This window comes from Stegostoma tigrinum, chromosome 14 (assembly GCF_030684315.1).
Source record: "Stegostoma tigrinum isolate sSteTig4 chromosome 14, sSteTig4.hap1, whole genome shotgun sequence".
Lineage (NCBI taxonomy): Eukaryota > Metazoa > Chordata > Chondrichthyes > Orectolobiformes > Stegostomatidae > Stegostoma > Stegostoma tigrinum.
Window position 1 is genome coordinate 57,058,381 of NC_081367.1, and position 268,185 is coordinate 57,326,565.

The following is a 268,185-nucleotide window of genomic DNA, read 5'->3' on the forward strand; positions in this document are numbered from 1 at the left end:
AATGATCAATGATGCTCATGGGTTATGATGCCCATAACCAACTCTACAAGTACAAGTGAGAAATTTTGCGCTAAAAATCATTATACCAAAACCCTACCAACCAGCAGTGGGCTACAACCCTGGAACAGGCCCTCACCATCACACAACATTCTTAACGAGTACTTTCCATCGGTATTCACCAAGGAGAGGGACATGACGGATGTTGAGGTTAGGGATAGATATTTGCTTAGTAGAGGTCAAGTTGACATAAGGAAGGAGGAAGTGTTAGGTATCCTAAAAGACATTAAGGTGGACAAGTCCCCAGGTCCGGATGGGATCTATCCCAGGTTACTGAGGGAAGCGAGAGAGGAAATAGCCGGGGCCCTAACAGATATCTTTGCAGTGTCCTTAGACACGGGTGAGGTCCCAGAGGACTGGAGACTTGCTAATGTTGTCCCCTTGTTTAAGAAGGGCAGCAAGGATAATCCAGGTAATTATCGACCAGTGAGACTGACGTCAGTGGTAGGGAAGCTAATGGAGAAGATACTGAGGGATAGGATCTATTCCCATTTGGAAGAAAATGGGCTTATCAGTGATAGGCAACATGGTTTTGTGCAGGGTAGGTCATATCTTACCAACTTAATAGAATTCTTTGAGGACGTGACAAAGTTGATTGAGGAGGGAAAGGCTGGAGATGTCATACACATGGACTTCAGTAAGGCGTTTTATAAGGTTCCCCATGGCAGGCTGATGGAGAAAGTGAAATCACATGGGGTCCAGGGTGTGCTAGCGAGATGGATAAAAAACTGGCTGGGCAACAGGAGACAGAGGGTAGTAGTAGAAGGGAGTTTCTCAAATTGGAGACTTGTAACCAGTGGTGTTCCACAGGGATCTGTGCTGGGACCACTGTTGTTTGTGATATATGTAAATGATTTGGAGGAAGGTGTAGGTGGTCTGATCAGCAAGTTTGCTGATGACACTAAGATTGGTGGAGTAGTTGATAGTGTAGGGGACTGTCAGAAATTACAGCAGAATATAGATAGACTGGAGAGTTGGGCAGATAAATGGCAGATGGAGTTCAATCCGGGCAAATGTGAGGTGATGCATTTTGGAAGATCAAATTCAAGGGCAAACTATAGAGTAAATGGAAAAGTCCTGGGGAAAATTGTTGAACAGAGAGATCTGGGTGTTCAGGTCCATTGTTCCCTGAAGGTGACAACGCAGGTCAATAGGGTGGTCAAGAAGGCATATGGCATGCTTCCCTTCATTGGGCGGGGTATTGAGTACAAGAATTGGCAGGTCATGTTGCAGTTGTATAGGGCTTTGGTTCGGCCACATTTGGAGTACTGTGTATAGTTCTGGTCGCCACATTACAAAAAGGATGTGGATGCTTTGGGGAGGGTGCAGAGGAGGTTCACCAGGATGTTGCCTGGTATGGAGGGTGCTAGCTATGAAGAGAGGTTGAATAGATTAGGATTATTTTCATTAGAAAGGCGGAGATTGAGGGGGGACCTGATTGAGGTCTACAAAATCATGAGGGGTATAGACAGGGTGGATAGCAAAAAGCTTTTTCCCAGAGTGGGGGACTCAATTACTAGGGGTCATGAGTTCAAAGTGAGAGGAGGAAAGTTTAAGGGAGATATGCGTGGAAAGTGCTTTACACAGAGGGTGGTGGGCACCTGGAACGCATTGCCAACGGAGGTGGTAGACGCAGACACGTTAGCATCTTTTAAGATATATTTGGACAGGTACATGGATGGGCAGGGAGCAAATGGACACAGACCGTTAGAAAATAGATGACAGGTTAGACAGAGGATCTTGATCAGCGCAGGCTTGGAGGGCCGAAGGGCCTGTTCCTGTGCTGTAGGTTTCTTTGTTTCTTTGTTACACCAGACCAGAACAAAGAAGAACCACACTCTACAGTAGAAATGGACCAAACTGATCCACCACATAGACAAGGACAACAAAAAACCAGACCCATGGATAAGAAACCCATCCAGCAGACCACTTACAGAAACTGGGAAAGCTGTTCTATTACACGGACTAAAGTATAATTAGAGGCACGCAAACAGGGCAGACTTCATGGTCGCTTTTGAAACTACACTAAAAGTTAATGGACTCATGGACAATACACAACAAGCCATACGACAAACTATAATCCCTACACTGAACCGGAGGAATGAATGGGACGCCATTAACACATCAGAGAGAAAAGCACTGGATGAACTTAAGAAAGACAGGAACATCATAATCCTACCACCGAACAAAGGGTGCATGACTATCATTATGAACAAACAGGACTACATTGAGAAGACACAGGCACTGCTTGCAGATATACGCACTTACCAACAGGTGGGAATAGACCCAACACCTCAGTTCGCAAACAGGATCACTCAAATGCTGAAGAGGCTAAAAATGCTAGAGAAATAACCAAGATAGACTACATGAAAATGAAAAAAAAAACAAAAAAGTTACTGGAAAAGCTCAGCAGGTCTGGCAGCATCTGTGAAGGAAGGGTCACTGGACTCGAAGCTTTAACTCTGTTTTGTCCTTCAGTTCTCAGGAAGGGTCACTGGATATGAAATGTTAACTCTGTTTTCACCTTCACACATGCTGCCACGCCTGCTGACCTGTTCCAGCAACTTTGTTTTCGCTCCTGATTCACAGCATCTACCGTTTTCTTTTCAGTTTTTTTACATGAAAATGATACCAGAGGGCTTCTATGGACTCCCCGAAGTACACAAACCAGACACCCTCTCAGACCCATTGCCTCCCAACCAGACACATCTATACACAAACTCGCTAGGGACCTATAACAGAGACTGAAACACCCAGTCGACGGGTCACCCCAATCCATCCACTCAACCCAGGAATTCCTTAACAAGCTCAAGAACACTAATCAGGTTGACAGGGTTGTTAAGAAGGCATACAGTGTTTTAGCTTTTATTAACAGAGGGATCGAGCTCTGGAACCAAGAGGTTATGGTGAAGCTGTACAAAACTCTGGTGCGGCCGCAGTTGGAGTATTGTGTACTGTTCTGGTCACCGCATTATAAGGAGGATGTGGAAGCTTTGGAAAGGGTGCAGAGGAGATTTACTGGGATGTTGCCTGGTATGGAGGGAAGGTCTTATGAGGAAAGGCTGACGGACTTGAGGCTGTTTTCATTGAGAGAAGAAGGTTGAGAAGTGACTTAATTGAAACATATAAAATAATCAGAGGGTTAGATAGGGTGGATAGGGAGAGCCTTTTTCCTAGGATGGTGAGGGTGACCATGAGGGGGCATAGCTTTAAATTGAGGGGTGAAAGATATAGGACAGATGTCAGGGTAGTTTCTTTACTCAGTGAGTAGTAAGGGAATGGAATGCTTTGCCTGCAATGGTAGTAGATTCGCCAACTTTAAGTACATTTAAGTCGTCATTGGATAAGCGTATGGACATACATGGAATAGTGTAGGTTAGATGGGCTTCAGATCGGTATGACAGGTTGGCACAACATCAAGGGCTGAAGGGCCTGTACTGTGCTGTAATGTTCTAAAATCAACAATAAGATTATGGTATCCTTTGACGACACAGCACTAGTCACATCCATTAACATAGCACTAAGCCAAAGAAACATTGCCACATTGCTGGATACAGCAGGAACGCAGACTCTAAACAGCTCCATCAGTAAGGACAACACATTCCGACTACCGGACCTACGTCTCATCACACACTTCATCTTTAATGGCCAAAGATAAAAATAAATCAATGGCACATCCATGGGGTCACCCATCTCAGAACCTATTGCAGAGGTAGTCATGTAAAGACTGGAACCCATTGTTGCCCCCCTCACACAGCCACAACGATACGTGGGATGACACATTTGTCATAACGAAACACACCAAGTTAGGAGAAACACACTGTCTCATCAACAACATTTTCACCAGGATCAAATTTACGAGCGAAGAGGAAGACAACAATCAGCTTCCATTCCTAGACATCACGGTAGAACGAATGACCAATGGGGAATTCCAAACCACGGTATATAGGAAGGCAACCCACACTGGCTAAATCCACAGCAATCACGCAAAGTTCACAAACAAAGCTATATTAGGGTACTATTCAGATGAGCCACAACACATGGTAACATGCCGGAACTACACAGGAAGGAGGAAAAGCACCCATACGAGGTATTTGCTAACAACGGATACCCTAACATCTTCATCCGCAGGTGCCTACCAGATGGACAATGCCAAGAGGTCACAGTATGCTCCAATACACTGGCCACACCACACTAGTCAAGAACATATCAGAATTGACAACGAGACTCCTATGCCCACTCGGAATCACGGTAGCACAAAAACCCAGAGGCACACTAAGACAAACACTCACAAGAACCAAAGACCCCATACCCAAGACATGCAGGACTAAGGTAGTTTACAAAATACCTTGCAATGACTGGAAGAAACATTACATCGGCCAGACCAAAAGAAAACTAACCATTAGGATACATGAGCCCCAGCTAGCAGCAAAACTACATGATGAACTTTCCATCATCTCAGTGCAGTTGGACAATGAAGGCCACCAATTTAACTGGGACAACGTGACCAACCTGGTTCAAGCCAATCACAGACACATATGGGAATTCCTCGAAACCTGGTTTTCAACTCGTAATGCAATCAACAAACATGTGGAATTAGACCCCATATACTGATCCATGCTGAAAAAAATGAACTGGAAATGTCACAACCCAATTTAACAGACCTGATCACATAAAGTCCAAGTAGAATAGAACAACATCACTCCATTGGAGGTGGCTCTGATGACGTTATTCATTGTAGTGATGAAATGTTTGTGTGGTAACCAACCAGCTCGGCGAGCAAGCCAACAACCTCATTCCTTTTTTCTAGGTAAAGCCACAGAGTCATACAGCATGGAAACAGACCCTTCGGTCCAACTTGTCCATGCCAACCAAGTTTCCCAAACTAAGCTAGTCCCATTAGCCTGTATTTGGTCGATATCCCTCTAAATCTTTCCTATTCATGTACCAAACCAATTGTCTTTTAAACATTGTAACTATACCTGCATCTACCATTTCCTCTGCAGTTCATTCCACATATGAACCACCCAATGAGAAAAAATTGCTCCTCAGGTCCCTTTTAAATCTTTCTCCCTCAACTTAATATTATGTTCTTTAGTGTTGATCTTCCGCTTGCAATTCATCTTCTCTATGCCACTCATTTTATAAATTTCTGTAAGGTCACCCCTCAACCTCCTACACTCCAATGAAAAAATTCCCAGCCTATCAAGCTTCTCTTTATAACTCAAACCCTCCAGGCCTGGTCAGATCCTAGAAAATCTATCTTGCACCCTCTCCAATTTAATAATCTCCTTCCTATAGTGGGGCGACCAGAAATGTACACAGTACTTGAAAAATGGCCTCACCAGTTTTCTGCACACTGCAACATGATGTCCCAACTCCTATACTCAATGCACTCACCAATGAAGGTAAGTGTGACAAATGCCTTTTTTATCACTCTGTCTGCCTGAATGTAACTTTCAAGGAACCGTGTACCTGAAGTCCTAGGTGTGCGTTAGAATGTCTTTGCTCTCCTTTGTAACAGAGATCGTGGGATCTTTAATGTCAACATCAGAGGGCAGAGATGACTTGGTTTAATACCTCTTTTGCAGTTGGCACCTATGACAATGCAGTGCTCCCTCAGTACCGGCACTGGGCTCGGCAGCACAGGAAACAAGCATGAATCTCTATATTGGAAATTGATTCTATGATGTTTGCCTTCAAGTTGAATGCACTACTCACTAAGTTCACACCTCAGCTTATCAGGGTAGGTCTTTCTGCGACCAAGAATGAATTTTCCTTTCAAAATTCAATCAGGGAATGGCAGACCTAGAAGGTGATACTTGGTGACCAAAAAAATGATTCAAGCTTTAACAGGTACTGCAATCTACGAATCAAAGCAAAATACTACATGAGCTTTAAATGCTTTTAAAATATTAATGCTGGATATCTGAAATAAAGATAGAGGTGTTGGAGAAACTCAGCAGGTCTGAGAAGACAGAAACTGAGGACAGGCAACATTTCAAGTCTTATATGAATCTTCTGTGGAAGATGTGCTGAGATTTTTCAGTTCTTTCTGTTTTTAATTACTGAAAATCTGTATCGCTGACATCAACAAACAAACTAACCAAGTTTAATCCCACAACCTTTAAAATCTCAAAAATCAAATCATCAAGAACAATTTGCATTTACATAGCACCTTTAATGTAATAAAACATCTCAAGGTGCTTCTTAGGAATGGAAAAAAAAACCTCGGGCATGAATTATAGGATGATGGTAGTCTCTGAATGCCAACAATGAAGTGGAGAGGAATGCATCAAACTGATAGAGTGTGAATGCTTCAGGGATTGGGAATTGGCTGAAAAGGGGATTCCCGCTCCCTCACTTGAGAATAAGTCCCAGTTCAAAGAAGTATCAGATAATTGGGTGGTGGGAGACAGTTCGTTGCACGAGTCCCCGAGACTGCATCAGCTTGGCTTGGCACTACAAATAGTCCACAGAGTGCCAGAACTCAGGTCCAGGTAAGGACAGGGTCTTAGGGTGGAGAGAGGACGTGATGCCCAAGAGGGTCAATGGGAGAAAGTCTGGCTGGGGAATGGGAAGGATGGAGCAGCCAGGGATGCCAGAGTATTCTGGGGGATGTGGTTGCTGTTGAAAGGGGGCTTTTTGATGGAAGTGCCCATCTGTTTCTCATTGACCTGGGTCACTTTCAAGGCCTCACCTTTCTATTAACTCCTCGTGCAAGCCTAAAAATTGAGGTCAAGTAGGAAACGACCATTAATTAGTCAGTTAAGGGCCTCACTGGGTTTTTGGTCAATTAAGGGCCTCACTGGGGTAAAGGTGGGTGGCTCTAATTGCAGAGAAGTCAGGGCGGGACAGGGGAAAAGTGAGCAGGGTCTGTAGGAAATTTACAGCACCCTCCCCTCCCCCTATCTCACTATGACAACTTGCAGAAGTGAACCATAAACTTCTGCCCAAAATTAAGCACCAAGCTCCACGCAACAATATTTTAGGGCAATGGCTAAAACTCTGATCAGAGATGGTTTAAGAACCACATTAAAGGAACAAATCGATGGAGAGTAGTGGACTGGCTCGGAAGGGAATTCCAGAGCTTGGATTCAGGTGACTACAGGTACAGACACCAATAGCAGTGCAATGGAAATCCAGGATGCTCAAGAGGCCAGAATTAGAGGAGTGCAGAGATCTTGCAGGCTTTTAGAGCTGGAGAAGGTCACTGAGATAAGGAGAAGCAAGACCATAGAAGAATACGAAAACAGGAATGACGACTTTAAAAGTAAGCAGGAACAGGAGGCAGCCTATTCCACATCTCAATGTGTTACACAGGGAACAGGGGAGGCCACTCAGCCACCTTATGCCTGTTGCACAGGAAGAGAATTTGAAGTTATTTGAGGTAATTCATACATAGGATAACAGATACCTGGGAGTGAGTTACAGTCTCACATCTAATGAAGTAGTTCAGTGGGTTTGTATATAACATAACAGATCCCCAGGACTGAGTTAAAAACTGGAATCTAATCAAGGGGTTTACAGCAGTTAATGAGTAACAGATATCTGGAAGTGAGTTACAGTCTGCAAACTAATCACAGGTTTTGAAAGTGTTTATGTGGAATAACAGACCCCTGGGATGAGTTACAGGCTGGCACCTTATCAAATGATTCAGGTGGAGTTCCTTTCTTCACTTGTGGTTTTCCTTTCTCAAGGCCCTTTCACTCCTTGGTCTGTTTAACAGAAACAGGAGAAGAATCCTCATTCCTTCGATCTGTTACACAGGAATTCAGAAGGCCGTTCTGTCCCTCAATGTTACTTTGCCAATCAGCTCGTTTCTTGACTTGGGTCCATAAAATGCACTGAACTAAAATGCATCAAATTTTGAAGTTTTCAATTGAGCCTCACACTCAGACTCAGTGGCTTCTCTGTAGATAAGTGCATCTTGGCATCACCCCCTAGAAAGTCGGAACTTTATGTTAGTGTTCCGTCTTCATGTTCCCCACACCAGAAGAATTAGCTTTGTAGTACCTACCTCCTTAAATTCTTTGTCTTTTCTGCACTTAGTACAACCAGGCTGTGAGTGGGTAATGAGCACAAGACTACATGCAGCATAATCAAACACACATCATTTTTCCTTTAAAGGTTAGAAATCTCTCTAAATTATCAACTTCCATATATCAGTGCGAGTGTGAACAGAATGCATGCTCTCCATCTTGTTATCAGTTCATCATCGAGTTCCTGTTCAGGGTCAAAAAGAAAACTTGGCTGCGTCCATCCGAATGCACAGATGCAAAGGAAACCTGGGGAATTACAGAGGGTTAGTGCTCGGGTTACAGCACAGGCAGAATGTACAGGAGTGAATGTATTTGAATGGTTCAGAGTAGTGTGATTACAATGGCATCAGGCAGGTGGACCTCTCAGAATATGAATTCCTTGACTGAGGCTGTTAATCTGGTCCAATCAGGGAGCACTGGCTGATAGATATAAACAGGAATGTCAGAGGTTCTCTTCACCCAGAGGTGGCTTTGAGGATGCAGACCAGTTTCAAGTACTAAGTATGTAAAGTAAATAAGGAGTGACTTGGTGACAGGATACTAGCCTCCATGGAGTTATTTGAGGTAATTCATACATAGGATAACAGATACCTGGGAGTGAGTTACAGTCTCACATCTAATGAAGTAGTTCAGTGGGTTTGTATATAACATAACAGATCCCCAGGACTGAGTTAAAAACTGGAATCTAATCAAGGGGTTTACAGCAGTTAATGTGTAACAGATATCTGGAAGTGAGTTACAGTCTGCAAACCAATCACAGGTTTTGAAAGTGTTTATGTGGAATAACAGACCCCTGGGATGAGTTACAGGCTGGCACCTTATCAAATGATTCAGGTGGAGTTCCTTTCTTCACTTGTGGTTTTCCTTTCTCAAGGTACGATAAAAATATCCAGAACTGAGTTATAGGCAAAAATCTAATTGAGGGGTTCAGGGTGGATTATATAGATAATATCAGAATCCCAGGATCAGAATCAAACTCAAACTCAAATCAAAACCAAACTTATGGACGGAGATCTAATCAAGGGGGTCCAATAGGATTTATAAAGTAACATATACGAGTGAATTAGACACTGGAATTTAGTTGAAGGATTTGGTGAAGACTATACAATATATTGTTTAATAGAAATCTGGGTGTGCATAAGATATTTTATATAATCGTGGGGTTTCAGGTGAAATATGCATAGAATAATAGATACCAGAAGTGAATTATAGACTGGAGCCTTATTGATGGGTTCATGCTGATTTTTTTTAATCGAATAACAGGCACCAGGAAGTGAGTTATAGATTGAAACCTAATTGGGGGTTCAGTGGGATTTTTATGTAGATCAACCGATATCAGGGATTGCGGTACAGGCTAGAATCTAATCAAACATTTCAGGGTTTTATATCTACAATAATAGATCACCTGGAATATGTTACAGACTGGAATCTAGTCTCGGGTTCAGGATGTTCATACAGAGAATAGGTATCCTGGAATGAGTTACAGATTAGAATTTAAATAGAAACCAAAGAGTAGGGGATGTCTTTTGAAAGTACTATAACAAAAAAAAGTAAGAAAATGACACATTTAATTTATTTTTTTTAAAAAAAGCTTCAAGCTTGACTTAATACCTGCTGTTAAAACAGCTACACACAAAATGATAAAAGGAGGTAGGTTAAAAAACAGGAAATTACATAGATTGATCCATGACAACACTCTAATCCGTAATCAGCCATGCCCTGCAGCTATTTAAGGAAAGAATATTCTTCACATCACTCAGTTCAATCATAACCATTTAGACAGATACACAAGTGGGTTCTATAGAGGAGCAGAACTCATCAAGCTCCCAAATAACACACGCTACGTCCCCACATTTTGTCCCCAGCCCCCTAACCACACCCCTCCCCCTCACAGGGTAATTCATAATGTAGAAATCCATTTCTTCTTTTTGGCTTTTGCATTTTCAAAACAAACAAAACGCCACCAAAATGATTGAAGGCTGGGCACATGTGACTGAGTAACATCTGTGATCACCTCCTTAGCACTGATGTGTCAACCTCCAACCTGCCTTCACTTCCAGCTTTGTCCTTTACTGCCAACCTACCAAGTGTTTGATCAAAACAAACATATGTGCAAACTGCCTTCCCCTGCCGAACAGCCACCACCAACATTGGAACATTCAGCAATCGCACTGGGTGTGGGGAGGAAGTGTTTCTGATAGCGTCAGGAGGGTAGTCTGCCATCTATAACTGGTCTGACTGTGTGTACCTCCAGACACATAGCAATGAGGTTAACTCTTAACCACTGTCAGAAACAGCTGAATGAGCCACTCAGATCAAAGACCTTAAGAAGTCAGCAACAAATGTTGTCCTTGGCAATGATGTTCACATTTGTGAAAGAATTGCAGGAAATCTCCACACCATCTTGAGGCTATTGGAATAAATTCATGACTGAAGCCATGGGGGAGGATACAAGTGTAGTTGGCAGAGCGTAGCAAGATGCTGGGAACACCCTTTTTGATTGGCTGTTTTGTCTGGCACTGAACCCTTTCATATCACTTAGAAGGATTATATCGCCAAAATGATCCTGCAGCAGTCCACCCTCCATTTCCCTTTTTCCTCCCTTCTACCACCTCCCTTGGTCCCCTCACCCCTCCCTCCATCTTCTCTCACCCACTCTTGACACTTCCAGGCAGTTTCTAAAAAGACTTTTCACCAGAGTAATGCTGTCTTCTCTCCTGTTCCAAAAGTGACATTATGGATTCCTTTGTGACCAGTCAGTTCAACAGGAATAGATCCCCAAAGGAAATTCCTGAGATTAAAACTTAGTGAACTGAAATAGACCCAATAATTCACTAGGCTCAGAGCCTAACACTAGATATAGTCAAAGTGTAAAAACACTTCTGTAAATTAAGCCACCCAGCCACATACTGAACCTTTCCACTAAGCTAGTGATAGAATTGCTATGCTGTTCTATCAACTTTGAAATTAGTAGTAATTCTCCTTTAAATGATTGATTTTCCTTTGTTATGATTGAAACATTTACCCCATCGTTAGAATTATCAGTAATGACTGCACTTTTTTTTAACCAGGCCAGTGGCCTTGCTTCTGATGATCAGAAAAAAGACAAAGATTTTGGGGAAAATATGGTGGTTCATTTGCCTGCTGATACCAGCCCCACACCCACTGCCCACCCCCACCAACACCCACCCCTGCCCATTCCCACAACCTTCTCCACTACTGGAGACAGCAGCAGCAGCATCATGCTTTCTCTCTAACTCCCTCCCTATGTTCAGATCTGGCACAGTGTGGCCAGCAGGAAAATAACACCATCACCTTCAGGATATCCTGATGCTAAGAGGTCTTCACAGCTGGTCTCAATGTTGAGGGTTTTCCCTCCAAGACCCTTGCCACGCACACAAAGTTTACCGGGACTTAAAAAAAATCATCACTATCATCTCAAGATACGCAACACAGGCTTTGTTATATTGCATTAGTCCTTTTATATCCGTGACATCAAGAGGTTTTTTCCTTTAAAGGTTAGAAATCTCTCTAAATTGTCGACTTCCACATGTCAGTGCGAGTGTGAACAGAATGTGAGCTCTCCAGCTTGTTACCAGTTCATCATCGAGTTCCTGTTCAGGGTCATGAAGAAAACTTGGCTGCTTCCACCCGAACGCACAGATGCAAAGAAAACCTGGAAATTACAGACGTTTAGTGCTCAGGTTACAGTATTGACAGAATGTACAGGAATAAGTTACAGGCTGGAATGTAATCAAGGAGTTTATAGATATATAATAAGAGAAACACAGGAGTGAGTTACAGGCTGGAATCTAATTGTGAATTTCAGGGGTTTATATACAGAATAACAAATACCTGGAAGGGAATTATCGCTTGAACCTAATTGAGGGGGTTTACCGATAGAATTACAGATATGCAGGAGCAATTTATAGACCGGAAGCTAACGAACCATTCAGGGGTTTACATCGAGAATAAAAGATACCTCAGAGTGAATTACAGATTGGAGTTGGGACCCATATTGATTGTAAGCTGTGCAACATTGAAGCCACAACAATATCTAGATGATCCTGTCCAGACCTAGCAGTAGTCTTCCCCTTTATATTATCATGTTTGTGGCTGTGGATGAAATATTAAAAGGCTGCTCCACTTAAACAAATATAGGTCACACAAAAAAAGAACAGGGGAATCATCGATCTGGTGCTCCATTGTTTGCAAGGTTTATCTCTACACTGAGTGCAGATTAAGCTCACAGCTTTCAAGGGAAACAGACATGGGCCATACATTTAATCCAAGGTCAATGTGGTTGACTGTAGCTTGACTGAGAGTAGGAATTGCTTCTCACCTTGTCATTTCTCTCGCACAGAAACTTCAAGCGTTGTGCTCTCTTGTGCATGAAAACTCCATCCAAGTGCCCAGTTTCCACTGATCGAATCTCAATGGCCTTCTCGCCCCAGCCCATTATCTGGCTGGAATGGATGTAGGCTGCAGTGAAAAAACAGGAAGTTCCATTATGCAGATGGCAGACACTGAGGGGCAGGCAAAAAATGAGAGGAAGCTCTCTGTGACCTTACCGACAGACGTGGGCATCTCCCCCCATTGCAACACAATGTCCTTGGTGATTCGCCCATACGTATTGACATAAACCCCCTCATCCTCATAACACAGCAGCATTTCCATCCCATCCGTTTTGGGGAGAATAATGAGAGCATGAGGTGTGATGTTGCCCTGAATCTGGTTTGAAAATTTTCACAAACATCATTAATCAACACGGAAAAAGATAAAAGCCAAGACAGCAAGGACAATCAGGGAAGGAAAGAGACAGGTAAGACAGACAGGAAAAAAGAGAGAAATGGACAGAGAAATAGAAAGAAAGGCAGTGAGAGGAGAAGGAGAGAGATTGGGATGGTAAGGGAAAGAGAGAAATAGATTTCTATGACAGATGACAAGATTCTGCCCTTCAAAATTAAGTTAACTCTTACACTGACCTAGGAAAATGAAGGACATTAGCTTTAAAGTTCCAGACCAGAAGTGTTGGTTAAAATCCTGAATGTGTTAATTAAAGTTGAGCAAGTTTAGGCTTGGTTATATGATGATATCGGGGGAAGGCTATCAGATTTTCATGATTGGGTGTTGAAACCACAGCTAAGCTGAACTCTACTTGAGATGGAGAAGGGAATTCTCCTGGAATTTTGACTACAGTGATGGGATGCTATTGGAAGTAACAGGATTGTATTTTATTGTGGTGATTCTGGGTTTCAGTGACCTTGTCAAACCCTAAAGAAGAGTTCTATCAAGCCAGATTTTAATCTGACTTGTGCACTGCTAACCTCAGCTGGGATCATATCAGCTGCCTGAAAAGGGTGGTAGGAGCCAATGCAATGGTAACTTTTATAAAGGACTCGATAAATATTTCAAACGGAACAATCTAGAAAACTGTGGTGAGGAAAGAGTGGGAATAATTGAATAGTTCTTTCAAACAGATGGCTCAGACATCATGGCATCCTTCAAGGTGATATCATTCTAAATCGTTACAACACATACAATGTTGCAGGGTTTCATGTTACTTGGGCTACGGCAAATAGGACAGAAGGCTTCTCTACCATGAATCAGAACAGTGGAACATTCCACTTACATGTGATGGTATATAAATGTCATAGACATTCCCTGAATCGACATCAATCACATGGAAACCAGTGTGAGACCCATAGATAACCTTTAACCTTTGCCCTTCTTCCACCGTCAGGTCAACCAATAATGGTTTGTGCTGAAGATCTGCAAAAGACTGTTGAGAGGAGCTCATTATTTGAAATGGCTGATGGCAGCTTTGGGAAAAACAATAATATGAGTTTGTCTTGTCAAAGTTTACCTTGAAGGCCATGAATTTGTGATAAGGCTTTGGTGCCCAGGCATAAATTTCCACTGCATTCTTCAAAGCGATCACAAGGAACCTAATCCTCTCATATTTAACTGCAAATTGAAAGGAAACAAAGTAATTGATGGAATTGGCAAAAAAGAATCAGAGCAGAAATAAGGAGACCAAAAGAGAAGTTGTTGAAGAAATTTCGCAGTTCTGACAACGTCTCTGGAGAGAAAACAGAGTGAACATTTTGTTAACATTAACTCTGTTTTCCCTCCACAAATGCTGCCAGACCTGCTGAGTTTCTTCAGCAATTTCTGTTTTAGTTTCAGATTTCCAGCATTCACAGTACTGTGTTTTGGTTTATTTCAGAGGTGTGGGGAATTATTTTTAAATCAGTGAGTTTTTACTCTCTGCAATGTGCTATCTGAGAGGATTATGGAGGCAAATTCAATAGGAACTTTCGGAAGGAAATTATTAACTTCCAAATTACTTGTAAAGGAGAAACAGCAAGAAACAGCAGGCACGTGGAACTAATCGCAACTAACAGTTCAGAAAGAAGACAAGCTCTAAGTGAGAAAGATTTGCTGTGGGCTTCACAACAAATAAACACATTTTATTAGCATCATGATGTTATCGGGCATGTGTACTCTGGTATTTTCAGACCTTGAACTTGCAGTCAGAAAGTGGGGAAATTATAATGAGGAACAAAGGTATGGCAGAACAATTAAATGCATATTTCAGTTTTGTCTTCACAGTGGAGGATACAAATAATATCCCAAGAATGTTGGGGAATACATGGTCTAGTGAAGGAGAAGAACTGAAGAATATCAGCAGGAATAGAGAAATAGTGTTGGGGAAACTGATGGGGTTAAAGGCCAGCGAAACCCCAGGGCACGACAATGTATATCCCAGAGTACCTAAGGGAGTGGCTTTAGGAATAATGGATGCAATGATGGTCATCTTTCAAGATTTTACAGACTATGGAACAGTTCCAATGCATCAGTCGGTAGCTGACATAAACCCATTATTCAAAAGTGGAGGTAGAGACAAAACAGGGAATTACAGATGGGCTCGCCTGTAATTGGTATTGAGGAAAATACTAGGGTGCACTGTAAAAGATTTGATAGCAAAGCCACTGGAAAACAATGACAGGATTGGAAAGAGTCAGCATAATTTATGAAAGGGAAATCACGCTTGACAAATCTGTTGGAAATTTTTAAGGATTATTCACCGAACTGGGCGAATTAGTGGATGTGGTTTAGTTTGATTTTCAGAAGGTTTTTAATAAGGTTTTACATAAAGAGATTAGCATGGAAACTTAAAGCTAAGTGTACTGACATGAACAGAGAGGAAACAAAGAGTAGGAATAAATGGGTCATTTTCTGCGTGGAAGCCAGTAACCGTTAAGTAATAAGACCATATGACATAGGAGTGGAAGTAAGGCCATTCGGCCAGCAAGTCCATTCCATCATTTAATCGTGGCTGATGGGCATTTCAACTCTACTTCCCTGCACTCTCCCCATAGCCCTTGATTCCTTCTGAGATCAAGTATTTATCAATCTCTGCCTTGAAGGCATTTAACGTCTCAGCCTCCACTGCGCTCCATCGCAATGAATTCCCCAGGCCCGCTACTCTCTGGCTGAAGAAATATCTCCTCATTTCAGTTTTAAATTGACCCCCTCTAATTCTAAGGCTGTGTCCTCGGGTCCTAGTCTCCCCGCCCAACGGAAACAACTTCCCAGCGTCCACCCTTTCTAAGCCATACATTATCTTGTGAGTTTCTATTAGATCTCCCCTCAACCTTCTAAACTCTAATGAATACAATCCCAGGATCTTTAGCCGCTCATCGTACGTTAAACCTACCATTCCAGGGATTATCCTTGTGAATCTCTGCTGGACACGCTCCAGCGACAGTATGTCCTTCCTGAGATGTGGGACCCAAAATTGGACACAGTATTCTAAATGAGGCCTAACTAGAGCCTTATAAAGCCTCAGAAGCACATCGCTGCATTTATATTCCAACCCTCTTGAGATAAATGACAACATTACATTTGCTTTCTTAATCATTTTCTCTACCTGCAAGTTACCTTTTTGAGAATCCTGCACCAACACTCCCAGATCCCTTTGCACTTCAGCTTTATGAATTTTCCCACTGTTTAGAAAATAGTCCATGCCTGTATTCTTTTTTCCAAAGTGCAAAACCTCGCATTTGCTCACGTTGAATTTCATCAGCCATTTCCTGGACCATTCTCCTAAACTGTCTAAATCTTTCTGCAGCCTCCCCACCTCCTCTGCACTACCTGCCTGTCCACCTATCTTCATATCATTGGCAAACTTCGCCAGAGTGCCCCCAATCCCTTCATCCAGATCATTAATATACAAGGTGAACAGCTGCGGCCCCAACACTGAACCCTGCAGGACACCACATGTCACCGGTTGCCATTCTGAAAAAGAGCCTTTTAACCCAATTCTCTGCCATCTGTCAGACAGCCAATCCTCAATCCAAGCCAGTAGCTCACCTTGAACACCATGGGCCCTCATCTTACTCAGCAGCCTCCCGTGAGGCACCTTATCAAAGGCCTTTTGGAAGTCTAGATAGATAACATCCACTGGGTTTCCCTGGCCTAACCAACTTGTTACCTCTTCAAAGAATTCTAACAGGTTTGTCAGGCACAACCTCCACTTACTAAATCCATGCTGACTTGCTCTAATCTGACCCTGCACTTCCAGGAATTTAGAAATCTCATCCCTGACAATGGATTCAAGAATTTTACCAGCAACCGAGATTAGGTTAATCGGCCTATAATTTTCCATCTTTTGCCTTGATCCTTTCTTAAACAAGGGGGTTACAACAGCAATTTTCCAAACATCTGGGACTTTCCCAGACTCCAGTGACTTTTGAAAGATCACAACCAAAGCCTCCGCTATTTCCTCAGCCACCTCCCTCAGAACTCTAATGCAGGAATCAGTGTTGAACTCCAGCTATTCACAATATATATTAATAAATGAGGGAACTAAATGCTATATTTCAAAGTTTGCAGGCAGCACAAAATTGAGTGGGATGGTGAGCTGACATAAGGATGCAGAGATACTTCAGTGTGATTTGGACAAGTTGAGTGAGTGTGCAAATGCATGGCATATGCAATAGAATGTGGATAAATTTGTTGTTATCTACGTTGGTAACAAAAACCAGGAAAGTGGATGATTATCTGAATGATGGTAGATTGGGAAAGGGGGAGGTGCAATGAGACATAGCTTTCCTTGTGCACCAGTTGCTGAAAGTAAGCATGCAGGCACAGCAAGTGGTGAAGAAGGCAAATGGCCTTCATAGCCAGAGAATTTGAACACAGGAGCATGGATTTCGTGCTGCAATTGTACAGGGCCTTGATGAGTCTACACCTAGAGCATTCTGCACAGGTCTGGTCTCTTAATCTGAGGAAGGGTGTTCTGACTATGGAGGGAGTGCACAAAGGTTTACTAGACTAATTCCTGGGATGGCAAGACTGATATATGAAGAGAGACTGGACTGGTTCAGGTGTTGACTCGAGTTTAGAAGTATGAGAAGTGATCTCATAGAAGTCTATAAAATTCTAAAAGGACTAGACAAGACAAATGCAGAAAGAATGTTCCCAGTGACTGGGGAGTACAGAAGAAGGGGTTTACAGTCTAAGGATATGGGGTAGGCCATTCAAAACTGAGAGGAGAAGAAATGTCTTCACACAGAAAGTGATGCGCCTGTCAAATTCTCTGCCTCTGAAAGGGTTAAGGCCAAAATATTGAACATTTTCAAGAAGGAGTTAGACATAGTCCCTAGAGTTAAACAGATCAAAGGGTGTATGGCGAAAGATGGTATAGGGTCCGGGGTAGAATGATCAGTCATGATCATACTGAATGGCCTTCTCCTGTTCCTATTTGCTTTGTGTCTGTATTGCTCATTGAGCGCTTAATTCAGTTAGTAAAAGCAGTTTATGTTTGTTAAGAAGTTAATTCATTTTTATTCTTTTGTGGGGTAGAAATGTTTGTAGCCCATCCCTAATTTCGCTTAAAAGATGGAAGTAATCTCTTACTTTGAATCACCTCTGTTCCTGACCTGTAGAGAAACATATGGTGCTGTTAGGGAGTGAGGTTCAGTGTCGGGAACAGTGATACAGTTCCAAATCAGGATGGTGGGTGGCTTGAAAGGGAATTTCCGGAAATGCCAGTTTTTGTGCTCCTAAGATGCTGCTTGGTGTGCTGTGTTCATCCAGCCCCGCACTTTGTTATCTTAATCTGGAGGTGTTGTGTTCCCATCTGTCTGCTGCCTTGGCTGTTGCTGGGTGGGAGAAATCATTGGCTTGGAAAGTGCCATCGAAAAGAAGCTTGGCGAGGCGCTGCAGTGCATCTTATAACACACTGTTGTTGCTGTGCGTCGGTGGTGGAGGGAGTGGATGCTGTAAGTTACAGACATGGTGTCAAGAAAATGAGCAGCTTTGGCTGAAATGATTTTTTGCAGTTGGAAGAAACAACCTGCTCAGACACGCACATATACAAACAAGTATCGATTACTCGGTACTTTCAGCCTGTTCCACCGTTTGATAAGCCATAGTTGATCTGATTTTAATCTCATATCTACATTTCTCCCCAGTGATCTTTTGTCTCCTCAAGAATCTTTTGCTAACTCAAAAAAATTAAAAAGTAATTTTAAATTCAAGCTTTGGGGAGCTATTTACCCGTAATATTTTTTCAATTGCAATTATTGTCTATGACTAAAACGGTACCCCAACAGCAACACCACAGCAACTCAAGAGGCTAACATTGTACAACTTAGTTCAAGTCTGAAGCTGATACTTTAGTCTTTAGGGAAAAATACCGGGATGTGGCCTCTTCGTGAGTGACTCAGGTTCGATCCCTGTTTATGCTGACTGTGTTAACCGCAGCCAGTGGAAATGTCGGGTTACCCTCAGGATCCCAGTGAAGGAAACTAGGCAGCACTCCAGAGCAGTTCTGGAATTCCTCCTGTGTCAAAACTGACTGAAAATAAGATCACCCCGAGAACACTGTGCCCTTTCTCAGCACCAGACTTTATGAAGGATCTGTTAACCTTTGAAGAAGTGCAGGAAAGAACATTACCAGGACTCCTATAAATAATTCAGGAAAATGATCACTGAGATGCACAAGTTTAAAGGTGATTTAATGACATCTTCAGGATATTGAAAGGTTTTTTTTTCTGGTTGGAGAATGTCTAATTAAAATTCAAGCCAGGTCAATCAGAAGGAAAATTAGGAAAAACGTCTTCACATCAAGGTTGTTGGAAGTTGAGACCTGTCTTGTACAAAAGAAAATGTGGTGGCATTTCACCAATAATTTTAATTCCAGGACTGTTAGATTTTTGCTAGATGTGAATGACATTGAGACCAGACGGGTGGATAATGTTGATGTATAAATCAACCATGACATTTTTATTCAAACAGATTTTAAGAGCTGAATGGCCTGATTTATGTTCCTAAAATGAGTGGCTGACCGATGCATGCCAAGAGAAAATTTCTCCTATTTTGGCAGAATTTAGATATTTCAGAGGAGAAGATAAAGAAATCAAAGAGAGAGGATGAGAAGAGACCGGCAGCTAAGATAAAAGGGAATCAAAACATCTTCAGTAAATAATAAAATGTGGTGAAAAGAATACTGTGGCTGACTGGACAGCAAAAAGGAAATGGAGGCAAGGAGATAGGGGGCATGCCTGTCCAGGTTGTAGTGAAAAAAGGGGTAATGAAGACAATTTAAGAGTTTAAAATTGATATGGTGGTGGTATTGGATATTCAAGTTTACAAGGCATCAGGATTGAATGAGATGTATCCAAGGCCATTAAAAAGAGTGAAAATGGAAAATTTTGTTAAACTAACCTGCTGAAGTTTTGCGATGAGGTAACAGAGGGTTGATTAGGGCTACTCTGGAGATGTGGATTACATACACGTCCAAAAGGCATTTGATATAGTGCCATACAACAGTGAGAAAGTTACAGCTCATGCAATAAAAAGGACTGTAACAATATGGATATTAATTTGAATAAGTGATTAGAAACTGAGAGTATTGCATAATGGATGTATTTTGGACTGGAGGAAGTTTTATACTGGAGTTCCTCAAGGACTGTCATTAGAATCTCTGCTCTTCCTGATACATATGGCTTAGATCTGGGTCTGCTGGGCACAATATCAAAACTTGGAGATGGCAAGAAACTTGGAAAGATTGTGAACTATGAGGAGGATAGTGTGGAACTGCAAAAGGATGTGAACAGGTTGGTGGGATGGACAGACATATGACAAATGAAATTTAATACAGAGAGGTATGATGTCATTAATTGCAGTAGAAAGGAACCAGAGAGAAAATATAAACTGAAGCTGTCAACTCTTAAGGGGGTGCAGGAGCAGAGGGGCCTGAAAACATTTGTGCTTAAATGATTGAAGGTTGCAGGACAGGTTGAGAGAGTGGTTTATAGAGTAATTAATTAACTAAAGTCTATGATGGACATTAAATTTGTTACATACCAACTTTGTAATGTACGCAGCCCTCCAAATCACCAACTGTGGTCCAGCCCTGTTTCTTCTCCACCTCAGGATCATTGTGCAATATCCTATTCTTCAACCAAGACAGGTAATACACCCTCAATTTATTCTTCTTACCTGAACAGTGGATAAAATTGCTCAAAATGAACCTCTCTCTCATAGCACCAAGTCACATTCTGTCTGGCACAATTGTTACATGTTAAATCTCAGTTGGTCTTTGCTGCTGTCCTTTTCAGTAATTTGCATTTTCATGACTTTCGACGGATGAAGAAAGTTTACTTTGGCTCATCATTTCCAAACCTCAAAAAGACTTTAAGAAAGTTGGATTAACTTGTTAAACTTGAATGATCAAAAATGAACTATTTCTTCTCTTCTGCACTTGACGAATGGCTGACATGGATCATGTAAGTGCGCTAAAGATGCCAAGTGATCCCTTACCAGATATCGTCACGAGGATGTTAAGACCCTCCAGTACATCCATCTGATGGAAGCGCCTCCGATTGATGAGGTTGTAAACCTTCCCCTGGCCACTTCTATCCAGTAACATTAAACCATTTTCTGTGCCCACCAACAGGTTCACTCCTGTAGCACAAGGGAAAACAGAATAGCTGTTAGCTTCAGAGAAAGAGATTGGTGTCTGATAGAAATAAATCAGATGCAATCCTTCCTGATGTCGAAGCTTTTCTTTCTCACCAGGAACCTGGACAACTTGGAGCAGATTCTTACCAGGCCTATTTCCTTAAATGCTGCTTTTATTTGTTCGTTCATCAAGATGATCACCCTGGTTCGGGGAAACATTTAAATAGCCCAGTCTAACTGCTAATGGGAATCCCTAGTCAAGCTTGCAAAATACAGTCTCACCAGTTCCAGTTCAAATCAAATCAGATGCTGTCTCACAGCATCACAGCCCAGCATGGACGAGTACTGAATGGGTACACAGATAGATAAAACAGACAAACAATATGGTTAGGAATATATGTTAGCCCAGACAGAAACACTCACGTCCCATGATTGGAAGAAAAACGTCCAAACACTGTAGGTAGATTAACAATGCCATTATGAAGCGAGTACCAATTTTTTTTACAGTGGCTTTGAAGGCATTACAATATATTTACAAGTCAGTATGGAGCGAAGCTTGCAGACAATGATGTTCCCATTCACATGATGCCGATCTCTTCCTCATGGGTTTGGAAGACACTGTCTAAGGATCTTTGTCCTGGTTGGTGCCAAGCTGCTCGAATGCTCTTGGAGCTGCACCCATCTAGGCAAATAGGGACTGTTCCATCACTCCCCTGGCTTGGACCTTGTGAATGGTGGACTGACTTTGGGGAGTCAAGAGGTGAGTTACTTGCTGCGGGGTTCCTAGCCTCTGACCTATTCATGTAACAACAGAATTTACATGGTGAATGTAGCTTCTGGTAAGTGATAAACCCCAAGATGTTGACTGTGGGGATTCAACGACATCATTCAATGTCGAGAGAGAATGGTCACAGTCTTGTTTGTTGGAGATGGTAATTGTCTTCGGTCTTATTTGGTGTGAATGTTATTTGCCACTTGTCAATGCAAGCCTGGATATTGTCCAGATCTTGTTGCATTTGGACATGGAGTGCCTCGGTGCCTAAGGAATCACCTAAAGAGTCATGAATGCTGCTGAACATTGCACAATTATCAGCAAGTATCCTCATCTCTGACAGTAAAATGGAAGGAAAGTCATTGATGAAGCAACTGAGGACGGTTGGGCTGAGGACACTACATTGAGCAGCTCCTGCTGACAAGTCCTGGAGCTGAAATGGCTGAGCTGAATGAGCAAAACCATCTTCCTTTGAGTTGAAAACGAGCCCAACCTTTAGTGGGTTGGTGCCTCACCCAGATGAGGCAAATTGCACAGTAAGGCTGCAGATGCCACTCTGACTTACACAGGACCCAATAACCTGGGCATTCATGGTGATGGAACTTCAGCAGATTCAGCCTGGCAAGTTGGCGGGGGGTGGGGGGGCAGTGGCTGATGTCGAATAGTGATCTCAGTCTAGACGCTTCTGCTGTGGCCCCAGAAAATAAAAGCACAGGCATGGATGAAGAGCAGAGTGTGATTAATATGAGACCTCTCATGGTCACATGAGTGATTCCGTTGAGGAGAACAGAGAGCTAATCACTGGAAGAGAGACTTAGGGGAGGGTGGAAATCATATGTAGCTCACCCCAAAGTGCTGCGCAGAGTATTTCAGAGTTGAACCGCTTCTTGTATTTTCGGATCTCCGGGGTGTCACTATGGGGTCGGATGTTCGTCGGGTTGACATTTACCACAGAGATCTTCCGAACTTCATTCAGCTTTGCCTGTTCCTGTCGGAGCATCTCACTGGAGAACATTGCTAGAGGAACAGAAGAGCCAATTAAAGTCGCAGGAAGAAATGGCACCAAGGGATCTAACCCAATGACACCAGAGAACTGATCCTGACCACTGTGAATTACCTGTTTCATTTAATGACACATGGCAGCAAAGCTGTGCACAGCAAGACCCCACAAAGATCAATGTGATAATGATAGACGCCCTACAGTGTGGAAACAGGCCCTTTGGCCCAACAAGTCCACACTGACCCTTAGAGCACCACACCCAGACCTATCCCTCCATAAGCCACTTAAATCTCCACATCTCTGAACTCTATGGGCAATTTAGCATGGACAATCTACTGAACCTGCACATCTTTGGACCTAGGGAGGAAACCGGAGCACCCAGAGGAAACCCACGCAGACACAGGGAAAGCGTGCAAATGCCACACAGACAGTCACCCAAGGGTGGAATTGAACCTGAATTCCTGGCGATGTGAGGCAGCAGTGCTAAGCACTGAGCCACAGTGCCACACCAACTGTCCAGCTCATCACTTTTCATGATGCTAGCTGGCAGTTAACTATTGGCTGAGTACTGGGGAGTGCTCTCCTGCTCTTCATTGATATAATGTGGTGGGATTGTTCACATTCAGCTGAGGGTGTAAATGTTGAAAGGACAGAACTCTTGTCGTTCCACACCCTCTGTCAGTGTCAGTGTATTGTGGGATCAAGCCTGTGAGGTGGGAATGGATCTCACAGCACTGTAAATCAGAGCCAAAAGTGCTATCCACAGAATCCTGAAACTGATTTACTTTCTTTCTGCTGGCCAGCTACATCCCTCCCCCTACACCTCAACGCTGCCCTCCCTCAAAAATTAGGCCAAGATCTGCTACATGTCATTGGGTGGGTTGCAGGGGATGTTTTGCTGAGTCCTTTCCACTTGTTGCTGCCTGTTCATTTCTGGCAGGCAGCAAAGAGAGGATAATTACAGCAAATCAACGTGAGCAAATGCGAGGTCTTGCACTTTGGAAGAAAGAATACAGGCATGGGCTATTTTCTAACGGTGAGGAAATTCATAAAGCGGTGCAAAGGGATCTGGGAGTGCTAGTCCAGAATTCTCTGAAGGTTAACTTGCAGGTTGAGTCCATGATTAAGAAAGCGAATGTGATGTTGTCACTTACCTCAAGAGGATTGGAATATAAAAGCAGTGATGTGCTTCTGAGACTTTATAAAGCTCTAGTTAGGCCCCATTTAGAATACTGTGTCCAATTTTGGGCCCCACACCTCAGGAAGGATATACTGGCACTGGAGCGTGTCCAGCGGAGATTCACACGGATGATCCCTGGAACGGTAGCCCTAACATACAATGAACAGCTGAGGATCCTGGGATTGTAATAATTAGAGTTTAGAAGGTTGAGGGGAGATCTAATAGAAACTTACAAGATAATGCATGGCTCAGAAAGGGTGGACGCTGGGAAGTTGTTTCCGTTAGGCAGGGAGACAAGGGCCAGTGGGCTCAGCCTTAGAATTAGAGGGGGTCAATTTAGAATGGAAAAAAGGAGACATTTCTTCAGGCAAAGAGTGGTGGGCCTGTGGAATTCATTGTCACGGAGCGCAGTGGAGGCTGAGACGTTAAATGCCTTCAAGGCAAAGATTGATAAATTCTTGATCTCGCAAGGAATTAAGGGCTACAGGGAGAGTGCGGTAAGTGGAGTTGAAATGCCCATCAGCCATGATTAAATGGCAGAGTGGGCTCAATGGGCCGAATGGCCTTACTTCCACTGCTATGTCTTATGGTCTTATGATCTAAATCAAGCTCAACCAAGATCCGTCACGATATTATCAGGTTCTGCTGAGAAACAAGTTTTTTAAAAAATCACTGAATTGTACAGCAATGGCTTTAGCAGTTCAGATCCTTGGCTCCATTATTCAAGAGGGATAGGGAGGAAGGAAAGAAATTGAACCTTCACAGTTGATGAAATATTTTGAAGCATTGCTGCTGTTGTTAGTCAGAATGTAATGGGAGATGGTGGAGCAGTAGTCACTAAATTCCCAGGGGACCAGTGTATTGCTCTCTCACAGGAGTGAGACAACTGGTGATGAATTTAACCTGAAGGTCATCAGGTCTCAGGCAGGTATCAAGTTCGAGAAGTTGGGACTTCCTTGGTAACCTCAGCTGGTTTGGAATCAAACTTGTGCCATTGGCATCAATGTGCCATGTCAAACCGCCATCCAGCCAACTGAAATATCCAAGTGGTAATGTCACTGGGCTACGAATCTAAAGGCCCAGGCCAATGCTTGGCAGATAAGACTTCAAATCCGAACACTGCATCAAGTGAGATTCAATACAATTATTAAAAAGTCCAACTTAAAATCGAATCTCAGTAACTAACCCATAATTGATTGTAAAAATCCATCTGGTTCAGTAGTGTCCTTTCAGGGAACTGGTTTTGTCCCCATGTGATTCCTTATGCACAGTTGCCTCTGAAACCCCAGCATATCATTCGGTTAAAGGATAACTAGGGATGGGTAATAAACATCGGCCTTGGCAAGTACTCCCACATCCCATGAAATGAATAAGATAACAGGCTCATGGTTTTGAGGAATGGTTTAAAGACCAGGATCCTCTTACTAAGCTCAGAGTGCTACCTCTCAGCCAAGATGATAGCTTATCATTCCTCTATCAAATGCAAACCTGTGGATGGTTCTGCAAAGTTTACAGTGTCCTTGTCAGTTGCAGTTGGCACTTACCTGTTGCTGATGACTCTTCCTCACTGCCACTTGGTGATGTCTGAAATACCCTTGGGTCCACAAATGGAGTGAAGGATGATTTTGTGCCTGTGCCCCGGCCATACTGCAACACAGAAATACGCCTTTTCACTTCAAGAACAGTACCTTGGTGAAGCACCAATGCCTTGTAGATTATAGCAACAACAAATACCCATCTTTATGTCACACCTTTAGTGAAGTAAATTACCATTAAGTATTTCACAGGAGCGTTATAAACCACAGCCAGACATTGAGCAACATGAGGAGGTACTTGGACAGATGATCAAAAAGGTAGATTTTGAGGATGGTTTTCATAGAGGATATAAAGGGCAAAAAGGAGAGAGAGCAATACGCCCTCTAATTTTTGCTTGCTGTGCACAGCTGTTTGATTCGACTGAACAGTCCCTTCAATAATGAGGTGCTGTAGTGTAGGCCTGCATTTTAAAGAGAACATTGCCTACGAGTAGCCTCTGGTCTTCATACAGCACATTCTCAATTGCAACATGACCACAAGTTAACACAACTTTAAAGGAATATTGGCAGAGAGGTGTGGACAGGTTTAGAAAAGGGCTTCTTGAGTTAGGCTGCAGGCAGCTAAGAGCACAGCTGCCCGGGTTGGGGAGATGAAAGTTGGGGTTGCAGAAGAGACCAAAATTGAGCTCTCAGAGGATTGGAAGTTTGGAAGAGGTTAGAGAGATAGGGAGCAAGTGAGGTCATGGAGGAATCTGAAAGCAAGGCTGCCTTTAGGGCCTAACTACTGCCATCTGTCCCATGACGGAGTTTTGTTAGTGTCCAACGTGGATCACTCGTTCAGTAACCTAGCCAAATTGGAACTATTGGACGAACAAAGTGGAGAGCTAGGTGAACACAGCAGGCCGAGCAGCATCGGAGGAGCAGGAAAGCTGATGTTTCAGGCAGAGACCCTTCAGAAGTTTCTGAAGAAGGGTCTCTGACCAAAATGTCAGCTTTCCTGCTCGTCCGATGCTGCTTGGCCTGCTGTATTCATCCAGCTCTACACCTTGTTACCTCAGATTCTCCAGCATCTGCAGTTCCTACTATCTCTGGAACTATTGGACTGGCTAATTGTTTGATTAACTGGACGTTTTGCAAGGTACAGAGAGCAGCAGATACATAGGAACAACACCACCACTTACAAGTTCCCACTCACCATTCTGACTTAGAAATATTTTGCTGTTCTTTTGGCGTCACTGGGTCAAATCCTGGAACTCTCCCTAATGGTGTTGTGGGTCTACCTACACCAAATATGGTTGAAGAAGGTAGCTTATCGCCACCTTCTCAAGGGCAGTTAGAGGCTTACGAAAAATGCTGGCCCAGCTCATGGCATCCACATCTCATGAAAAGAAATTTTTTTCAACTATGATAACCATTATGTTTTGACCTCAGTGGCTTGAAGGTGTTTAAAGCATGTAGTTGACATTTAATTGCCCTCTGGGCAATTAGCGATGAACAATAAATGCTAACTAGGTGGTGACACTCAAATTTTGTTAACAAATCAAATAAAACTTGTTAGGTTAGATTTAGAACTAGGTGCCTGGGTTTGAAATCAGCATTGAAGCTTGGCCATCCTTACATTGGAAACCACATATCCCTCAGAAACATGATTATTTTCAAATATCAAAACACCCAAAACGACAAACTAAATAACCAGGTCTTATATATGTTTTCAATTGTCAGTTGATGAATAGATTTTACTCAAGACATGGTGTACTGACACTCCCTTAGTGCAGTTCTTGCTCAGTAATGACTCTGATGGTGCAGTATTTGCTCAGTACTAACCCTGTGACAGGGTAGCACTTCCTCAGTACTGACCCTCTGATACTGCAGCACTCCCTCAGTAATAACAGTTCAACAATGTGGCGTTCCTTAAATATTGACCCTCCAACAGGGCAGAGCTCCATCAGTTCTGAACCTCCTACAATGTGGCATTCCCTCAGCATTCACCTACTGACAGTAAGACGCACCCTCAGTACTGACCCACTGACAATATGGTGCTCTCTCAGTGTTGCATGAAAAAGACTAGATTATAGGCTCAAGTTAGTAAAATTCAGCTCAGTGAAGCCACTCTGAAATCCTGAGCAGACTCTGCTGGGGTGAAAAGATGATTTTCATTCAGAATTGACTGAGAGAGTCAAAGCAATTGGCAGTTTGCAAGTTATTTCCACATCTCTCTCTATTTCTCCCACATGCTCCTCCCATATGTGGCTTTCCTCTGGCAGTTTGTTAAGTGTAAGTTGTTCACATACAATGTGTAAGAGATTCTAACACAGAGCAAGATCGTGATACCGTCACCTGCTGTTCACATATCAATGTTATTTGTAGAGGTCACTGCAGGGAGCAATGCTGGCTTTCACCCTCTTTAAATGCAAAGACCCACGTTTAAATCAGCCTTGATCTGGCATTGCAAGATCTCTTTTATTGTGCAACACAGAATAGACATTGAACCAGGGTCAAAATCTCCTTTTGAGATTCTCTCAAGGGATACCTGTTCATGCTTGCGGGCTTTTAGGGGCTCTCTTTCGACTTATAATGGTTCTGTAGGTTTTCAGATGAGACATATTCTTGCCCTTTAATTTACTTGATACATGGTGCCATCACATACCAATAGTACTGCCTTAATTAAGATTGGTAAATGAGCTCACACAGAAGCAGAATTAGATGAACTTGTCAGTGCCCTAAGACCACAACATATAAGGAAAGCATTAATTTCATGGATACCAGAATAGTTAAGTTGGCACAAGACATCAGATGTAAGTTAGCAAGAAAAGATTTTTTTTCCCCAAAATGATGACACACATTTCAACATGAAAAGCCCATCACCTTAAACATATCTTCCAATGACTGGTAAAGTCACAGTTAATGCTTCTGCATCATATATTCCCAAAGGTAGAATATTATAGCCAGGCAGTTTTTACCCTTTTTACTGCTCAAATGTCAATTACTCATTAAATCTAACAATTGCAGTGGAATCCATAACATTTTTTCCAAGTATTGTAGTTCTGAGGCTTACACAACCTAACACAGAACTTCAAATAGACTCCTTACCATCATGCCCCCAACTCCCCTTCCCCTTACCTTATCCTAGAAACTAGAACATCTGGCCTCAGACAGATGTGGAGCCTGATTCTGGCCTTGGCTAAAGCCCTATTCCACACCCCTCACTCCAGTAAAAGGTTCCATTGGTCAGCCCCTGTTATCATTTACTCATCTAATTGTTCGCTGCTCCCCCATTCACAGCAAGGCCTGGCCTGTGATTGGAGGAGTTACTCTATGCTATTTTCCTCCTTTCAACTTATAATAGGTGACCTTTCTCAAACTGGTCAACTCTACCAGTGAATTTACCAGGTCACTTGGGAATGTTTGGGAGTGGATTTACCTATTTCTGCTGTGTATTTCAGTGTCGCTTTGAACCCTAAATCCTTGTCATTCTTGTTACAACCAATGTGTTCAATATTGTTAAGTTTTCAAACTGCACCGACCATTTTGGGTAGAATGGATATGATCATGTGAACTACTCTGAACTCTTCTTGACAACAGGCTGGAAAAAAGATCTAAAGTGAGACTTAGGCTGTTATACTGAGAAGATAGTAAGGGGTAATTACACTTATGTATAGCAGCAGCAATCTCTAAATTTGCAATGGGGAGGCTCAGAGTTTCCCAAATTCCCAAAAAGGAACTGAGAAGTTATGTTGTAAAATGTCCATTTACTTTTAAGATAAAAGATAATTGATGCCAAGAATAGCTAACTTGCATTCCCACCTGAATATAGGCTCACGTGTCCGACAGGAAAGAGAGCAGAGGAAGGTACTCTTGACATCACAGACTTCTTGAAATAGCAAGAAACATGACAGATAGTGAACAGCAAGGGAGACAGTCTCTGGACAAGCTGATGTCATATAGCCATTAAAGGGTGCCAGGTGATTCGACCTGGTACGACTAGAAGGGAGAATCATCAGAACAACCTTTACTACGATCGGGAGATTTTACGGAACTCGGAAACTGAGGAAAGCACTCATAGTTGGTCACTTAAAGCATGGCAGAATGGGGACATGGAAACCTGCTGAAAGTTGACAGTATTGTGAACTGCTTGCCTTAACGATTGAAATTCATTGCCAGATAAATTGTATAGGAAATGTACAAGTCAAAGGTTTCTATCAGAAGTTTAGAGTATAGGCAATGTAAAGTCACAGTGGTGCCACTGGACCATAGGGCATCGCTCTTAATAGAGGGAGATGATTGGTGATGGTTTAACTTGAGTGCCACCACAATCCGGCAAGAGGAAGAGGTTAAGAAGGAAAACCCTCTACGGTAACCCCTGTTGCTGTGAGAATTGAACCCATACTTTTGGTTTCATTTTGCATTGCAAACCAGCCATCCAGCCCACTGAGCTAAAGGAAGAAACTGCCGACAAAATGAAAACAGGCTTTAGTCAATGATAATCATTTGTTACTGGAAAATCATTCAGCTTACAACTGCTTTTTTCTCATCAAAAATGATTGATCTTCATGGAGATTGTGACATTCAGTGTGCCTCAGTCCTGAATGCCACCCCATGCCAGCTCAGTTACTGGGGAAGACTTGGCAGTTAAATAAAGTAAACAGAAAACTTGAACAAAATCTTGAACATTGTGCACTTTCCTTTGGACCCAAGTCTTAGAGTTATTAATAGTAGCAGTATCATAATCCAAACTCAATTAACAATGGATTACCGTGCTTAAATTCAGGAAGGGTGAAAGCTATTACCTGCCTTAGGCTACTGATTTTCCATAATCTGTCAATTCAAATAAGCGCCGAAGAATGTGTTAGGACGTTACCAAATACCAGTTGGCACAGTGCCAACTACATTCAAAGCTGTGACACAAAAGCACAAACCCAAACTCAGTACTTGCTGAACAACTTCCACCAGCTCTTTGGAAGCCTGGCACCCCAATAACTTAGAAACTAGGCAACTACCTGGGAGTGAGTGGGAGAAGTTGGCAGCAGGAGAGGTGATGGGGTGACAATTTCAAAGAAAAAAACATGCATTTTTGGCAAGAAGTCAATGTCATGTGGAGGTCCCGATGATTCAGACAAGGACTATGTTTGCTTTGAGATGAGTTACAGAATAATTATTGCAGACCCCCCCAAGGGATGTTGGGTAGTGTTGCAGAAGAGGACCACTTGGCCCAGTGTGCTCTGTGCCAGCCCTTTCAAAGAGCTATCCAATTAATCCCATTGCAGGGTGCTTAAGCTATTCTTCCGAGTTCTATGTTGGAAGTGGCAACTTGAGTGAGAGGATATATTCCTCCCCATTATATAGAACCCCACACCCACATCACCACCACCACCTACCCCAGCTGCTGAGTCCTTTTCCTGAGCGAGTTGAGATGTGGTTCGCCCAATTGCCTCGGTTGGTGTAGTGGCAGGAGACTGGCTTTGCTGCACCAGATCGGGCAGATTGGTGTGGCTGGCAAAGCCGTTACTGTCAACATGGCCAGTCCACTTTTTGTCACCAGAATTCTGCAGAGACACAGAGAGACAGATAGATAGATAGATGGATAGATAGACAGGACAGATGGATAGACAGACACAGACAGGTGAAGCACAAACTGCTGGCTACTGATACCCAAAACTGCCAGCCTAATAAAAGGTATCATCCACCCCCAACCATATCCCTATCCCAAATCCAGCAAAGCAAGGGAAGATGGAAGTGAGGAAAACATGTAACAGGCTGGGACAATACCAAGGCTGTCAACTTCACCAGATGAAAGAGAGAAAGACTGCACTTACATAAGTGGCTTTTACAGACACAGTAAGTCCAAGAGAGCTTTACAGCCAATGAGTTTTCTTTTGCATGTGTGGCAACCATTGTAATATAGACAATGCAGTAGTCACTTTTACAGAGCCTACTCTCACAGACAGAAATCTGATAATGATGACATAATCCATTTTTTACGATATCTGTTGGAAGGATAAATAATGGCCTGGACACCAGGGGATAATTTCCCCTGCTGTTCTTCAAAATAATGATTGTGGAACCATTTGGGCCCACTTTGAGATAACAGACAGCATCCTGATTAGACACTTCATTTGAAAGACAGTACTCCTAACAGTGTAATGCTCCCCCTGACTATGTAGTGCTTTCCCAGTGCTGAGCCAGGAGAATCAGCCTAGATGTTTGTGCTAAGGAATGAGGTTTGAACCAAAACTTTTCTGATTCAAAGGCAATTGATCTGCAACTGGCCCCTTAAAGCCTGGAGGCTTCATCACATGACCATTTGCACTCACCACTGGTCATTCACCATGTTTACTTTAGCCAACTGGCTTGCTCTCAACTGTCAGGGAAACAACATTCAGAACACTAACATCGTTTGCGAGTTTTGAGAAGATTTGTAGCTCAGGTTGAGGTTCTGGATGTGAGTTTGCTCGCTGAGCTGGAAGGTTAGTTTTCAGACGTTTCGTCACCATTCTAGGTAACATCATCAGTGAGCCTCCGATGAAGCGCTGGTGTTATGTCCCGCTTTCTATTTATCTGTTTAGGTTTCCTTGGGTTGGTGATGTCATTAATGACATCACCAACCCAAGGAAACCTAAACAGATAAATAGAAAGCGGGACATAACACCAGCGCTTCATCGGAGGCTCACTGATGATGTTACCTAGAATGGTGACGAAACGTCTGAAAACTAACCTTCCAGCTCAGCGAGCAAACTCACATCCAGAACCAACATTGTTTCTTTAGTTGTCCCTGTGTTTTTTTTTTCATTTATCTTCCAATTCCTGGAGAACTGTCCCAAGACAACACAGAGATCAATTTTGTACATGGCTTTTATTTGCAAACAGAGTTGAATGGATCAGGTGATGTAACTCCAAAGCCAACTGGATAGCTGAGAACATCGGTCTACTTCCTGCAAAGAAGTGTCAACTCCAAAGTGACTTGGCAGATGCCAAAAAGTAAATAATTAAATGGCTTGATAGCATCACTAATGTTGGATTATTTCAGTTTAGCAATTGGAAGTAAGGACAGGAGTTTAAAGAAACCAAAAGTGGGAATGGTCCATATTTTGGGCAGATCTTCTTTTCCCAGAAGGTAGTGATGCCTCAGGAAAGTGCTAGCAGATGATGTGTTGGGTGCTGACTCTCTCCAGGAGGGGTCCAGAACAGCTCCTGACCTGGATAGAGATCACATGATTAAAAATGCAAGTTGTCTTTAGAGAAAACATGGTATCTTCTTGATTACCTCAGCAGGTTTCGATCACTTGCCGAGGTGAGGCGAGGGGATTGGGAATATGGTGGTGGTGAGAGGACAAACCTCTGCAACACTTTTCCATCATTGGTTGCACATTTATCATTACTTCTGTTGTCTCTCCAAGGAGATTATGTGACTGCATAGGGAGGGATTTTGGCTTGAGTTTGGAAGTGTTTAGTTCCATTGTTCTTGTTGCCATGTTGTGATACAGTGTCAATGGACCAATGGTCTTTTCTTATCCATAAAGATTGAATGATGATAAAATAGCATCTTCTAATTGAGCCAAATTCCAGGTGCAGGCACAGCACAACTAAAGGTTAGGGGAAGGGAGAGGTCCAAGCACTGGATTTTGCCCTCTGAATCATTTGGGATCAAAGGTCACAAAGCTGACATCAGAAATAGTCACTTGGCAGCAATTTTCGACAAACAAACTGACAATTAGAGTCTGGGCTTACTATCCAATTGAGGATGATGGGTGAGCTCTGGATCTCAAGATAACCTTCAAACATGGAAGAAGCAACATTATACATTCCCAAGGAATAAAGGGAGACAGGATGTAAATGATGAGGTGCCCCCTCTGCAACTTTGTTAACTTACCCAGAAGCCAGCCTACCCAAAAAGAGAGATGTGTCCTCAGGGTGCAGATACAACCTGGAATGTGGGTTGGCCCTCAAGCCTACTTTCAAAACTGCTCACTCACACCCACACCAAACCTCCTCAATCACCTCCAAGCCAAGCATCATCCAGACTTGTTGCTCCTTCAGTGTCACTGACTCAAAATCCTTGAACTCCCTTTCTAACAGCAGCAGTTTAACAAGGCAGTTCACCACCCCTCCTTCCAGGGCAATTAGGGATGCAGAATTAATTTCAGCCTGACAGCTACTGTCCATACCAAGAATGGATAATTAAGAACCTTCCCACTTTTGAAGCTTATTGACAAATTCCAGCAGAGTCAACATACTACGTTGGTCAAGAAAGACCTACGATAAAGTTCTTTTAATGCAGAGCAGGGAAGCAGGGAAAAATGGGAGGAGCAAAATTGAAGGAGAAATTGATTAAAGTCACGTTGCCCAATGATGGACATGTTACCTGACAGTTTTAGTGGCAGGTATCAAGGCTAGGCTTTTCTATGGGTATGATGATCAATTAAGATGAAGAATGTTGGACAGTTTTACACCATGAATCTAGTTATGTTTACATGCCTTGTTTCTTTGCCATACCCCGACTTTTTACTACCAGCCATTAAGGCACAACATTGGGCAGTTTGAGAGAGTCCAGATCTATGGAATGGAGCCAGCATTGGATTGGAGAGGCATACACTTAGCCTTTCACCCTCAACATCTGAAAGGAAAAGAGCTTTCTTCCATCATGAATCTGAAGACTTGATTGAGGAGTTCAAAATTACAAATGGTTTGACAGAATAAATGGAGAGAAACTACCCAGTGGCAGTAGAGTCAGTCACCTGAAGACACAGATTATAAACTAAGTAGCAAGCAAACCTGAAGGCAGGTGAGGAGAATAGTTTTACATAACTTGGCAAGTTGTTATCTGAAATGCGCTGCTAGATAGGTCTAGATGGAAGCAAAATCTATAGGAATTTTCATAAGAGCTTTGGACAAATACAATGCAAGTTTTGCAGGGCTGTAGGGAAAGGAAAGAGGAGCGGGATTAACTTGACAGTTGCATAAGATAGCTGGCACAGGCACGAATAGCTTCTTTCCTTCATTGTGTACCTTATGAATCCTTGGTTAGTACTCTACATTCCTGAGCTAATGAAAGGTTGCAACTTACATTATTACATTTCAAACCCAAAATAACATCAGAGAAGTTCGCAGTGAAGACACCCTATAACAGTTAGTAGGTTCAAAGCAGTGAATAAATTGAATCACCCTGGGAGTTCCACCTCTGCTCCACCATAATCTGGCCAGTAAGATCATCTTTTGCCTGTTGCAAAAAATGTTAGAGCCTCCTGTCCAAATGGCTTTTTCCTGGATAGAATGACAACAGTGCTGCTGCCAGCTGCCATTGAGAATGGATATGTGCAATGTATTGCAACAGCTTTTCCCTTTGTCTTTTCTTCTCATCTCTTCCATTATTTATATTTTTACTTACTCCACCTGTTTCTTTCTTATGTTCAATGTCCTTCTATTCATCCCCTTCCCATTGATCCTCAGTCCTCTCAGCGACGCCATAACCTGCAGATGATCTTCGCTATCGACAACATTTCCGTGCGCAACTTGCTCAGTTTAATTTCTCTTTAAATTATTCAGATGAATACATGAAAGCTGGGTCTGTTCCTTCTGAAGGTGGAACGACAAAGTCAGATGTTTTAGTTATCTTTTTGCATGACCCCTGCACGTACCTCTCGGATAATCAGGGTTCCGTCTCCTGAAGCATTGTTGTAAAGATCGGATGGCAAAGCTCCCTCTTGCATGCCCACCAGGCCGTAGCTCTCATTGTACTGCTCACTGTTAGCTGGTGTAGAGGATGGCCTGCAAGACAAGGGCCCAGACTCAGAAGTGTGCAGTTTATTTGCAAAATATTCAGGAGCAGTGGAACTCAAATTCCATCGGTGATAGAAAAAAAGAGGGAATGAGAAAGGAAAGAAGACAGAAAGGGAGGCAGCGCGACATAGGAAGGGAGAGAAAAAAGGGAGTAAGAAATGAAAAGGGCAGATGGGATAGAGAAAGAATAAAAATCAAAAGACAAGAGAAAGGCTTGAATTTCAACAGCACCTTTCCAAATGTTTCCAAGCAGTTTACAGTGGCTCGGATACTTCTGAGGTATTGTTGGAACCATAATAATCAATGTGTGCACAGCAAGATTCTATAAACAGCTTTGTTAAACATGTCTAGATTTTTGTGATATGTATGGGAGATAAATACTGAGCAGAACCCAGGTTTGTCTCTCTAACAGTGCCAATGGGATCTTTCAAATCTACCCGCAGGGACAAACTGGGTCTTGAGACTCATAAAACACAGTTCAGCACTACGCGTGGATTTAATTCCACAGGTCTCTGCAGTGGAATTAGAATCGACCATGTTCTGACTCAGCACTAACAGCTGTCCCCGCAGAGCCACAGCTGTCTCTTGCTATTACCGACACAATTTTGAAGCTTTAATACAATTTATACAATCATGAGCTTTGCTCATAAACCACTAGCCAACACGTTAACAAACAAAAAACATGCTCACAAACATAATGTGCTGTTAACATGTTGAGTTGAACCACTGGTAGTGGCAGGCAAATTCACTGAACGGGGACCATGAGAGCTGCGGTAAGATTTTAATCAAATCACAGGAAGATTGCAATCATGCTGGAGATGGTCTGAGGAGATTTACAAGGTTGTTGACAGAAATGGAGAATTTTCGTAAGGAGGAATGTTTGAATGTTTCTTTGAAATACAAGAGGCTGAGGGGATATTTTACTGAGGTGTATAAAATTCTGGAGGGTCCAGATGCAGTGAGCAGGAAGGACTAATTTCTGAGTAGAGAAATCAATACAAGGGGAAAACATTTTACTGTAAGTTGCAGTAGGTTGGGTCAGGTTGAGGAGAATTTCTTTCACCCAGAAAGTCACAGTTTGGAAAGGTGGTAGTGATAGAAACCCACTTCACACAATTAAACAAGATCTGGATATGCCCTCAGGCTGCAGTAACCTGCTGACCCCTTAGAACAAGGGCTAGAATTAAGATTGGGAAGGACATTTCTTTTTAGCAGAGAAAAAAATAGGCCAAATGGTGTCCTTCTGTGCTACAGATTTTTGACGCTCCTATCCCAGGTTCAATCCTTCGTCTCACACATGCAATCACTTCGTAGGGATCACATGTTCCACTTTAGCCAATTATTATCTTTTTGAGGCCTTCCTTGCTGCTCCAAGCCTCAGAATTAATTGTGCTGCACTTCCCAACAACTTTTAAAAAGATCCTTGATTATCTGGTCGAGTTCCCAACCCTAATTGCTCTTGAGGAAATGGTGTTGAGTTGCCTTCATGACAGGTGAGTGACTTGCAAGGCCATTTCAGCGAAGAGTCAATCACCCTGCTGACAGCTTACATTCACATATAGGCCCAGGCTCGGTAGGGATCACAAATTCCTTTCCCTGAGGGACATTACTGAACTAGATTTTATTTTAAGGACAAAACATAATTTCATCATTACCATTGCTGAGATTAGTTTCTCATTCCATGCTTATTTACTTAAGTGAATGGCTGTATGTTCTGTGTGGAGTAACTGGTATTTAAGACTTTCCTTACATTATCCTTGGAATGTCACTGACTGGTACTGTCCCATCCTGTGCCTCATTTTCTGCATCTTCCTCCTCCTCCTCCTCCTCTTCCTCTTCCTCACTGCTTTCCGATTCTTCACTGGACGACGAATAGTCGGTGACTTTGATTGGCGGCCGCGATGACTCTTCATTGCGAAGCTCCCGCAGTTCTTTGGCCAAAGCTGTCAAGTCCTAAGAAAATAAGTAACAAAAATACAGTCGAAATAAACTTGCCAAAAGCTGAGAAATAAAGATGCAGTCAGTATTCACAAGAAACAAAATGCAGCAAAGCTTTGGCATTCAAAAATGGAGAGGTTTTTGCCACTCAAAGGCTTTTCTTCAGAACAGGCTCAAAGCAAGACATCAGGGAGTGAGCTTGAATAGGTCATTAGGACTAAGGAAATGTTCTGTGTCAAAGTTGTTAGAAAGCAGCGAGTTTCCTTCAAGACTTTCTCAAAAGTTTGTCCAATTTCCAAGACTAACTAATGTTTTAGTTAGTTTTGTTTTGGTAATATTTCCAGGGGTGCATTATGGTCTGTCAATGGTGTCCTGTTATCTTGAACAGAATGTAAATGGGAAGATACAATAACATGGGGTTACGAACGATGAAGGAAGTCAGTCAGCATTATCTTAGGGAATAAAAGGAATGTTAATGATCATGATAGCTATTTGGGCCAGCCAATTACCCACATGAGGTTTGGAAGGGACATGACAGAAGAGACAGAGGACATGAGGGCAACGCAGAGTAGGCATTGTACTTGAAATCTATATAAAATTCCAGGTCTTGCAACTTCAGTGGGGTCAAAACTTAATAAGTGGATGGCCCCTCGCACACAACCTCTTTTGGTTAACCAGTTACTCATAAGACATATTTTCCTTTCCTTTCCATGACAGCTTTGGTACTGATGGAACTCGGTACTCTCTCAATTCAAGGAAGTCCACACCAGAAACAGCAATCACAACCAAAAATAGGAAAATTGCTTCTGAATGGCTTGAAAGATGTTATGGCTGTGGTACTTGTTTGCTCTATTTCCCAAGAATCCCAGGAAACCAAGCTGCCACCAGTACAAACACCTAGATTATATTCAGAGCTGCAACCTTTTGATATAAAGTAGAAGGTGCACCAAGAATCGACATGGCCCAAACCTCTGCACCTAACACCCAGCAAACATCTCCTCCTGTTCTTTTCTAAGGTTGACTCCATGTGATGTTAAGGAGATTCTACAAAGTTATTGACCACCAGCAAGATGTGGTTCCTCAGGGGCTGACATCCACTGTCTTATTCAAGGAGTCAATTGGAACATGTGTGAGGACCAAAACAATGAGCATCAGCAAGGTATTTAACTACATTGGGCATCCTGCACCCAGCAATATGTGTACCTTTGGAGAGGAGAACAACAGGCTTACAAAGTAAGAGAATATGGCCCCATTACAGGGCAGCTAATTTGCATAATTATACTCAGTGGCACAGTGTCCATACATAGAAAAACAGTATTAGATGGGGGAAAACATAGTAAAAAGGCAAAGCTAATCACTCTTCACTTAAATGCATGTAGTATTTAAAACAAAATTAATAAATTAGTGGCAGAATTACAGGTTAATGGATGTGATCTTACAAACATTATGTAGACATGGTTACAAGGAGATCAAAGCCAGGAAGTAAATATTCAGGGCTATGTGAATTTTTGAAAAGACAGGCATGAAAGAAAGGAAGTACTGAAAGCCTGGATACAATGAAAGATATTTTCACCAGTAGGAGAGACCAGATCCAAGGGCACATCCTCAGAGTGAAGGGAACAACTCTTTAGAACTGAAATGAGGAAAAATTTCTTCAGCCAAAGGGTGGTTAATCTGTGGAGCTCATTGCCACAAAAGGTTGTAGAGGCCAAGTCATTGTGAAGGGAAGGATATATATATATATAAAAAAGCATGCAACTGTAGACCTCTTTGCTTAACATCTGTTCTTGAAAATGTTAGAATCTATCATAAAGAATATTACAATAGAGCTTTTAGAAGTAAATAATCAGGTCAAGTAGAATCAGCATTACTTCATGAAGGGGAAATCATTGCCTGACAAATTTACTTGAATTCGTTGAGGAGATAATAAGTGAGATAGATAAAGGGGAACCAGCAGATGTATTACATTTTGGATTTTCAGAAGACATTTGATAAGTTAACGCACATTAGGCTATATGATAAGATAACAGCTCATGGAGGTAAAATATCAGCATTAATGGATTGGCTAACTAACAGAAGACAGAGAGTTAGGGGCATTTTCAGGACAGCGACCTGTAACTAATGGGCTGGCTCAGGGATCAATGTTGTGATGATAATTATGTACAATAATGTCAATAACTTGGATTAGGAAAGTGAGTGTATTGTAGGAAAGTTTACAGGTAACACAAAGGTGGACAGGAAGGTAATTTCTAAGAATAACAGAAAGAGTCTACAGAAGTATACAGATAGATTAAACCAGTGGTCAAAATAACTTGGCAGACAGAATATAATGTGAGAAAATTTGAGATTATGTGGTATGGAAGAAAGAATGGAGGAGGTAAATATGACATAAATGGAGAAAGACCGCAGAAAGCTGCTGTACAATGTGATTTGCAAGTTCTTGTCTGTGCAGCACAAAAAGCTAATATAACTCTTCAAGTTAACTGCGAAGTTAAATGGAGAGTTGGCCTTTATTTCAAACATAACAAGAGTACAAAAATAGAGAGGTCTTGCTAAAACTAAACAAGACACTGGTTAGGCAACACCTGCAATACCATGAACAGTTTTGGTTCCCATATCTAATTACAGATACAGTAGCATTGGTGCAGTTTAGACAAGGTTCACAAAGCTGATCCCAGATATGGAGGGGTTGTCTTGTGAGGAATGGTTGAGTAGATTGGGCTTGTGGTCACTGGAATTTAGAACAAGACGACCTTATTAAAACATCCAAAATTCTTAGAGGGGTTGACAGGGTAGATGCAGGAAGGTTGTTTCCCTTTGTAGAATGTCTAGGGCCAGAAGGCACAATCTTGGAGTAATGCATACGCGTAAGGTCCATTTAAAACAGAGATGAGGAGGAATTTCTCCCAGAGGGTAGTGTATCACTGGAATTTTTTGCTGTTGTGTGTTATAGAGGCTAGGACATTAAGTAACTTCAAAACTAAGACGGAGGCTAAGAAATGTGCATCAAGCAACTCACCTCTTGGCTCTACAAAGCCACCATCTACAAGGCACAAGTCAGGATTGTGATAGAATATTCCTCACTTTCCTGTATCAGTGCAGCTCCAATAACACTCAAGAAACTTGACAGAATCCAGGACAAAGCAATCTGCTTGATTAGCACCATATCCATCCCTTTACTACTGACATCCAGTAGCAGCAGTGTGTACCATGTACAAGATGCACTGCAGGAATTCACCAACGCTCCTTAGACAGTTACTTCCAAATCCATGGCCACTTTCACCTTGATGGGCAAGGGAAGCAGACACATAGGAATATCACCAATTACAAATTCATCTCCAAGCCGTTCATCATCCTAACTTGGAAATATATTGCCACTCATTACTGTAGTTTGGTCAAAATCCTTGAATTCCTTTCCAAATGGCATTGTGGATCTAACATGGACTGCAGCAGTTCTATAAAGTAGGTCAACACTGCCTCCTCAAGGACAACTAGGGATGGGCAATAAATACTAGACCAGACAGTGATACCTACATCCAATGTTTGAATTATAGATGTTTCATTCTAGCTAAACAATATTGTGTAAGAAGGCAGTAGGATTCACAAAAAAGGAAAGGTACTTGAATTGTTTTTCACAATAATCCTGTCTATTCTGATTAATTTCTACTCATCCAACCAGGTTAGAGGTTGGAACGTCTCTGGGTGAGGGATAGTCAAATTGTGTTAACTCTTGAGACAAGTTTAGCAATGGGGTAATTTTTCCCGCAGCCATTTTCTGGTCCAGTACAGAGGAAAAATCTTTTCACTAAATAATAGTCAAAGCTTTCTTTGCCCTCTTAGGTCACATACACTGATTGAGTAATGAAGGCATACGTCCTCATATGCCAATGAAGATTGATTCCTTGACCAACATCACTAAAAGAGATCATTTTGTCACTTTCACATCGCTGTTTGTGATATCTTGCTGTGTGAAAATTATCTCCCACGCTACAAATACTGACAATGATTTAAGGGGTGCTTCATTGGCTGTGAGATATAGTTTAAAAGTCACTGCAGAAATATATATTTTAAAAAAAAATTAAATTTGCCAGCATTATTCAGACTTCATGTGGATACTCTGCTTATATATGTTACAATAACTGGTGAATAATTGGAATGAATTCACAACACTTCACTTAGAATGGGATCAAAAACCCACTGTGAATACTACTCAGATTGATATCATTCGCATAATTCTCATTCTCAGGCAGTAACTGCTGACCTCTTCCCTCACTGATGCTTTCAGAGTTCACTGCGGTTCAAGACGTCGCTCCTGTTTCTGGTAATGCAATAATATTCTTGCTAACATCTCTGTCCTGACTTGCTATAGTGTTCCAGTGAAGTTCAATGTAAGCTAGAGGGACAGCACTTCCTATTCCGCTACAACCTTCAGGCTCAACATTGAGTTACAAAACCTTAGTCCACAAACTCTGTATTCCACATTGATTGCCCCTTCCTCTCCCAAAGGCCCCCTGTCCTGATTGTGTCTTCAGTTTACATGGTTTGCTCTTTGTAGAATGTCTGTCTGCCATGATCACCCACCATTAACACCTACTATTTCTCTTTATTCTTTCACTATTACCATCCTTTGCATTTTGCTTTTGGGCACCGATCTCATCTGTTCCACTTGCTTCTCTTCCTGTATTTTTCTACAACATAAAATCCACCATTTTTCTAAAACCCTCATTTCCAAAAAAGAATAATGTTGGACTTAAGCCTTAATTTTGTTTCTCTCTCCACAGACGTTACCAAACCTGCTGAGTTTTTCCAGCACCTTGGTCTTTATTTCAATGTTCCCACTTCTCACACTCCACAAATTTGAACTGATTGAAATGTCTATTACTCATATCTGACCATCCATCAAGCTCTATCCAGTCAATTCATCTGTACTTGCTGATGGCTACTCGTACTTGGACCAGCAAGGCTTTCATTTTAAGATTTACATTCTTCGTTCAAATCACTTCCTGATCTTGTAATTTTCTCCCTTGACATCTTTCTTGAGTTCAACTTTTCCCTAAGATCCCTGTATTTCTCAGATTCCAGCCTTTTCAACATCCCCAGTGTTCACTGTTTGATAACCATGCCTTGCAACAGAAGCCTGGATCTTTAACTCTGTATTCCCTCCCTAAACTTCTTCATCTCTCCACCTCTATCCTGCTTGACATGTTCTCTAAAAATGACCTTTTTAACCAAGGTTTCACCCATCCTAATTTCCCCTGATGTGGTTTACTATCATATTATATTTGATAATGCCCTTGTGAAGAACGTTAGGATGTTTTGCTACCTTAAAGTTGCTAGAAAGGCAAATAATTGTTGTTCTAGGAGTCCCAGACTAACACGCATGAATTGAAATCCTGTTTTATTTTGTTGGTCTGATTTATTTCAAAGTCAGTTTGAAAGCCTTCAGCATGGTCCCAAAGAGTTTCAAACTCAAGCCACTTTGCAAAGCTTGGTACAAAGGCACAGCAAAGGTGAGTTGGTAGTCTTTCACATTAAACGTCACAAATATAACTATGTCCAGCATGCACTGCCTTAATGCCAGTGCAAAGTCAACACATCACAAGGACAACTAGCCATCCACACGACACCAAACCCGAGGTACACTGAGGTGGCCTGAAGTGCAATTGGTCAACTGAGCAGGACCATTAAGTGTGTTCAGTCTTTGAACAATTGCATGAAAAGCAGGCAGTTGTTGGGGTGGATTTCATGCAGAGTTTCAGCAATACAAAAGCACCTGAAGCATCAAAGGATAAAGCACACATAGCCTGTTAGGTCAGAGTGGGCCATTGTGCCCCACACGCAATACATGCAGATGTTCAGAAGCTAGCATTTGCAAAGCGTTAGTCTTACCATTTCTCCCTACATTAGTGACCGAGGGGTCAGCATGGGGAGAGGGTTCAGGGAGAAAGAAAAAAAATAACTACCACACAACTTGGCAAAAGAAAACCAAAAGAAACTTAGAGAGGGTTATTCTGTGAATTTCAGTTATCCTTCGATTATTCATCAATGGTCCAGGCCAGCATAGATGAATAGTGTGGAACTCAGTAGAGAATAACTAGAAAATATGTAAATGATTATAGTTTTGGCCAACAATCCGGGCCATTTCAAACATTGAGCGAAAGGATTATAGAGTATTGAAGGTGCTTAATTGTTACATTCTGCAAATCACAGCCTGAAGAGGCAACGATGACAGATTTAATAATAACTTTCAAGAAATAATCATACTATATATTTCAACAGGAAAAAAAAATGCAAGGATATGAGGAAACAAAATTGAGAGTGGAAGTAATTAGATAGGCCTTCCAAACAGCCAGCACGTGCATGATGGGGCAAATGACCTTATTCTGTGCTGTACATTCTAAAAACTAATCTTTTGATGGTAATTCTTGAGATTTTTTGTGAGATTGCTGAAAAATAAAGGTCCCAATCTGAAGATATTCGAAGGATCACAGAGTTTGATACAATGATGCTGTTGTGTTCTCTGTTCTTCACCCAGAAATCAACAGACTTTTTTCAAATTAAAAATAACTGCACTGTTTCTTCAAACTGCAAATACACAACAGGACACCTGGCTGTAATTAAAGAGTCTGCTTATGCAGAGCACAGCCCTGAAGTCAACTACCTGGTGTGCGCTCTCTCAATTGGGAGGGTCAAAGACATCTTTAATTTGACTGATAAATCCCAACCAGAATGCGAGATGATGGAACAAGTTTCCTCCATAACTCAACCTTGAGGACTGCAATGCCAAGGTTGATTTTTATGAAGCACATTTTTTTAAAATGATGTAACTATCCTTCACTTACTGTATTTTGCTGGAGAAGTCATCCTGCTGTAGTGGACATTGCTGTAGTTTTCTCTTGTGTGAATAAGTTTAGTTTCCTTTGTTGAATGATTAAGCTCAATTTGCTGTAAAACAGACTGCTGTCAATCCTGTTGGAAATTTCTCACCCACTCCAAATCATTGACCGATAGTGGTTTCAATTGACTGCCATGACTATCTCAGATGGAATTAGATTCAGGAGTTGAGTATATCTGGAAGTTTGACAGAGCAAGGACCGTGCTCATGATCAATGTAACTTGAAATTTCCATATTTGGGTACAGTCAAGCTCAGTCCTGTTTTAAGATAGCTATAACTTCAAACATTTTTTTTAAGAAAAAGCAGTACAAAGTTTCTTTATCCCATCTGACGATCTGAACCCTGCCAAAATACAGCCTCATCTTAAAACATGACTACGGGGGATCATAGAATCCGTGCAGTGTGGAAACAGGCCATTCGGCCCAACATATCCACCCTGCCCCTCCGAGGAGCATCCCACCCAGATCCATTCCCCTACCCCTGACTTCCCCATGTCTAACCCAACTAACTTAAACATTCTTGGGCAATTTAGCATGGCCAATCCACCTACCCTGCACATCTTTGGACTGTGGAAGGAAACTGGAGCGCCCGGAGGAAACCCACCGGGGAGAATGTGCAAACTCCACACAGATAGTCACCTGAGGTGGAACTGAACCTGGGCCCCTGGCACTGAGAGGCAGCAGTGCTAACCACTGAGCCATCGTGCCATCCCGAAGATAACAATGTAAAGTGCCCGGAACTACCACAAATTAAGAATTGAAATGTCAATTTCAATGAAAATGAAGCCTAGCAATTGCTGAGTGACATCGTAATCATTGTCATTGACTGCATGACAAAACGGGATAACCTGGATGGTTATATGAGATTCTGAGGGATTGGAGGAAGTTAGTGGAGAGAGTAATTGTGCTGAACGGTTTGTTTTCTGGGGCATTACATGTTATGTCATAGGGCTTGTGTTGGGAGGAATTAAGACAGTTTAGTTCCTCTCAGTTATTTTTGAGTGACCATTGCTGGAAAGTGCTAATGGGTGGTGGCAGCTTTTGGAGGGTGGATGAGAATAGGATGTGCAGTTAGTTAATTAAACAAAAGGCAGCCAACTTAGCCTACTCAGATGTGGAATGCAGCCTTTTTGTGTGAATGGCAAGGTATCAATCTCTCCAAATAGTCTGCTACCACTTGAATCTTGCATATGTCAGAGGGCTACGACATCCAAGGAACACCCTCCTAACCTCACCCCCATTTGTCCTGATCCCACTGCCAAATTGAAATTTTAAAAGTTTGATCAGTATTTTGTTGGGAGAGAACTCCAGATTTCTATTCCACTTCATATAGAATTATATTATAGAAAAAATGCTACGGTGCAGGAAGAGGTTGTTTGGTCCAGTTCATGGAGCCTGTACCAACCTTTCAAACAGCATTCCACCCAGTCCCATCCCTATCACTGCATTAATCCCCAATAATCCACCTAACCCTCACATCAGGGAAATTTAACATGGTCAATCCAGTTTACCTGCACATCTTTGGACTGTGGGAGGACATTAGGGCACCCAAAGGAAACCATCACAGACATGGGGAGAATGTACAAACTCCACACAGTCACCTGAGGCAGGAATTGAACTGGGTCCCTAGTGCTGTGAGGCAGCAGTGCTAACCACTGAGCCACCGTGCTGGCCCAAAGAAGAATCTTGTGAAGAGGTCTTTCAAACATTGCACCCACCCACCACCCACTCATTACCACCCTCCTGATTGCCCGGGTTCTAATCTGATGTTTTGCATATTTATTGCAGACTCTTCCACAAGAGAAAATAGCTCTAATCCACACAATTAAATCCTTTAATCATCTAAAACATCTTAATTCAATCATCCATAATCTTCCAAAATCAGTAGAACACAAGCTTATGCAATGACTCTCTGCAGTCTGAGTTTCTAAATCCTGATATCATCCTTGAGACAATAACTGCTAATGATGATCTCGGATAAAATGTGCCAACTTCCTTTCCAAAGTTGCATTGTAGCTGCATAGCCCAAGAACTAAATTAAACACTGCAGCTAAATGCTGCAAAAAGCATCAAAATTTGGTCTGGGTTTACACTTAAATTCCTCTTCTTAAAATTAAAACATCAACAAATTCAGAGACCATGATGGTCCCGAGGATATATCCAGCTACTAATACCAAGCAACAGGAATCAAGGCAGGGAAGAATGCCCGGGAACACCATAGGACATTGGACTCACCTTACAAGGTTCCCATCCAGCAGCCTTGATGCAGGGAACTGTCATGCTCCTCCTCTGCACCCCACCACCACCCCACCCGGCCCCCACGAACAATCAAATTAACAGTGACAGCTCCACGTCTCTTGCAAACCTTTGTTACAGATTTATAAGATTCATAAAGAACCTTTGTAAAGAAGATTGCTCTCTTGCCATAAAAGAGTGTAAGACGTAGGGGCAGCAGTAGGCCATTTGGCCCATCAAGTCTGCTCCATCTTTAAGTGAAATCATAGTTAATCTGATAATTCTCAACTCCATTTTCCTGTCTTTTTCCGCATAACACTTGATTACCTTCTTGATTAATTAAAAAAGCTATCTATCTCAGCCTTGAATACACTTAATGATCCAGCCACTAAAGACCTCAATGGTAAAGAATTCCACTAAGCTGCTTGCATCTGAGAGGAAAAGTTTCTCTATATCTCTGTTTTAAATAGATGAGGCTTTACTCTGAGTTTACACCCACTGGTCCTAGACTCTCCCACACAGAGAAACTCCCCTTCCACGTTGACTCTGTCAAGCCTGTGAAGAATGTTTTGTGTTTCAATCAGGTCTCCTCTCATTCTTCAAATCGCTAATGAGCACAGGCCCAACCCATTCAACCTCTCCTCATAAGACAACCCCTCCGCACTCAGTGTACCTTTTCTGGACTGACTCAAATGCAAGGTATCTTTCCTTAGATAAGGGGGCAAAAACTGTTCACAGTTTCAGCTGTCATCTGACTAATACCTTATATAGATTTATTAAAACCTCCCAAGCTTTTATGCTTCATCATCTTTGAAATAAAGGCCAACAGTCTATTTGCCTTCCTTATTACCTGCTAAACTTGGATCCTAGTCAAACACAAAGCAAAATATATTACACTGTTCCTAATATAACACATTCCAGTTTGTGCCGTGCACATTCTAATCTGTACACACAATTCACCAGTATCTATAAATGATCAATTCAGTCCACGTAACTCAACCCCACACCAACCAGTAAGGTGGGTACAGAACTGTCTTGGTCAGTGGGGTAAGTGTGTATTTCTGACTGAAGTTCTGCGATCAGTCGTCTTCTGCTTTCATGATGCTAATTTCACATACAGTTTAGTCAGTTCTGTTGAAATGAAAAGATTACTGCCCCAACCTGACAGCTCCTTCTCAAAACCTGACAATTGTCCTCATATTCACATGTGGAATTTTGGATTTGCCAAGCTTCCAGAGTAAGTCTAGAACCTTCAGGGTTAATCTTCAAGGTACTACTCATATAAGTGTGAGGCTTTGACAGCCTTTGGCAATCTTTATAATTTAACAGTTTTACTGAGGTTGAGGAGCAGGCATATTCAAGAGATCAATCACAGAAATCATTAAAGGCAGTGACGCAGATTCAGAGGGTGGTGCTCCAGTGATAATGTCACTGGATGAGTAATCTAGAAACCCAGGCTATTTTTCTGGGGACCTAAGGTGATGCTAGAATTTGAATTCAATTGAGAAATTTGCCTTAGAAAGCTGATTTTAGTAACGGTGATCATATAATCACTGCTGATTGTTGTTAAAAACACATCTGGTTCACTAATAGACTTTAGGGAAGGAAATTTACCATTCTTACCTGTCTGGTCTACATGTGACTCCAGACATGCAGTAATGTACAGAAGTGTTAAACAGTCTACCAGCCTCTCAATTCAAAGGCAATTTGAGATGGACAATGAATTTTGGCCTTGCCAGCCACATACACAAACTATTAAGGCATAAATTTTGAAAAATGCAATCCTGACAATTATTGACAGAGGCACAATATTGAAATGTAAGAAGATTACGTAAAACCTTTATACAGCCTGCTTAAACCACATGGAAGATTGTGAACGGTTCTGGTGTCTACATTATTAAGATGACATATAAGCATATTCAAACATACAAATTAGGAACAGCAGAGGGCCACTTAGCTCCTTGAGGCTGCTCCTAAGATGATGGTCATTCTGATATGGCGCGGCTGAAGGCACAGAAAAAGATGAACACAGATGTTAACAAAGAGGTTGGACCTAACAGGAAAGATTGAACAGACAGTGAATCATTTCTTGACAGAAAGAGGGTTGCACCAGATTGAGGTTTTAAGATACATTTTTAAAAGACTAGCTGATCTCTCTCCTGATATTTTTTAAATTAAATCACTGGATGGGGCTATCTCTGGCCAGGCCAGTTTTTACTGCCTATCCCAGAGGCAGTTAAAAGTCAACCACTTTGCTGAGGATCTGGAATAAGGAAGGCAGTTTCTTTCCCTAAAGAATATTGGTGAACCAAAGGGGTTTTTCTGACAATTCATAATGGATTTATAATCATCATTAGATCCTTAATTCCATAATGTTTTTAAAAAACTGAATTCTAATTCTACCATCTGCCATGGCAAGAATCAAAGCTGGGCCCCTTGAATATTACCTGGGTTTCTGGATTGAGTCCAAAAGTAATAACACTAAGCTATCATCTCCCCCATATCTTCCTCTTACACAAATACATCTACTCATATATATCGTGCAATATCTGGAAGGTGGATGTATTATTACTGGACATCCTGGAACTATGCTTGAGCTTTGGTAACCCTGAGCTCTGAGGCTGGAGTTTGGAGTCAATTCCAAGCAAGGGACTGATCACTGAGGGCACTGACCTTTCTCCTTTCTGAATGTGATTGGATCAGTGGAGAGGTGTCCCCACTCATGGGTGGGGAACTGATCTAGGGGACATAAATATATAAGAGTCATGAATCAGTCCAATTTGGAATTCAGGAGGAACTCTTTTACCCAGACAGAGGTGAGAATGTAGAAGTTGCAACAACAGGGATTCGTGGAGGTGAATAGTACAGATGTATTTCAGGGAATGAACGCAAGGGAAACAAAGAATAGAAAAATACAGAGATACAAGTGTCATGAAGAGGGGATGGAAGAATTACGTACAGTAAAACATTGGCATAGACTAGATGTGTTGAATGGCCAGTTTGCATGCTGTACAATTTTTCAATTCCAAACGGTGACAGCAGCCGAAGAAAAAAATTGAGATGCATTTCAATTATGTATTAATCTCATCAAACACTTCCATTTCTTAGATATAAAATGAATTGGAGCTGGCAATTTAATAAACAAGTGATATTTCCAACCTGAGCTGGCCATTCCATTCTTCACACACCTTTTTTGTTAAAAGAAAAGAAGCGATATAAAAAGATGACAATGCCACCATGGCTTGTTTTGTGGTTTGTTGATGTGTTCTTTCTGTATGAAGGATCGCACTAACCTCATCTATTGCTTTCTTATAGCTCTGGGAAGTAGGCAAAGTTAGTCCACAATCGAAGTATGAGAGAAGCCAAGAAACAGAGATATAGATAGAGAGAGAGAGAGAGAGAGGAGACAGAGAGACAGAAACAGAGAGAGAGAGGTTAAGAGATAAAAGAAAAAAAAACGAAATGTTAGTTCAAATGCCAAGGATCAGTTCAAACAAAAAGTAAATCACAACAATGCTCTGCATATCAAATAATTTCAGAAAACTGTGCAATTTCAAACAAGGTTATTGATATGACGTGGTAATGGGCAAAATTACAATGGTGCCCCAATTCATGCTGGCTGGTAGCTGCCTTCATAACCAACAAACAGGTCAATTCAATGCTGCGTACCAAGTCAATGCAGATAATGCAACAAGGCAGTGTTCATGGTTCAGGGACTCAAGAGTGGGGGCCTTCAGATGGTGGAGATTCCTGCCCCATCACACCAAAGCGGGCACCAATCGCAGCTGCTATTTAACATCTCAAAGCTGCTTGGTGGGCATGGGATTATAGGGGTAGGGCTTAGGGTGGAACCAACGCAGCTGGATGGGGTGGGGAAACCTCAGGAAGCCAAGCCTAAAATTACTTTGCGCACAGCTCCCCACACCAACCAGCAGAAGTGCCTGGACAACAAGCAGGATCATGAAAACCCCAGTGAGTTTCCACCTCACTAGAACCCATGTTTTCATATTTGAACAGCCAATCCAGCTGTAATCAGTTAAACACCATCCAGTCCCTCACACTGTACCCTACAGGGCTGCATGCTCAGAGCAGAATTTATTTCCTTCTCCATGGCACGTTTGTGGTGGGAATGCAGGGGAGGTCACCCACCCCCAATCCACCGGTGACAGCCTTCCCAGTCTATGGGCAGGGGATTTGCCATGTGGCAGTCCTATAAACCCTCTCAGTGTCACTTGTGGGAATGTCCCAGGAGGGATAGGATGGGGGGTGTGAAGCGGTAAGTGGGAGGTGTGGCTGCTGCCTCTTATTGAAAGGCAATTAGTGCTGGAATCAGGGATGTCCTACCCCCAGAATGGGAGTGTGCCTGTGAAGAGCCAATCTCTGCCCTCATGACTACCTCCCCTTCCAGTCACCTGTGTCTGGTTTTGCGGCAATCTTGGACCTTGGGTGGATGTAATACCAGCAGCAACCACAAGCTCCCATTGGTACTGCTGAGCAGGAAAGAGCTGCCAGCCTCTGATTGGGTGGCAGCTCTCAATGGACAAGAATTCTATCTCAGGGATTTTTCTTCACCACCCTGTTCAATGCCCAATACAGACTTATTTAATATGATAAGCCTTGCTGAAAAAGAGGCAACATTAAACTTTTGTTGGCAAGACAAAACTCCCGGCCACACTATTCAACACCAATAGCACATCTTTTTCTCTGCCTTTCATAATATACATTTTCAGGAATCCACTGATTTTTTTTCTTGTATTCCAAAACAAAAGGTTTCTTTAAAAAAAAATGCAACTCCATTGTTCACACAGCAGTTGGGCAAGGAGTTTTGTTGAAGTCTCTCTAGAATCACACATCACAGGAGCAGACCATTCAGCCCATCATGCCTACACTGACATTTTTGAATTCAAATGGAGTCTTTGGCTATTTTTAAAGTAGAGGTGGATGGATTTCTGGTAAACAAGGATGTGAAAGGTTGTATGGAATGTGGTGGAACCACATCAGCCATGCTGTTGTTCAGCATTTGATGGACTGGAGGAGCCTAATGACTCCTAACTTGTATGGTCACATGTTGGTAAGTAGAGAGTGGTGGTGAGTAGAGCAAGGTTTATAACAGGGTCTCCCATGGGTCAGTGTGCTTTTCTTGATCTATATTAACAACCTTGACCTGGGTGTACAGGGCACAATCTTAAACTCTGTGAATGACACAAAACCAGAAGTGTTGGGAACTGTGAGGAGGATAGTGATTGACATCAAGTGGACAGAAAGAGGCTGATGAAATGATGGCCATATGGCAGATGCAAATGAATGTAGTGAAGTTTTGAATGATTCATTTTATTATAAAGAATGGGGAGAGGCAATGTTAGACATGAAGGATGCACTTCTAAAGGTAATGCAAGAGCAAAGAACCCTGAGGTTATATGTGCACAGACTATTAATGGTGGAAGGGCAAGATGACAGTCAGCGAATAAAGCCTAGAGTTAGCGAGGCTTTAGTAATCAGGGCATAGTGCAAAAGAGAAAGGAGATTATTATATGAACAAGGAACAAGAGTAGGCCTGCTCCATCATTCAATACAACCGTGGCTGATCTGTCTTTAACTTCAACTCTACATTCCTGCATATCCCTGGTAATCTTTTATCCTCTTGGTAATCAAAAATTTATCTACCTCATCCTTAAAAACGTTTCAAGATTCTGCATCTACTGCCTTTTCAGGAACCTTCATGAACTTACTCTAAGCCTTTAGAAACAATTTGGAGAGGTATGGCGGATTTTAAGCACCACACGACAGGAAATATAAGGTGGGAGAGAGGGACCCAGAATGGTATCAGGGAAGAGAAACTTCAGTTATATCAATGATTGGAGAAACTGGGGTGTTTATCCTGAGAGGAGAGAGGGGGTCATGGTGAGACTTGATTGATCAAAGTCATGAGGAGTCTGGACAGAATTGATTGGGAGACACTGTTCCCATTAGTGCAAGGATCAAGAACCAGAGGACACTGGTTTAATGCAATTGGTAAAAGAATTCATAACAACAAAGGGAAAACCTTACATTCAGTGAATGGTTGGGATTTGGAATGCATTGCCTGAACGTTTGATAGAGGCAGCTTCCTGGGGCAGTCAGTGGTGCAGTGGTAATATCACTGGACTAGTAATCCAGAGGCCCAGACTGAAGCTCCAAAGCAACTGGTGAAATATACATTCCAACTTGTAAAATCTGGAACATTGGATGGTGAAGGAAGTTACCTAAAGGTACATCAGGATCTTGATCACCTGGTCAGGTGGGCCGAAGAATTGCAGATGGCATTTAATGCAGGTAAATGTAAGGTGTTGCATTTTGGTAAGACAAACTAGGGTAGGGCTTATATAATTAATGGTGGGGCCCTGGCAAGTGTTGTTAAACATTTAGACCTACCGGAGCAGGTACATAGTTACTTGAAAATGGTGTCACAGGTAGACAGAATGGTTAAAAAAATGCATTTGGCACACTCGCCTTAATCGATCAGATCATTCAGTACAGGGCTTTGCTAGATATTGGTAAGGCCACATTTGGAGTACTGCAGATAATTCTGATCGCCCTGCAATAGGAAAGATGTTATTAAACTGGAAAGGGTGCAAAAATGATTTCCAAGGATTTTACCAGGATTGGAGCGTTTGAGTTACAAGAAAAGGCTGGATAGGCTGGGACTTTTCTCCCTGGATCATAGGAGGTTGAGATGTGGCCTTGTTGAGGTTTATAAAATCATGAAGGGCATGGATAGGGTGAATAGTCAAGGTCTTTTCTCCAGGGTAGCGAAGTCCAAAACTAGATGTCCTGGGTTTAGAGTGAATGGGGAAAGATTTAAAAGAGACCTCGGGGCAACCTTTTTGCACAGAGGGTGATGCGTGTAAGGAAAGAGCTGCCAGAGGAAGTGGTGGAGGCTGGTAAAATTACAACATATAAAAAGACATTTGGACAGGTACATGGATAGGAAAGGTTTAGAGGGATATGAGCCAAATGCAGGCAAAGGGGACTAGTTCAGTTGAGGAAACCTGGTCGGCATGGATGTGTTGGGCTGAAGGACATATTTCAATGCTGGAGGACCCTATGACTCTATGAAGCCAGTCTCTGTAATGATGCTAACAAAACTATCACTGATTATTGTAAAATCCCATCTGGGTCCTACAATATACTGCAAAGAGGGGAAATCTATGACCCTTACCAGGTCTGGCCTACATGTGACCACAGATCCAAAGCAATGGTGCTGACTCTTAACAGTCCTTTGAAATGGCTGGGCAAGCCTATCAGTTCAAGGACAATTAGGATGAGCAATTAATCATCCTCTTCACACATCCTGTGAATGAATAAATAAGTTAGTTGTGGTTTTCAAAAATTGAAAGAATTGTATAAGATCCTGAAAAGAAAAAAAAATCGCTAAGCTACAAGGAAAATATAGGATTAGATAATTTACTCTTGCCAGGTGCTGGCCTGGATAGACTGGGCTAAATGACCTCCTTCTGATTCTATGAGGCACCAAAAGAGAATTGCTTCTACATCTGAAAAGAAAATATATGTCGGGCTAGGGAGGAAGAAAAGGAAAATGTGTGTCTAAAGGAATATCTTTTTCAAAGAAGCTTGATGGGCTGAATGATCTCTTTCCGTGCTGTCAGTTGCAATTAAATTTAGATGATTTCTGGGAAGTAACTAGTTTGTCATCCTACGAGTAGCAAGGGCCTCCAGTTCATGGAGTAGATCTGTGAGTGGATTCGTGTGTAGGGAGTGTGAGGACAAAACTTTTAGGAATGCTTACAGCAGGTCTCCCAGGTCGTGTCAACTCCCGTCCCTCTTCTGCTTTCACTCGCGAACTCTCATGAGGAAGAACTGGTGATCCTTCAGGCTTCCCAGTTCCTGCAACATTTCAACAAAACAACATTGAAACTCACAAAAACACCTTTGATAACAGCAACCTGCATTAGTAAAGTGCCTTTAACCTGGTAACAAGCCCCAGGAATCACAGAGCTGGTACTGACATCAAGACCAATTAGGAGACATCAAGTCAAATGACAAAAGGCTGGACCGAAGGGGTCTGTTTTAGAAAGTGTCTTCAAGGAAGACGGCAAGTATGGACTTTTAAGGAGAAAATTCCAGAGTTTAGGGTCCAGGCAGCTGAAAGCATAGCTGTAAAAGGTTGAGCAATTACAATCAGGATGCCTCAAGAGGCTAGAATTGAAGCAGCTCAGAGACTGAGAGGGTGTAGGGCTGGACTAGATTGCAGATGAGAGGTGAGGTCATGGAGGGGTTTGACCATGAAAAGGGGAGTTTTAAAACCTTCATATGGAAAAAAAAATCACCTGTTCAACATTGGAAACACAGGACATCACATTGTTAGCACTGAAATGTCCAAAAATATTCAGCATGATAATTTATTGTGTTTTTGCTTGAGAATCAGCCCTCCCTCAAGTCTTGGAAAGATGGTTTTCTAGTGTCTCACCAGTGGAAGGCTAGCTGAGATGGTTTTCCAGGGCTTAATCTAGCAATGCATTTCCTGATCCAAGCTGCCATTTTCTCTTAGGATCGGAGACCTAATAATATATGGTACAAATTCAATGGACCAAATGGCCTCCTTCTATAATTCAGCATGCTCCTTTGCATTGCAAGACCCCAGGTTTGAAACCTTCCCCACACCGTCCAGGAATCAAAAGAGCTGGCTGAGGAGTCATTAAGGAAATTGCAGATTTAGAAAATCAGGCCATTTGGCTTAACTGCTCAATGCTGGCTCATGCCTCATAGGAGCATTCATCACCCCTCTTCACCTCATCTTCTATTCCTTTCTTCCTTAAGTGCTTCTCCAGCTACCCTTCGCTATGCCTAACTGCTCAGCCCAACCACTTCTTGTTGTAACATGTGTCACATTCTTAGCTTCTTTGTCTCTAAAAGATTTCCTTGAAATGCCCTTTGATTTATGAAGGACGGTCCTATAGTTATAATGTCTCATTTTCAACTCTCCCACAACTTGACATTTCTTCTCCAATTCTGCGTTAATGAACCTGCTCTGAATTTTAAGGTCTGCTTTTCCTGTACTCATTCAGTCAGTCATTCAGGGATGTGAATTTCCCTCACTCTATAATTCAATGAAGAGTATTGGGTGGCATGCCAGGAGCAGTGCCAGGTATACCTAAAAATGTGGTGTCAACCTGGAGGAGTTTCAATAAAGTGATAAAGGGAACTGCAGATGCTGGAGAATCCAAGATAATAAAGTGTGAAGCTGGATGAACACAGCAGGCCAAGCAGCATCTCAGGAGCACAAAAGCTGACGTTTTGGGCCTGGGCCCTTCATCAGAGAGCTCACTGGCAGGCTCACTGAGCTTCAATACAGGACTACTTACATGCTAAATAGTGAAGGCAGAATATAGTAGATAGGGCTAATTAATCTCAGGCAATAGATCGGATTTAAGCTCTGCAGTTAATTCCCACACATTCAGTCATAAAGAGTGGTAGAAAATTAAACAAGTAGCAGGAGGGGCTTCCACACATAAAATATCTGCACCCTCAGTGACTGGGAAACATCTGTGCAACAGACAAAACTGAAGTATTTGTGTTAACCTTCAGCCAGAAGTGTCGAATAGATAAATTATTTCACCCTCTACCAGAGGTCCCCAGCATTACCAACCAATTCAATTCACTCTGCATGATATCATGCTAAGGTGGTAACCCTACAGCGAGTAGACTGAAATGGCAGCTCACCACCACCTTCTCAAGGGCAGTTAGAGGTGGACATTAAACGCAGGCCTAGCCAGAGATACACGAGTCTCATGAATGAACAAAAACAGACTTTAATATTCATAAGAGGTTCATCAAAGCAGGAGCGCAGAAGATACTGCCATGTATGGAAGCGTTCAAAATTGGAAGTTTTATACATAGGATTATCCTTTACAAATCCAATAGAGAATTCAAGAAACTCCTTTATACCCAAAGATGGTAAGAATGTGGCACTTGTTACAACAGGATCTGGGTGAGGTCAACAGTGTAGGCACAATGAAGAGGTAGCTGGATAAACACATGAGGGAGAAAGGAATAGAAGGATAAAGGTGAGGTGATGAGGGGATTGGGTGAGCTCCTGTGAAGCATTATCTTTAGTACAAAGGAGTTGGGCCAAATGGCCTGTTCCTCTAGATCTGTGGAAGTGCCTTAATTTGCTCCCCAGCCGAGGAGCACTTCTGTTTCCTGGACAATCCAGAAAGTGTTTCAAACTGGGATTTTGTAATGCAACACAGGACACAATTTGCAATGAGTCAAAACCTAGCATCGTCATAACCACTGGGTACTAAACAATGCTGATACCTCCCTACCCCACCTAGGCCCCCCCTCAAAATTCATCACACTCATCTTCTCTTCCACCCTCCCGCTCACCATGTCCCCAACAAATGAATCCCCCATCTTTTCTTTCACTAACTACCTCTCGTCCCTCCTCCATCATCACACACTCCTTGCTGTCTCCCTCTGCTCTCCATGGACCTTCCGTCCAGACCTTCTTACCCCGAATTTGGTTGCGCTCATTGGATCCACTTTGGGAACCTGGTTGGGAACTGCTCTGGGATCCACTCTGGGAGCCAGGTTGGGAGCTGGGAGTGCTGGAACTGGATGAGCTGCCACTGCTGGTGCGTTGCAGAGGAGTCTCCAACAGGTTGTCATTCTTACGCAGGTCAGGATTACTGCAGGGGAAACCAGATAGAAGTCAAAACTAAGCATCCTGCACAAAGAAGAAACTTCTGCAAATATCTCAACTGACAGAACAGACCCATCACAGAAACTGAAGGATTAGGTTTTGATTGAGGGATCAGAGACTGGGCAGAGATTGAGACACTGGAGTCTGAGGGATACTGCTTAAGCAACTGGAATTGGACAGAGACTGAGGAACCAGAGAATGAGGGACGGTGACTGAGAGGTCAGACTGGATAGAAGCTGAGGGACTGGAGACCAAAGAGTGAGGGACAGTGGCTGAGGGACCAGGGATTGAGGGACAATGACTGAGGCACCAGAGAGTTACTGAGGGACCAGAGACTGAGGGACAGTGACCGAGGGACGAGGGACGGAAACAAGACTGATGGTTCAGAGCCTGAGCAGCCGCCAAAGGAAACTGTGGTATTGGTGTAATGGCACTGGATAACAATCTTGAGTCTGAGCTTGATGTTCTGGTATCATGTGTTTGAATCCCAATACAGCAGATTGATAAAAGAGAATGCAACAAAAATTTCTAATGGAAAACCAAATGGCAACCATGCAACTACTCTGAACTGACATAAAAATGTCTAGTTCACCAAAAGTGAAAGTTGCAGACACTGGGCGGATCTATTGAGAGAGAAAAACAGAGTGAATGTTCATTGAGTTAAATATGACTCTTCTTCAGAACTGATCACAGGGTGAGTCATGGGGGTCAATGAAGAAGAGAGAACACATATTGCAGCGAAATTGCTACAACCTTGAATCACCAATTCTGAAACTGCGAATTAAAACACCTTTTCTGCAAGAATTTCAGAATTATTCAAAATCCTTCCTTCGGTTCATATTACCTTGCTCGTATTAACTGGGCACTGGGCCGATTAGCCAATCCACTGCTGTTTCCGGGTGAACTCTTGCGGCCTGGCGCTGGTGAGATGGACGTTGTCCTCTGAGGGACCTGATAATAAAAAACAAGGTGCATGATGAAGAATAGAGAGCTGGCAGTGGTGTCAACAGAGAGATGAGAAAGGCAATCATGTGGTTTCTAAATTGGTCACAAAAGAGAAAGAAGCACAGAACTTCATGTTGCAGCTGATCTTCATTGTGGTGCTGAAGATTGGCGAGAATCAAACTGAGGTCTTTAAACACGAAAGTGGTTTACTAGGCTAGGCAGACAGAATCCATTCCCACTGGTTTCCCAGAGTTTGGAACAAGGTGACACAACTATCGTATTTGAGACAGAAAATTCATGGGACTGTTCTCCTTAGTAACATAAAAGAGGACATATGGAAGCATTCAAATCACAAACAGTTTAGATTGAGTACACTTCCTAATCTAAAGTGAGTGGAAAACTGGAACTCTGACTCTTTCCCGAAAATCTTTCCATGTTTCAAGGCTGCAACTGGTAGTCTTTAAGATGAGTAATGCAATTGAGCTTTCGAGAAAAGGGCTGGTGGAATACAGATCAGCTGTGATCTAACTGAATGTCGGACAAGTTCAAGGGACTGAATGGCATCTCTCTGTTCCCACCAGCGAAACCAAGTGAAAACAATTTTCCATTGCCAGATGGACTGCATGAGAACATTTATTTGTGAATGTTATACTGAGAGGTTACATGCTTAGGAAGATGCTCCATCCTGAAGTCAGTCACCTTGCCCCATCGAGTCAGTGCTTGGAAACTGGATTCCAATATGCAGTGATTTAGACACAACAAACAGATTTATCTCAGCATTACAGTATTAAACTCCATCTCAGAAAGTGCTTCATTCATCTACAATCAATCACTCACACTGAAGTGCAGCAATAATATGCAGGCAGATGTGGCAGCCATTTTGTGCAGAGCAAGAAGCAGCAATGGGATGAGCATTCAGTGAGAGAGCTTTCTGGCAGTGTTATTGGACAGAAGAATGTTGGAGATTATGATAACAAATAAACTCCCCACAGTGATGGAATGGGATTTTAATTTCTGTGGAGGGCAGTTGGGTGGTCACCTTCATTGCTGTGTTGTTCCCAGTCTATTCCTCCTAATCTGAAAATGATACTCAACTTCACCAGGCAAAACAGGTCAGGCATTTTACTTCTGAAGGCTTCGTGGCTTTCAAATGATATGGAGGGAGAACTGACGGGCTGAATGGCCTCCTACTATATTGCAAATTAATGACTCCAACTGAAGAAGAAAGGGCCGTTCTCCTTGGAAAAATATATGCCCACATTTGAAAGCAATCAAATTCACGAACAAAGCGTAGAGCTGGATGAACACAGCCGGCCAAGCAGCATCAGAAGAGCAGGAAGACTGACATTTCGGGCCTAGAAAAAGGGCCAAAACGTCAGCCTTCCTGCTCCTCTGATGCTGCTTGGCCTCCTGTGTTCATCCAGCTCTACACCTTGTTATCTCAGATTCTCCAGCATCTGCAGTTCCCACTATCTCTGAAATTCATGAGCAATTTTTTTTGAATGCATAAAAAGAAAACTGTTTCCAGTAGTAAGATGACCGGTAACCAGAGGGAAACAGATTGAAGAAAAATTGAGGGAAGAAACAAAGGCAAGAGGAAACAATTTGTTTCCTTTAAGTGTCAAGTTATTGTGATCTAGAAAATACTTCCCAGATAAGAATTGGATAAATAATTGAAGGAGAAAGTACAGCACTGGAAGGGAGAATGGGATGAACCACATAGTCTTTTCTGAGAGACAGCACTGGCGTGATGGATTGTCTGGGTTTCTTCTGAGCTTTACAATTCGATAGAAATAGTATTTGCTGTCCCAAAAGAAAAACAGAATAACCTGGCATTCTATCATTCTCAAAGGCAAATTAACAGCAGGAGACTGGAATACCTGAAGATTCAGACTGACAAGATTTGTAGCGTGGATTGTGGATGAGGTTGCTGACTCACTTGCTGAGCTGGCTGATTGGAGCTGAGGCGTTTCATCGCCATGCCAGGTAACATCATCAGTGTGGCCTCCGACGAAGTGATGTCACGTCATCAGAGGCCACACTGATGATGTTACCTAGCACGGTGACGAAATGTCTGAACTACAACCAGCCAGCTCGGCGAACAAGTGAACAGCTTCATTAAGACTGACAATTTAGCTCCAGGTATCTCGTCCCTTTCACTTGCCCAAGTGCTGACCTAAAATCCCACCATTGGATGGTGCTTGACCCAGATACCACTGGCCTGGTTTGATCTGAATACCTTGCTTGTATGTAACCTACAATGTAGGGTACACCTTGAACCTAGGATATGCCAACCCTCCAAGACTGTCTTAAAGTCTCCAGAAAGCAAAGATTAACCTGGTCACAAGAACAAAAAAATCAAGAAATGAAAACAAAAACAGAGGCTTATTTAAATTGCTGCCAACAATTTCACTTATCTGTTCCAAAAATGTCGGGAGATTGAGGGGGTGAGGACAGGCTGTTGCATAATCAAAATCAACACTTTGCTAACTAATAGTGTGTTCATGTTCTAAATTGGTAATGATAAGATTCGTCTCTGGGATAGGATGCTTACTGAGATACCAGCGACAGGGGCTAGGTGTGAATGGAGTTCATGGGCCGGTAGCTCCTGGAATAATGTCAGGTCTTGACCACCCTATATCGGCCTCATTGCTGCCTTACAGAGAGAGATGAGGCGAGATGCATGACGAGTTGATTACCTTGGGTGGGGTGTCCTCCTCTTGCCTGTGCCAAACGCTGCCCCCACACTTTTCTTCTCTTGACCCAAGGCGGGGAGGAAGGGGTGGGGTTTCTGATGTGGGGTCGGAGTTCTGCCGTGGCATTTCGGCACGATGTGACACTAGCCCCTCTTGTGAATGGAAAGCACTGGACATACTCTTAGATGGCTGCTCGTGAAGGGACTGGGAACCCGTCATGGAAGTGCTGTGCGGTTTCAAAGGAACCAGGTGAGCTACTTGGACCTGCGCAGAAGGAAATTAGAGTTACCTCCCAGATCTGCAAATCCATTACATCATCTTGTGGCAGATTTGAGGCCAAGCATATGGTGTTTGTCTCACACACATACCGAGTGACTGTCGCAAGGAAGGGATTTTCTGTGCATGTAAGTAATGGAGCCTCATCCTCTAGAATTGTTGAAAAAGCTGCTGGACACAATGATGATGAGGTGAGGATAGGTGGGTAATGGGGGGAAGGGTTCATTCACTGAAGAAGGGAGAATAAGTGGCTTTCCTATCTTGAGGTCACCTAATGGCCCTGTCTCCTGAACTTTGACCTTTGTGTTTCACTCCTTCCTAATTCTTATCCTCCAGATGTTTCTCCATTCCTGTTATCTTATTCAGACTTCCCAGGTTTCCAGGATCTGGTTCCAGTTGATGGGGTGCATCGGCATAAGATTTCCAACCAGATTTGAGACCAACCTGAGCTATCCCTGAGTCTGTCATTCTGAAACTGGCTCAGCACAAGCACAGGAACAGGTAAAGAAGCACTAGGGAAAGTGCAAGTGTCTGAAAATTTCCCAAACTCAGAGATTCTCACCGTTAGGCATAACAAACCAGGAACCTTCCAGGAAACATGAAATTACAAATGGGCTCATTTGTCTGAACAAAGGAGCTGTTTCCATTTAAGGGGCGGGGGAGGCACAATGGAAAGATATAAAAATTTACTGGCCACTGTGACAGTCATTAATAAATCCAATTGGAAATTCATGAGAAAATTCCTTACCCAGATGGTGATGAGAATAAGGAACACCTTACCTTTGTGTGGTTCAGACAAAAACAACGTAGATGTACCTAAGGAGAGGCTGAAAAAATACATGAGGGTGAAAGGAAGAGAAGGATATGTTGACAATGGGAGATGGGGTTTGGCAGGAAGAGGCTCGGAAGGAACATGAATGCCAGCAGAGGCCCATGTCGGGCTGAATGGCCTCTTTCTCTGTTGTAAAATTCTACACAGGGTTGCGAAGCAGGCATAGCATTTTCGGGAAGCATCAGCAATCCAGAATATTTCAAGCAGTCCTCCATGCAAGCTAGGTGAGGGGAAAGCAGGAACTATTGACTCTGCTACCTGAGTCTCTACAGGTCTATGCATTGGTGGGGTTCGTACAGCCTGCACTGCACTGCTGCTAAATGATTCAGAACGAGGCGGCATGCTTGGGTCAGACATCCTGTTTCCCATCTTATGTGGCATTGCTGGTGAGCTCTGGCGGTTTAACTTGGAGCGTTCCTCCACCTAGAACCAAGAAAGGGTGAGGAGAGGGTGGATGGTGAGAGAAAAAAAAAGTGTTAGCGACTTCAAAGTAACACCTTCCAACTCGTGTGTTGAAAACTTTTCCCAACACTCATCATAACACAGAGCAGAATATAACATATACACATTGTACCCATGCCAAAGAGGGCATACAGAGATCTGGGAATTTATTTCCACTTTTCTTGGATTGAATTTTTTTTTGCAATTGACCTAAGACGGTATATTCTGAATGCATCAGAAGGAGAGGGAGTGAAATGGAAAGGGGATTTTGGAACATATAATCAAATAAGCAAATAAGATACAGGGAATTGACAAACATTATACTTACAGATCCAAAGTGGAAGCTTTCTCAAATTCTTAAATCTCAGGAGGCCTTGCCAGCCAAGATTTCAAGGATCTGAGACAGTTGGAGTGGTGCTTTGTTGAAACTCTAGATCTGAGAATGAGTCAAAATTTTAAGGATTTGAAATATTCTGCTTCTGCTTAAAAAGAATTGCATTTTATACACCAGGAGTTAAATTCTTTTTGCATTCAAAGCAGATCAATAACAGAAACCAAAATATAGCATACCAAAAGCACACCAAAGTTGAATAATTTCTAGTACAGACTTGTCTGAAGCTGATAGTAATTAGTCAGACTGCACTACCTCTTGCAATACTTTTGCTACATTCACAGTCACGTGACCTGATTACAAATTGAATGGAATAAAATGAAGGATTCAAAGGAACTTGGAGACTTTCAATGTCAGTGCTGGTTACTAATTCCTAATCGCTTCAGGCAAGCATTCCCAGACATTAGAAATCCGATTACGGAGAGATGAGGAAGTCCATCAGATCCACAACCCTCGGCAGCCCAAGAGAAAATAGGAGGAACCAAAAGAAGTTTAAAGATCATAGCTGCATGATGCGGCAAATGTATTGTCTTCAATGTTCCAAATCGATCAAAATCCAAAGGAAATCCTTTTCCAAAACTTGAGGTTCTTACTTCTAAGAAGTGCAGGCTGGCTTCTGAATGAGGCTTTTCAGGCTAAGCTTTGAAGTCCAACAAATTGAGAAATATTCCCTGACCCCTCCTACTGAGAGTTCCAGGTATTTGGCCATGTGTGTTGGGCGGATACAAAATTCAAGTTGGATTGTTTCGTTTGGCAGGCAGTCTTTGTTTTACAGATTAGGCTTTCCAGCAAACCAGAGACTTCTCTATTCTTTGGGTCTTCTATAAGTCACAGCTGAAGAAAGCCACATTACATCTTCACTCTTGGAAAGGAAGATCAGGAAGTTTCCCTTACCATAACAGAGCCTGTTTCTGGGGCTGCATGGTGGCACAGTGGTTAGCACCGCTGCTTCACGGCACCAGGGACCCAGGTTTGATTCCACCCTCGGGCGACTGCCTGTGAGGAGTTTGCACGCTCTCCCCGTGTCTGTGTGGGTTTCCTCCGGTTTCCTCCCACAGTCCAAAATTGTGCAGGTTAGTTGGATTGGCCATGCTAAATTGCCCATAGTGTTTAGGGAGATGGGTCTGGGTGGGATGCTCTGAAGTTCAGTGTGGACTTGTTTGACCAAAGGGCCTGTTTCCATGCTGTAGGGATTCTATGTAAACGTGTCCTATTGTCACCTTAAATCGAAACAACATAAAAGATTTACCTGGCCTTAAACCAATCAAGGGTTAAGCTTACATTCAATTATCTTTGATCTTTTCTAATTTATTCATTAATAGGATGTAAGTAGCAATGGTAGGAGCAGCATGTATTATTTTCCCCTAATTGCCCAAGAGAAAGTAGTGGTCAACTGGTTTCCTGGGCCACTGTTTTTGGTGAGGTGTAGATACATCCATAATGCCATGCAGGAGGCAGTTCTGGGATATTTATCCAGTGACATTAATGGAAGGGTGATATATTTCCAAGTCAGCATGGTGAGTGGCTTGGACAGGAACTTGCAGGTGGTGGTTTTCACCTGTACCTGCTGCCCGTGTCCCTTTAGATGGTAGAGGTCATGTGTTTGGAAGGTCTTGTCTTTGCGAGTTGCTGCGGTGCATCCTGTGGATGGGAGCCACTGCTTCCACTGTGCATTGATACAGGAGAGAATGAATGTTTAAAATGGTAAATGGGTGCCGATCACTTGGGATACTTTGTCTTGGATGGTGTTGAGTTTCTTGAGTATTTTTAGAGCTACACCCATCAAGGCATACAAAGAGTATTCCATCATACTCCTAAGCTATGCTTTGCAGAAGATGGACGAAGATGACAAATCAGCAGATGAGTCAATACAGTGTGGAGCTGGAGGAACACAGCAGGTCAGGCAGCACCAGAGGAGCAGGAAAGTCGACATTGATGAAAGGTCCTGACCTGAAATGTCGACTCTCCTGCTCCTCTGATTCTGTCAGACGTGCTGTGTTCCTCCAGCTCCACAACTGTATCAATTCTGACTCCAGCATCTGCAGTTTTTGCTATCTCCAAGTCAGTAGATGAGTCACGTTTATTCAGAATACTCAGGCTGAAACTTATTCATGTAAATGACAGTATTTATTTAGCTGGTGCAATTAAGCTCAATATTATTGATCAGAATGTTAACAGTAGAGAAACTGATAATTCTGTTTAATGTTAAGGGGAGGATGATAGATGGTCTCTGTCTTATTAGATAAGGTCATTGTCAGGCACTTTGTGCATGTGAACATTACAGCCATTTATCAGCCCAAGCCTGAATGTTGTCAGGTTTTGCTGCGTGTAAGCGATCACTGCTTCAATATTTGGGGAAAATCTGAATGGTACTAAATGCTGTACAATTGTCAGTGAATATCCATAATTCTGTCTTAATAGTAGAGAGAATATTATCCCTGAAGAAGCAAAAGGTGGTTGGTATAGGATACTACTCATAGAAACTCCTGCAGTGAATCTCTGGGGCAAAGGTCTTTGATCTCCAACAACCCACCTTCCTTTGGGTTAGGTTTGACAATCAATGGAGAGATTTTTTTCCTAATTTCAATCAACTCCTTGATGCTGCAATTTGTCAAATGCTGCCTTAAAGTCAAAGGCAGTGATTCTCAGCTCAACGCTGAAATTTAGAACTTTTGTCTATGTTTGAACAAAGATGTCAGGAGCCTAATGATCCTGACAAAACACCAACAGGGCTCACTGGGCTGTTTTTTTGGCTAAATGACTTTCTCAAGTCATTGACACTTGATGTTCAGTTGTATTGAGTATTGGGGTAGTAATTTGTCAGATTAGATTTGTCCTGCTTTTTATGGACTGAACAAACCTGAACAATTTTCGACATTGTTGGGTAGATGCCAGGGTTGTCACTGTAATGGAACAACTTGGCGGGGTCCACAGCTCGTCCTGGAGCACTAATTTTCAGTACTACTGCAAAGATGCTGTGAAGGCCCAGAGACATTGCAGTGTCCAGAACCTTCAGCCACCTCTTGGTATCACATGGCGTTTAGACTGGCATCTCTGATCTTGGAGTTGAAGGAGGAGGCAGAGATTGGTCATTCACTCAGCAGTTTTGATTGATTTCAGAATTAGTGTTTAATATGAAAAAGTGTAGCAAGGAGAAAATCAGTACAAAGTGGGTGAGTTTTAGTTCCCTTGGTTTCTGCTCTTACAGGAGCTAAAATGACCATTTATAGATCTGGAAGTGTTCACATAGCAGCGACAGAAAAAAGCTGCCATTTCAGTTCAGGCCAATAGCTTTTTCAATTTCTTATTCCCACTGTCCACCGTCAAATGTTTTTAAAAGAATAATTTAGAAAAATGTCTCCGTGATGGTCACTACATTCTCATCCCTTTCTTTACTAAGTGGGAAGTCTCACTGGAAAAACTATAATCGCCAATGAATCCAGGCTTCTTAGAATTTCGAACCCATTGTTTGAAAATTAATTTTTGCCATTTTATCATTTGCTCATTGCTTGTTGCCCTTGAGAAGGTACTGGTGGGGTTTAACCAGTACACTCTGTGGTGAAGGTATGACCACAGTGCTGCCAAGTGGTGAGTTCTAGGAGTTTGACATGGTGAACACAAAAGAATGGGTGATAAATGTCCTACTCAGGATGGTGTGTTATTTGAGAGGGGAACTCAGCAGTAATGGTGTTCCCACGGCACGTGCTGCCATTGTCCCAAAGGAGATTGAGGTTCAATGTTTGGAAGGTGCTTCTAAAGAAACAAGGCCCCTCCTTTCTCTTCACTTCAACATCATGTTTTAGCCTACAGGTTTTGAATCTGGCATGATTCTCATTATTATTTAATAATTAACTTCCCACACTGCCCAAACTGAGCACCAAATGCAAGAAAGTACATACATGAAAAATAAAAAGGGCAGCAGCTGAAGTGTTTAAAATATATCATCAATGACCAATGATAACTAGTTTGTCATGCGACCAGTTTTCTGACTATTAATTCTTCAACCTAAATCTGGTCAAGCACTCCCCATCTCCAGCAAACCTCCTCCAGTACTAAAATCTCCCCGCTACCCCTTCACTCCTCCAGTTTCTTGCTGTTAATTGCTCCACCATCGATGGCTGTCCCTTCAGCTAACTGTACCTTGAACTCAGGAATTTCTTTCCTAAGTGTCTTCACCTCTGTCTCCTCCTTTAACTTGCTCTTTTGCAGGTGAGGTAAAACTACTCCTTTGGCTAAGCATTAGATGAATTTTATTGGTGAAATGCCTTGGGACATTTTACTAGATTATAGATTCAATTAAAATGGAAATTTGGTTTACAATGAATGAAGCTTTGAGATTCACTTCCAGATGCTAATGCAGGTATGCATTCAGCTCTTTCCTGTGAGCCCCATGAGCATCATGGGTCTAAGTGAAGCTCATCATTCTCAAGTTAGTCTTGCCAATGATGAGGGGAACTCACATTAGTACAAAAGTAAACTAAGAAATGTACAAAAGTGCTGTCAGAAATATGTCTACACTGAAAAGTCTGAAGATTAGTAGACCAGGATAAGAACTGCAGCAACTTGGGGAAGGCACTTATCACTGATATTAAGTGAAAATACATGAAAATGGAAGAAAATGAGAGGGTAATGAGAGGGCCACTGAAATTGTCACTGGTTAGTGAAGTGAAGTACATACGCAACTGTATTTAAAAACAGTCCATTGAGTCTTCTTCGCCAGTCAGATAGATCATAGACAATCTTTTATCTCAATGCCACATTCCTATATCCATATCCCTTGATGTCATTAGTCTCTAGAAATGTATTGACTTCTGTCTTGAACCTACTGAACAATTGACCTTCTTCAACCCTACAGGACAGAGATTTCCAAAGATTCACAAGCCATTGAGTGAAGAAATGCCTCCCAACTCTTAAAATGGCCTAAAGTACACCTTCAATTGGATATACCAGATCTCTTGCTATTTAAAACAGAGCAGAGAAGTTCTCACTGGCATCCATGGGCAATATTTATCCCATAAACAACATCAGTAAACAAAAAACTGGTAATTTTCCTCATTCATGTGAATTTGGTTTGTCCAGAAGATCTGTGATAAAACGGTGTGAAGCTGGATGAGCACAGCAGGTCAAGCAGCATCAGAGGAGCAGGAAAGCTGGCGTTTCGGGTCAAGACCCTTCCTCAGGCTTTCAGTTAAACTGATCTTAGAGCCTTGCAGCTCAAAAAGGGAAGGGAGAGGAGAATGCACAATTGTAACATCCGTGACTTTGGCTGGAACGATTGGCTTGGGGCCTCGACTAATTGCAAAAGGTGATGTAGTGAGAGTGACAACACATGATCTATACTAGGTTGTGACGACAGTTGTTGTCCTTTAAACAGTTTCTGCTGTTACTAGGCAAGAAAGCTAAAAGGTGGGAAATCAGATTAGGTTCTAAAAGGTATAATGCCAGATTTGAAAGTTTGTTTGCTCAGTTCCACTGTCTACTAATCTTCAGATGCCATATTTCTGTTGAATACATCAACAAGATATTTTGAAGCAATCAATAGGAGTTTTAAGTAAGCTCACATTCTTGTCTTGGACATCTATAATTTCTTGGTGTTAAACATTTCTATGAATGCTATCCTAACCTGTTGACTACTGACCCAGATGGAACTCAATTTTTTTTAAACAGTGCACGAGAGCTTCTTTCATGATCTTAAGAAATGTCTCATCTCCTGAGAAATCTAGAGGTGAGCTGCGTTTGACAGAGTTGTTAATATGGCAAGTAGGTAGGCAGGTTATTGGTGTTCATTGGTTAATAAATTGACTGAATGGATATGAAGGGAGAAACAGGTGAAATTGGTGTGTGGAAGGAGCTGTAAGTTTGAGTAGCAAGGTGCTTGTGGAGCAGTGGTAGAGTCTTTTATTCTGGACTAGGAGAACTTGCTTCAAGTCCCACCTGCTCCAGAGGAGTTTCATATTATTTCTGAATAACTTGAGTGGGAAATATCTAAGATTGAGTAGTAAGGTGCTGATGCAGCAGCCGTCATATCCATATCTCTGAGCCAGAAGGTCTGCATTCAAGTCTCACGTGCTCTAGAGATATGTATTCACATCCCTCAGCAGGCCAATTAGGAATTATATCTAAGATTGAGCGGCTAATGAACTCTATCCACAAAGAAAGAGGTCTTGGTTTAATGTTGCACTGAATGGCTTGGATCTAGACTGACAAGAGTCTTGACAAAGATGGCTAACGCAAATTCCAAGAATAGATATCCCAGTTAAGCTGTTGCATGAACTAAATAGAGTTTTGAGGAGAGTATGACGGTCAGAATATAAAGTAAAAATCACCACATTACCAGAGGGCCATAGACTGCTTTCTCATTAGACAAAGGTGACTGAAGATGAGTTTAACCTGAAGGTCACCAAACCTCACGCAAAGGGTAAGGTTTGAGAAGGAGGGGCTGTCATTGTGACCTTAGGCAGTATGGGAATTGAACCAACTAACCATCCAGCGCACTGAGCTGGGGCAGGCTCCAATCCAAGCTAAGCTCCCCAGGCAATTGAACTAGTGCTCAGGAGCATGTAGGCCTGGAAAAGAGTGAAACAAAAACAGAAATGGCAGGTCTGGCAGCACCTGTGCAGAGAAAGCAGGATTAACATTTCAGGTCCAGCGACTCTTCTTCAGAACCCTAGTTCTTCACTTCTGAGGAGGGGTCACCAGACCCAAAACAGATGTTGCCAGACCTGTTGAGTTTTTCTAGGAGTTTGTTTTTGCTTCTGATTTCCAATATCTGCTGTCTTTGTTTTATTTTAGTCTGGAAAAGAGTGATTATCAGGAGAACAGCAACAAAACCACTCAGGAGGCCATCATGGAGATTAGTGCATAGACAATACGGCACATTATTTTGGTGAACTGGGCAGTGAAAGTGCATGTGGACTGAGGGAATGCAGACTACTCCTTTGTCCAGCAATGTGAGACATTTGGTACCACTGAAGTGGAACATTCAATTCACTGCTGTAAGAAGCTGATTTGCGCCATTTGGGAAATCTGGTAAGCAGCATTTGCCTGATACTGTTCTCAGGGTAAGACAAAGATAGAGGGAAAACTGGATTGGTTTCTGGAGATTGAGGGGAGGAACACCAATTTTCATGTATTGGGCTGTCTGCTGATTGGAGGCTAAGGTTACTTTGATAACTGTCTGGATCAATTTCCAATCTTAATACTGGAGTGTGGCACAAGTTAATCATGAGGTTTTCGGTTTCTGAAGACTGAGTTGAGTTTTCTGATTTTATCTGCTTCTGGGGAGTACTATGTGGTGAAGTGGGTGGCAATTCCTCTGAGGAAGACTGTGTAGGAAAACGCATGAGTGTACTGTAATGAGCATGATGGCTGTGGGAGTAGGGATCCCCTGGCAAGTGGCCAAGAGAGCTGGACAGGGTTCTTGAGGAAGCATTGTGTCCCATGGGGCGGAGGGGTGAGGGACACCCAAAAGGGATGCTGTGACTGGTGAGAAATTCAGCAGAGCCAGAGCATGGGCAGTGAGGGAAAGCAGAAGAGGAGTGGGGATCAGCAAGATTTGGGGCGCTGGCCATCTTTTTCAAAGAGAGCACATAGCCGGGCTGAGGGACCATCAGAGCATTTGAATTCTGTGGTGGAAATTTTGTAGGCGCTGATAAGAGAGAGGCTGGGGAAGAACAAGACAAAAAGTCCTCAGGAGAATCTGGAGACAAGCTACAAGGAGACATTAAGGAGGGAGATTGACGGTAAGGAATTGGTATGGGCAGGCTCGCTGTTTCGTGGAATGTTCCTTCTTCAGAAATATGTCTATCATTATTGGGATCCACTCTTATCATGGGAATATTTGGAACTTTCTCTACCACCCCACCAGGTTTCATGGTGAATCTGTAATCTAGGGGCCTTGCAGTTTTATCTACTGACTTCTTCTTCTTTTTCCTAATTACTCCACCATAACCAATTGTAAAGATGTATTCATCTGAATCGCCTTGTGGATTTGCAGAGGTGACCTTTACATGCTTCTTCACCATGCTATTGGGTCCAAACTCAAAGGTCATCTCCTGTGACTGTAGCTGCTTGGTCTGTGGCCGTAGCCGTGGTCGTGCCACCCTGGCCTGGTCCTCCTTGCAGGTGTGTGACTTCTTCTCAGTCTTTGCTTGGGCCTGGGGAGGCGACATTCTTGCCGGCCCTGTATGATCAGAGACTGGCGCCGTCAGGACTTGGCGTGAGCCTTTTCCGTCGATTAGAGGAGAGGCGAGAAAACTGGGTGCCACAAGGTGTTGGCCCGAATGGGCATGACAGGACAAATGGTGAGCGGACTGCTGGTTGGTGATGTCATTGAATGATGGCCACTTAGTGGCAGGCACTCCATCTTTGACTGGGCGTCGAGGAGAATTACTGAGCGATCGCTTCTGTACCTGGGGTTTGGATGACAGAATTATTTGTTCAAAAAGAACAGTAAGCTCACACCTACCTGGGATAAAAACCAGAATGATATTTTAATGAGCACCCACATGTTTTATGTTGGCCGAACAAAGCTGACACCAATAAACTAGAGGGCTCGTATAGTGAATAACAAATATGTGTCTCCTAGCATTGGAGCAACAGGAGGCCATTGAACCTGATACCACAATGTATTTGGAACGTGACTGATCTGGACCTCAACTGTATTTATTAGTTTTGATTTCATAAACCTCAGTACTCTTTCCCAACAAAAATCAACCTCTGTCTTGAAACGTTCACATTCAACCACAGTGACTGGTTCAAATGCAGGTGGCTAGTGGGAGTGGGACTGGAGCAGTCAGAAACTTGCCTATGTTACAATGCGTTCAGAGCAAGTGCTCACAGAGGCTGCCTGTTGGAATATGTCTCAAAAAAACATCAAGGATACTGGGTCATTCAGTCCCTCCAATCTGTTCTACCATTCCATCAGATCATGGCTGCTCTATGCCTCAACCCCAGGTGACCATCCTGCTGTTTCTGACTGAAATTACCCATCCCTAGCAAAGACCTGCCGTCCTTCCTGGTTAGGCAAAGTCTACATTCAAGTTGGTCGATTCACTCATTAAAGACATAACATTCTCCTCCCCCACTCCTGGTAAAGCTGTCAAACACTCCAGGACAATGCTGGAGGTTCCAGAAATGGAAGGCTGATTGCTGGCGTAAATAGGTTATAAAAATATGAAACATTGAATGTACTGGGGGCAAAAAGCCTCTCTGAACTCTGAATATCGGAGACCGAGAAATGCCTCCTTTGTTGCAACAGTCAAAATTATCCACAAGGGTAAGGAAAAGTCTTTTTTGCTTTCTGATTGGTGTGGGCAGGCAGAAGATTGACATGTGAAGTGACCATTGATGGAAGGGTGAAGGGGGGAGGGGCAGGGTGAAGTCATGTGATCTTCAGGCTTATATTGAAGTGGTTCACGTTGAATTGACAGGGGACAGGAATTCTGGTAATTCTCTAGAACATTCAGCCAATTGCAAAGACATCGTGACTTTCTCAATCAAAATATTTGGAGGACATTTTCCTTTCTTTCTCACCTTCCATCTTTTCCTGATGGAGTTTGTGGGCTATTCAAATGTGTGGAAATCCTTGTCAATCCAACAAAGAAGACTAGAGGCAGAATCCTGGGTTAAATTCTTTGCTCCAGCCCTAATGTGTTCAGCACAGTTTGAGTTCTCAACCACCTTGCTGGGTGGCATCAACGAGCACAGCCCAGACGGAATGACCAAGGGACCCACTGAATAAGTTGCAGAGGTTTCAATTCTTGAGCTATAGGTGTGCAGTAGACCCAGATTCCACCTCAGCCTAGTGAGTAGGGCTGCCACAGGCCTCCAATGTCCTCTGTTGGTTGTGTGTACACGTGTCTGCAAAATCATAATGGTGGGTAAGGAAATGATAGAGAGGGGAGTTGGGGAAGAGAGGGAGGGTGGAAGAATCAAGGGACATATAAGATGTGGAGGGAGGTAGAAGAAGAAAGAGACCTGGAGTGAGGAAGTGGAGAGGAAGAAGAATGCAGGAGGAGGGGAGGAAGCAACAAGGTGAAAGAGAGGAAGGAGAGATAGGCAAACAGAGAAACAGAAAACAAGAGAGAGAATGCAAGAGAGAGAGCAAGAGGGAGAAAGCAAGAGAAAAGGTGAGAGACAGAGAACAAGAGCTAGAGAAAACAAGAGCAAGAGAAAGCGAGCGAGAGAAAGACAAATGTTGCAAGTGAGGAATCACTGGGGAAAAGCTTTCAAGTTCTGAAAATTTCAGAGAAGACAGTCAACGTTGGCTAATTTCTCCAAAATTATATTCAAAGATCATCACACTGTGTAAAACAATCTAGTCCCAGCTGGTTTAATGCAGCATGGGATGTTGGATGTATCTTTTATATTCAGCAACCATCACTGAGTGAAGTCACTTCACAAGACCCTATCAGCTAAAGAAATGAAAAGAACCAACTGGCCCCCACTTTGACAGCCTCATCAATACCAATCCCATTGTGCTCAACGGCAGTGCACACACAAAACAACAGTGCAAGCAGTCCTAGAGATATCAGTTGGGTTGCCTACCTCTTTGGCCCAGGCTGGCTTCTCTGTTGGGTTCATACTGTCCTTGTAGTGATAAAGTCCCTTCTTCTCACCAGATCTTGGCTCCAACTGTTGCTGTTGCTGGAGAGACACCAGATAAGCCCGTTCCTGCTGCAACTGTCGCTGTAGTCGTTCTGCCTGACGTTGTTCTTCCAGCTGCTTTCGCTTGTACTCCTTTCAGTCGTAGACCAAACAGAAGAGAGCGCATAAAACCTTCACCGTGTTTGTTAGTGACAATCAGCAACGATTGAAGTTACAAATTATTCCACTCAGTGTGAGAATTTCATCCAATCTATTTGAAACTACATTCAAGCCCAGATCACATCCTAGTCATCCACATCAACAAATACAAGTACAAACAGATTTAGGGCTGCCACTTTCATATGAAATTAATTACAATTTCCATTTTTTCCGATTTATTTTGCAAACTAGCATCTTAAATAGTTGAAATTTCATAGGAAGTTCATTAACTTGAAACAATGCAAGATAATGAAATAAAAGTTAATTAAACTCAATAAAAGTTGCAATAAACCACATATCTCTCAACTTGCGTTTAAAGTATTGTGGAGAACAGTCTCAAGCCCTGGAGGGAATAATAGGATAAGAGTTCTGGATCCTGAATGATACTCTGACCATCCAGTCACAAATGATAGATGGGTTTGTCCTATAAACTGGGAGTGTTTTCTTGGCTCGCAGTGAGGAAGCAGCTACCATAAAGCAAATTGGCTCAAGCTGCCTCAGTTAAAGAAGCTGGTTTAGAGGAGGTCTTAGGTATAAATATGGAACAAGCTTAAGGAAGAGTTTCAGAGTTGAGGCTCAAGTCAGAGATGGTTCTACAGTTAATCAAAAATTGGGGAGTGGGGCATGAGGTAAGCCTATAACAATCACAACATTGTCCTTTGGATGGAGCTGATTAGAGGAGAGGGAGAGGAGACCACTTGATTTAACATATATTTCTGCTTCTGATCCATCCCTAATTGCCCTCCAAATGTTGGTGGTGAGTTGCTTTCTTTAGCTGCTGTTTTAATGGAGGATAATGATTTTGAGTTCTGAATGCATTAGGAGAGTGGAGATAATGGAAAGTAAAGGCAAGATGTAAGTAACCAGGCTAGGATACAGTGTCAGAATGTGCACTGACTGATGTGTGGCGGGGTTTGGGAGGCTAAATGAGAAGATGTCAATGTAGCTAAGGGTTGCAGGTGGCAACCGGGTGGAAAAGGTCAATTCTAATTATAAAGTCTAAAAGGAATTAAGACTTAATATTTACTAATCCCTCACCCTGACATGGAGTAGAGGATCAGAGAGTACAAGCATTTATATTTGACCAGAATAAACTCTCAAATCAGTGGCAAGCCATACAGTTCACTTAATGTGTTAACAGTGTCCACACCTATTTTAATGGCTGATGAGTTTCTCAGTATGTTGCTTATCAGCTGTTGCAGATTAATAATTACATTTTCAAATTATAATGTTCTGGCAGAATAAAAGACAAAAGCAAATCCAAAGAATTCTCTATTGTCTAAACTGTCCACCTCAAACTCTCCTCGGACAGGTATAACACAGGGTTAGATACAGGGTAAAGCTCCTCCTACTCTTTTAAACTGAAATTGTCTACACTGTCGACATCAAACATTCCCAAGATAGGAACAGCATGGGGTTTACATTCAGAGTTAAGCTTTCCCTACATTATCCCCATACAACACTTCAAAGAGAAGTTCAGCATGGAAGCAGACACAAAGTAAAGCTCCCTCTACTTTTTTTTAAAATGAAAGTATAGCCCTCTTGATATTGCCCCATCAAAAACTCGCAGGATGGGTACAGCATGGAATTAGAGACAGAGGACAGGGGAGAGAGGGAGGGAAAAAGGAAGAGGATGAGACAGCAGTCCTATTAAAATAGCAAGATATTTTGAAACAATGCAACACAGTTACTTGGAATGATCGAATAGAATTACAGTTCAACATTTCATTCCTGCTCTCTTATAAAATTCACAAAGGAAGCTAACTGAACTTATGATGGATCACTATAGATTTTTAAAGTCTGTCTAGGCAAATATATAATAGCACAATGAGGGAACAAGGGAGGAAATTGGAGGTGGGATTGTGAACAAGGAGCTAGGTGAGCTTTGGTTCCAGGTAAATAATATTGGTGCATTACCAGTAGGAGAGCCTGCTCCTGCAGAAGTTGTTGTTGCAAGATCTCTAACTGCCTCTGTTCTTCCTCTAACTGCCGCCTTATGTACTCCTGCAGACATCAGGGACAGAGATTCGGACAGACAGGTAGGAAAGGAGAGAGAAAAGGAGAAAAAAAGAAAACAGGAACGATTTCAGAAAAGGAGGAGAAGGAGACAGGAATGCCCGAGATTCAAGAAGCTTGAACCAAACTGAACTGAGACATATGGTAGTTCTGTTTCCGGAATAACAATCCAGAGTCCTGATCTAATAATCCAGAGTCATGAGTTCAAATCTCATCATCGAATCTGGGAGCTTACATGCAATTCAATAAATAATTGCGGAATCCCAAGTTACTATCAGCAATGGGTAACCATGCAAGTAGTTAGATCACGGCTAAAAGCCCATCTGCTTGTGAAAAATTACAATGAAGGAAATCTGCCACCCTTACTAGACCTGGCCTACATTTAACTCCAGATTCACATGAGGCTAACTCTGAAATGGCCTCACAAGCCACTCAGCTATGTCCAAGAAGGCAGCTGTTCAGAAATAAATGGATCTTACGAGCCAAAACAAAAGGGATGCCCAACACAGCCGTAGGATTAGGTCTGCAAATTCTACCTGTCTTCCGACCAGTGGGTTCTGCTGGACATCTGGGTTTTAAGATTAGACCAACTTCTGAGAATGTGTGGCTGGGTGTCTGCTCCTAGCAACAGCTTGTGTTTTGCACAGCTGGCCTGCAGGAGATGTATTTGGAACAGTCAACTCAACCAGCTCCCTGTTCCATCCCACACTGGGCCACACTGATCCGGAAGTTATTTTTTCTGCATTGGATATTTCAGTAACCTCCATAACGGAAACTGAAAACATTACTGAAGTTGGGGGTTTGATCTCCAATCAATTCCAAAGGATAGCAAAGCTCATGGGACAGCGAATTCTGTGTATATGAATGTGTTTTAACCACTTTGCTTCTCACAGGGAATGAACTTAGTGTTGTCGCTAGCTTTTGAAATTAACTAGCATCAACAGTTTCATTACAGAGCGCTATTTTGGGTTTGTAACCATGTTCAGTTCAATCTGACTCAGCTTTCTGTCGTCCCTTCAAAGTGCAACAATTTTTTTTATAAACAGGAATTTTTTTGGCAAGCTTTAAAGAATAAAGAACAACAGACATTATGAGCAGAAATTAAGCCAAGAAATTCTTCCCAAGTACAACTCCTGTAAGTCCTCTCAATCAGATTGAACGCAGAATTTTACAATCCTGGTTCAATTTCTCTTGCATGGTCCATTATTGTAAAAAGAGATTTCAGGACAGACTGCACTGAAAGGCATTAAATAAAGTCCAGAAAAATATGTGTGAGTGCAACGATCGCTTAGGGTAGTTTGGGAAATGTGACTCCGGAGAGAATAAACTGAGCTACGGCAGATTATTTTCAGATTGAAGGAGATTTAGGAGGCAGGAGGAGCTGGGGCAGGGACAAGATTCAAATCCAAATTCAAATAAACATTGTCTTAGACCCTAGGTACAAACATGCTGTTGATGTGCAGCACAGCTTGAGTTGTCAATCCTTGAGAAGCTGCTGGTTAGTCTCTCGGGTGCAGCTTTGAGCAACTCAGAATTAAGCAAAATTGTAGGGAACTTTGAAAAGATTTGCAAGTTTTCATTTCTCATTTTTAATAATATTTTTGTTGATTAGTTTAGAAGTCAGGCAGGAAAAAAATTCAGACAATCAAGAATGATCCAACAAAGTCCTGAAGAGGCTGTTCATTTCCATAGTCATCTCCACGGTTGTGATACCACATGTCATGAAGGTGGACATGCCAAGTATCAAATGCATGGGACTATGAGGGGACGTGATGGTGGGAGTCAGAGGTCTTGTACTGAAATCTTCTGGATTACAATCAAGAACAGTGACAAATAGTCATCCATCTGGTTCATCAGATCTTTGCTTTGTAAGAAGCCATCCCATGCATTCACCCAACTTCCTCCCCTTGATTATTTGAAACACTTCACTATAGCCCTACAGCTTATGCAGCTTCAAGGCAACGAAAAGCCCAAAACCTGTAAGCTTTGCAGTTATTTTAACTTATTCAAGCTCCTCAAGCATCACCTTCCAAACCCAGAACCCCAGAAAGACAGGGGCAGCAGACTATCAGAGGAAATAACCCACAGATAATTGGAAATGAATGCATTGATCATATTGTGCCTCCATTTTGAGTATACCAATATGGACTGGTATGTTTCACTCATCAGTTTTACTGGTTTCTCCTCATATTGGAACACCACCGCCTGCAGGTTCCCTCCAAGCCACTCACCATCCTGACTTGGAAATGTATCACTGTTACGTCAGTGTTGCTCGGTCAAAATCTTGTAAGTCCTTCCTTAAGGTCAATGTAGGTCTATCTACTGTGAATGGACTGCCATGGTTCAAGAAAGCAGCTCACCACCACCTTCTGAAGGGCAACAAGCGATGGGCAATAAATGCTGGGTCAGCCAGCAACACCCACATCCAGTGAAAGAATAAAAGAAAACCAGATTGGTTTCTGATCCAGCAATGCTCAATTTAAAAGCCTTTGAAGCTTCATTGTGTTTTTCTTTTAGATTATGTACTTTATCATGTGGAGGCAACTGTAGTGGAACATTAGTAACTCGCTCACTTTGTGCAATGGCATTCCCACGCACGTGCTGTTAATACTTCCTGCCTGGGATGTGGGAGAGAATGTCTATCAATTGCCGGGACCTCGACTCGGATCAGATTTTTCCAACTTGGAGCAAGTGGTGTATGGTAATGGGACTGATCGTAGACAAAAATTGTGGGAACAAAAGTAAGTCAGCCATTCAGCCCATCGAATCTATTCTGCCATTCAATGAGATCTGATAATCCTCAACTCCACCTCCCTGCCTTTGCCCAATAACCCTTGGTTCTCTTACTGATTAAAAATCTATCTCAGCCTTGAATATACATAATGATCCAACCTCAACTGCACCCTGTGGTAAAGAATTCCACACATTCACCCTGCTCTGAAAGAAGAAATTCCTTCTCATCTTTGTCTTTCACAGGCAATCCTTTATTTTGGTATTATGCCCTCTACTCCTAGATTTTACAATGGCGATAACAATGTTTCCACATCTGCTTTGCTCAGTCTGCCAAAAATCTTTTTTATTCATTCATGGGTCATGGGCATGTCTAGCTAGGCCAGCATTTATTGCCCACCCCTAACTTCCCAGAAGGCAGTTAAAGAGTCAACCACATTCTTGTGGGTCTGTGGGCCAGATAAGGATGGCAGTTTCCTTCCCTAAACTAGTGAACCAGATAGGTTTAGGTTGAGGAGAGTGACTGGACAGTGTGTGTAACAGGCCAGTCCCTTCATCCCTACCACAGAAAATGCTAAAAAGGGGTCCCAACCTCTCGGAGTCTCCAGGAATTAAATAATTAAAAATTATATTTTTTGCGAATGCCTTTGTTTCTTGGTTGCAAAAGCAAATGATGACAGGTTTAGATAAAGCAAAACAAAAAGGTATTCTGGCTGTCTGATGGCAGAAGAACTAGAAGATGCAGACTAACAGTTTTGGGCGAACGATGCTGAGGTGATGTGAGAAAACATTTTTACACAGCGAGTGATAATGGGTTGGAACTCCCTGCCCACAAGGGTGAGGTAAACAGAGATGATCAATGAGTTCACAAGGAAACTGGACATACACCGGAGGCTACGGGAATAATGAAGGAGAATAGGACTGACTGGATCCATAGAAAACCAGCTTACAATTAATGTGTTGAATGGGCTCGATCTGCAGCTTAAAATAACTATAAAGACAGTTTGATCTGTTAATTAAGAATAATCCAAATGCATAAGAGGGTTGGCTGAGAGAAGGTACAGGATGGATGTGCTGAGAGGACAAATTCGGCATGTTGGGGTGGGGGCTAGCAAGTGTGTCTTTATTGTGAAGGCCACAGCAGTATGCCATCGATCATTGGCTGTTTCAAAATGGAGGCCGTATGATGTGAGGGTGGGATGAATGTTCTGCTTGATTCTTTTCTCTTGACTCTGTTATGTGGCATATTGGGGCTTACTGTTTCAGCTCTACCGTGAATGGGGTGAAGATTATTGGACAGACAATAGGACAAGGGTATACTACAGGTGGAAATTCCAGAAGGTAACAGGAACTGGGGTCAGAGAGATGGAAGGTCATGGGACAATGCAGAGAGCTTGTGGCATAGCATTAATGTCGCTAACATCCAGTAAGTCTAGAGGCTCAGGCTAATTTTTTGGAGATACAGGTTCAAATCCCACCACAGCAACTGGTGGAATTCAAATTCAATTAATAAATCTGGAATGCAAAACTGATGACCATGGAACCACATCAGTTGTCGCCAGATCCTAACTGGTTCACTTACGTCCTTCAGGGAAAGAAATCTACCACCCTCACCTGGTCTGGCCTACTTGTGACTCCAGATCCTCAGCAATGTGGCTGACTCTGAAATGGCCCTAGCAAGCCACTCAATTCAACAGAGATTAAAAGGTGAGCGACTAATGTTGGTTTCACCAGTGACGCTCACATCCCATGAAAGAATAAAGGAGAACCTCTTCATAATAGTACCCCAGACCCATGAAATCCGAGAAATGTTACAAATAAGAGCAGAAGTAAACGTTGTAGTTCCTCAAGCCTGCGCTGCCATTCAATATGATGACGGCTAATTTTCTACCTCAACCCTACATTCACTATCCCTATATTCCGTCATTTATTTAGTGTCCAAAAATGTATAAATATCAGTCGTGATCAAACTCAAAAAGACTGACTCCGGGACAAAGAATTTTAAAGATTCTCAGCCCAGTGCATGTCAAAATTTCATGTCAACCTTGTCCAAAATGGCTGACCTCCTTTATCGTGAAGCCGTGTCCTTGTGTTTTAACTGTATAACCCGAGGAAAAACAGCCTTTCAGCAGCTATCCTGTCAAATCCTGAAAGAATGTTATACAATATTATACATTATACATGACCTCTCATTTTTAGAACTTCAGGGAACATAGCCCCAGTCTACTCAATCTTTCCTCATGAGACAATCCCCTCACCTCAGGATGCAATCAAGTGTGTCAGTTATTGAGTAACTCTGTGAAATATCTCGCTGGGCCTTGAGTCTCAATGACTCATTCCTTTGTACAAGCTGTCAAAGCAAATCCAGTTCCCAGTCCTTGAGAGCTGCATAGCTCAGTCACTCCCACTAATACCCACCCTCAATCTTCAAACCTCCATAGGAGGCATGAGTGGGAAAGGCATGAAAATTACATCTTCTCTGAACAGGAAAGAGAAGTTTTTTTTTTAAAAAAGCAAATAAATATTTCTCCTACAATTTCTGGACTGATTGGCTCCAGATCAATGTGCTCAGTTCCGGACACCTCTCTACAACAAGGAGATGCCAGCCTTGGAGGGGGCACGACAAAGATTCAAAGGCACAGAATGATGTCACAGCCAAAATGGTTAAACTGTGAATCACACAACAGTTGCAACACAGAAAGAGGTCATTCAGCCCATCATCTCTGTGCCAGATCTCTGCAAGAGCATCTCAGCTAGTGTCAATTCCTTGCGCTAGGCCTATAATTCCTTTCCTTTGGTCCTCTTTTTAAATCCTTCCTCCTCCAGCAACGCGTACCTGAGCCCAACTACTCACTGCTTGTTTCCTGATAACGACTTTGGTTTCTTTACCAGTCACCTTAAATCAGTGCTTCTGCTTCTTGATTTCGAACCTGAACAAGTGTATCCCAGGATGTTGTGGAAAGTTAGGTCAGAAATTGCAGGGCCCCTAGCAGAGGTATTTGTAACACCCATAATCACAGGAGAGACTGGATAGACTGGGACTTTTTCCGCTGGAGTGTAGGAGGTTGACGGGTGATCTTCTAGAGATTTATAAAACAATCAAGGGCATAGATAAGGTGAATAGCAAGAATTTTATTTCCTTAGGGTGGGGGAGTTCAAAACTAGGAGATGTATTTTTAAGGTGATGGAAGAAAAATTTGAAAAGGACACAAGGGGCAATGTTTTCCACAGAGAGTGGTTCGTGTGTGGAATGAAGTGCCAAAGTGGTGGATGTGGGTACAGTTAGATTTAAAAGGCATTTGGATAAGCACATAAATAGGAAATGTTAGGAGGGATATATGCCAAATGCAGGCATGTTCAGTCTGAGAATGTGGTCTGCGAGAACTCGTTGACGCAAAGGGTTACTTTTTATGTTTTAGTACTCTATGGGCACAGAGTTTCACTATACACACTGTTCAGTGCCCTCACGTCTGGTTGTAAACTTATATTCGCTAATGTGTAAAAGATGAAGAGCTGATTTAATGGAGGTGTTTAAGATGATTACATCCAAAGAAATTTTCTCTTGCCCCATACTTCTTCCAGGCGTGTTGTCAGGAAGAGTTTGCTCACACAAGAGACAGAGCAAATCTGCAGCTTTCTTGTCTGAGATAAAAAGCTAATGGATCTGCAGGTCAATTTCAAGACTGATATTGATTAGATTTTTGTAAACATATCGAAGATTCTGTTCCAAACTCAGGTAAATGGAGTTAACTGCAAAACCCATTGTGAGCTAAGTAAATATTGAAATAATTTGAGAGGCTGAATGAACTCTTGTTCCCATAACATGTCTGAAACCCAGATTCTTCTTCCATCATAGCACTTTCAGCAGGGGAGCAGGGAAATGGGACTGAAGGAATTGAAATTGTTGTTGTAGGACATCTCCGGGTGGGTTCCACGTCAGCCTTTTATCCAAGGCTGCAAGCATTACCTAGCTGCACTTCTAGCCAGTACCACTGGTGAAACGGCGGGCACTGTATCGTGACAACATTGAGAAAATGCAAATAAATCTGGGGGTCACTGCGATAGAGTGGTCAACTTATTGTTCTTTTATTCCAGAGAATGAAAGTTCAAATCCCACCTGAGCAGTTTGACAATTTAAATCCAGTTTTAAATCGTATTTTAAGAAAACAGTTTTGGTAGAAGTGATAATGAAGCTGGTGGATTACTGTAAAAGTCCAAATGATTCTGTCCCATATGCCACTCCAGTTGTAAACCAACTTATCAACTCTTAACACCCTCTGAAACATAAACCACTGGTGATGCTACTATCACCTTTTTGAGGTCTACCTAGGGTTGGGCAATGGATGCCAGCCTTGCCAGTGATGCACATAATTCAGAGCAAATTAAGAAACAAGCTTACGATATTGGACCTCTGAGTGATGTATTAAAAACACTGACTTAAAGTCTTTCTAAGTCCTTAGCTTATCAGCTGAGTTACTTGGGTGGGAGTAAGGCAGAACCATTACATTGATTACCCACCCACTTTCCCGCTATAACATTTTCTCCGTGACCAACAAGGTTTCAAAAATTACAACATAGACCTGTCCAGTGTTGGACCTCAGCGTTGGTTCAGCATGCACTTGGCAACAACGGCTGCCACAGGAACTATAGGATGTGAACGGTCTAAGAGTTGGCAAATGGGGACATGGTGCAAAGAAAACTCAGAGGAGACACCAAGATATAAGTTCTGTTACAGAGCATTACACTGCCCAAGACCCTACATCCTGCCTTGAACCACATGTTTTAAAACCATCCACCTAAAGGTACTGTGCTTACCTGCTCCCGTTCGGCTAGGCGTCTCTCCTCTTCTCGCTGGAGCCTCTCCATCTCCTCATATCTTCTCCTCTGCTCCCTCTCCTGCTGTTTCCGGTGCTCTCGGTCTCTCCTTTGTTGCTGTAAGTGCCAGAGTAACGTAGAGTGAGAGGCAGTGGGATGACGAGAGCGAAGAAAGTTAACTCTGAACAATTATTTTTCACGCTCCTACCTCAACTCCAACTTGTCAACTCTTAACGCCCTCTGAAGCATAAACCACTCATCCCCTCACAATCCCCAGCATAAAAGTGCCTTCCTACAGTTACTCTCCTTCTCCTTCCCAACACAAGACAGCAGCATCCATAAGCTAACTGACAGAATGCGGAACATGATGGACCCTCCAGCAGGATTTGGTATGCAAGGTAGTTATTTAAATAACATCTTCACAAAAGAAAATGCCTCAAGGTGTTTCACAACAAATATCATTAAGCAAAATCGAACAGAGTCACATACAGGAACAGACCAGGAGAGGTTCACAAACATTTTGGAAACTGCCATCCTTACCTGATCTGGCCTATATGTGACTCCAGACCCACAGCAATGTGGTTGAATCTTAACTGTCTCTGGGCATTTAGGGATGGGCAATAAATGCTGGCCTAGCCAGTGATGCCCTCAGGAGAGGCTTACTCTCCATCTTCGGTCCGCCTCCCCCTCTCTCCCTATTTATTCCAGTTCCCTCTCCCCATCCCCCTCTCTGATGAAGGGTCTAGGCCCGAAACGTCAGCTTTTGTGCTCCTGAGATGCTGCTTGGCCTGCTGTGTTCATCCAGCCTCACATTTTATTATCTTCACTTTAAAACTCTTATGTTTTCAAAGCCCTCCATAGCTTCTCTACCTCCCTTCCTATCTCTGCAATCTCCTCTAGCCCCCCAAAACCTCAGATTTCTGCTCTCCTCCATTCTGATCCTTCTAGACTTTCAGCCCTCAGGAGAGGCTGGGAATTCTAGACTTTCAGGTCTAGGATTTTCAATGTACACCCTCCAATGGTGGAATGGTTTGGAATTGGAGGCGGAAAAGGATCAGAATGGAGGAGAGCAGAAATCTGAGGTTTTGGGGGGCTAGAGGAGATTGCAGAGATAGGAAGGGAGGTAGAGAAGCTATGGAGGGCTTTGAAAACATAAGAGTTTTAAAGTGAAGATAATAAAATGTGAGGCTGGATGAACACAGCAGGCCAAGCAGCATCTCAGGAGCACAAAAGCTGACGTTTCGGGCCTAGACCCTTCATCAGAGAGGGGGATGGGGAGAGGGAACTGGAATAAATAGGGAGAGAGGGGGAGGCGGACCGAAGATGGAGAGTAAAGAAGATAGGTGGAGAGAGTGTAGGTGGGGAGGTAGGGAGGGGATAGGTTAGTCCAGGGAAGACGGACAGGTCAAGGAGGTGGGATGAGGTTAGTAGGTAGCTGGGGGTGCGGCTTGGGGTGGGAGGAAGGGATGGGTGAGAGGAAGAACCGGTTAGGGAGGCAGAGACAGGTTGGACTGGTTTTGGGATGCAGTGGGTGGGGGGGAAGAGCTGGGCTGGTTGTGTGGTGCAGTGGGGGGAGGGGACGAACTGGGCTGGTTTAGGGATGCAGTAGGAGAAGGGGAGATTTTGAAACTGGTGAAGTCCACATTGATACCATATGGCTGCAGGGTTCCCAGGCGGAATATGAGTTGCTGTTCCTGCAACCTTCGGGTGGCATCATTGTGGCACTGCAGGAGGCCCATGATGGACATGTCATCTAGAGAATGGGAGGGGGAGTGGAAATGGTTTGCGACTGGGAGGTGCAGTTGTTTGTTGCGGACTGAGCGGAGGTGTTCTGCAAAGCGGTCCCCAAGCCTCCGCTTGGTTTCCCCAATGTAGAGGAAGCCACACCGGGTACAGTGGATGCAGTATACCACATTGGCAGATGTGCAGGTGAACCTCTGCTTAATGTGGAATGTCATCTTGGGGCCTGGGATGGGGGTGAGGGAGGAGGTGTGGGGACAAGTGTAGCATTTCCTGCGGTTGCAGGGGAAGGTGCCGGGTGTGGTGGGGTTGGAGGGCAGTGTGGAGCGAACAAGGGAGTCACGGAGAGAGTGGTCTCTCCGGAAAGCTGACAGGGGAGGGGATGGAAAAATGTCTTGGGTGGTGGGGTCGGATTGTAAATGGCGGAAGTGTCGGAGGATAATGCGTTGTATCCGGAGGTTGGTAGGGTGGTGTGTGAGAACGAGGGGGATCCTCCCAGTCGCAAACCATTTCCACTCCCCCTCCCATTCTCTAGATGACATGTCCATCATGGGCCTCCTGCAGTGCCACAATGATGCCACCCGAAGGTTGCAGGAACAGCAACTCATATTCCGCCTGGGAACCCTGCAGCCATATGGTATCAATGTGGACTTCACCAGTTTCAAAATCTCCCCTTCTCCTACTGCATCCCTAAACCAGCCCAGTTCGTCCCCTCCCCCCACTGCACCACACAACCAGCCCAGCTCTTCCCCCCCACCCACTGCATCCCAAAACCAGTCCAACCTGTCTCTGCCTCCCTAACCGGTTCTTCCTCTCACCCATCCCTTCCTCCCACCCCAAGCCGCACCCCCAGCTACCTACTAACCTCATCCCACCTCCTTGACCTGTCCGTCTTCCCTGGACTGACCTATCCCCTCCCTACCTCCCCACCTACACTCTCTCCACCTATCTTCTTTACTCTCCATCTTCGGTCCGCCTCCCCCTCTCTCCCTATTTATTCCAGTTCCCTCTCCCCATCCCCCTCTCTGATGAAGGGTCTAGGCCCGAAACGTCAGCTTTTGTGCTCCTGAGATGCTGCTTGGCCTGCTGTGTTCATCCAGCCTCACATTTTATTATCTTGGAATTCTCCAGCATCTGCAGTTCCCATTATCTCTGATACTAGTTTTAAAGTGAAGCTATTGCTGGACGAGGAGCCAACATGGACCAGTGAGAACAGGAGGTAATGGGTGAATAGCACTAGACACAGGTTAGGATACAGGGCAACATGAATTTTGATGAATTTCACTTTATAGAGGGTGCAAGATAGGAAATGGGAATTTCTGATATGGTCCAGCTGTGAATCAAAGAGCAGGCATTATGGGCTGTATTTCCAGTGCCCTATCCTGTTGTCCCAATGAGGTCAGCTAACTCTGGTTCAAAGCTCAATACGAGATTGTCAGGGCTGGAACTTGACAATTTTTTTCAAAGAGATGAACAGATTACTCCCACCTTTAGAACTGACAAATTAAAAGGAGGCTGAAAAGTGTAAGAAGACAGTGAGTTGATTGACTAGTGAGTATTGGTGAGCTTCCTTTTCTTCAACATGGAGCTGTTAGCAACATTTAAGTTACATCAACAGAACAGAGAAGGGGAACTCATGTAGTTTTGTTTAAGTGTTACAGTTTATAGCAGTAGTAGTCATTAATATCTGATAGATAGAGGAATGGCAGAGCACAGTGCACAGATTGTGCTATGTGAGATTCCCAGAATGCTTCCCATATCCTAAATAACCACCTGGGCATGAAGTGTCCTCAGTTGTTGCAGCTTGAGCTCTAGGATTTGGAGCTTGAGCAACAGCTGGTGTCAATGCAGCACACTTGCAATGTTGAGATATTTATGAACAGCTTGTTTATTGATTGGGGGGGGGGGGGCATTGGTCAATCCGTACACTACAAAGAGAGGCTATTCCATCGACACTCCAAAGAGCATCTTATACAGCTCCCTAACCTATCCTTGAAGCTCCACATTTACTGTGCCTACACATTCTTGGACCTTATAGACGCATTAACATAGTCAATCCATTTAACCTGCACATCTTTGATCTGTAGGAGAAGATCAGAGCACCTTGCAGAAACAGGAAGAACATGCACATTGAGAGGCACCCAAGGCTGGAATCAAAGCCAGGCCCCTCGTATTGTGAGGCAGCAGTGCTAACCAAGGTGCCGTCATGCCACTCTACGCCTACACCTGAGATAATGGGAACTGCAGATGCTGGAGATTCCAAGATAATAAAATGTGAGGCTGGATGAACACAGCAGGCCAAGCAGCATCTCAGGAGCACAAAAGCTGACGTTTCGGGCCTAGACCCTTCATCAGAGAGGGGTCTAGGCCCGAAACGTCAGCTTTTGTGCTCCTGAGATGCTGCTTGGTCTGCTGTGTTCATCCAGCCTCACATTTTATTATCTACGCCTACACCTAGCAGTTTAAGAGTATTCAGGGAGGGAGTGTATAGGTGGACACCAGCACAATAAGCCAAAATAACACTGAGCTGATTTGATTTGTGATAATGTACGCATCAAGAACTTGATGCAAAGTACCCAGAGCCATGGTCTCTCCAAGTGGAAATGAATCATAAACTGAAGATACTTTAAAGGTTTCTGAAAAGTCTGGGTGAAAGGGGTAATCCTTGTTTGTAAACCCAAAAAGGAATTCAGTTTCAAGAAAGGTCAAAAGGAAAATTTCCCAACAGAAATGGGACAAGCACTGATGGGAGAAAAGGGAAAAGAGAGATAGGGTGAGTTGTAGGAGATTGAATGGGAGAACACACTTTTGGAATATTTAACACCAGCACAGCCAGTTCAGATGAATGGCCTACTGCATTTTCTATAGAACCTTATGTAGCACACTTTTTATTTGTTCATGGGTGAGAGCAATGCTGGCCTGGCCAGCATTTATTACCCACCCTTATTTGCCCTTGAGAAGGCGTACTGTGTTGCCTTCTTAAAATGATACAGTCCATGTGCTGAGATAAATTCACAATATGAGTAGGGAGGGAATTCTAGCATTTTGGCCAGCGACATGGCAATATATTTCCAAGTCAGGACGGTGAGTGGTTTGGAGGGGAATTTGCAGGTTGTGATGCTTCCATGTATTGGTTCTCTTTGTTCTCCTAAGTGTTAGGTGTTGAGAGTTGGGAGGTGCTGTCAAAGGACCCCAAATGAGTTGCTGCATCTTGAGATAATACACAATGCTGTTACTGTGCGTTGGTGATGAAATGAGTGAATCCTGAAAGGTGATTGGTGAGGTGCTAATAAAGCAAGTTGTTTTCTTCTGGGTAGTGTCAAGCTCCTTGAGTGTTGTTGGAGCATCACTCTTCCAAGCAAATGGGGACCATTCCAGCACACATCTGACTTATACCTTGTAAATGGTGGACAGGCTTTGGAGAGTCAGGAGGTGAGATGCTTGCTGCAAGATTTCCAGCCTCAGGCCTGTTTGCATATCCATTGTTTGCAAGGCTAGTCCAGTTCAGTTTCTGGTAACTGGTCATTCAAGCATGCATTTGCGAAGGATTCAGTAATTAAAATGTCATTGAATGTCAAGGGACGATGGATTTTCTTTTATTGGAGATGGTCATTGCCTGGCTCTTGTGTGGTGCAAATGGTATTTGCCCCTTACCAGTTGGATATAATCCAGGTTTTTCATTTAAACATTGACGGCTTCAGTGACTGAGGAGTTGCGAATAGTGCTAAACATGATTCAATCATCAGTGAGCATTGGGAATTTTGATCTTATTTTGGAGGGAAGTTCATTGATGAAGCAACTGAAGAGAATTTGGCCTTGGACACTACGCTGAGGAGCTTCTGTAGAAATATCTTGGGATTTAAATGACTGATCAACAACAAACATCACCATCTTATTTTGTACTAGGAATGACTCTAGCAAAGAGTTTCACTTAAATTCTCACTGACTAGTTTTGCTTGACATCTTCATGGCACATTCTGTCAAATGTAGCCTTGATGTCAAGAGCAGTCACTCGCACCTCACTTCCGGAATTCAACTCGTTTGTCCATGTCTAGACCAGGGCTGTAATGAGGTCAGGAACTGGATGGCCCTAAGAATCTGAACTGAGCATTGGTGAGCATGTTATTCTTGAGTCAGAGCCAGTTGACAGCACTGCCAATGACCAACTCCACTAATGTGCTGATGATCAAGAATAGTCTGATCGGGTAGTATGTGGCCAGGTTGGATTTGTCTGCTTTTTGAGGACAGGATGTGCCTGGGCAATTTTCCACGTTGCTGGGTAAGTGCCAGTGTTGTTGTTGTACCAGAACAGCTTGGCCAGGAACGTGGCAAGTTTGGGGCAGAAGTCATCAGCACAAAATGTTATGAGTAGTCACAGTTTGGGCAGTAAGCAGTGCCTTCAGCCAATGAGACATCACATTGAATGAATCAAATTGGGAACCTCTGGAGGCGGCCGAAATGGATGATTCACTTATCACTTCTGGCTAACGACTGTTGCAAATACTTCAGCCTTGTATTTTGCACGGATGTGCTGGGATCCTCCCTCATTGAAGATGGTGATAGTTTTGTGTCTTCCACCTCCAGTGAGTTGTTGAATTGTCCACCACCATAAACTAGATGTGGCAGGGCTGCAGATGTAAAATCTGAAGTATTGATTGTGGGAATGCATAGCCCTATTTACCATTTGCTGCATATGCTATTTGGTGTGCAAGGGCTTCTTGTTTCATAACTTCACCAGGTTAGGATCTCAATTTTAGGTATGTCTAGCGCTGCTTCCACACTGTTTATTCGACCAGGGAGAGTAACCCCACCGCATCCGGCACCTTCCCCTGCAACCGCAGGAAGTGCTACACTTGCCCCCACACCTCCTCCCTCATCCCCGGCCACAAGATGACTTTCCATATTAAGCAGATGTTCACCTGCACATCTGCCAATGTAGTACAATGTATCCATTGTACCCGGCGTGGCTTCCTCTACATTGGGGAAACCAAGCGGAGGCTTGGGGACCGCTTTGCAGAACACCTCCGCTCGGTTTGCAATAAACAACTGCACCTCCCAGTCGCAAACCATTTTGACTCCCCCGCCCATTCCTCAGATGACATGTCCATCATGGGCCTCCTGCAGTGCCACAACGATGCCACCCAAAAGTTGCAGGAACAGCAACTCATATTCTGCTTGGGAACCCTGCAGCCCAATGGTATCAATGTGGACTTCACAAGCTTCAAAGTCTCCCCTTCCCCTGCTGCATCCCAAAACCAGCCCAACTCATCTCCTCCCCCCACTGCATCACAAAACCAGCCCAGCCTGTCTCTGCCTCCCTAACCTGTTCTTCCTCTCACCCATCCCTTCCTCCCAGCTCAAGCCGCACCTCCATTTCCTACCTACTACCTCATCCCGCGTCCTTGACCTGTCCGTCTTCCCTGGACTGACCTATCCCCTCCCTACCTATCTTCTTTTCTCTCCATCTTCGGTCTGCCTCCCCCTCTCTCCCTATTTATTCCTGAACCATCTCCCCATCCCCCTCTTTGATGAAGGGTGTAGGCCCGAAACGTCAGCTTTTGTGCTCCTGAGATGCTGCTTGGCCTGCTGTGTTCATCCAGCTCCACACTTTGTTATCCATGATCTCTTAGCTTGATGTGAATGGTTGCATTGGGATATGCTGAGCCATGAGGTTATAAATGGTGGTTAAACATAATTTTGATGCTGTGGCCAATTTCTAGTTGCTAGATTTCTTCAATATCTGTCTCATTTAACATGGTGACAATGCCACAGAACACAACTGAATGTATCATCAACGTGAAGACGGGAATTTGCCTCCACAAGGAATGTGTGTTGGTTGTTCTTACCAATACTGTAAAGGACAGATGTATCCATGACCTTTAGCTTTGTGAGGATGAGGTCAAGTACATCTTTCCCTCTTCTTGCTTCACTCAACAGCTGCTGCAGGCCTAGTTAGACGGCTCTGTCCTTTAGAGTTTGACCTGTTCAGTCAGAAGCAGTGGTTTTGACATTGAAATCCCTCACCCTGACTATATTCTGTGCCCCTACTACCCTCAGTAACTTTGTCGAAGTGGTATTCAGTCTGAAGGAGTACTGATTCATCAGATCAGGATTTTTCCTTGCCTTTGCTTGACCTGATGCAGAAGACCCCATGGTCCAGAGTCAATGTTAATGACTACCAGGGCAATTCCTTACAGAGTGCATATGGCTGTGCCTCAAACTCTGCTGGCTCTGCCCTGTCAGAGGTATTCCCAGGGATTGTGAGCGCGTCTGGTACGTATGGTTTATATGATTCAATAAGAAGAAAGTCAATAATATTACAAACTTCTATTCACACACAGTCAAGTAACTCTCCCACCCTAAACCCTGCAACCACCTCAGCTCTGGGAGGTGAGTTGGTTCTGGATCAGAAGTTTCAGTTCACTGCAACCAATTGATTCACACTAAGAGAGCAGTAGTGTACAGCAGGTTAAATGTTTTGTTCACCAGGTCCCATAAGAAACAACATCCAATGTTTCAATCTAACAAGCGGTTTCTCATTCCAACTATGAGAAATCAAATGGGGCAGCTGAGTTGGAGAGCAAGACAGTGCCTCAGAGAGCAGTCATTAGAATCATCCCATTTCAGGTATTAAACAAGTCTTTGTAAGAGAATGTGGAGTGAATTAAAAGGGGAAAGAAGTGCTGATGGAGGCTTAAACAGAACACAGCAGGATTGTAATAGGTCTGTTTAATGGAAATGATTGGCATAATCTACGCTGATTGTTATGTCACTGGCTAAGACCCAGCTAAAATACTGTGTCTATTTCTGCACACCTGCACTTTCAAAAGTCAAAACCTTGGAGAGTTTTACCAAAATTGTCCCAGTGATGAGGTTTTTAATCCTGTGGAGAGATTGCTAAAGCTGGGATTGTTGTCCCTAGAGGACAGAAAGTTAAAGTGATTAAATAAATGTACTCAAAGTTGTGAAAAATTCTTAATAAAGGTGGATAGCATCTGTTTCCACTGGCAGAAGGTTCAGTCACCAGACAACATAGATTTACCGTTGTGGACAAAAGAAACTGAGACTTACTTTTAAGCATCAAGTTACTGTGATTCTGCAATGCACTATCTGAAAAGAAACTGGACATAAAACATTCAAAAGGGAATTTGATGTATTTTTAAAAGGTAAGTTTTTTTTACGGGGGGTAAGTGGGAGTGAGTGGGATGAATTGGATAACACTTTCAAAATATCAATGCATAGCAAAAGAGCCAAATAGTTTTCCCCTGTGCTGTTCAATCCTCTGAATCTACAACATGAATAGTTAACAACTGTACTATTGTTATATCAGAGAATCATGTAATCAAAGTGTTGTTACAGTGCAGAAGCAGGTCATTCAGCTGATCACACCTGCACCTATTCTTCTGATGAGTATCATTACATACTAGCACTCTGCTGCTTTCTCCCCATACCCTTGCACATTATTTCCATCCAAATAATCAGTCAGTACCCTCATGTGATGAGCATGCCAATAGAAGGCGTTAGATGAGTTCGTATTTTCTAATGCCTTGAATTTTCTAATAACTTGGATTTAGATGGACCAGAGTCTTTTTCTTTAATCCCATGTCATTGGGAGGCCGAGAGAAAACTATGAGGACACAAGCTCATTCACATTGTTTATCCCTGCACGTGAGCTATGAACTACCCTTGCATTGGTCTTCCCTGAGTCAGTTATTCAATCAACCATATTTGCACCAAAAGCTAGACAGGAAGGAGCTATTCTTCTCTATCCTGCCAGATTCTGAAACAACATTGACATTTAAACTACCAATCACATGTCAACATGGAAGGTTATATTTCTGACAAATGCCCCCTAACTCTGCTACTCTGTCACATGACTTCACAAGTGATGCTGAATTGCTAACCAGTGAGAGGTGGTGTCAAAGGGTAGAACAATAAGAATAGACCAGAAATCAATAAACGGGCTATACCTTGGCTTAAAAGAAGCCTTATTTGATGAGAAAGAGCATAAGTTTAATCAATTGGTGACAGGCAAGAGGGCATTCAATGATGTGGAGGAGCTGGGATTACTCTTCCTGAAGCAGAGAGGGTTAAGGGGAATTTAATTGAGGTGCATAAAATCATGACTTGTAAAGTAAAGAAATAACGTAGTTTTGTTACTGGACGAAGCAGGCCAAGAATTCCAGCCCAAATGAAAACACAAACAAAGATGTGTATTTTTCAAGTATAGCATTTACGCATCCAGGAAGCATCTCAAAGTACATTACAGTCCATAAAGTACTTTTCAAATGTTTCAACATTGCAATGCAGGAAACAGGACAACTGATTTTGCACACAGCAAGCTCCCAATAACAGCAAGAACATAAGCTCTAAGAGCTGGAGTCAGCTATTAAACCTGTCAATGGTGTTTACGATTCAACAGTGTTATGGCTAATCTGATCGTAGCTACAACTCCACTTTCCTGCTCTGTATCCTGTAATCCTAAACTCTTCTGTTGATCAAAATCTGTCCAACTCTGCCCTGAATATATTCAACGATCCAGCCTCCACCAGTCTCTGAGAAGCAACAGTGTTATAATAACCAGCTAATTGATTTTTGTACTGCTGACTGGGGGTCAAATATTGTAGAGATAAATATTTGATAGCACACTGGGGATAACCTTGCCTCCTCTTCCTCAAAATAGTCCAAGGAAATCTTTTCCATGTACCAACGCAATCAGATAAGGCCTCAGCTTAACATCTCATCTGAAATCCAACTAGATACAGAAACAGAAGGTGCTGGAAAAGCTCAGCAGGTCTGCATCATCTGTGAAGAGAAATCAGAGTTAACGTTTAGGGTCCAGACCTGAAATGTTAACTCATTTCTCTTCACAGATGCTGCCAGACCTGCTGAGCTTTTCCAGCAACTTCTGTTTTTGTTTCTGATTTACAGCATCTGCAGTTCTTTTGGTTTTTATTTCGTATCCAACGAGACACAAGTTCATTTTCCACATGGTGCTGGGAAATTTAAATGCAAATAATTAAATCAACCTGAATTAAATAGTCAGTATCCGTAATAGTGACAATGTAACTCCCAAATTAACCCAAAAACTTGTCCAGTTGACTAATGGCCTTTCAGGAAGGAAATCCATACCTGGCTGTCATCCTTAAATAGCTGACTTGTGACTCGAGATCCACGGCATTACTGCTAGCTCTTAAGTGCTCTGCGATAAAGCCTTGTCATCACTGAATTGTAACAAGAAACTAACAAAATGGCAATTTGGAAATGGATAATGAACGCTGGCTTTGCCAGCGATGCCCATGTCCTGCGAATTATTTTAAGAAATTAACTGGCAAAAGAATCAGAACGAGGGGAGGGGCATTCCTTTTAAAAAATACAGCAACTGTGTGTTCGGCAACACACTACCTGAAAAGGTGCTGAAAGCAGTTTCATCAGTTACGTCCACAAAGTAATTGTTTAAACCTTTAAAATGGACCATTTTGCAGGGCAATGGAGGAGGATCAGTTTTCAGATTAATTGGAGAGCTCTTTCAAATAGCCAGAATAGGTATGATGGGCTGACAGGTCTCATTCCAGGCCCTCTGTTTTTGTGTTTTGTGTGAAATTAACAGGTTAAAAAAAATGTTACCACGTATTGGTTGAAGCTGGGCATCAACTGAAAATGTCAAAACGGGGATTGATAGGTTTTGACAGTCAAGGCTATTAATGGTTACTAAACGAGGGGGCAGTGTTTTAAAGTGGAGTGGAGGTAGATATAGGGGAAAATCGCCAGAGGTAGGTTCTTTATTCAGAGAGTGGTCGGGGCGTGGAATGCATTGCTGGAGAGGGTAGTGGAGTCGGCCTAATTCGGGGCATTTAAGCGGCTACTAGATAGGCATATGGATGATAGTATAAAGGTAGGGATGGAGGTTAGATAGATCTTAGGATTAGGGTAAACGTTTGGCACAACATCGCAGGTCGAAGGGCCTGTACTGTGCTGTACTGTTCTATGTTCTAATGTATAGATCAATCAGGATTCCAACTGAACAGCAATCAAGCAAAACAGGCTAAATGGTCTCTTTCAGTTTTGAAATTGCGATTGAGAAGAGAAAGAATTCTCATTTCTATAAAGACTTTTTCAATCTCATGCAAGCCAAAGTCCTTCAATGACTGTATGGAAATTTGCAAAAGTCACTGTTGCAATGTCGGAGATATGGCTGTCAATTTGAATAACAGCAAGCTCCCACAATCAGCAACATAATAGCAGCTGGGCAGTGATCTTGGTTGGGTGATGAATATTGACTCCAGGACACAGGCGGAAGAGTCTTCTTCCTCCTCTATAAAACAATGCTGCCGAATCTTTTACATCCACTGCAAGAAGGTGAACGCACCCAATGCATCAAAATGAAAATATGTGGATGGTGGTCAAAAGTGCAGTTGGGCTTCAAACTATGCTGACGTGACCCCAGGCCAAAACGTCTACCACTTGTCTCATGAGATGCCCCACAGTGCTACGCCCATACAGGCAGCTTCTTGGAGTTGCCATCCACAGAAACGTGCAAAAAGAACTAGTGCCAGTTGCAGACAAGGCCGACTGTTCTTCATCCTACCCCAAACCCTATTACCTCTTCTAGTCTCCGCCGCTGCTCCTTCTGCTCTTCAATACGTTTCTGCCGCTCAGCCAGCAGTTGGCGCTTGTGCTCCTCATTTTCCCGCTGCTGCTGCTCCTGGAGTTGTTGCCTCTTGATGGCCTCTGACCGTTCCTTGTTGGCCAATTGCAGGCGCAGGAAGTCTCGGCGAAGGGTAGATTCTCCAGGCAGGTTCACAATGGAGCTGCAGGTGGGGATGGGGTTGGAAGAAATGCAGTTGTTAAATCGTGTACCATCAGGACAGCTGGACAACCTTCAACATCTCAGCTGGAGAGGGGAAAGGTATTGGGGTGAGGTCCAAATCCGAGAAGCTACCTCCAATGCCAATGAGAGAAACCTTCAATTAATTGGTTTCTTTGCACATCACTATCATGTGTCGAGAAAGAATTTTCTGAACAATCCTAAACTCTTCACAGCCAATGAAACTTTTTTTTTTGCAGTGTGCTCACAGTAATAATAGAGGAAAGTTAATCATTAATTTATGTACAGCAAACTCTCACAAGCAGTGGTGAGATAAAATGATCAAATCATCTGTTTCAGTGATGTTGATTGAGGGGCAAATATTGGCCCCAGGACTTTGAGAACCCTCTTGTCCTTCTGCAAAATAATGGCCACATGTCCACTGAACAGATCAGACGGACTCTCAGTCATCTATCTCATCTTAAACATCATGAACAGTGGAGCATTCCCTCATCACTACATAAGGATTACCTGCTTAGAATTAACACTCAAGTCTTTGGCATGGAAACTCAAACAACAGCATTCCCCACTCCATTCCATAGAGGCACCAAGGACAAAACAAAACCCAAAAGCCTCCATTTCACTCAGATGACACTGAAGAAAACAAACTGGAAGAAATAAAGAATCCCTCCATTAGATTCAAGCTCAGTTACCTTGGTTCTCCAAATTCATGGTCCTCTTCTTCTTCCTCGCTCCCACTGTATTCATATTCTGTCTCATCTGAAGTAATCACAGAAAGGTCATGCGTCATAATAGGTTACAACATTGTACATTCCTATAACAATTTTAACATGGGAAAGTGTTTCAACGTGTGTTCCACGCAACATTATCAAAGTCAGATACTGAACCACATAAGAAGAAGAAATAAGATATAATGTCCAAAACCTTTGACAGAGAGAGGTTTTAAGGAACTGTCTTAAAGGAGAGGGAGATAGAGAGGTGAGGTAGCTTAAGGAAAGAATTTCAGAGTTTAAGCAGCTGAAGATGTGGCCACCGATGATCACATCATGAAAAATCAAAGGCTTGTAAAATGCCAGAGTTGGAAACAGTCATATCATGTGGAGCAAACTGGGGGGTAGAGATTGGAAGATATTACAAAGATAGGGAGAATTGTGGGGCTGGGGCAGACAGACACTGGGGACATGTGATAATGGGAACTTCAGATGCTGGAGAATCCAAGATAATAAAATGTGAGGCTGGATGAACACAGCAGGCCCAGCAGCATCTCAGGAGCATTGGGGACATTGTTGGTGCTGGAGGAGGTTTGCAGAAGTAGGGAGGGCTGTTGGTGTTGGAGGAGCTTACAGTGATACAGAGCAATGTAACCAATTATAGAGCAATTAGACCGAATCAATATTCCAACCAGGCATGCACCTCCGATAAAGGGTATAAAGTAAAATCATTGGTTGGTCTCAGGGCAATAGGTGGTGTAGAGACTTTGTTCAGGGTAAGTCTGTGGTCACTTTCTTGTATAGTTGGTGACACTGTGAAGATGTGAGGCACCAAGAGGAAAGAAAGGAGAAAACAGCTGTCCTTGTAATGACAGCATGTTGCCCCAAACACATGCCACCACATCACACATTTTTGCTACGTAACAAGTACATTATTCTATGGTTTAAACTCTGATTAAACTCAACATATCTGCTGTACGAGGAGCAGTTAATTCTGATTGATTAGATAATTGATATGTTCAACAATGTGGGAAAAATACAACGATTTATCAGGACCTGGAACCAGTGAGCCCTGTGGGGAAGGTAAATGTGACTTTGTGTGAGTAAGAATTTGGCCAGCAATTTTCAGATGGGCACATGGCTGATGGAGGTGGGAGTTGGGACATTAGTCCAATCCAGAGAGCATTGTAATAGTTAGTAGCTGACATTCATTAGATGAAGAAAACAGCCAACAGTTCTCTTGTCTTCACTGTTGCAAATAGTACTCACCTTTCTCGCCCCTCTTCTTTTTGGTCCGGTCAATGTGGTCCTTGAGTTGGATCCGGACTTGCCTCTCATTGAGCTGGTCCCTGATGAAGGGATGTTTCAGCAGCTGATCTGTCGCTGGCCTCTGACCGTGATTCTTCACCAAACACCCCTCAATAAAAGACACAAACTTCTTTGACCTGGGGAAGAGTAAAGAAGAATATCAAGGAGGAAAGAGCATGGGGTGGCTTTCAGACTCCAATCAACATGCCACACATCCACACCTTTGGATACAACCAGATTGAAGTAAATGAAAGCCACTTCCCCAGCCATTAACTCACAGGCAGGTGGTCATCGTTTCTCAATCAAGAAACTAGCCACCATTCTTGTCTTTCAAGGGGACAGATGACCAGATCATGGCAAAATGAGGCTCTTAAGTGACCATTCATGGGCTACTTTAAGGGCCTTAATTGCTTCTCAGTCAGCAAGTTAATTCATGGACCTTTTTACACAGTACGTAATTACAGAGGTGATTAATTAAAGGTCAAGTCTTTGCCTGATGCAACAATATTTATATTATTCCAAATAAGAAACTAGGGATGGATAACACGGTATTGAAAGATCCAACATTCAGCTATTGTATGGAATGATTGAATTCACAGTCATGCAAGTGACCAGGCTAATATTAGACTACTTGATTATCAAAGCAGCGCATGCTTCAAGTGAACAAAGTGTGGAGCTGGACGAACACAGCAGGCTGAGCAGCATCTCAGGAGCAGAAAAGCTGACGTTTCGGGCCTAGAGCCCTCATCAGACCCTTTTCGGATGAAGGGTCTAGGCCCGAAACGTCAGCTTTTGTGCTCCTGAGATGCTGCTTGGCCTGCTGTGTTCATCCAGCTCCACATTTTGTTATCTTGCATTCTACAGCATCTGCAGTTCCCATTATCACATGCTTCAAGTGATCCCAGATAAGATGGTGTAGTACAGCTTATATATCCTCAGGTCACATGGTATGTTGTGGTGATGATATCAAAAGCAGATTGCTTAAAGATACCCACTGAGTCTGAGGTATACTAACATGGGTGGCACAGTGGCTCTGCAATTAGTGCTGCTGCCTCAGTACCACGGGTCCTGACTTGATTCCAGCCTCGATTGACAGTCTGTGAGAGTTTGTATACTCTCCCTGTTTTGATGTACCTTTCCTCCCATAGTCTAAAAAATGTGCAGGCTAGGTGGATTGGCCATGTTAAGTTGCCCATAGTGTCCAGGGAGGCGCAGGCTAGGTGGATTAGCCATGGGAAATGCAGGGTTACAAGGACAGGTGGTGGGGGATGGGATGTTCTTTGATATGGGCTGAATGGCCTGCTTCCACACTGTAGGGATTCTTTGTTCCTGACTTCAAGGCAACACAACACTGGCAAGAAGGGGTGAGTTCATCTCTGGAATGATCCACCGAATTATTTCCCCTTCATGCCACCTTCAGCGGGGGGGAAATTGTGCCTTCTGTTTCTGGAGTTAAATGTAGAAAGGCACTTAGATCTGTTACATGCAAATAGCATTTGACAAGTTTGAGGGATTTTGCTATTTTAGGTGCCTGCTTGCACAGCTTAAGAGAATATTGAAAGCGGGAATATGTTGCAAAATTGTGGGCAGATAATTTAAGAGGAAATGAGTTGAAAGATTTGGGGGGAATCTGTTTGTGGTCATGAAAATGATTAAAAAAAAGACTCATTTGGTTGGATGAGGAGAAATGATTCCCTCTGTTGGGAAAACCCAGAAGAAGGAAGTTTAACCTTAAAATTCAACCAAGTCAATCAGAAACGAACAAGCCCTTCTTCTCACAAGTATAATGGAAATCTGAAACTCATTCTATGAGAAGGCTGTGGAGGCTGCAGGTCAACTGGAGCGCTTCAGACAGATTTATCTATTTTTGTTGTGGAAGTGTACAAGGAAATGGAGAAAAAGTTGGCACACAAAGCTGCAGTTTACAACAGCAAACTATAGATCCTCTTCTTGCCACCTCCAGGGAGGGGAAATTGTGTGGCACAGTAGTTCAGTGGTTAGCACTGCAGCCTCAGTGCCAGGAACCCAGGTTCAATTCAAGCCTTGGAGGACTGTCTGTGTGGAGTTTGCACATGCTCCCCGTGTCTGCGTGGGTTTCCTCCGGGTGCTCCAATTTCCTCCCACAGTCCAAAGTGGTGCAGTTTAGGTGGATTGGCCAAACTAAATTGCCCACAGTGTGCAGGCTAGATGGACCAGGCAGGGTTAGGACAGGGCAGAGGGGGGATGTTGGTGGGTCTGGATGGGAAGATCTATGGTGTAGATTTGATGGGCTGAACCTGCTGCTTCCACACTGTAGGGATTGAATGATTCAGATCTTCACATTCATCAAATGGGAGATGTGGCACATGAACAGACCATTCAGCCAATAAAGTTCATGCTGTTTATGCTCCACTCGAGTCTCCGTCCATCTTTCCTCATCTAAAATCCACCATCATATTTTATTTCCTTCTCCTTCACGTAATCATCTAGCTCCTCTTTAAATTATTCTACCACTCACTTCAACCATTACCTGTGGCTTTGAGTTCCACAATCTCATGAAAATCAGTGCAACAAAGTTTCTCCTGAGTTCCCTGTTGAATTTCTTGGTGGCTACTAGGATATGTTCTTCCCAACAACAGGAGACATTCGCAAAGTTGCTGGAAGAGCTCAGCAGGTCTGGCAGCATCTGTGAAGGTATAAACTGAGTTAACATTTCGGGTCTGGTGACCCTTCCTCAGAACTCTGTTTTTCCGTTCACAGATGCTACCAGACCTGCTGGGTTTTTCCAACAACTTTGTTTTTGCTCCTGATTTACAGCATCCACAGTTCTTCCGGATTTTATTTACAGGAAGCATTCCTTCTGTATCCACTTGTTCAAAAGCTTTGTTGTTTTGAAGACCCCAAATAGGTCACAATTCCGAATCTTCCCAAGAGAAAAGAGAACAAGCCTGTCTATCTTCTCCTGATAATGTAAAACCACATATTTTCAGACCATTCTCATCCCCTGCATCTGCTCCAGTAGGGATCATTATCTTTTTCGTTGATATAACAGCCAGAAATAGGGACGGTACTGTATCGTCACTGGGCATCTGGCCTTGCAATACTCACCACTTTTTGGACTTGAGTCGAGGTGGTGGGTTCCTTGGGATGAGAAACAAAGCCCTCATTGGGTGCATGTCGCACAGAGCTACAGGAAAAAGACAAGCAGAGTGTGATTGAGAGAGAAGAGGAGATGATACAACCACAGGGGGTACAGGCAAAGGCAGAACAAAAAGTAAAGGGAAAGAAGTGAACGATTACCAAAAGGGAAAGGGCTAAACTAAAACTTACGTGGAGCCCCTTCAGCCATTTCCATTGCAGTTATCCCCAAAGACCACAAATCACTCTGTTAGCAAAAGTAGAGGGAATGTTAGAAAATTGAATCAAAAACAGAAATTGCTGGAAAATCTCAGCATCCTTGAAGAGAAGTCAGATTAACGCTTCGGGTCCGGTGACCCTTTCTCAGAACACTGTCAGAAAAGGTTTGAACAAAAAATAAACCCCTGGAAAATTATTTGATCATGTCATCTCTGGCAGATGGTGGAGGTGAAGGGAGAGACATTGTGGGTCACTCACTCCCTCAGTTCTCTGCCCACTGGCAGGTTCATTACACAGCAATACAATCTCAAACACAGGTGAAAGGGGGCAGGTTTTGAAAGCATCTTGGCAAGGCTGATGATCAAGCCCTGTGCTACTGGCAACAAGCTGATCCAGTCGAACGACTTAGCAAATGAACCGACCAGTCACGTGAGGAGTCCAAGATGCTGTGGCAGCAGGCACTTTTATCTGTAGCCTAGAGCTATGAACAGTCACTTAAAATTCCAATTTCTTCCCTAAGGTAAACATAAATCTCTCTAACTCTTGCTGCTGCCATTGGCGCTGCCTTCTCAAAGATCCCCGGAAAAAATGTTTAAAATAACAGGGGCGATCAGTCACTTTGTGGTGTGAGAAAACACTTTGCAGCTGGTTGCAACCTTTAAATAAATAATTCAACACTCACCTTGAAATCATAAGTGGCATCTGGATTCTCATCACAAGCTATCACTTCGGGTGCCATCCAGTAGGGTGTGCCAATGAATGTATTCCTCCTCCCTACTGTACGGTCAAGCTGCGCACTCACTCCAAAGTCAACTACAGCAAATCAAAACATACAGCATTAATGAATTTCCTTGACTAATCAGGATGTGCCAGTCTATGCCAGGGTACTGCCTCATTTCCTCTTTCCTGGGTTTACCAGCTCTTTGGCAATGCCCTGGAGAATCAAGGAATTAAAGATTAGGGTAGAGCTTTGAAATAAAAAGGGGGTGATTACTTGCTGGAATTATTACCACAGACCTCCCAAGAGGGAGATAGAGGAACAGATATGAATGCAACTCACTGAAGGTTCATAGACGAACAAGTTTATAGTTGCAGGGGATTTCAACTTTGCTAATGTTAGCTGGGATTGCCTTAGTATAAGAGAATAAGACAGGGCGAAATTTTTAAAGTGCATCCAGGACTGACTTCTTGTGCCAGAATGTAGATACCAGGGATGGGCAGTGCTGGACTTAATGTTTGAAGATTCAGTAGAGAAGCATTTTGGGAATAGTGACCATAAAACTGCAAGTTTCAAAGGCATTATGGAAAGCAATAGAGATATTACAGTATCTAAATTGGGGAAGTGCCAATTTCAGTCTTAATAGGCACGATCTGGCAAACAGTCTGGGAGCAACTAATTGCAGATAAGTCTATATTTAGAAAGTAGGAGTCTTTTAAACATAGTTTAGTGAGAATTCAGGGCATGTTCTTCTAAGATTGAAGGGCAAGGACAGAAAGTTCAGGGTAGTCTGCAAGTCAAGCAATAGTGAGAGGTTAATAAAGAAAAAGAAGGAAGCATATGTCAGGTACAGTGCATTAGAAACAGGGAGACCCGTCAAAATTATAGAGACATGTTGATCGTGGGAGATTCAGAGATGATAATGCCATTGAATGTCAATGTGAGATTTTGATTATCACTTCTTGCAAACTGTCATTGTCTGGCAGCTGTGTGGTGGGAATGTTACTTGCCATTTGTCAACGCAAACCTGTATACTGTCTACTTCTTGCTGTACTTGCACATGGACTGCTCCTGTAACTGAGGAGTCAGTGAACATCCCCATTTCTTGTCTTATGAAGGGAAGGTCATTGATGAAGCAGCTGATGATGTTTTGGCCTATGACACTACTCTGAGGAACTTGGGGTGGCCCAGTGGCTCAGTGGCAAGCACTGCTGTCAGTGCCAGGAACCCAGGTTCAATTCTAATCTTGGGTAACTGTCTGTGTGGGTTTCCTCCAGGTGCTCTTGTTTCCTCCCACAGTCCAAAGATGTGCAGGTTAGGTGGACTGGCCATGCTAAATTGTCCATTGTGTTCGGTGATGTGCAAGTTAGGTGGATTAGCCATGGAAAACACAGGGATAGAGTAGGGGAATGGGACTGGTGTGGATTTGTTGGGCTGAATGGCCTGTTTCCACACTGTAGGGATTCTATGAACTTTTGCAGAGATGTCCTGGGCTTGAGATGACTGACCTCCAACAATCACAACAATCTTCCTATGTGCCAAGTATGACTCCAACTAGTGGAGAGTTTTTCACCTGATACATATTGATTCTAGTTTTGCTCAAGCTCCTTGATGCCACATTCAATGAAAAGCAACCTTGATGTCAAGATCTGTCACTCTGACCTCACCTCTGGAACTCAGCTCTTTTGTCCATGTTTGAACTAAGACTGTAGTGAGGTCAGGAGCTGAAAGGCTGTGATGGAACCCAAACTGAACAACGGTGAGCAGGTTATTGCTGAGCAAGTGCTGCTTGAGAACACCTTCCACCACTTTTACTGATACTCAAGGTGGGTCAGTTAGCTTGATTAGATTTGTCCTGAATTTTGTGTATCGGACATACCCTGGGCATTTACCACATTGTTGGATAGATGCCAGTGTTGTATCTGTACTGGAACAAGTTGCCTTCAAGTGTGGCAAGTTTTGCAGCATTAAGAAATATTTAGAGATACTGAATACTGCAGAGGCTATGGTCCCTGACAACGAACTGGCAAGAGTACTAAGGACTTGTGGAAAACCTTCTCCTCCAGTGAAGAGTTTGATTGTCCACCAACATTCACAATTGAATGTGGCAGGACTGCAGAGCTTAGATTTTCGAAAGAAAAGGATGCCTGTTTGATGGACAGGATTCATTCATTTGGGTAAGCGAGATGCTGTTTGTTTTCCATTTGGCCATGACTGCCTGAAGCAGAAATATGCTGAGTGACCACCAGAGGGAGCCAATGCAAGGCAGTGCCATGAGAGGAAAGACCTCAAAAATGACAAAACTTCCAGGATTATGTCCAATGAGCACTGCACCCTTGCTCATTTTTTCGGGCTGTATTGTACAAGATTCCAACAGGGATAGATAAGCAAGATGCAATGAAGATCTTTCCCCTGGTTTGGGCATGAAGAATCAAGGTTTACTGTGTCAGGATTGGTGATGGACTATTTAACACTGATATGAGGAACTATTTCTTTGTCCAGAGGCTGGTTAGCCTGTAGCATCCTCTGTTGTGGAAGGCTATGGAGGCTAGATCACTGAGTATGTTCAGGAAAGAGATTGATTTTTTTTCCCCCACTTTAAAGGCATCAAGGTGCATGGGGAGAAGTGGGAATATGGCATTGGAACAAAGGATCAGTCGTGACAATATTGAACAACAGACTAGATTCGAAAGGCCAAATAGTCTTCTCCTGCACCTAATCTCTCTGGTTACTCATCAGAAAGTGGATGATACAATGGTTTTGTCCTTCCAAAATGCCAGCTAAAGAGAAAAACATGGGTCAGGGTTGACCTGAGTTAACTCCACATACAGCCCCTCTGTGGCACCAGGAAGCATAGATTGGTCTCTCCAGACATCACAACAACTTTTGGGAATTCTGAGCCATGAAGTGGACCAATGAGTCAAAAGGTGAAGACTTGAACAACAGATTTTTGTTGCGCAATGGCGCAGATTATGTAACTGAGGGGAGTATTGCACGGGGGTAGATAATGATCTGACTGAATAGCAGAGAGCAGGCTTAAGTTGACTGAATGGCCAGATATAATTTGTTGGTTATTACACACAGCAAAAGGGGATAAGAACAGATTTGGTTCCAACAGTCAACAGCCAGACTTAGTCACAAAGAATGACAGGGCGGGCACCAACTCCTAGTAAATGTAGCCCAGGACGAAGCACTTTAGGAGACTAGTGGGAGGTTGGAATAATCAAAGTTGCACTCACCCAACTTGACTTCAGCATTCTCTGTCAACAAGACATTCTGGCCCTTGATATCACGGTGAATGACCTTGTGCTGATGAAGGTGAGTCAGGCCCTGCAATCATAAGATAAAGCAGTCACAGGGCATTCAGCAGTAAATTCAAGCCTAAGGCAGAGCCAACAGAAGAGGCAATAATTCTCTAATACAAAGCTGCTGTCAGGAAGGGCAACCATGTACTGGGGAGGGATTGGAAAAAGAGCATTTGGCTCACTAATATCCTTTAGGGAAGGAAATTTGCCAATCTTACCAGGTCTGGCCTACATGTGACTTCAGACCCACGACACTGGGATTGGCTCCTTTCATCTGAAGTCACTCAGTTATACCAAATCACCGAGACAATGTGAGTCCTGAAAGCTCCTCACTGCCTTCAAGGGCAACTAAAGAGCGGCAATAAATGCAGATGTGGCCAACAATGCTCACAACATGTGAACAGGTTGTTAAAATGGCCCAAATGATGAGAGGTTAATGAAAGAAAAACAGAAATTCCTGAGAAAACTCAACAGGTCTGGCAGCATCTATGTCAGAACTGAAGACCTGAAACGTTAACTCTGATTTCTCCCCACAGATCCGACCACACCTCGTGAGAATTCCCAGCAATTTCTGTATTTGTTTCTGATTTCCAGCATCTGCAGCTCCTTATCTTCTTTTGGAAACAATTTATTCCAACTGTGTCTGCCTCTGTGGCTGACAGACATCAAAATTGGGAATTATCTGGATACAGTAGATGAGGTGAAACTGTCCCCATTGACTGAGGGTCAAGCATTAGTTTTAAAGTATTTCCAAAAAAAGCAGCAAATATGAAATGACAAAAAAATTCTTGAATGCACTGCCTGAACGTATGGTGGGAGCAAGTTCAAATGAGGCATTCAAGTAGCAATTAGATGGCTATTTAAATGGAAGTAATAGGTAGAATTATGGGAAACGGCAAAAATGACATTTAGCCAAAATGTTCAGAGGCTACTGTAGATATGATGGATCAAATAGCCTCCTTGAGCACTGTAACAATTCTGTGATTCAAAGGTCATTGATTTAAGGTGATAGCCTAAAGTAGTGACAGTGACATGAGAAAAAGGTTTTTCTTCCTGATATATAGCAAGTGGTTGGGGTCTGCAGTACACTACCTGAGTGTGAATGGAGACTGCTTCCATAAAAGCTTTCATAAATCAACCGGATCATGATCTGAAGAGGAAAGTAATTACAGGCCTACACAAAAAGGAGGGGAGAGCAGGGCTGAGTCAGCTGCTTTCAGCAGAGCGCAAACATAAATGCGATCGATAGAATGGCCTTTTTGCGTGCTACAATCATTCTATGGGTGCATATAGCATTGTTAAATTGGTCAACATCCCATGGTGCTTAGAGCAAAATAAATGGGAAAAATTTGAGATTGAGTATGGGCATATTAGATCAGGAGAACAAGATCTTGTTCAGAAGTAGATTAAGTGTCTGGAAAGAAGGCGCCATGCAGAAGGAAAGTGAAGAACATCCAGAGCCGAGGGGCTGGCATCTCCAAATGATGGACTGATTGAAACAGATACATGAATTATGAGAATTAAACTAGTGGAGTGAAGTGAGAGGGTTGAGGTGGGAGGCGGTTATAGATGTCAGGAGGGTGCAAAGGATTCAAACACAAGGGTGAGAACTTTAGAACTGAGGTACTGCTAGTCCTAATCTCACTGCCTCTCACAGTTTTAGAGAATCTGACAATAGGACAGCACAGAAGGAGACTTCATTAAGAAATTCAGTTAGTCTCACTCCCCCATTCTTTCTTCACACCCCTGCAGACTTGTTCAGCTTCAATTATATAACCAAAATCCCTTTTCAAAGCTACGTTTGAGTTTATATCCATAGTCCTGTCAGTCATTACATTCAAAAAAACCAACCATTTGTTGCACAACAATACTTTTTGTCTCATGACCCCAACTGTTCCTATTGCCAATCACCTGAAATCTGTGCTCTCAGGTTATTGGACAATCATTAGGCATTCTGGCTTACTCAAAGGCATTAAACAGCGTTCAGTCATTCTAAACACAGATATTCCTAACAGAGAGCAAACAAGCAGTTTTTTTTAAAATGTCCATTCACATGACAAGAATGTCACTATCTTAGGCAGTATTTATGAACCATATCTAATTGCTCAAAGGGTGGAGTCAGTCACATTGCTGACAGTCTGGAGTCACATGTAGGCCAGACCAGGTAAAAGTAGCAAATTTCCTTCCTTAAAGGGAGACAGATGTTTTTGTTTTAAATTTCATAACATATTAATGTTTATATGGTCACCAATTTGTTTTCAAATTCCACATTTTTAATCTGCCATATTGAGTTTCAAACCCATGTGCCCAGAACATTGGCCTGTGGTTCTGGATTAGTCCATTATCACAATGCCACTGCCTCCCCTCACATATAACGATATTAATCAGAGGCACCAATATGCGTTGGAAGCTGGTTTCTTGTGGAAGTACAGAAGAAACCTAGAAATGGATGGCGTTTCTTGGAATTCACAATAATTAACTGCAAGACCAAGGCAGGGATTACAAACAGTTCAGATCTCATAACTCCTCATTTCCCTTTTCCCATCCCAGCCATTTTTTATAAAATTTCTCACTTGGAAGAGTCCACTCCCCACTATATTTCATTTAGCAGGAATGTTGCTGTCATTCAAGGTGGAAATGTCAGTGCTGGGGAAAATTAGTTTCTTTCGTTGCAGGAAATTTAAGAGGTTAAAATAAATAACAGCAGAGGCAGGCCATTCAGCCAGTCAATGCTGCTCTGCCATTCAATGAGATCGCGGTCAATATTTGCCATGGTCTACTTTGGTTAAAGTATAACATAATTAGACAGAATAAAGTTTCCCATTGCTCTGCCTCGAACTAATATTTCAAATGTTCAGTCTGGTCTGCAAGGCATCCATAAATAAAGGTAGATTTAGAATGGTTTTCTCTTGCCAGGCCTCTACTCACTAAATTCATACTCATTTCACATGTATCTATCAGATGCTAAGAAGATCAGTGTTTATCTACAGCCTGTGTGGCTTTAACATTGGAGGTCTTCTACTTCAGATCAGGGGAAAGGGGATCAGAATATTCCATAAACAGTGAGAAACTAGGAGCTGTAAGAGAAGGAAGGGAATTTGGAAGTCCAGATAAAGATCACTAAAAAATAAAGCAAAGCTGCAAAATGTTATCAAAATGACTAATTTCAATTTTCTGTCAATAGGCTTGGAACACAAAGGGGAGAAAGTGATATTTCCGTGGTACAAAGCATTATTCCAAGCCTATCTGGAAAAAAATGTGCTCAGCTATGGGCACAATCCCTAAGGAAAGTGTACCAGACTTTGAGGACCTGCAGTGCAGATTAATTGGAATGAGAGTGATACTGAGAATGAAGTGCTAAGAGTAAAGTTACGAGGGCAGGGACAAGGCACACAGATTTTCTTTGTTTACCACTGAATTTCGAAAGTCGAGGACAGTTTAACCAAGACAGATAAAAAGAAGCCTCTGGACCATTAACATTAAAGCTACGCCAGCCCGCAATGATATTGGGGGTACTTCTTCACAGAAAGGGTCCGCTCCTCCAACAACCCCCAAGAGGAGGTCAACTGAAAATTTCAGGACACAGATTTTCATTGGGTTGGGACTTCAAATGATATAGGCAAAGGTGGGGAGATGGAGTTAAACTGGAAACCAGCAAGAATTTAACTAAGGGGCAGGACAGGCTCCTCCTATTCAGGAGTGCACAGCAATATTGGAGGTTACCACAACGACACAATAAGATTCAGAGACAGTAGGAACTGCTGATGCTGGAGAATCTGAGATAAGGTGTAGAGCTGGATGATCAGAGCAGGCCAAGCAACATCAGAGGAGTAGGAAAACTGACGTTTCAGGTCTGGACCCTTCTTCAGAAACTACTGAAGAAAAGTACACATCCGAAACGTCAGCTTTCCTACTCCTCTGATGTTGCTTGGCCTGCTGTGATCATCCAGCTCTACACCTTGTTAACACAATAAGATTCCCATCACATTGGCCAGGCTGGAACAGAGCACAGATTACAGATTTGTAAGAGGATCTTGTATACCCGTAAGATCTCCCTGCAGATGTAGGCGATCCACTCTTCCTTCAGTGTGTTCCCTTTTGTGTTCTTGATCAAATCTGTGACAGATCCAGCACCACAGAATTCCATCACCAACTGCCGAGAGACAAGAGCAACATTGTAGGAACCAAATAGCTCAGCAAAATACAACCCTTCAATCTTACACGAGGTGACAATCTTCATACATACCGTTTACAGTAGGCAACAATCATTCTGTATCATCCAATTAGATTTGAAGAGATGTACAGCACTGGGTAGTCCATTTGGTCAATCATACCTGTACTGCCTCTTTAGAAGGGGTGCACAAGCAGTGAAAACCCTTATAGCCCTGACATTTTTCCTTGTCAAGTAAAGATCCATTTCCACATGAAAGTTACAAATGAATCTGTTTCAGGCTGGGACTTTCTGGTTACTGATCCTCTTGTCACTGCAAACTGTTTCTCTTTTTCTACTTTATTAGAACCCCTTGTCATTGCCAGTCCATCTCCAGTCTCAGCCCCAATGTTCTTCAACCTGAAGAGATTCATGGAAGTGCACAAAGGCTTTCACAGTTGGCGCAGGTGTTGGCAGGGATGGTGCCATTTACATGTGGCATTACCCAATGGAAACAAACCCAAGCTTCCTGTGCTTACCATCTGGAAACTTGCAGCTGATTTACTTTCATTCCAGCAACATCAAACAAAGTAGTAGGTTGGTACGTCAATGCTGGGAGAAATCAGCCAGGAGGTGAAGGAGTGACGAGGGGAAAAGGTGGTGTGTGGGAGAGATATATCAAGGGACCGCGAGAGAGCGTGAGGGAGCGCGAAATGATTTCTTCAGTCAATAGGGAAGCTTTTCTGAGTTAGCTTTACTTTGGTTCGTGCTTCCCCTGTCCCAACACCTGCTCTCCCCACCTTTCCCTATTTTCCTACTAGGACATACAATGTGTTAACCTGGAGGTTATTCCAATTTAGATGATAAAAACCCTCTCCTCTTTGCAGATCCTAATAAATTGCCCCCTGGTTCTCCCATCACTTCCAAACCCAGATTCTAACAACCCTCAGTACAGTTCGATACTACCAGCCACCTCTTCAATGGGAAACAACTGAGCATTAACAAAACCTTTGATTTTGGAGCTGTGAGGACCATATTGAAGATCATTACTATCAGGCTGTGGTGACAACACTGGTCAACATCACTCGCTCTCACCAGCCAAATATTAACTTACATGACAACGGTGTCTCTTTAACGTCAAGAGCCACATTGCTGGATTTGTGCTCTCACTTATTGTTGCAACCCTGCCCTTTGCCACATTGTTCAGCCTTAAATTTCAAAATGTCTCCCACTCATGCAGTTTTATACACTCCCACACAGGTATTTCACTCCTCTTTCACCTGACCCCCTCCCCCACAAGGCTTGGTACAGTCATCAGGTTTTCTGGTTAATTAATCAGCTCACTTAGTTGAGGATCTCATGCTTTCACACACAGCTTAATTGCTCCTCAAATCATTGAATCCCCATTTTACAGAAAGAGACCATTCAGTCCATCAAATCTGCAGCAACCCTCCAATCAGCATCCCATCCAGACCCAGGCCTCCTGCCCTATTCCCATACCCTGCATTTACTGTGGCTAACCTGCCTAACCTGTAAATCCCCAGACACTGTGGGCAATTTAACATGGCCAATCCACCTAACCTACACACCTTCAGACTGTGGGAAAAAACCGGAGCATGATTTTTGTTTCTTCTGGTTTCCCAACATTGGAAATGAAAAGCTCAGTATTTGAGCACAGTTAAAATATTTAAGCATTATAAATTTTTATATGTTATTACGCTCTTCTTTTAAGATGTTCCTTAAAACCTATTTCTTTCACCAAGCTTTTGGTTGCCTGTCTTATTAGCTCTTTGTGTAGCTCACTGCAAGGTGCTGTCTGACTCATGCTTTTGTGAAACTCTCTGAACTTGACTATTTCAAGAGTCTCCTTGATGAACTTTTATCTTCAAAACACCCTGACAACCTGTGATTATTTCAAAACTCTGCTGCCATTATCACAACTCACTCCTTTTGGAAGAGATGCTGACACTCAGTTCAGCTAGGATTTTCTTTGGGTAGACTTGCTGTCAACAATCCTTCCTGCAACACTAGTCTGTGGGGCTTACTCAAATAAGTGGTGAAGAATTAACCATAAATAAGTCTTCAGCAGCAGAGGCATGTACTCAAATAACAGGTAGCTTATTCCATTCTAACTAAGATAGCTTCAGACTAGTTACCTACATTAACACCAGCTAAGAGACATTGTTATCTCCACAGAGATACTAACAAACTGAATAGAACATGGCTGTAAACTGTGGAATGTAGAACTTACAACCCTCTCATTCAGAAACAATACTTTGAATATTAGAGGGCAGAGCTATACTAAAGATTCCAGTTAATGCCTGCTGGCCAACAGTCTTATACAATTACACTTGAAGTCCTGTTCATCTACCATCCCTGTACTTGTACACCTACACTGACCCTCTGACTCTTAATGCCTCAATTTAAGAAGTTCTCATCTTCATTTTGTCTCCTCTTTTGGAAGCTGCTTGAAAACTCTCTCCTTGACCAGGGTTTTAAGCACCTGCCCCAATGCCTTTTTACATTGATCACTGTCACATATTGTTTGATAATACTTCCGAGAAGTGTCTTGGGATGTAAAAATCCAAGTCATTGTTCCAAAGTCTACGCAAAATGCATGTTAAAAAAGATATGGCTTTTACTAAGCCAACTTTCTCTGACATTGAAGCAACATGCAAGCTATTCTATCTTCATAATAAGATCTGAAATCTACAAGGATGAGAGACACTCTCTGAAAAGGGAAGCTTTAGAAAGAGAAACTCTGACTATCTCTCAGAAATAGCTCATTGGCGTAAAGCACTCTGGGATGTCTTGACATTGTGAAAGGCTTTGTAGAAATACAAGTTCTTTCTTTCGCAATGCTCCGTGTGAAGAAGCTTTCTTCCTTTCCACTGTGATAAATCGCTTGTAATTAATCCCATTTAAAAATTACAATTCTTTGTAGCACAGAAACAAAGCATTCAGCCCCAGTATTTCATACTATTATTTGTATTCCATCCTGACCCCCTCCCACCCCTCTTAATTTTACTTCACCATGATATCCCTCTGTTCCATAATCCTTTTATCCTTCATTTTTCTAGTTTATATAAAGAAGGGCTTTAATGGCAACATTACCTTATTTCTTTATTTTTCTACTTAATCTATGAAGGTAATCCTAAACTTTGTTTCTTTGATTACTTTGTACCTTTGTACCTAAGATGGCGCCATGTGTGGCAAGATTATACACTTTTCACCGTGCTTCTGTACTGGAGTACACGTGGCAATCAAATCTAAATCTAAACCTGCTCTGATGGTTTATCCAGCTTCCCGTTAAACACATCTGCACCATTAACCTCAATGATTCCTTCTGGTCAGAGATAATGGGAACTGCAGATGCTGGAGAATCCAAGATAATAAAGTGTGAAGCTGGATGAACACAGCAGGCCAAGCAGCATCTCAGGAGCACAAAAGCTGACGTTTCGGGCCTAGACCCTTCATCAGAGAGAGGGATGGGGTGAGGGTTCTGGAATAAATAGGGAAAGAGGGGGAGGCGGACCGAAGATGGAGAGAAAAGAAGATAGGTGGAAAGGAGAGTGTAGGTGAGGACGTAGGGAGGGGATAGGTCAGTCAAGGGAACTCAGACAGGTCAAGGAGGTGGGATGAGGTTAGTAGGTAGCAAATGGAGGTGCGGCTTGGGGTGGGAGGAAGGGATGGGTGAGAGGAAGAAGAGGTTAGGGAGGCAGAGACAGGCTGGGCTGGTTTTGCGATGCAGTGGGGGGAGGGGACGAACTGGGCTGGTTTTGGGATGCGGTGGGGGAAGGGGAGATTTTGAAGCTGGTGAAGTCCACATTGATACCATTGGGCTGCAGGGTTCCCAAGCGGAATATGAGTTGCTGTTCCTGCAACCTTCGGGTGGCATCATTGTGGCACTGCAGGAGGCCCATGATGGACATGTCATCTGAGGAATGGGAGGGGGAGTTGAAATGGTTCGCGACTGGGAGGTGCAGTTGTTTGTTGGGAACCGAGTGGAGGTGTTCTGCAAAGCAGTCCCGAAGCCTCTGCTTGGTTTCCCCAGTGTAGAGGAAGCCACACCGGGTACAGCGGATACAGTATACCACATTGGCAGATGTGCAGGTGAACCTCTGCTTAATATGGAAAGTCATCTTTGGGCCTGGGATAGGGGTGAGGGAGGAGGTGTGGGGGCAAGTGTAGCACGTCCTGCGGTTGCAGGGGAAGGTGCCGGGTGTGGAGGAGTTGGAGGGGAGTGTGGAGGGAACAAGGGAGTCACGGAGAGAGTGGTCTCTCCGGAAAGCAGACAAGGGTGGGGATGGAAAAATGTCTTGGGTGGTGGGGTCGGATTGTAGATGGTGGAAGTGTCGGAGGATGATGCGTTGTATCTGGAGGTTGGTGGGGTGGTGTGTGAGAATGAGGGTGTCCTCTTTGGGCGGTTTTGGCGGGGGCGGGGTGTGAGGGATGTGTTGCGGGAAATGCGGGAGAAACGGTCAAGGGCGTTCTCGACCACTGTGGCGGGACAGTTGCGATCCTTGAAGACCTTGGACATCTGGGATGTGCGGGAGTGGAGTGTCCGCTTCTGGTAGCCAGTTCCATGTTCTCATTACTCTTCCTGAATTTCTTGTTAGATGAATTAGTATCTTGCAATGACAGGGCCTGGCTCTCGTCTACCTAAGAATGTGGCAACATTTTTAGTCTTTCCTAATTTTAAAACTGCCTTCCAGGCCATATCTCAGTCTTTTCCGAAGAAAGAGAGTAACTGCCTTTTCAGTCTCTAATAGACCCTAATAATTGCCCCACAGTACTGATGTATTATATTGGATTGTATTTAGACATCCAGAAAGCATTCTGCAAGCTTCATCACAAAGGGCTAAGTTTTAGGGTAAGACCATGCTATTGGAGGTAGTATATTGGCTTGGATAGGGAATTGGTTACTGGACAGGAAACAGCAGGTGGGTATAAGGGGGTTTTTTGGGGGGTCAGTGAGCTGTGACCAGCGAGCAGTGGGTTCCATAGGGATCAGTGCTGGGACCACAGCTGATTAAAATAGATAGTAATGACTGGAGGGAGGAAGTAAATGTATTGCAGCCAAATTTTCTTAGCAAAGCTAATGGAATACAGGCCCTTATTTCAATGGGGACACAGTATAAGAATAGGGAAACTTTGATGACACCATATCTGGAATGCCAAGAGCAGTCTTCATCTCCTCTTTAACGTGATAGTTCACAGAAGGTTCACTAGGATGATCCATGGTAAGTAGGGATTGTCTTAGGAGCAAACACTAAACAGGTTAGATCTCTACATATTGGAGTAGAGAAGAATGAGAAGTGATCTCATTGAAACATACAAAATTCTTAATGGGCTTGACACGGTAATGCTGAGAGGACCTTTCCCCTCTTGGAGAACGCGAGACCACAGGGAATAATCTCAGAAAAGAAGGATGCCAAATTTAGATGAGGAGGAATTACTTATCTCAGAGGAAGAGATTCTTTAGAACTCCTTGCCCCAGAGGACAGTGGAGGCTGAGCCTTGTGTATATTTCAGGCAGATTTAAATAGAATCAGTAGAGGAATCAAGAGTTATGGGGAAAGGGCAGGAAAGTGGACATGAGGAGTGTCAGATCAGCCATGATCTGACTGAATGACAGAGCAGGCTTGAGGAGCCAAATAGCCTACTCTTGTTCCTATTTCATATGGTCTTAATCTAGTAACTTGTCTTTCTTTGCACCTTCTCCAGAATTTCTCTGTCCTTTCTATTGCACGGTAAGCATAGTACTTCAAGAAAAGAACATGCATCATATCCCTATAGTGTGGAAAGAAGCCAATGAGTCTGCGCCAAACCTCCAAACACCATGCCATCTTAGACTCAACCATCCCCCACCCTATCCCTGTGATCCCATATTTCCCATGGGTAGGCCACCTAGCCTGCACATCCCTGGACATTGTGGGCAATCGACCCTGGACAATCTACCCAACATATATGTCTTTGGACTGTGGGATGAAACCCACACAAACAGGGAGAACATGCCAATGCCACATAGACAGTCACCCCTGATGCATGTTATCTCTGGTACCAAGTGCTGAGGGTGCAACTACTAAGCGAAGAACAATGTCCAACAATGGCTGACACCTTAAGAGACAGAGGTTCAAAACGGCCTTAAGGAGACACTCCTCTGTAAATAGCTCCAGCTTGATTACACGCTGAAAGGAAAATTTTATTTCAATGCAGCATGTCTGACCCATCATGAAATAACATTGGCATCAATTTACCCAAAGCTGGTCATCAACTCCAGGAGGATTCTTTTTAATGAAGGCTCCGTAATAGGTAGCAACGTTTCGATGGTGTGAATACTTTTTAAGCATATTAATTTCCTGTTTGATCTCCTCCTCTTCATCCTGTGAAAAGCAACAAACATGCTTGAAACTAGTTAGGTAGTTATGCAAACCATCAGATGAGATTTTTCAAACTCTTAGTTTGGAAGGTGAGGCTATTTCATGCAACTCCATGTAAACATTTGCACAAATCATTTGAAGCAGTTAAACAATGCATTGAACAATGCAGATGAGATCCTGAGCCTTATAAATAGGAGCACAGATTCAAAATATCAGCAAAACAGGCTCAACTGTGCGACCCCAGGAATATAGTGTACCTGATTCTCAGCAGCACACTTCAGAAAGGATAAATTTGTGATTGGTGGGGGATCCCAGCGTTATGGAAAGCTCCCCTACATCAAAGACAATTCCGAAATGACTGCCAGACTACTCGGAACTCGAGGCATCAGAGCCCACAAACCCACCAACACATTAAAACAGCAGCTAATGAACTTAAAAGACCCTATACAGACAACAAATAAAACAAACGTCATCTACAAAATACCTTGCAAGAACTGTGACAAACACTACATTGGACAAACTGGCAGGAAGCTAGCCACCAGGATACATGAACATCAACTAGCCACAAAATGACATGACCCACTATCACTCGTATCCTTACATACAGATGAGGAAGGACACCACTTTGATTGGGACAACACATTCATCCTCGGACAAGCTAAACAGAGACACGCACGAGAATTCCTAGAAGCATGGCATTCCAACTGGAACTCCATCAACAAACACATTGACTTGGAGCCAATCTACCATCCTCTGAGAAAAAGAACAGGAAATGACATCACCAACCCAAAGAAACCTAAACAGATAAATAGAAAGTGGGACATAACACCAGCGCTTCATCGGAGGCTCACTGATGATGTTACCTAGAATGGTGACGAAACGTCTGAAAACTAACCTTCCAGCTCAGCGAGCAAACTCACATCCAGAAATTCAACCTGAGCTACAAATCTTCTCAAAACTCGCTGGCCGACTGCTGTTTTTATTTCTAGTGGTCTTCTGTTCTCCAGAAAGCAGAAAAAGCAGTAATGAGGGAGGTGTGAAAGGTCAGGAAGTGTTTAGATACATAAAGGAAAGAGAAACATTTTCTGAAAAGTTGATAATCAGAAGGCACAGATGTTACCTGGATTGGCAAAGGAATTGTGGAATGAATGAATAAGGCTTGGAATTTATTGCCTCAGTCGAGTGATAGGTACATATTCAATAGGACTCTTTAAAGGGAAGTGGATAAATAACTGAAGGCATTAAAGGGAAAGAGAGGAGATTGGGACTGACTCACATGCTCTTTGAAAGAATCAACAGTGGGTGAATGGCCTCTTTCTTCATGTACTGTGCTACAATTCATTTCAGTACCAGTTTGGTTTCAAAATGATTGAGCGTGACCAACGTGGTATTAAGGGGTAAGCAAGCTAATGAATTTTATAAAACCGAAAACCCATTTCCTTTCATCAAATAAGCAGCCTTCCTGTTCCTCAACCCTCACTTGGACCCAGCTTCCTGTTGATGTCTCAAATTTTCCCTTAACTCTTGTTGATGCAGTGAGAATGTATTATTTCCACTTTGACAATCAGAAGTTATTGGATAAAATAATCAGGAGGCAGAGAAGGAGATTTTTTTTATTTGACAAAAGTGCTGTGGTGTCGAATAGGTTGCCTGACACAAGCGATGGAAGTGGATTTAATTAAAACATTTGAGGGGAAATTACATAACATTTTCTATTTCAAGTGTTTTTAGGATCTGGGGGAAGAGCAGGAGGACTGGGACTAATTGGAAAACTCTTTCAAAGAGCCAGCAGAGGTTGGATAGGATGAATGGCCTGCATTTTCTGCTGCTTGATTCTATCATCTTTGTTATGAAAGCTTTTCTGCAGCAAATTATCTCCTTGGAAGGAATTTATTCAGAAGTGTACTTGAAAATAACTCTGTAAAAACTATGAAGATCTAGGCCGACTCACTAATTTACTATGAGATAGAGTCACAGTAGATGTGTCTGTTTATAAAACATTGCTCTTAGGATGTTGATAGGAGTTTGATGTGTTTTTATAAATTGTCACGGTGACCATTTCTGAAGCCATACTCAGATTCCAGATTTTAATTCATTGAAGTTATGCTCACCAGAAACCATGATGGAGATCTGATGCCCCTATAAGCATCAGTTTGTGGTTGACTAGTCTATTGGCTTTATCACTGCACCACAATCTCCACAGACAGTAGTGCAAAGTTGGAGCCCATGCAGCTCAGTCACACTCCTATTTCATGTGTTCTCAGATTCTGCCTAAAAGAAATTGTGAAGGGGCTGTGGCATGGTGGTAGCGTCACCTCACTAACATGCTGTTGCCCAGGTTAACCTTCAGGAGACATGGATTCAAATCCAACCAGGGTGGCTCGATTATATAAATTCCGTTGTTTCAAATTTAAAACTAGTCTCAGAAATAGTGTCTGTGACAAATTACTGTTAAAAAACCCATCCAACTCCACTGGGATTCAATCTATTAGCCTTATACAGTCTGACCTACATGTGAGTCCAAGCCACAGCAATGTGTTCCACTCTGAAGTGTCCTAGTAAAACACTTCATTGAAAGGCAATTAGGGATTGGTATCAAACTGTAGCCTTGCCAGTGGCACCCACATCTGATACAATCACCTCAAGATGAATTGCAGAAATTCAGCAACACTTAGACCACACCTTCCAAATACGTGGCCACTACCATCTAGCGGGATAAGGACAGTAGGTATACCGCCAACAGAAAGTTCCCCGTCAAACCACTCATCATCCGGACATAAAGCTATGTTGACACTCCTTCAGTGTGCCTGGGTCAAAATCCTGGAATTCCCTCCCAACTAGCATTGTCGGTTTACATACAGCGCATGGACTACAGCAGTTCAAGAAGATAGCTCACAGAAATCTTGTCAAGCTACAGCTAGGGATGAACAAAAAATATTGGCCCAGCCAGCAACACCCACATACTGTGAATGAAGAAAACAAAAATGAAATTTCATAATATTATGGCTGATCTTTGAGCTCTGTTCTCTCGTACAATCCCATATCCCTTAGGGTCTGTATTACTTCAAGGAATCTCTTCCTAAGACCACCCAGACTGGAGAAGAAGCATCTATGAAGGTTCCAACCATTTTTGACTGCCCCGTTTGGAGACCAAGTGCAGCTGTTATCTTTTAAAAAGTGAAATATGGCTGCAAAAGCTCTTATGCTGTCCTGAGGCGGTGGAAGATTCAACAGAAATGCAAGTCAGTGTTTCTTTTTCTCTGTAAAGGGCTTTCCAGTGGCGCCAGTTTAAATATTTTCATCAGATTAATAATCTCAGCCAACATTGGGGCTCCTTCAATTAGGTTCAGCCAAACTAGTCATTACTGGGAAATGGGAGGGGGGGGTTTGCGCAGTCAATGGAAGAGGTGGGAAACAGTCAAGTACAGATTTATTTTCACAAAAAGTGAATGAGAAATGGGATGAGAGATTAAATAATTACAGAAATTTTACCAGAGTCGATTTTGCCAAGAATGTCAAAGCTAGGCCCATCATTAAGATCTCAGTGTTAAGCTGTAGGGAGATGACAGGACCATAATCTACAGTCAGAACTGTGACTGCTTTGGAACAATAACATTTCCGTCATGTGTCACCAGATTTCTAAAGATGGCTGCAGGGAGGAGATGCTGTTGAAAGGAGAATGTTTTACCTCCTATTGTCTGATGGGGGCAAAGCGAGGTGAGGACAAATAAAGCACACTTGAACCACCCCACACAAAATGCAAAGCTAGTTTCAGCACAGCAACGCTGGTAATGGAAGGGAAAATGAGAAATGTGTGACGCAGCAAAGTGTACCTGCCATCTCACTGCTGTTAGGCAGCAGCAATGGTGGTGGGTGTGAGGACACAGCATGGTATTGACTCAGAGGGCTACACTTAGACCCCACCTTCTCTAGCAGTAGGAGTGAGGAGCCCTTACAAAGTGCTACAATCTCTGCATAAAGAGAGATACAGCAGCAAACCTGTCCCCAACAGTACTGTACCCAGTGTTACACAGTGACAGATCTGTCCCCAACAGTACTGTACCCAGTGTTACACAGTGACAGACCTGTACCCACCAATACTGTACCCCAGTGTTATACAGTGACAGACCTGTACCCACCAGTACTGTACCCCAGTATTACACAGTGAAAGACCTGTCCCCACCAGTACTGTACCCCAGTGTTATACAGCGACAGACCTGTACCCACCAATACTGTACCCCAGTATTACACAGTGACAGACCTGTCCCCACCAAAAGTGTATCCCGGTGTTATACAGTAACAGCTCTGTCCCTATCAGTACTGCATCCCAAATAATTGCTCAGTCTTTGCCTTTCCCTCCACCATATTTTCAATGTTTCATAACACCAGTCCCCAGTCAAGTATTTCTCCCTCATCCTTCACTCAGACCTCGCTACCTCATTCTTCATTTCCAAACATCACCTCCCAGGAATTCCTGCACAGTTATTCCACTCTTAGTTCACATTGAGCAGGGCTGCGTCCTGCTCCAGTCAGTATTGTTTCCTGTGCGAATACAATCTGTACTATCCCCATTCTCTTCTTTCCAGCTATTTTGGGAACTTCTGTCCTTCCACAAATTCCCATCTTCCCTACCTCGGGGTTTAAGTCCTTTCCAGAGTCCTGGGAGTTGGAGAGAGAGATTGCCTTGGGCTGATCAACAGGAGGCAGGACTCTTGACCCTGAGGTGTGGCTAATGCTAGTTTATAAATCAGCAATTGCCAATGTGGCACCATGATTTTGCCTGTCAGTTTCAAAATGTTTCATACCAGTCTATGTATGAGCTTTTTGAAGGAGTCAATGGTTTACACATGAATAACTCTCTCATTTCACATTCAGTCAGTCAGTTTGTACTGAGACAGCCCATTTTCAACAAACGGAGATAACTCACCCCAGTGACATCCATAACCTTGATTGCAGCCAGTTGTCCTGTCTTAACATGTCGTCCCTGCAGAGAAAGCAAATTATAGCTGAATTAATGAAGTAAATACCACACTGGCCTCGGGCTAGAGGATCACTATCACAGGCTCTAAAAACACACACAAATCCAGACTGCAGCCTGAAGACAAGAAGGTTACCCTTGCCCCTTTCGGTGTCTGCAGATAAGATCATGAGTTCAAGTTGCACTCCCAGGATTTACGCATCAGTTCCAGGCCAACAATCTGAGTGCATGACTCAGGGGGACAGTGCTGTCAGAGGGTCAGTACTGAAGGAGTGCTGCATTGTCAGAGCGTCAGTATTGAGGGAGTGTCGCACTGCAGGAGGGTCAGGGTCAGTACTGAGGGAGTGTGCACTGTCAGAGCATCAGTATTGAGGGAGTGTCGCACTGCAGGAGGATCAGTACTGAGGGAGTGTGCACTGTCAGATGCTTAGTATTGACACAATGCTGCACTGCCAGAGGGTCAGTATTTGAACTCCATTATTCCTGGGGTCTTTTAAAATATTAAAGATTGAATAAAATGTCCACAATGCATCTGTCTAATGAGTTACCTGTCAGGCTTTTCTGTACTCAACATGAACTACTATTTGTCACAAAGGGGAAAACTCCACCCATAGGCAAACAACAATAAAAATAGTCAACAAATATCTCTCCTGGCTGGCTGAAACTCTAGTCCTCTTCTTAAACCTCTACATATACATGTAGGCAGATACAGACAAATAAATATGGGTGTTAGCAGTAGAAGTGGGGTTATACTGAGGAAGCACAGTTCAAAGGCACCAGTCCACAGTATTCAATACAGCATTCTTTCTACTTCTCAAGACCCTCTGATCTGAGATTCTTATACATTTGACATTATTTCATTTTTTTTACTCAGGGCATAGAGCCATAGGCACACATTTTTCAGACTTTTAGCGCCTGGTTGGAGGCAACAGCTTATAGCTTGCTATTCTCTTCCACTAGTTGCTATCTTCTGGGTCTTGGTTATTTCACTGCAGAGAGAGATTAAGACAGAGTCTTTCTCTTTTGCAGTTGGAGGCTTCTGCCCCTACACTGTGCTGATCTGTCCAGTAGCCAGAGAGTTATGACCTGCTGATGACTCCTGGTCTCCACAACTGGTCCTATTGCCACAAACCAATCAGCAATCTGATTCTGGGAGTAGCCAGTTCTGCAATCACATTCACAGTACTGTGATATTAGCCTACACAAAACAACCGTGCAAACACAACTCAAGGCATTCCAATAACTTGTGCAGCAACTCATTCCACAGTCCTTGGTTTACAGCAGTATTCATTCTCCATTTTGGTTCATAGTTGAAAATAAAGAAAGATAAAACGATGTGGTCTTTATAAAGCAACATCATGATTCACTGCAGTAGATGTTGGAAATCAATGTTGACTATTTATGGATTAATCACTTAAGTTAAAGATTTGATCACAGTTTGCAAAATCCCCCAAATGATCTTTCTTTTTAAGCCTAGGTGACAAAGCACAGACTATGTTTCTGTACTGAACAAGAATGACTTTTTATTACAAATATATAGATCTAGCTACAAGTAAACAATTATGAACAATCAACTCGCAACTTTGCTAGTTAAAACCTTAACCTCCTTATGAACTCACCCTACACACAGGCAGAAAAAAAAAGGGTGTTATGTGCAGAGGGAAAGACTGGGAGGACTGTTCAATGGTCCTTCTCCACTGGGTTCATAGATGGCACATTCCCGTTCAGAGGTCTAAATGTTTCTGGCTATCTTGTATGCACCCACAAGCTGTTCAGCTACCTGAGAATCAATCACAAAGGCATTGGCAGGCAGAAGACCTTTGTCATCTGCAATTGGTCACCACCTCATGGACCAATCAGCTACTTGTTGCTGTCCGAATCTCCCTTTGTATACACCCTGGCTCTAGCTCATCTGCAATAACATCCTCATTGCTTCAACAACCAACAGAGTAAACAACACTTAGAACAATTTTTGTTAGATTTCTTTTAAAAAGCACGGCAGTCACTTCCACAAATGTTGTTTTTGAAAACAACCCTTTCCATATTACAGTCCACAATCAAAAATATAGGAAAATAAAAATATATGATCTTTACAGTAGATGTAAACATTTCTATGACATGAGTTCAAAAGAAAAGCAAAAGAGATTTCCTGGTATTCAGATGAACACTACATAAATATTGCAGGTTGGAAAAATAAAACAAACTCAGAGGAAGAAAAGGAGACCATTTTTACATTATAACAAAGTGTGAAGCTGGATGAACACAGCAGGCCAAGCAGCATCTTAGGAGCACAACAGCTGACGTTTCGGGCCTAGACCTGAGGCCCGAAATATCAGCTTTTGTGCTCCTAAGATGTTGCTTGGTCTGCTGTGTTCATCCAGCTTCACACTTTGTCATCTCGGATTGTCCAGCACCTGCAGTTCCCATTATCTCTGATCACCATTTTTACATTGTTGACCAGCCCGTTGGTCAAGGAACTATTTTAGGATCAGAAGCAGGCCATTCAGCCCTTCATGCCTACTCCATCATTCAACCAAATGAGTGAATGACAGTCAAGAATTATCTGAAGTGTTTTTTCTTTATTTATGCCCAGAATGTCTGCAAGCAACAAAAGCTGTTGAGAGGAAATGGAGTGTGAACACTTTTCATGTTGTGAACAAATGCAAGACAAAAATTCTCAATCGATCGTTAATTCCTGGGGCCACCAGGACACTCCTCAGGACAAGGTAACTCTCAACTGCCAGGTTTGAGGATATCCAATTTAAAGCAGGAAGATTAGATAAAGCAGAGGTGGTAATGTTAATGCAACACTAACTTTACTATCTTTGACTCTCTGGTTTTCGCCCCATCTCTGTCTGCATGTGATCTTGCTTGCAAACACTCACATGAGATGACAAGACCAGACTCAGTGTTGAAATAAAGAGAAGGGTGAATATTGCCTTGGCCGAGTTCACTGCCTTGTGCTTTTGGTTGTATTTGCAGTAACGAGAAGCACCAAATGGGGTCAGCATCAAGAGCATCAAATGATCTGATCTGGTCAATCTGAACAAGGCTAACAAATGGGGAAGAAATTAAACATGTTACAAGGAAATTTCATTTTGATATCAAGAGTATTTTAGATATAATTATTTGTTATTAGTCAGAGCTCAGTGGCATAACTCAGACCTCATGCTATGAGCTATTGTCTTAATGTCTATTGGTCTGCAAGGGTCTGAAAGGATTAATGTTTGATTGCATGCAATTAGCACTACCTACTCCAATGATTCCATGCAAGCCTGTGGTGGGAGGAATGTATCATTTTGTGGCAAACAGACCTAAAACCAGGTCCTCCCAACAGTCCCTCCAATATTGTACAGCCTATTCTTAACACCTGTACATTGTGGCAGCATTGTACAAATAATCTGTTTAACTCTGCAAGATTCTTCGTATTGGACCAGATCACCACCCTGAAACAAGTTAGATCACGTAAGAGTCTAATGAACACACATACTTAGAAGTTACAGATGGCCACATGCACAACAGTCCCACATAGGAACAAAAAAACAAAGAAAATTACAGCATAGGAACAGGCCCTTCAGCTCTCCAAGCCTGCGCCATAGTCCAGTACGGAGGAGTCCAGCTCTGAGGAGTGCTGCACTGTCCTTTGAATGAAGCACAAAGCCAAGTTCCTCATTTGCCCTGTTAGGTGCATGTGAAAAAATTTCACGGTAATATGTCACATTACCCCGATGCATTCTCAGTAGTTATCCCTCAGCCAACATCACAAAAAAAACAGATTGTCCAGTCATTGTCACATCACCCATTTGTGGGATCTTGCTGCGTGAAAAATGGAAACTGTTTATCCTGTATTACAGCAGCAATTACACTAACTAAAACTACCCGTGACTATGAAGCATACAGGTTTGAGAAAGGTGCTATAGCAATGGAGAGGCCGCGGTTTAGTGTTACTGTCAGTGGACTTGTGATTCAGAGCCAGATTAATATTCTGGACACATGGGTGCAAGTTTCATTTTGATGACTGGTGATGTTTAATACCAAAAAAAGTGGACTTAAAGCAAGCATAAAAGCCCATCTTGCTCACTAATGCACTTTAAGGAGGGAAATCTGTTATCTTTACCTAGTCCATCTTACATTAACTGGATAGAGGAAGGGCACCAGGGTAGTTTCATCATCAAGAAATCCAGAGAAACAGGGTGAGGAATTGGAATTTGCGGTGAGCTTTGTTTGCAATACTGTGGGGAAGCTGTCAGCTCTCAGGAAACTGACACTTGTATTCTCAATCCCAAAAGTGAGTTTTTAAAAATGCTCCAAAAATAGCCATCATCTTGTTGATCGTCCAAGTGGTGATTAAAGCAAGGTTTCACATGGAAACTGTCAGTGACTTACAACCCATGTGTCTTCACTCTGTAACAGCCCCAAAGCTCAATCTTCATGTGGAAATCTTACTTCAGTGCAAACCATCAGAGAGAAATGCTGAATAATGATCATATCTGCTGTACCAACCCAGTGGGCTTATCGTCAAACTCTCTTTCAAAAACAAAGAGAGAAACAAAAAGGTTGTAACTAAAGGAGACACTGCAGATCTAACTGACCACTCAACACTTTCAAGAGGTTTTCAACTTGTTCAGGGCCCAGCTGTTAACATCATTTCTTACATTTCTATAGCACCTGTCACTCAGTGATATGTTGTAAGGTGATGCACAGGAGCAATTATCCAACTAAGAGTAGACACTGCACCACATATAATACTGGAGCAGATAATCAAACATTTGGTCAGAGGTGGCTTATGAAAACAGTAATAAAGAAGCGAGGGGGAGAGAGCCAATTCCAGAGCTTTGGTTTGAAAAGCAAGTTCCTTTTCTTTTAAAACCACTTCCGTCCTCAAAGGCTGAACTGAGGTGCATTTCATAAATCGATCATCCCATCCTATGCCAAGCAAAAATCCCCAAAAAGACATAAAATGAAGGAAATTAAATGTGCAATATTAAAAACCAGAATGCTGAAGAAGCTAGAATTGGAAGACAGCAGAGATCTCAGAGTACCTCTGGAGCCAGAGGGAGTTACAGAAATAGGGAAGTTACAGAAGATAGGCTCTGACCTGACTAGACAGTAAAAGTGAACAGAGTGACGACTTGCCTATAACAAAAGATGAGAATGTAATGCTGGACCAGAAGCTTATGGTGGTCAGCGAGTAACTGGGGAGCCCAAAGTATGTGAAATTTGAAGGAGTAAGTGGGGATTAACTGAAGATCAGCTTCAATGATATTATAAACTCTGAGGTACAAAACATCATTGACATTATCTAGTGGGAGGAGAGAGTGGGAACAGAAAAAGAGATTGTGGAGGGGGAGGAAATAGAGAACAAAGGACAAAAAGAGGAGGAAAAGAAATGGGAGAAGTTGGGGACAGAAAAGAGACATAGAAGGAGAGTGTGAGGAGCAAAATGTTATGGGATCAGGAAAACAAGCATCGGTATCTTGAGAGCTGGCAGCTTCCTCACAGAATGATAAACAAAACTCTCCACTCTGTTCCTCAGAATTCCTTCCAAATTCAATTCTTCTCATGCCCTCCTGCCCTACCAGCTGGAGAACGGAGCTGTTGTCTGTCTGTGGTTGTGACATCTCCAGGATTGTCCCAATTTCTCCAAACAGGAAGAGAATTTCCGATCATAACAACTCACTGGTAAATGACATTCCCCCCCCTTATCTGACCTCCTATGCTTTAGTAATCAGCTTAAGTAAGTATCTCTTTGTTTCCAGTGGTGAGAGGGTCAGTAGTCAACGTGTCCTTATTTATTCTGTCAAAACCATTCATAATTCTTCATGTTGTATAAGGCAGTTAGTACATGTGGGAGTTATCTGAAATCACAAGATAAATTCAGTTTATGAGGATATAAAGGTCTGTTCCTAGGGGTAGCTCATTAGAGTGTATGCCCATTGAGTTCACCAGAGAGCTCCTAGGTACTTGCTTTTTAGTGTTAGCAGTATGTGGCTAAAGTAACATGTTCTTGCTTGAGCCTAACATCTCACAAGAGATAATCATGTACTTTTACATGTAATATAACTAGTTACTAAGTAATATGTAATAAACTTTTACCTATTAGTCAAGTCAAAGCCTATGTTGTGCCTTGGAATTGTGTGGGCATCCTTCTGAACATGGCATCAGTAGTTCAATTAATACCATAGAAACACAGAAATTAGTTGTGGGAGGAGGCCATTTGGCCTTTCGAGTCTGCATCACCATTCAATATGATTATGGCTGATCATGCAATTTCAGCATCCCACCCCTGCTTTCTCTCCATACCCCTTGATCCCTTTAGACAAAGAGCCATATCCAGCCCACTCTTGAATATATCTAATGAACTGGCCCCTACATCTTTCTGTGGTAGAGAATTCCACAGGTTCAGAACTCAGTGAAAAAAAACTCATCATCATCATCTCAGTCCTGAATGGCTTCCCCATGCCGGTGATAAGGCATGCCGAAAATCTGCCCAAGGCATTCTAAACCAATGTTTACAATATGTCAACAGCCCAGCATTGGCATACAACTTAGAAATATCTAATATTGCTACTAGAACTCCTCTTAACCTGCTCTGCTCCAGCAGGAACAATACTGACTCCTTAGTCTTGCCACATGACTGATGTTCCTCAGCCTTGGCACAATTGCCATAAACCTCCATATCCTCTGCAAGGCCTTGGAATTCTTCCTAAAGCATGATGCCTACAATTCAACACAACATATTTGCTGATTTATTGCCAGAATTGACAGATGCCAGTCCAGCATAGCAATTCCCCTCTGGTTGGTCACAGTAGACCTGGTGAGGCAAGGGGTATTTGGGGCTCTACTCCTCTGTGATATCTGTAACGTCTCCTGGAAAGTAAACAGTGCGAATATTGGTAAGGAAAGGAGGAGGGAAGACAAAATGAAATTCAGCTTTTACTCCCAGACTGCTGGCACTGTTTCCGAAGGAGGTGATGAGAAACAGAGCTTCAGTCAAAATATACAAGTTGGCAAATTTTGTAGAAAATGGTCAGACGTGGAGAGTAAGTCATTCCCAAGTTAATAAATGACTCTTCCTGGCCTCACCTTTTCTCATTTCTATATCAAATAACACTCCAAAATCTCTAATGTCACCGCCCCCCTCCCCCCTGCCCATATTAATTGCTGGACATTTAGAGTCCATGCTTTAAGCTTCAAAGGTAACCTGTCCTAAAACCTCTCTGCCTCTCTCTCTTTCCTCATTAAACGCATTCCCTTAAAGCTACCTCTCTGACTGAGTTTTTGATGACTCATCTCATTATCTAATCTGATTTGGGTATTCCAGTCAACAATCATTCCTCTTAAACATTTCACAACATTAAAGGCACTACATAAATGCAACTTGCTTCTGCAGGTCGCGAAGGAAAAACAAAATGGGAATGTCAATTTGCTGTTTTCGGTGTCTGTATTCCTGCCCAGCAAACAGGAATAAGCGTTTCTGTCTCATTGGGTGAATAAGTTTCTGTCTATGTAATTATAGCTAACAGGTATCGAGCCCACAACAGTGATTCACAATGCCCCTCCTCCAAATGGCATTTTAATCTGCCAAGAGACTGCAGAGGACAAGAATTAAACATACAATTAAGCTTTCATTGTTTCCTTGTTCGGAGTTGAGGAATCACTGAACCAACTGCAACATATGCAGGCAAAATGGCTTGATTCCAAAACCAGCATTAAACAAGGACAAGGAAGATTGTGGCTTTGAAGTTGGCCTTACTTTCTCCTTGTTTGTTCAGATACTCATGATAACTTGAGAGGTATCTAGGAACAGAAATGGCCATACCAAAGTGCTAATTATTCACCTCCAGAAAGGAAAACAGGCTTGTTTCCGCATGTAAAGACCAACTGCCATTTGCGAGCACACAGTATTTATGGGAGGGATAATATCTCCCTCAAAAGACATGACTGGCCTACAACTGACCAAGCATTTCCATTGACACTGAACCCATAAAGAACGCACACAGCAATCTGAAATCCCAACTGCAGCGCAGTCCACACTCTGCAGACATCACCAACCACACCCAGTTTTCACCTTCATTGGAAGAGCAACTCAATGCACTTCCAGGTTGGCCCTGGATGTGCCATTCAGACCACTGACCACATACTGAGGAGATACAGGGTGACAGTAGAGGGCTGTTGCTCAGACTGGAGGTCTGTGTCCAGTGCTGTGCAACAAGGATCTGTGTTGGATCCATTGTTGTTCTTCATTAATATAAACAATTTGAATGAGAATATAGGAGGCACGGTTAGTAGGTTTGTGGGTGACATCAAAATTAGTGGTGTAGTGGACAAAGAAGAAGGTTAGCTAAGAATACAACAAGATCTTGATCAATTGGGCCAGTGGACCGAAGAATAGCAAATGGAGTTTCATAGAATCCCTACAGTGTGGAAACAGGCCCTTCAGCCCAACTAGTCCACACCAACCCTTGGAGCATCCCACCCAGACCCATCCCCCTATAACCCACCTAAGCTACGTATTCCTGAACACTGTGGACAATTTATTATGGCCAATCCATCTAAACTGCACATCTTTGACTGTGGGAGGAAACTGCAGCACCCGGAGGAAACCCACGCAGACGCGGGGAGAATGTGCAAACTCCACACAGACGGTCGCCCAATGGTGGAATGAAATCCGGGTCTCTGGCACTGTGTGGCAGCAGTGCTAACCATTGAGCCACCGTGCTGCCCTACAGTTTAATTCCGATAAATTCAAGTTGTTGCATTTTGGTAAGACAAACCAGGACAGGGCTTACACAGTTAACAGCAGGGTTCTAGGAGAGCTTTTGAACAGAAAGACCTACAGGTCCAAGTAAATGTTCCTTGAAAGCAGTGTCACAGGTAGCAGGGTGGTGAAGAATCAGATGGAATATTGCTCGCTTGCTTTGATAACTGTAGCTCAAACAACACTCAAGAAGCTTGGACAAAGGAGCCCACTTGATTGGCAACACATTCACAACCTTCAGCATTCTACTTCCACTGTCACCAACACTCAGTAACAGCAGTGCGTGTCATCTACAGGATGCTCCAAGGCGCCTTAAACGACATTAGAATATCAACTTCAACTTACTTATTATCCTGACCTGGAAATATGTCACCAATCCAACGTCAAAATTCTGGCACTGCCTTCTCAACAGCAATCTGAGTGTCTCTAAACTATGCGGATTTCTTTCAAGAAGGCAGCTCACCATCATCTTCTCAAGGGCAACTAGCAATTGACAATAAATGCTGGCTCAGTCAGTGATATTTGCATCACAAAAAAATTGATATATTAAAATGCCTCAATTTTCCTTCTAAAATTTCCATTCCAATACTGAATTGCTTCTTAGTCTGTGATGCTCTGGGACTAGGCACAGTATCAACAATTTGAAAGCTCAAATCTGTGCATAACTTCACAGTCAAGAGAGAGGGTACCCTCACACAGCTGATTCCATACCTTCTGTCATCCATGATTCAGCATCCTGTGTCTGAAAGTAGTAGGTTCAAATCCCACTCCAGAAACTAAGCAACAACCTACACTAACTTTCCTATGCAGAACTGAGGGAGTGCTGTCCTTTGGTTAACGTTGAGGCCCGTGTGTGTGCCCAAAGCATTAAAATATCAAATACCTCGTGTTTCTCTTCCGCTTTTACAACCTACAGTTGCTTCATAGCCAGTGGGGATACTTTCAGAAGTGCAGTTATTGTTGTAATACATGAAAATTCCAGCCTATTTGCACTCCGAAGGATCCCATGAACAGTGATGGGGTAAATGGGCAGACAATATCTTTCATTCATATTGGTCCAGGACAGCTGGGGTGATTCACTTGCTCTGCTGCAAAATAGCATTGGCTGATGCTGACAGACAAATAGTCCCCTCCCTTGTCTGTCTTTCACAGGGGCCATTTCCTCTGGGACATCCTGTTAGACTCTTCCTTCACTCCAACACACCCCTACAGCCCCACGGCACCTTACCCTGTGACTGCCAAAGGTACAACACCTGCCCATTTGCCTCCTCTCTCCCCAGTACCCAAGGAGCCAAACACACCTTCCAGGTGAAGCAACACTTCATCTGCACTTCCCAGAATCTAGTCTACTGCATTTGCTGCTCACAATGTGGTCTCCTCTACATTGGGGAAACGAAGCATAGACTGGGTGACCGCTTTGCAGACGACCTGCGTTCTGCTCACAAAAAAGGCCCTGAGCTTCCAGTTGCCTGCCACTTTGACACACCACCCTGTTCCCAGGCCAACATGTCTATCTCAGGCTTACTGCAGTGTTCTAGCAAAGCTCAGCGCAAGCTGGAAGAACAGCATTTTATTTTCGGCTTGGGCAACCTGTAGCCCTCCAGATTCAATAACGAGTTCGATAGGTTTTGAGCCAGATCTCTCCCATCTCCTAGACCCCTATCCCACACACCAGTCCTTGTCATCACATAGCCTACCATTCCACACTATCTATTGTTAGTCACTAACAATCCCCTTCAACAACTATTCACACTCCTAACCAGATCATTATCAACTCCCTTGTCTGTCCAACTCTTCTTCCCTCTCTTTGGGCTCTATCTCCACCTACTGTTCACTCTTTAAACCCTCTCCCACCCCATCTTCTGCATTTAAACTTTTATCTTCCTAGCTACTATCAGTTCTGAGGAAGGGTCACCAAACCCGAAACAATAACTCTGATTTTTCTTCACAGATACTGGCAGATATGTTGAGCTTTTCCAGCAACTTCTGTTTTTGTGTGATATTTAACGTGCGTCTGTTGGGGTCCCAATCAATGAGAAAGCAGCAAGCCCTCCTTGGACCTGGGCTCTGTAGCATTTCCTGTTGGCTATTTGCGAACTACTCTGAATATGAATGTGACTAACCTGCAATATGACTCTGAGATAACAAGGTATAGAGCTGGATGAACACAAGCAGCAAGCAACATCAGAGGAGCAGGAAAAACTGACGTTTCGGGTCTGAACACTTCTTCAGATATGGGGGAGGGTGAGGGGATTCTGAGATAAATAGGGAGAGAAGGGAAGGCAGATCCAAGATGGATAAAGAAGCAGATAGGTGGAGAGGAGATGGACAAGTCAAAGAGGCAGGGATGGAGCCAGGAAAGGTGAGTGGAGGTGGGGGGTTAGAGTAGGGGTCGGTCAGTCCAGGGAGAACAGACAGGTCAAGGGGGCGGGGATGAGGCTGGCAGGTAGGAGATGAGGGTGGGGCTTGAGGTGGGAAGAGTGGATAGGTGGGAGGAAGGGTGGACAGGTCAGGGAGGTAGGGACAAGCTGTGTTGGTTTTGGATGCAGTTGTGGGCGGAGATATTTTGAAGCTTCCCGCCCCCTTGACCTGTCCATCTTCCATCCACCTCCCACTCTCGCTATATTTATTTCAGAAACCGCTTCCTTTCACCATTTCTGAAGAAGGGTCGAGACCAGAAATGACACATTTCCTGCTCCTCTGATGCTGCTTGGACTGCTGTGTTTATCCAGCTCTACACCTCGTTATCTCAGATTCTCTCACATCTGCAGTTCCTACCATGTCTGCAATATGGCTCTACTGAGTTTTAGAGAAATAGATTGGAAAGCAAAACGTGAAAATGGGCAGAAAGCAAAACAGAATGGGTGGAGGGAAGAAAGAAAAATAACCCCATAAATTCTCTGATATGTTTGCAAGAAGGCAGGACAGGGTAATGTATTCAGTTGCAGGTCGATTCACATCCTCACTCTCTCAAATGTAACTCAAAGCTTATAAAAAGTGCTACATAAAAACAGTCAGTCAAAAGAATGGAACGTTCAAAGAAAACATACCTTCTTTGTCTATTTTCCAGAGAATTTCAACAAAGCCAAGAGCAATGTCCTTGTTGTATTAAACAAAAACAACTTGGCAACAACATCAGGAAGCACCTCACTAACGAGAGAAGTTATTCACTTTGACATGCATGGCATTATAGTGTGGATCTCACCAGCCATTCCCCACTGTTCCCAACTTAAAGCTGCAAATGGTATCCAAAATTGGGGCATATTAGTACTGCACAGAAGGAAAAAACACTGATGAATGAGACACACTAGTCCCACTCATCATACATACTTCAATATGACCAGTATGCTAGAGCATAAAAAATAGGAGCATGACTAGGCTGTATGGCTCCTCAAGTCTGCTCCACCATTCAATAAGATCATGGCTGATCTTTCCTGCAGACCCAGTCCACTTAGCTGCCCACTCACCATAGCTCTTAATTCCCTTACTGTTCAAAAATCTACATATCTTTGCCTTAAAAATATTCAACAAGGTAACTTCAGCTGCTTCACTTGACAGGGAATTCCACAGACTCAAAAGCCTTTGGGTGAAGAAATTCCTCCTCAACTCATTCCTCAATGATTTTCAAAGCTTTTTTTTCTCTTCAGAGGGTACTGTCTTGCCAATGTGATATTTAACCAGTGCCCTATTTGATCTCTCCACTACAGTAAGATTTCATTGCGCTGTTTAGGAGAAATTTTTTTGATAAATCTCCAATAGTGAATGAAGTGGGGGCTTTCTTAAAAAAACAGTTCTGTGATCTGTTTCTCGATTGAGTATTAATATTAGGGATTGGTATTAGGTTATCCCTGAGCAGCACTTTTGACCAGTGAGATTGTACTAACACGGTATTTGAGCAAGATGTGTTGTGTTTGCTTTGACATAATTTCTGGGTCTGTAGATTGTTGAAGGGCAGACTTTGTGTTTAGTAAGGTAAGGTGCTGTTCCTGTCACATGTGGGAGATCAGGGAGACTTTGAAAGATCCTGGAGACTCTGTCAGCTGGAAGTGTGTTTGGTTTCAAATGCTATTGGACCACATAGATTGGTTGGAGCGGCACTTAGAGGCCATGAGCGGTTTACAAGAACAAGGAAGGGGTGTGATGTATGGCAGTTTCACGGAGGCAAAAAATCACAGATCCAGTCAGGTAGGTGTTTGAATGTTAGGTAGCAGAAGTAGTCAGGTGGTACAAAAGATTCCTGTGGCTATCCCCATTTCGTGCAGATGCTGTTGTTGCACGAGGGTGCACAAGGTTGGAATTCACATTACATGTGACCCCACCATGTTGTTCTGTAAAATCTTCCTTACTATCCTATTTTGACACCATCACCTTGATAAATTCTTATGCTCTCTCCACCTCAAGTAGTTTGTACAGTTTTGGATTACTTATTACTCTGGTTAGACACTCAGCACATGACTCTTATACCTATCATGTTATTCCAGTCATTTGGTTTGTATCCAGCACCACCTTCTTTTTAAATTTTTGCAATTATCTCTCTGCCTTGTTTAATTAGATTATAGGTCATGCCTTTACTTCTTATTAGCTGTTGACACTTTTCTCACACCATCTGATACCCTTGAACACCTACAGAGATCCAATATGCAGCCTGTCGACGCTCCACGTTATATGATCTTTTGACCTCTCTGTTCATTGATCTCTCTGCCTATAAATTCTGTGCCTGTGTGCCGCTCTCTCACTTCACCTAACGAAGGAGCAACCCTCCAAAATCTTGTGATTTGTAGCTCTATAACCAGGTGTTGTCTGACTTCCGGCCGTATCTCCATCTCAAATAGGCATGCTGTTTTGGACGCTGGAGCAGGTGTTAGCAGGTTTCTCTCTAGTCTCGACTTTTCTGCGGTCATCAGTGATGCATCAGGCTGGTGTGTGCCTCCCTGGTGCCAGGGTCAAGGCTGTCTTAGGGAGGGTGCAGAATATTCTGAAAGGGGAGAGTGATCAACTGAAGCTCATTGTGCATGTTGGTACAAATGACACAGGTTAGGAAAGTGAAGGGTTCTGCAGACAGAATATAGGAAACTAGGCAGGAAGTTAAAAAGTTGGTCTTCAAGGGTAGTAATATCTGGATTACTGCTGGTACCACATACTTGTGAGAGTAGGAATAGGAGGATGGAGTGAATGAAAGCATGGCTGAGCAGCTGGTGCAGGAGGCAAGGATTCACAATTTTGCACGACTGTGATCACTTCAGTTGATGAAATGACCTGTATAAGCAGGATGTGTTCCACCTGAATTGGAAGGGGATCAGTAACCCTGTGGGAGGAATTTGCTACTGTTATTTGACAGGCATTAAACTAGTCAGGGTTGGGGGAGGTTGGGAACCAAGGCAATACTAAGAAAAGAGAAAAGCCTGAGGCTGGTATAGTAGATAAGGGCAGCAAGTTTAATAGTCAAGGCAGATAAGAGCTTGGCAGAAAACAAGGTAAGACTGATAAATTGCATTCATTTCAATGCAAGTGACCTGACAGGTAAGGCAGTAGAATTTGGCGTATAGGTCGGAACGTATCATAGCTGTAACAGAAATGTGGCTCAGGGATGGACAGTACCGACTGCTTAATCTTCTGGTATTCAGATGCTACAGGAAAAGTAGCAAGGAATTCCAAGAGGGGAGGGAGAGTGATGATTTTGTTTAGGGAGAACACTAAGGCTTACTCAGGGAGGGTATTCCTGGGTGATCGTCCAGTGAGGTTTTGTGTCAAATTTAAAAATAAGAAACCGATGATCGCCTTGTTGGGATTTTATTATAGGCCCCCAAGTAGTCAGGGGGAAATTGTGCAACAAATACATCAGGAGATCTCATATATCTATAAGAAAAATGGGGCTATAAGGATAGAAGATGCTACCTTTACAAATGTAGTGGGACTGCCATCATGTTAAGGGCCTGGAAGGGGAAGAATCTGTTAAGTTTGTCCAAGAAAGCTTTATTTTTCCATATGTGGATGTATCTACCTGAGAAAGGGCTACATTTGACCTTCTATTGGGAAATAACGTAGGGCAAGTGTCTGAGGTGTCGGTGGGGGAGCACTTTGGGGGAAGTGATCATAATTCTGTTGGTTTTTAAATAGTTTTCGAAAAGGATAGAACTGATCCAAAAAATTATAGTTCAAATTTGGGGTAAGGCTTGTTTTGACAGTATTTATTTGACAGTATATATCGGGAACTTTCAAAAGTTCATTGGTGGGGTCTATTCACAGATAATGGGATGGTTGGGATTTGGAAGGCCTTTAAGGACAAAATAATGAGAATTCAGAGAGAGTATGTTCCTGTTAGTGTGAAGGGCAAGGCTGGTAGGTGTAGAGAGTACTGGCTGACTACAGAAATTGAGGTCTGGTCTTGATAAAGAAGGAAGTATTGATTAGGTACAGACAGCTGGGATTGAGTAAACCCCTTGAAGAGTGTAAGGGCAGTTGGACTATGCCTAAGAGGACATGAAGGGGACATGAGTCTGCTTTGGCAACTAGGGTTAAGGAGAATCTAACGAGATTCTATCAACATATTAGGGGCAAAAGATTAACTAAGGGGAGAATAAAGCTCCTTGAAGGGCAACAAGGCCACCTCTGTGTGGAACTGCAGGAGATGGGTGAAATATGAGCCAGGTATTTTGTATCAGTATTTACTTTACAGAAGGACAGGGAAGCCAGAGAAGTGGGCAAATAAACAGTTTCAGAGATAGTAGGAACTGCAGATGCTGGAGAATCTGAGATAACAAGGTGTAGAACTGGATGAACACAGCAGGCCAAGCAACATCAGAGGAGCAGGAAGGCTGACGAAGGGTCTAGGCCCGAAACGTCAGCCTTCCTGCTCCTCTGATGCTGCTTGGCCTGCTGTGTTCATCCAGCTCTACACCTTGTTATCTGAGAAATAAACAGTGTTGTCTTCATGTGTCCATAATACAAAACAGGAAGTGCTGGAGGTCTTAAAACTCATAAATGCAGATAAATGCATGGGACCCGATCAGATGTTTCCCAGGGCTCTGTTGCAGTGCCCCTTGTTGAGACATGTGTATCATCGATAGCCACGGGTGGGGTCCTGGAAGATGGGAGGTTGGTTAATTTCATACCACTATTTCAGAAGAGTGGTAAGGAAAAGCCAGGGAACTTTAGATCAGTGAACTTTACGTCAGTGGTGCATAAGTTGTTGGAGGTGATTCTGAGGGACAGGGTTTACATGCATTTTGGATGACAAGGACTGATTAGGAATAGCCAGCATGGCTTTGTCATGGGAAATCATATCTCACTAACTTGATTAAGTTTTTTGAAGAGGTAACAAAGAAGGTTGATGAAGGCACAGCAGTGGACATTGTCGAGATGGACTTTGCTTGACAACATTCCATACGGTAAACTGTCTAGCAAGGTCAGGTCACAAGGGATCTTGGGGAGCTAACCAATTGGACACAAAATTAGCTTGAAGTTAGGAGACAGAGGGTGTTGGTGGCGGGAAATTTTTCCGACTGGAGGCCTGTGACCAGTGATGTTTCCCGAGAATCAGTGCTGAATCCACTGCTTTACATCATTTTTACAGATGATTCAGATGTGAATATAGGTGGTGTGGTTAATAAGTTTGTAGATGACACAAACATAAATAGTGTGGTGGACAATGAAGAAGATTGTCCAAAGTACTGCAGGGCTTTGATCAGATGGGCCAATGGGCTGAGGAGTGGCAGGTAGGAGTTTAATTTAGATAAATATAATGTATTGCATTTTGGTAAGGCAAGCCAGGGCAAGGCTATACAGTAAATTGTAGGGCCCTGGGGAGTTTTGCCAAACAAAGAGCCCTAGAGGTGTAGGTGCATAGTTCCTTAAAAGTGGAATCACAGGTAGACAGGATGGTGAAGAAAGCATTTGGCACGCTTGTCTTTGTTGGTCATAACATTAGTATAGGATTAGGGATATCATGTTGCGGCTGCACAGGTCATTTGTGAGGCCAGTTTTAGACTAATACAGACAAGTTTGGAAGGATGTTGTTAAACTTGACAGAGTGCAGAAAAGGTTTGCAAGGATGTTGCCAGGACTAGAGGGTTTACGAGGTATGAGGTGATGCTGAATAGGCTGGGGCTTTCTTCCCTGGCGGGTCGGAGACTATGGGATGGTATTATAGAGGTTTATGAAATCAGGAGGGGGCGTTGATAGGGTGAATAACCAAGGTATTTTTCTTAGGGTAGAGTCAAAAAGTAGAGGACATAGGTTTATATTGAGAGGGGCAAGACTGAAAAAGGACCTGAGCAATAATGTTTCCATGCAGAGAGTGGTGCATGTTTGGAACAAACTGCCAGAGGAAGTGTGGAGGTGGATCCATTTACCATATTTAAAAGGCATCTGGATGAGTATATGAAAAGGAAGTGTTTAGAGGGATATCAGTTAAATACTGGTGAATGGGACTAGGTCAGATTGGGGTGCCTGGTCGACGTGAATGAGTTGGACCTAAGGGCCTGTTTCTGTGCTGTATGAATCCATGACTTTATCACTATATAACAGTTGAAGCATTCTCCCTTGGTCTAGTTTATTGTCATCCAAGGTTTGTTGCTTAGATTATCAACTCATTATTACATTGTTGGCGTTGGGTGATTGCTGTGCACAAATCAGCTGCATCATCTTCTATATTGAAACAGCAGTCAAAAGCAATTTGAGATCCTCTGCAGATGTGGGCAAAACGCAATTTCTTTCCCTCGAAGGAAAATGTCTTTAATTTCAAAGGTTTGTTTTTGCCAAATACTTTTAGTGAAATATGGGTAGATGTTGTCCTTCTGCAGCCTTCCTTCCCGCAAGACCAGCATTCTGGAATTCCCACCTTGCACATTTCACTGAAATCGTCCTGATACGAGATGAGACTTCCAAAATGCTACTTTGCCAGAAATAAAGGCTTCTCTGATCATTCAAATTTCAGACTGCCTGCCAGTGATGTGAGGGCTTGTATCATTCCTCAGCTCTGAAGAAAAAGCAAGATTCACTTTGAACTACCAGGAATTCATTGCAAAGTATTTCAAAACTGGAGATCAGCACAGCAAGTACATCTCACCACGCAGCACATTGGAGAGTTCAGTGATACAGAACTGTCAGCATTACACTGCAACTCAGGGAATAGGGTATGGACCTAGATGTCACTGCAATGGGAGTACTTTGGGGACAGTTAGAAGAAGCTTTATTCTAACCTATGCTGTACTTGCTGTGGGGGTGTTTGATGGGGACTGTATTGAATGAATTTTACTCTGTATCTAACCCTGAGCTGAACTTGCCCTGGCAGTGTTTGATGTGGATATTGCAGAGCGAGCATTATTCTGTATCTAATCGTGTGCTGTAATTATCCTAGAGTGTTTATAGGGACAATGTAGAGTCAACTTGAAGTTGAAGTTTGTTACTTCATGCTATACCTGAGAGATCGACCTAGATCTAAACTGCCATGTTTTGACATGGTGTATCATATCTTCAGTCCCGAATTCCAATAACTCACTATTCAGATTCTGACTGTCGAAATGCATTGTTTTTACATTGTAGTCTAAATAGTTAATGTTCAAATATAAATAAGATAGTCTACATCTAAGGTAATTTAAGCTCATGTGAATATCAATGCTGGGAATTGGTTCTATCTCAAAGCCTCATGTTGTGACTTTTCCCACATATAGCTAGAAGTTAATGTTCATAATAAATGAACACTTGGCTAGTAATGATCTGAATGGGTACAATCAGCATGGATCAGAGAATTGGAAATAGTATCTGAAAAGCCTGTTGGAGTGTTTTTGAGGATGTTGCTGACAGGAATTGATAGACAGAATCAGGAGATAAAGTTAATATTCTTGGATTTTTAGGAGACTCCGAAGAAAGCTCCCCATTGGTAGATTAGTAAAATTAAAGCACATGAGGTGAGAGGGACTGGGATTAAGGATTGGCCAACAGGCAGAAATAAAAGGAGGAATAAATGGCTCATTCACCATGAACAGGTTGTGCCTACTGGAGTACCACAAAGATTAGTTCTTGGGCCTCAGCTGCTCACAACACATATTGATGATTTGGAGTTGAGGATGAAATGTAAAATTTCCAAATTTGCAGATGATACAAAGCTAAGTGGGAATGTGTGTTGTGAGGAAGATGAAAAGCAGCTTTAGGAGGATTTGGGCATACTTAATGACAGGTCAAGAATGTGGCAGATGGAAGATGTCAGGTTATCAACTTTGGGAAGAGAAAGAGATGTGTAAACTATTTCTTAAATGGTAAGGGGTCAGAAAGTGTAGATGCACAAACAGATCCAGGTGTCCTCATCAGTAAGTTATCAAAGGCTATCATGCTGATGCAGGGAGCTATTAGAAAAGCTAATGGAACTATTAAAGGCTTTTATTGTGAAGACGATTTGAGTGTAGGAATACTGAAGTACAGACACTTGATTGGACTGTATCTGGAGTATTCTCTGAAGATTTCTTCCCCTCACACTAAATTCATTCACACGATGTGGACGTTGCTGGCTAGACCAGCATTCATTGCCCTAATTGCCCACAGGGCAAGTGAGAGTCAACCACGTAGCTGTGAGTCTGCAGTCACATGTAGGCCAGACCAGATGATGATGACAGATTTCTTTCCCTGAAAGGACTGTAAGCCCTAGTTTCATGCTCATTGATTCTTAATTTCAGATTTTTTGGAATTTATTTCAAATTCCACCATAAATCAGTGGGATTTGAACCAAAATCCTGAAAACATTAATTGAGATTGTGGATTAATACAACAATAAAGCAAAAGAACTGCAGATGCTGTAAATCAGGAACAAAAACAAAGTTGCTTGAAAAGCTCAGCAGGTGTGGCAGTATCTGTGGAGGAGAAAACAGAGTTAACGTTTCGGGTCCGGTGACCTTTCCTCAGAACTGTGGATTAATAGTTTAGCAATAATACCACTAGGTCATTGCATATCATGATCATGGAGAGAATACAACTAAACATTCATCAGACTACAACACTGGCAACTATCCAACAATTTGGAAAATTACCCAAGTACATCCTGTTCGTAAAAAGTAGGACAAATCCAACCTAGCTAATTACCAACCTATCAGGCTACTCTTGATCATCAGCAAAGTGATGGAAGGGTATGTTGATGGTGCCATCAAGTGCCATTTGCTCAGGAGTAATCCACCACAGGTGCTCTAACTGGGTTCTGCCAGGGCCACTGCCTCCTGACCTCATTACTGCTGTGGTCCAAGTATGGCCAAAGAGATGTATTCCAAAGGCAAGGATGGCAACCAACTGGAAACTGATATCCATTTCAAGCTCACCGACTCCCACAGCTACCTAGAATACACCTCGTCCCGCCTGCCTTCCTGCAAAAATGCCATTCCCTATTCCCAATTGCTTCGCCTCTGCTGCATCTGCTACCAGGATGAGGCATTCCACTCCTGAACATCTCAGATGTCCTCATTTTTCAAGGACTGCAACGTCCCCATCTCATTGGTTAAGAACGCCCTCAACCGTGTCTCCCACATTTCCCGCAACTCATCCCTCACACCACATCCCCCCCCCCCAGCCCCCCGCAACAACAACCAAAGCAGAATCCCGCTCATCCTCAGGTACCACTCCACTAAACTCCAGATCCAACGTATCATCCTCCGACACTTCCGCCATCTGCAATCCGACCTCATCACCAAAGACATTGTCTCCTTTCCACCCTTGTCTGCTTTCCGGAGGGATGACTCTCTCCAGGACTCCCTTGTCCGCTCCAAACTCCTCTCCGGCCCCACCACACCCAGAATTTTTTCTTGCAACCGCAGGAAGTGCTACACCTGCCCCCACACCTCCCCCCAAACCCCAATCCCAGGCCCCAAGAAGAATTTACACATCAAGCAGATGTTCGCCAGCACATCTGCTAATGTGGTATTCTGTATCCGCTGTTCCCGTTGTGGCCTCCTCTACATTGGCGAACCCAAGCAGAGGCTTGGGGACCACTTTGCAGAACACCTACACTCGGTTTGCACTAAACAACTGCACCTCCCAGTCACAGACCATTTCAATTCCCCCTCCCATTCCTTCGACGACATGTCCATCCTGGGCCTCCTGCAGTGCCATAACAATGCCACATGAAGGAACAGCAACTCATATTCTGCTTCAGAACCCTGCAGCACAATGGTATCAATGTGGATTTCACAAGTTTCCAAACCTCCCCTCCCCCAACTGCATCCCAAAACCACCCAGCTTGTCCCCGCCTTCCTAACCTGTCCTTCCTCCCACCTATCCCCTCCTTCCACCTCAAGCCCCAACTCCATCTCCGACCTACTACCCTCATCCTGCCCCCTTGACCTGTCCATCCTCCCTGGACTGACCTATCCCTTCCCTCACTCCCCACATACACTCAGCTTCACTGGCTCCATCCCTGCCTCTTTGACCTGTCTTTCTCTTCTCCATTTATCTTCTCCTCTAACCATCTTCTATCTTCTACCCTTCTCTCCGTATTTATTTCAGAACCTCATTCCCCTCCCCCATTTCTGAATAAGTGTCGAGCCCCGAAACGTCAGCTTTCCCGCTCCTTTGATGCTGCTTGTCCTGATGTGTTCATCCAGCTCTACACCTTGTTATTCCAGAGATGAGATGAGTCAGTACTGATACAGACCTTTTAGTCCAATTCCTCCATGCTGGCCACATATTCTCAACTGAACTAGACCCATTTTCCTGCATTTGGCCCATATCCCTCTAAACATTTCCCGTTCATGTATTTGTCCAGGTGTTATTTAAATGCCGTAATTGTACCCATGTATACAATTTTTTCTGGTAGCTCCTTCCATACATGCACCACCCTCTGTGTGAAAACGTTGTTCCTCAGGTCCATTTTTAAATCATTCCCATCTCACCTTAAATCTATGATCTCTAGTTTTGGACTCCCCTGCCCTTGGCTATTCACTTTATTTATGGCCCACAAGATTTTATAAACCTCTATGAGGTCACTCCTCAACCTCTGACACACCGGGGAAACAAGTCCCAGGCTCTCCAGCCTCTCCTTTTAATCCAAACATTCCAGTCCCCGCAGAATCTTCATAAATTTTTTCTGTACCTTTTCTAGTTTGAAAACATGTATTTGATTGAGAATGGCATCAAGAAGCCTGAGAAAAACTGGAGTCAATGGGAATCAAAGGAATACCTCTCTGCTGGTTGGACTCATACCCAGCACAAAGAAAGATGGTTGTGGTTGGTGGAGGTTCAGTTATCTCAGACTCAGGCACTCAGTTCCCTCAGTGCCATGGCTTTGTTCTAGCCATCTTCAGCTGTTTCATCAATGGCATTCCCTCGATTATGAAGTCAGAAGTGGGAATGCTTGCCAGTGTTTAACACCACTCATGATGCTTCATGTATTTGAACAGTGTGTGTCCACAAGCAGCATGATACAGTCAGGACTGGGGCCTGGGCTAATTAATGGCAAGTAATATTGGCGCCACACAATGACTATCTCCAGCAAAACCAAACAGTACCTCTTGACATTTTATAGAGTTACCATTGCTGAATCTCGCATTATTAACGTCCTGGTAATCACCATCATTAAAATCAGTCAATATAAATATTGTTGCTACAGCAGCATGTCAGAGGCTGGGAATTTTGCCACCAAGTAACTCAACTCCCGCCGATCCAAATCTTGTCCATCAACAAGGGACAAGCCAGGAGTATGATGGAATACACCTCGGTTGCCCTGGGGGATTGCAGCTCCAACAACACTCAAGAAGCTTGACATGATCCAGAATAAAGCAGCCTGCTTGACTGGCACCTCACCCATCAGCTTCAAAGCTAATTTCCTCCATCTCCGATGCTCATTGAAAACGATGTGTACCATCAGCAAGGTGGCCGCAAAAACTCACACTCCTCCTTCAGCAACACCATCCAAACCCACAATCCCTACCATCGAAGAGGGGAAGGCAAGCAGATGCATGGAACACCACTACCTGTAAGTTCTTCCCCAAGTCACACACTGTTCTCCAGAGTTTCAAATCATGACCTGATCTCATTGAAACGTACAGCATGCTAAATGGGATAGGTGCAGATAAAAATATGTCCCCTGTTTGGAGAATCTAGAATCAGTGGTCACAATTTAATATTAAGAGGTAAACCATTTAGGATCAACATGGGAGAAATGCTTTTACTCAGAATGTTGTGAATCGTTGAGAACTCTCTGGCCCAGTGGGCTGCGAAAGATTATCACTGTGTATGTTTAAAAGGGAGCTTGATCAATCTCTAAATACCAATGATGTACATGGATATGAGAAAAGTGGATGATCTGCCACGATTATATTGAATGGTGAAGCAGGATCATTGGGATGAATGGTCGATTCCTGTTCTTCTTGGTGGGTAAACATTACACAGAAGCATAAGGCCTCAAACAACTCTAATCCCAAACTTGCCTGAACGCTAACCCCAGAGGAAAAAAACAGAAAAAATAAACAAACGTCAGATCCTACTGTTGGAGATATTTGAGTTGAATCATGGAATAAAAGAGCACAGGAGGACCACCCTCAGCATCTGATTCTACATTAGCCCTTTCAAAGGGCTGTTCCCAGCGCTCTTCCAAAGTGTCTGGCCTTCAAATGTTTATAAAGTTATGATTGAATCTACTTTCACTGCTCTTTCAGCCAACAGACACCAAATCACAGTAAGCTGAATTGAAGTGACTGACTCATTTCTCTTTTGCCATGTGGTTTTATGCCCAAACTATTAGTTTGGGTTCAAGCTAGACTGGCCATGAATAAGGAAAGGTCAAGAACAGTTTTCAGGCTTGGACTTGCAAACTTATTACATACAAAGAAAAAAATATTTATTTATCATGGGATGAGGGCATTACCAGCTGGGCAGCATTTATTGCCCATCCTGCAGTTAAGAGTTAACCACATTTCTGTGGGGCTGGAGTCGCATGTAGGCCAGCCCAGGTAAAGACGGTAGTTTCCTTCCCTAAAGGACATTAGTGAACCAGATGGGTTTTTTTCCGCAATGACAATGAATTTATGATCATCATTCTAGATTCTTTTTAATTGAATTCAAATTCTACCATCTGCTATTGCAGGATTTGTACCCAGGTCCCTAGAAGGCTATTTGGATCTCTGGATTAACATTTCAGTGATAATACCATTAGGCCATTGCCTCTCCTATAAGAACAAATATGACAATACGTGGTATTCAGATTCTGATCCTATCGATACATTATTGGAAAATTATTCCACAAACTCTACTGCCTAATTCTAGTCAGTCTTCTTCACATGCTTCTCCGCACATTTTTCTAACATTCTCATTATTAGACTTCAAGCTTCAGCCCTCTTCTTGATCTTGTTTCCTTATTAGGCCCACCCACACTGCATTATTTATACCCAGTGAAGAGCAACTCCATGAGATTATTGCAATGATGCTCCAGGGTCCTGAAGCCCTGAAAAAAAATCTCCTCTGTCTCATCTCCAAGTCTGGAACCTGTCCTAAACTGTATTGTTCATTATGGCTGCCGCTTGTGAACATTGTGTGAATCATCAAGCAGACCACATGCCTCACTGGGCTGAGCTGAAAAAGGATACATATAAAATGTACTACACTAGGCCAAAAACCTGCATCTCCCCCCCCTCTCATTACCGCGGAGATGATTTGTCACCCATGTCATTAACTTCTAAAGCTCTGGTGCATCTCAAGCAACAAGAGCTTGTGCTTAAACACCATTTTTGACACTCAGTAAAACATTCCAAGGTGCTTCACTGAGCCACATCATGGATGTGAGGATATACAACCAAAGCGTTCTCAGGCAGGGAGGATGTATAAGAAATATACTAAAAGGAGAGGGATTTATGGAGTGAGTCCTGGGTTTAGGGCCCAGGCATCTGAAAACATGGTTGCTAATGGTTGAGGGGCTGGAGAAAGTTACAGAGATAGGAAGAGATTAGGCCACAGAGGGACTGGGATGAGAATTTACCTGTCCATTCTCCATGGATTCTAATTGCTCACTGGAGATGCAAATTGATATTTTCTAATCAACCTGTTCAGAGATTTAATTATACACCACTGGAGTAGGTAGTACTTCAACCTGGGCCGCCTGGCTCCGTTGTAAGAACACCACCACTGTGCCACAAATCCCTCTGGAGATGCATTTTATTTTATAAATGAGACTAGCTTTGTGGTGTATATTTGTTAATTGAATCAAATTACATGAGTTTCTGCAACGGGATTTGTTCCCCGCTGCATTAGCCTGGGATTCAGGTTTACTCATCCAGGGATATTACCATGCACAGCCGTCTGCCTCACTGGAGATGCATTTAATACTGGAGTGTTGACACTCTGCACTGCACCCAAATGGACGCTGTAATCTCCAACAACACTCCCGACCTGTTATACAAGGTAGTTGTCCTGAAAGGGTTAACTGAGAAGATTTGGAATAGCTCCACCCACCAACACACATATGAATGTTTCTGGGACAAAGGCAGTATAGAGTGGAGGTATACAGCAGGCCAGGCAGATCAGAGGAATAAGAAAGTTGACGTTTCGAGTTGGGACACTTGTTCAGATATGGGGAGGGGGAATTGAGCTGGGAAATGAACAGAGAGTGGAGGGTTGGGGCTGGGGAAGTTAGGTGGGATAGTGATAGATGAGTTCAGGTAAGAAGTGGTGGGGATTGGTTGGTGGGATGGGTGTGTCAGATAATTGGGGAAGAAGATTGACAGAATGGACAGGTTGTATCAGGTCAAAGAGGCAGGAATGAGAGCCAGGGTTAGACAGGGGATGAGGCTGGGGGTGCAGAGATTTAAAAACTGGTGAATTCCATGTTTAAGCAATCGGGCTGTAGGATCCCAAGTTGGGATATGAGGTGTTGCTCCTCCAGTTTGTGGGTGGTATCATTGTAACACTGGAGGAGACCCAGGATGGACATGTCACCCAGGGAGTGGGAGGGGGAGTTAAAATTATTGGTAACTCGAAGGTGTTGCAGTTTGTTGCACACAGAGCGCAGATGCTCTACGAAATGGTCTCCGAGTCTGTGCTTGGTCTCTCCAATATAGAGGAGGCCAAATTGGGGGCATCGGATACAGTAGAGCATCTGCGACTGCAGGGAAAGGTGCCTCGGTACGCGACAAACGACAACACCTTCCAGACTTAAAACACCGCCTCATTGACCTGACACAACCTGTCCATCTTCTCTCCCACCTATCAGCCCCACGCATCCTACTGACCAAACCCCACCACTCCCTGTCTGCACTCACCTATCACCATTGCACCTACGTTCCTCAGCCCCAGCCCTCTTCTCTCTATTTATTTCTCAGCTCCCCTTGCCCTCCCCATTTCTGAAGAAGGGTCGCAGCCTGAAACGTCAATTTTCCTGCTCCTCCGATGCTGCCTGGCCTGCTGGGCTCCTCCAGCTCCACACTGTGTTGCCTCTGACTCCAGCATCTGCAGTTCTTGCTGTCTCTGTTTCTGGGGCAGGCTACTTAGGTGTTAGTCAGTTCTGTAGTCTACTGCCGTGTAGCATAAACCAAAATACTATCTCTTCGAGGACAACAAAGTCTCTTGCCTTTTGTTAATTTAGTTATCTAGTCTTAAGCTAATGTAACCTGTTATCTTAGTGTGCATTAATCTATCATCTTGTTACTTCAGTTTCTCTTCTGCGAAAGACTTACTTGTGATAATTCTTCACTACTTAACACTAGTAAACCCCAACGACTAATGTTATAATAGTGATCGTAAGAACTACTGATGCTGAAGTCAGAGATAACACAGTGTAGAGCTGGAGGAACACAGCAGGCCAAGTAGCATCAGAGGAACAGGAAGTTGATGTTTGGGTCGGGACCTTTCGTCAGAAATGGGGGAAGGGGAAGGGAGCTCTGAATAATAGAGAGAGAAGGGGTGGGGCTGGGGAAGGTAGGTGAGATGGTGATAGGCGAGTCCAGGTAGGCAGTGGTGGGGATTGGTCAGTGAGGTGGGAGAGAAGACGGACAGGTTGTGTCATGTCAAGGAGGTGAGACTGAGAGGGAGGGCTGGTCATGGGATAAGGCCGAGGTTGAAACTAGTAAAGCCCACATTGAGACCATTGGGTTGTTGGTTCCCAAGGCGGAATATGAGGTGCTGTTCCTCCAGTTTCCGGGTGGCGTCGTTGTGACACTGGAGGAGGGCCAGGATGGACATGTTGCCCAGGGAGTGGGAGTGGGAGTTAAAGTGGTTTGCGACTGGGAGGTGTTGTCATTTGTCATGAACCGAGCGTAGGTGCTTGACAAAGCAGTCTCCAAGGCTCCGCTTGGACTCACCGATGTACAAGAGGCCACATCAGGAGCAGCGAATACAGTAGACCAAGGTGACGATGTGCAGGTGAGTATCCGTCTGATGTGGAAGGTTTTCCTTGGTTCCTTGGATGGGGGTGAAGGGGAGTTGTAGGGGCAGGTGCAGCACTTCCTGCTGTTGCAGGGGAAGGTGCCTTGGGTGGTGGTGCTAGTCGGGAGTGTGGTGTGGACGTGGGAGTCATGGAGAGAGTGGTCCCCATGGAAGGCAGATAGGATCGGGGACGGAAATGTATCCTTAGTTGTGGGATCAAATTGCAGGTGGCAGAAGTGGTGGAGAATGACATGTTGAATCCGGAGGTTAGTGAGGTGATATGTGAGGACAAGGGGCATTCTGTCTTACAAAAGGGGCTTTTGGCAGCAAATTTAGCTGTCGGTACCTCTTATAACATGCCAACCTCTCAACACCACTCCTTTAGCACATCACCAAACCCCAGTGAACCATTCAAGGGTCAAAAAGCTCCTCACCCCAGCAATCCCTCCCTACCCCGACAATCTCTTAGCGTTTAGACATTCACACACACAGACACACTCATTCTCTATCTCTGAGATATGCACAGTTAAAAGGGGAATACAAGCTATTAAAGCTTTCTTCTTAAATGTATAATTCATCAGTAGAACAAAGCCTGTTTTAAAGTCAGTCCATCATTCTAGTGAAGAAAGGAAACAGGGAAACAAAGTGGAGTATGTGTCTCCCTGTAAGGATTTACTGAATTCCAGTGAACATTTCTATTTTTAGAGCCCAAGTAATAAGTGAACTATGCTGAGGTTATATGGAGTGTAATGAACTCTTTTTGAAAGGCAAACAGCGCCTGGGACTGTTGAGTTTTCTCTTTAAACACAAACGTATTTCATTTTCTGTTCCTAATGATTCGACCATTGTGTGGCTTTTAGGTTAAGAATTTATGAACTGCAACATCAATAGGCCTGGGAAAGAAAGGCATTTAATCTGAAGTCATGCCTTGGGGCTACACTGGACTTAAAACGCAGCCTTCAGTTGATGAGCACAATGAAACCGCCATGAAAAGCTTTATTGACCCACGTTGCTCCTGCTCCCCAGCCCCAGGAACACATCAGATTGTGAACACGTGATTTGGTGGAACAGTGATTCACAATTAATCTGTTTCAGTCAAGAGGTCACAGAAAAGTAAAGGCCATGGGGTGATCTAATTGAGGTCTTCCATTTGAGTTCAGGAATTGATAGGGTAGATAGGTTGAAATGATTTCCTCTGTAAGTCCAGGTTCTTCCTTTCCCAAAAGGGTTACAGATTTGCCAGGCCAAAAAAAATTATAAATGTATTTTTCGCTCAGTTGAAATTTCACAATAACAGTCAGACCAAAATATTGTAACAAAAGGTCATCAGCCTAAAACATTAACTGCTTCTCTCTCTACAGATGCTGTCTGACATGCTGGTTATTGCCAGCATTTTTCTGCTTTCAAAGTACAACAATTTTTGCATTTATATACTGCCTGATTGCCAAATGGCCAAAAGCATTTCACAACAGTATAATTTGATATTAACCTTCAGGAAGTTTAATTAAAGAAAGTGAGGAGGACTTTACAGGACAGTTTAAGGAGTAGAATTACAAAGAGCAATAAGAGTTGCATTGGACTCAAAATGTTAACTCTGTTTTGTCTTTCCACAGTTGCTGCCAGACCTGCCAAATTTGTGTCGCACTTGCTGTTTCTATTTCAGATCTACAGCATCTGCAGTAACTTGCTTTTACTTGAGCAAAGGGGATGTGGTTCAGGCCCATCAGATAGAGAACAGCCTCCCTCAGAGCTTTGTGCCATCCAAGGGCTGAAGGCCCAGGGGTGAAAATCCCACTTAGTGAGGGCCCTCATTGCTGCTTGAACCACCAGGCCTGCTGGCTGCTACTGTTAATGCCTTCACAGAAACCTGAGGTCAAAGAGAGATACCCAGACCAAGAGGGAATGAGGACGGAATGGGGCTTGCAGAGAGCCTCTATCTGCCTAACAATGAGGGACTACACATCACTACCATCTCATCACCACATGGATTTTGGGGCTGCCTTCAAGAAGCAAGGGAGACAGTTCCAATTTAATCTCAGACATACCATTAGATTGTAACAGACTCAGAAATGATTGCAATAATTGGACCGAATAAAGATGCTAATCGATTTTTTGCTGCTAACAGGCAGGATTTCCACATGGGACCCCTTCTGCACCCAAGTTAATTGAAGACAGATTTTCGAATGCTTGGTATCTGATGTAGGTATTCCGATTTGATTCCTCTAGCCCTCACCAGCAGGTCCAGTCCAGCAACTCCATTCCATTCTTACTAGAATGCTGGTAAATCAACAAATACTCTATTTAGAATAGATGTTGCAGCAGCACATTGGGACCCTGCAGCAACCTTGTGACAGTGTCACAGAGCTGCAAATCACCTGGTATAAAATACAAAGTGTAGGCAGAGATAGAGCACATTAGAAGTGTCTAGAACTACACGAGTCCAAAATACAATATGGTCATGAACACACAAAGACAAATTAGTCTTCCCTAATGTAACTATAAGATCAGAAACTGACGTATATAAGGTTACCATGTATTATAGTTATTGTAGAAGAGGTAGTGTTGTTTTGAAGTTTAAGTTAGAAGATGTCCTTGGCATCGACTTCACTCTGACTAGTCTGTAAAACTCAGCGTGGCATCAAACAGCAAGATAAAAGAAAGAAAGTTAATTATTCCCTTTGTGGAAAATGCATGCAAGCTTTTCCCAACATTTGTAATTATTTTTTGGTTTTAAACCTTTAAGATGATGGAAATATAAGTTTTCCATAAATTACAAAACAACTTCCTGAAAACATTATCTAAAACTTTGATCCGATTCCTCCAAACACACCTTTCTACCAATTCTTGCTAACCTATATTGGGTCTTGGTTAAGCAATACAGTGATTTTAAAATTTTTTTCCTTGTTGTTTTTAAATCATAAAATGGCCACACCCAACCCTGATCATTTCATCCTTTTGTAGTGGTGCAACCCTCAGCGATCTCAGCATTTCTCCTCCTGACATCCTGCAGATCTGCACTGGTGGCCATGCCTTTATCTGCCAAGGGTCCTCATGCTATCGGAAATTCCTCCCTCAATCTTATCACTGCTCTATCCTCTTCGCAGATGTTCATTAAAATCTGCCTCTTTGACCAAACCTTTAGTCACATGGCTTAATAACACTTTATATGGTTCAATGTCATGGTTTTACTTTATTACGCTCTGTGAAGTGCTTTGAGGTTTCTTTAAACAGTAAAAGCTACTACATAAATACGAGTTGTTGGAAAAGTGAAAGTAGTTTCAAATGAAACATATTAATTAGTGTCAGAAACCAATGCACTTTAGTCCCATTTTACAGCGCGAAATGTAAGACAACATAAGGGAGATTTGTTTTCAGAGTTTTGGTGTTGCTGGCAAGGCCAACATTTATGACTCAAACCCAGGCTCTCTACAAGGATATTGCTAGTGCTTGGCTTTCTTGAACCAGCATAGAAGGTTTGATAATAGCTGTGACACAGTTTCAGAAAACAGATAGCGTAGAACTGATCAGAGATAATGGGAACTGCAGATGCTGGAGAATCCGAGATAACAAAGTGTGGAGCTGGATGAACGCAGCAGGCCAAGCAGCATCTTTTGTACTCCTAAGATGCTGCTTGGCCTGCTGTGTTCATCCAGCTCCACAATTTGTATGTAGGATACAACTGACTAAGTTTGAGACTGGGATCTTGTATAAACACAGGTTGGGTAAGGGCAGCCGATTTTGTTCCATTAGAGAAACAAATGGAAGTGCTTAGGTTCCTCCAAAAATCCAACAGTTTCATGTTTACTTATATTAATTTTATCGTTTTTGTATCCATATTTTGAAACTTAATTCAAATTCTCGAACTGCTGGGATCGGAACTTGAGTTGAGCTCTCTGCCTGAGAAAGGTAATCACAACATTAGCTCAAAAGCTACAGGCTTGTGATGGTTAAAGGTGATGTTTGAGCCAAGTTTTTTTACACAGAAGGTTGTGGGTTCCTGGAACTCGCTGCCAGGGAGGTAGTGGAAGCAGATACTACAGTGACTTTTAAAGGGCATCTTGACAAATGTATGAAGAGGAAGGGAATAGAGGGATACAATCCTCCAAAAGGTAGGGGGTTTTAGTTGTGATGGGTAGCATGTCAGTGCAGGCTTAAAGGGCCGAAAGGCCTGTTTCTGTACTGTATTTTCCTTTGTTCTTGTTCTTTGTTCTAAGATCTTATGAATCTCCACAACAACCACCTCAAAATCGGGGTGACAGACACCACAGTAAATCTGTCAGTGTTGGAATTTAGTCGTTTATTATCTGTGTTCAACTTGACCAACTGGTGGCCATTAACTGGGGAAATCATGAGACTATGATTTCTGAGTGGATGTCTGTAATGTGTATGTCTATAAATAATTTTATTAAAGAAAAGTTTGCAGATTACCTCCCACTCTTACCTTCTTTGCACTGCTTTCTGGAATATAATATGGAGGTGAAAATGCAACCCAACTGACCCAATGTCATCTCAGTTCACTCTTCATGAAAGAGGCAGTCGGACATCATAAGCTGTGCAACCAAATTGGGATTGGTTTATGTTACAACTCCTCTGAAGAAAATGTATGAATGATTGCATTCTCTGAAATATTCTCCAAAGTGATTCCTCACTCTCAACATCTTTGCTCTCCATCTAGGCCCCCTCTCATCTCAACCCTCTCCTTTTCTCTGCTTACCCACCAAAGGCACTGGTTTACATTTGGGATCTGAGTGATCTTAACACAAGTGACTTTATTTGATGTACAAAACTGGGCAGTACATGTTGGCAGCCGAAGTCCAAACCACTGCAAGAGGCTTCACAGTCATACCCAATTGTTTGCCTCTGCCAATATCTTACATGTATTTACCTCAATTTTTGGAATACAGACAGTGAACGGAAGCAAAAACTCTGGAAAACGATTTCCAAAGTCCCCCACTCGGACAGCTCAGGGACTCCAGTGTTTCAAGCACTGGGCCAGTTGAAATTGAACTTACTGCACAGCCAAGCAAAGATTCAACCTGGTCTCTCCGGGTCCACATGGAGTATGTGGCTGTGTCATGAGGGATGCATTGGTAATCAAGCCCCACTACTTCACAATTAGAATAAATGTTTTAATCCAATCACAAAAACATCCAATTGTTCCCCTTTAGTACCACAATCAGGAATTGGAGACTTACATCAGGCTCCCAAAGCAAACTCAAAACAAAAGTTATGCCTAAAACAAATGGCAAAACTGGTTAATATCAAAATATAATCTGGATGGCCAGCATTTCTTATTACCTGTCACTAGTTACCCTTGAGAAAGATAGTGGTGAAATGCCTTCTTCGGCCACTGCAGTTCATATGCCACAGATAGACCCACATAGCCCTTAGGGCTGGAATTCCAGGATTTTAACCTAGTTTGACCAGCAACATTGAAGGAATAGTGATATAGTTCCAAGTCAGGATGGTGAGTGGCTTGGAGTAGAACTTTGTGATCCCATGTATCTGCTGCCCTTGTCTTGCTGGATGGGAGTGGTCATGGACTTGAAAGGTGTTGTCTGAGGATCTTTTATGAATTTCTGCAGTGTATCTTTCACACACTGCTACAGCTGAGTGCTGGTGGTGAATGGAGTGGATGCTTGTGTGGAGGTGGGACAACTAGAGGTCATGGGCTGACAGTTTCTGATTGATTAGCAGCTCTCCGTGGGCAAAACAACTCTGCCCAGAGGGGTCCTTGATGCCAGGGAAGTCCCATTACCATCTAGTTGGCTGCCTGAGCCAATATTTTATAGAAGTTTACTATAATCTCTTTGCTCTTACAATCTCCGAATAAAGTCTAGAATACTTTACGCTTTATTACCTGTCTCACAAGTTACACCTATAGTTACAGATGCAAACATACACCCAGACCCACCTGTTCCAGTGCCACCTTTAGAATTATATCCATCAGTTTATACTTTGTCTCCATGTTCTTCCTACCAAAATGTATCGGCTTACACTTCTCCACATTGAACTTCATCTGACACCTATTTCCCAAACAGCTAGCATGTCAAAGGCATTGTTTGAATTTCCTCCAACAGATCTTAATCGATTGCAGGAGGACCGAAAAATTCGAACGAAAGGTAGGCAAAAGGAGCAGGACCAAAATCAGAGTTTGAAGATAAAGTCCCAGCAACACTGGGAGAAGGGGTGACTAAATACGCTGCGGGCACATTGGTTAAGAAAAAAGGTGGCCGTGGAAGTTCGGTGCAATTCTTCCAAGTCAACAGAAAAAGCATTTGGATTATCAACAGCAACAGGTTTGGAATAAAACATCACACACTTGCAAAAAATAAAATGGAATTAATGAGACCAGGGGCTAGGAACTGAGATGCAGTTAGTAACAGGTCAGTGAAGGAGGTTGAAGAACTAACTGAAGATAGTCTGGCAGAATAAAGAGTAATGCATGACTTACTATCGGGGACAAATCTCTCGAGAGAAAGGTAAAAAAATAAATTCAGACAGAAATTGTATCAGACAGAGGCAGAGATAAAGGAACTGAAGTGAAGGAATGAAGACAGCTTTGTAAGTGAGTAATTCTGAGTGGGTGATACGCAGGGAAACCAGAGCAGGGCCATAGGGTCAGGTAAAAGATCAAACAAGCATCACTCATCTGACGGGGTTTCCAAACTAGGGGTGTATGACCAGAATGCTGATCCCTGGGCACAATCATCCCCTGCCCATGTCACTGATGAACAAAACCAAATATGGACCATCTGATGTGAATTGAGATTGGGGAGCCAAACCGCTTGTGATCCCCTCCAACATTAATGATTTGAAAAGATTACACATTTGACTTTAAAATATTGGAAAGAGTCTAGGATATTATTACCATGTTCTGCTAACTGTACACAGGTGTGAAGAGGAAAAAATTGCCAAAGTCTGTAGAATGAAATTATCACTTTCATTATATAGCTGTGTGCCATCAGGCAGATGGACAGGGAGTATGGACTGGGAATCCAGGAACAAAGTTGTAAGCCAATCTATGGGTCAGGCACATGGAAGATCTCTTTAACTCATCAAACAATGTGAAGCAAGGACAGTGTGAGACAGCAAAGTGATAGTGTACAGCATACAACAACGCTATGAACAGAGCACCAGACTAGGCTGATTTAGAGTCAAATGGCTAAGGGTTTTGATAGCTGGATTAGGCCTGCCATTGAAAGCTAACTTGGCATGGTAAGACTCCAAACATCAGAATACCATGGAGGATCAAGTAAACTGGGATGCTGCTCTGGTCCATCAAAATATCCCCAGAGAGAGATGATCGGCAACATGTCCTCCTTCTGCTCCATATTAGACCATGATCCCCTGGTTGAGGGTCTGTTAAATCAAGTTTCAAAAAAGCACCAAATGACGGAAGATCTACAAGATTTAGTGTCTGAGGGAAATGTGTCATAAATCTTCTTGACACCTGTGCCCCAACTTCAGCATAAATGGAGCATGGCTCAAAAATAGCAAATAATACAGTCAACAACACTAATCTCACAATCTCTTTTCAACTTGAGAAAAATTATGGGTTCCATACAGCCCTCTAAGTGAGCAAGAGCAGGAAAGCTTTTTGTTCAATTACCCAGTGGTAAGTGATTCGCCCACTTGGAAAAATTAATAAAAAGCTGTCTCTAGAAAGCTTTACAAACTATTTGCTGGAAGGGCAAACACAACATTTCAAGGTAAATCCATTTTATTGCTGCAGTAAAACACTCAAGAAAAAAATATTTTGGAAACAGACTGAGTTCTGCGCTGAATGAGGAGTTTGTGTTGTTTTGCAAGTGGAATGAGAGGGTTTCCAAACCAAAAGACCACAGAGTAGAAGAATGCAAGCGCTTGCTGTACAATTTCTGTTCAATTTCACCCACATCACCACCAGGTTCTAGATGAATCATTTATTTTGATTGCACTCAACTTCAGACTCAGAATTAAGCATTTGCATTTCCAAAAACCCAGCAATGTTAAGCAATTCATTTGGGGGAGAAAGCCACAGTCCTTGTTTGATGTGGCATCCAATATCATGTCAAACTGCTCCAATACTTATTAACTCATCTTAGAACAACTTGGTGCTGAATGGCAACTTTGACAGAAGTGCACACACCCATAAATCAAACAATACGCACTCTTAACCCCGGTATAAATTTCCCATGTAATCCACCACAATCTCAGAGGAAATAGTGAACACCAAATACAAATAAGGGCTGCTGTCAGCTGTGTGTCAGTCAGCAGCATCCCCCATCTTTGTCTAAAAAGGGCCATAGGTTCAAATCCCACACCAGAGACCTGATCACAAAATACAACATTGAGTGAGTGCTGCATTGTTAAGTATGCTGTCTGCTTCTCCTGATGTTATTGAGAATTGGCCTGCCTCTATAATGGGTGTGAGAGGTCCTGCAGTTGCATGGAAGAGCGAGTTCTTCCTGACGCAGGAATTGCTGGAAAAACTCAACAGAACATAGAATCCCTAAAGTGTGGAAACAGGCCCTTTGGTCCGACAAGTCCACACTACATTCCCCTCAGAGCATTCCATCCAGACCCATTCCCCATAACCCACCTAATCTGCACATCCCTAAACACATTACAGGCAACTTACCATGGCCAATCTACCTGCCCTGCATGTCTTTGAACTGTGGGAGGAAATCAGAGCAAAGGCGCACAGACATGGGGAGAATATGAAAACTCCACACAGACAGATGCTCAAGGATGGAATCAGACCCAAATCTCTGGTGCTGTGAGGCAGCAGGGTTAACCACTGAGCCACTGTGCAACATGGCAGCATCTTCACTGAAAAAGCCAAGTTAACATTTCAGGTCCAGCGACCCTTCTTCAGAACCTGGTTTATTATTCAGCCTGGGACGAATGTCATTACCTGGCTATTATAACATGCTGCTTGTAGTCTCGCTCTGCACAATTTAGTCATTATCTATCCCTACATTAGAACATAGGCAATACTTCAAAGAGTCCTTCATAGAATGTGAAACACTTTGGAATGCCTAGAAGTCATGAAAGGCTCTAAATAAACTCAAGTGTTTTGAACGTTGCAGAAGATTTTTCAAGAGTCTCATTTCTAACCAAACCATGAGCTCTTATTCCAAAGGGAAATGGAGTTGACATTAAAAAGGAGCTGAAATATTGGCAAAATTCCCAAGAAAGTATACTCATCCCATTCAAATTTTAGTGAGATTGCTGCTTTTGTTTTTTGTAAATTGCATGTCGCAAAAAAGCTTCAACTTAATAAAATTGCCCCTGTGGCCAATCTACTAATTCACCCATTACCAATGCGAAACCTTCTCAGAAATGAAAGACACAAGGCAATTGAATGGATTCTGTGATAAAAGTGACAGAGACCAGTCAAACCTCTAGGTCACCGAGCTGTGAAATGAGACACTGAGCAAACTAAATCTAAACGCACTCCAGGAAAGATTTATAAGGAGGAAGAAGCACAGTAATGGAACTGGTAGTGATGGATGTAGGGAGGACTTTTTTCAAAAACCTGGGTGAAGGAAGTACATTAATAAAATTGTCTGCTAGTGTAGAGAAGCAGCAAGACATGGAATCTCAGATTCAGTTTTATGTCTAACTGTACAGATAATGGAAGCAGTCTCTCCTTTCTCGAGTGTGTGTCAGTTAGGGGTTCCAGCTACCCAAACTCCAATTTTCCACGGCTAAACTTATCCAAAAACTCTGCTGCGCGTATAACATCCCAAAGCGCGCTAAGTTTTCTTCACGCATTGCCCAATGCCTGATGACCAACGTTGGCTTCTGGTCTGGAAATGCTCTGACTTAGATGTCAAATTTTTCTTTCCAAATCATTGTATGATACTGCCTACTCCCTACCTCTGTAGCCTCCTCCAACCTCCCAATTTCTGAAACCTTCTCCAGTCCCTACAACACTCTCCATCTCTGAAACATCATCCAGAGTCTTTGACATTCCTGATCTCTGCAACCTCCTCGAGTCTCTATGACCATCCACATTAACGTACTCTTTTCTAGTCACCACAATCTTCCCATTCTTTACCCTCCTTATATCTGTATTGTCCTTTATTGTTGACAACCTTCTTTGTCATCATAACCTCATCCAGTCCCTTGACCCTTGCTAGGGAGACCAGCAACCAGAGGAAAAGTTTCCCAGTGGGGACTCAATGCTTTCCTCAAGGAGGGATTGGGGTCAATGCTCATCTGGGGGAAGCAGCTGGGACTAGGAAATAAAAAATCTCTGGAAAGTGAAAACTGCTGAGCCTTTAATAACATGCTGGTTTAGGGAAACATTTAGAAAGTCAGTGACTTATCAAACAGACAGCAACCTACTGTGTAAATTACCAGCACAGGAGCTATACTTACATCAGCGAGACTGATTTCTGATGGAGTTAGCTGAATGGGCAGAACAAGAGATGGAAGAAAGGCTGCATTTTGATAGTACCTTCAACTAACTCAGGATGGCCTAGAAATATTTTACAGCCAATCAACCACTTTTAGAGTAAAGGCACTACTGCAATGTAGAAAACAGCAATTTCTACACGGCACAATCCCAGAAGTAGCAACTTGATTATGATAAGGTTGCAGCATTAGCATAGGGATTCCCGTCAGGTCCATTATCAGGCATTAGTGAAACATTCAGACTGTGCTCATCAAATTTTAAACTCTAGTTTGAGACGAGGCCTTACAATCTTGCACACACCCTGAAAGAAACCATTTTGAGCTATTTATGTGCGTGGGGGAGTTTGTAGAAATATAGCAACCCAGCTCTCATGGGAATATAGGAACAGGAATAGACCATTCAGCCCCTTGGGTCTGCTGCACTATTCTAGCTCATGGCTGATTATTTACCTCAATGCCAGAATCCTACACTACAGCAATAACATATGATGCCAATAATGAGTAGACATTTATCAAGCTCTGCCTTAAACTTACATTTGCATCCCCAACTTCAGTACAGAGGCAGCAGGGGGGAAATGATGAGCTGTAAAAGCCCCAGACTGAAGTCTTCCTTTCTTATTGCCAAACGCAAGAGCTGCTGCATGGAATGTTAAACCCTTACCACAATCCTCCCTCCCATTGCCTATCTCTTCAGAGCACAGCTGACATAGCACACGATAACAATTATGCTCTGCAACAACCACAATTTGCAGCTATATAGCACTTGCCATGAGGTGAAACATCCCTCAGTGCTTCACAGGAGCAATTACCAATCAGAATTTGACACTGAGATGTATCAGGGCAGATTAGGAGAGGCAATCAAAAAAAATGCTTGGTCAAAGCCAGGAATTTGAAGGAGTATAATTAAGGAGGGACAAATGCTGGTGAGGTGAGTGGGGAGGTTTAGGGAAGGCATTCCACAGTCTGGGGTCCAGACAACTGAAGGTTTGGTCATCGATGGTGAAGCGATGAAAACCCCAGGGCCTTAAAAAAGGCCTGAACTGGAACAGCATAGAGATCTCAAAAGCATTATGGGGCAAGCAGGGGTTATAGACGGAGACATGTGAGGATATGAATTGATTTGAAAAGAGAATGTGACGATTTTAAAAAGAATGTATTATCAGACAGTGAGCGAACAGGTTAGGGAATGTATGGTTTGAATTAACAACAGCAAGTGAAAGGCAGGTGTCTGACAGGAAAAGCAGACCAGTCAAGTTATAAAAAAAATCTGGTTCCAAGGAAGAAAGAAGTCCGAATGGATTGTAAACTATCCTTTTCAAAAAACCTAATGCATTGTCTCTTGCAGACTGTGTATTTAAAATGGAGTATCTTCAGATTTATTTCAAATCTCTTCTCCTAACCTCTTCAGTTAAAGATACTGGCTCCTTTCTAAGTTCATAAGGCAGCGGGCAATGAGCATATTGCCCATGTCTGGGAGTAAGACCAGGTTTTGTATAAAACAAAGGAAAAACTGGCAGCAAAATCAGGTTCTGTAACCAGGATCGACTGATCAGCTTGACAATATACATCCCAAAGCAGCAATTCATACAAGCATTCAGCTTTTTTACCAATAATTTGTTCGTAGCCTTGGGTTGGACTGATGGGCTGTGACCCACTATTGCCAGCATCAGGCCCGGAAAATGCAAGAACATCTTTCTTTTGAAATCACTGTCAGAATCAGCACAGTATCTTCCCAGTAATGACATGAAAAAGCCTAAAAAAACCATGCTTTTCTGAATTTGAGATTGATGGCACAGATGTGACAAATTTTGGAAAATGTTCGGAAATGCTTGTCTGCTGAATTGTTATTAGAGTAATTAAAGAACTTTTTTTTAGTTACTTATTTTGTGGTACATTTCTCAGGTAAAGGTTTTTTTGTGTTGTTTTAACAAATGTTAACAAATGACACAGTGTGTTATTAAAAGACACTGCAAAGGAATATTACTGGATGCATTACGACAAACAAGCACATGAAGATACAACAGAACACGTCGACAAAAGATTAGACGAACAGATCAGCATCAAGAATCATCAAATTGTAGAATTCCTACAGTTTAGAAAGAGGCCATTTGGCTAGTGGACAACAATCTGAAGAGCATTCCACCTAAACCCAGCCCCCTACCCCATCCCGTAACCCTGCATTTCCCATGGCTAATCCACCTGGCACACATGTCCTGAACACTATGGACTATTTAGGGTGGCCAATCCACTGATTCTGCACGTCTTTAGACAGATGAAACCGGTGAGATGTGTCATTAAAATGAAGACACAGCGAGAGATTGGAGTGAATCTGGTTAGCGTTCTCACAGATCTAAAGTTCAGGTATTAGTTCAGAACATAACACAGACTCTTATCAGCTCTGAGCATTGTGGGCTATGCCAGGATGAGTATAAGATTCAGGCAAAAGGTTCAGCAAGGTACATCTCACCGGTGAGATCATCTCGCCACACCCTTTTCACTTAAAGCAGCACAGTGCGATTCTCACTGGATAATAGTGAGATCCCAGTTGACACATTATTATTTATCAAATGTCTTGTTAACTGCACCACATGTCACAACTTGTGACCTTAACAAACTCATCACGCAAACTAACCATCAGGAAAACTTCACATGGAAACCACTGTGGGTTCTCGGTGAGTTCAACTTGTTCCAAAACATCTCCAATTTGATAAAGGACATCAACATCTTCAGCACAATCCAAGGGCCACCTGCCACCCCACTTCCATGGGCAATGAAATCCGATATATATGAGCATCTAAGAATCCTCATGGCACATTTCCATTTCAGTCACAGGACGCTTCTGCACTTTAATGCTGCACCTTGGGCTGCATTGGCAACTCTTTATTGTAATGCTGCAGCAAGGACACTGTGCTTTCAGGAACACATGCCCAGCTCATGGAAGGGACCAGGCTGCATCGCCAGGCTCTTTATTCACACATTCTGAGCCTAGATGAATACTTAGTATCCCTGCCTTGATGCATTGAGTTCCTTTTCATACAACGCCCCCTTGGTCAATGATGCCAGCCTCATGTTGCTGCTGTCTTGTTGTGCACAGACACAAGTCCAGGAATCTTGTTACATTTGGCAACATTCCTCTGTCCAGTCAAAGGATTTTGGATGCCAGCACCACACATCAAGGGAGGTTCCATTCCTGTCCAGATCCTGCTGAAAGTGGTCAGAGTAAGGATTCTCCTCTGATAAGCACTAAGAAACCAAATAATAGGTAGAACACCATACATCTTAACACTTTCTGCCCTATAGAGAAGCTGGTGAATGCGGAAGATGAAAATGGTGGCACAGCTATTACTATTGGTGGAAGTGGGGAGGCTTCTCAAGCGAGTCAGTAGGCAGCACAGAGGGCATGAAGTGTTAGTAGTGGAGGTGGCTTGAGGTGTGTGAGTACAAGTGAGGAAAGACGATCCAGGTAATGGTGGGAATGGTAGACCATGAGCCTTGGTGGGAGGTGAATCCTGTAACAGAGTGAATGTGAGAAGGACACTGACATTCTTCTTAGAGTGCAAAGCAACTCACCAAACAACTGAGACTGCATTAGTCCTGTGGGAAGCTCAGATCAGGTTGGCATGGTCGGGGTGTTGTGACCTCCACTGTTGGTGCAGGATGAATAGGAAGTCCCACTTTATACACCACCTTATCCAGCAGAAGCTCCAGGACCATGCTTGCAAAATGGGGCACCATTTCCCCTCACGTTCCATATTCAGGAGCTAATACAGGAACCGTGCAGGGCATTTCAGGTCTGTCTGTGCTTGACTGGGTGCACAATGATGCTGGCGCTAGGAATCTTGTTCAAGTTCAGGATCTGTGATGAGTGAGTTACTCTAGAAATGGAGCATTGTAAAGTGCGGCGCAAATCTAATCAGATACTTGCCGTAAGGGTGGAAATGCCAATTAATGCAATGAGTTTGATATGATTTGGTAAGAAAATACACTCAGTCTTACAGTGAGAAATTTCCATCAAACTTAACGTTACTCGTACTTACAATCTTAGAATAATTCAGTTCACAAGAGGCCCTTTGGCCCATTGAGCCTGTGCTGCCAAAAATATACTGCTATCTGCATCAGTCCCACTTTCCCACACTAACCCATTGCCTTGAATACTGTGACATTTCATTTGCTCATTCAATTGCTTCTTAAGGATTGTGAGGTTTCCAGCCTCAACTATCCTCCCAGGCACCGTACTCCAGATACCACACCACCCTCTGGATGAAAAAGTTTTTCTCAAATCTCCTCTATACCTCCGGCCTTTCACTTTAAAATGATATCCATTTTTTATTGACGCTTAGTGGAAGAAATGTAACGTCCAGCCCGCTTCAGATCAAACTCCAAGCTGACACTTTCAGAACAGTACTGAGGCAGTGCATTAGTGAGGGAGTGCTGCCTTATCAGTGGTGTCAGATGTAATCCATCCATGATAATCCATGCTTGACTGCATTTAAGACTGCTGGTGCGTATGCATTCAGCGAAATGTTTGTCTGAGGTTGTTACTTGTAAATTGTTATTAGTCATTGAGCAGTGTCCTTAAACTAGAGGTCCTATCTGATCTTTTAAAAACTGACGTGGCATTAAATGACAGAAAGTTATCTACGACAACTTTGTTTCACAAAACTTGTAAAAAAGTCATTTGAAGGAGAGAGAGAGAAAGAGCGAGAGGAGAACGAGAAAGAGAGAGAGAGAGGAAGACCCAGAAAGAAAAGCTAATTCTGATCTGAATGGTCTTGTATATTTTAAAGCAGAGGTCCAATATTATCAGAACATTTGTTTCCCAGCTTTGTCATTTTAAAAAATCTATTTATTGCCTACTGGGTAGAGAAAGAGAAGACAAGCAAGACAGTCAAGAGGACAGCAAGACAATATATTTGGAACAAAAAGAAAATTGCTGGAAAAGCTCAACAGATCTGGCAGCATCTGTGAAGGGAAAAAACAGAGTTAACGTTTCGGGTCCGGTGATCATTCCTCAGAACCGAGTTCCCAGGAAGGGTTGCGGGACCTGAAACGTTAACTGTCTTTTCCTTCACAGATACTGCCAGACCTGCTGAGCTTTTCCAGCAATTTTGTTTTTGTTCCTGATTTACAGCATCTGCAGTTCTTTCAGTTTTTATTTAAAACATATTTGGAATCAGACTGCCACAGTACCTGAATATAGCATACAGGATTCAGGAAACGGTGATCTTGCTTTGGAAGCTGCACTGTGAACCAATTCCTTGGGAGTAATAATCCCATGGAGGAGTCTGCAGGGTTACGGAGGGTATAGGTCATGGAGAACTTTAAACAAGCCATTTTTGGACTTGCACGGACAGAAAATAATGGATAAGCTTTAATACATAGGTAGTTTGGGAGAATAAGTGGGCCAACAGAGATTTTTAATGAGTGATGATTTAACCAATAGAAGTCCGGAGAAATGGAGCCTGGATGAGATTGGAATCTTTGGTAGTGATACCAAATTGGAGGAATGCAGTGTAACAACAGTGGAAGGCTATGGTGTTGTTCAGGAGATGAGAATGCTGAGCTGTCATTTCACTCTTTTAAATAGATCAGAGCTGTTTCTGCATTGGGTTTAAAAAAGGACATGGAACGCCCTGCCTGCCAAGGTAGTTAACTCAGCACATGAGCGGCATTTAAACAGTCCTTCGATAAGCATATGGATAATGATGAGATAGTGTAGGGGGAGGGGCTTAGATTAGTTCACAGGTCGGTGCAACATCGAGGGCCAAAGGGCCTGTTCTGTGCTGTATTGTTCTATGTTCTATGTTCTATGAGTGTACCCCGATACAGTCTGATCTAATTACATACATCACTGAATCTCAGTGTTTCAGCTTAGGGACATATAAAGCATTGCAGAATCTAGGTGAATGCAAAGAATCTCATTCAATGCTCAGTACTGTTTCAGCTCTTTCCTTTAGATAAGTCATATCAAATTTCACCCATTCTCCTTCTGACCTTACTAAGTTGTTTCTTCTACCCTGCTGATCAAGATCTACATTAGGGATGAAGCAACTCACACTTGTATAATGCCCAAATATCTCAAGTTTCTTCACAGGAGAGCTATCAAGTAAGATTGGACGCTGATCTACATGTAGGGATATTGAGAGAGATGGCTGAAATTTTGATCAAAGAATAAGGAGCATTTTAAAGGAGCAGAGGTTGAGGGGGAAATTCCACACTTTAGTGTCCAGAATGCTGAAGGCACATCTGCTGATCGTGGAATCAAGGATATGAGGACAACTGAGCTGAATTGAAAAGGAGAAGCATGGAGATCTCCAAGAGTTGTCAGGCTGCTGGAGGTTACAGCCCTTTAAACTTCTTTCTTTTAGAATTGATAGAACATAAATACACACTTCAAAAAAACTTCATTGACAAAAAGCATCAAAGGACAAATAAGGGCATGATGAATGCATGAAACCCATTTGCGTAGCGGAAGGGGCTAGAGCTGTTACACTGACAAATTTTAAATTGTTTTTCAGGAGTTATAGGTATCTCTGGCAAGGGCAGTATTTGTTACTCACCCCTATTTGCCCTGGGAACAGAGCAGCTTGCAAGGCCATTTCAAAGTCAGAGCAAGTAAGGACAGCAGATTTAAACAAAGAAACAAAGAAACTTATAGCACAGGAACAGGCCCTTCGGCCCTCCAAGCCTGCGCCGATCAAGATCCTCTATCTAACCTGTCATCTATTTTCGAACAGTCTGTGTCCATTTGCTCCCTGCCAATCCATGCACCTGTCCAAATATATCTTAAAAGATGCTAACGTGTCTGCGTCTACCACCTCCGTGGGCAACGTGTTCCAGGCGCCCACCACCCTCTGTGTAAAGAACTTTCCACGCATATCTCCCTTAAACTTTCCTCCTCTCACTTTGAACTCATGACCCCTAGTAATTGAGTCCCCCACTCTGGGAAAAAGCTTTCTGCTATCCACCCTGTCTATACCCCTCATGATTTTGTAGACCTCAATCAGGTCCCCCCTCAATCTCCATCTTTCTAATGAAAATAATCCTAGTCTATTCAACCTCTCTTCATAGCTAGCACCCTCCATACCAGGCAACATCCTGGTGAACCTCCTCTGCACCCTCTCCAAAGCATTCACATCCTTTTGGTAATGTGGCGACCAGAACTGTACACAGTACTCCAAATACGGCCAAACCAAAGCCCTATACAACTGCAACATGACCTGCCAACTCTTGTACTCAATACCCCACCCAATGAAGGAAAGCATGCCATATGCCTTCTTGACCACCCTATTGACCTGCGTTGTCACCTTCAGGGAACAATGGACCTGAACACCCAGATCTCTCTGTTCATCAATTTTCCCTAGGACTTTTCCATTTACTGTATAGTTCGCTCTTGAATTTGATCTTCCAAAATGCATCACCTCGCATTTGCCCGGATTGAACTCCATCTGCCATTTATCTGCCCAACTCTCCAGTCTGTCTGTATTCTGCTTTAATTTCTGACAGTTCCCTTCATTATCAGCTACTCCACCAATCTTAGTGTCATCAGCAAACTTGCTGATCAGACCACCTACACCTTCCTCCAGATCATTTACATATATCACAAACAACAGTGGTCCCAGCACAGATCCCTTTGGAACACCACTGGTTACAGGTCTCCAATTTGAGAAACTCCCTTCTACTACTACCCTCTGTCTCCTGTTACCCAGCCAGTTTTTTATCCAACTCGCTAGCACACTCTGGACCCCATGTGACTTCACTTTCTCCATCAGCCTGCCATGGGGAACCTTATCAAACGCCTTACTGAAGTCCATGTATATGACATCTACAGCCTTTCCCTCATCAATCAACTTTGTCACGTCCTCAAAGACTTCTATTATGTTGGTAAGACATGACCTTCCCTGTACAAAACCATGTTGCCTATCACTGATAAGCCCATTTTCTTCCAAATGGGAATAGATCCTATCCCTCAGTATTTTCTCCAGTAGCTTCCCTACCACTGACGTCAGGCTCACTGGTCGATAATTACCTGGATTATCCTTGCTGCCCTTTTTAAACAAGGGGACAACATTAGCAAGTCTCCAGTCCTCTGGGACCTCACCCGTGTCTGAGGACACTACAAAGATATCTGTTAGGGCCCCGGCTATTTCCTCTCTCGCTTCCCTCAGTAACCTGGGATAGATCCCATCCGGACCTGGGGACTTGTCCACCTTAATGTCTTATAGGATACCTAACACTTTCTCCTTCCTTATGTCAACTTGACCTAGACTATGCAAACATCAATCCCTAACCTCAACATCCGTCATGTCCCTCTCCTTGGTGAATACCGATGCAAAGTACTCGTGAAGAATGTCACCCATTTTCTCTGACTCAGTGCATAACTTTCCTTCTTTGTCCTTAAGTGGGCCAATCCTTTCTCTAGTTACCCTCTTGCTCTTTATATATGAATAAAAGGCTTTGGGATTTTCCTTAACCATATTTGCCAGCAATATCTCATGTCCTCTCTTAGCCCTCTTAATCACTTTTTTCAGATTCATTCTACATTCCCGATAATCTTGCAAAACTTCGTCTGGTCTTCAGTCGCCTAGAACGTCAACGTCATGTATGCTTCCTTTTTTCTCTTGGCTAGTCTCACAATTTCACCTGTCATCCATGGCTCCCTAATCTTGCCTTTTCTATTCCTCATTTTCACAGGAACATGCCTCTCCTGCACATTAATCAACCTCTCCTCAAAAGCCTCCCACATATCAAATGTGGATTTACCTTCAAACAGTTTCTCCCAATCTACATTCCTCAGATCCTGCCAAATCTTGGTATAGTCGGCCTTCCCCCAGTTTAGTACTCTTCCTTTAGGACCACTCCTATCCTTGTCCATGAGTATTGTAAAACTCATGTATTTCCTCCCAGAAGGGGCATAAATAAAAAAGGTAGTGAAAACAAAAAATGCTGGAGATCACAGCAGGTCAGGCAGTATCCATGGAGAGAAAGCAAACAAACGAAACGAGTCTAAATGACTCTCATCTAGACTTGAATCATTAGCTTGCTCTCTCACTCTCTGGATGCTGCCTGAGCTGCTGTGATCTCCAGCATTTTTAGGTTTTAAGTACAGATTCCAGCACCTGCAGTAATTTGCTCCTATAATGGGCTTTTTTTTCAATGACAATAGTTGCATCACCTTTTTTATTAGTCTAAATCAAATTTTGCCACCTTAGGCAAAGGGAAGATGGATTTGAACACATACACCCAGAACATTAGCCTTAAGTTCCAGGTCACTAGAGCCAGTGACATTACCATTACAGGTACCACATCACGTAGGACTAGATCAAAATGTATCATTAATGATGCAAGATTACATGGAACTGGAACATGGGTAATTAGAGTTCAAGTGAAATCCTGTTGAATCATGTCTCTATAGATAGTTTCCACTTGTTTAGTTTGGAAATCTCATCTATCAAAAGCATCCAGACCTGATTGTGATATTTGTACAGTACAAACTGACAACACTGAAAGCATTAAAAGAATAAGCATGAAGAAAATAGGAGAGAAGTTAAAAAAAAATTCTTCAGGCACAAAGCAACTCTTATGAAGGAACGTAAAACTGGAAAACAGTCAACATGAGCATAAACAAAAAAAAAGAAAGACGGATATGGGAATAGCGTCACCAAGGCAAAATGGGAAAAATGTTAAACAATTATTTTGCTTCAGTTATTTACACGGGAGATTGCTTAGGTGAACATGACGGCATAAAATGAGATTAGAAATGTTAAAAATGTATTCGAAACAAAGAAGGGGAATGGTAAATAAACTAATTACATTAAAGAGGACAGCACTGCTTATCAAGATAGATCACTGTTATGCATTTTAAAAGAACCAGGGAAAGAGATAGCAGAGGCATTAGTACAGCTTTTTAATAATTTATGAAACGCGGTGCGGTGCGTGAGCTCTTATGGATAGGTAACATAAGACACAAATTCAGGAAGGGAGGCATAAAGCTGTCCAGGCCAGTCAGTAAAAATAACACAGTTCATACCAAATAGAATTTTCAATCACGATGGAGAGTGAGATAGTTGTTTCTGAGGCTAGCAAGGGAATCTTAGCAAGGTAAACTACGATGGTATGAGACATGAGTTGGCTATGATGGGCTGGGAAATTCTGCTGAAAGGAATGACTGTCGATGAACAATGGCAAACGTTAAAAGAGCGAATGGGTGATCTATAAAAACTGTCTGTTGCTGTCTGACGCAAGAAGTCAAAGGCAGCAGTAGCCAAAACAGGGTTTACGAGGCAAGATAGAGTCAGTTCGAGATGCAAAAAAGAAGCTTATAAATTGGCAAGATAGAACAATATCCCTGAGGATTGGGCTCAGAGATTATGGGAACTGCACCAACACAGGCCCCAAACCTCACCTCTTCCTCCGTTACATTGATGACTGTATCGGCGCCGCCTCTTGCTCCCCAGAGGAGCTCGAACAGTTCATGCACTTCACCAACATCTTCCACCCCAACCTCAAGTTCACCTGGGCCATCTCCAACACATCCCACACCTTCCTGGACCTCTCAGTCTCCATCTCAGGTAACCAGCTAGAAACTGATGTCCATTTCAGGCCCACTGACTCCCACAGCTACCTAGAATACACCTCCTCCCACCCACCCTCCTGCAAAAATTCCATCCCCTATTCCCAATTCCTCCGCCTCCGCCGGATCTGCTCCCAGGATGAGGCATTCCACTCCCACACATCCCAGATGTTCATGTTCTTCCAGGACCGCAACTTTCCCCCCACCGTGGTCGAGAACACCCTTGACCACGTCTCCCGCATTTCTCGCAACACATCCCTCACACCCCGCCCCCGCCACAACCGCCCCCAGATGATCCCCCTCGTTCTCACATACCACCCCACCAACCTCCGGATACAACGCATCATCCTCTGACACTTCCGCCATCTACAATCCGACCCCACCACCCAAGACATTTTGGCATCCCCACCCTTGTCTGCCATCCGGAGAGACCACTCTCTCCACGACTCCCTTGTTCGCTCCACACTGCCCTCCAACTCCACCACACCCAGCACCTTCCCCTGCAACCGCAGGAAGTGCTACACTTGCCCCCACACCTCCTCCCTCACCCCTATCGCAGGCCCCAAGATGACCTTCCATATTAAGCAGATGTTCACCTGCACATCTGCCAATGTGGTATATTATATCCACTGCACCCGGTGTGGCTTCCTCTACATTGGGGAAACCAAGTGGAGGCTTGGGGACCACTTTGCAGAACACCTCCACTCGGTTCACAACAAACAACTGCACCTCCCAGTCGCGACACATTTCAACTCCCCCTCCCATTCCTCAGACGACATGTCCATCATGGGCCTCCTGCAGTGCCACAATGATGCCACCCAAAGGTTGCAGGAACAGCAACTCATATTCCTCTCGGGAACACTGCAGCCCAATGGTATCAATGTGGACTTCACAAGCTTCAAAATCTCCCCTTCCCCCACTGCATCCCAAAACCAGCCCAGATCGTCTCCTCCCCCACTGCATCACAAAACCAGCCCAGCCTGTCTCCGCTTCCCTAACCTGTTCTTCCTCTCACCCATCCCCTCCTCCCACCTCAAGCCGCACCTCCATTTCCTAACTCCCACCTCATCCCGCCTCCTTGACCTGTCCGTCTTCCCTGGGCTGACCTATCCCCTCCCTACCTCCTCACCTATACTCTCCTCTCTACCTATCTTCTTTTCTCTCCAGCTTCGCTCTGCCTCCCCCTCTCTCCCCATTTATTCCATAACCCTCACCCCGTCCCCCTCTCTGATGAAGGGTCTAGGCCCAAAACGTCAGCTTTTGTGCTCCTGAGATGCTACTTGGCCTGCTGTGCTCCATCTTAGGCAACATCAGGTCCACACTTTGTTATCCCTGAGGATTGGGAACAGTTTAAAAGTTAACTAAGGAGAACCAAGGGATTGATTAAGTAGAGAAAAATAAAATATTTGGGTAAGCTTGGGGGTAAACATAAGAACTGACTGTAAAAGTTTCTGTAGGTATGTGAAGAGTCATAAAGCAATAGAGGGCAGAAGAGGCCAGTCAATAACTACCACTAAAGGGATACTAATCCCAATTTCCTGCACTTGCCCCATATCCTTGAACATTATGATACTTCAAGAGCTCATCCAAATATTTTTAGAAATTATCAAGTTTCCAGCCTCCACTATCTTCCCAGGCATTCCAGATTTCCACCATCCTCTGAGCGAAAGTTTTTTTTTTCTCAAATCCTCTCTGAATCTCCAGCCTCTTAGCCTAAAACTATGCCCTCTCATGACAGACCCCTCAACCAAGGAGCAGCTCTCTATTCACCCTATCCATACTCTTATAATCCAATAGACATCAATCATATGCACCCTCAGCCTTCTCTGCTCAAAAGAAAACAATCCAAGGCTATCTAGTCTCTCCTGTAAAGTTCAATTTCTCCATCTTAGGCAACATCTGGTGAACCTCCTCTATACCCCCTCTAGGTCTATTACATCCTTCCAGTGATGAAGTGACCAGAACTGAAAAAGATTGGTGAAAACTACCATATATATTTGAGTAAAGGTCGATCTCTTGTACAGGTCCTCCCCTATTTTTGGCCAAAAAATTTGGAATTTTCCATATATCTTGTGTAAAAGCCAATCCTAGTTCTTCACAGTTAACACAACCACATTTGTAAGTCAAGGTATTAACTTGTACATAAATGTTATGATGAAGAAATTAATTTTTTTTCATGTTATTATATGTTTTCGTGTACAATTCACAGCAATATTAACCTTCGGATTTCTAAAGTTCATTATTGAACGAGCACTACAATGACTATAATTAGTGGGATACAAAGTTTCTCACACCATCATTTCTGAGATAAGATAGGCCTATTCACCATCAGTTCCTGTATAAGATAGGCCTTTATGCATTTACTTCACTATAATTACTATATCCCTGATTTCTTCCTTCATGCAGGATTCGATTGGACATACAACTGTTGACGCTTTCTCACGGCAACAATGATCAGTGAGACTGTACGAGAGTCAAATATTTGATAATTATTTTTATCAGAAATAAAAGCTTAAAGTGTTAGTTGACAAAACTAAAACAATAATAGATGAGAGAAAATGGAGGGAAAGGGAAGGATTTGGTGTGAAAGTTGAAGAAGAATCAGGTCAGAGTCAGGTGACAACCTCCCACTGTGTGTAGTTCAGCTGAGCTCAGTTCTCCTGTCACACTGAATTTCAGCCCCTCAGAAGTAGTATCCATGTAATAGTCGACCCCATAAATTTAACCTTAAACATAGTCTAAAAAAAATTCAACCTTTACATGACGATATACAGTAATGTACGTCCCTTATTGACAGAAACATTTAAATTTATGATGGGGAACAAGCTAAATTCATTCTTCACTTCTGTCTTCACAGTATAAGATACGAGAAATTGTGGCAAACACCGTAGTCAGTGAGAGAGAAACAAATCTGTATTAGTGGAGAAGTGGTACTGAAGAAATTGATGTGAATAATCACTGACAGATCACCAGTGTACTTAAGGAAGTTGTCCCAGAAATGATTGATGCATTGGTGGTCCTCTTCAAAGACAATTTGCACTCTGAAACAGCTCTAGTAGACTGGAGGATAATTAAATGCAACCTCAGTATTTAGAAAGGGAGGTTGAGAGAAAAAAAATGAATTGTAGACCAGTGAGCCAAATGCCTGTAGTGGCGAAGATACTAGAGTCCATTACCAAGAATGTTACAGCAGAGCTCTCAGAAAACAGTGACAGAATCAGACAGAGTCTGCATGGATTCTGCATGCATAGGGAAGTCATGCTTGACATATCTCCTGGAATTCTTTGAGGATATAACAAGTAGAGTTGATCAGCGAAAGCCAGTGCATGTTTGGACATCTAAACGGCTTTCGACAAACGTCCCACATAGGTGATTAATGTGTAAAAGTAAAGAACATGGTATTGGGTGTACTGTACTGAGATGGACAAAAAAATTTGTTAGCAGACAGGAAACAAGAGTAGGAATAAATGGGTCTTTTTCTGAATGGTAGGCAGTGCCTAGTGTGTACCATAGGGAATGGTGTTCGGACTACAGATACTCACAGTATATGTTAGTGACTTGGATGAGGGAAGTAAATGTGATATCTCAAAATTTGCAACTGACAAAAAGCCAGATGGACGGATGAGCTATGAGGAGGATGCAGAGATGTTGCAGTATGATTTGGACAGGCTGAAGGAATGGGCAAATACATTGCTGGTGCGGTACAATGCAGATAAATATGAGGTTATCCACTTTGGTAGCAAAAATAGGAAGGCTGATTATTATCTGAATTTTGTAAATTGAGGGAGGGGAATATACAATGACAACTGGGTGTCTTTGTGCATCTGTTGCTGAATATGCACAAATGCAGCAGGCAGTAAAGAAGCAAATGATATAGTGGCCTTCATAGTAAGAGGATTGAGTACAGGAGCAAGGATGTCTTGCTGCAATTATACAGGGCACTAGTGAGGTATTAGTGCTATATAGGGAGTGCAGTGAAGGTTAATCAAATCGATTCCTGCATTGGCAGGACAAACATATGAGGAGAGATTGAGTCGGTTAGGGTTATATTCACTGGAGTTTAGAGGAATAAGGGGGACCTCTCAGAAACTTATAAAATTCAAATAGGACTAGACAGATTAGATGCAGGAAGGGTGTTCATGACACTGGGGAAGTCCAGAAGTTGGAGTCATAGTTTATGTTAAGGGGTAAACATTTTAGGACTGAGATCAAGAAAAACTCCTTCACCCAGAGAGTGGTGAGCCTTTGGAATTCACCATCACATAAGTGGTTGAGGATCAAAACATTGAGCTTTCAAGGAAGAGACAGATATAGATCTTGTGGGCATAGGAATCAGAGGATATGGGCCGGTGGGGGGATTAGGATATTGAGGTTAATGATTCACCATAATCATATTGAATGACAGAACAGGCTTGAGCGGTCGAATGGCCGACTCCTGTTATCTTCTATATTTCTGTGTTTCTAAAAGGACAAAATAGAAAAACATCGGTCCAATTTTTGTCCATCTCAGGCAAAAATATAACAATGGATCATTAGTATGGATTTCAAAAGGGAAAATTCATCAACCTCTCTGAATTTTTTGTGGAGATACCAGAGGAGATGAGGGTGATGTAGTAAATATAGATGTGTTTTGAGATATAAACAGTCTTCAATAAAGGTACCAGATAATAGAGGAATTAATAAGGACATCTTACACGAAGTCACAAGAGGAAGAGTAGAATATAGGTAGCCAGCTGTTCCCATGACAGGAAGAGAGAAAGAGTACATGCTAGCCATTTTGAGTGAGAATGTGAGAGGTTCTGGGATCACCCTTGTTCACAATTGAAGCAAATAATTCAGACATTGGAAACTGATCACAATGTGTAAGCTGGAACTTGACACCAGAGAGTCAACACTGAAGGAGACTGAAAGAAGGAAACACAGATGCAGTTTGGGATATTACGTCTTATTATCTGGGTTAGTGCAGAACTTGAGCATGGCTGAAAAAAGACAGTTTTGTCAGTTTTCATCTTGCATTCATCTGGACAATTTGCAAGAATACAAGTAAAGGGGAAACCAACATTTATCTGTTTATTATGATGTATGATTAGAGTACTGACTCTTCAGTAAGTGGATTCAGATTGGTAGAGATGTTGCCATGGAGTGTATAGCAGTGAATGATGATTGACTGATAACTGCCAGGCTTTGTTAGATTTTAAACCAGGCAGATTGAGTCAGATTGGTCAGGGTATTGTCCTGGGAAATGAACAAGCAAAACACCAACATGGAGACTTGGTTAAGTTAAACAGGTGCACTATGTGTTTATGTTCTTTGTCTGCAAAGAACAGGGACCTATGGATTAATATATGTAGCTTCCGCTACATGTAAGTACATAACATTGTGGGTTTAACTGAAAGTCGTAAATTTATCCTCAGCTTAACTATTTGTTCAGGATTATCTAACAAATGATGTCCAATTGCAGATTCCAATTTTATAAGTTGTTTAGTAAGAAGTCACATTTTCAATAATGGGATAGAGTAAATTTATAGGGGTCACAGTGTAAAAATAAGAATCTCTCAGTTACAGTGTGTATGAAGGAAAATGGTTTTCTCTTAGAGACTCGTGGGTCTTTGGAACTCTCTTTCCCGGAAAGTAATGGAGGCTTGCCATTGAATTTTTAAAGACACAGTATACAGATTGTTGATTGACAAGAAAGCCAAAGGTTGTGGGAGGTTGACAAGAGAATGGAAGCCATGATCTCATTGAGGGGCTGAATGGCCTCCTCCTGCTCTTGATTCTTATGTTTATGCATTGTGAAAACTGAGAATTTTTTACCTAAAAAATCAAATTAAGAAAACCCATGATACAAGTTAATAAGGCAACCAAGATTTACCTCCGAAAGAATAGATTTGAAATGTAGTAAATATATCAAACATTTGTAAGAGCCCATGTGGCATACTGTGTAGAACTTTTGACCACATGTCGTAAAAGGGACTTAGAGGTGTTGGAGAAGGGAAGGAAAAGGGTTCACAAAGGATGATACCTGAGTTGAAGAGTTTTGTCAATAGGCGGCACGGTGGCTCAGCAGTTAGCACTGCTGCCTCACAGCGCGAGGGACCCAGGTTTGAATCTAGCCTCAGGCAACTGTCATTGTGGAGGCTGCACATTCTCCCTGTGTCTGTGTGAGTTTCCTCCAGTTTCCTTCTACAGTCCAAAGATGTGCAGGTTAGGTGGATTGGCTATGCTAAATTGCCCCATGGTGTACAGGCTTGGTGGATTAGCCAATGGAAATGGGCAACAGGGATGGGGTAGGGGGCTGGGTTTGGGTGGGATGCTTTTCAGAGGGTTGGTGCAGATTCAATGGTCCACACGGCCCCCTACTGTAATGGTAGGGATCTTATCCTAGGACAGGCTATCCATGCTGATGGGCAGCTATCGGTGTGGCTGCACTACATTCAGAACAAACGTCACTAACAAACAACAAGGCATTGAATTTCAAACACCAGCATCACAGTCAGCACCTACTGCAGCGTGACCTCAGAACTACAGTCCCAGAGATGGTATCAGGACCTTCAGCCCTCTGAGGTAGCTTTGATTTATTGGAGCGTGGTAGTGGGTGAGGTGTAGGGAATGCATGTGCCCCTGATTATTAGCTCAGCAAACTCCTTTCGATTTTTTTTTGCAGGTAAAGGAGGTAAATGTTACAGTTCTTCAATCTGTTTTTCTCAAACCCAAGCAGGCCGGAGCACATTGCTGCATTGTGGCTGGGATGACTGTGAGGCCAAAGAAAGACTTTGCATCTTATCGTGGAAGTTATCAGGTTTGCAGAATGCACCGTTTAGCCTACTCACCCTTGTTATCAATCACTTATTCACTTTGTCCTTGAAAGAGGCCAACAGGCTCCAAAATAGCTGCCGCTCAGTTTGTCGCTGTTGGCAGACAGGCAGTTCCCATCTCCTGGATCCACACAATGTCTCTACTTAAGGAATTTGCATGTAAACCTGGCTTCTGAAGACTGTTGATGTTCAGAAAAACATATTGATTGTTCTGAAGCTCTGTGCTGAGCTGCACCTGATAAGTCATTCACAGGCTTCACTAGATATTCCTTCTGCGCTGCAGGACATTCCATTCAGTTGGACTGTCTTCATGAAAACACTTGCACCAAGAATGAGGCAGTGTCCTGTACAGAACATCCCAGAGTCCCAGCAGAGAAAGGAAATGGCTGATCTCGTTCACTGAGAAGAACTTTGGCAAAGGCATTTGGCACTTCTTTCCAAGCAGCTCAGTGATGCATGTACTCTGTGCTCTGTGAACTGTTCTCAGAGACACACACGGAGACAAACATCAACTGCACCTGGAAGACCATCAAGTCAATGTAAGGTGCTCTGTGCTCTGCCCAAAGCCTGCTGGTCTTCTGATGCGAAGAGATGGCCTGAAAGTAGTGTTGCAGGCTGGCATATTCTGAGATCCAGATTGGCATACTGAAGGATGCACTAACACTTGAGATAGCTGCGGTAAAGGAGAAAGGCCTCTGTCCAAAATTCTCCCCACCATCATACATTAAACGGGCTGGAAACAGTGGACATAGCGGAGAATATTATGAACAAAATATATTTGAGGAGGCAACTCGACGTCCGTATTGGGCCTCATTCCTCTATGGAACAGAAGGCTGCGTGGTAATCTAACAGAGGTCTGTAGTACTATGGGAGGTTTCGATAGATTTGACTCTCAATATTTTCACTAGTGGGAAATATTTGATGGCTGCAACATATCCCACAGAGAATTTAGAAGAAAATCCAGGGGTGAATATGGAACTTGCTATCTACGGACAAATACTAAAGATTCATTTAAGTGGAACGTGGACCAGTACACAGCGGAGAAGAATGTGGAGGGTTATACTGATCGTGTTAAGTAAGGAAAGATAGGAGACTCAGAAAGAATATAAACATTGGTATTAGCTATGTGGGCTGAATGCCCTGTTTTTGAGCTGAATATTTTACACAAAATAAATATAAGCATGTTTCCTTTCTCAGATCTTCAAAACACATGTTACCTCCTCCTTGCCTACTCAGGGGCACAATTAAAAAGCTACCAGATGGTTTTCTACACATCCTTCCACCACCCTCCTCACAATGTCACCTATATGCCACCGCCACCTTTCCCCTTCCTCCCTCACAGGGCTGACAAGTGTGCCCTTAACTTCCTTTGCTGCCTCTCAGGTAAGGCCAGTTGATTCCACATCTGAGATTCTGGGAAATAGGTCCTGGGAAATTTGGGAAGTGCTCTCTCCTTCCTGGAATACACCCAGATGCTGTTTCGGGAAGGATAAATAACAGAAAATGGTGTTCTTCCGCACCTCCAGGCAATTGATTATTTGACTTGGAGATTGGCTACAATCTAATACAATGAGTTAGGAGACTAGAGTGGAGTGAATGGCCCAGTCCTATTCTAACAAGTGCACTTTCAGGAAATGCTGGTGACATCATTATTTTGCACTTGAGGCTGTGAAAACATTTTGCAAACACTTCGAGAAAATAGCAACACCTTGAATTGAGCAAACACTACTGGGAAATAAAGGCACTTATTACAAAGTTATGGAGTATATTTAGACAATTACATAAATATCAAATCTCTTATAGCATCCTCTCGCTGAATCACCCAGATTGTTCGGAATACTGATTCAGCATCACGCCAGAACCCATGTCTGATCTTGTTCGGCACAAATACTTGAACAAATTGTTGTACATCAGTCCCACCCTCGCTACAATCATGGTTACTCAATCAAGCCTACATCAAAACAGGAGGAGGATGTTCAGTCTCTAGAGCATGTATAAATTTGTTCTTGGTCAATCTGTGTATTCACTCCTCGTAATTCCATTGGTTCTTTAATACTGTATACCCATACTTGAAAATATGTATGAATCCCAAGACCTTTTTTTCATTCATGGCATGTGGCAGTAATTGGGAAGGCCAACATTAATCGCTCTTCCCTATTTGCCCTTCAGTAGGGACTTCCAAATTGGTCATTGTCATCTAGAAGGACAATGGTCGCAGATCTTTAGGACAATAGATGGGAAGGTAGATTTGAAGTTACAGCGACAATCTTACTGAATGGTAAAGGAGGCTCAAGGGCTAAACAGCCTCCTTTTGCTTTTAATTTACACATTTTCATGTATGCTTATTTGAAATTGCTGAGTTGTGCCTGATGGTGGAACAGGAAGTATGCTCCACTTCTCTTCTCTTTCACAGGTTCCAACATGATTACACTTATAATCAAAAAGCTGTGCATGGGAAATATGTGCTTCCATGGCGGGGGTAGATTGCCAGTAGTAAAACCTGTACCAACTGCCAATGCCAGTGTAACAGGCAGGTTATAATACAGCCTTGCAGACCGAGAAATTGTTCATCTTCACAGCATTCCTGACCAACACCATTGCCATTTTCACATGACTTACTGAAAGCACAAAGTTGGCAGAGGTATATTTTTCAAATTTACACTTCACTTGTAAATATTTTGCATTACATTGGTTTCACTTTACTCATGCATGCATCATCGATATTTGATGAGGCTAGCTTAGTCAGACAACTAAATATACTGGCATGCCTAATGGTTGGCACACTTTGATGATGACAAGGGAGTTAGGGACATTTCCTTATTATGGAGGAAACAATGTTATATTCATTTGTTTATTCTTTGCATTATTGAGCCTGTCATGCTGTTGGGCACAGCTGAGGTTGGGAGATTTGCAGGCTCTCCTTTCAATATATTGTACTTGACACTGTCCAAGAGCAGTCTCCACAGGAGTAATTGAAATGGTGTAAGGAAATTGCTAACGAACGCTACCCAAAATGGACACACGTGGACAGTACTAAGATTATCCCTTAGGTCCCGCACTTACCAACTGACTGTCCCTGTCAACCTCCATTCATTGCCCCCAACCCCATCCCCACCACTCTTGGCTCCAGGCCGTTCCAACTTCACCCCTCCATGTCCTCCGAATCCACTCTGCACTCTTCCTCCTCGTGGACTCAGCCTTGCCAATCTGTTTGGGCCACCATTTCATGTTCCCCTCCCTTGTGCTGCACAGTTCAACAAGGAAGGCTGTTGACTACAGATGCAACAAGACAGAGCAGGCTGGTGCACACCGCTTTTGAACTGGCCCGTACCAGATGCCATAGGATTCTTGTGCACCACTGTCCCTATCTTGAAAGTTGGATGCAATTTTTAAAAAAAGTGTCACACTATTGAATATTCATGGCATGCATTTCTATTTCATCAGGACACTGGCTGGGGATGCTAAAATCACACCATGGGTTCAATCTTCATGTGTCAACTTGCTATTGGGGAATCAAGATATTGGCACCAACCTCATTCGGTCAGACCACAGTCCTTATGTCTTGCTCTCACAAATGCCATAAAGCTCCCACATCATTTCCCACCCCTGGAATTTTTGGAAGGATGGAACAATAGGAAAAGGATGGCAAGACTGCATTGGAATAGGTTGAATGCATGTCAATTTTCTCTTCAAGATTTTGTCACGTGTGTCACTTTGAATGCCAGGGGCCTTTGTCTGTCCTTTGCTTTTATTCTTTCATGAGATGAGGATGTAACTGATAAGGCCAGCATTTTGCCCACCCCTAATTGCCCTTGAAATGTGTGCTCGCACAGCCACTTCAGTGAGCAGTTAAGAGTCAAGCGTGCCATTATATCATTGCTATTCCTGCAACTTTTGAGACCACTCATCATTTTCCCTTCTATCACCTCACAGGGAAACAAATTTTAGATCATCACCACTTTGTGGACAAGCTCATGCCCCTCCACCCTAAACATTTGTTTTTCTTCATTCATGGGAAAGGAGCATCGCTGGCTAGGCAGCATTTATTGCCCGTCACTAATTAGCCAGACGGCCGTTGAAAATCATTCACATTGCTCTTGGTCTGCAGTTACACGTGAGCCAGACCAAGTAAGGATAGCAGAATTTTTTTTCAATTGAATTCAAATTCTATCATCTGCCATGGGGAGAACCTGGCTCACCAGAACATTATCTGGGTCTCTGAATTAATAGTCCAGCGATCATACAACTAAGCCTTTGCTTTCTCTTATATCTGCATTTTCCTTTTCTTTGTAGATCTCACTCACAATGCCAGCACTTGTTGTCCATTGCACTGCTTGCTTCGCTCAACCATTTCAGAGGACACTTAGCATTAACCATATTGCTGTCAGCTGGAGTCACATGTAGGCCAGACCAAGTAAGGAGAGCAGATTTCTTTTCTTAAAGAACATTGATTAACCACATGCATTTTTAAATCAATTAATGACTTCATGGTCACCATCACTGAAACTAGCTTTCAGTTGGGGATATATGGAGACAAAGTTCCATTTTCACATTGAGAATACCATCCATCATGTGGCATAGCACTCTCAAATGGATTGAGCAACTCAAGACTGGGCATCCAAAAGACTGGGCTTCCATGAGGCACTGTGGGCCATCAGCAGCAGCAACAGAATCGTACTCCATCACAATCTGCAACCTCATGGCCCAGGATATCTCCCACTCAAGCACTGTTACCAAGTCAGGGGATCAACCCTAGTTTAATGCAAGAGGGCATGCCAGGAACAACACCAGGCATACCGAAAAATGAAGTGTCAACCTTGTGAAGGTTCCAAACTGGAATACTTGTGAGCCAAACAGCATAAGCAGAAAATGATACAGCTGACCAATGGATAAAATTTTAGCATCTGCAGTTCAGACATATTCCAAAAAACCATGGTGGATAATTAAACAACTCACTGGAGGAGGTAGCTCCACAGATATCTCCACCCTCAATGACGTCCAGCACGTCAGTAAAAATGATGAGGCTGATGCATTCACCGCAAACTGCAGGGAGAAGTGTAGAGTGGATAATTTATCTTGGCTTCCTCCAATGATCCACAACATTACAGATGCCAGACTTCAGCCAATGCGATTCACTCCAAATGCCATCCAGAAGGTTGGCTGGTTGGATGCACTCAATACTGCAATAGCTATGTGCCCTAACAAAATTGCAGCAATAATACTGAAGACTTGTGCTTTAGAATAGAAACTGACCCCTAGCTAAGCAGTGTATACTCAGTTTGGGTGCTGTCAGGCCACTCAGTTCCTGATCTCATTAAAGCCTTGGTCCAAGAATGGACAAAAGAGCTGAATTCTGGATGTGAGGTGAGAGGGACAGCCCTTGACATCAATGCCAGGTTTGACTGGGTGTGGAATTAAGGACTCCTGGCAAAACTGGAATCCATAGAAATTAGGGAACAAAATTCTCCACCGGTTGGAGTCAGTCATCTCAACTCCAGGGTATTTCTGAGAAGTCCACAGGGTAGAATTCCAGGCCCAATCATTTTCAGCTGCTTCATCAATGACCTTCCCTCTAAAATGAGGTCAGAAGTGGGGATGTTCACTGATAATTACACAATGTTCAGCTCCATTTGTAACTCCTCAGATATTGAACATGAAAAATGAAACAACACTGGATAATATCCCAGGTTTGGGCTGAAAAATGGGAACTAATATTCATGCCACACAAATACTGGACAATGGAATACTGTGGTGCGTAACTCATTTCTTGAACCCCCCCAAGCCTGTCCACAAGTCACAAGCAGGGAGGGTGATGGAACATTTCTCATTTGCCAGGATGAATGCAACTCCAACAATACTCATGAACCCTCCTGGACAAAGCAGCCCACTTGATTGGCAATGGTGTCCATTCCCTCTACCACCGACATTCAGGAGGAGCGTGTGTACCGTTTACAAGATGCACTACAGAAATTCACCAAAGATCTTTAGATTGCACCTTCCAAACCCATGACCACCTCAATCCAGAAGCCACTCTCCACCCTGATTTGAAAATATATCACCGTTCCTTCATTGGCACTGGGTCAAAACCTGAAAATTCTCTCCTAAAGGGCTTTGTGGTCAACCAATACCACATGGAATTCCGCAAATCAAAAGACAATTCATCAGGCAACTCGGGATGGTCAATAAATGCTGGGCCCATCAACGATGCACATGTCGCATTTGTGAATAAAGGAAGAAAATTGCACTGAGTGCCACAGTGGGATTTGAACCTGTTCCCCCAGAGCACTAGCCTGTGCCAGTGGATAACTAGTCCAATGATATAAGCAGCACAACGCAGTCACATTTCTTGACTCATGGACCATCAGTTCACAGCAATTGCCTGTCAAACTCTCATACATCTCAATCAAATCTTCCCTCGATCCATTTCACTTCAGGGAGAATAATCCCAGCTTCTCCAATCAAACGTTGACACTAAAAACCCTCACCCCTGAACTGCTTTGGTAAATTCCCCCATTCATCCCTGAACCCTCACATATTTCTTCAATGTGGTGACTGAACTTGATGCAATACTTCTGTTGTGGGTTAACCAGAGATTTGAAAGGCTCAGCATAGCTTCTCTGCTTTTATATTCAGTACCTTATATTAATAAGCTCATGATTATACATGCTGTGGTAACCAGTCTCTCAATTTGTCTTGTTACCTTCAAGGATTGAGGCACCAGACCCTTGTGCACTCTTTAGAGTTGGTGTGGTTCGGCTTTAGCAAGAATTTCAGATGAAGTGTGAAGCTACCCAAACTAGGTAACAGATTTCTTCACTAAAAGATATTAGAGAAGGGATTTTTGCGACAATGATATTTTAACGGATATTTCAAAATTAATTCAAATCCATAAAACTGTCAAGCTGAGGACTGAGATCACACTTCCTGAATTATTCATCCAGTAACATAACCATTATTTGTGAGTTTGTCATTCTTGCTAACTTGAATCTCCTGACAGAGTCCAATGAGGGAATACACCATCCAGTGCCACATTGAGCCATCCCAGTAAAGAAGGCCCAAGGTTTGATTTTGTTTAATTCATTCAGGGGATGTGGGCATCACTGGCTGGGCCATCAATTATTACGCACCCGGAATTGGTCTGGAGAGCATGGCGGTGAGCTGTTTTCTTGATCTGCTGTAATCCATGGGGGTGTAGGACTGTCCACAATGTTGTTATAGAGAATGAGTTGAAGGATCTTGACCCAACAACACTGGAGGAACAGTGAATAATTTTCAAGTTAGGATGGTGAGTGGCTGAGGTAGTGTTCTGATACAACTGCTGCCCATGTCTTTCTGGATTGTAGATAATAAAATGTGAGGCTGGATGAACACAGCAGGCCAAGCAGCATCTCAGGAGCACAAAAGCTGACGTTTCGGGCCTAGACCCTTCATCAGAGAGGGGGATGGGGTGAGGGTTCTGGAATAAATAGGGAGAGAGGGGGAGGCAGACCGAAGATCGAGAGAAAAGAAGATAGGTGGAGAGGAGAGTATAGGTAGGGAGGTAGGGAGTGGATAGGTCAGTCCAGGGAAGACGGACAGGTCAAGGAGGTGGGATGAGGTTAGTAGGTAGATGGGGGTGCGGCTTGGGGTGGGAGGAAGGGATGGGTGAAAGGAAGAACAGGTTAGGGAGGCAGAGACAGGTTAGACTGGTTTTGGGATGCAGTGGGTGGAGGGGAAGAGCTGGGCTGGTTGTGTGGTGCAGTGGGGGGAGGGGACGAACTGGGCTGGTTTAGGGATGCGGTGGGGGAAGGGGAGATTTTGAAACTGGTGAAGTCCACATTGATACCATTAGGCTGCAGGGTTCCCAGGCGGAATATGAGTTGCTGTTCATGCAACCTTCGGGTGGCATCATTGTGGCAGTGCAGGAGGCCCATGATGGACATGTCATCTAAAGAATGGGTGGGGGAGTGGAAACGGTTTGTGACTGGGAGGTGCAGTTGTTTGTTGCAGACTGAGCGGAGCTGTTCTGCAAAGCGGTCCCCAAGCCTCCGCTTGGTTTCCCCAATGTAGAGAAAGCCACACCGGGTACAGTGGATGCAGTATACCACATTGGCAGATGTGCAGGTGAACCTCTGCTTAATGTGGAATGTCATCTTGGGGCCTGGGATAGGGGTGAGGGAGGTGGTGTGGGGGCAAGTGTAGCATTTCCTGCGGTTGCAGGGGAAGGTGCCGGGTGTGGTGGGGTTGGAGGGCAGTGTGGAACGAACAAGGGAGTCACGGAGAGAGTGGTCTCTCCGGAAAGCAGACAGGGGTGGGGATGGAAAAATGTCTTGGGTGGTGGGGTCGGATTGTAGATGGCGGAAGTGTCGGAAGATGATGCGTTGTATCTGGAGGTTGGTGGGGTGGTGTGTGAGAACGAGGGAGATCCTCTTTTGGCGGTTGTGGCGGGGGCAGGGTGTGAGGGATGTGTTGCGGGAAATGCGGGAGACGCGGTCAAGGGCGTTCTCGATCACTGTGGGGGGAAAAGTTGCGGTCCTTGAAGAACTTGGACATCTGGGATGTGCGGGAGTGGAATGTCTTGTCGTGGGAGCAGATGCGGTGGAGGCGGAGGAATTGGGAACAGGGGATGGAATTTTTGCAGGAGGGTGGGTGGGAGGAGGTGTATTCTAGGTAGCTGTGGGAGTCGGTGGGCTTGAAATGGACATCAGTTACAAGCTGATTGCCTGAGATGGAGACTGAGATGTCCAGAAAGGTGAGGGATGTGCTGGACATGGCCCAGGTGAACTGAAGGTTGGGGTGGAAGGTGTTGGTGAAGTGGATGAACTGTTCGAGCTCCTCTAGGGAGCAAGAGGTGGCGCCGATACAGTCATCAATGTACCGGAGGAAGAGGTGGGGTTTGGGGCCTGTGTAGGTGCGGAAGAGGGACTGTTCCACGTAACCTACAAGGAGGCAGGCTTAGCTGGAGCCCATGCGGGTGCCCATGGTTTAAAAAAAATCCATCCCCTATTCCCAATTCCTCCGCCTCCGCCGCATCTGCTCCCACAAGACATTCCACTCCCACACATCCCAGATGTCCAAGTTCTTCAAGGACCGCAACTATCCCCCCACAGTGATCGAGAAGGCCCTTGACCGCGTCTCCCACATTTCCCGCAACACATCCCTCACACCCCGCCCCCGCCACAACCGCCAAAAGAGGATCCACCTCATTCTCACACACCACCCCACCAACCTCCGGATACAACGCATCATCCTCCGACACTTCCGCCATCTACAATCCGACCCCACCACCCAGGACATTTTTCCATCCCCACCCCTGTCTGCTTTCCGGAGAGATCACTCTCTCCGTGACTCCCTTGTTCTCTCCACACTGCCCTCCAACCCCACCACACCCGGCACCTTCCCCTGCAACCGCAGGAAATGCTACACTTGCCCCCACACCTCCTCCCTCACCCCTATCCCAGGCCCCAAGATGACATTCCACATTAAGCAGAGGTTCACCTGCACATCTGCCAATGTGGTATACTGCATCCACTGTACCCGATGTGGCTCCTCTACATTTGGGAAACCAAGCGGAGGCTTGGGGATCGCTTTGCAGAACACCTCCGCTCAGTCCGCAACAAACAACTGCACCTCCCAGTCGCAAACCATTTCCACTCCCCCTCCCATTCTTTAGATGACATGTCCATCATGGGCCTCCTGCAGTGCCACAATGATGCCACCCGAAGGTTGCAGGAACAGCAACTCATATTCCACCTGGGAACCCTGCAGCCTAATGGTATCAATGTGGACTTCACCAGTTTCAAAATCTCCCCTTCCCCCACCGCAACCCTAAACCAGCCCAATTCGTCCCCTCCCCCGACTGCACCACACAATCAGCCCAGCTCTTCCCCTCCACCCACTGCATCCCAAAACCAGTCCAACCTGTCTCTGCCTCCCTAACCTGTTCTTCCTCTCACCCATCCGTTCCTCCCACCTCAAGCCGCACCCCCATCTACCTACTAACCTCATCCCACCTCCTTGACCTGTCTGTCTTCCCTGGACTGACCTATCCCCTCCCTACCTCCCCACCTATCTTCTTTTCTCTCCATCTTCGGTCCGCCTCCCCCTCTCTCCCTATTTATTCCAGAACCCTCACCCCATCCCCCTCCCTGATGAAGGGTCTAGGCCCGAAACGTCAGCTTTTGTGCTCCTGAGATGCTGCTTGGCCTGCTGTGTTCATCCAGCCTCACATTTTATTATCTTGGATTCTCCAGCATGTGCAGTTCCCATTATCTCTCTCTTTCTGGATTGTAGTTTTCAAGCTATCTATGGAACATTAATGAGGTTCTGCATGCATATTGTAGATGAGTTATAAAGTCATAGCTTAGTTCATTTCTGCCAAGTTTGAAGGTTATGGTTTCAGTGATCTTTGGCTGGGAAGAACATGGCCATGCACACTAAACACAAAGTCCACATGAGAAGAATAGCAGTTTGAGCCATGGCTGGAACTATCAGACCCCACATAGCATCTGACCTTCCAAAGAACAGATTAGGGAAATCAGTGTTTGTGTGCAGGCAGAGAGAGAAAAGTGGGAGAAATTGCTCCAGAACTTTCAGAGCACGCATTCAAAAAATAGTTCTGAAGACTTGAACAATTCACTCGTTGATTGAGCCAATGAGAAAGCTCTGATCAATCAAATGATTGTCTGTGCAGGTAAATGCCAATCATCTGACAGCTACAAACAAGAACAACCTGTACTTCTGCAACTTCAGCAACAAACCAAAACATCCCAAGGCTATTCTAAGAAATAATAGAAAAAAGTACTGGGAGAAAGCCAAAAAGGCATTTGTGATGTTAGGTGTTCAATCTTGTGGTGAGATAAGCAATTTTTAAATCAGTTTCTGAAGGTAGCAACAGAGACAAAAACTGGGTTTTGGGAGTGAATTCCGGAATTCGGGATCCAGGCATCCGAAGGCCCAACCACCCAATGGTGAAGTGATGGGAATCGGTTATGTTTAAGAAGGGAGTATTGTGAGAATAGAAGACATGGCAGAGTTAGGGGTGAGGCAATGCAGGGATTTCTGAATCTAAATAATAATTTTAAAATAGATGCATTGTTGGACCAGGAGCCAGTCGAAGTCGGCCCACTCAGATGGGGCAATGAGTGAAAAAAAATGCCACAATTTAAGATAGATATAGACGAGTTTTGAATTTGTTGAAATTTCAATCAGAAAACTATTGAATTAGTCAACCAAAACTTGGCACATGTGGAAAGTAATTCTGCCAGGTTTCACACAAAATTCACTATTTATTGTGGCCTTGTGAGGCTTGAGGAAGCGCCAGAATAGTGTAGTTTTCTCATTCTCCCCAGTGCTCGGTTTCTTTTAAAGTTAAGTCAGTCAAGGGTAGATGTGACAGGTACAAAATTAACAAAAAAACTAAATTAGAGCATAACAAAGTGTGGGGCTGGATGAACACAGCAGGCCAAGCAGCATCTTAGGAGCACAAAAGCTGGCCTTTCGGGCCTAGACCCTTCATCAGAAAAGGGGGATGGGGAGAGGGTTCTGAAATAAATAGGGAGAGAAGGGGAGGCAGACCGAAGATGGATAGAGGAGAGGGTAGGTGGAAAGGAGTGTATGGGTGGGGAAGTAGGGAGGGGATAGGTCAGTCCGGGTAGGGCAGATGGGTCAAGGGGGTGGGATGAGGTTAGTAGGTGGGAAATGGAGGTGCGGCTTGAGCTGGGAGGAGGGGATGGGTGAGAGGAAGAACACATTAGGGTGGCAGCGACGAGCTGGGCTGGTTTTGGGATGCAGTGGGGGTGTGACTGGATCTGATTTTGGTATTCATTTATTTCAACTTCACCTCTCTCTCTTTGTATCTTTGCGTACACACTCCAATTTGAATTCTTACAAAGCAGATATGAACAATGTTGCAGAACTTGAACTTGTCACAAAGGATTTTAACTCATGGGAAGAGCGGGAACAGGAGAGCTAGGTCAGGGACAGATTGGAGGGGACTGTAATTGGAGAGATAGTGGAAGACTCAACATCCAAAAGCATCATTTCCCTATATCACTTCTTAACAACTCTGAAATTTACTGAATTCACCTCCCCCCCAACGCCCCCCCAACCCCTTTACATCTGGATGAGAGTTTGCTCGCTGAGCTGGAAGGTTCGTTTTCAGACGTTTCGTCACTTTTTTTTATTTGAAAAAATATACTTTATTCATAAGATGTACAAACAAAATAAAACATGTTTATATACCTACCCAGTCATGCAAGCCGCTCCGGGTTACCCAGGGGGTACATACACCAACTAAAGGAAAAAAACAAACAAAGAAAAAAAAACAAAGCAAAGAAAACACCCCGGCAGTCATCACCCCGCACAGTCCCAGTTGGCCCCCTGACCAGTTGGGGAAGGCACCAGCTGGGCCCAGTTACCAGACAGGGCCCTTTTTTCTATTCTGGACGAGGGGTTTCATACTGTGGTCTTTCCCCACTGCGCCTTGGCGGCGGCTGCCCCAAGCTTTAACGCATCCCTCAGAACGTAGTCCTGGACCTTGGAGTGCGCCAATCTGCAACATTTGGTCGGGGTCAGTTCTTTCAGCTGGCAGACCAGCAAGTTACGGGCAGACCAAAGAGCGTCTTTCACCGCATTGATGGTCCTCCAAGCGCAGTTGATGTTGGTCTCGGTGCGCGTCCCGGGAAACAGCCCGTAGAGCATGGAGTCCGGCGTCACGGAGCTGCTCGGGACGAACCTCGACAAATACCACTGCATCCCCCTCCAGACCTCCTGCGCATAGGCACACTCCAGAAGGAAGTGATCGACAGTCTCGTCCCCCCCGCAGCCACCTCGCGGGCAGCGTGCAATGGCGCAGAGATTCTGGGCATGCATAAAGGATCTCACTGGCAGAGCCCCTCTCACCGCCAGCCAAGCAATGTCCTTGTGCTTGTTTGAAAGTTCTGGCGATGAGGCATTCTGCCAAATGACTTTGGCAGTCTGCGTGGGGAACCACACGACGGGATCCACCCTCTCCTTTTCCCGAAGGGTCTCGAGGATACTACATGCTGACCACTGCCTGACGGCCTTGTGGTCAAAGGTGTTTCCTTTCAAAAATTTCTCCACGAAGGACAGGTGGTACGGGACAGTCCAACTACTCGGAGCTTTCCGTGGCAACGAGGCCAGGCCCATCCTTCGCAACACTGGGGACAGGTAGAACCTCAGTAAGTAGTGACACCTGGTGTTTGCGTACTGAGGATCTACGCACAGCTTGATGCAGCCGCACACAAAGGTAGCCGTCAGGGCGAGGGTGGCGTTCGGTACGCCCTTTCCCCCCATTTTCCAGGTCTTTGTACATGGTGTCCCTGCAGACCCGGCCCATCCTCGACCCCCAAATGAAGTGGAAGATGGCCCGGGTGACCGCAGCGACGCAGGTCCAGGGAATAGGCCAGCCCTGCGCCACATACAACAGTACCGAAAGCCCCTTGCACCTGACAACCAGGTTCTTACCCGTGATGGAGAGGGACCGGAGCGTCCAACTGCCCAGCTTCTGCTTCAATTTGGTGATATGCTCCTCCCAAGTCTTAGTGCAAGCCCCAGCTCCACCAAACCAAACACCCAGCACCTTCAGGTAGTCTGTCCTGACGATGAAGGGGATGAAGGAGCAGTCGTCCCAGTTCCCGAAGAACATGACCTCGCTGTTACCCCTATTGACTTTGGCACCCGAGGCCAGTCAAACTGGCCGCAGATGTCCAACAGTCTACTCACCGACCGACGATCGGTGCAGAAGACGGCGACATCGTCCATGTACAGGGAGGTCTTGACCTGAAGGCCTCCGCTGCCTGGGATAGTCACACACTTCAGGCTCACGTCCTTCCTGATGGATGCGGTGAAGGGCTCCACAAAGCACACAAACAAGGCAGCGGAGAGCGGGCAGCCCTGCCTGACTCCAGATCTGATGGGAAAACTGTCCGATTCCCACCCGTTGATCGAGACTGCACTAACGATGTTGGTGTAGAGCAGCTGGATCCAATTGCGGATGCCCTCCCCGAACCCCAATTTGGAGAGGACGACCCTCATGTAAGCATGAGAAACCCTGGCGAAGGCCTTCTCCTGGACCAGGCTGACGAGGCAGGTGTCCACCTGCCTGTCCAGTACATAGGCGATCGTATCCCTGATGAGCGCAAGGCTCTCAGCGATCTTCCTGCCCGGCACAGCACAGGTTTGGTCAGGGTGAATCACCGTCTCCAGGACAGACCTGACCCAGTTGGCTATGACCTTGGCCAGGATTTTGTAGTCCACATTCAATAGTGAAATGGGACGCCAATTCTTAATTTCTTCCCTCTCCCCCTTCCTCTTGTAAATGAGGGTGATGATGCCCTTCCTCATGGACTTGCACATTTCCCCTGCCCAAAGTGCACTATCGTACACGTCCAGCAGGTGCTGGCCGACCAGGTCCCACAGAGCGGAATACAGCTCGACCGGTAAGCCGTCGCTCCCGGGAGTCCTATTCCTCTCCAAGGACTTGAGGGCTCTGGTCAGCTCGTCCAGGGATATCGGCCGGTCCAGCCACTCCCTCTTGCCGTCGTCTAAGACCTCCATGATAGACGACAGAAATGACTTGGAGGCCCTGCTGTCCGTGGGCTTCGTGTCATACAGTCCGGCATAGAAGGATCTGCTGATCCTCAAAATGTCGGGCCGAGATGACGTCACCGAGCCGTCGTCCTCCTTCAGCCGGCTAAGCACAGAGCTCTCTTTGTGCACCTTCTGAAAGAAGAAACGCGAGCACGTCTCATCCTGCTCCACGGAGCGGACCCTGGACCGGAAGATTATCCTGGAGGCCTCCGCAGCGAACAGCGAGGCTTGCTGGCCCCTCACCTCACGGAGGTCCTCCGTGACATCGACCCCCATCAACTGCAGAAGGAGCAGGTTCTGCACCCTTTTCTGGAGTCGTGACAGCTTTCCCCGCCTCTCTCTCGCCTTCCGAACACCCTTGAGGACAAAGAACCTCTTGATTTTCTCCTTCACCGTCTCCCACCAGTCGCCCGCACAATCAAAGAGGGGTTTCATGGTTATCCAACCGGCGTACTCCCTCTTAAGCTCATCGACGTTCTCTGGGGTCAACAGAGTCGTGTTAAGCTTCCATGTCCCCTTGCCGGCCGGCTGGTCATCCTGTAAGTGACAGTCGGCCAGCAGGAGGCAGTGGTCAGAGAAGAACACCGGCTCGACGCCGGTGGACCTGACCGAGAACGCCCATGACACAAACAGGAAGTCTATCCTTGAGCGAATAGACCCGTCTGGCCGCGACCAGGTGTACCTCCGCCGCACTCCATCTGCAGGGGTGCTGAAGACGTCGAACAGCTTGGCGTCCTTCACCATGCCCATCAGGAATCTGGACGTGATGTCCAGTTGACTCCCCCCACCCGCTGTCCCCACGCCGGATCTTCCATCTGCATCGATGATGCAGTTGAAGTCTCCGCCTAGGATGACCGGCATGGATGTAGCCAGCAGGGGTGGAAGCCGCTGCAGGACGGCCAACCGCTCACTCCGTACCGCTGGGGCGTACACGTTGATCAGCCTCAGGGGAGCGTTCCTGTAGGTGAAGTCAGCCACTAGGAGGCACCCCCCCACCACCTCCTGAACTTGAGAGATGGTGAAGTTGCGCCCCCGCAGCAGAATAGCCAGGCCCGAGGACCGACAGTCGTTAGCCCCCTGACCAGATCGAGGGCCCACAGGTTCAGGCGCCGGACCATTTCCCGTACCTGCTGAGGTGCGGTATCCCGCACTCCTGCAGAAACAGGAGGTCTGCCCTGACAGTGGTCGGGTAGGCCAACGTGGACACACATCTTGCGGTGGACTTGACGCTGTGCACATTAATGCTCGCAACTCGTACCCCCGTTGTGGGCAGTGACCGCAGTACCCTCCCCAAGTCCAAGGTCCAGCCCCTCTATCTGTCCCTTCATGCCCATTGCTCGGGCTATCTGCTGGACGCTCTCCGGGCTCAGGAAACCGTCCGTGCTGCCTTCCGGGTGGCATCCCCCCATCGGGGGTACGGAGGCAGGAGAGTCCAGCTCTGGGTCAGGCTGGGGACACACTGTTTCCTCCTTCCCGCCTGGAAGTTCTGGGGGGCCCTCCAGTACCCCAGCGGCATGTGACTGGGTGTCGGAGGGAGCCTCAGGACGCCTCCCGTCCCCTGGAAGCGTGGTGCTGCTTTCCTTCTCCCTTGAGATCTTTAACTTCTGCTTCGGGCGGGCCCTCTCCGAATCCCCCTCGTCAGAGGAGCTCTTATAGCCCCCCTGTAGCTGCCTCTTCCCGCCTGATGGTTGCGGTTCCTGGGCCCGCTGACGCACCTTCCTCCTCACTTTCCGGACCGTCGTCCACTCCCCTGGGTCGCCTGTCGCCGCCCCCATCGACTCCGGGTTGTAGGCAGGGAGCGGAGCCTGCAGGGGCGCTTTGCTGGCCTCGGACCCATCCTGCGGGGCTGGGCCCTCCTGCACGACCTGGCCCTCCTGCACATTAGTGGGGTCCTTGCTGGGCCCTGGTGCCTTCCTCTCCTCTGGGGTGGCTGGCCCCGCATTGCCCCTGCTGGCGACCTGGGCGTAGGTGGTCCCCCGCCGCGGGCATGCCCTATAGAGGTGGCCCGCTTCCCCGCAAAGGTTGCAGCTTTTCTCTCGTGGGCAATCCTTTGCAAGGTGTCCCTCCTCCCTGCAGTTCCTGCAGATGGTGGCTTTGCAGTCGGTCGCCGCGTGACCTGACCTACCACAGGCATGGCAGACTTTAGGTTGCCCTGCGTCGGTCAGGTAGCCCTTGCTCCCGCCGATCGCAAAGCTGGACGGTGGGTGTACGATGTTCCCATCGCGCCCATCCTCAACGTCACCTTGACCTGCCTCTTACTGGTCCAGATGCCAAAGGGGTCCATGATGTCAGTTAGGTCCCCTTCCACCTTCACGTACCTTCCAAGGAAGGTCAGGACATCAACTGCTGGCACATGCGGGTTGTACATGTGCACAGTCACCATATGGCTCCTCTGTGCTGGCATCACAAACAGCGGGACAGCAGTCAATACAGAGAGGGGGCTCTCCCCTCCTTTCTCCTTGAAAACCTCCAGGAAGCGCTCGCAAAGCTTGGCACTCCTGAAGTTCACATCGTAAAAACCTCCTCCGGGGAAATCCTGCAGGCAGTAAATGTCCGCAGCAGCGAACCCACAACAGTCCAACAGGACCCTCTTCACGAAGAAGGTGCTGTCCACAGGTGCACCTTCATCCACCTTCTTCACGGAAACACGGATGGTGTTCCGGACCCCCTGACCTGGGGCGTGAGTACTTGCCGCAGCCATCGTTGCAGGTTGGCTGCTCCCCTGAACCTGCGTTAGTCCGAAGCCAGCATTAAGATCCACTGGTCGCAAGGGTGCGCAGCCAACCCGACGTCTTCCTTTCACCTCCAACACAGCGCACTCCTCCTCTCGGTCCACAAGAGAGTGGGTCTTTATTTTGTTCCAGATGTAAGCTGGTTCACTGAGCTTGAAGGTGTGTTCCCAGATGTTTTGTCACCATTCTAGGTAACATCAACAGTGAGCCTCCGACAAAGCGCTGGTGTTATGTCCTGCTTTCTATTTATCTGGTTAGGTTTCCTTGGGTTGGTGATGTCATTTCCTGCATTGGTGATGTCATTTCCTGTTCTTTTTCTCAGGGGATGGCAGATTGGCTCCAAATCAATGTGTTTGTTGATGGAGTTTCAGTTGGAATGCCATGCTTCTCGGAATTCTCGTGCGTGTCTCTGTTTGGCTTGTCCTAGGATGGATGTGTTGTCCCAATCAAAGTGGTGTCCTTCCTCATCTGTGTGTAAGGATATGAGTGATAGTGGGTCATGTCGTTTTGTGGCTAGTTGATGTTCATGTATCCTGGTGGCTGGCTTTCTGCCAGTTTGTCCAATGTAGTGTTTGTCACAGTTCTTGCAAGGTATTTTGTAGATGACGTTTGTTTTATTTGTTGTCTGTATCAGGTCTTTTAAGTTAATTAGCTGCTGTTTTAGCATGCTGGTGGGTTTGTGGGCTACCCTGATGCCAAGAGGTCCGAGTAGTCTGGCAGTCATTTCGGAAATGTCTTTGATGTGGGGGAGAGTGGTTATTTTTTCTGAGCCCGTTTTGTCTGTTTGTTTGGGTTTATTGCTGAGGAATCGGTGGACTGTGTTCATACGGTACCCATTCTTTTTGAATACGCTGTATAGGTGATTTTTCTCTGCTCTGCGTAGTTCCTCTGTGCTGCAGTGTGTGGTGGCTCGTTGGAATAATGTTCTAATGCAGCTTCGTTTGTGGGTGTTGGGATGGTTGCTCCTGTAGTTCAGTATTTGGTCCGTATGTGTTGGCATTCCAACCGAAACTCCATCAACAAACACATTGTTTTGGAGCCAATCTACCATCCCCTGAGAAAAAGAACAGGGAATGACATCACCAACGCAGGAAATGACATCACCAACCCAAGGAAACCTAATCAGATAAATAGAAAGCGGGACATAACACCAGCGCTTCGTCGGAGGCTCACTGATGATATTACCTAGAATGGTGACGAAACGTCTGAAAACGAACCTTCCAGCTCTGCCAGCAAACTCACATCCAGAACCTCAACCTGAGCTACAAATCTTCTCAAAACTCGCTACCCTTTACATCTGTCTGCAAGTAGAAAGGGGAGTCACAGACTGGTATTGATAGCAGTGTTACATTCTACTCTGTTTCTGCCCCAGAGAAGTTGCTTCCGTTCCTCGACAATGCACAAGTAACCTTAGTGAATTTCTGCAGTGCGTCTTATGGATGAAACACACTGCTACAACTGAATACTAGTGGTGGATGGAGTGAATGTTTACGGCTGTGGTGCCAATCTACAACCTATGCTATGTTAGTTACCTTTCAGCTATAGATGGAAATCATGCACTTAGTGGCTTGGTAGAACAAGGGGCACACAACTGAAAGCATGTGGGATGAAAGGCTACAGCTGGCAAGCAGAGCTTGTTCCTAACCCACACCAAACAAGCTTCCTTCTGTTATTCTCTCAGTTGTGAGACATAGCCTAAGAGGGGGTCTGTGGTAATACACGCTAGCAATGATGAAGCCTTTGGGAATAAAGGGAAAAACACCCTCTGAACGGAGAAAATATCAAGTTGAAGGAGACAGTCATGATTCTTCACAGCTTTCCTGTGATTTCAGAAATAGTTTACACTATGGCTTAGAATAGTAGCAACAGAAACAAATTAACCAACATGTAGCTCTCACCCACACAGCAACCTCACAATGTGTTGCAACTTATAAATTTACAGAAAAAGTTTTTGCCAATGTCATGCAAAGGTATGCACGTGTGCATTCATCTCTTGCTGTGTGTGTTGTGGCTGTTTTCAGTCAATTCTCTATGCACTGTCTGTCAACCAGGTCTGTCTCCTGCATCTGTCATTGCATCTACGTAAATATCTCTCTCCCTGGAGGTTTCTTTTCCTACAAGTTGCAACTGGAAATTACTGGGTGAGGGACTGTCACATGAATTAAAAACAATAGACCAAACATCCTAATGACACTGTTACACCATTCAATGCCATCGTGGCTAATCTTCAGCTTCAATTCCACTTTGTGTCAAATCTACATATCCCTTGCTCTCCTAAAAGGCCAAAAATCCATAAACCGCCAGAGAAGAACATCATGAAGATTCAGAGCTCTTTGAATGACAGCACTTCTCCATTTCTCAGTCATAAAAATCGATCTCTTATCCTTTATGTCCCAATGTTCCAGATACCTCACTCAGGCAACTGATGCAGTATAACAAGGATAAGGGTAAAGTTATGTACTTTGGTATTACTGAGTAAATGGTGGTAGTTTTGGAAATGTTGATGTACAAAGGGGCCTGGGTGTCCTTGTACATGAAAGCAAGCATGTTGGAGCAGCAAGCAGTTCATTCCAATCATTCTTGGGATGAGGGCTTCGATGGCTGGTCCAGCATTTATTGACCATCCCTAATTGTCTTGGAAAAGGTGGTGATTAGCTGCCTTCTTGAACCACTGTAGTCCTTTGAAATATGATGACACCTACTGCAGTATTAGGAAGGAGTTCAAGGACCTTGACATATAGACAATGAAGAAATATTGATATAGTTCCAGAGTTAGTTTGCAACTTATAATGAAAAAGACAAGTATATGCCGGCTTTCATTGCAAGAGGATTCACTGAAATGAGATGACATTTCTTCAGCCAGAGAGTGGTGGGCTTGTGGAATTCATTGCCGCAGAGTACAGTGGAGGCCGGGACATTGGATGCCTTCAAGGCAGAGATCGACAAATTCTTGGTCTCAAAAGGAATCAAGGGCTACGGGGAGAGTGCAGGGAAGTGGTGTTGAAATGCCCATCAGCCATGATTTAAATGGCGGAGTGGACATGATGGGCCAAATGGCCTTACTTCCACTCCTATGTCTTATGGTCTTCTGGTCTAAGTACAGGAGCAGGGAGATCTAACTGGAGACGTAGCAAGGTTGGTGAGACCACACCACAAGTATTGTGTGCAATTTTGGTCTCCTTACCCATGAAAATATATACTTTCCATAGAAAGGGCAGTTAAGTTTCACCAGACTGATTCGGGGGTTAATAGGTTTGTCATAGAGATGGGTTAACTGGGCCTGTGCTTACAGGAATGCAGAAGAATGAGAGAGAATTTCATTGAAATGTGAAAATTTTGACAGGTTGGATGCAGGAATAATGTTTCTCCTAGCTTGGGGGTCTAGTAGAAGAGGTGATGGCCTGAGATATATGATAGGACATTTAGGATTCAGATAAGAAGATACAACTAGAGTGAGAATAAGGTCCCTTGAAGATCAATGAGGTCATCTTTCTGATGAACCTCAGGAGATGGGAGAGATATTAAATGAGTATTTCACATCGGTTTTTACTGTGGAGAAAGAAATGGAAGGGAGACAAATCAGGGAGATAACTACTGATGTTTTGAAAACAGTTCATAACATGGAAGAGGAAGTGCTGGAGGTCTTAGAAAACATAAAGTTGATAAATCTCTGGGACCTAATCAAGTGTATCATAGGATGTTGTGAGAAGTTAACGAGGAAATTGCAGAATCTACAGCAGAAATATTTGTATCAACTATAACCACAGGTGGGGTGCTAGAGGATGGCCAAATTTGTGCCTTTATTTAAGATAGACCTGTGAGCCTGACATCAATAGTGGGTAAGTTGTTGAATGTGATTCTGAGAAATAGGATTTACATGAACTGGGAGAGGCAAGGACTGATCAGGGGGAATCAACATGGTTTTGTTCAAGGAAAGTCATGTTTCGCAAACTTGATTGAGTTTTTTGATAAAGTAACCAAGAAGATTAATGAGGGCAGAATGGTAGATGCTGTTTACTTGGACCTTAATAAAGCTTTTGACAAGGTTCCACATGGTAGACTAGCTAGTAAAGTTAGAGCACATGGGATTCAGGGTAAGCTTGCCAATTGGATACAAAAATGGCTTTACATTAGGAGACAGAAGGTGTGGTGGAGGGTTGTCTTTCAGACTGAAGGCCTGTGGCCAGCATTCCTTTCTCATTTCACAGGAATCTGGGTCCATATTTCTTTGTTATTTACATAAATGCTTTGGATGAGAATATAGGAGGCCTAGTTAGTAAGTTTGCCAGATGACACCAAAAGTGGTGCTGTAGTGGACAGTGAAGAAAATTAACTAAGATTCGAAAGAGATCCTGATAAATTGGGTTAATGGGCTGAGGAGTGGCAGATGGAGTTTAATTTGGATAAATGTGAGGCATTGCATTTTGATAAAGCAAACAAGGGTAGGACGTAGGGCGCTGTGTAGTGAACATCAACTAGCCACAAAACGACATGACCCACTATCACTAGTATCGTTACATACAGATAAGGAAGGACACCACTTTGATTGGGCAACACATCCATCCTAGGACAAGCCAAACAGAGACACGCACGAGAATTCCTAGAAGCATGGCATTCCAACTGGAATTCCATCAACAAACACATTGATTTAGAGCCAATCTACCATCCTCTGAGAAAAAGAACAGGAAATGACATCACCAACCCAAGGAAACCTAAACAGCTAAATAGAAAGCAGGACATGACACCAGTGCTTCATCGGAGGCTCACTGATGATGTTATCTAGAATGGTGATGAAACGTCTGAAAACTAACCTTCCAGCTCAGCGAGCAAACTCACATCCAGCACCGTGTAGTGTTGTAGAATAGAGAGACGTAGGGGTTCAGGTACATAATTCTTTGAAATTTGTGTCACAGGGGAACAAGGTGGTTAAGAAGGCATTTAGCATGTTTACTTTCATTGCTCAGACCTTTGAGTATCGGAATTGGGATGTCATGTTGGGGTTTTCAGGACATTGGTGAGGCCTCTTCTGGAGCACTCTGTATAGTACCAATAACCCTGTTATAAGAAGGATATTAATAAAATAGAGTGCACACAGAAAAGATTTACCAGGATATTGCCAGGAATGGAGGGTTTGAGTTAATTAAAAACTGGCTGGATGGGCTGGGACTTTTTCTCTGAACCTCGGAGGTTGAGGGGGTGACCTTATAGAAGTTTATAAAATCACAAGGGCATTGGTAAGGTGAAGAGCAAAGGTTTTTTCCCTAAGTTAAAGAAGTGCAAAACTAGGAGGCATAGTTTTAAGTCGAGAGGAGAAAGATTTTTTTGAAAAAGACATAAGGGGCAACTTTTTAACAAGGTGAGTGGTTTGTGTCTGCAATAAACCAGGAGAAGAAGTGGTGAAAGCAGGTACAGTTACAACATGTAAAATACATTCAGATAAGTACATGAAAAGGAAACGTTTGGAGGGATATAGGCCAAACACAGGTAGGTGGAATTGGTTTTGTTTGGGAACATTGACTGATGGAACTAGTTGGACTAAAGGGTCTGTTTCCATGCTGTATGACCATGTGACTCTGTGGCTTTAACTTCCTTCGGAGAGGGCTGAACCTGTGAAACACATAGAAGGCTGTGGAAACCAAGGACTGAAGTAAAAAATAAACAGATCTCTAGATACCTACTACATCACGTGGCATGGGGAGAGTGTGAATATGATGTCGAGACAGAGAGCTGAACATGATAATGTTGAAGAGCAAAGCAGGTTCAATTGACTGAATGGCCTATTTTTGTTCCTATCTTCTACACTTTGATGTTTCTAAAATCTACCTGAGATGTTCTTCAGTATCTTGTACATTGCACTGCAGAGCAAATATCGACCAATTTACTCATTGTACTACAATAGGAGATGGGGGTGGGGCTTGAGGTGGGAGGAGGGGATAGGTAGGGGGAAGGGCAGGTTAGGGAGGCAGGGGCGAGCTGGGCTGGTTTTGGGGTGCGATAGGGGGAGGGGAGATTTTGAATCACATGAAATCTATATTGACACCATTGGGCTGCAGGGTTCCCAAGCAGATATGAGGTGCTGTTCCTGCAACCTTTGAGTGGCATCACTGTGGCACTGCAGGAGGCCCATGATGGACATGTCATTTGAGGAATGGGAGGGGAAATTGAAATGGTTCGCCACTGGGAGGTGCAGTTGTTTAGTGCGGACTGAGCATAGGTGTTCTGCAAAGTGGTCCCCAAGCCTCCTCTTGGTTTCCCCAATGTAGAGGAGACCAGAACGGGAACAGCCAGTGCAGTATACTACATTAGCAGATGTGCAGGTGAACATCTGTTTGATGTGGAAAATCTTCTTGGGGCCTGGGATGGGGGTGAGGGAGAGGTGCAGGGGCAGGTGTAGCACTTCCTGCAGTTGCAAGGAAAAGTGCCGGGTGTGGTGGGGCTGGAGGGAAGTGTGGAGCGGATAAGGGAGTCACGGAGAGAGTGGTCCCTCCCAAAAGCAGATTGGGGTTGGGAGAGAAAAATGTCTTTGGTGGTGGGGTCGGATTGCAGATGGCAGAAGTGTCAGAGGATGTTGTGTTGGATCTGGAGGTTGTTGGTGTGGTACATGAGGACAAAGAGGATTCCCTCCCCTCTCCCTACCGCATCCCAAAACCAGCCCAAGTCATCCCCATCTCCCTAACACATCCTTCCTCCCACCTATTCCCTCCTCCCACCTCAAGGCCCACCCCCATCTCCTATCAACTAACCTCATCCCACCCCCTTGAACTGTCCATCCTCCCTGGACTGATCTATCTCCTCCCTAACGCCCCACTTACTCTCAACTTTACTGGCTCCATCCCCACCTCTTTGGCCAGTCTGATTCCTCTCTACCTATGTTCTCCTCTATCCATCTTCTATTCACTTCCCCCTCTCTCCCTATTGATTTCAGAACACCCTCCCCCATTTCAGAAGAAGGGTCTAGGCCTGAAACACCAGCTGTTGTGCTCTTAAGATGCTGCTTGGCCTGCTGTGTTCATCCACCTCCACACTTTGTTACCCCTTAACACCAGACAATTGGCTGAGTTTTTGGATTAAAGGCCACACAATAATACGAGGAGGCCAAGATAATAAAATGTGAGGCAGGCCCAGCAGCATCTCAGGAGCACAAAAGTTGACATTTCGGGACTAGACCCTTCATTAGAGAGGGGGATGGGGTGAGGGTTCTGGAATAAATAGGGAGAGAGGGGGAGGCGGACCGAAGATGGAGAGAAAAGAAGATAGGTGGAGAGGAGAGTGTAGGTGGAGAGGTAGGGAGGGGATAGGTCAGTCCAGGGAAGACGGACAGGTCAAGGAGGTGGGATGAGGTTAGTAGGTAGGAGATGGAGGTGCGGCTTGGGATGGGAGGAAGGGATGGGTGAGAGGAAGAACAGGTTAGGGAGGCAGAGACAGGTTGGACTGGTTTTGGGATGCAGTGGGTGGAGGGGGAGAGCTGGGCTGGCTTTGTGGTGCAGTGGGGGGAGGGGACAAACTGGGCTGGTTTTGGGATGCGGTGGGGGAAGGGGAGATTTTGAAACTGGTGAAGTCCACATTGATACCATTGGGCTGCAGGGTTCCCAGGCGGAATATGAGTTGCTGTTCCTGCAACCTTCGGGTGGCATCATTGTGGCACTGAAGGAGGCCCATGATGGACATGTCATCTAAAGAATGGGAGGGGGAGTGGAAATGGTTTGCGACTGGGAGGTGCAGTGTTTATTGCGAACCGAGCTGAGGTGTTCTGCAAAGCGGTCCCCAAGCCTCCGCTTGGTTTCCCCAATGTAGAGGGAGCCACACCGGGTACAGTGGATGCAGTATACCACATTGGCAGATGTGCAGGTGAACCTCTGCTTAATATGGAAAGTCATCTTGGGGCCTGGGATAGGGATGAGGGAGGAAGTGTGTTTGCAGGTGAACCTCTGCTTAATGTGGGAAGTCATCTTGGGGCCTGGGATAGGGGTGAGGGAGGAGGTGTGCGTAGGCTTGGGGACCGCTTTGCAGAACAGCTCCGCTCGGTTCGCAATAAACAACTGCACCTCCCAGTCGCAAACCATTTCCACTCCCCCTCCCATTCTTTAGATGACATGTCCATCATGGGCCTCCTGCAGTGCCACAATGATGCCACCCGAAGGTTGCAGGAACAGCAACTCTTATTCCGCTTGGGAAACCTGCAGCCCAATGGTATCAATGTGGACTTCACCAGCTTCAAAATCTCCCCTTCCCCAACCGCATCCCAAAACCAGCCCAGATCGTCCCCTCCCCCCACTGCGCCACAAAACCAGCCCAGCTCTTCCCCTCCACCCACTGCATCCCAAAACCAGTCCAGCCTATCTCTGCCTCCCTAACCTGTTCTTCCTCTCACCCATCCCTTCCTCCCACCCCAAGCCGCACCTCCATCTCCTACCTACTAACCTCATCCCACCTCCTTGACCTGTCCGTCTTCCCTGGACTGACCTGTCCCCTCCCTACCTCCCCACCTATACTCTCCTTTCCACCTATCTTCTTTTCTCTCCATCTTCGGTCCGCCTCCCCCTCTCTCTCTATTTATTCCAGAACCCTCTCCCCATCCCCCTCTCTGATGAAGAGTCTAGGCCCGAAACGTCAGCTTTTGTGCTCCTGGGATGCTGCTGGGCCTGCTGTGTTCATCCAGCCTCACATTTTATTATCTTCGATTCTCCAGCATCTGCAGTTCCCATTATCACTAATACCAGGAGGCCATTGCTTCCCCACCCAAGAGCACAATCTTTGCTGTCCTTTCTCTAACAGAAGCATCCCCAAGAAACAATGCTCGAGAAACTCTCGCAGCATCTGTAGAGAAAGAGTTCATGTTTTGACATGTCACGTTTCAACTCAATTTTTATTAGACTCAAAACATGAACTCTGTTTCTCTTCCATGATGGGGTGGAAGCTCGAATGAGGGAGTAAGTAAATTTACCTCAGAAATATTATATCACAAGAAGATAAATATTTCTGAAGAGTTCAAGTCCCCACTACCAGTGGCACTTTTATTAGTCATTGCTCCATAAAATTCTCTCCCTTTCCCCTCCCCTATCATTAACTATTTGAAGCCCATATTTATTTAACCAATTCACACCTAATTAGCTCTGAATTAATATATACATCGCCTGTCCCCTTGTTCAATTAGACCTTAGGCATCCCTACGGATCTTTTTAGATGATACTTGGAAACACTTAACTGAAGGAAGATCTCAAGGGGTGTGCCTTCAGTTCATGACAACAAAGGGAATGTTGTCTCACCTCAACAATGTTTTGCCCTGAGGCCTTGTTCACCTTGACGATATCCCTTCAGAAAGATACAATTGTAAAGCTAACGAATGACACATACTGGTCCAACCCATCTCGAATGCTCCAAAGCAGAGGTCCAGCCAAACAGTATTCATTTCCAAGTGTTACCTGTTTCTCCTCTGGGCTAAATAGCAGCCGAGACAGGAAGCTTCCGGTGCAGTTGATTAGAAAGCCACAACTGCACTGCTGACGGGAAGAGAGAGTACAAGATAATAAAATGTGAGGCTGGATGAACACAGCAGGCCCAGCAGCATCTCAGGAGCACAAAAGCTGACGTTTCGTGCCTAGACACTTCATCAGAGAGGGGGATGGGGTGAGGGTTCTGGAATAAATAGGGAGAGAAGGGGAGGCAGACCGAAGATGGAGAGAAAAGAAGATAGGTAGAGAGGAGAGTATAGGTGGGGAGGTAGGGAGGGGATAGGTCAGTCCAGGGAAGACGGACAGGTCTAGGAGGTGGGATGAGGTTAGTAGGTAGGAGATGGAGGTGTGGCTTTGGAGGAAGGGATAGGTGAGAGGAAAAACAGGTTAGGGAGGCAGAGACAGGCTGCACTGGTTTTGGGATGCAGTGGGTGGAGGGGAAGAGCTGGGTTGGTTGTGTGGTGCAGTGGGGGGAGGAGATGAACTGGGCTGGTTTTGGGATGCGGTGGGGGAAGGGGAGATTTTGAAGCTGGTGAAGTCCACATTGATACCATTGGGCTGCAGGGTTCCCAAGCGGAGTATGAGTTGCTGTTCCTGCGACCTTCGGGTGGCATCATTGTGGCACTGCAGGAGGCCCATGATGGACATGTCATCTAAAGAATGGGAGGGGGAGTGGAATTGGTTTGCGACTGGGAGGTGCAGTTGTTTATTGCGAACCGAGCGGAGCTGTTCTGCAAAGCGGTCCCCAAGCCTCCGCTTGATTTCCCCAATGTAGAGGGAGCCACACCGGGTACAGTGGATGCAGTATACCACATTGGCAGATGTGCAGGTGAACCGCTGCTTAATATGCAAAGTCATCTTGGAGCCTGGGATCAGGGTGAGGGAGGAGGTGTGGGGGCAAGTGTAGCATTTCCTGTGGTTGCAGGGGAAGGTGCCTGGTGTGGTGGGGTTGGAGGGCAGTGTGGAGCAAACAAGAGAGTCATGGAGAGAGTGGTCTCTCCGGAAAGCAGACAAGGATGGGGATGGAAAAATGTCTTGGGTGGTAGGGTCGGATGGTAGATGGCGGAAGTGTCGGAGGATGATGCGTTGTATCCGGAGGTTGGTGGGGTGGTGTGTGAGAACGAGGGGGATCCTCTTTGGGCGGTTGTGGCGGGGGTGGGGTGTGAGGGATGTGTTGCGGGAAATGCGGGAGACACGGTCAAGGGCGTTCTCGACCACTGTGGGGGGAAAGTTGCGGTCCTTGAAGAACTTGGACATCTGGGATGTGCGGGAGTGGAATGCCTCATCGTGGGAGCAGATGCGGCGAAGGCAGAGGAACTAGGAATAGGGGATGGAATCTTTGCAGGAGGGTGGGTGGGAGGAGGTGTATTCTAGGTAGCTGTTTCTCCTAACAAGGTGTACAGCTGGGTGAACACAGCAGACCAAACAGCATCAGAACAGCAGGAAGGCTGACGTTTCAGGCCTAGACAATGTCTGAAGATGGGTCTAGGTGCGAAACATCAGCCTTCCTGCTCCTCTAACGCTGCTTGGCCTACTATGTTCATCCAGCTCTAGACCTTGTTTTCTCGGACTCTGCAGCATCTGCAGTTCCTACTATTTCTGCTGACTGGAAGATCTGGGCCAATGTTTCTCCCAACTTCATTTTCTGATCTCGTAATAAAACAATCTGCTTTCTGGCTAATTCTCACTCTCATCAAGCAGCAACTCCACAGTTTTGTCTATCATTGACCACAAATTCCCTGCACTTGTCTAACTTCAGCCTTCTGATTGAAAAGATTCCATGAATATAAACTTTCAGATTGTTATGTGCAACATTTCACACTCAACTGTCATTTTACGTGCAATGAATTACTCCCAATCGTATCCAAATATCAAGAACCTTCTATTCCATTTATTTTCTCAGCATCATTTAAAAAGTATGAGCTCTGCAAAGAAATCCTTCTGGACTTGAAAGCCTATCTCTATTTCTTTTGCCCCAGGCCTGAGCAGTTTCTCCTGCATTCTCTGAGCCTGAAAGAAACTTTACTATCATTGTAAATCGACATTGAGTAGAGGGATATCAGGAGATGCATTCCAAGGCAAAACACTGACTTTTCAATACATTCTCATTGCAATTCCCTGAAATAGGTGGTGTCTTAGCAGAGTGCCTAGATACATTTCAGTGCTAAATATTATGTACTTTACATCTGATAGTAGCTGCCTACCCTGTACTGCCAGTGTACAGAATAAACTCTGGAACTCAACTGCCTGTTAGAGGCAGAAAGCGAGTCTGGTTGCAAGAATTCATATCACTTTCCTTGCCACTTAAGATTTTGAGGCAGTGGCTGATGATCTGCTGTGCAATATTTATTTGCTGTCAATATAGCACTGTGGAGGCTCCTGTTTATTTGCAACAAGCAAGTAGGGGTGGCATGGTGACTCAGATGGTAAGCACTACTGCCTCAGAGCACCAAGGGCCCACATTCGATTCCAGCCTCGGGCATTGTCTGTGCGGAGTTTGCACATTCTCCCCATGTCCACATGGGTTTCTTCCAAGTGCTGTGGTTTCCTCTCACAGTTGAAAGATGTGCAGGCTAGGTGGGTTGACCATGCTAAATTGACCGTAATGTCGAGGGATGTGCAGGCTAGATGGATGAGCCATAAGCAATGCATCGTTACAGAGATAGGGTGGGGGTCTGGCTCTGGGTAGGAATGTTGTTTGGAGGGTCGGAGTGGGTTTGATGGGCCGAATGACCTGCTTCTGCACTGTATTGATTCTAAGCAGAAAAGGACAGGTGAAGTTCCAGGAGCTGAATGCTAAGCCTGTAGCAGAGACACTTCCTTCTTTCTGGTTTAAACCATTCAAAAATGACACAGAAAATAAACACAACAACGTGAGGATAATAAAATGTGAGGCTGGATGAACACAGCAGGCCAAGCAGCATCTCAGGAGCACAAAAGCTGACGTTTCGGGCCTGGACCCTTCATCAGAGAGGGGGATGGGGGGAGGGAACTGGAATAAATAGGGAGAGAGGGGGAGGCGGACCGAAGATGGAGAGTAAAGAAGATAGGTGGAGAGGGTGTAGGTGGGGAGGTAGGGAGGGGATAGGTCAGTCCAGGGAAGACGGACAGGTCAAGGAGGTGGGATGAGGTTAGTAGGTAGCTGGGGGTGCGGCTTGGGGTGGGAGGAAGGGATGGGTGAGAGGAAGAACCGGTTAGGGAGGCAGAGACAGGTTGGACTGGTTTTGGGATGCAGTGGGTGGGGGGGAAGAGCTGGGCTGGTTGTGTGGTGCAGTGGGGGGAGGGGATGAACTGGGCTGGTTTAGGGATGCAGTGGGGGAAGGGGAGATTTTGAAACTGGTGAAGTCCACATTGATACCATATGGCTGCAGGGTTCCCAGGCGGAATATGAGTTGCTGTTCCTGCAACCTTCGGGTGGCATCATTGTGGCAGTGCAGGAGGCCCATGATGGACATGTCATCAAGAGAATGGGAGGGGGAGTGGAAATGGTTTGCGACTGGGAGGTGCAGTTGTTTGTTGCGAACTGAGCGGAGGTGTTCTGCAAAGCGGTCCCCAAGCCTCCGCTTGGTTTCCCCAATGTAGAGAAAGCCGCACCGGGTACAGTGGATGCAGTATATCACATTGGCAGATGTGCAGGTGAACCTCTGCTTAATGTGGAATGTCATCTTGGGGCCTGGGATGGGGGTGAGGGAGGAGGTGTGGGGACAAGTGTAGCATTTCCTGCGGTTGCAGGGGAAGGTGCCGGGTGTGGTGGGGTTGGAGGGCAGTGTGGAGCGAACAAGGGAGTCACGGAGAGAGTGGTCTCTCCGGAAAGCAGACAGGGGTGGGGATGGAAAAATGTCTTGGGTGGTGGGGTCGGATTGTAAATGGCGGAAGTGTCGGAGGATAATGCGTTGTATCCGGAGGTTGGTAGGGTGGTGTGTGAGAACGAGGGGGATCCTCTTGGGGCGGTTGTGGCGGGGGCGGGGTGTGAGGGATGTGTCGCGGGAAATGCGGGAGACGCGGTCAAGGGCGTTCTCAATCACCGTGGGGGGGAAGTTGCGGTCCTTAAAGAACTTGGACATCTGGGATGTGCGGGAGTGGAATGTCTTATCGTGGGAGCAGATGCGGCGGAGGCGGAGGAATTGGGAATAGGGGATGGAATTTTTGCAGGAGGGTGGGTGGGAGGAGGTGTATTCTAGGTAGTTGTGGGAGTCGGTGGGCTTGAAATGGACATCAGTTCCAAGCTGGTTGCCTGAGATGGAGACTGAGAGGTCCAGGAAGGTGAGGGATGTGCTGGAGATGGCCCAGGTGAACTGAAGGTTGGGGTGGAAGGTGTTGGTGAAGTGGATGAACTGTTCGAGCTCCTCTGGGGAGCAAGAGGCGGCGCCGATACAGTCATCAATGTACCGGAGGAAGAGGTGGGGTTTGGGGCCTGTGTAGGTGCGGAACTTCCTACTTCCCACTTCCTACAGACTAAGGGGGTGGCCATGGGCACCCGCATGGGCCCCAGCTATGCCTGCCTCTTTGTAGGTTACGTGGAACAGTCCATCTTCCGCACCTACACAGGCCCCAAACCCCACCTCTTCCTCCGGTACATTGATGACTGTATCGGCGCCGCCTGGGAACCCTGCAGCCATATGGTATCAATGTGGACTTCACCAGTTTCAAAATCTCCCCTTCCCCCACTGCATCCCTAAACCAGCCCAGTTCATCCCCTCCCCCCACTGCACCACACAACCAGCCCAGCTCTTCCCCCCCACCCACTGCATCCCAAAACCAGTCCAACCTGTCTCTGCCTCCCTAACCGGTTCTTCCTCTCACCCATCCCTTCCTCCCACCCCAAGCCGCACCCCCAGCTACCTACTAACCTCATCCCACCTCCTTGACCTGTCCGTCTTCCCTGGACTGACCTATCCCCTCCCTACCTCCCCACCTACACCCTCTCCACCTATCTTCTTTACTCTCCATCTTCGGTCCGCCTCCCCCTCTCTCCCTATTTATTCCAGTTCCCTCCCCCCATCCCCCTCTCTGATGAAGGGTCCAGGCCCGAAACGTCAGCTTTTGTGCTCCTGAGATGCTGCTTGGCCTGCTGTGTTCATCCAGCCTCACATTTTATTATCTTGGAATCTCCAGCATCTGCAGTTCCCATTATCTCTGATACTACAACAACGTGAGGAGATGGTTGGGATACCATAGCTGTAATTTTTCCCCAACTAGTACGGATCACTTATTAGTGCAGAAACAGCCCCAGGACAAACAGACTGTCAAGACTGAAGCTCAGTTGTACTCAGATCGAAAGCTGTCCCTTGGGCTTGTGACAATTTGGCAGAATTACCCTGATACCCTCAGGAATTAAAGATTAAGCTAGAGGGCACATCTACCAAGTAAATCATTGTGTGTTCTCTCTTTAGTTCCTCAAAACACTATTAAATTTTAAAACATTTCAGAACATTGAAGAGAACCAGATGTTTGGCAATTGGGAGATGGGAGATCCTATGATGGTGCTTCTAGGAATACGTAGCTCGCTGTCATCCAAAACAAAAATAATGTTTATAATAGAGCCAATTAAAGGAAATTACTGTCAATATTGTGATTGTCTTTGTTTGGCATCTTGTGAGAAATTTTAATACCAAGATGAAATCTGTAAATTCACAATGTGGTCACTTAAACTGTGAAAGAAAGATAAGACAACAGAAAAAAACTGTCTTTCTCACAGTGGGTTTTACATTGGACTGCGTCCAATGCTGGGCCCCACACCTCAGGAAGGACATACTGGCACTGGAGCGTGTCCAGCAGAGATTCATACGGATGATCCCTGGAATGGTACATTGAATGGACGATGAGCGGCTGTGGATCCGGGGGCTGTATTCATTAGAGTTTAGAAGGTTGGGGGAGATCTAATAGAAACTTACAAGATAATGTATGGCTTAGAAAGGGTGGGCGCTGGGAAGTTGTTTCCGTTAGGCGGGGATACTAAGACCCGTGGTCACAGCCTTAGAATTAGAGGGGGTAAATTTAAAATGGAAATGAGGAGACATTTCTTCTGCCAGAGAGTGGTAGGCCTGTGCAATTCATTGCCACAGAGTGCAGTGGAGACCAGGACGTTAAATGTCTTCAAGGCAGAGATTGGTAAAGTCTTGATCTCACAAGGAATCAAGGGCTACAGGGACAGTGCAGGGAAGTGGAGTTGAAATGCCCATCTGCCAAGATTAAATGGTGGAGTGGACTCAATGGGCCAAATGTCTATACTTCCACTCCTATGTCTTATGGCCTTATGGTCTTACATGGGAAGACTGGAAGGGACAAATTTGTTACTGTATTACACTGGGGTAAAGTACTGGTCAGGGCAGGTCTGTCACTGCATAACAGTGGTGTGTAGTACAGCAGGGGACAGGTCTGTCGCTGTATAACACTGGGGCACAGTACTGGTGGGGAAAGCTCTGCCACTGTACAACACTGGTGTTCAGTAAAGGACGGGAAAGGCCTGTCGCTGTATAACTCTGCAGTACAGTCCTGTTGGGGACAGGTCTGTTGCAGTACAATACTGGGGTACAGTACTGGTGGGGACAGGTCCGTCACTCTATAACACTTGGGTACAGTAAGTGTGAGGACAGGTCTTTCACTATATAACACAGGTACAGTACTGGTGATATTAAGTCAGTCACTGTAACACTGGGATACAGTACTGGTGAGAATAGGTCAGTCACTATAACACTGAGATACAGTACTGGTGAGAATAGGTCAGTCACTATAGCACTGAGATACAGTACTGCTGAGATTAGGTCAGTCACGATAACACTGAGATACAGTAGTGCTGAGATTAGGTCAGTCCCTATAATACTGAGATACAGTACTGTTGAGAACAGGTCAGTCACTATAACACTGAGACACAGTACTGGTGAGATTAGGTCAGTCACTCTAACACTGGGATACAGTACTGGTGAGAATAGGTCAGTCACTATAACACTGAGATACAGTACTGGTGACATTAGGTCAGTCACTGTAACACTGAGATGCAGTACTAGTGAGAATAGGTCAGTCACTATAACACTGGGATACAGTACTGGTGAGAATAGGTCAGTCACTATAACACTGAGTTACAGTACTGGTGAGAATTGGTCAGTCACTATAACACTGGGATACAGTACTGGTGAGAATTGGTCAGTCACTATAACACTGGGATACAGTACTGGTGAGAATAGGTCAGTCACTATAACACTGGGATACAGTACTGGTGAGAATAGGTCAGTCACTATAACACTGAGATACAGTACTGGTGAGAATAGGTCAGTCACTGTAACACTGGGATACAGTACTGTTGAGAACAGGTCAGTCACTATAGCACTAAGATACAGTACTGGTGGTGTGATGCTCTATCACTTGTCTTGGTGCAATAGGGCATAAATCTTTGAGGTGAAGGTTTGATAAATATATGTGACCTATGTTCAAAGTTTATTTTTCATATACGTGCAAAGTCAGAGACAACAATCTTCACACACAGCTTCTTGTACATTCACCCAGTTAACCGTACAGAACCACATTCATTTCAAGATCTGAGGTAATCCACCATTTCCTGCTCGTAACATACAGACATCAGCGTATCTGGGTCACCTGCTCTGTCAGATCTTCAATGCAAATTGAACTTGACGGAGAAAAATGAAAGGACTTATTTATAAAACACCTTTTCCATATCTGACATGACCCAAAGCAATTGACAATCACTGGAGTTTTTATGTTAAATGTTAAGGCAATGGTAATGTAGAAAATGCAGCACTTAATTTACACACAGCAAGCTCCCAAAAAATGTGATGAGATAATAACTAAAGCATGTAATTTTCTGGCATTGCTGGAAAGCTAATTATTGGCCATGGCAATGGGGTTAATTTCCCACTCTCCAAAACATTACTGCAGGGTCTTTAATATTCATCCTTGGGCCAATATTAAACAATGAAGTCGCCATAGGGATGCTACACATTAGAGAGAGGCAACTGGTGCTGGTTTATCTTCACGGTCACAACATCTCAGGTGAGAGGTTGTGTCCTTCATGGTGATCTCAGCCAGAGGCAAGAACTGAACCTGCACAGCTGGTGTCACTCCACATTTTCGAGCTAGTTGTCCAGCCAAGTGAGCTAACCAACCCCCAAAAGTAATAGAAGTCCCTCAACCAACATTAGCTAAAACAGGTGAGCCAGTCATAAAGTCAGTTGCTTGTAGAAGCTTGCTGTGCACACAGTACTTGTTGCGTTTCCTCCACAAAAAGACACTTCAACAAGTGCTTCATTGGCTGTGAAGCACTTTGGGAAATTAAGTGTTTTGATTAGGCACCACGCAAATGCTTTCCCGATTCAAAATGAGGCCAAAGGCATTGAGTACATGTGTTCATTTGTAAGTGCTGCCTTGTTGCTACACAATGTGGTCTGATGATAAGATCTATGAGAAAACATAGACCTGCAAGCAATTTGTGGATTTTCAATAAAACAGGGTAAAGGCAAAACATTTCAAAAACATTTTTTTTCAAAACTTCTCCTTGCTGGCAGCAGCATCCTGATTAGTCCCGAAGTAGGGTTCTGACCCAAAACTTCAACTTTCCTGTTCCTCTGATGCGGCCTGGCTGGCTGTGTTCCTCCTGCTCCACACTGTGTTATCCTGGAGAACAATGCCCGGATACTGTTGGGCGATTCCTGGAGTATTGGCAACTATACTTTTGGTTCGATCACTGCCTTGTGGTTTTTATTGGGAGGCTGTATGAATAATAAGTAATGATGGAAACCCGACTGAGGGAAGGAGCCTCCCCAGAGTTTAATATCAGGTATAACTTTTCATGACTTACAGAGTTCTGAATTTGGGTGGTTCACATGCCATACTGAAACAGGACAGGCCAAGCCTTAGAGACAAACTCAAAGAAAACTCTGTGACACTAGGTGCTCAGATCCAGTTAGCATTTTGCATGTAACTTCAGTGCCATCAGATAGGTTCTTGCACTTCTTTCCCAGCAGCAACAACATACTTAGAAGCCAAATGACAGCAGCATTTACCTTGTAAACCTGTCCATATGTGCCATTGCCAACAAGTTCCACCAGTTCAAAAATACCAGCAGGATCCTGCAAAAAAAAAGAATGCAGAGAGACAGAGATTGTGTTACAACTTGTCAATGAATGTAAGTTATTTAAACTATATTCACAACACAACAGTTTGTGGCATTCCAAAATTAAACCATGTTGCATCTCCTCGGCTTCTCCAAAATGCATTTTGGAACAGGAAGAAGCTATTCAGTCCCTCTATTGATCATGCAATGTGCTCAATGCTGGCCATGCCAATATTTATTGTCCATCCCTAACTGCCAGAATACAGTCAAAAATCAACCACATTGCCATATATCTGGACTGACACACAGGCCAAGATTAGATGAGGTCCCTCAATGGTAACAATGAGCCACATGAGTTTTTAACATTATTCAACAAAGGCTACGTGCCCACTGTTAGGCAAGTGGCTGTTTTTTAATTGGAGTCAAATTTTACATGGGATGAGTTGAACCCATTCCCCAGAACATCTGTCAGAGATTCTGGATTACTAGTCTGGTGACTCTACTATTAAGTCATGGTCTCCACATGAATTTGCCATTCAAGGAAATTGTTGCTGAGCTCTACCTAAATTCCAGTCACCTGTGTTACTTCCATAACTTTTAATCAGCTCTCTGAACTAAAATCTCAAAAGTTTCAAGTGATTCCAACATCTGCATTGTTTGGGGTTTTGGGGGAGCGCGTTCCAGATTTAGACAAAGTGCTATTGATATTGTCCACCTTTAAAATTATGACCAATTGCTGTGAACACATCCACGAAAGTAAGTTGTTTCTCTTTTTACTGAGTCACTGAATCATTTCAAACACCTTGATTAGTTTGCTCTTCTAACTTAAGAGATATAACCAGTTCACAGAAAGGCTACATTGCACATAAAACATTGAACACAATAGATTCACAGAAGCAAAAAAAAAGACATGGCTACCATTGGTGAAAAGAACATGGAATTTTCCCAAAGTCCTCGCCAGCATTCACTATCATAAGCAGATGATCTGCTTCAACTATTTGTGCAAATTTTTTGTGCACCAACTGGCCACAATCAAACCTATGCAGCAAAAAACCAACTCTGCACAAGATCTTAGAAAACAAAGTGTGGAGCTGGATGAACACAACAGGCCAAGCAGCATCTCAGGAGCACGAAAGCTGATGTTTCGGGCCTAGACCCTTCATCAGATCAGCTCTCTGATGAAGGGTCTAGGCCCGAAACGTCAGCTTTTGTGCTCCTGAGATGCCGCTTGGCCTGCTGCGTTCATCCAGCTCCACACTTTGTTATCTTGGATTCTCCAGCATCTGCAGTTCCCATTATCTCTGCACAAGATCTTCACTGGTACCACCAGAGGAAAGGTGCAAAGGCCAGTGGATGCTTTATCTTTGCTTTATCTTTCTTTAAAGTGATTGAAAGACAAGAGAGATAGAGTGAGAGATTATTTCTCTGGGAGGAGCCAGAACAAAGGTCAAATATTAAAAATTCGAGGAAGGCCATTCAAAGTGGATTGCATTTCTTCACATAAAGGTAAGTTGAAAATTGGGACTCTCACCTCTAAAAAGCTCATGAGGTTCAGAATCCAGTAAAAACTCCAAAACTAAAATTGATAATACTTCTCCTTGGCAGGATGATAAAGGGATGTGAAACTAAAACAGGTAGATGGGATGAATGTGCACATTAGCTACATCGTAATAGAATAATAAAAATTACTTCTAGTCCCTGCTTGTGACCAAGTTACTTTGGACTCTGGAGCAGATCAAAAGAGGGAAATGCAGGGGTCAGAATAACTTTCGAATGTGACTGTTAGTTCAATACAGATTTTTTTTAACAAAAAAGATGCTTTTTGTGTTGTGTTTCCCAAACATACTTTCTACAGGTAAAGTGGATCAGTGAGTTCCTTTTAAAATGATAATAGGCTCTGCGTGCTAAACCCAGCTATTGACTCGATCTCCCTCTTTAGTCAGAAATCTTAGTTGGTCATATTGCCTCACTTAGCCACCAACCTCTAACTTGATGTCTATCATATTAAAAGGAGATTGCAACAAGTGAATGTGCACACAGACAGTCCTTCCACCATTTCTAAGCTCTTCATGTTAAACTTCATGAAAACTCTCTCTCTTAACACTTTTCAAATCTACTCATACATTTTTGAAACGTTGGGTATTGCATTGTCCTTAAGCCCATTTTTACAAAGATGACAATAAATCCAGCAAGGTTCAAGGTGAAGAACTGAAATACAGTCTTCTGACTCTGGTGTCCCACTCTATTCAGCTCTTCTCACACTTCGAGAGGACAACAGATGGCTTAAATAAAACTTGGCAGCAGAATTCATACTTTTCTTCACTGCTTTAAGTTGGATTTGTCAGTTCTGCTGTATTTATACAGTCTCTGATCTTCTCTCCTCCTTGACCTGATAACACTTTCCCAGATACTTCTCTACCAATGCCTCACAATACAGACGTTCACAGGTTGCTTGACTGTATCAGTCATCATTGTCCAGCCAGAGCCGGATCTCACTCCCATAATTTCTTGTGAGAGAATCGTTGGCTACACTGCTTTCCAAGTCTAAACAACAACAACTTGCATTTGCATGTATCGCTACGACACTGGCATGTATCTATCCAAGATCTACAGTGGTTCAGGAAAGCAGCTCACCACCGCCTTCTCGAGGTAATTAGGGAGAGGTAATCAATGCTAGCCTAGCCAGTGAAACGCACGTCCCATGAGCAGATTGAAACAAAAATCTTACTTTGCTCTTTATTGGATCACAAAATGTGAAATTAGAGGAAAAAGCCATTCTGTCTCTTGAACCAGGCACTCCTAGTCAATAAAATCATAGCTGACCTTGTGGGCTCAACTGCACCATCCTGTCTGTATCTGTGGACCGTTGACTACTTTATAAATCAAGAATCTGACCGAACTAACCCTCAATATATTCAGTGCCTCAGCAGGGAACAGAAATGCAAAGTCTCAGCTGCTCACAGTCCCTCAGCAGAACCTCTTTCTTTTACGTCATTGGTGTTCCAAGTGACCACAGCAACTGGATCCTTCCTCGCACATGTTAATTCTCCAGCCCTGAGGAGATGGCCTTAACCTGGGCATGAGGCAGACAACACAGCTTTCATTTAACTAACTGGATGCAAAGCTTAGATATATCACTCAATGTTATCCACGTTTAACTATGATGTAGGTTGTCAAATGCACCAACCTGTTTGAGAACACTATAACACATGTCGACCAAGCCTGTTCTTTCAGAGGACCCTCTGCAGCAGTAAGACCTGAACAACATATGCTCAGCAGGAGAAGAGACTGACTGGTTTCCACCTTCACTGTCTCAGACACATTCTGACCATCTCTGGGCAGGACAAGTTCATGGCTAATTCCATCAGCATGCACCCATTGCTGACCCAATGATATCTACACAGACTGAGCCATATTCATCAGGCAGATGGTGGCCAATTACCCAAAAACCTTCTGTACAATGGAATGGCCCATGGGTCACGATCTATTGGTTGTCCACACTTCAGCAACAGGGCCATCTGTAAATGAGATTTAAAGATGGTAGGCATTGGCAACTGGGAGATGGTGTCCTCTGGAAAGCATTGGAAAAGCTGAGCAGAAATGAAAAGCTGAGCCATTGAGAATGGAGGCTTCAGATATAACGAGTAATACATTTTCTCAGCCCACTGCCTTCTGAAGAACAAGAGTGGGGCTCCTGAGTCAGGCCAGGCAACAATTAACTATACCAAAACATTAACTCTGATTTCTCTCCACAGATGCTCCTTGAACTGCTGAGTTTTTCCAACAATTTCTGTCTTTACTTCTAATTTCTAGCATCCACAGTTCTTTCAGTTTCTAACAATTAACACAGCATTGGCAACCATGATGCAAACTATCATCTTATGGGACAGAACACTTCCTTACACAGAACATAAGCAGGCTGTACAGGCCACCTACTCATGCCACTATTTACTCTCCCTATAAGTTTCCTCGCACTCCAATTAGCACTTCCTCTGCCTGAATCTGTATGCCTCTATTCCCTTCTCCGTAGTGCGCGCATCAAGCCTCTGCATTAATGCATCAATGCTCACTGCTTCAACCACTCTACATTCTGAATGAAGAATTCCCTCTTAAATTCTTTATTCGATCTGTCAGTGACAATTTTATATTTATGGCCTCTTGTGTTCAACTATTCCAGATCATAACCACTGCTCCTATTTTTTCTGACAGCAGCTGGCACCATTTACAGATCCACATGACCCTGCTTTTGCCTTGTTTCTTTTTGAATCCTGTAACTATATCCTTTTTGCCCAGTAGTCAGCTGTAGCTCAGTGGGTAGCGCTCTTGCCTAGGAGTCAGGGAGTTGTGGGTTATATTTGCAAGATTCATGTTCAAAAATCCAGGCTGACAGCCCCAGTGCAGTGCTGCACTGTCAGAACTCCATCCTCCAACAGGACAGAAAAGGTCTTTCAGTGCTAACTCCAAGAACAGGAGAGTTATCCCCAACGTTTGATGTGTTCGAGAATTATGTTGTTAATTCTGGTAGCATGAATACTGACACCAGAGACAGGGATGGAAATCACAGGCCCCAGCTTCAGCACACATTGGCCCCTCACCTGAACATAGTGGACCGCATAAGTTATTGAGCACTGATGTACATCAAAATGAAATTAAATACATTACACCTCCATCACTGACATCTATACAGGTTAGGATTGTTCCTTTCACAGCTTACTGACTAACTAACTTTCCTGATGGATTGCAAAGTTCAGCAGTAGCTATTCAGGGTGAAGCTGATACATTTATACAAGAATACCACGCTTGGCATATTGTTACACAGAATTCGCTTAAAGGCACATCCTTGCTTGATTTATATTGTTTGGCTGGGGAGCTTGCTGGGAGCAAATTGCTTCTGCACAACACAAAAACAAGAGATTTTCCTGAAGGTCTTCATTGGTTGTAAGGTGCTTTACAATATCCTAAGATTATTTTCAGTGATGCTTAAATGCATGTCTTTTCAATGCCATCATCCTTCTCCTGCTTTCTGTCCCATCTTGCTTTTTTGTTACAGTCCTTCTCTTTCCTGTCCTCTGCATTTGTTAAAAACTGTTCCATTTCACAGCTCAGCATCCTCTGTCGAGGCGTGGGGAAGTGGGGTCTGTTTCTCAGTCAACACCTCCTGGTGCTCAGATGTGACACCGTTGGCGAATTACAGCTCCCCGGATCAAGAATATCTTACAGTAAAGAGCCCGTCCCTACTACTGCCACACAAGTTCACCTCCTCTATCCTGGCCTGCCACCCCATGCAGAAGTGAAGAGTGCACTTGATGTAGTATACAATGCTACATGCAGTCTTGAGACAGAATACCCCGAGGCTTTGTTCATCATGTAGTATACAATGCTACATGCAGTCCTGAGACAGAATACCCCAAGGCCTTGTTCATCATAACCAGTGACTTCAACCAGGCCAACCTCCAGAATTTGTTACCAAAATACCATTAACACATCTCCTGTCCCACCAGAGGTCCAAACATCCTTGACCATTGCTGTATGATCACCAAAGTTGCCCAACTTTCCATCCCCCATCCACATTCTGAAAAATCATAATTCTGTGCTCCATCTCCCAGTTTACAAGCAGAAATTGAAGTGTGAGGACCCAGCACAAAAAGTAGTGCAGGATTGGTCTGAGGCTATAGAAGGGCTTCTATGGGACTGCTTGGAGTCGGTAGACTGGTCCATATTCAAGAACCCCATGGCCAATCTAACTGAGTCTGCCACTATCATTTGTAAGTGAGTAGAAGATTGCATGCCGAAGAAGTTAATCTGAATGTTCCCCAGCCGCAATCCATGGATGAACCAGGGGATCTATTCCGTACTGAAGTCCAGGTCTGAGGCATACAAGCTGGGCAACCCTGAGCTATGCAGGAAATCCAGGTATGACCTTTGTAAGGCCATCAGAGATACCAAAACGTTAGCCCAAACCAAGCTTGAGACCCAAACTAACAACATGTACACATGTCATGTGTGGCAAAGCTTAAATGATATAATGGGCTACAAAGTGAAGTCAGACAGAATTGGGGACTACAATACATCTTTTGCCAATGAGCTCAATGCATTCTATGATCGCTTTGTTCAGAAGAACACTGAAATGATGTCAACTATCCCAACACGCTTGGATGCACTTGCACCAATGGTCAATGCCACAGATGTTAGATTGATCTTCTTGAGAGTGAACCCGCAGAAAGCAACTGGCCCAGATGGAGTTCCCAGCCATGCACTCAGATCCTGTGTGGACCAGCTGGCAGGAGTATTCACCAACATCTTTAACCTCTCCGTTCTACGAGCTGAAGTCCCCACCTATTTCAAGGGGACCACCATCACCAAGTGCCAAAGAAAAATCATGCAATGTGCTTCAATGGCTATTACTCAGTGGGCTTGATCTCCATAATTACAAAGTGCTTCCAGAGGTTAGTCATGGTTCACATCAACTCCAGCCTATCAAATTGCCTTGATCCTTTATCATTCAACTACCAGCGCAACAGACCCATAGCAGATGCCATCGCCTGAGCCCTAAACTCTTCCCTGGTGCATCTGGACAACAATGACACCTACATCAGGCGCCTACTTATTAACTACAGCTCTGTCTTCAACACCATAATTTCAAACAAACTCATCTCTAAACTCTAGGTCCTGCCGTAACTCAATCTTCAACTTACTGATCCATAGACCGCAATCTGTAAGAATAGGCAATAACACCTCCTCCACCATAATCCTAAACAATGCTGTTGACTCTGCCCCCTGCTATACTCCTTATACATTCACAACTCTGTTGCCAAATTCCACTCCAATTCCACTTACAAATCTGCTGGCAACACCACCACTGTAGATCAAATCTCAAAGAATGATGAGACAGAATACATGAAAGAGATTCAGTAATTAGCAGCACGGTGAATAGACAACAATCCCTCCATCAATCTCACCAAAACAAAGAAGCTGGTCTTTGATTTCCAGAAGTGGGGTGGAGGACAAGCCCCTGTCTGCATCAATGGTGCTGAGGTAGAGATGGTTAAGAGTGTCAAGTTTCTCAGAGTATTGATCACCAACTACCTGTCCTAGTCCACCCGTGTCAACGTGACAGTTTAGTAAGTATAACAATGTCTCTACTTCCTCAGGTGGCTAAGTAAATTCAGCATTTCGACAAAGACTGTTACCAATTTTTATAGATGCACCATAGAGAGCGTTCTATCTGGATGCATCACAGCATGGTATGGCAACTGGTCCTCCCGAGACTGCAAGAAACTACAGAGTCATGTATATAGCCGAGCCCATCACACAAACCAGCATTCCATCCATTGACTCCGTCTACACTTCCCACTGCCTTGGGAAAGCAGCCAACATAATCGAAGACCCCTCCCATCTTGGTTATACTCTCTTTCATCCTCTTCCATTGAAAAGATTCAAGAACAACTTCTTCCCTGTTGTTATCAGACTTTCGAATCGACCGGTCAAATGTTAATTCTGATCTTTCTCTCTGTACCTTCTCCGTGGCTGTAACACTGTATTCTTCTCCACCCTGCTCTGGTACCCTGATGCAGTTTGTATGGTATGATCTGCCTGTATAGCATGCAAAACAACACTTCTTACAGTATCTAGGTACATGTGACAATAATAAATCAAACTCAAAATCTGATCATTTGCTTTGATTGATTTGATTTATTATTGTTACATGTACTGAGATACTGTAAGAACTGTTGTTTTGCATGCTATACAGGCAGATCATACCTTAGTCTGAGAGGGTAAGAGAACACAATGCAGAATATAGTGTTAAATAGTGACTGAACTGAAGTAGGAACTCAATCTCTCTGTCTCTCCTGCCAGATGCTAACTGACTTGCTGAGTAAAACATTTTTTTCCTTTTTTGTCACATTTCCAGCATCCAGAGTGCTGTGCATTAAATATTCATGCTTTGGATACACCCACAACTTTTACCACATCCATTGTCACAAACTCTGATAATCAATAAGCTGTGCTTAAAAGTAATCTCTTTATTGAAGAAAGGAGAAACATCAACATTTTTTCTGACCGTTACATCCATTCTATTCTTGCAGCTTTCTTTTGATCTTCCAATTGTGGCCTGCAGGCTTTGAATTTACTCGTCAAAGGAGATCAAGGTGAAGGTCCAATTCACTTCTCACTTGACTCAGTAGGATTGCAGCCAGGATCAGTGCACAGAATTCAGGTTACCTGGACCGTGCAGGATTTGAATAGAGAAGGGAGAGGAGGACATCAATCATGCTCCTGATGATCACACACTGTGCTTCCTGATGCGGCAACAGGCCATATGTTCTCATTGAATGCCAAGATCCTCACTTGAAAAATTGGCTGATGATATTAACTTGTCCCTGTGAAAAGATCTTTATGTAAATTCATGACAAACTGCACTTATAACATGCTTTTATTGTAGTAAAATATTTTCCAAGCTGCTTTGCAGTGGGGATCACCATTCACCGGATAACTACCTAGATTAGCCATACAAGTACTGGGTTACAAAACAGATCGGAGGCTATGAATTCTGAAGAAATTAACACATCAGCTGTCCAAAACCTGTCCACCATCTACAGGGCAGAAATCAAGAGTGGGTCAGAATACTCCCCATTTGCCTGGATGGATCCAGTTCCAATAATACACAAGAAGCTGGGCATCATCCAGGCCAAGGCTAGGCTTGATTGGCACCCTATCCACCATCTTCAACATTCAGTCCCTTCACCAATGATGTACAGTGGCATCAGCGCATACCATTTACAAGATGCAAGACAGAATATCACCAAGGTTCCTTTGACAAAACCTTCCAAACCTGTGACTTCTAACATCTAGAAAGCTATGGGCAACAGACATATGGGAAAACCACGGTGTGCAAGTTCCACTTCAGGTCACTCACCATCTTGATTTGGAAATGTATGATCATTCCTTCAATGTTGCTGGGTCAAAATCCTGAAATCCTTCCCTAACATCATTGTGGATGTCAGTAAGCCACATGGAATGCAGTGCTTCAAGAAGACAGCTCACCACTGCTTTCTGAAGGATAACTACTGCCAGCCTTGTCTATCATAGCCAGATCCTACAAATACAAAATATTAAGTTATCATTCCACTCATGGAAAATGGCCCCAGTCTGTATACGTTCTCATAGTTGTTATGATCTCCCAGTTTCAGGACTATCCTAATTAATGTATCTTTGCAAGGCCTATGATTTCAGCTGCGCTTTATCCAACCAAGGGGAATGAAAATCTAGGGGTTATTATCCCAAGATGTTGTGGAACACTGCACATCAACTATTTCATTTAGACCGGGCTGAATCAATTTTTTGTTACACAAGGTGATTTCGGGACGTGCAACGAACGTGGAGCTGAGCTAGAGATCAGTTATGATCTCATTAAAATGGTAGGACAGACCCGAGGAGCAGAGTGACCATCTCCTGTTCCCATGTTCTTACAACTGGTCAGGCCATTCCCTAGCACAGAATTGCTTACTTTCTCTCCTTCTTCAAACACCATTCTCTTCCATGTTCTCTCCTTGTAAAAGAGGGATGTCAACGACAGATCAAATATCTTATTGAGACTTTCAGAAAGGGTGGGTGAGGGTGTAAAGGACAAGGTGCTGCTATGTACATTAATAAAAACTGTATTGTTGAGAAACTGGTCTTTCAGCTTTCGAGGATACTGCCAATGTGATTTGGGTATAAATGGAACACAGGAACAGCAGTCTATTCAGTTCCTTGGGGATGCTCTATTCTAGCTCTGATTTTAAAGGCTGTGGATTCTTTCCTGCACTATATCTCCTTGTACTGCCACGACTATCACCCAGCAGGTGTTTTTACAAATCAAACCTAGACAGCCCTTTGTAAGCCTGAGGAGATCGCCCCCTATTATTGTCCACCCAAGAGAATGATAGTTAAGTCTAAGCACAATTTTGAAAGGGTCATATTGAACTTTAAAAATTAATGCTGTTTCTCTCTCTTCAGATACTGCCAGTTTCTCCAGCATTTTCTGTTTTTTTTTAATCATGCTAATCTATGCATTCTGGATACAAATTCAAGCTCTTATCACCTTCAGTTACCTGCAACATTCCCATTGAAGGCCATTCCTCGCATTTGTTCAGTGTTCTGCGCCCCTAACTACTCTGCCTAATATCTTGAGACCTGTTGTAAATTAAAGATGTTTGAAGCGGCTATTGTTTTTGATTCAAACAACCAAAAACACTTCTGAGAATGGGCTCATTGTCATGAACAAGTTTGATCTTGGCCATTGTGCATATATTGATTTCAACAGATTAATATTAACAATGTTTGCCAACTGCTTGAATACAACTTGGTGACTTGCCTTCCAGTGCTATATACAGCAATCACAATAAGCAAATTGGTTCACAATTACCCTCCTCCTCAGCTTTCAGTGACATGCTGGTAGGTTATCTATCATGCAGGATTGCTATGTAAATAAAAACTCAGGAGGTGTTGTTTCCCCTTTAGTTACCATTCAAATATGCAACGTGTGAAGATTTTAGAGGTGATGTGATGAAACCTTCAGGAATACCTCCAACCAGAGTTGGAAACCCAAGGCACTGAGTTCCAAAAACTGACCACAGCTGAATCAAATTCCAAGCCAGATTGTAACTTCCCTCCACAGCCTCCTGTGTTCAACTACATTGCAGAGCTCATTATTTTCTATGGGCTCCTTCAGCCCTGAAGCAATATGAAAATATGGATATCCATCTTTCTGGTCTAATTAGAAGAGTCTTGTTCAGTAAACAAGAGAAGATTTATTGCATTACTGCAACTATTTACAGGTTACACAAATTTGACTGATACAAATATGAGCTACATTCTTACAGAGACTGACAGAAACACACTAGGTCCCACATCTGCCTCCCTTCAAGCTCCTTCATTACTTTACTCAGGTCCCTACCCTATTATCGTAGGGGATGGTGCTTATTGCACTAAATTATGTACTAAGTCTTTCAAATCCACGTACAATAACCAGTCTCAGATCTCCATACACATCTCAGTCTAAACTGAAGCACCAAAGTTCTCTTTGACTGTTTTGCTCCTGCCCTCACATGATACCAAATCACCTGACAGCTCTGATTGACATTTTTCCCAGTTAATTCATACTGACAACAGCCTTTACACTCCCAACACCACTTATCAGCTTCACTGTTTTCCCCAGCCAATATCTCAACGCACTTCACTTACCCAATTACATGATTCCTAATCATCAAATCAAACCACTCTTATTTAAATATCTTAGCTGTGGTAAACAACAAGTAAATGGCTGCCTCAAATATTTTGAGTCACTTAAAGAAAACCAGCAAGAAATTGTCATGGGAGGGTCATGCCTGAGTGAAATGGCGACTAAATTAATGGGCAAGGAATGTTTGTGAATGCCATTTATATTGACTCTCAGAAAGCATTTGATAACGTCCCTCATAAGAGATTGCTTGCTGAAGATGTGTTTAAGGAATTCAACGGGAATTATTGGGAAGTTCAATGAACAACAGATGGCAAACAGTGGGGGCTTCTGGGCAGATACTGATGCGGTTGGTAGCATCCCGGAGAATTCTGGTTGGATCTTTATAAACATTCATCACATTTTAATGAGCTGGACAAATGGTACTGAAAGCCACATATTCAAATTTGACAATGGTATGAAGGTAGTCAACACTGAAGCAGTTTAAATGGCAGATGCTCATAATTCAGATGAATGAGAAAATAGATTACATTGGCAGCAAATGTAAGGTCTTCCATTCAAACAGGGCAATATCTATATGGTGAAAAGTTAGAAGCAAGTAATGTCTAAAAAGACTGAGGGGTGCAGGGGAGTTTGCATCCAAGTTCATGGATCATATAAGTGGCAAAAATCAGGGAAAGAAATGGAATCAGCATATCAGGTGGATCAGATTACAAAGGGATATAATGTAGAGGTATGTAAGGGGTATAATGAAGATGCTTACGGGTGACATGAAAATTGGTAGGGTGGTAGAAAGTGAAGAAACTTATCAAACGTTGCAGGAGGATATCAATGGGACTGGTCAAGAAGGAAGAGCAGTGGCAAATAGAATTCAAACTGGAAAAGGGTGAGGTAATACACTTGGAGAGGTCAAACAAGGCAAGGGATTAAACCATGAGTGTAGAACCCTAGAAAGTACCGAGGATCAGTGTGTATATCCACAGATCCCTTAATGTAGCAGGGTAGGCAGTGGAGAAGGCATTTGGGATACTTGCCTTCACTGGCTGAGATATCGAATATAAGAGCAGGGAGGTTTTGCTGGAACTGTAAAAGATAAATTCACTATAGTCCTACCACAACATAAGGTTGCTCTCTAGTTAGAGAGGGGTGATTGGTGGTGGGTTAACTTGAGGGTCACCATATCTCAGGTGAGCAGAGAGGTTGAAAAGGAGAGTCCTTCGTGGTAATATTCAGCCAATATGGGAATTGGATGCTTTTAGCATCACTCTGCATTGTAAATCAGTCTTCCAGTCAACTTTAAAAATTTCATACACAGGATGAGGGTATCACTAGCTATGCCAACATTTATCACCCATCCCTAATTAGGTACGAGTCAACCACATTGCTGTGGTCTGGAGTCACATATAGGCCAGACCAGACAGAGATGGCAATTTCCTTCCCTAAAAGAACATTAGTGAACTGCATAGGTTTTTGTCCCAACAGCCAATGGCATCATGGTCATCATTAGAACCTTAATTCCAGATATTTACTGAATTCAAATTCCACCACCTGCTGTGGCAGGATTTGAACGCAGGTTTCCAGAACATTACTTGAATCTCTTGATTAACAGTCCAGTGATTCTCCCTTAGCCTTTGCCTCCAAAACGGAGCAAACTGACCCCCATTAGATCTGTATAGAATGCTGTTTGGGCCACAACTACAGGATTGCGTGCAGTTCTGGTCACAACATTATACAATGGACGTGATTGCATGAGGAGGATGCAGAAGATGTTCATCAAGGTGTTGAAGGGTCAGACCTATGAGGAAAGATTGAATAGGCTGGGGTTGCTTTTCTTGCTGCAGTGAAGGCTGAGAGGGAACATGATAGACATTCAAAAGACTAAGAGGAGCATAGATAGGGTGGATAGGAAGGTTTTTTTTCCAACAATAATGGGTCAATAACCAGGGGGCCATAGATTTATGTTAAGATATAAAAGGCGAAGAGGAAAGTTGAGGAGACACTTTCTCAATCAGAGAGTGGTGAGAGTCACTCACTGCACCCAATGTGGTTGAGACAGAAACGCTCATAACATTTAAACAATATTAAAGTTTTCATTTACAGTGATGTAGGCTCCCGAGTTGTGGGACAAAAGCTGCTCTTTGTTGCCCGAAGTGTATGATGGGAGCAATTGTGTTGATTTCATTCTTTATTAACACAGCTACCCAGCCCCCTCTTCCTTTCCACCTACCCTTCTGAAATATCAAATAGGCCTTATATTCACTAAATAATAATGGAGGAAGGGTCACTGGACCTGAAACGCTAACTCTGTTTTTACCTTCACAGATGCTGCCAGACCTGCTGAGCTTTTCCAGCAACATTGTTTTTTGTCCTTAATATTCACTTTTCAGCTTTGGTCAGCTTGGAGCCATGTCTCTGTAATTGTTATCAGATCATAATCACTTATTTCTACTTATGCCATTAATCCATCTATTTTCTAGCAAAAGTCATGTGCATTCAAATAAATTGCCATTTGACTTTGTCTTTTGACCAGTTTTTCTTACTTTAACCCTATTTGCTGGACAAACTTCTTAAATTACATGGCCACGTACTCAATTTGCAAGTTCACTGCTTCAAGGGCAGCCCAAGTGGAACAGATCAGACCCCAAAAAAATCACACACCAAAGAGAAGTTTGCAGAGTCCCTGTGAGACTAATCATTCACACCAGCATGAAATCCCTTTCACCCAACTCTGCCATCAGACCCATTCGGTGCAAAATCCATCTTCTGAGCTACTAGTATCACAGAACTGCTGCAGTGTGCAAGCTCAGTACTGAATAGTTGGCATATGAGGATCAATCAGCATTATACAGCTTGGTTGACAGTCCAGATGTCAGTGTTAAAAATACAAGGCCCTTCAAACATCTATTTAAACAGCGAGAGTTGAGTGAGAGCAGGTGATGCACATTGGTCTTTGTATTGGTGCAGTAGTACTACTGTGATAGTGTCTTTTAACAGGTAGATTAGAAAATACATGTGCTGTGATAGTGTCCCTGTCTCTAAGCTAGGAGGCCCAGGTTCAAGTCCCACTTGCATCAGTGCTGCGTAATAAATGTCTGAGCAGGTTAATTGGAAAATTATTTTCAAAAACAGCTGATTTCTTCTCCCTCCAAATCTATTTTAGTTTTGTTCCCTCTCTCTTTCCTTCCATTCTCTTACTGTTGAACTGTTCCTGGTGGGTACAGCTTGTTATTTGTGTGTTTTTTAATTAGTAACATGGATGTTTTGGTAGTTAAAAAAAATGCAGTTGTGCAATTGTGCAATGGCATGTCTGAACAGGAAAAGAAAAATAAATTAGGTGTTCGAGGGGTCTTGTGGCATAGTTCCTTCCTCTAGCCTAGGAGACTTAGGTTCACACCCCACATGCTTCAGAAATGTGTTATAACTTGTCAGAAGAGGTTAATTAAAAGCATTCAAAAGCGCTGGTTAGCAAGTGTTTAAGACAGTGGCAGGACATGTACCTCTGGGCGAGTGGACTTAGGTGCAGGTCCTACTTGTTCCAGATGTGTGTCAAGACATCTCTAAACAGGGTGTTTAAAAAAAACACAATCACTGAGCATTGCTTAGTATCTAACTTAGTGTGGTGATATCATTCAAAATAAAATATTTGAGATTAAGCCATGAGTAGGGAGTGCCTCAGCAGATATGTTTTGCCTATTAACTTTTACTTTTTTTCTTTTTCCACCTCCAAATTAATAAGTTAAACTACACAACCCGTAATAAGCACTCCCCAGAAGGCAGATGGGGAAAGGGGTGCTTCACTAAATGACAGATTTACAATAAAATCTTTGTATATCACTAAACATCTTTTGCTCCCCAAATCAACAAATGAATATTGGCCTGGAATCAAGAGTCTACTGATGAGCATGCAACCATTGTTGATTATTGGGAAAAAAACATATAGCTCACAAATGTCCTTCAAGAAAGGAAATCTGCCATCCTCTTGTGGTTTGACCCACATGTGACTTCAGAGCCCGGTTGGAGGTTCCAATGACTACCACTGAGAGCGGCTCAGCAGCAGCACTACTGATCGGACTGGTTGGGTCCTAAAAGACATGGCTAGTAAACTGGATCTATGGCAGACTGGGAACCAACTAGAGGGAAAAACATACTTGCCCTCAGCGTCACCAGTCTGCTAGTTTCATATGTACATGTCCATGACAATGTCAGTAAGAATTACCATCGAACAGTCATTCTGGATTTGAAGTCACAGCTTCACTTCAAGAACACACTCCATTGTGTTGTGTGGCACCATTGCTGCTAAATGGGAGAGACTCAGACAGACCCAGCAACTCAAGATGGGTATCCATGAGGCACTGTGGGCCATGAGCAGCAGCAGGGGAATTGTACTCCAACATGACCTGTAACCTCATGACCCCGACATATCCCTCACTCAACCATTACCATCAAGCTAGGGAATCAGCCCTGGTTCTACGAAAAGTGCAGGAGGGTGCAATGAGGCTTCAACCTGGTGAAGCTACTAAACAGGATTACGTGTATGCCAAACAACATAAGCAGCAGGCGATAGACAGCGTTAAACTAAGTGTTCCCACAGCCAATGGATTGGGTCTAAGCTCTGCAGGTGTTGCATTTTGGCAAGGCAAACCAGAGCAGGTTTAAATAGTTCATGGCAGAGCCCCGGGGACAGCTGCCAAACTAAGAGATTAGGTGCATGATTCTTTGAAAATGGAGTAACAAATAGACAGGGAAGTGAAGAAGGCATTTGGCGCACTTGCCTTCATTGGTCATAAAATTGAGTACATGAGTTGGGATGTCAGTTGCAACTGTACAGGGCATTGGTGAGGCCATTTATAGAATAACGTGTACAATTCTGGTCTCTCTGCAATAGGAAGGATGTTGTGAAACTTGAAGGAGTTCAGAAAAGATTTACAAGGATGCTGGCAGAGTTGGAGGGTTTGAGCTGTAGAAAGAGGCCGAATAGGTTGGGGCTATTTTCCTTGAAGCATCGGGGGCTGAGGGGTGATCTTATAGAGGTTTATAAAATCATGACAGGCGAAGATTGGGTGAATAGCCAACATCTTTTACCAGGGCAGGAGAGTCAAAAACTAGAGGGTACTGCTTTAGGATAAGAGGTGAAAGATTTAAAAAGGACTTGCAACTTCAATTTTTCACACAGTGGGTGCTGCATGTATGGGATGAGCTGCCACAGGAAGTGGTGGAGGTGAGTACAATTACCAATATTTAAAAGGCATCTGGCTGAGTAGACCAATAAAAAGGGTTAAGAGGGATATGGGCCAAATGCTGGCAAATGGGACTAGATCACATTGGGATGTCTGGTCAATGCAGATAAATTGGATTAAAGGGTCTGTTTCTGTGCTGCATGACTGTATGGCTCTATATGGAGTTTAGGTAGATTGGCCATGCTAATTTGCCCTGTAGTGTTCCAGGGATGTACAGGAAAAGTAGATTTAGCCATTGTGAATGCAGGGTTATGGGGATTGGCAAGGGGGGAGGCATGCACTGGGCGTAATGCTCTTTAGCATGTCGGCTGAACGCCCTCAATCTGCACTGTCGTGATTCTATGACGATGCTATGACTCGCTATATAAATACAGTGACTACAAGAGTGGAGCAGAGGCCTGGAGTCCTGCAACTCAATGTCTGACCCTCCAAAGTCAGGAGTTTGATGGAATATTCCCCACTAGCCTACTTGGCACCACATCCACAAGCATCCATTCCTTCCACCATCTATGGTCAATAGCAGCAGTGTGCACTATCTACAAGATGCACAGAAGAAATTCACCAAAGATCCTAAGACAGTACCTTCTAAATCTACGATAACAAGGTGTGAAGCTGGATGAACACAGCAGGACAAGCAGCATCTCAGGAGCACAAAAGCTGACGTTTCGGGCCAAGACCCTCTCTCCATCCCCCTCTCTGATGAAGGGTCTAGGCCCGAAACGTCAGCTTTTGTGCTCCTGAGATGCTGCTTGGCCTGCTGTGTTCATCTAGCTTCACACTTTGTTATCTTGGATTCTCCAGCATCTGCAGTTCACATTATCTCTGACCTTCTAAATCTACAACCACCTCCATCTAGAAAGACGAGAGCAGCAGATACAATAATAAGCCACCACCTCCAAGTTCCCTTCCAAGCTACTCACCATCCTGACTTGGAAATATATAATTGTTCTTTCACTGTTGCTGGCTCAAAATCCTGGAATTCCTTCCCTAGGGAAGCCCACTTACAAATGGACTAAAGCAGTACAAAAGTACACCACCACCTTGTCACGGGCAACTAGGGACAGGAAAGAAATGCTGGCCAGCCAGAGACGCCCACGTCCCATGAGCGAAGAAAAGACCAGAAACAGCCAAAGACTTTTTAGAATCTTGCTTCTGAATTAAAATAGATAAGATAGAGCTCACAATCAGCTTTGTAAACAAGGCCTGCTGCATCATCTTCGCGACGTAACTGCAGCGCCTGAACCCACTGTAATTTTTTTTTGCAGGTCATCCCATGGGTTGGATAGTACTTCATCTACAAACAAAATAGTCTTTAAGCTTGTTGACGTATGGTGGTTGGGATCTGGGCATCATTTGTTTGTAAACGGCCACTGTGGATAACCCATCTGATCTGTTCTGACCTCACAACCTGCCACAGACACAGTGATGGCACACTTATTTTCAGGTTTTAGGTTTTTTGTCATGTGTATTCCAATGCAGGGGTACAGGAGTACAGTGAAAAGTTTACAATGTTGCCATTCATTGCACCATCCTAGGTACAAGCTACAAAATCTTAGGTAAAATGTAGAAAAATAAAGAAATAATTTAAATTTCAACATTACCGTCCTTCTCAGTATAAAGTAGTAAATAAAAGATAAAGTTACAAGTTCCCAAGTTCCAAATTGCAGTCCTTATTTAGCCATGGGCTTACAGATGTTCCATGCTGGGGCTTTCCCCAGTATAACTCGATCGCTCCTCCATGCTGGGTTGATCTCTCAATCTCCACCAAGCGCCATGTGGTTTCACCTATCGCCTCGCCACAGACCCCAGAGTCCTGCTGTGGTGCCACTCCAGGCTCCCAGATGTTTCCACGATGTTACTGACCTCCAGAGTTCTGCCCAGGCACACCAACTGCCTCATGGTTCATCATAGATCACAGATTCCCTACAGTGTGGAAACAGGCCCTTCAGCCCAACAAGTCCAAACAAACCCTCAAAGCATCCCACCCAGACCCATTCCCCCTACAAACCCACCTAACCTACACATCCCTGAACAGTATGGGCAATTTAGCATGGACAATCTACCTACCATGCACATCTTTTGACTATGGGAGGAAGCCGGAACACCTGGAAGAAAGCTGCACGGACACAGGGCGAATGTGCAAACTCAACACAGACCAAGGGTAGAATTGAACCTGAGTCCATAGTGCAGTGAGGCAGCAGTGCTAAATACTGAGCCACCGTGCCACCCCGCCAAAGACCTGACTCTGCGCCCCTAGCTGCTGCTGTTACCACCATTACTTCCATAACCGTGCTCCCTCCAGAAAGAAGTAGAGAAAAACAAACTAAACAAAAAGTAAAAAGCGAGAAATGAAGTAAGAAAAGTGGTCAGAGTCGACGCGTTCTGGCTCAGGATCCCTACTCCACCTGATCTGAGACTATTGAGTCGGGATTAGCCATCAGAAGCATAGTTATTCCTGATGAGGTGACACTTAACGTTAACTCCTTTAACATAAGAACTAGACGTGAATCACTGAGTACTGAAAGATTCAAGAAATGTTTATGACAACTTCTGGTATCTATATATGTTATCATTGCAGGCACTGTCACATCCAGGCTAGTATGAACCAACTTGTTTACAAACTGCTCCAAGTGACCCCAGTAACATGGAAATTGAGGCTTTTATACCATCAAGTGACATGACAAGATACAGTGATGAAATCAGCAGTGTGTCTCTTAAAGGTGCATTTCATACTAAGATAACAAGGTGTGAAGCTGGAGGAAAACAGCAGGCCGGGCAGTATCAGGGAAGCAGAAAGGCTGATGTTTTGGGTCTGGACCTTTCTTCAGAGAAATTTCTGAAGAAGGGTCCAGACCTGAAATGTCAGCCTTCCTACTCCTCTGATGCTGCTTGACCTGCTGTGTTCATCCATCTCCACACCTTGTTATCACAGACTCCAGCATCGGCAATTCCGACTATCTCTGCATTTCATACTAGCTGTGAGACAAATCACAATACTGTCTGAACTCCTCTGCCTCACATCTCTCTTTCCCACATTTCATTTTTAAGCCACTTCCTTTGAACTTTCTTTTCATACATGCTTTTTTATGGCTGTCTCACTATGTCCTTGCAGCTTTGGACCTGACTGTATCTCAGTACCCATCCTGTTCCAAACAGTGTGGTGATGCAATGTTACTGAACTAGTAACAACATTGTTCTATGTTGTAACACTCCTATGAAGTATTTTGGAGTGCTTTAACATTTAGAAAGGCGTTATATAAACACAAGTTGTTGTTGAATTGTCCTTTCCCAGCTCTGTGCTTTATACACAAACGGCAAGAAGCCAATATTTGCGATCACATTTGTATTGATGAAGCAGTCAAAACTCAAGAGAAACTCAGTTAATTGAACCAGTGGCTAATCAGACAAGGTGAGTTTCAAAGCTAGATATGCAGCAGTCAGTCGCACATCATCACCTTTCATGGCATTCACAGATGGGGATGAATGCTAGCCTTGCTGCTGCCAGCCATAACCCATAATCAAATGTAAAAGAGCCCACAGGAACATGAATACATTGCAATTTGCTCAACCCACAAGTGGGATGCTTTACAGAAACAGTTTGATTTGTCACCTCAGCAAACAGTCAACACAACTTAGTGCAAATGAATAGACCAGGGCTTGATGAAGCAATAGATTTACATGTGATTCAAAAAAGGAAGCCACATCCAACAAAAAATGTGTCGGGTCACGTTATAAATGAGTCAATGTCTGCTTCAAATATTATTTCTCAATAACAAACATCCAATGAGTATATTGGTACAATAGCCCATAGGATGGGATTGCCTGACTGTATTAAGTGGCTTTGTCAACATTGTTGAAATTATAGCACAATAAAAACAGATCAGAACTGTTTTACACATTAAAAAGATCTGGATCAAAACTTACTTTTCACCTAAATTCACTAAAACTTAACTGGCCACTGGCAAACTGCTGTCTTTTTTTTATTCTATCCCAGGTTAAGGGTATCTTGCCTAGGCCAGCATTTATTTCCCATCCCCAATTGCCCAGAGGACAGTTAAGAGCCTGTAGGCCAAACATGTCAGGATGGCAGAGTGTGAAGCTGAATGAACACAGCAGGCCAAGCAGCATCTCAGGAGCAAAAAAGATGACGTTTTGGGCCATCAGAGAGCCTCTCTGATGAAGGGTCTAGGCCTGAAACATCAGCTTTTGTGCTCCTGAGATTCTGCTTGGCCTGCTGTGTTCATCCAGCTTCACACTTTGTTATCTTGGATTCTCCAGTATCTGCAGTTCCCATTATCTCTGATGTAAGGATGGCAGTTTCCTTCCCTAAAGGACATTAGTGAATCAGATTGCCTTTTCCTGACAATCAACAATAGATTCATGGTCATCACTAGACTCTTAATTCTAGATTCTTTTATTGATCAGTTGACTGATTCATTTATTGTTATTAAGAGTACCGAGGTACAGTGAAAAGTGTAGTTTTGCTTACTGTACAGGCAGATCGTACCATACAAAGTGCATCAGGGTAGCAGAACAGAGTGCAAAATGCAATGTTACGGCCACAGAGAGAGTACAAAGAGAGAGATCAAAATTAACAGTCGAGAGGTCCGTTCAAAAGCCTGGTAACAAGCGAAGAAGCTGCTTTTGAATCTGTTCATATATTCAAACTTTTATATCTTCTACCTGACAGAAGAGGGTGGAAGATAGTATACCTAGGGCAGGAGGGGCCTTTGGTTATGCTGGTTGCTGTCCTGAGACAGTATAGATGGAGTCAATGGATGGAAGGCTGGTTTGTGTGCTGAACTGGGCTGTGATCACGACTCTGTAGCTTCTTGAGTTATTGGGAAGAGCAGTTGCTAAAGTGCACTGTAATGCATCCAGAGAGGATGCTTTCTCTGGTGCATTTATAAAAATTGGTCAGACTCCTTGTGGACATGCCAAATTTCCTTAGCCTCCTGAGGAAGGAGAGACATTTGTCCTATGCAGCAGGTTTTCCTGGGGAGGAGGACAGTCCGGAACTTCAGAACGACTTAGAAAGTTGGTAGCAAATGAAATTCAGTGTAGGCAAGAGTGAGGTGATGCATTTTGGAAGGAAGAATACCAAGAAACAATATAAAGTAAAGGATACAATTCGAAAAATGATGCCTCAGTCGGTAGACCTGTGTGTATTTCTGCATTTGTCATTTAAGTTATAGAGTTATAAAGTGACAGGGTCACACAGGACTGAAACAGACCCTTTGGTCCAACCAGTCCATGCCCGCTATAATCCCAAACTAAACTAGCCCCACCTGCCTGCATTTAATCCATATCCCTCCAAACATCACATATTCATGTAGTTATCTAAATGTCATTTAAACGTTGCACCTGCACCCACATCCACCACTTCCTCTGGAAGTTGATTCCACACACAGAACATTCTCAGTATTAAAAAAAAATGCCACTCATGTCTTTTTCAATCTTTCTCCTCTCACTTTAAAAATATGCCCCCTTGCCTTGAAATTCCCCACCCTAGGGAAAAAACACCTGCCATTCACCTTATCTACACACCTCATGATTTTATAAACCTCCATAAGGCCACCCCTCAACCTCTTACACTCCAGCAAAAGAAGTCCCAGCCTATCCAGCCTCTCCTTATCACTCAAATCCTTCATTCCTGGCAACAGCCTGGTGAATATCTTTTAAACCCTCTCCAGCTGAATCATGTTAACTGGACTTGAAACTGGACACAATTCTCCAGAACAGGCCTCACCAACATCTTATACACCCTCACCACAACATCCCAACACTTATACTCAAAGGTCTGAGCAATGGAAAGTAAAAGCCTTCTTAACCATTCCATCTATATGTAATGCAAACTTCAAAAGATTATGCACCTGAAACCCTAGGTCTCTCTGTTATACAAGACTAAGACTAAATTGTATAAGACCGGCCTTTGTTTTTAACCAAACTGCTATGCATTGCCTTCATCCAAATTAAACTCCATCTGCCATTCTTCAGCCCATTGACTCAATCGATCAAGATCTCTTTGTTATCTTAGATAGCCTTTTTCCCTATCCACTACACCACCAATCATTCCATGCCTTCTATTCTCTTATCTAAATCATTGATATAAATGACAAACAGAAGTTGACCCAACACTATTCCCTGTGGAACCCCACTGGTCACAGGCCTGCTGTCCAAAACACAACACTGACCTCCACCTGTCTCCTGCCTTTAGGCTAATTTTGTAGCCAATTGGCAAGCTCACCCTGATTCCCATGTGATCTAACTTTACTAATTAGTCCACCATGCGGAACCTTGTCAAAGGCTTTACTAAGTTCCAAGTAAACAAACTCTACCACTCTGCCCTCACCAATCTTCCTGCTTACTTCCTCAAAAAACTCAATCAAATTTGTGAAACATGATTTTCCTTGCACAAAACCATGATGACTATCCCTAATCATTCCTTGTCTCTCCAAACACATATAAATCCTATCTTTCAGAGTCATTACCAACAACTTACCCACCACCAAAGTCAGACTTAAAGATCTACAGTTCCCGGGTTTCTCCTTACTTCCCTCCTTAAACAAAGGTACAACATTAGCCATTCTCCATTCATCCGACACCAAACCAGTAGTTCTAGATGATACAAATATTTCCACACGGGGCGCTGCAATTTCCTACCGCAAGGTCCTAGGATAAACTAGATCAAGTCCTGGTGGTTAATCCGCTTTTATATTTTTTAAAACCTCCAGTACTTCTTTTTCTACAATGGAAATTGTTTTCAAAACATCAATATTTACTTCCTTGAGTTCCCCACCCTCAATTTCTTTCTCCAAAGTAAAAACTGACATGAAATATTAATTTATTATCTCTCCCATCTCCTGAGGTTCAACACAAAGATGACCTATTTGATCTTTAAGGGGTCCTACTCTGCAGTTTGCAGAACATGTTGAGAGAGCGATTAATAAAGCACATGGTACCCAAGGCTACATTAGTAGAAGCACAGACACAACAGCAAGGAGGTTATGGTAAACTTGTATTAGATAGTAGCTTGGCTTCAGCTACAGTATTGTACATAGTTCTTTAGGAATGATGGGAAGACATTGGAGAAAGTGCAAAAGATGATTATGAGTGTGGAATCAGGGATCAGGAATTTCTGTAATGAAGACAGATTGGAGAAACTGGGTCAGTTCTCCTTAAAGAAGAGCAATCTGAACGAAGTTTCCAAAATTATGGAAGACCTGGCCAAAGTAAATTGGGAGAAGATGTTCCCATTCTTATGGGATCGAGAATGAGAAGACAGAAATTTAAAGTAACTCGCTAAAGAAGAAAAAAACTGACATGAGGAGAAACATTTCCACTCATTAGGGTCTAGGATGCACTGCCCTCGAGTGTGCTGGAGATAGTTCAATCAAGTTTTTCAAAGAGAATTTGTTGGTTATTTGGAAAGGAACAATCTTATAGTGAGAAGGCAGGAGAATGGCGCTGGGTGAGATGCTGATTTGGAGAGTCAGCGCGGATACAATGGACCAAGTGGTTCTGCAACTCTCTGCCCTGTGGTTGGGAGTGACTACATCCAATCCCTCTTTGTATGGGTTATGACAGCTCACAAAGTCATTACCACTGTATCAAGCTGACTACCCACACCATCAGCTGCAAGGAAGACAGTCAGAGCCACAGAAGGAGCTTTCACATGGCAATCTGTCAGCATTTTAATCAAGCCGTGAGTACTTTACACCTTCCCACAAGAGTACAGCTGGCCATTTGCAGCACATAGGTGCAGCTAATAAAGTACAGACCATAAGAACACCAGAGAGAGAGAGAGATCAGGAGTAGACCATTCAGCCTGTTGGGTCCGCTCCATGATTCAATACGATAATGACTAGACACCGGCTCGAACGTCATTTCCCTATCCATTCTCTGAGAGGCCAAAATATCTTTAAAATTTTAAAAGATATATTTTAAAAAGCATTTTTAAAAATCTTAAAAATTTAAGGCCTAGCATTAAATAATCATCAAAGTTACAACTTTGATACATGTGTGTGAATTGTTGAATTATATGGCATTGAACTAGCAATCCAGAAGCCCAAGCTGATATTCAGGAGCCACAGGTTCATATCCCACCATGGCAGCTGGCTAATAAACGAATAAACGTTGAATTGAAAGCTAATCTCAGTCATAGTGACTATGAAACTTCCATCAACTGTTATTAAATAAGAACCCTATAAGGTTCATTTTAGAAAAGGAAATCTACCCTCTTCTGCCCGTATGTCACTCCAGGTACACAGCAAGTAGCTGACTCTGAGCTGCCCTCTGAAATGACTGCGCAGGCCACTCAGTTCAAGCTTTGTTTTTATTCATCCATGTGATGAGGGCATCACTGGCTAGGCCAGCATTTACCTGAGGAAGGATCACCGGACCTGAAACACTAACTCTGATTTCTCTTCACAGATGCTGCCAGACCTGCTAAGCTTTTCCAGCAAGTTCTGTTTTCTTTCTGATTTACAGTATTCACAGATTTTTGATTATCATTAACCATCCTTAATTACCCAGGGGGCAGTTAAGAGTCACCCACATTTTTGTGGGTCTGAAGTCACATGTAGGCCAGACCAGGTAAGGATAGCAGTTTCCTTCCCTAAAGGATATTAGTGAACCAGATGGCTATTTCCTAACGATTGACGATGGATTCATGGTCATCAATAGTCTCTTAATTCCAACTTTTTTTAATTAAAATTCCACCAGCTGTCGTGTTGGCAGTCTCCAGAACGTTGCCTGGGTCTCTGGATTTACAGTCCAGCAATAACACCAAGTGCTACCTAGTGTTACCTAGTGCTGGCCTTGTCATCCAAAGAATATATTAAAAATTAAGGGGTACAGAATTCTAAAATCATAGTCCTGTGAGTGAATGAATTTCTCCTCGTCTCAGTCCCGTATACCTGAGGACATAACCTGATGAAAAACAGGGCCCCTGCTGGTTTCAGAGCCACAGGCCGTTGATTGTTTTAGGGGGAGATCTTGTCAATTTTTGCTGTAATTTCCACGCAAAACACCTTACTGATTTGGAAGGGCAGGCACGAACTCGCTCCCAGACAAAACAGATCGAGATTCCCGCTCCATTTTCATGCGCTCAAGACAAGCTGGAACCAAACTCAGCAGCTCCAACCATGTAAGATAGTGACCATGTAATATTCACATTCCAAGCCAGAGGGGCCAACATCAGACCTCGGATAGCATTCAGTGACGACTGGCTTCTTTCAATCACACTCGCAAGCTGTGGAAATCAGCGCGGGCCGGCCCCACAGTCAGCCTCACCCCAATGCTATCCAACCTACTTTACTCACGTGTGGGCAGTCTGTTTTCACCTAACACCGCTACAACACAACCAACGACACAGACAGAGGCCGTTCAGCCCGACCTGGCGGTGTTGACAATTGCTCCCTCCGTCCCCATATGAGGAAGTGGTTCCAGTCACATTTACACACGCCCATTTCCCCCACCCAACTCAATTCGGAATACCTGAGCCGCTAAACTCAAAATACTAACCCTCGGGTGGGGGATGGCAACAACTTTGTGCATTTACATAGCACCTTTCATGTATTTAAATGTTCCACGGTGCTTGTCATTAAATAGATTGTGGCACTCAGCTGCATAGGGAGATGTTGGGACATACGGCCTAAAGCTTGGTCGAAGACATTGGCCTTAATGATTGGCTTACAGCTCTCGTCTCCCAGTCCCCCTTTCAGGAGTGGATTCCAGAACTTAAGAGTTCAGGCTGTAAACAGAAGTTTCCTTAATGGTGAGATTAAAATCCTCAGGGGGCAAATATTGGAAGGCAGCAGCGATCTCGGAGGGTTGTACTGAGCTTTCAGAGCGGCGAGACGGTGGAGAGAGATGAAAACAAAGATCTCTCCTTTTGGCAGAGAGTGACAGCTCTGCTGAAAGACTTCACAAATTCCTGCTGTCAGTTTGCCAAACTGGTAGTGAATGGAGGGAAGTAGCGCTTTGTTGGGTTAACCTGTGCTTCTTTTGCACTGGCTTTCTCACTTGCCTCAATAAACCACACAAACAGAAACTGGGAGAGAGGGCACTGAACCTGAAATCTCGATTTCTTCCCCCCCCTCCCCCACCAACATGCGCCCTGACACGACAATATCTTTGAAAATGCCAAAAGCAGAATTGTTCAGACATGCTATAGCAAATCAAGAGATAATTAGCCAGAAAGCTCCTTCAGTGCCTCGGAACAAAGCCCCTACACTACACTCCGAAGTGGCTCCACAACAGATGTTTATGATAATCATGCACACTAAACAATGGAAATATCACCATTATCAAATTCCACAACGATCAGCTCCCTCCCCACTCAAGTTCCCCTTCCCACACTCTTCCCCATCCTAATTCTAACCGCCCCCCCCCTCCAACACCAACTACCCCATTCCCTTCCTTGCAGTCTCCCTCTCCATCTCTTCCCGGTCTTTTCTCGTGTCTTTCTCAACCAGACACCGCTATGCAGGGCTACCATGCACAATAATCAGGGTCATTACAGATCGTTTAAAATGTTCACGAATCTCTCTCTTCTTCTGACCAGATGGCCAAAACTGAAATGTCCCAAGTTTCGACAGGCTATTTTAGGCTCACAAACAGTAGTGATTTTTTTGTTTGGTATCCAAACGATTCCTTCCCTTCGAAGCATTATGTTAGTGAACGCCTGTCGCTGATGACAGCTCCTATTGCCGTAGCCATTAAACCATTCAGGGTCTTGTGCATGGGATCCAGACAGAGGTGGAATCTCTCATCCGCTAGCTTTCCCTTCAGGACCCTTTGACCACCACCTCCCTAACAGCAAACACATTTTGTGTAGGCTGAATGAAACAGCACGATACCCCTGGCCCAAGCTTCTCTTCCTTTATCCAGTTGTATTTTATTTTCCTCTCTATGTTATTATAAAAGCTGAGGCTGCCCCGTACCTGGTCTCTGACCAGCAATCTCAATTTCGCGAAATGCTTGAAAATAAGCAACAATTCACTTTCTGCAGAGAAAATTGAAGGAAGCTCTCCAACCGGAGGCTTTACAAACGCATGTTATGAAACATCGTCTCGGTTTGGGAGCGCCCACAAACACACAAGGTAACAAATGCCTTCAAATTGAAACAATTCACTGCGGGAATGAGGGAGGGTGGTGTTGGACGGCGCGGGGGGTGGGGGGGGGAGGAGGTGTAGTCGATGAATGAAAAAAATCTAAACAGGTTCCATTTCACCCCATTCATTGTGACATTGGCGTACAGTGAGCTTAATGGAATGATGAGCTTAACACGTTACACATAAACACAAGCAACTCGGTTTAGACGTGTTATTTATCCTTCCTGCCAATTTGCTACAATTTTGAGACAGGACAGGAAATGTAGATTGTAACATCGCACATCTTTGTGACACACAACTGCTACATTGGTGTGTTGGAGATTGTGACAGTGCTACAGAGGGAACAATGTATCTCCCGGAAGAAAGCAAAATCTGGCACGAGGAGAGCTCTGATCTGGGTTACTCACCCTCAGAGCCGAGAGGTCGATTTCATCCAAGCTTCGCGCTGGAGAGTCGCTCGCCATGTTAATTTCACCCGAAAACTGACACAGCCCGGAGCTTAGTCTTGTCTCTCTCCCACTCTCTCTCGTCACTGCTTTTGTAACGATTTAAAACATATCCTTCCGCTCAATGACACACAATCAATAAGACAGGTCTTTTACATGTGAAAAGAATAACGGCGGGGGGGTTCGGTTTTAATTTGTCCTAATTTCTGGTTACACCACAGGAGACAGGGAGTTAAATTACTGCAGTCCTATTCTGTGAAGGGTCCTGTTCAGAACAACTGCTCTCTGCAAAGCGCCCACACAATATATAGCACACACACACACACACACACACATAGCAGGGCTCTGCAGAATCTGTCAATCACAGCATCCGGGGAGGAGACAAACAGCAACACGCGTATCCTTCACCAGCGAGAAACTGCTTCGCTTTCAAGCAACTGCAAACAATCTTCAAGAGCACGTTGTCGCTGAGAGAGGACAAGCAGGCAAGACACAGTAACGAAAGCATGGCAGCCTCCTTCCTTAAAAGAATCTGTACTGAGGATCTTGTGCAACACCCCTACCCCAACCACAAACCACCACTACTATCACTTGAAATGTCATGTTCCTGAAACACTTCACCCATCTGTCGCCGAGGGGAGGGTTAAATTCTGGGAGTAGGTTGCACGAGCAGGTTTGCAATTCCCTTCGGCGCTTGAGCGGCGTGTGAGGTTATCAGTGGCAGACAGGAAACGTGAAGCTGAGAATGCGGTGAGCCATAATCTTATTCAATGGCAGAATTGGAATTGGGGTGGCCTGAGGGACGGCTATGCTCCCGATTCCTATGTTCAGACCACGGCCTTTGCGTTTTGATACAAATGAGTGGTCAGACCGTTCCAAGAAGCAGTTAGGAGTCAGCCACATTGGTATGAGTCTGGAGTTACATGTGGGGCAGATCTGGTGAGGATGGCAGATTTCCTTCCCTAAAGTACTTTAATAAGCCAGATGGGATTTTATGACAATCAATGAACATTGCCGTGGTATCATTACTGAGTCTAGTGTTATGTTCAGTGTTTTTAAATTACATTTAACTTTCACTAGTTATCATGATGAGATGTAACCCTGTGTCCTCAATAGCTTAGGCATCTGCAAGTTGCATACTTCATCCTGAATTGGAACAATTTCCTTGTTCCTTAAGAGTGGTAGGGTCAAAACCTTGTAACTTGTTTCCCAACTGCATTCTAGCTGTCATCGCACCAAATGGACTGCCAGAATGTGGCTCAATACCACCTTCTCAAATGTGTAATGAATGCTGATCCAGACAACGACACTCACATCCTGTGAAAGAATTATGTGAGATGTTTAAGAAGATAAAAAAAAGTTAGAGTAAACCTATAACTTAGCTGCCCACATCTAATTCACACCAAGTAACAATGCTCACAATTATATTGCCTTGATTTACATTAGCAATATCTCAATTACAAATGCTTATTCTTGTGGTAAATCTGTCCATTGCCTCAACCCAACATATTCCAGTAATATCCTTAATTACAATTATCTCTGCCCTCCTCCAATCCTGGCTTTCTGTACAACCCCGTAGATTATGCTCTACCATTGACAGCTGTGCTTTCAGGTGCCCAGGATAGGGCAGACAGTGGACTAGTGGTATTATTAGGGGTCTGTCAATCAGAGACTCGGGTAATGGTCAGGGGACCTAAGTTCAAGTCCTGCCTGGTAGAGGATGTAATTTGAATTCAACAAAAAGTAGTTCTGGAATTAGGAGTTGATTGATGATTATGACAGCAATGTGGTTGGCCCTTAACTGCCCTCTGAGATGGGCAATAAATGCCAGCCTAGCCTGCCACACCCTCATCCCTTGAATGAATTATTAAAAAGCTGTAATCTCTGCAATTCTCTCCTGGACTTATTTTCCCCTTAAAACCTAATCTTTGATCAAGCTTTTGCATTTTAGGAAATCCTTGGCATTCTTGTGAAGCATGTTAGGATGTTCAACCAAACTAAAAATGCAAACATTGTTGCATGTTTTAATTAACATGTATATAGTCATATGAAGTTTTGGATCAGATGCAATATAAACCTGTAGTGTGTAACATCAATAGTCAATCATATTCAATCCTTTTCTTATACAGTACCGTTAGAAATTTGTTTGCCTGCATTTACATTGGAACTTGCCTCTGTAAATGCCTAAGTCCCTTTTAAATCTTTCCTCTCTCACCTTAAACCCATGCCCTCTAATTTTGGACTACCCCACTCAAGGAAAAAGACCTTAGCAATTCAGCTGATCCAGACTCCTCATGATTTTATAAATCTCCAAAAAATCTCCGTTCAGCTTCCTGCGCTGTAGGGAAGATAGCCCCAGTCTGTTTAGCTTCTCCCTGTAGCTGAAATCTTCTAACCCTGACAACAGCTTTGAAAATCTTTTCTGAACCCTTTCAAGTTTAACAACATCTTTCCTGTAGCAGGGAGACAAGAATTGAACGTAGTATTCCTAACAAATTTCATGTGCAGCTGCAACATGACATCCCAACTCAATACACTGACTAATAAGGGCAAGTGTACCAAACGCCTTCTTCACTACTCTGGCCACCTGTTACTCCACTTTCAAAGAACTATGAGCCTGCACCTAAGGTCTCTTTGTTCGGCAACCCTGTCCAGGACCCTACCATTAACTGTATAAGTCCTGCTCTGATTTGCCTGACCAAAATGCAACACCTCACACATCTAAATTTAATTCCATCTGCCACTCCTCCCCCCATCTGGTCAAGGTCCCATACTCTGAGATAACCTTCTTCACTACCCACTACACCACCAATATTGGCATCATCTGCAAACCTACTGACCATACCTCCTACATTTACATCTAAATCATTTATAAAAACAACAAAAATTAGTGACCCAGCACTGATCCTTATATCACACCATTGGTCACAGACCTCCAGTCCTCCTCTCTCTGTCTTCTACCTTCAAGCCAATTTTATATCCAAATGCCTAGCACCCCCAGATTCCATGTGATCTTAACATACTAACCAGCCAGCCATGCAGGACCTGTTGAACACCTTTCTCAATTCCATATAGCCAACATCCACTGCTCTGCCTTCATCAATCTTCTTTGTCGCTTCTTCAAAAAAAAGCTCAACCTAGTTAATGAGACATGACATCTCACACACAAAGTCATTTTGACTATCCCTAATCAGTCCTTGCCTTTCCAAATACATGTAAATCCTGTCCCTCACAATCTCTTCCAACAACTTACCCACCACTGATGTCAGGCTCACTGATCTATAGTTGTATGGCATTTCTTTGCCACCTTTCTTAAATAGTGGTGCTATGTTAGCCAACCTCCAGTCTTTCAGCACCTCACCAGTGGCTATCAGTGATGCAAATAGCTTAGGCAAAGGCGCAGCAATCACTTCCAATACTTCCCACGAGGTTCTGGGAAGCACATGATCATGTCCAAGCACTTTATCCATCTTTATGAGCTTTACGATGTCCAGCACCTCCTCTTCTGTAATATGGACGCCTTTCAAGATATCACTGTATATTTCTGCAAGTTCTCTAGGTTTGATAATCTTCTCCAAAGTAAAACCTGATGCAAAATACTCTTTTAGTATCTCACCCATCTCCTGTGGTTCCACACATAGATGGTCTTGTTGATCTTCAAGGGGCCCTATTGTCTCCCTGGTTACTCTTTTGCCCTTAATGCATTTGTAGAATATCTTTGGATTCTCCTCAACTCTTCTTGCTAAAACCATCTCATGTCCCTTTTTGCCCCACTGGTTTCCCTCTTGAGTATGCTCCTACTGCCTTTATACTCCACTAGGGATTTGTTTTATCCCACCTTATATCTAAACATGCCTCTTTTTTCTTGACCGGAGCTTCAAATTGCCTAGTCAAACAGAATTGATGACATGTCTATCCTGGGCCTCCTGCAGTGCCACAATGATGCCACCCGAAGGTTGCAGGAACAGCAACTCACATTCCGCTTGGGAACCCTGCAGCCCAATGGTATCAATGTGGACTTCACAAGCTTCAAAATCTCCCCTTCCCCCACTGCATCACAAAACCTGCCCAGCTCGTCCCCACCTCCCTAACCTGTTTTTCCTCACACCCATCCCCTCCTCCCACCTCAAGCCGCACCTCCATTTCCAACCTACTAACTTCATCCCCCCCTCCTTGACCTGTCCGTCCTCCCCAAACTGACCTATCCCCTCCCCACCTATACACTCCTCTCCACCTATCTTCTCCTCTAACCATCTTCAGTCCGCCTCCCCCTCTCTCCCAATTTATTTCACAATCCTCTCCACATCCCCATCTCTGATGAAGGGTCTAGGCCCGAAACGTCAGCTTTTGTGCTCCTGAGATACTGCTTGGCCTGCTGTGTTCATCCAGTTCCACACTTTGTTATCTTGCCTGCACATACCAGCCTTGCCCTTCATACTAACAGGAACATACAGACTCTGAACTCTCATTATCCCATTTTGAAGGCCTCTCCAGTTTATTCAAGGTGAATAGCAGGCGTGGGAAATATGGAAGTCAATCAAAGATGACATTTGTGTACTTGTAAGAGATGGCCTCCATTCAGGAGATCAAAATGCAGAATCAGTTTGGATAGAAATGAAGAATGTTAGGGGGAGAAACGTCATTTATGCAAGTGGTCTGTAGGCCTCATAACACTAACCACAATGTGAGACAGCATATCCAGAAAGAAATATTCAGTGCTTGTGATAAAGGGATGGTAATAACCAAGGGTAATTTTAATCTAAACATAAACTGGAAAAATCACGTGTGCTGTAGAAGCCTGAATGAGGAGTTTATAGAATGTTTTGAGGTAGTTTCTCAGAGTTGCCTCTTTGGAGCTTACTAGAGACCAGGTTATATTAGACTTGGTACTGTATAATGTAAGAATTAATTAATGATTTCAGGGTAAAGGCAACCCAAGATAGCAATGACCAAATATGATTGAATTTTACATTCTATTTGAAAGAGAGAAAATGGGGTCTAAGGCTAGTCTTTTAAAACTAAATAAGAGCAACTATGTGTGCATGAAAGCTGAGCTAGCTGTAGTGAACTAGCAAACTAGAGTTATTGAGTCATACAACACGGAAACAGATGCTTCAGTCCCTGCACACGAACAAGTTTCCCAAACTAAACCTGTCCCGTTTGCCTGTGTTTGGCTCTTATCCCTTTAAACCTTTCTCTTCATGTACCAGGCCAGAAGTCTTTTAAATGTTGCAACTATGTTTACATCTACCACTACCTCTGGCAGTTCATTCTACAGATGAACCACCCTCTGTGTGAGAAAGTGCCCCTCAGGATCCTTTTAAATCTTTCTCCTATCAACTTAAATTATGCCCTCGAGTTTTGAACAGGCCTAACCCAGATCTTTGGTATTCACCTTATCTATGCCCTTCAAGATTTTATAAACCTCATAAGGTCACCCCTCAACCTCCTCAAGCAGGGAGCATTTGATTTAGAACAATATTAATTTCAGGAACTTTGTCCCACTCATTCAATTTTCATCATTGTACTGGGTTCGTGAGACTGGGGCCATGGATCTTCATCATTGGACTGGAGTTCATGGGGCCATGGATTCAGAGATCGAGTCAATCCAAGTGCCAGCCACTGGCAGTCTCTGGATTGAAGACAAGGCGTTGAGACTCATTAGAGTGCAAACATATAAAGCAGTTTAAGCTAATGATTAGCTCATTTGTTTCTACATAAATGAAGTAGATTAAGCAAATAAATTTGCTACGTTGAAGCACAGTGCCTGCTTGTGTTCATTTTGATCAGACCTAAAGAACCTGTTAGGTACTTTCAACCTAATAATACAGGCCCAGCTTTTGGCAATTCACATCAATGACTTAGAGGTAGTGAGCTGGCCCTCTTGTGGCACATTTGTAGTGTGTCTGCCCTTAGACTGCAAGACCTAGGTTCAAGTCCTACCCACTCTAGAAGTTTGTAATAACACCTCTGAACAGGTTGACTGGGGAATGGGGGTTAAATTAAATGAAAAGATTAGACATGGGGAGCTAAGGCATGGAAGCTAAATTTGTAGATGACGCCAAGTAGGAAAATATGCTGTGAAGAAAATATAAGGAAGAGCAGATGAATGTAGATGGGTTGAGTAAGTGGGCAGCTAATGACAAATGATTATGATGTGGGAAATTGTGAAGATGTTCACTTTGGCAAAAAGAGTACCCATATTACCTAAACAGAGAATGATTGCAGAATTCTGAGATGCAAAGGGATTTAAGTGTGCTGGTACACAAGCTGCAAAAAGTTAGCTTGCAGCTACAGCATGTAATTCAGAAGGCTGCAGAAAATGTTTATGAAAGTTGGTGACAGACACCAGCGAAGAAACTGTAAGCTGAGAGTTGCCACTTCATCCATCTTTGTTCTTCTGGAAATAAACCTACTGTATTTGAAAGTTCTTGACTTTCAGGATATTCATCTCCATTGGTCTGTTCAGGATCGAAACCACACACATTTTTTTTAATGATAAACTTGTGGGATGTGGGCCTCACTGGTTGGGCCCGTATTACTTACCCTTTCTTAGCGGGTGGTGGTGAGATGCCTTCTTCAACTGCTGAAGGCCATTTGCTGCAGGTATACCCACGATGCCAGTTCTAGGATTTTGACTTAGTGACACTAAAGAATGGTGATTTATATTTCCAAGTCAAGATGGTGAGTAGCTTGGAAGGAAACTTGCAGGTGGACATGGAGGTGGAGGTGCTCTAATGTACCTGCTGCCCTTGTCCTTTTAGATGATAGTGATTGTGGGCTTGAGGAGCCTGGTAAATCTTTGCAGTGCACCTGACACATAGTGCACATCTCTGAGACTGAACATCAGTGGTGGAGGGAGTGAATGCTTATGCATGTGATGCCAATCAAGCAGGTTGTTTGTCATGGATGATGGCAAACTTCTTCGGCATTGTTGGAGCTGCACTCATTCAGGCAAGTAGAGAGTATTCTATCACCCTCCTGACTTGTGCCTCGATTTGATGGACAGGTTATGAGGAGTCAGAACGTGAGTTAATCACTGCAAGACTGCTCGTCTCTGAGATAGTAGGAACTGCAGATGCTGGACAATCTGAGATAACAAGGTGTAGAGCCGGATGACCACAGCAGGCCAAGCAGCATCAGAGGAACAGGAAAGCTGACGTTTCGGGCCAAGGCCCTTCTTCTGAAACGTCAGTTTTGCTGCTCCTCTGATGCTGCTTGGCCTGCTGTGTTCATCCAGCTCTACTGCTAGTCTCTGACCTGATCTTGTAGCCATTGCATTTACATGGTTAGTCCAGTGCAGTTTCTGGGCAACCTCGTAACCCTAAGAATGTTAATTGTGGAGGATTCAATTTTGGTAATGCCTGTGAACATCAAGAGGCAAAGGTTAGGTTGTTTCTCTTGTCAGAGACTTCTGTGGCACAAATGTTACTAGCAACATGTCAGTTCGAATATGGATTTTGCCCAGGTCTTGCTGTGTTTTGAAATGGGCTGCTTCTGTATCTGAGTCACTAGTGGTGCCGAACATTGTTCAATCAGCAGCGAACCTACCCCCCACCCCCCCCCCCCCCACCCCCCGCCCCACCAAACCCCCCCACCCGTCTTCTGACCTTATAGTGGAACGAAAGTCATTGATGAAGCAGCTGAAGATGGTTGGGTCTAGGATACTATCCTGAGGAACAAGGGCTATTGCGGAGCAGTGGTAATGTTTGTACTTTTGGACTAGGAGGTGTGGGTTTAAGGTCCACTTGTTCCAGAAGTGTGTAATAACATGTCTATACAGAATAATAAAAAAAAAGAGAAGGACCAGCCTATTAAACTTCAGAGCTTTTGAGTTAGTGTCTGTGCCTCTGAGCCAGAAGTGTTGTAGCCATATTGGAACAGCTTGTTTACGGCCATGCTAGTTCTGGAGCACATGTCTTCAAGATTATGTCTGGAATTTTGTCAGGGCCCATAGCCTTTGCAATACAGCGCCTCCAGCTGTTTCTTGGTATAATTTTGAGTAATTGAAGATGAGCATCTATGACGCTCGGGGTCACCAGAAGAAGCTGAAATGGATCATTGACTCAGCACTCCTCTGGCTTCAGGCTTGTCTTTCTAGCTGATGTTCTAGGCTCCCCATTATTAAGGATGGGGACGTTTGTGGATCCTCCTCCTCCATTAAGTTGTTGATTATTTACCGTCATTCATGACTGGATGTGTCAGGACTGCAAAGCTTAGATCTGATCCATTAATTGTGAAATTCCCTAGGTCTGTCTATCACTTGTTACTTATGCTGTTGACACGTAGGTAGTCCTGTGTTGTAGCTTCACCAGTTTGTCACCTCATGTTTTAGATATGTCTGACATGCCTACCTGCACACTTCTTGGCAGCATGTTGACCTAATAGGTTGATGGTAATTTTGTTTTGTTGGGGGGTAGTGGCAGGGAGGGTGGGGGGTGGGGGTGGGTTTGGTGAAACCAGGCCACAAGGTTGCAGATTGTATTGGAGTATGTTTCTGAGACATCTGATATCCCACAGTACCTCATTGATGCCCAATTCTGAGTTGCTACATCTGCTTGAAGATCCTCAGTCCCATTTGTCAGACTAAATCCTTTGGCCTTTCGCACCCCTGAAGCTGGATTCTGGCTTTATTATCCATTTCATTTGCATCGTTAAAAGCGAAACACGTTGGATGCTGGAAATCTGAAAACAGTTATCAGAAGTGAACCCATCCATGGAAAGAGAAACAGAGTTCAAATTCGAGTGCAATGTGACTCTACTTTGAAAACGAAGAAGAGTGCAAATGTGACAGGGTTTGAAAAGAGGGAGGATGAAAAAGAAGGTGTGCAATAAGGTGGATGACAGGAAAGATTAAATGACAAACACATCATGGAACAAAGGCAAAGGGAAATTTTCATGATTGTCAGAGAGACAGAGTAGATTTCAATGACAGAATAATAACAGTTCTGTCTTTAAGCAAAAACACAAGAAACATGATTTATACTTCACATAACACACAAAAAAAAATAAAAATGGGAAATGAAATTCTTGGCCTGAAATTATTGGCCTGAATGTTGAATCCAGAAGGCTATGTGTCGAATTAGAAAATGAGGTGGCATTCCTTCCAATTTGTGTTGGGCTTCACTGGAACACGGCAGCTGGCTGAGGGCTGAACTGTGAGCCAAAGGCCAAGGCAATGAATTAAAGCAACTGACTGCAATGCTAGGGTCATGCCTGCAGATTGAATGAAGGTGTTCCACAAAACATTCACCCAGACTTTACCTGGTGTCCTCAGTATAAAGGAGTCTGCAGCGTGAGCAGTGAATACAGTAGTCTAGGTTGAAAGCAGTGCACTTAAATTGGCCTTCCAGAACAAGGAGTTGACCCTGACCGAGCATTGTGAACTGACACATTGCAAGGTCTGGGACTGCGTGCTGAGGGATGCACTAAAGCTTCAGGCAATTGCCACCAAGGCTCAGTGCAGAAAGTCCACTGACTGAGGTCTTCCTGCTGAAGTGAAATGGGGATCTGTTCCGTTATCGGACCATCCTCGTGCCTCAAATGCATGTAAATATAACCTGGTTCAAGTAAGATATGCTTTTGGTCTGTTTGGATATACTTAAACTCCAATGTTTGTTTCCTTGATATGCTACTGTACAGACGTGAACTGTGTTTGTGACTATGTGTTTTTAGACATAAAAAGATACTTTTTAATGAATAAAGTGTATTTTGAAAGGAAACCACTTGGAAGGACTTTGGGGCCTTGGTGAATGAGGGAGGAAGGAAGTGTTGTTATGTCTCCTGTGTGTGCATGGGGAGGTGCCGAGGAGGAGGGAGAAGCGTAGCGGTGATAGATGTTGTGAGGGACATGGTCTCTCAAAATGCTGACAGGGAAGGGGTGGGATGTGTTTGATGGTACATGCTGCTGGATGTGCTTGAAATAATGGAGGATAATCCTTGTAATACCGAGGCTGCTGATATGCAAAGTGAGGAATAAGGGGAATTCTACTGCGGCGGGAAAGGAAGGAGTGAGTGTGGAGGTTAAGGACATGAGATGAGTGTCATAGAAGCCCTACCATGTGGAAACAGGACCTTTGGCTCAAGAAGTCCACACTGAACCTCAGAGCATCCCATGCAGACCCATCCCCTGATAAGCCACAGATCTTTGAACACTATGGGCAATTTAGCGTAGCCAATTCACCTAGCCTGCACATCTTTGGACTGTGGGAGGAAACCAGAGCACCCGGAGGAAACCCACGCAGACACAGGGAGAATGTGCAAACTTCACACAGCCCAAGAGTCGAATCAAACCCAGGTCCCTGGTGCTGTGAGGCAGCAGTGCTAATCACTGTGCCACTGTGCTGCCCAATTTTTATTTCTGTATGATCAAAGGCTCTAACAGCCACCATTGTGGGTGGGGAACACTTGTCTGAAGGAAAAGGAAAATGTTAAAGGGATCATCAGCAGAACAGATGCAATGGAGGAACTGGAAGCACAGAATGGAGTCCTTGCAGGGGACAAATGCAAGGTGTAGTTTCAGAAGTCAGCGAGTTTATAATGAGCATCATAGACTGCCAATCCTCGTAAGTGGTGACATACATGTTGGGGAAGGGACGAAAGTGTTCGAGTTGGACCATGTGATGGTGAAAGAAATGCAGAAATCAGAGGCAAAGTTGATGAGTTTTTCTGTCTAAAGATGCAAACAGGAAGCGGTATTGATGCAGTCATCAATGAACCAACAAAAGAATTGGTGGTGTGGGAAGGCCTGAGTGGGACTGAAACAAGAACATTCATCTCCTTTTAAAGTCAGGGAGCCCGAGCATTAGATTTTCAATTTGATGTCTAAGTGTAAAATTGGTGTTGTGGTTCACAACTACCTCTTAGAAAGTGCACAATTGTAGTTTTTATTGATTTCAGAGATTTTACGCCTGTTATCCTTTCTGATCATTATTTTAATGGAGACAAAATTGTGAGTCATAAATGTTAGCTGTGGTTCAGTGGGTAGCACTCTGAACTCTGAGTCAGAAAGCTGGAGATTGCAATCCCAGTACACAGACTTGAACACACAATTAAGGAAGGAGTGTTGCACGATTGGAAATACTAAGAACTAATGCCATTTGCTGTCTTTTGGGTGAATGATCAGAGGTGCTGGGTAGCATGAATTCAGAAGAGCAGGACAGTTTTCTCCCTATTCTGGGTGATTGCTATCTTTCAACTGACATCACTAAGATTGATTATGTGGTCATTTATCACATGGTTGTTTGTGGGATTTTACTGTGCACTAATTGTCCACTGTATTTCCTAAATTAAAACCACAACTGCACATCAAAGCAGTTCATTGCCTGTAAAAGCCTTCAGGTTGTCCTGAGGTCATGAAAAGTGCAAAAGAAAATTGAAATACTGTGTTCATTTATGGTCTCCCTGCTTTAGAAAGGATGTTGTGAAACTTGAAAGCATTCAGAAAAGATTTAGAAGGATAACAAAGTATGGGGCTGGATGAACACAGCAGGCCAAGCAGCATCTTAGGAGCACAAAAGCTGAGGCATTCCACTCCCGCACATCCCAGATGTCCTCGTTCTTCAAGGGCCACAACCTCCCACCCACAGTGGTTGAGAACGACCTCGACTGTGTCTCCCGCATTTCCCACACCTCACCCTTCACACCCCGCGCTCACACTAACCACCAAAAGAAAATCCCCCTAGTCCTCACACACCACCCGACCAACCTCCGGATACAACGCATCATCCTCCGACACTTCCGCCATCTACAATCCGACCCCACCACTAAAGACATTTTTCCCACCCCGCACTTGTCTGCCTTCTGGAGAGACCACTCTCTCCGTGACTCCCTTGTTCGCTCCACACTCCCATCCAACCCCAACACACCTGGCACCTTCTCCTGCAAATGCAGGAAGTGCTACACCTGCCCCACAACACCTCCCTCACCCCCATCCCAGGCTCTAAGAAGACTTTCCACATCCAGCAGATGTTCACCTGCACATCCACCAATGTGGTAGACTGCATCCGCTGTGCACAGTGTGGCTTCCTCTATATTGGGGAAACCAAGCAATGGCTTGGGGACCACTTTGCAGAACACCTATGCTCGGTTCACAATAAACAACTGCACCCCCCAGTCACGAACCATTTCAACTCCCCCTCCCATTCCTTAGACGACATGTCCAACCTGGGCCTCCTGCAGTGCCATAATGATGCTACCCGTAGGTTGCAGGAACAGCAACTCATATTCCGCTTGGGAACCCTGCAGCCTAATGGTATCAATGTGGATTTCACCAGCTTCAAAATCTCCCGTCCCCCCCCTGCATCCCAAAACCAGCCCAGCTCATTCCCGCCTGCCTAACCTGTTCCTCCTCTCACCTATCCCCTCCTCCCACCTCAAGCCACACCTCCATTTCCTACCTACTAACCTCATCCCGCCCCTTTGACCTGTCTGTCCTCCCTGGACTGACCTATCCCCTCCCTGCCTCCCCACGCATACTGTCCTCTCCACCTATCTTCTCCTCTATCCATCTTCAGTCCACCTCCCCCTTTGTCCCTATTTATTTCAGAATCCTCTCCCCATCCCCCTTTTCTGATGAAGGGTCTCGGCCCGAAATGTCAGCTTTTGTGCTTTTAAGATGCTGCTTGGCCTGCTCTGTTCATCCAGCTCCACACTTTGTTATCTTGGATTCTCCAGCATCTGCAGCTCCCATTATCACTGATCACAGATTTAGAAGGATGTTGCCAGGGTTGGAGGATTTGAGCTATGGGGCGAGGCTAAATAGGCTCGGGGTATTTCGCCTGGAGTGTTGGAATGACCTTAAAAAGATTTATAAAATCATGGGGAGACATGGTTACGGTGAATAGTCAAGGTCTTTTCCCCAAGGTGGGGGAGTCCAAAACTAGAGGCACAGGTTCAAGCTGAGAGGGGAAAGATTCAAAAGAGAACTCAAGGGCAGCTTTTTCATACAGAGGGTGGTGCATGTATGGAATGAGCTGCCAGAGAAAGTGGTGGAGGCTGGAACAATTACAACATTTAAAAGGAATTTGGATGGGTCTATGAATAGGAAGGGAGGAGAGGGATATGGGCCAAATGCTGACATATGGACTAGATGAATTTTGGATATCTGGTCAGTATGGATGAGTTGGACTGAAGGGTCTGTTTCCATACTGTACAGTTCTATACCTCTCGGACTATAAATTAAATCTATTTGTCAAATGCTAGAATTTAAGTGTTATTCCCAAATTTTAGTGTTCTGTGGTCCTGTTTACTGCAAGAATGCACTCTCATCATGTTAATACTCCTCCTGCCCTATAACTCTGCCTCCAGACTAAGGGATGCATATTCATTTCAAATGGGCTTGTGCACCTCCTTCTCTCTAATCCAGGCTTTAAAACATCGTATGCATGGTATACAGGGCTTGACTACCAAAATAAACAATTAAATGAGAGGGTGTGAAGTGTCGTAACTGAAGGATGAACTCTGGGGGCATGTAATTCCGGATCTTGCAATATCTGTATCTTAAATTATGCGATCTTGCACTGTATATATCTTGAATTGTCTTTATATTGCACAGTCTATCTTACAGAATTGCAGAGGAACAGGCCCTTGCACTCTATGATCTGCACTGTATGTATATTGCAGTGTATGTACGTTATATAACCTGTATATTTCTCTATTTGTACCTTAAATTTTCTGTGTCTTGCAGTGTCTGTAATTTGCACTGTTTATACATTGCACTATCCTGCACTTTGTAAACTACACTTTCTGTATCTTGCACCAACTGTATCTTGCACTCTGCATTTTGCACTAACCATGTTGCACAGTAATTGTTTCTTGCACTGAAGATCACAATGCAAAGTGGGCAGCTTTGCAAATGCTAACTAATTGGAGCAAATTGTGTTGAGGAACAGAGGCACGGCTAACAAAGGAAACAGCCAAGGAGTTGTATGATGCCAGAAGTGGAGTAGGTTATTGACAGGTACCATTTCAATAAGACAACTTTTTTGAAAGAGAAAGGAGCACCCTAGATGTCGGGCATCATTCTTCCCATTCTATTGGGCTACATAAGGCAATAACTCCATTGCACTCTGTCTGGAATGCTTTCCTAATCTTTCACCTCTAACTGAGGCCCCATCTCGGCTCTTTGGAGAATGTGAATGATCCCCTGAACACTACTTCCCAGTAAGCAACATGGTAGGCAAAGAATTTGAACACAGAAGCAAAGAAGTTCTTGTTTCAATTGTAAAGACACAAGTAAGACTGCACCTGAGTTTGCATGCAGTTCTGGTCCACTTGCCTTACCTCTCGTCAAGAGGGTAGAGAGGAGGTTTATCAGCTTGATTCCTGATGGTGGTGCTATTCTGTGGGATCAGATATAGGAGATCTAGCCTGGATTCTCTGATGTTTAGAAGTGATGAGAAAAAAATTCACAGAAACTTACAAATTTCTTAAAGGGGTAGATGCAACTGCAAGGACGTTTCCCTGGTTGGACGGTCGAGGGCCAGATAACACAGTTTGAAGAATACGAGGTAGTCCATGTTGGACTGAGTTGACAAGGAATTTCTTCACTCAGAGGGTGGTATTTGGAGTATTCTACTCCAGACAGCTGGGGAAACTCATTCATTGACTATTTCCCAAAATAATATTAATAGATTTCCAGTTAGTAGAGGCACCAAAAGATAGTTCAGGAAAATGGCATTGTGGTAGATGATCAACATTGATCTTTGCGTGTGATCAAGAAAGTAGAATGAATGTTGAATTAAATTGTCAGATGCCAAAAGGATGCAACTTTACATTGAAGTGTACTGTGTTCTGGGCAACCTTCAGTAATACAGCAACAGCAGCTTTGATGAAGATAACTTCCAAGTCATTGTACGTGACAAACTTGAGATCATGCCATAAAGGGGGATATTGGTGTAAGAGAGAGAAGCTTGACAAAGAGCTACAGTTTAAGGAGCATCTTAAAGGATGAGAGTGGTTGAGAGAAACAAAGAGACTTGGGAGAGTATTCCAGCTTTTAGGACCCGGCCAACTGATACATATAGCTGCAAGTGATGAAGAACGGAAACTAAAGATGCTAGGAGGTCAATGTTAGAAAATTGCCAAGCAATAGGAGACACAATGAGCTCAACCATAATAGACATAGGACCAACTTGGTTGGAGCTTAATCCCTGATGAATGCAAAAAAGGTGTTGATGGTTGTCAATCTGTTTTGGCTGCATGTTAAAGAAAAGATAAAAACAGGAGAGGGTTGGCTTGAAAATCACGGCACTGGGGGAGGGGAGATTTTGAAGCTTGTGAAGTCTACATTGATACCATAGGGCTGCAGGGTTCCCAAGCGGAATATAAGTTGCTGTTCCTGCAACCTTCAAGTAGGACTGTTGGGGCACTGCAGGAGGCCCAGCGTAGACATGTCATCTGAGGAGTGGAAGGGGGAATTGAAATGGTTTGCGACTGGGAGGTGCAGTTGTTTATTGCGAACCAAGCGTAGGCGTTCTGCAAAGCGGCCCCCAAGCCTCCGCTTGATTTCCCCAATGTAGAGGAGGCCACAACGGGATCAGCGGATGAAGTATATCACATATGGTGGATGTGCAGGTAAACATCTGCTTGATGTGGAAAGTCATTTTGGGGCCTGGGATGAGGGTGAGGGAGGAGCTGTGGGGGCAGGTGGAGCACTTCCTGCAGTTGCAGGGAAAAGTGCTGGGTGTGATGGGGCTGGAGGGGAGTGTGGAGCGGACAAGGGAGTCGAGGAGAGAGTGGTCCCTCCAGAAAGCAGATAAGGGTGGGAAGGGAAAAATGTCTTTGGTAGTGGGGTCGGATTGCAAATGGTCGAAGCGTCGGTGGATGATGCGTTGGATCCAGAGGTTGGTGGGGTAATACGTGTTCTATGTTCTATGTTCCATGTCCTTCCTCCTTCCCAGCTACCATGAGGTTTCTGAATTCAACTGAGATGTCATCTTGAAAGCTAACCAAGCAGCTTGTTGGTGTCAAGTCACACATGGAGCCAGGTGAGGTCATGAGTAAAACAGTTGAGTTTTTACAGTAATTTGACAGCTTCATCATCCCTTTACTGAAACTGGGCAGTTTTATTTTGGTTTTCCCCCAGTTTATTAAAGTTTTTGAACAGCTGTGGTAAGATTTGAATTCACTGGGGACGATTGCAGTAAAATAACCATGACCCCAATGTTTGATCACCCACTGGAGGAGACAGTGAATGCAGCTTTGCTTTAATGCACCGGGTTATTTTGTTATGTGCAACACGTGCTGCTAATGGAGTAAATGAGAGGGATAGACAGTGGACAACTGGATTGCACCTGCCTGAAATTGAATCAGTACAGCATGTAGCTAGCAAAGGCTCATTACGCAGGGAGGGATAGGAATTTGCCAGCAGCTTGTGAAAGTGCCAACCGTCACATTCCTGGAGCCAGAGTCGACCGCAAGATCAATTACCAGCTCCCAGACAAATAACAACCAGAGAAAAGAAATGAAGTTTCAGATCTGTGTTGCATTAGTTATCGTCTTCTGTTCAAGGAGCTCATGACATTTTAAAAATGTACTCATGGAATGTGGGCGTTTGCATGTCCATTCCTTTCAGAAAGTGGTGTTGTGGCACCTTCCTGAACCACTTCAGTCCATGTGATGAAGGTGCACCAACAGTGCTGTCATGTCAGGAGCAGAGCCAGCCTTGAGAAAACCTGGGAAAACTTGTACGCTGAGATAATGGGAACTGCAGATGCTGGAGAATTCCAAGATAATAAAATGTGAGGCTGGATGAGGCCTGCTGTGTTCATCCAGCCTCACATTTTATTATCTTAAAACTTGTACGCTGCCTACATGTTTGTTACTCTGAATTCAAAGAAACCCCACTTACAAGTCTCTAATTCCTCTTGCTTCTGTGCAAATCAGTCAAGCTATCACTGGCTTTGTATTCTCCAGGCAAACCTCACCCATAATAAATAGTAATAAAAAAAACAAGTTTGCAATTTTTACATATTGAAATATTTTAGAAAAGCTCTCCATATTGAATAAATTTTTCAAAACTGACCACAGTCCTTCTTTTGTTTATTTTATGGATTTAATTAGTTTCTTTAGAAACCACACCAAGCCTGGCTATAGCCCATCACCAGCCTTGGTAACTGTGGGTCATGCCCATCTTAGTGCGACTCTCAGTCCTCCTCCACACATTTTCCTCTTGGTGAGAAAGCTAGGCTGGTCAGTGTTGTACATGCATCGATTGCATGTTACTCCTGCCTCCCAATTTATACTGACTGAAGTTCTGAAGGACCGTAGAAAATAGGTGCTGGAGTAGGCCATTCAGACCTTTGAGCCTGCAGCAGAAGAATCACACTGGACTCAACACTTTAACTCTCTTTCTCTTTCCATAAATGTTGCCAGACTGGCTGAATTGCTTCAGTATATTTTCTGCATCTAAGCCCTGAATGGTAGTTTGGATCCCTCAGTTACTAATCCGCTGACATGACCACTAGGTCAGCATCTCTTCATACCTTTTGCTAAGTAGCTCATTACTTGAAAAAGCACAAGGAGTCCGTGCAAAAATAAATCACTGAAGCAAGCACTTTTTCACCATTCTCGTGAGATTTCACCATGTCATCTTTCACCATCGAAACGTGGCACCCTTGCTTATTGCCCATGTTGCTCACTCTAAGGTGGGATATCCCAAGTGGGATATTGACCCAGTGATGCTGTAGGACAAATCAGCAGTTTCCAAATCAGGCTGCCTTGGAAGGGAACTTGCAGATCGTGATGCTCCCATGTGTTTGCTGCCACCCTTGTCCTTCCAGATGGTAGCTGTAATTGGTTTGGAAGGTGCTGTCAATGGAGCCTTGCTGAATGTTTGCAGTGCATCTTGCTGGTGGTACATGCTGTGTGCCAGTTGTGGTGGATGTGAGTGTTAAGGAGGTGAATGAGGTGCTGAACAAGTAGAGTACTTAGTCATTAATGGTGTCTAGGTTTTTGGGTGCTGTTGGAGCAGACATTCATCCAGGCAAATCAGGAGTATTGGCTCACATTTCTGACTTGTGCCTTGTTAATGATAGACAGGGTTCGGGAATTTAGGAGGTGGGTTCACTGTTGTAGGATTCCTACCCCCAGTTGTGGAAGCAAGGTCATTGGGGTCATTTAAGAGACTGCTGGACATGCATATGGTCGCAGAAATTTGAGGGTGCATCCATGAGGATCAATGGTCGGCACAACATTGTGGGCTGAAGGGCCTGTTCTGTGCTGTACTGTTCTATGTTCTGTTCTATGTTCTATGATCTGTTCTTTAGCCATAATATTTATATGGCTCATAAAGCTCAGTTGCTAGGCAGTGGTAATTCCCATAAGGATGCTGACACCGGGAGATTCAACAATGGCAATACTAATGAAGGGGCAATGGTTAGATTTTGTCTTCTTGGATATGATCATTACTTGACATTTTTCATTGCAAGTGTTAACGTAAGGCGAAGTGTTGAGCAGGTCTTGCCGCACCTGAGAAAGGATTGCTTTAGCATCTGAGCTGTTGTGCATGAAGCTGAACGTGGACCAAACTGGCTGAATTAGAAAATGGTTGGGGATTGACATCCAGAGGAGATTTTTTTCCCAGTGTCTTACGTCTATCTGACAATGCTGGCTACAAGTGAGGTCAGGATTAGACTTGTTGGACTGACTGAGCTCTTTGCGCTCAGATCTAACCATGACTTTGTTATTAAGCCTGCCGATATGTATGGTGCTGTTGTAGTCTGGTGTACTGACTTCTACATTGCAGAGGCTGAGCACCAGCTCTCAGATACCTCCTCCTATCTTCCCCTGGAACATGACCACGCTATGGAACATTAGGCCATTGTATCAACTACAGTCACTAACATAATTTCATCCGGTGATCTCCCTCCCACTGCCTCCAAGCTGATAGTAACCGAACCCCACACAGCTTGTTTCTACCTCCTACCAAAAATCCACAAACAGGACTGCCCGGGCAAACCCACTGTTTGTGACTTTTCCTGCCTCATAGAACTTATCTCTCCCTACCTTAACTCAGTCTTTTTTTCCCCTGGTCCAGTCCCTGCCCACTTACATCGTGACTCCTCTGGCACTTTATGCCAGTTTTTGAATTTTCAGTTTGCAAGCTCCAGCCACCTCCTCTTTACCATGGATATGCAATCCCTCTACATGTCCTTCCCCCACCAGTATGGTCTCAGTGTTCTCCAGTTCTTCCTGGAACAGAGGCCTGAACCATCCCCACCCATCACTAGCTTCCTCCATCTGGCTCATCATGAAAAACTTCTCTTTTAACTCCTCTCATTTTCTTCAGGTCAGGGGGGTGGCCATGGGTACGCGCATGGGCCCCAGTAATGCCAGTCTCTTCATGGGGTATATGGAACATTCCTTGTTCCAGCCCTATTCCAGATCCCACCCACAACGTTTTCTTTGGTATATCGGTATCGTCAGTACTGTTTCTCTCTCTCTTCTGGAATTGAAAAGGTTTATTGTTTTTGCTTCCAATTTTCGCTCCATCCACCACCCTCTTTTTCACCCATTCCATCTCTGGGGTCGGAGGGCAATGACTCTCTCCCAGCTGCTACACAGTCTCTCTCTGAATTGTCTTTTGAGTTCTTTTCTCTTGCTTTGGAGAATCCACATGTGAGGCAATCTGTTTTCCTAAATTTGCTTTTTTGCCAAGGGTGTGTTTACTGGATGTTACTATATTGGAACAGTTAATTAGTAATGGTTACTATATCTATTGTTCTGTTAAGTTTTCCAGTAGAGCTAAGTTATACCCAGATCTGCGTTCCTTTGTTGTTTTTTTAACTTTAGCGTTTGAATAAACTATAGTTTGGTCAACTTCAGGTAGTTTAACCAGTTATATTGCAACCGGAATACAACACCTGACATTTACCTTTAAATTAAGAAAAAGGTTACAGTCTATGCAGCCATCTTAATGTATTTTAAGGGAGGTCTGGTCTGGTCCATTACAAATTAGGTCTTCTTCATGATCAATAAATACTTTCCTTACTCATCCAAGGCAATGAGGATAATGTGGTGTGGTTTTCTGTGATGTTTCTGTGAAAGTGAGCGTGTTTCCTGATTGAGGACAGAGCTGCAGAGGTTCAATACCCATCTGATCTGAATCAGACTTGACAGAAGGGTGAAATAATTGGTCTCAATGCCTGAGGTAATTGTGAATAGGTAATGGCTCTGAAAGTGGACGGCATAGGTAGATACAAGAACAGAAAAGGAAATAAGAACTGAGCAGATTGGATTGAACGTGATGGAAGTTTGTTGGCAAACAAGACAAGTTGACTCTGTTTGTCTCTCGACAGATGCTGCACGACCTGCTGAGGATATCCAAGTTTTTCTCTCTTTATCATTGTTATAGACAGCAATTTATGGATCAATTAATATTGTGCATTATACATCAAGAAGACCACCAGTTCTCAGTGAGAAATATGGATCAATAGATAGGTGAACAGATGGGTAAAGAGCTTTGCATGAATTGATAAGAGTGCACCACCAGAGCTTTCAGCTAGATAGCCGGAAACTAAAGTAAATAGCTATGTGGAGAAACAGAGGTGGATGTAAGCAGAGTTACATTGAAGGAAAAGAGAGCTTTTTACCACATAATGGAATTCTTGTGTATTTATAAATTATGGGTAGTCTTGTCAGGGTTACAGGCAGCACAATCTGCAGTCTGCCTCACAAATGCAAAACTGGCTGGTAAAACATGCTCCAGAAGCTCAGAAGACTGCTGAGGAGTGACACATTGAACCTTTCACCAGCTGCTACAGACTTGGACATTCACCAACAATTCAATCCTTCACCGGCTCTGTGTGCCTGCCAACAACAACAAATGGACTTCAGAAAATAAATAAAACTCCGGCTGCACAGTCACACCTGCTAGGATGAGAATGGACTGTGGGAATGATGGAAACACAGACAACATCTGCAGAAATGTTGTCTACTTGAGGCCGAATGGAAGCTCCCAAATGGTTAGCTTGGGCATTCAAACAAGAGTAGGAATGAGTATGATCCCAGGTTCAATTTAAGACACTAAGATACAATCCATGTTAGAATGTACGTGGGCACTGGGTTGTGATTCAATGAGTCTCCATCGATATAATGTAGTTGTCAAGACATCCAATCAGGAATTCAGGAGAACTGTATCAACCCAGAAGGTGATAAGACTGATTCCCACAGGAAGTGATTGAAGCAAATACCAAAGACTCAGTTAAGGACAAGCTGGACAAGGGTATGAGTGAAGGTGAGAGGAAAAAGATTTAAAACAGACCTGAGGGGCAACTTTTTCGCACAGAGGGTGGTTCATATGCCAAAAGAATTGCCAGATGAAATAGTAGGTACAGTCACAACATTTAAAAGACATTGTGATAGGTACAGGAATAGGAAAGGTTTAGAGGGATATGGGCCAAGAGCAGGCAAGAGACATGAGTTTACTTTGGGAAACTTGTTTTGCATGGATGATTTAAACCAGTGGATCTGTTTCCATACTGTATGACTCTACGACTTTATGTTAGATAAGAAAGAATTTGAAGAGGTTTGAGTGACCATGAACACTGGTGTAGACTGGTTGGATCAAGTGACCTGTTGTTCTGTTACATACTGTACCAGAAATTGCTAAGTGTCATTTTTGGCAAGTTTCTTTGAGGGTTTTTTTATCTGTGAGACCTAGTGAATTCCCTCATACTGTCATGCCAAACTCACCTCTTTACATATGCACCACATCCTTGTGATAACCTAGTTATCATATTCGCCCACTCACATTGAGGGGGGGGACACTCATAAAAGCTGGAATATCCCAAGATCCTGGCACAAGCACTATGTTGGAAGGGCATCTGTGACCACGGATGAATTGACAGTCTGAAGTTGCCCTTGACTGTGCACATAGTGGGACAGCAATCACAGTCCAACACTACACACAGGACAAAGGTGGCACAGTTAGCGCTTCACTGCTGATACAAGTACATTGTCTTACAATTTATCAGGGCGGCACGGTGGCTCAGTGGTTAACACTGCAGCCTCCCAGAGCCAGGGACCGGGGTTTGATTCCAGCCTTGGGTGACTGTCTGTGTGGAGTTTGCAGATTCTCCCCGTGTCTGCGCAGGTTTCATCCGGGTGCTCCGATTTCCTCCCACAATCCAAAGATGTGCAGACTAGGTGGATTGGCCATGCTAAGTTGCCCGTAGTGTTCAGGGGTGTGTGGGTTATAATGGGATGGGTCTGAGTGGGATGCTCCAAAGGGCCTGTTTCCACACTGTGGGGAATCTAACCTAATCACTTGTTAGGGACCAAGCCATGCATCTTACAACTACTCATGCCTCAGTACTCAGTGTAACCGAGCATCATCTCATTGTTCAATATGGTACCATCACCTCCAGGGAAATGTTGATGTAGCAACAATGAAAACAACAGTAGACAAACAAATTGAGGCCCTACTTGCTTCTGAGAACAGATAGGGGCTGCTTTCCTTTTGAGCACTAACAAATTTAGCCAATGACTGATCATGGCATGTAACTCTCATCTACTGGAACTGTGTGTTAATTAAGTACTGTAATGTTTGTAGTGCCTGAAGCTGCAACACTCCACCATGCTGAAAGTGATGTTCTTTCTGCTAAATGTCCTCATCTTCCTCCTCAGAAGATTGCAGCTACTTTCTGCATCAGCATCTACCCCAGTTGTTCTGGTTGTGCGGAGAATAACATGCTTGGGTTTTGTGGCATACTCAGTTTGGAGTGTACCGCAAGGCACCCTCAGACTGATCCAACCATCACTCACAAAAGATAGTGTAGAATAGTTCTCCATACCGTGGAACACAGAGGACTCAGACAAGGAGGGTGATGGAATGCCTCTGCGTGGACCTTTGACACAGGACCTTCTTCTGCAGACTGCAGCATTAGTTATGTTGGTGGGAAATTCTGCACATATATCAACATCTCCTCCCACCACCACATTGCCCAAGAAAGGCATTGTTGCATATAAGTGCATACTATTGAATTCTTGCAGTTCATGGTGAGGGGGAAACAGTTCCGTGCCCTTGTGCAGAGCCGCTGAGACCTCGCCGAATCTTTGGGTCTTGAGGTCTGAAGATGTTACTTTGAGGGTTTCCTGTGATTACTTCTGTTTCTCAGATACAACTGTCTTCAATTTATAATGACCGATGACATGGTCATTTCTGAAGAAGCATCACCAGACCCAAAACATTAACACTGCTTGCTATCCGCACTTGCTGCCAGACCTGCTGAGTTTTCCCAAAAATTTCTGTTCTTGCTTCTGATTTCCACCATCTACAGAATAGAATAGAATAGGGTCTGTACAGTGTGGAAGCAGGCTGTTCAGCCCATTGAGTTCACACCAACCCTCTGAAGAGCATTCCACCCAGACCCATCCCACTAATCCTATCCCTGTAACCTTGCATTTCCTATGGTTAACCCATATAGTCTGCACATCCCTGGACACTATGGGTAATTTAGCTAGGCCAATCCACCTAACGTGCTCACCTTTGGAATGTAGGAGGAAACTGAAATACCCAGAGAAAGACACACCGACACAGGGAGAATGTGGACATTCTGGGTCCATTACGCTGTGAGGCAGAAGCGCTAACCACTGAGCCACTGTGCCGAATTTCCCACCAATATGACCGATGCTGCAATCCCCAGAAGAAGGTCCTATGTCAAAGGTCTAAGTTCTTCATTTTTCTTTTGTTAAATGACTTGGTTAACAATGCTTACAACGAGCAGGTTGGATACAGCAACTTATAATTGCGCAAATTAGTTCCTTTAAAATAATTTTTCTGACAAGTTACATCACAGCTTTAGTGAAGGTGGGAATTGAACCTAGGCAATTGGCCCAGAGATAGGGACTCTACCACTGTGCCAGAACAGGAGCAGTGGCGAATACACCAGGGAACTATGTCGCCCAGGTTTTTGTTTAATTCAAAAAAAATCCAAAGTCTGGTCATGATGCTTCTCGCTGCAGACGACAGATCCTTGCATACGAGTGCACAGCTTTTCTAGGAAATGTAAGTGAAGGCAACTGATAAATTAGTTTTGCTTATTAGTGTAATACATAACATATTTGGGATTGTTCAGCAAGTGCTGTCCAGTTGTGGAATTATATCTCATTTGAGGCATTTTGCCTTACTGGCTGAGTGTGGCCTGTTGTGAACAGCCAAAGCAATATGCTGCTTGATATAATTTGCCAGTTATTTGGATGAATAGCTTAACTAATCTGGCATTGGATAGGCACTGAAATTCATATATCACATTGTTCATTTGCATGGTAAAAGTCTGTCTTTTTGGCTTAATGGCAGTATCCTGTTAGTGGGGAATACTGCTAATGTTGTAACCGCATGGTGACTGAGGTAAATGGCTAGCTTCATCTCATGGTTGCAACATTAAGGTAATTTGAGGCAGCTTGGCCACTTTTTAGGTCAGACAGGTTTCTCATGTTGCTCGCTTTCAAATCTGGTATTATTGCATTTGTTCTGCTGAAGATAAGACAAACAAATCTTTGGCAAAATATCTCGTTATTTAGTGACACTCTAATTCTATGTAATTTGTTAACTTGTGCCAAGAGCAAAGAACAATGCATATCTTTAAGTTTAATTTATATTTTGCATTTTTGTGTTGTGAAAGTGGAAACATTCAGTTTGAATTTTTAGAGCTTTGTTTGGGCTTGAGATTTCGAGGTCTGTACATATACAAGTAGTTTAATAAGGTTTTGGTTGTTTGATGCAGTAAAACTAAATGCAGGAATAAGCTATGCTGTTGCCTAGTGACAGGGGTCCACGAACACAAAGAGACAGAAAAACCCAGAAAATAGTCTGGCATGTCAGAGTGGAGACAGGAAGGTTGAAATCTCTATAAGAAATCTGGCAATACTGCTGAAAAGTAAGCTTAGGAAGCTCATGGGGTTGCTCTGATGCTCAAGTAATAGGGAATTGTGTATGTGGTCAACATTAAAGTGTCTCAGAGAGAGATACCCACTGAAGAAAAGCATCTGGTGAATAAGCAGGAATTCACTGAAAGAAAACTGATTGAGGTTGGACCAGGCAGAGCAAGAGTATAGAGATATTGATTAATCTTCTCTGGGGTTCCGTGGTTGTGAGGATACTGTAAGGGTAAAAGGAATATTATCAGTTTGAATCCTTTCCTGGTGTTGGTACCAAAATCTTTCTTACCATTTTTGTCCAATTTAATATTGTTTATGTTTTTCCTAGTTCAATAAACACTTTATCGTTGTGTAAGAAGTATATTAGCAGACGCTTGTGAATATGTTCAGAAAATTGGCCTCCACAGTAAAAAGCAAAACAGGGCTAGGGTTTCAGAGATAATGGGAACTGCAGATGCTGTAGAATCCGAGATAATAAAGTGTGGAGCTGCATGAATACAGCAGGCCAAGGAGCATCTCAGGAGCACAAAAGCTGACGTTTCAGGCCTAGACCCTCTGATGAAGAGTCTAGGCCTGAAACGTCAGCTTTTGTGCTCCTAAGAAGCTGCTTGGCCTGCTGTGTTCATCCAGCTTCACGCTTTGTTATCTAGGTTCTCAGACCAGGTTTCATTCCGGGATCTGAATTGTCTGATATTAAAGTAGCTTTAAGTATAACAATGGGCTTTAGAAAGTGATTAATTATGGAGAGTGCAGATTGACTGTAATGTTTCTGGTATATGAGGGGTACAGGTAGTAAAATGGATTTAAGACCACAATCAGATCACCGATCATCTTACAGAATGATAGAACAGGCTTGAAGGGTTGAGTGACCCATCCTGTTTCTATTTCTTGTGATTTTATAACCCTATGGTTTTAAGTATAAGTGTTGCACTAGCTCGGTTTGCAAAAATATTGAAGGTTTTTCTAATGCTTTCATGAGATGTGGGTGTTACTGGTTAAGCCAGCATTAATTATCCATCCCTCGTTATTCCAGAGAAGGTGGTGTGCTATCTTCTTAAATTGCTGCTGTCCTTGGGGTGCGCAGACATTCACTACGCTATTAGAAAGGGAGTTCCAAGATTTTGACACAGTGACACTGAAGGAATAGTGATATATTTCAAAGTCAGAATGGTGAGTAGCTTGGAGGGGAATCTGTAGCCGGTGGTGTTCCAATGTACCTGCTGCCCTTGTCCTTGTCCGTGGTCAAGGTTATGGATTTGGAAGGATCTGTTGAAGGAGCCTGGGTGAGTTACTGCAGTGCATCTTGGTGATGGTACTCACTGCTGCCAAGGTACATTGGAGGTCAAGAGAATGAAGATTTAAAGCAGAATCTGTCTTCATCTTTCCCTATTCTTGATGCTGAGAAATAAATTGGAGAAAAGGTCCATACTTTTAAACCATTTTTTGGTTTTATTTCAGAAACAGTTTCCTGAGCACTGTTTAGGATTCACCTCCATCTACTGGAAGATAGTGAGAACTACATCTTCTTATTAGTCTTGTGGCATTCTCTTGTCATGAGACAGAATCCTTCAGCTTGACTCTGGGGGCACTCTCATCACTTTTGGAGTTTTCTTTTGAAGTGAGGACGAAATGTCAGTCAACTCCTGGCCACAAACTTGCCAATTTTTAACCAGAAACAGCCAATAAAACAGCCTCTCTGATGAAGGGTCCAGGCCCGAAATGTCAGCTTTTGTGCTCCTGAGATGCTGCTTGGCCTGCTCTGTTCATCCAGCCTCACATTTTATTATCTTGGAATTCTCCAGCATCTGCAGTTCCCATTATCTCTAATAAAACAGCCTTTTTGGCAAGAAACACAGTCCAATTAAGGATAGCGAGTTTTGAGAAGATTTGTAGCTCAGGTTGAGGTTCTGGATGTGAGTTTGCTCGCTGAGCTGGAAGGTTCGTTTTCAGACGTTTCGTCACCATTCTAGGTAACATCATCAGTGAGCCTCCGACGAAGCGCTGGTGTTATGTCCCGCTTTCTATTTATCTGGTTAGGTTTCCTTGGGTTGGTGATGTCATTTCCTGTTCTTTTTCTCAGGGGATGGTAGATTGGCTCCAAATCAATGTGTTTGTTGATGGAGTTCCGGTTGGAATGCCATGCTTCTAGGAATTCTCGTGCGTGTCTCTGTTTGGCTTGTCCTAGGATGGATGTGTTGTCCCAATCAAAGTGGTGCCCTTCCGCATCTGTATGTAAGGATACGAGTGATAGTGGGTCATGGTCAAACCCATGCCCTCTAGTTTTAGACACCCCTATCCTGGGAAAAAAAGCCTTGACTATTCACCCTATCCATGCCTCTCATGATTTCATAAACCTCTCTGGTCCCACCTCTAGTTTCATCTCGGTGCTCTTAAATAATGCATCAAATCCCACTGGAAAACATGAAGCACATGTATATCAATGGCCTGGATTTTCCGCTGGCCAGACAGTCATTATTCCAGAATAGTTAAGCGTTGTGCATGGAGCAATGTGGAATTTGCAGCCAAGCATACTTACAAGGAAATGCCCATGATAATGAATTCTCTTTTGGTCAATTCCTCTACTCCTGGAACTGTATGAATGCCTCTATTTAACTTGGAGGTTGCAAATGATTCTGAAGAAATTAAGTAGAAGAGTTACTCAGGAAAATTTAGGCTATTAAGTACAATGTCAAACTCCTGAGTAACTGTTAAATTGACCCCATACTTACCTCACTCACAACAACTACATTTTCCCCAGAATACTTACAAACCCCCAAAATGACCTGTGGACATAATCATCTATTGCCTCCACCGCCATTAGACCCGACACCCTCAAAGACCACTCCCCCACACTACTGAATCCTGAACCAACAAGCACCCAGGGATCCAATCTCCTTTTTCTCACTGCTGGACTTGATTATCCCCTCCTCTATCACAGGACTCAAACCGCCGAACTGCCACCCACCTTCAATGGCCCCACCAGGTTTGATTTTTCCTCCCCACCCTAACCTATCCTACACACTGTACTACTTAGAAGCACCCTGCGCCCTTCCCACTTGACACCTACCTCACACCTAGCTAGCACCCTACCTAGCTGTCACTCTGCTTACCTGGCACCCTAACCTCCCAGCACCCTAATGCCACACTTACCTTATGGTCGTTACCCTTGGATAGCAGCTGTCAATGTGGTTATCTAGACTTTTACATTTTAGAATGTGGCAGAGGGCCTAATGTCCTCCTTTCTGCACATATATGCTGTTAAACTCTGTAATTTCATAAATTCAACCATCCACAATTCAAACTTTCAACTGAACCATCATATAATTTGCTGTGACTAAGATACATCTTCAGACAACTACTGATGGTGACATCTTGTAATGTTGTGTTGCGTGCCTGAACAAACTTGGGTAGATTCACTGCCACCAATCCTTCTTATTAATCTCAGCCAAAGTTGCTTATACAACAAGACTGAGAAGCAGTGCCCTTACAAGGTCTTCAGTAGAAGGGAGTCTCAATCTTGACAAACAGTACAAATTTGTTGCATAACACTTTATAGCTAGTTACATTATATTAAAGACACATGATTGTCTCCTATGAAACAGCAGTTTAATTTAAGAGTTAAGTTTACCTTACTTTTTTTTTCTTTTTTCATTCATGGGCTGAGGGCATCGCTGGCTAGGCAGAATTTATTGCCCATCCGTAATTGCCCTAATTTATTGCCCATCCGTAATTGCCCAGAGGGCAGTTAAGAGGCAACCACATTGCTATGGGCCTGGAGTCACCTCTAGGCCAGACCAGGTAAGGATGGCAGTTTCCATTCCCAAAGGACATTAGTGAACCAGATGGGTTTTTCCAACAATCGACAATGGATTCACAATCATCATTGGATTCTTAATTCCAGATATTTATTTAATTCAAATTCTACCATCTGCTGTGGCAGGATTCGAACCCAGGTCTCTGGAATGTTATCTGGGTCTCTGGATTAACAATCCAGCAATAATACCACGCAGTCGTTGCCTCCCCAAAGTAACTAGCATAATC

The 268,185-nt window shown here is 43.7% G+C and overlaps 1 protein-coding gene across 10 annotated transcripts; it reads right to left on the reverse strand.

Annotated features, from left to right (window-relative positions):
- Nucleotides 1-11,298: 11,298 nt before the first annotated feature.
- LOC125457484 (TRAF2 and NCK-interacting protein kinase) lies at nt 11,299-239,723 on the reverse strand. Of its 10 annotated transcripts, XM_059651179.1 has the most exons (34): nt 239,224-239,719; nt 220,159-220,338; nt 211,192-211,257; nt 120,462-120,518; nt 115,412-115,537; nt 109,044-109,154; nt 104,936-105,026; nt 101,661-101,791; nt 100,952-101,006; nt 100,730-100,808; nt 97,604-97,779; nt 96,317-96,383; nt 95,400-95,607; nt 83,057-83,173; nt 75,413-75,499; nt 73,238-73,429; nt 62,116-62,280; nt 60,753-61,013; nt 57,953-58,059; nt 56,919-57,094; nt 54,193-54,290; nt 49,700-49,723; nt 37,089-37,291; nt 35,197-35,326; nt 30,940-31,107; nt 25,574-25,676; nt 22,696-22,866; nt 20,937-21,080; nt 20,481-20,615; nt 13,966-14,066; nt 13,732-13,881; nt 12,671-12,830; nt 12,442-12,581; nt 11,299-11,775 (listed from the first exon to the last, which is right to left on the reverse strand). In XM_059651179.1, exons 2-34 carry the CDS (start codon nt 220,183-220,185, stop codon nt 11,692-11,694), a joined length of 4,110 nt encoding a protein of 1,369 aa, XP_059507162.1. In that variant the 5' UTR covers nt 220,186-220,338; nt 239,224-239,719; the 3' UTR covers nt 11,299-11,691. The 10 variants fall into 10 exon arrangements, with proteins under 10 accessions (XP_059507162.1, XP_059507169.1, XP_059507163.1 ...); XM_059651186.1 differs by lacking the exons at nt 49,700-49,723; nt 220,159-220,338 and adding an exon at nt 70,699-71,100 and having other exon boundaries at nt 239,224-239,723; XM_059651180.1 differs by lacking the exon at nt 220,159-220,338 and having other exon boundaries at nt 62,155-62,280.
- Between the last annotated feature and the right edge of the window lie 28,462 nt (nt 239,724-268,185).

Excerpts from the sequence above, each read along its gene's own strand:
- LOC125457484 (XM_059651186.1), bottom strand. The coding sequence starts at position 239,280 with ATGGCGAGCGACTCTCCAGCGCGAAGCTTGGATGAAATCGACCTCTCG. Across the intron at positions 109,155-115,411 it reads GAGTTGATGACCAGCTTTGG|TTGGTGATGGAATTCTGTGG; the intron begins GTAAATTGATGC and ends GTCTCTCGGCAG. Across the intron at positions 14,067-20,480 it reads CTGCGTACATTACAAAGTTG|TTAAATATGAGAGGATTAGG; the intron begins GTATGTAACAAA and ends TTCAATTTGCAG.